Raw genomic sequence first — 269625 nt, 5'->3', positions numbered from 1 at the left:
TATAGTGGAATACTTTGCAGCTGCAAAAAAAAAAAAAAAAAAAAAAAAAAAAAAAGAAGAGGAATCTCTTTAATAAAATGAAACAATATCCCAACTATTGTGAAGAAAGACAGTAAAGCAGCACTCAGAACAATGTGTACAGTGTTCTACCACTTGTATAAAAAGTGGGGGGGGGCATTATATAATATGAATGCCTATCTGCTTGTATGTGTGTAAAATACCTCTGCAAGACAGGCAAGCAGCTGGAAATATTGGTGGCCTCCAGGGATGTGAACTGGGTGGTTGAGGGCCTGGAGTGTTAGGGAGACTTTTTTCCCTGATGCAGTTCATACTACATTTAATTTTTGAATGTTGTGATGGTATCATCTATTCAAAAGTTAAATAAAACCCGGCATTTAAAAATTCCTTGCTAGCGTCTGTCAAGGGGGTTGCTATACACAGCCACAACAGAACTTCTCAAAGTCCAGTCCCCACCCTGTCTTTGGAACCACACACAACCTGACCTGGAGCGAAGCCCTGAGGGTTTTATCATTTTAACCTCTTACTCTGTCCAAACCCCCAATAAAACGTTCCCAAGGCTTCCTGGGAGCCTGGGTGGCTCTGTTGGTGAATCGTCCAACTTTGACTCAGGTCATGATCTCACAGTTCGTGGGTTCGAACCCTGTGTCGGACTCTGTGCTGACAGCTCACAGCCAGGAACCTGCTTCAGATTCTGTGTCTCCCTCTCTCTGCCCCTCCCCCTGCACACGCTCGCGCTCGCTCCCTCGCTCTCTCTCTATCAAAAATAAATAAGAATTAAATAAAAATAATTTAATAAAAATTTAAAAAACCTTCCCAAGACTTCCTTGGCTCTTGCCTTTCCTTATACCTTTAGCATTTGCTATTCCAGAAGTAAAATCTAGCCTATTCCAATTCAAAGCAGACACTGCAGTCTCGTCTCTACTTCTGCTGCATCACAAATGCTCACGAAGCGAGCTGGCACTGGCAGAATTATTCCTACTGGGCAGTGAAAAGAAGCACATGAATGTTCACCAGTTATGCATTTTTAGTCTCCAATATTACTTGTTCACATTTCATAATACACTTATTTTAAAATGGAGTCTTACTCATTGAATGGGGTAGATTTTTAGTGTTGTCACAAGTGCAGCCTAATTACTACTATTTGTAAGAAAGCACAAATATTATGGGATTAGATCACTAAAAGATTTCTTCTTCCCAAAACTTCTGTCGTGAATTTCCTACCGTTTTCGAAATGAAGCCAAGTTTCAGTACAATACACTGATGACCACGCTTGTCTCGTGTGTCTTCAGCAATATAGGGAACATTTATACTACCAAAGTAAAATATTCTGAAGAAAATATTAATGCTGAGTCCAAGTAACAATACTGGTATGAGTGTTGACTGCCAACAGCACGCAAGTTGCAAAACAATTGTGTTTGTAAGTATTTGTGTGGAGCATTATGATAACAAATGCTGATTCTCTTTGAGATCTGGGTCAGCAGAGGGAAGCCTGCATTTGTTTCTGGAAAACATTTTGTTTAGAAGCAGACTCGAGGCTATTTGCACGACAAGCAAAACTATAGCAGAGTCTTGCCACAAGAAGTCGAACAAATCACTTAAAAATTACAACATAACCTTATTTTCATGGCGGACTCTGGGAAAATATTTGAGGTCTCAACAGAAACCCCTGGCTTGGTTTTGAGTCAGAAATGTGTTTTCTTTGGAGTCATGAACAGGATGAAGAAAACCGGGACAACCGCCAAGGCTCTGTGCTTTGAGCTCTTCGACGCTGAAAGAGAAAAAGTGGCTGGATCGCCAGTGGATTGGGGCGGGGGCCAGGGGACCTCGGGAGGAAGGAGGGAGATAAAACTTCCTGTTGCTTCTGAAGAAACTGTGTAGCCAGGTGAGTTGTTAAGAAAGGAACAAGTGACATTTCCAGTTCCTTTTTTCCCCCCGATTACACCCAGTACAAAAAATGTCCCCAGAATGTGTTCCCCAGAGGAGAGCATGGAGGTTAGGGCTTCGGAGTTGAAGGCACACAAACCACCTAATCAAGGAAGGCTGGTTTTCCTCAGTCTTTTTGGAGACTCTGAGGTCTTGAGGGCCTCTGTGGGCCTGTGTGCGGTAGAGGAGTGGACCAGCAGGACGAGCATCCAGGTCTTCCTGGAACACATTGCCTGACCAATACCTTGGAAACTGACGAGTCACAGCAAACGGAGGAGGTGATCAGGACTCTGCAGAGTATGGCATCTCAAATACCAGGAGATCCTTGCATGAACCCCTGGAGGATGAGAGAGAATTCCCAAACACGACTGAGGTTGAGTTTTTCTGCCAGTCACGTGGGTGGAAGTACAGAACCAATTTCTCTGATTTAGAGAAATGTAGCATTTGCACGTCGGAAAGTGGCAGTGTGACATTTGTATGGCTACATTGGAAGTATCTATCTAGAGTCAAGTATAAATCTCACCTCCCCTGTACTACCACTACTCCCAGGCAAACATGAATGCCTGTGCATGTGTGCATACACCACACACACACACACACACACACACACGCTTCTATTGGCATCTTGGAAATGAGACTGCCTAGGACTGACTTGCCTCTCCACCCTTCCCTATCCACCCTTCGGTCTTCACGTTTCCTGTGGCATTAGTCTTATTTGTTGGCTACATTAACTTATTATTTCAATTAGTTCTACAAAAAATTATTGAGTGCCTAATATTTGCCTATAACTCAAAGGTGGGATTCCAGTCCTCCAGATGTTCATCGGCTAGAGCATAATGTTGAGCACAGAGTGGAAGGTATGGGTAGGGGGAAGTGACAACAGTTCATGTCTCTAGAAGGAGGACAGAGGACTTTAATGGCACAGAGGGGCAGGTAACCCAACCTGGAATGAGAGGAAGGATCAGGGTAAGTTTTTGCAAGAAATGATGACTTAGCAGATCTTGAGTTTGCAGAGGGTAAATGAGAGAATAACATTCCTGGGAGAGGAACCAGGGCAAATCTTTGGGGACATGAAAAATACGGTCTATTTATGAACCATAGAGTTTGCATCATAAAAATATAAGCTATAGGGGCGCCTGGGTGGCTCAGTCGGTTGAGGGTCTGACTTTGGCTCAGGTCATGATCTCACGGTTCGTGGGTTCGAGCCCCATGTCAGGCTCTGCGCTGACAGCCCGGAACCTGGAGCCTGCTTCAGATTCTGTGTCTTCCTCTCTCTCTGCCCCTCCCCCTCCCCTCACGCTCTGTCTCTCTATCTCTCTCAAAAATAAATAAACATTAAAAAATTTAAAAAATATATAAGCTATAAAGGAAGCAACCACATATTGGTTCTGCCTATTGCTCGTTCTACACATTATGCTCTACATACTGTCCTTAATGGTTATCTAATTTCTCAAAGATTCTGCTCAGTTGGAACATATGTCAGAAGAAATAGCAAGCCAAGCGAAATGATTTCCAGTAGCAAAGTAAAAGACTACACTATCAGGAGGGTTTAATCAGAAAAATCATATGGAAGTCCTGAATTCCTCCCAGTATATATGAATCATCAAATTATATTAGTCGGATGCTTAGACCTTTTCACTTCCATACCTAGGTTAAGAATTGTAATATAATATATTCTGAGAATAGCACATAATAGGAGATGTTACTGCCACAAATATCTTCCCATATGTGGACAGATTTAACATGAAATTTAGTGCTTGCCAACTGAAAATAAAATTATTAAATTATTTCATGCATAATTTGATTACCTCTGGTTGAGAGGACACAGAAAGGTTAGGTCATGACATGCTTTCCCACATGAAGAGAAATGTGGTTTTCAGACTCAGTGCAGAAGGTCTATCATGTAAGATTTTGTCCTCGGCTAATTCCCTGATGCAGGTATTCCCCCCCTTCTGCTTTACTCTCCATCTTAAACCATCTCTCCTTTTGGGAAGTGTCCCATGAACCAAACTCAATGTGTTGTTAGCAGTCCGTTCATTCCTCCATGAAGACAAAGGAGCATCATTCTCTACGAATCTTTATGGCACAAATTGACACGTTTTTTAGGAATTCAGTGTGCCAAGTAGAGATAGAAAATGCAATGAGACTGAGGAATTGGTGCCTCAACTTAGTTCCTTCCTCCAAAAATTTTTTGAAAATTTTGTTGCCTGGGAATAATTTAAGATTGTTTTGTTCCTTCAAAGCAAGTTTTTAAAACTTGTACCACGCACCCCTGTGACAACATGGTGATACCTATACCCCTTCTCAGAGTACTGTTTCTAAATGCATAAAATAAAATACATATGATTACACTGACAATAGATAATCCACATGTTTATGTTTTGCTCAAGATTCAAAAATTTTTCTATTTTTTTTTTGTTTCAAGTTTTTATTTAAATTCTAGTTAATTAACATATAGTGTAATATTAGTTTCAGGAGTAGAATTTAGGTATTCATCACTGACATATGATACCCCGAGCTCATCACAAGTGCCCTCCTTAATGTCCATCACCCATTTAGCCCATCTCCCTGCCTAGCTCCCCTCCAGCAACCCTCTGTTCTAGAAATACAATTATCAAAATGGCTTTCTAAACTTCATAATAAAAATAATACGTGTCTTTATTAACACATTAAATAAAAAGATCCAGCTGCAGGTCTCATAGCTACCATATTTTGAAGTAGTGATGAGTATAAAGGATATTTCAAGATATTTGCAACAGTCCTAATGTGATAGGAACAAGTCTTTGATTTCTCCTGGTGACAGATTCACAGGAACAGTTAATAACTGTGATTCAGAATCCACATTGATAATTGTGGAGACTACTAGAGGTTCAAGAAATTTTTAAAAAAATATTTTTTCTTCAGGGGTGCCTGGGAGGCTCAGTTGGTTAAGCATCTGACTCTTGGTTTCAGCTCAGGTCACGATCTCGTGGTTTGTGAGTTTGAGCCCCACATGAGGCTCCATGCTGAGAGTGCGAGCCTGCTTGGGATTCCCTGTCTCCCTCTCTCTCTGCCGGTCCCCCACTCATGCTGTTTCGGTCTCTCTCGAAATAAATAAATACACTTAAAATATTTTTAATCTTTAAAAAAAAAACAGTATTTTTTCTTCATCCAAGTGCATGGGCTGCTGAATTCTATCCCTGCACCCAGACAAAGAACACTTGTTTTACCCTGGAATCAACACATTGACTCTATTTCTACTGTTAATATAGGGATCATCCTAATAAGACCTATCCCTCCATGAGAAGACAAAGGGCATCTTCATTTCCAGTTAGGAGGTACAAGAAGGAAGAGAAGGTCTACTATTGCCTTGTTCCTTTAAAACGCTTCACTGTAGGGGCGCTTGGGTGGCTCAGTTGGTTAAGGGTCCGACTTCGACTCAGGTCATGATCTCATACTCTATGAGTTCAAGCCCCGTATTGGGCTCTGTGCTGACAGCTCAGAGCCTGGAGCCTGCTTCAGATTCTGTGTCCCTCTCTCACTCTGCTGCTCACCTGCTCCTGTTCTGTCTGTCTCTCTCTCTCTCTCTCTCTCTCTCTCTTAAGAATAAATAACACATTGGGGTGCCTGGGTGGCTCAGTCGGTTGAGTGTCCGACTTCAGCTCAGGTCACGATCTCGCGGTCCGTGAGTTCGAGCCCCGCATCGGGCTCTGGGCTAATGGCTCAGAGCCTGGAGCCTGTTTCCGATTCTGTGTCTCCCTGCCTCTCTGCCTCTGCCCCGTTCATGCTCTGTCTCTCTCTGTCTCAAAAATAAATAAACTTAAAAAAAAAAAAAAGAATAAATAAGACATTTTTAAAAAATTAAGTTTAAAATGCTTCACTGTAAACTCATTCCACACATTTTTCCTTTATCCTTTATAATTTCAGAATTTATTTAAGAAATAAAAATAAAAGCTTTAGTCCAGAAACAGCCCAGAAAAACAAAACAACCATGTTCCTTCCAGAGGGCTCGGTCCCAGCCTCATCTCCTGCATGACCTTGATAAAAGTGTCTTAACTTTGATCTTTGGTTCACTCACCATAAAACCGGCACAATAATACCCACCTAGCCACGTTATGGTGATGGTCAAAGGTGACACCATCTCCGAAATGCTTTGTAAGTTCTGATGAGCAGTGCAAACACAATGGAAGGCCACCACGCGTTTATGGAGGACACGGTCTCCTGTATATCTTCTTCTCGCTGTTGTACAAGACACTGGGGCCAGAGAAAGGCAAAATCACTGACAGCACATTAAGGAAGTGGTGTCACTGGCCAGAACCTGGTACAGAGCATGAGAAAAGTAGTTTTGTCCTGTATCTGGAGCATCTCAGAGCTGCGTTCCCTGCTACTTTGTGACTGTATAAACACTCCTGGCCCCACCAGCCTCTATGAGAACAGGAAAAGCTCCCCCAGGTCGCTTTAACCAAATACATATTATCCATCAACCCATAAATAATAATGAGAGGATGTTAGAAATGGCTTTGCAGGTGCCAACCAATTGCAACTGTAGAGCCACCGGGGAATACAATGGCCCTTCTGTTTTGGAATAAATATTTAAACTTACAAATGTTTGTGGGCGAAATTGTTAAATCCCAGAGCACCCTTCTTGTTCTTCAGCCTATACTCCACCAAACTCTACAAATACTGAAGCCATATCTCATTTCAAGGGAATGGTTATTATTTTAAGATTTACATGTACCTTTTAGAGAAACACGCTGTGGTATTTTGGAATGAAATGAGATTGGCCACTAGTTAATATTTATTGAAGATGCATGATGAGTGCATGAAGTTTTATCCTACTATTTTTTCTGTCTCTGTATATGTTTGAATTTTTCCATCATAAAAATATTTAGAAGCTTTACCTGTCCAAAAGGAAAAACAAAGGTATTCCGTGTTTATGTTAAATGAATGCAAACAGGGGCGCCTGGGTGGTTCAGTCGGCTGACCATCCGACTTCAGCTCAGGTCATGATCTCGCGGTCTGTGAGTTCGAGCCCCGCGTCGGGCTCGGTGCTGACAGCTCGGAGCCTGGAGCCTGCTTCTGATTCTGTGTCTCCCTCTCTCTCTGCCTATCCCCCACTGGCACTCTCTCTCTCTCTCTCTCAAAAATAGATGGACATTAAAAAAAATTAAAAAAAAAATTTTTTTTTCAACGTTTATTTATTTTTGGGACAGAGAGAGACAGAGCATGAACGGGGGAGGGGCAGAGAGAGAGGGAGACACAGAATCGGAAACAGGCTCCAGGCTCTGAGCCATCAGCCCAGAGCCCGACGCGGGGCTCGAACTCACGGACCGCGAGATCGTGACCTGGCTGAAGTCGGACGCTTAACTGACTGCGCCACCCAGGCGCCCCCAAAAAAATTTTTTTAAAGACTAAGATAACTATTTATTTTAAAAATGTATGGGGGTGGTCAACAAGGTGATCAATTTAAGGGCCTTGTGTCAAAAACACATAGTATATATTTGAAGCAGAAATATGATTCATAATAGAGACACTGTATTACATACTGAATGCTTGAGGGCATCATCATATCTTCAATTCATGAGGCACATATGGTAGCCTCAGTGCAATAAAGATATTTTCAACAAGTTATAAGTGAATCCACAATCTGAGATAATATATCTTTACGTAAATAATTCACCACTTTATCTTACGGTTAAGCCATAGAGCCATTTTGAAAAGAGTTATCTCGTAAGAAATATGAGAGTGGTGATTACAGTTTTACAGGGCAACACTGTAAAGTGGCCATAACCTATTTACACATGATCCTGACAATCAAACTTGAAGAAGTTTTCAAAATAGCCCCCTGGAAATTGTTCCATTTCTATTTTCCTCAGGATCATTAAAACTTCACATTAGGATGAATATTTCACATTTAGGAGTAAACACTAGAAGCAAAAGGAAATGACTTGGTTTCTTAGTTTTTAAGTTATAAAAAAAGGAATATTTCTTCTGTCACTTTTGTAAGTGTCTCTGTGAATGTGTAATTGTGAATTTGGTTCCATATTTCCACAAAAACTGGTTTTAAGATTATTTTATCATGCGATCCAATAAAAGCAAAAAAAAAAAAAAAAAAAAAAAAAGAACACCTGTGATCACGGCAATGGTGACTGCTACCACAAAGACCAGCTCCCTGTGTCATTGGTCCCCCTTCTCTGAGAATGGGGAAAAGTCTCTCTGCACCCAGGGAGCCGATTCATTACAGAAATAAACAAGCTGTTAGACAACCTTTCTTCATCCTGTTCAGGGTCTTCCTGGGGCAAATTGGGTCAAGGGTAGTTGCCCAAGTTTTAACTTCTGTAAGAAAGCCTAACGAGTCAGAAAGAAATCACAACTTCTAAGTCTTTATCAAATGGTGCTTTGATTCCACTCTGAGTGCTTTGATCCAGTTTATCACATAAAAAGTGTCCAAAGAACAAGTCAGTTTTGCTATGGTCTAAACAGTTTAGTCATGTGTGTGTAGTATTCAAGGCTATATTTGCTTGATTCCCTACAGTGACATTTTGCTCAGTGCAAAATGAATAGATAGATAGATAAAAATGAAGAACTTAAAAGTAGACATACTCCTCACTAATAACACCTCCATTTGTGTAGATCTTTCAAGTCCCTTCTAAATTCATAACCAAAATGTTGAGAATATAAATTATTACACTTACTTACCAGCATTGAGCTATTTCATTTGATGCTCAAAACACTATTATGATATAGGCAGAGTAGGTATTATTGTTACCATTTTACAACTGGGAAAACTATAACTTTGTGAGGTCACATGACTGACCCAGCATCACAGAAAATTGGCAAGTCTAGAAGCAAACCTATGTCTCCTGGATCCTAGCATTTTCTCTCCTGGCATGCCGTGTAGTTTCTAAGATAGCTATGCCTTCAGAAAGTGATTTTCTCCCATGATCCCCAGCTGCCTGGCACCAGCCCTCTGCTCAAGTTCTTGGAGTCGTGATTAACTGGAGGGGAACAGGTGGCAGTTTGATCATTTGCCATGTATAAAGACCAGGTCACTTCTTCGGGTGCCTGGGTGACTTAGTCAAGTGTCTGACTTCGGCTCAGGTCATGATAGCACAGTTTGTGAGTTCGAACCCCGGGCCGGGCTCTGTGAGGACAGCTCAGAGCCTAGAGCCTGCTTCTGATTCTGTGTTTCCCTCTCTCTCTGCCATTCCCCCACTTGCACTCTGTCTCTCTCAAAAATAAATAAAAAGAAAGAAAGAAAGAAAGAAAGAAAGAAAGAAAGAAAGAAAGAAAGAAAATAAAGACTAGGTCACTTCTTTTTGGTAAAGGGTTTCCAGGCTCACCTTTGTCAGGCATTCTAAAACAGAAAGAAAAACAAATCCACCTCTAAAGCAAATGGAAAAATAAACACTAAAGTCAGTATTTTGGGTCCCCACTGAAAGTGTCATTCTAAAGATAATTAGTTATTATTTTTAGAAAGAGATATTAAAACTTCAGCCCTCTGTACCAAAATTATGGCTTCATCCATTAGGAACGCTCATGCAGAAGCAAAGTAGAAACTATCCAAAGTCTATAGTTCCTATATGAGTAGATAATGCGTGAATAAATAATCAGTTCCCATCATACAACTCAGTGTTTAGCCAATTCCAAACATACTGCTGCCAACAATTTTAAGTCAACACTGATATCTAAAATAAACACAGGGTGACTAACACACACTGGTACTCTAACGAAAAAATATTGTGCAATAGCTCCTTGCCAAGAGAAGTTCTTGGGCTCTTTCTCTGGGTAACTGTTTATTAGTCATAAGGGTATGAAGTTCCCTAAACACTTTTTTAATTCATTCATTCAACAAACTTTTTGTTTTTTGAGCACTTTTTCCCAAGAACCATGAAGGGTATGAGATCTTACCCTACTTTCAAGTTAACAAGTTAACTTTGACACAGTTTGAAAGCTGGGAGGAGTCGTGAAACTCCTAGGTCAGAGACAAAGGACTGCCTTACTTACAGCAGGAGCAGCACTCAGTGTCTGCGTTTGAGAGCATTGCTAAGCTTAGAGAAATCAGGTCTTTTGTCCTGAACAGTAAGCACACCTGCTTAATGCTGTTGAGGGAGACGCTCCCGACAATGCCTCTATTCAAAAGATGTGCAGAAATGCGAGAAATCCGCGGAGAATCGTTTCCTGACACTTACCTCTCCAGACACTTGATAGACACTAAAGCTATGAACATGAGAAGAAAGAACATGCTATCTTGTTCCTGATAAGCCTATATTATTGCTAATAAATTCACCCATAAAATTGAACCATCGAATTCTGCTCATAGAAAATGTGGGAAGTATAGTTTGTTCGGTGTCCCTCCTTAACTTGATTTTTATAATCGAGAAAAGTGATGGAGGATCCACCACCCAGAAATCCTGCTCTTCGGTTCCCAACTTGTTTGCTGGTCATGACGAAGTCCTGAATGCCACCAAAATGGAACTAAAACATTGTGTTTGCATTAGAACATAATATTTCAGCATTTCCATCCAAAGCATCCAGTCTGTAGCATAATGACTCAAATGACAATAAAGGTAAAGGTCATTGGCAGGGGAAGTAGATAACGATGTTTAATGAAAGAAGTGAAAGCTGATAGAAAAATATTATGAGGGAAACCTGTCTTAATTATACTGGTAGGACTTTGTTATAAAAGAAATTAGAGTCAAGCCACACCAAAATAGTTGGCTCTAGCAAATAAATCAGCAACAAATGACCTTTAAAATAGAATTTAGAGGCAAGTTTTTCTATGGGGAGTTGAGAATTACCACCAGAATGTATTAAAAAGAGAAGGTTTAAAGTTCTGCTGAAAATATACAGCTTGAGCCGCTGAAAAAGACACATTTTATCCAAATTGTTTCAATTTTCATTGATTCTTTATAATGGCATTTCTCATTAAGATGATCCAGCTCCCTTTATTCTGACTTTGTTTTTACGAAGCATTTTTTCATAGTTATTTGACTTCCGGCAGACTTCACTACAAATAAGAGAAAATATCTTCCTGAGAACATTGAAATTCCAGACCTCTTAATAGCTCTATTTTTTTCCACCTCAAATTAGTTAATTGGAAACCTGTTTTATCAATCAAGCCCTTGTAAGTTTACTTAATACAAGCCAGTTCCATCAGACTCTGATTTCCCCTGAGAAACATGAAAATAACTAATGGAGTTTTTGAAAATTCAAACATACCATCGAGAAATACTTATGCCCATCAGTGGGCTTATCCTGGGACACTGATGAATATATGTATTCTGGAAAACTCTGAATGGTTAACCAAATGATTTTCTCCCTTTGACATCTTTTCAATGTAATAATCATTCTATTTGTACTTTTTCCTTGATTTTTCCATAAAAGTTAAAATTTAAGAACTTGTTGAGCATCTGTCTGTAGTCTTTAGTACACAGCACCATTTTCTACACTTCAGTATTGCCTATCAGCTAATATTATTTTCTTAGACTGTCTACAACAATGACAATCTCCAAATCATTTTATATAGTTATGTCTGTAATTCTTTGATCTTATAACTATTTCCTCAAGATATATATATATTATATAATATTATATATATTATAATATATATTATATATATTATATTATATAATATATAAATATAATATTATATAATTACATATATTATATATAATATAATATATATCTAATATACAGTATATTATATATATATGTATATGTGTGTGTGTTTGATTTTGAGACATAGTAGAATAATATTGGATAAAAAAGGCCTAAATGCATGGAAACACAATGTAGTTTAGATGACTTAGGTCCATTTCATTATAATGGTGCAATTATCCCGCAAATAGTTTATCATTCCAAAATATGTTAACACTTAAGAAATTACAGGAAATTGTTCAATTTCCCAGGGTCTCAAACAATTTTTCTATGAGTATTGCCTCTAATGTACTTTGATTGTGGGTAAAGGACTGTGAGGGAGTCATCTTATCACCATATTTAGATGTACCCAATGTTCTGAATTTCTTAGGGAAAAGAGATTATAAAAATCATGAAATTCTGGGTGCGCCTGGTGGCTCAGTCAGTTGAGTGCCCAACTCTTAGTTTCGGCTCAGGTCATAATCTCATGGTTCAGGAGATCAAGCCCCGCATTGGGCTCCACACTCACAGCTCGGAGGCTGTTTGAGATTCATTCTCTCTCTCTCTCTCTCTCTCTCTCTCTCTCTCTGTCAAAATAAATAAATAAACTTAAAAAAAAAATCATGAGGGGCACCTGGGTGGCTCAGTCAGTTAAGCATCCAACTTCAGCTCAGGTCATGATCCTATGGTACATGGGTTCCAGCCCCGTGTCAGGCCCTGTGCTGACAGCTCAGAGCCTGGAGTCTGCTTCGGATTCTGTGTCTCCTCTCTCTCTGCCCCTCCCCCGCTCATCCTCTCTCTCAGTCTCTCAGAAATAAACAAAAAAAAATTTTTTTTAATGATGAAATTTAATCACTACAAAAAAAAACAGTAATAAATATCATTTGTGGTATCTACTGACTGTGTCTGAAGGAGTTACTCTGCTCTATGTAATGGGTGTGAGGTGGGGTTCAGTGTGAAGGGATGAGAGGCCCCGATGAGGCACGTCCATGAGACCCCACCTAGCCAACTCCTATGCTCATTCATAGCAAATTTTTCAGAGTAAAAGTTCCTTGGATGTGTAAGGAGGAAAGAAGAAAAAATATATCAGAGTCAAATTTGTTTCTCTATTCTTTGCTCTTGGGTCCTCATCAGTTAGCAAGTGTGTGCATTTTCCCAGTTGTCAATATCCTGAGTAATGAGAAAGGTAGATGGCAGACCACTCAGAGGAATTGAAAAGCCATAAGCCAATCCATTTAAGCAAGGAGAGCTGTGGGCATTTCATTTGGAGGCAGATGAGTTTGTCCATGCAAGGTAGGGGTATCTACATCCAAATGGAATTTCTGAAGTTGCACTTTCTAGGACAAAAGTTGCACATCTTAAAAGGTTTAATGTCTCCAAGGAATTACTTTGACATTACATTAGCGACGGTTATGATGAGAAGATGAGACCGGAAGGAGCGTGAAAGCAGGAGCCTGGGATCACAGAAAAGAGTGGCACCTTCCTGTGCTCTATGTGTTTCCTCCCCAACAACCAGTATCAGGCCTTGCTTTCCAGCCGGGTCTCATCCCCAGGTTTGTAGCCTCTCAAGTCAGGTGCTCTGTTTATTACCTTGAGCAAGAACTCAAGGGATGGAAACACACAAACCAAAAAAAGCACATGTCTACCTGGTAAAGAATTTTTGCTACCACTCTCTATCTTGACTCAGTTACTTAACTTGGTTTTCTCACCTGTAAAATGAAAATTTTAACACCAACTTCACAGATCATTATAAAAACTAAATAAGATAAGGTTTGTGTCTTGGTTTGGGTCTCCAGAAAAGACCTGAGTTACGGGTTTGGATGCAAGTTGTCTATTTGGAAGGTGAAGGGAATACTCAAGGAGGAGGGGAGAAAAGCTAGAAAAGACAGCAGCCCCTGAAATGTGTGTCCGGAAGCAGGTGCTGCTGGGTGCTGCCGGAGCTTAGGATGTCTCCAATAATTCTGTGAAAAAAGGGAAACAAGTCAAACTGGCTCTATGGCACAGGGTGAATCCTACAGAGATTCATGGAGCTGGAATTTTCTCTTTTAAATTGGTTGTCATGTGGGTCCCATAGCTCAGGGTTTTGCCTCTATATTTTATTTAACTACAAGCTATCTAGAACAAGTATGGCAAATAGTATAAGCTAAGATGTCAGTTCTGATGTGTTATTGACATAATGGATTATTGACAAGAAGGGAGCAGAGCAAGACTCATGCTTTTTGTCAGCCATCCCTAACCTGGCTGGCATCCATACTCTGGGTATTCATTTACCCAGACCCAGCAGACCTTCATCCTTGTAATGATCTCCCTTCCTGTGAGGACTTTAAAACAATAATTTAGATATCTTTTAAAATAATACAGCTGGAATATCATGATTAGTTCATACTAAGAGAAAGTAAATTAATTAAAACCACTGGCTCACTTTTTTACATACAGATTGGCAGGTGTTAAAAAGCACGCACGAGCAAATGTATGCTGAGGTATGTTCATCACAAAAACATCAGTAATAGCAAAGATTGGAAGTGACCTAAATACACATGGCTGGGGAAAAGGTTATATAAATTATAGTACGTTCAGACAATGGAACACTAAGTAATTGCAAAGAGTCTAGGTAGTGCTATACAAGGGAAATTTTCATGATAAGTTGTTAATAAAGGTGCAAAATGATTTATTATGCTAGCATCTGTATAAAAAAGAGGAGGAAGTATATACGCACAAAATATATATGTCTATTTATTCACAGAAAGGATATATTTAAATTAAAAAATGTGTTAACAGAGGTGCCTATGGGAGGAAAAAAGTGGAGGGCAGGGAGACGTGAGTGGAAGAGATATTTACTCTCCCACTCATTACTTTTTCACTTTTTTAAACCATGTTCATGTATATTTTTAAATGAAGAAAATTAACCATTTTCTTATTCTAATTGTTCTCTGTCCTACTTCCTTTTCTTCATTAATCTTAATGAGAAAGGAAGGAAAGAAGGAAGGAAGGGAGGGAAGGAGGGAGGGAGGATCACTCTTACTCCCACCACACAGGGAAAGCCAACATTAACTTTCTGGGTTAATATTTTGGCATATTGACATTACCGTTCCGTCTTTTTTCTCCACATAAATATTTCTCTGCCTTTTTAAATGAAGAAAAAATGGCTTCATGTTGCACATATGCTTGTATCTCCTGCTTTGTTCTCTTAATATATCAGTTTTTTTGTGTCATTGAATATTTTTCTTCAATATGATGTTTTAATGCTACATTGTACTCCAGAGCATGGATATCCTATAAATTATCCAATTGCTCCCTTGCATCCCTAGGCAGGCAGAGCGATTGCTGAGAGCTGAAAACTTATGGACTATAATAATGAAACTGATTTTTGTGTGTGACTTGAGGTAGGAGTTTCTTTCCCTTGTAGTCAGCTTCATTCATGGAGAGTTAACACAGCTCTCTCTACTTTCTCACAACAAGTGTACCTCCCTTAGCTGAAATCACACATGGAATATTTTATTTGTAAAGAAGCCCTTTGCAGAAGGAATGAGTACCTGGAAAACAATGCAGGGCATTAAAACTATTTTGCAAATGATTTACTCACGATTATGACATCAATTGGACCCAGGTTATCTTTTTAAATGTTAAATTGAAGAGGTTATCTTTTTAAATGTTAAAATATAGGAACATGTTCCTCTGATTTTACAGAAGGCATAATAAAGTTAAGAGTAAATTTTTCCAGAAACCAGAACATGTGCAGGGCAGAAATGCTGGGAGAAATAGAGCGCGTTTATCAAATAATGCAAATAAGGTTAGCCGTGGTTTTCAGCGTATGAAAACAACACGACAAATTCTTGTGTTTAACAAAGGCACTTCAGCCATTTGTTCACAAGCCACAATTCCATACAAGGCCAGGTTTATGAAGGTATAAATGGAAAGGAAGTCGATAGACTTAAATTCCCTCTTTTCTACAGCATCTAAACCCCACACACTTGAAGGAACGCTAAGGTCCTCAGGACCATCTCAGCAAGTGGGACTTGAGCAGATCAGACCCTGTCCTTTTGTTTGCAGACTTGAAAGGTTGAGGAGGTGCCTCTCCAGCGAGCACAGTGATGCCCTTGGGGCTAACTTGCCAATCCATAATAGAAATCATTATGAAAATGAGACATTTTTAGAAACTTGATATCGCAATCAACATTTTCATATATAGTAAACTTGACCCAACTGGTTGTAGATCTTTTGATTTGTTTTGCACCTTAATGTATGTTATACATTCAATAAATATTTATTCAGTGTTTGGTGCCAGACACCCTTTCAGCTCTGGGGTTATGAAGATGAAAAGAGCATGGTCTTACATTCTCAGGGCAGGGGCTGTCAGTAAAATAAATAAGCCAACAAAAAAGCTAACTACAACCAAAAGCAACGAGTGCTATGAAAGAGACAAATATGAGCTGAGGTTTAGTAAAACCAAGGGACACCTCCTCTAGGAAGGCAGCCAGGGAGGAATGCTCCAGAGAGGTGATGCTTCAGCTGAGATCATCCCCGGAACACACGGGGGAGCCAAGCTTGGGATCGTGGGAGGAAGGACAAACCAAGGAGAGAGCGCAGCCTCCAAGGGCTCTGAGGACAGATAAGACTTGGTATATCTGAAGAATAGAAAGAAGACAAGCATGGCAGAGCGTGCTGATGTAGGAGGAGAAAAAGATGAGGCTGAAGACTCAGGGGCAGGGGCTCCTACACAAGATCTTGTGGGCCATAAATCGGGATTTTTTTTTCAAGGTGTGATAGTGATAAAGTAATAATGCTTTACTAAAGGTCCTGTGCCAGAAGTTAAATAAACTCACAAGTCGGTGAATTGTTTTACTTTAATAATAATGATATGAGAGGGTTTATTTTAATGACAACTCAGGAAGATGACAGTGTCATGTAGCCAAATCTAACGAGAAAAAAATGGGTCAGGCTAGGGTGATCGCACGTACCAGTTTGCTCAGAAGAGTCCCAGGTTGCATCTATATTCTCAGCATTACTTTGGTGTAGCATTTGTCTCAAGTACTTCATTTTTCAGTGAAGTGTTTTTATTAGTAGTTGCGTTAAAATGAGCCAGAATGGGTTGGGCAGACGGCCACTTTATACATCCAGCTTCTGCCATAGTCTCAGTGAGTAGCATATGAGATGCTTGGGTGATGTTGAATTTTCACTCTAATGTATGGGAAGATCTGAAAACAATCAGCAATGACCCATTTCTCTTTTCCCAGCTCTTCCCAGAAGCAAGGGAGCTGATGTTTCCTTGTCAGGGCCACCGTGCAGGGCTCCCGCTGACAAAATGAAGTGTAGCAGTCATGAGTTGCTAGGGACAAATAATCCCTTCCAGTCTCAGGTGGTGGTGGGAGAAATGTTCTGCTTGCTGACCCTGCCAGCCACCTGGTGTATCAGCTTGTGACATTCTGTGTAGATGTTCAAAGTCACCAAGTCATCGACTCACCAGATTAATGGGAAACATGTCAAATTATGGGTTAGGTATGTACAGATTACGTCCAGGAAACAGAACGTGAGCAGTCCTGCCTAGAACTCATTGTGTGTGAATGCTGTGGTGCCTTGGCCAATTCCTGAATGGTGTAAAGCCACGACTGCTTATTTTATTGTTTGACAATGCTTTTTTATTTTTCAATAGATGCTTTCAATAGCAATGACCTCAAGGAAATGAGTTGAATGGAAACCTAAGTACAAAATTTCCATTGCACAAGAAAGTTAGTTAAGAAATTAAATCTCGCACAAAATGTAAACATCTACCATCACTTATGGGACCATAGTGATATCACTAACCACTCGAAAGTACGGAGATATAAATCTCCTGGAAAAATCATCAGATTCGACCTCAAATGTTAATAATTTAAGAAGATTGGAATTGACAACAATAGTTGAGCAGGTGGAGCTTCAGTAAGTCTATCTATACAACCCCTTTTGAAGCATGTCTTTGGATTTAGAGCAAATGATCACTGTCCTATTTTAATTTTGTTCTTCTTTAGTTCCAAGTTTGCTCATGTACATACACTTGTAAAGTGAGAGCTGAAAATTACTCCATTAGTATACAAAGAATTTGCCAAACTATGAAATGATGCCAATTTTATATCAATGTCATCAGGTGATTGGCATAAAAATACAGCTAACTCTAACAGTTGAACATTTTCATTCAATTTTTCCTGCGATCAAAGTGAAACTTTTAGCATTTTATTTTGTTGAAAGTAAAACATCCTTCAGAATGGCGAACATTAACAACTCAGGCAACAACAGATGTTGACAAGGAGGCAGAGAAAGAGAATCTCTTTTGCACTGCTGGTGGGAATGCAAGCTGGTGTAGCCACTCTGGAAAACAGTATGGAGGTTCCTCAAAAAATTAAAAATAGAACTACCCTATGACCCAACAATTGCACTACTGGGTATTTATCTGTGGGATACAGGTGTGCTGTTTCGAATGGACACATGCACCCCAATGTTTATAGCAGCACTATCATCAATAGCCAAAGTATGGAAAGAGCCCAAATGTCCATTGATGGATGAATGGATAAAGAAGATGTGGTATATATATACACAATGGAGTATTATGCAGCAGTCAAAAAGAACGAAATCTTGCCCTTTGCAACTACGTGGATGGAACTAGAGGGTACTATGCTAAGTGAAATTAGTCAGTCAGAGAAGGACAAATAGCATATGACTTCACTCATATGAGGACTTAAAGACACAAAACATGAACACAAGGGAAGGGAAACAAGAATAATATAAAAACAGGGAAGGGGACAAAACATAAGAGACTCTTAAATATGGAGAAGAAACAGGGTTACTGGAGGGGTTGTGGGAGGGGGGCATGGGCTAAATGGATAAGGGGCATTAAGGAATCTACTCCTGAAATTGTTGTTGCATTATATGCTAACTTAGATGTAAATGAAAAAAAGAAAAGAAAAGAAAGTAAAATATCCTCAATTATTGTGAATGCTCTTATAAATTCAGTTCCAGAGTTCAACACGAAGGATTATATTATTGCTTTTTGCAGCCACAATATGCTTACAAATTTTGGTGGTATATAGACTTGTGGAAAAAAAAACAATGCACTTAGTAAATTGAAACTATGAGGCAGAAATGTCCTGAAATTGATTGCCATGCACATGATTCATAAATGCATTCAAACAAGCTGTGATATTCTACCCATTGTATCAGAAACTGTATTATCAACATTTACAAATATTTTTACAAATACACAGATAAAATTACTGAACTACATAATTTTCATGAAGACACGGATGTTGAAGCAAGAAAATACTTTAGTCTGGCAGTCCGTGATTTTACTCTTTGTGTCCGATATTAATTAGATTTTAGAAACAGTGGAGTCTAACAAGTGCCCTATAATAGCATTGAACATTTTTTGTAAGTGTATCCTTTACATTTTGGTTGCATTTTGTTCAAAATCAGTTGCAAATCTCTAATGAAAGTGATGAATGGAGCACTCCCAAACTTCAGCTTTTACATTCTAGCAAATTGCCATCATTGAAAATAAAGCTTGCAAACAGGAAGATAATGAAAATAAGCCATACAAAAACAAGGGAAGAACTGAACAAAACAAAGAAGGAAACTTTAAATGGTTTACAAGATTTAATTTTAAAATTCCATAGCTATACTTTGGACTATTTGACTTGAAGAAATGTTTGTGGGCCTTTTATTTTTAACATGAAGAAATATTTGATGGGCCTTTTATTTTTAATTGCCTGAATTTGTATTCTGTACCACAATAGAATGAAATGGAAAATGTCCACATTTCCGCAGCACCTATATTAAACCACTTCTGAATAAAACTACCTTATAAGTTCAATAGTATAATAAAACTAATTTGTAACAAAAAATTTTTAAACTGTATAGCTTTAATTATTTTTAACAATCTCTTTTATTCTTTTTTGCTTTCCTCATTCATTCTTAAAAATGTCCCAGACTGGAGTGCCTAGGTGGCTCAGTAGGTTAAGGGTCTGACTTCAGCTTAGGTCATGATCTCCCTATTTGTGGGTTCAAGCCCCTTGTCAGATTCTCTGCACTGAAAGCATGGAGCCTGCTTCAGATCCTGTCTCCCTCTCTCTCTGCCCCCCTCCCCGCTTGCATTCTCTCTCTCTTTCTCTTTCTCTCTCTCTCCATCTCTCTCAAAAATAAATAAACTTTAAAAAAAAAAAATGTCCCAGGGCGCCTGGGTAGCTCAGTTGGTTAAGCATCCAACATCCACGGCTCAGGTCATGATCTTGAGGTTAGTGAGTTCGAGCCCCGCATCAGGCTCTGTGCTGACAGCTCAGACCCTGGAGCCTGCTTCAGATTCTGTGTCTCCGTCCCTCTCTGCTTCCCCCCCTCTCATGCTCTGTCTCTCTGTCTCTCTCAAGAATAAATACACATTAAAAAAAAAAACATTTTTTTTAATGTCCCAGTCTGTATGATAAATAAGATAATCACCCTAGTCAGGGCAGTGTCTCCTGGCAGGAATGAGTCTAAAGTGCAGGGACTGAAATTTCTGGGTTACCAAGCCAGCTGGGAGCCCCTCCATGGAAGTCAGGCCTCAGGAGCACACATGCTCAGCTCCTACCTGGTCTCAGGCTTTCTGCATTTAAAGCATCCTTCTACTAAAGCTTCCCTTGGTGCATGGCTCTATCACAAAGAGGAGGTCAAGAAATACTGGTCAACCTTTGTCTCTGCAAGGCTGGACTGTAAATCTACAGTAGATATAGGTCACATACCCTTGAGTCTCATTAATTAAAGAGCAGGTGGTAGGCAGAGCTGTGTTCCAGTATCAGATCTCCATGCAAGTAAAGAGAATGAAAGAAAGTATGCCAATGAAAAGCACGTAGGAATCCCACGAAAACCGAATTTTGAAAACATGAGCAAAAAAGGATTTTGAAAAAAGGCCAACTATAAGAAAAAAAAAATTAATCACAGGAGTGCATTGCTGATCCTTGCTGAGAGCTTCTGACCCGAGTTTGGAAGCAATTAAGGACAGTGAGGAAAACATAATTTCCCTCTTAAGCCATTTCACCTATTCAGAATGTCTCGCCCCACAAATCACACATGACTCCAATGTTTTCTCCACTCCAAGAAGTCAGAAAGTCTTCCACAGAGTGGAATCGTACGTCCTGCTCTGCCCTGAAATAGTAGAGTTCAAAGGTTCTTTCCGCTTTGCATTTCTCACGGTTTCTGTCTCTCAGATAGATGAGTCATGATTCTTATGAAGGAAAACAGAAATTAGCTAAAGTAAAATATTCAGGGAAGTCAGATAAATCACATCTAAATCCTATTTTTAAAGAAAAGGAAAGATCCAATACACCCTTAATCAAGTCATGTCTACAAAATTATTCCAACTCCCTTTAAAATATGGCCTCAGAGACATTATTTTTCCACACTTTCCATAACATGGTCCAAACAATTTCTGCACCTTTGTGTCCTCCTCTTGTGTGTGTGTGTGTGTGTGTGTTCATTTATGTTTGAGAGAGAGAGAGAGAGAGAGCGCGCCATGGGGGAGGGGCAGAGAGCAAGAGAAGGGGAATGAGAGGATCCCAAGCAGGCTCCATGCTGACAGCAGAGAGATGGACATGGGACTCAAACTCATGAACTGTGAGATCATGACCTGAGATGAAGTCGCCGAAGTGGGAATCTGAACTGACTGAGTCACCCAGGCACCCCGTGTCCTCCTAACTCTTAATCATGAACTTTCACTGTTGTCATCTGGCCTCCTCACGGTTTGTCCTCACTTAGGCCATACTCCTCTCTCCCTGACTGGAAGCCCTGCTCCTGACAATTTCGATTCCACCTCAATACTACCCTTTCTGCAAGTATCAACTCCAATCTTTTCCACCACAAAGTCTTCTCGGCCTACTCCTGCTCAGAGGGATTTTTCATTTTGGGAAATTTATGCCACTTTTTAACTTCACTTCTGGTGAAGTCTGGCAGTCCTATTTCCTTACACCATCTACGTCATTTCTTAGGGTGGTTTGTGAAGACAGAATAAGATGACACAGACACCCATGACAGGCCATGGTAATTATCAGTGTTTGCCTTTGCACTGGGGAGAGACTGATACCGTGGAGGGACAGAGTAATATTGTGGAGAGAGTTTTTTCAGTCTGTCAGCATTGGATTCTAATATCATTTTACCTCCTGAACTTGTAAAATAGGGATAGTAATTCCTGTCTCCTACAGTTGTGTGAAGACCAATGAAGAGAATGGGGGCAGAACTCCTGCGGGCCCTCATTCATTCAGGTGGTTTTTCCCCCTTACTGTCTCAGTGGTTATTCATTCATCCACTCATTTCCTAAGTATTTGTTGAGGGCTTGGGATGCAACTGTGAATGAGGCATAAACAGTTTCCTCTCCCTTGACCTGACAGTGGCAGTGCTATAAAGAAGACGCTTGTGATGCCCTTAGGAAGGGCATCTGATCCAGACTTGGGAGGTCAGAAAAGCCACGAGCTGAGGGAGGAAAGGAAAGCTGTGTGTCCCAGGTAGAGGCACTTTTATATTATTTAATTTTTATACTTGCATTGTTTATCTTCTGCAAGTTTAACAATCAGCTCTCGTGAGCCTGTAGAAGTCAGCTCTCGGATGCTGCTGCTTCTATGGGAAGAGGTCACCTGAGGCTGATAGAACATCCCAGAATATTCCCTATGGTAGAGGCATGTTAAGCATGTTACTGAATTCCAATAAAAGGCTATCAGCATTTAGCTAACAAGCACTTGCTGACTTCGCTCTGAATAAAGAGAAACGGCTAATTCTTGTTGACCACAGTGCAAATCTCAACACCAAAAAGTCTTTAAAATGAGAGAGAGGTGTCCTAATGACCCAGTCAGCTCAAACATTCTAACAATTTATGACGCTGTGCTCCAACTCCTGTGTATGCATCTTGGCCTGAGTCTCCATTCCATCATCTATAAAATGGGGAGAAAGAATGACTTATGAGATGGTTCTGAGGAAATAAAATTACAGTGGTGGTTTGTCAGAAACAACCCAGTGTCCATCAGCAGATGAAGGGATAGACAAATCCTAGCTTATGATATCATGGCACATACAGTGACAAAAAAATGAACTCTTGGGGCGCCTGGGTGGCTCAGTCGGTTAAGCGTCCAACTTCAGCTCAGGTCATGATCTCGCAGCTAGGGAGTTTGAGCCCCGTGCTGGGCTCTCAGAGCCTGGAGCCAGCCTCAGATCCTATGTCTCCCTCTCTCTCTCTCTCTCTCTCTCTCTCTCTCTGCCCCTCCCCCACTTACACACTGTCTCTCTCTCTCTCAAAAATAAATAAACATTAAAAAATTAAAAAAAAAAGAAATGAACTCTTGATATATGCAACATGGAGAAACCTCAAAATCATTATACTGAGTTAAGGAAGCCAGATTAAAAAGCACCTATACCATGTGAAACATTTTTACAAAATTCTAGAAAATGCAAACTAATGAACTAACAGAACGCAGATTCCTGGTGAGGGATGTAGGAGAAGGATTACAAAGGAACAAGGAGATCTGTTTGGAAATGGAAATGTCTGTTGTCTCAGTTGTGGTAGTGGTTCCGTGGATGTATACGTGTGTCAAGACTTATCAGATTACCTTTAAAATACAGGTAGTTTATGATATGTGGGTTATATACCAATATGCTATTAAAAATAGACCAGATCAAGAAGCAGTGTTTGGCTCCGTGATTCTGAATCATAGTGAATCTCAACATTTAAGAGGACGCGAACAGTTATGAATCAGTTTTCCATAGCCATGCTTTCCCACTGTGAAGGGAATGCACAGTTTTCAAACAGCGCAGGCCCTTATCACGTCTCATGAGATCAATTCTCATGATGGGGGATCATAAGCTATTATGTGTCAAATACTCAGATACTATGAGAAGCTTGTAGTAGGTGTTCATTGTCTTAATTTCATGGCTAAACATCCTGCGAACCCTTCCCTTCTCATGGCTCTCCCCACCTTTTACACAAGTTGAGCAGATACTTGTGCAATCTGCTGTTTTCTAAAGTCACAGACCTAGTTTCTGGGAAAGTAAAACAAAAAACCATACATGACTAAGCTAAGTGACAGAATTGGCAGCGGTCGGTGTTTCTAATGATCCATGCCACTCAATTATTTATATGCATATATTATATATTAATTATGGTTGTCGGAACAGGCAGGCAGCCCCATGGGAGCAGAGCAGAACCTGGGGGCAATTACACACTTGGAAGTCAGTGGGCCTGATAAGTCCACACATCCATTCTGACTTTATAGGACTCCTGCCAGTTGTGGAGTTCAGGGGCTGGGGCCAAGCTCAGAAAGGCAGAGTTGGAATAGTTAAGTCAGGGACCCAACCAACTGGGCCCGAGGGCTGAGTTTCAGAGTGCTTGCTCCTGAGGAGGATGGCTGTGGTGAGCCTCTCATCAGAGTGAGAGAGAGAGACTCTCTGATGACCACTTCCAATGACACTCAGTGGCACACCGACTATGGATAAGATTAAGCCTAGACCAGTTGTCGGGCTGGAGATGAATTAAGGCCTGAAGTATGATAGTAGTGGCAGGGATGGAGAGAATATCTGTAGGGAATATTGGTATGAAATGGGGAAGGAGAGGGAAGAGCGTAAAGAAACTTCCCCTTCTCTGCTGAGAAGCAAATGGGGAGGTTGATAGACATACGAACTTCCCAGCCACACCCCCGGAGATTCTGATGTAGTAAGTTTGGAGTGGGACCCAGGAATCTGTGTATGTCATTCTTACTAGAGGAAGATGACTTCTAAGTCTTTGGCTTGGGGTATCGGATAGAAGGAGTGTAATTCAGTTTTAGCTGATAAGGTTGAAATGCCTTTGGAACAATACAGTAACGGTGACTGAATATTTTGAGCCTTTACACCAGTGCTTTATAGGTACCATTTAATTTAATCCACACGACATCCTCATGAGGGAATTACTATTATCAGGCCCATTTTGTAAATGAGTAAACTGAGTTATAGAGACATTAAATCATTTGCCATTATTTACACAGATACTAAAGGACAGATCTGGGTTTTAAACCCAGGCACACCTAACTCCAAAGCCTTTGTTCTTTGCTCTAGTGGCTGCTGAGTCCATTTATACCCAAGCAGTAAGTAGCACCTGAGCTGAATCACAGGTCGGGCTGGAGACAATGATTTGAAATGAAAATTTGTTTTAGATTGCCCAAGGAGGGCCTGCGGAGAGAGGAGAGTATTTGGCCAAAGATGGAGATGTGTTCCTGTTTTCAGAGATGGGCAGTGGATGAAAAGGCCTTGAGAACCAGAGATGTTCAAGGAGAACCTGGAGAGATGGGAGTTTTATACACTAAGCAAGTTTACAGAGAAGTAAATTTAAACACAGCAGAGAGCTCCAGTAGACAAGTTATCCACTGAACACGGCCAAAGAGGGGTAATTTTTGACCCTGCCTAGGAAGGTGGGGGAGAGGCTCCGGCCATGTCTCTGCAGATTGAGGACCAAGAAAGAGATGAGGAAGTGGAGACAGCGAAGGAAGGCCAGTTTTCCAAGAGGCTCGGCTATGACGAAAAACCCTGGACAGATCTGCAAAAGATGTTACTTGTGTCCGTCTCTGAGTAGCAGGATTATAGGTAACTTTCATTTTCTGACTTCATTTTTTTTTTCTTTCTCAGGCTGCATCGTTTTAACTGAGAGGAGCAGGGCTCCTGGAGGGGCAAGTTGCAGGGAACAGGTTTGCCTGGATGTGAGGAGAAAAACGTCGGCCCCGCCCTTACCCAGGAACAGACAAACCACAGGAACTTTTTGAAAAGAACATGCAGCATTTAAAAAAAAAAAAAAAAATCGGGGCACGCCTGGGTGGCTCAGTCTGTTGAGCGACTGACTTCAGCTCAGGTCATGATCTTATGGTCTGCGATTTCGAGCCCCTCGTCGGGCTCTGTGCTAACAGCTCGGTGCAGAGCCTGCTTCAGATTCTGTGTCTCCCTTACTCTCTGCCCCTTGCCCATTCATGCTGTCTCTATCTCTCATAAATAAATAAATAAATAAATAAATAAATAAATAAATAAAATTTAGAACTTAAAAAAATCTTTTTTAATTTCAACTTCAAAGATTCATCATGTATTGACTATACACCTTCAATAGGAAAATTATTTAAGGAGAAAAATAAGGACGTTTGGGGTTCAAGAGCAGAAAGGACACACAGTCATGGCTAGAGGGGCCTGCAAGTCTTTCAAGTTGGGGGTACTTGTGCCTGTTTACAGCCCCAGGGAAAGGAGCCTGGGAATGGAAAGATCCTGGTTGGATCAGGCTATCTTAGATGTGATAAGGCTGAGAAAACTGGGGCCTGGCGAGAGAGGAAGCCAGACTCCAGGGAACAAGAGCATCTCCTTGTCACCCATCACGTGTGGATAGTCCATCACATTTTCAGCTTCTGCTTCCGGTCTGGTTTCCACATGTTTATATAAAGTGTTTTCAGTACAAAACGGATCTTTTTGTAATGTGATCTCTTTCACTTAATATTGTAGCATTTTAGTACGTCATTAAATATTGTTTTAAAATAATATGTTAACACCTAATAATCCCTTATGTAGATGGTACGTTTTGGGGCTAATGAAACATGTATTCCGAATGCTTTCTAGAAAAATTATATCAATTCCTTTCCCTTCAGGAATAGATCAGTCCCACTTCACAGTATTTGTACAACCTGTGGTGTTATCAATTTTTTCATCCTTGCCAATTTGATAGGGAAAATAGGATGCAGAGTCATTGATTTTAATTTGCATTTCTTTGGTTATCTTCAAGGTTAGCCATTTTTATGGGTTTATTAGTCATGTATATTTCCACTCTGAAATAGTCAGGTCCTTTTTTTCTTTTGTTTGTTATGATCATCTGTTTTTATTAACTTGAAATACATTTTAAAATATTAAATATGTTAATATTTACCTGCCATCTGGATCCTATGTTTTTAATTAAAAATTTTTTTTAAATAAAATACAAAAATAAACACAAAATAAATAATTTTTTTTCTGGGAACGGCCAAACCTCTATACTTACTCTGATATTATATCTGCATGTTGCAGTGATGAATGACAATACCTGTAAGTATTTATACATGTTCTTCTTTGTTGAGGACATGTTTTAAATGCCAGCAGGCATCAGCAGCAGCATCCTTATTTCATGCTTCAGTATTTACCCCAGGTATTCTTTTCCTTATTTCTCACTGGCGTTGAAGATTTTCTACTATTATTATTGTATGGCATTTCACTAATGCCACTAGAAAGTGGGTTTCTTCATGGAATGCCAAGTGTTGAGAGGTGAGCAGCAGATGAGCTGTGTGGTTTGTCTATGAAACGTCTAATTCTTTCAGTGAATTAAAACGGGAAGAAAAGCAGCATTTCAGAGTGATTAAGAAGGGCTACGAGCTTTGGAGTCAGAAAGCCCAAGGTCCCTGGTTACTAGCTGGCAGGGCATCTGCGGACCATGGCACCTCTCTGAATTTCAGTTTCTTTCTCTGTGAAACGGGAATGCTCGGTCTTACAGGTTTTCATGGGAGTTCAATGAAAGGATGCATGTGCAGTGTTCAGTCCCAGGCCTGATACACGGCAAGCACCCCATAAATGGCTCCGTTCTTGGGATCATCTAATGCGATGCCAAAGCAGAGTGCCTTCCTGTGTTAGGTTACACTGTGATTCTACTTTTCCAGCATCTTTATCAAATCCTTACAACCATGAGCCCTCTTTTTATTTATTTTTTTAACGTTCATTTATTTTTGAGACAGAGAGAGACAGAGCATGAGCGGGGGAGGGGCAGAGAGAGAGGGAGACACAGAATCTGAAGCAGGTTCCAAGCTCTGAGCTGTCAGCACAGAACCCGACACGGGGCTCGAACCCATGAACCACGAGATCGTGACATGAGCTGAAGTCAGAAGCTTAACCAACTGAGCCACCCAGGAGCCCCACAACCATGAGCCCTCTTAAATTCTGCTCTCTGTAGACTTAACTTTGATCTTTTTATGGAACTGTGATAAAATATTACAAAGAGAACCAGAAAGCGATTATTATTGTCTGGTCATAGCCTAGTGACAGTTTTTCTGATAAAGGACCTAGATAGAGTGATTAGCTACCCACTTAACAATGGAAGCAAAAAAAAAAAAAAAAAAAAGGTATTACTGTGATCAAATAAATTAGTGTTTCCATGATGAACTTCCAAATATTCAAAGCTACCAAGGAACTTAGCTATAGATGGGTATGGGGAAGTCAATACAAAACGGCACAGTTGCTTTTATCTGTCCATGAGGTGGAGAAGAAATGTCTGGGATGGATCCCCATAGCAATGGCTGATGGATGGAGAAGTACTTGTTCCCGCATAAAAATCCAACATTAGATGTCTCACGGCATATTGTGGTTGCTTCAAATACAGGAATGAGCAACCAGATTTTGATCAGTGAGCTTGATTTGAATTCTTTCAACGAATTGAAATGGTACTAAAATTGGAGTTCAAAACAAAATTCATTCTCCCCTTTCTCGACTTCTCACGTTGCTAAAGTATAAGAGAAAACTTCCTGGCCGGCTTGCTTTCAGAATCTAGAAAATGGAAATAGGAGGCAAACTCGGGATCTTCTTGCAGAAACAAAAGCCATCTCTCAATCGTACTGCAGTCCTGGTCGTTCACAAGCAAACGCTGCTCATTCTCACCCTTTAATCCAACTCGCATCTTGCCTCCATGGTCTTGCCTCGGAGGCCTCCCCCTTTGGTTCTCAGTAGCTTCTTGTCCCCCACTTTCTGCTTGGTTCTCATATTTAAACATTCAAAATTGCTTATTTGTGTCACACCCCTGCATCATCTGTCCCTTTTCTAGGAACAGAAGTCCCATGAGGGCAGGAGCACACGCCTTAGCACCATTTACCCCAGCACCCAGCTCGGGGTCCAGCCCAACGCAGGCTCAGTGTACCTCCTGCAGGCACACTTGTGGACTAAGACACCTTCCAAGGTAAGCTAACGGTTCAAATCAATGATCTCCAGATTGACTCTCCTCTTCTCATGCTGGCTCCCCTTTGTATTTGATGAGGACACATACTTAAAGTTTCTCCAGACATGCTCAGTTCAGGCCTTTATCAGTTCTCCATCAGTCTACTAACTCTCTCGTGGGGTCTCCGGGAGGGTAAATGGAACGCTAGGCAGTAATGTGGTTACCTCTTCTCTCCTTACTCCATACTAGAATTTTCTCCGAAAGTGAGTAAATACATAGCTATACTAGGGTATCTTCATGCCTTCATTTGCTCAATAAAGATAAAGCTAAAGATAATAGCTCATTGACAAATAAAAATAAAAATTTAAGTGGCATCTTTGTGATATTCACCTGAACTAGAGCCTGAGGATATCTCTCTCTCTCTCTCTCTCTCTCTCTCTATACATATATATACTTCTTTATCTGTCCAATTTCACAGGACCTCCAGAGAAAGCCTTTGCTTCAAAGCTTGCCTTTGTTCCCCCACCCCCATAAATACCAGGGCTTTCCTTTAATCTACACCATTCAGCCTCAGGCCAGCATGCTTGGGCTTTGGGAGCTCACCGGGGGCAAAGCTTTATTGTTTTTTAGGTAACAAAACTAATACAAGTTCATGGCTACACAGAAACATGGTAGCACAGGAAAAACACAGGAAAATGCCAATCAGGTAAATACGAATGCTGAAAGAACTGCCTTTTCATGAGAAAAGCTAACAAGCACCAACATTCTTCCAGGAGCTTTTTTTCCCCTATGGACTTATTTATCTAAGTACAGAAATAGCAATGATTCATTTCAAAGGGAAATATCTTTAATCTGTCACAAACATTTACTTTTTTTAAAAGAGGCAACATTTTTGTTAGAGTAGGAGGAGAAAGATGATTTCGTGGTTCAGTTCATTAGCTATAACCCAGCAATTAGGACAGGCTTGGTTCAATAATTATTTGTTTGAATGAATGAATGAAAGCAAATAACATCACTCTGATAAACAAGATAATTGCTCTGTATTGAGAATGTCCATTTGGCCACGTATTTTCTGCCTTTGTCTAAGATTTCCCTCTGTGCAACATACGGGCAATTCTTCTGAAGTATTGACTCCCTGTTGGGGGAAGTTTTGAAAAGTGCTTTGGAGCCTTTACGGTGAGCATGTCCAGGGTCTCCAGCTGAAGTTTATGGTGTTTAATGGAAAAAGCTAAGCCAGAGATGAGCCCAGATCTTTGTTTATTCAGAAATAAACAAAATCTTTGAGTTTGTGGCCTGATCAGAATATAAAAGAATAAAAAGCTGTCCGTTTGAATTCCCAAAGGCTTAGCCTTCCAGTTATGTGAGTGTTGTCTATTTTTAAAGCGTGTGTGCAGTGGGGTGGGAGACTGAAAGAACACCATGTGTCTCCTGCCATCATCCATATAGAATTTCTACCAAGAGGTATTTCATCTGAATCTAATCGTGGGAAACAATCAGACAGAGCCAGATCGAGGGGCATTCTGGCCTGGACTGTTAAAACATAAGCGAGCACGTATATGCGAACCACGAGGAATTGCAGGAGAATTTAGAGATGCCATTTTTTTCTATTGCCTCCTGATTTCCACTGTCTAGATTATGAAAGTGAGCTAGCCAGGAAGTAGACTCTTTTGCTCTGGAAATTAAATTAATTTAATATAGATCATGGCAAAGTCCTACTCATTACCTAATTAAGAGGAACATCTCTCCTTGAGTAAAATTGGTTGACCTCATTATCTTAGACCAGAAGCCCTAAGAGAATGCAGCTGCCCCTAGAACATATATTCCTGAGCTAATGAAATAAAAGCCAGAGTCACACTGTGCAATTTGAAGTTTTCTCTTTTTTACTCCCAATCATCTCACCTCTCTCAGGCATGTATTACCTGATAAGGTACTGACATTTTGAAGTTTTTCTCTACTCTGTCAAGCACTGCTGTGCAAAGTGGTCCTATGAATGAAGGTGATTTTGGTTTGGGGGACGTTTGAGATGTGGTCTTCTCATAAGGCAAAGGAGGCACCCACCAGTTCTAAAATATATTCACCGTCAGAAGTCTAGAGAAGAGCAGGAGGCACCTTTCTTAAATTAAGCCTCTCATCCTACCATTGCCTTTGGAAAACCTGCCATTCCATTTTAACACTCAGAAATATAAGCAAGGAGTCAAAGCTAATCACAGAGTTTGGTTGGCTGGATTGGATTTATATTATATATTTTGTGAGTCAATTGATTCAGTCTGTCCTTATTGAGTCCTTGCTATATTTGGGAATTCTAGAAGACACAGTAAGAGGGTAGAGGTCACTGATGGGGGGCTGGGAGGTCATTAAGCAGCTAGTATCTAATTATCTAATTAGCTACTTAATTTGAATTGAAAGGAGGGCTAAAAAGGAGGAATATATTGTGCTGTGAGAGCACAGGACAGAGGGTCTAACCCCTTCTGGGGAATGCAGCAATGCATCCCCGAAGAAGCAGTATTGACCGGGGTTCTGAAGTAGGAGTAGGAGTTGACCTAAAGGAGGGTGATGGGCAGGGGAGGGTATTTCCTGAGAGAAGCGAAGTGGTGGGTCCCAGGGTGCTTTGGGGCACCTGGCAAGTGGAGGTAAATAGAGATCAGAGGCTCCAAACCTTGCAAGTAGGTTCAAGTTCTGCCAGGTTTTAATCCTGACAGCAATGGGATGCCACGGAATGGTTTACGCCGATGAGAGATGCTGCACAATAGGAGCCTGGGAACGTTTAGAAAACATTTAGTTCTCTGCATAAAACTGTGTACGCCATTCAGATTACTTCCTTGGAATATATTCCTAAATGGAAAATTATTTAGGTTGGAGGAGGTGAAGTGGTTTTATTGTTGTTGTTTTTACTTTCATTGTGGAAATTTTTACACACATTAAAAAAAATGGAGAAAATAGCAAAACGAATCCCCATGTAACCATTTCCCAGCTTCAACAATGATGGGTATATAACCAGTCATTTTTCATCCACACTCCTATGCAAACACACCCAATCTCCAACGGATAATTTTGAAACAAATTCTAGACATTATTTCATCTGTAAATACTTCAAAATGTATTCTAAAATACAAAAAAGACTTTTTGTTTTTAGCCTTCACTATAACACCATAATTACATCTAATAATAATAATTCTTTAATATGGCCAAATATTCATATGGAGTGGCGTCAAGATTTTAAATGCTTTGGATGCACATTATTAATCTGCTTCTTGGAAAGTCTAAAATTCTATTTTCACCAATCATGTTGAGACTGCTCACTGTCCTTCCATCAAAATTGTATGTTATTTTTCTTACCTTCACCAATTTAATAAATGAAAAATGGTATCTTGTGAATAGTGAAATTTGCATTTCTTTTATTACCAGTGGGGCTGAACACTTTTTAAAAAGCGTATGAATTATTTATGCCTCGTCTTTTGCACACTGTCCACTCCTGGCCTCTGAGCATTCAGCAATTGGAATCTTAATGTTTTACTGAGATATTTGCATGAACTTTTGTTAGAAATGTGGTGAGTCTTTTGTGCTGCTTGGTAGAAACTTAGCTCTGTCAGGAACCTTAGAATGTCATTGAAGGAAAAAAGAAAGAAATCTGAAATTTAAAACCCTCCCAGAGTCATCCAGTCCCACATCCATCCTCTACTTCAATAGTTTGCCTGAACCACTCTTGCCACTTCTCTGGCAAGATGCTAATCTGGCTTCTGTTTAAGCATTTCTAGTAATGGAAATTGTCAATGTTTCAGGAGCATTAGCCCTGAATAAGGGCCGTAATTATTGGAAAATGCCTTTTATTGACCTAACATCTTTACATTGAACTTCGTAACTTCTACCTAGTTCCATCAGGCAGAACTACCCAAAATGTCTTTCCCAGCAGATGACATCCCTTTAAATCTCTGAAGAAAAGCATAGTTCCCTAAATTCTCCAAGCCCACATTCCAATGGCTTCAAGCACTCATTTACTATAATTTCTAAGCTCGTCGTTATTTTGACGATTCTCTCCTAAACATACCCAAACCTAATGTTCCTAACGAAACGTCTCTCTCTAGCTCCTTATTTCCCTATCTACAGAATGGCTTGCAGTACACAAGAGACAATACTCTAATTCTTGTGCTGCTGCTCTATAAAACTGATTATAATTTAGTATATTTTTTAAGTTTATTTATTTATTTTGAAAGAGAGAGAGCACACGCATGCACACACCAGCGAGGAGCAGAGAGAGAGGGATAGAATCCCAGTGCGGGGCTTGAACTCAAGAACTGTGAGATCATGACCTGAGCCGAAATCAGGAGTCAAGCGCTTAACCGACTGAGGCCCCCGGGTGCCCCTATAATTTAGTATTTTTACCAATTCTTAAAATAGTCTCTGATGTAAATCAAATTTACACGAATGAAGCTTTTAGAATTAGAAAGAGACCATTATAAGTCATCTTATTTTCTCATATATATTACTCTGATATTTTCTATCAAATTAGAGTAGCACACGTTACAAAGTTGTTCAGGTTCCATACAAACCCAAAATTTATACTGCGTGTGTGTTTTTGTGGTAGGGTATTGTGGTCAGTATATATTTTCCTAACCTTTGAGGATCCTGCAAAAATTAGATTGTGAAATACCTTATATAGTGCCTAATGCTTTTTTGTTTTTTAAGTTTTATTTAAATTCCAGTGTAGTTAACATACTGGAACTACTGTAGTTAACATTCCTCGTCAAAGATATTACAGGTGGTGGAATCTGCTAAAATAACTCAGATTAGACAACAGGGATAGGGCTCATAAAAAACATCGCTTTCGGCTGTTACTAACAAATCGAGGCAGGACTTTGTGGCAGACCGTGTTTTCCAAAAGAACCATAACAATAAATCCTCAGCGAATTCTTAACCCAGTAACTCCACAGATCTGTGAGGAATGATAAACTATTGTTTTAAGCCCTGAAAATTTGGGTGGCTGAATACAAAGCCACAGATAACTGGAACTGTCTTTCCAAACCACTCTCAATTTTTATTTGTCCTCTTTATAAACGATGGATATGATTCATTAACAGAAATGCTAATGAGAGGCACTGAAAAGTATTCTTGATTCCTTAATCCTCATTTGTAAAACCACTGGCCTTCGTTCCTAATATTCCAGTTCCTTCAACTGTATATTTGGCTTATATGTTATATTGCCAGAGCCCTTGAAGCAAGACTCTATCTATAATTCCCACTTCACAGATGAAGTGCTCTCGACTCAAAGCTAAGAAATGCTCCCAGCGAGTAATAGAGTGAGATTCAGACCCCTGGCTCTCTAACTAATTCTGAAGTTCTTTTCACGTTCAAAGTTGGTGAAAAGGGCAAGATACTTGGTGTGGGGGAAGCCCTGGCTTTGGTTGGGCGGTAAAGAATTCGAGGCAAGTAGTGTCACGTCTGTGACAGGTCTGTTTAGTGCAAACTAAACAAGAGAATGCATGTAAAGCATTAAACCCAGTGCATGCCTTTGGTAGACAGTCTCCAAATAATTCCTCCCATCTCTGTACACACAAGCCGTTCCTTGCCCCAAGCAGCACAGTCTGTTTCTCCTCCCCTTGAATCGTGGGCTGGCTTGCTGACTGTTTTTCTAGTATCTAAAGTTTGCATGAAGGCTTTTTTAAAAACGCTGGCGGGATGAAAGTGGCATGTTTAGTTATTGCTGTGAAAACCCTTAATTTGGCTGGCACACATATTAAGGATACTTCTGAAATATCACCATAATTATTGAACTCAAAGTACTTTCTCCCCTATTAAGAATAATAAGACAAATATTGACCCACACATCTGTAGATAGTGAATCTACTGAAATCTAAATACAGAGACGGCCTTTAGCAAGCCTGGCAATCAACTGAAACTTTAAGTGTGACTTGCTTATGATGGGCACACTGCTGCGAAAATGACATCCTGGGGCTCCTAAGCCAGTGCCGTAAGAGGACAGGCAGTTTCTACGCCTTCGCTGTTAAAAGGATTCCCCTTGGAAAAAAAAAAAAAGAAAAAAAAAAAAAAGGGGGGCGCCTGGGTGGCGCAGTCGGTTAAGCGTCCGACTTCAGCCAGGTCACGATCTCGCGGTCCGTGAGTTCGAGGCCCGCGTCGGGTTCTGGGCTGATGGCTCAGAGCCTGGAGCCCGTTTCCGATTCTGTGTCTCCCTCTCTCTCTGCCCCTCCCCCGTTCATGCTCTGTCTCTCTCTGTCCCAAAAATAAATAAACGTTGGGAAAAAAAAAAAAAAAAAAAAAGGATTCCCCTTGGGCTGTCATGCCAGGAGGAAGCCCAAGTTAGCCACACAGAGAACTGCAGTCAGCCAGCTGAATGCAACCACATGGGAAATTCTAGGCAGGACCAGCAAAATGAGTGTCCATCCGATAGTCAAATGGTAAGAAATAATAATTCATGTTGTTTTAAGCCACCACATTTGAGGTGGCTCAATCAGTAGAAGATAACTGAAATGCTGTCACATATAAATGTTCAATAAATATAACCTTTCAGTATTACTATTATTCACAAGTTGGTATGGTATTTATTCAGACAAAATTGGCAAAAAAAAAAAAAAAAAAAAAGTTTGCTACATGGGAGATGGGAACAGGGTAGGATGGTAAAGAAAATTCTCTTGAATCCTTCATGGATTTTCATTTTTTCTTAATGTTTATTTATTTTTGAGACAGAGAGCACACACACACGACCAGGGGAAGGGTAGAGAGAGAGACTCAGGATCCAAAGCGACCTGGTGCCGATGGCAGAGAGCACACCACAGGGCTCAACCCAGGAACCCTGAAACCATGACCTGAACCCAAGTCAGAGGCTCAGCAAACTGAGCCACCCAGGCCCCCCTGGATTTTCATTTTTTACATGTAATTAAGGGGCGCCTGGGTGGCTCAGTCGGCTAAGTGTCCGACTTCGGCTCAGGTCATGATCTCGCAGTTTGTGGGTTCGAGCCCCACGTCGGGCTCTGTGCTGACAGCTCCCAGCCTGGATCCTGCTTCGGATTCTGTGCCTCCGTCTCTCTCTGCCCCTCCGCTGCTTGTGCTCTGTCTCTCACTGTCTATCAAAAATAAATAAAAAATGTAAAAAAAAAAAAAAAAGATTAAAAAAATTAAAAAATAAAATTAAATGTAAAATAAGAGGGGCGCCTGGGTGGCTCAGTTGGTTCAGCGTTCGACTTCAGCTCAGGTCACGATCTCGTAGTCTGTGAGTTCAAGCCCCGCATCAGGCTCTGAGCTGTCAGCACAGAGCCTGGAGCCTGTTTCAGATTCTGTGTCTCCCTCTCTCTCTCTCTCTGTACCTCCCCTGCTCATGCTCTGTCTCTCTCTCTCTCTCAAAAATAAATAAACATTAAGAAAATTTTAACTGAATAAAAAATAAATAAAAATAAAATAAAATGTAAAATAAGAGCTCAGTTCATTCCACCCTGGAGAATCCTTGTTGCTATGATTGCTGAACTCTCCAAGATGGAATCTGAGACACTCAATCATTAATTTCTTATTTGCCCTGGAATCTTGCCTCCATCAAATAGTTTATAAATACATGGCTTGTAACATTCTTGCTTTTCTTCCTGACTCCAATCTTTCTGTAATTGCTGTCTAAACAGACACTGCAGCACTCATTTATCAGATTTACAGGTCTGAACCTCCTTCCTGGGTGATATAGCATCTTCTGTAGGCAAAAATATGAATATTCCACTCTCCCCGCTTCCCGGCCACCCACACACATCTGGAGTTTTAACTTCCTTCATCTATTTTAAACAAAGTAAAGATGTTAGTGGAGACATGTCTCCACTAAAAATGATTTGCTTTTCTTCCTCCAACCAGTGCTGAGCCCCATGGGAGAAATTTTAATTTGTTTTCTCAACAAGGGCATCTTGTTGCTTTAAGGAAATACTGAGGGGGAAAAGCAGGGCTTATGCTTGCAAATAGGAATTTTTTGAATCCAAAACTGGCGGGGGGGGGGGAATTTTTTTTATTTCCCTTCTTTTTCATTTTGTATTTTTTTCAAATTTTTTATTTAATTTCTAATTAGTTAAAAAGGAATTTTTAAAGTCCAGCCTTTCAGGAAGGGGTGCCTGGGTGGCTAAGTCAGTCAAGTGTCCAACTCTTGATTTTGGCTCAGGTCATGATCTCACGATTCGTGAGTTCAAGTCCCACATTGGGCTCTGCGCTGACAGCATGGAGTCAGCTTGGGATTCTTTCTCTTCCTCTCTTTCTCTCTCTGCCCTTCCCCAGGTCTCTCTCTCTAAATAAATAAACATTAAAGAAATTAAAAAAAAAAATAAAATAAAATCTAGACTTTCAGGCAAAATGGCAAATGGACACAGCTGATCTCACCCCTCCTAAATTCTCACGTACACAGCAGTAAAGGTTTTTGGTTTTTTAAGATATATGCCCACAAAGATGTGGAGAATAGGAAAGGTAACTGCAACAAAAGCAGGAAAGCTCTGAAGCCAGACGAGTGGCAGAGAGAAAACTGAACCTGGAGGGTCTTCACTTTCTAGGGCTGCTGTAACAAAGTGCCAGAAGGTGAATGGCTTAAATAACAGAAATTTATTTCACACAGTTCCGGAGGCCCAAAGTCCAACATCAGAGCTTGGGCAGGGTGGGTTCCTTCTGAGGGCTGTAACGGAGAATCTATTCCATGCCTCTCCCCCAGCTTCTGGTGGTTTTCTGGCAATCTTTGAGTTCCTTGGCTTGTGGAAGCATCACCCAGTCCCTGCTTTCATCTTCATATGGCATTTTCCCTGTGTCCACGTCCCTAAGTACAAATACCTCCTTTCTAGAAAGACACCAGCCATACTGGAATAGGGCCCACCCTAATGACCTCATCTTTTTTTTTTTTTTAATGTTTATTTATTTATTTTGAGAGAGAGAGAGAAGTGGGGGGGGAGGGGCGGGCAGAGAGAGAAGGAGAAAGAGAGATTCCCAAACAGGCTCTGAGTTGTCTGCACAGAGCCCAGTGTGGGGCTCAATCTCATGGACTGTGAGATCATGACCTGAGCCAAAATCAAGAGTTGGATGCTTAACCAACTGAGCCACCCAGGCGCCCCCCTAATGACCTCATCTTAACTAATTATAGCTACAAAGACCCTATTTCCAAATAAAGTCACATTCTGAGATACAAGAAGAAGGACTTCAACATAAAAACTTTGGGAGGACACAATTCCACCTGTGATAATGAACCTGCCATAGGAAATCTGAGAACCAAGGCAATTTATACCATGGAATCTCGCAAATTCCCACAAATACATGTCACGAGCTGTCTCTGGAGGTGGGGTAAAGAGGCAAGACTGAAATAAGCAAGATGGGATCAAAGCTGTGTAAACACCTCAGAAACTGAATTTATCCCACTTCCGCCGGAGGCTAATTCTCTGGAGCTGAGCTGTCCAGTGGGGTAGCCACTAGCCAAATGTGGCTAATTAAGTTTAAAGTTAAACTAACTAAAATGATATCGAATTAAATACAATTAAACATCCTCAGTGCCACCAGCCACACTCAGGTGCTCAAAAGCCTCATGTGGCTAGTGACTCTCTTATTAGACAGTACAGAAACAGAGCGTTCCCATCACTGTAGAACATGCAATTAGACATGCTGCTCTGGAGAAAATACAACAGGTTGTCTGGACTAGAGGAATGGCAGATGGGGTTGAACACAAAGGCAGCCATTAAAAAGAAAGGGATAGAGTGAAATCTGTGCTGCTGGATGCTAGGAAATCCGCAATCACACAGCCCTCTTCCTACCTTGATGTATTGTTTTAAAATTCCAAACTATATTTGACCATTAGGAGCTCCAGCACCAGCCTATGTGCTCTACAAGAGACGCCCCAATAGTGATGAGGATCTGATATTTTCTTTCCATTACAGATGGTTGGGAATTGGGGTGGGCCCCACTGTAGACATGACTGGCCACTACTGTGGTGCAAATGCCTGGACCACTAATAGTGACAACAGTGCAGATATACCCCTGTTGGCTCCAAGAGCCCTAAGAGTGGCCCTCAATGACCAGGTTTATCCTTAATGACAAGAGTTAGCTAGCTGTAAAACTTCGCTGTAGCAGACTTTATAGAGCCGAATGTATAAAGAATGTTTCAAGTTCTCTGGCACACTTATTTCTAAGTGGATGTGAATTTGTTTGGCACGGTCATTGGTATTGTGATTTCTATATCATTAACTCTTGCAGGCATTGGCTTCTATATCAAGAAATTAAATGATCGCTAATGAAACATTCTGAAATGCTATTTAGGGGGAAAGATTGTTTCCTGATTTCTTCCTAGAGCAGGATGTGGCTTCTAGAAAATTTGATTTTCTTTCACTGAAATATATCTTTCTTTATTGAAATTTTCCTTGAGATAAGTGTAGATTCATATACAGTTGTAAGAAATAACAGAGAGATCCTGTGCATCCTTCATTCACTTTGGAATATCTATTTAAGTGGTTTGGGATTGGTGTTCTTTCAAATTATGTAACGAAATTATTTTCTTCTGACATGTACTATTGATTTTCTATGTGTGCATAAATAATGCAGACAACTAAGTCAATTACACTCTCTAACCCTCATTTTCTAATGTTTAAAAGGAAGAACTAGGGTGCCTGGGTGCTTTAGTCGGTTAAATGACTTGACTCTTGATTTTGGCTCAGGTCATGATCTCACAGTTGTGAGATTAAGTCCTGAGTCGGGCATTGTGCTGACAGTGGGGAGTCTGCTTGGGATTCATTCTCTCTCTCTCTCTCTGTCTCTCTCTCTCTCTCTCTCTGCCCCTCCTGTGCTTATGCACACATGTATGCACTCGTGTACGTGTGCTCTCTCTCTCTCACAAAATAAATAAATAAGCTTAAAAAAACGGAAGAAGTTGTACTCATTCATTCGTAAGGGTTCACCCAGTTCTGATGTTCTAATAGAATCTGAGATCAAGATCTGTGGCAAACCACAGCCATCATTTCCATAACAGCCCACAAGCTAAGAATGGTTTCTACATTTTTAAATGGTTAAAAAAATCAAAAGAACATAACTTTTTGTGACATGTGAAAATTACAAAGTTCAAATGTCAGTGTTCATAATAAAGTTTTATTGGAACACAGCCATGCTCGTTTATTTACATATTACCTATGGTTGTTTCCATGTTACGATAGCTATGACAGAGAGTCCTGCAAAGCCTAAAATACTTATTGGTTCTTTGCAGAAGAAGTTTGCTGACTCCTTCTTCAAACATTCATGCCTTTTCTAGAAACTTATCCTGAGGAAAAAGCAGAGATGTCTAACACTAAGGGATTTATTACATAAAATGTTACCTGCGCCTGATGGAGAAGTATGCAGTCATTAAAGACAACATCTCATAAGATAACTTAATGGAATGGAAAGGGGCACCTGGATGGCTCAGTGGGTTAAGCGTCTGACTTTGGCTCAGGTCATGAACTCACGGTTTGTGAGTTCGAGCCCCACGTCGGGCTCTGTGCTGGCAGCCTGGAGCCTGCTTCGGATTCTGTGTCTCCCTCTCTCTCTGCCCCTTCCCTGCTCACACTCCGTCTCTCTAACACACACAAATAAACATAAAAAAAAGGTTTTTTTTAAAGATAATGAAGTGGGAAATGCTCACAGTACAATCACTGTTCAATTGAAAATACAGATTTAAGGTGGGGGGGATGGGTTTAATGGATGATAGGCCTTAAGAAGGGCACTTTTTGGGATGAGTACTGAGAGTTATATGTAAGAGATGAATCACTGGGTTCTACTCCTGAAGTCAAGACTATATTGTATGGTAATTAACTTGAATTTAAATTTAAAAAAAAAGAAAAGAAAAAAAGGAAATATAGATTTAAAAAGAACACACTCATGATACAAATTTTGTGAGAAAAAAAAATAACCTTTCCATGCATTTATATGGCTAGGAAAAACAAAATAAAACAAAACAAAACAAAACCTGATAAATGCTCTCAGTGCTTATCTTGGATGGAGGGTTATAAGTGGTTGCCATTCTCCTCTTCATTGCATTCTGCATCTTCTAATGTTTGCACAAGTAACATATTTTACTTTTTTCCACTTGAAAATTTTTGAGTTCTATCCTGCATTGTTGACTACTACTTCTAGCTGAATAGTCATTTACAGATGTTCTTAGCAGAGAATTAATATGTCTCCTTATAGTTTGTCAAAAATCATCAGAATGCAAAGCATGGGAAAATCTGAGCAAAAGGGAATTGAAATTCTAACTTCTTACCTCATACTACTTTGTAAATATAATAGTGTTAATTCTGTGGTGGTTTTATATTCACTTGAAAATGTAGTTAGGCTCTGAGATACCATTTTCTATCCATCGGATTGACAAAATCTTGAAAATACGAGTAACGCTGGGTAAACAAGAATTTTCATATACTTATGATGAGAGCATAAATTAGATCAGCCACTTTGGATAACAAGTTGCCAATTAAAAAAAAAATTCTTTAATGTTTATTTTTGAGAGAGAGACAGAGCACAAGTCGGGGAGCATAGAGAGGGACACACAGATCTTGAAGCAGGCTCCAGGCTCTGAGCTGTCAGCACAGAGCCTGACGCAGTGCTTGAACTCATGAGCCGCGAGGTCATGACCTGACCCAAAGTCAGATGTTTAACCAACTGAGCCACTCAGCATCCCTGCCAATTTTTAACAAGATTGAAATTGCACATATCTTATTCCCCGGCCTACCCATTTCTAATTATATACTCTAGAAAGTTCCCTCATTTGTGCAAAAGGATAAAAAACTCAAGCAAAACTGTTTATAAACACAATTAAAAAAAAAGAAACTAGATGCATTCTATATTTCCATGGTTAAGGAAATGCATTAATAAAATGTGTTTTATTCATGTGGCAATCTCATACAGCAATTAAAATGAATGAACTCTATATTATCATAATGATATCTTAAAAAGTGATATTCAATGGGGCACTTGTGTGGCTCCGTTGTTTAAGCATCTGACTCTTGATTTCGTCTCAAGTCATGATCTCATGGTTTGTGAGTTCAAGCCCCACATTGCGCTCTACGCAGATGGTGCAGAGCCTGCTTGGGATTCTGTCTCTCCCTCTCTCTCCACCCCTCACTTGCTTGTGCTCTCTCTCTCCCTCTCAAAATAAATTTTAAAAAAAGCAATATTGAATAAAAAAAGGAAGGTGCAAAAATAGATGTATAACATATTTATGTAAAGTGTTAAAAATCAGAAGATTGTATATGTTATTCATTATTACATATAAAAACAGAAAAATATTTGAAAGCATAGACCTAAAAGATACCTACCATATTTGTGATAGCAGTCACTCTGGAAAACGAAAAAGAGAATTAGGAGTGCAGAAAAAGTTAAAGGGGATGCAACTGTATTCATGAAATTTTATTTCATTCCCAAAACAAGAAAGTTAAATATATATGACATAAGGTGAATTGCTGGTTTTGTTAGATATCTGCTTGTATTCTATATGCTTTGTGTTTTCTCGCCTTACTATTGCTTTAACAGCGCAAGGACGTCAAGATGGATAAAATTCACAGACTACTATAGTAGGAAAGTGAAAAGGATTTCTAAAAATAGAGAGTACTGAGTAATCTCACAATTTATTATGACCATTTTGAATTTCTATCTATAAGGATGGTCTTCTGAGGTCTCATCTCTAAACCTTATTATCCCAGGAAGTCATGTGATGTGCCCACTGCGGTTTTACATCAATGTCAGAGTCATCTCCACCCAGTCCGTAACACTTCCGTGTTCTATGACATTTACACTGATAGACATTGCCACCCTTTAACATAACTATAGAAGAGGGTAGGATATTTTGTTTCAAAACGCAAAGACTATGTCTCACAAGTAAAACAAGAATCACAAAGGTTATGGGGGGGAAAAAGAGAAAAAAATAGGTAATTGTTGGTTATTCAAAAGATAATTCACAGGTTCTTTCCTCAGAGCAATTATTAACTAATATCAGCTTTCAGAACAGTCATCTACACTTCATCTACATTTTATCAAATTCTGTTTGTAAAATTTTCAATGGCTTTCTATATGTACTTAAAAAAAATCATATAGGGGCACCTGGGTGGCTCAGTTGGTTAAGTGTCCATCCTTGGCTCAGGTCATGATCTTGGGGTTTAGGAGTTTGGGCCCCATGCCGGGCTCTGTGCTGACAGCTCAGAGCCTGAAGCCTGCTTCAGATTCTCTGTCTCCCCCTCTCTCTCTATCCCTCCCCAGCTCATGCTCTGTCTCTCTCTCAAAAATAAATAAACATTAAAAAAAATCACATATAGCTGAGTGGTTAAGAGTACAAGTATTAGATTTAGAATACCTATGTTTGTTTTTTTTTTAATTTTTTTTAAATGTTTATTTATTTTTGAAGGAAAGAAAGACAGAGTGTGAGTGGGGGAGGGGCAGAGAGAGAGGGAGACACAGAATTGGAAGCAGGCTCCAGGCTCTGAGCTGTCAGCACAGAGCCAGATGCGGGGCTCGAACCCACAAACTGTGAGATCATGACCTGAGCTGAAGTCAGACACTCAACCGACTGAGCCACCCAGGCGCCCCTAGAATATCTGTGTTTGAATCCAGATTATGCCATTTACTATTCATGTGAGTTTAGGGAAGTAATTTAGTAATTTAGCTATTTAGCCTTTCTAGTTTTTTAATCCATAAAATGGGAATAATGATAGTATCTATTGCACAAGGTAATTACAATTATTAACTGGGTTAATACATATGAAATAAAAAACATAAAGAAAAATGCTCAGTAAATGTTGGCATTTTATATATTCCTTTAATATATTCATTTAATGGATGGCTGAATGACAGTATGACATTCCCCAAATGCTATGCACTTAGTAGGTATTCAGTAATACTGATGGCAATGAACATGAAACAGCCCAAACTTAGACATGAAATCCATTAAGTCACTGCAAAATCATTATTCAAGCCAGTAGATTGCTTTACATCTATTCTTGCATATTAAGGCCCCCATCATTCTTGGCACTTGATGTCACAATACAACACAGCTGTAATAATCGGCTTCTATAAGGCCCCAGAGCAAGATGGTAGTTTCCTTGAACCATGGCTTTCAGGAGGCACACAGTTGTACAAAAACAAAGTGACTATCCCAGTACAGACAACAACAAAATGATAGAGCCTTCATAAAATTTTACTTCCTATTTAGCCTTCTCATCTTTGAGCCTAACCATCTCAACTCTTTATCTTTTCTTATACATGTTGTCAACTCATTTAATTTTTCCACTGGTTCTTTCCCTAGTCCCTCATGTGTACTTCACATGAGGAGTGGAACAGACTTCCACGCTGGATAGCAGAGCCAGCTACTTTCCAGTGCACGAATCACACTTAGTTTTATCATTATAGATCAAATCAAGGCACTTCCAAAATAAGAATGCTGCAGTGTCACAAGGGTTCAGCCTCTGGTACAGAGTTTTAGCTCTAGAAATTATGACTTCATATTGGGTGGCATGCAAGTATATGACTAACTCACAGTAAGTAGCCTTATGCTACATATAATTGAAATCTGCCACATACAATAAATTTCCTGAAGATACTGAAAATATACGGTAGTAATTCTGTATGCTAGTTTTGATGTGTAGAACCATAGTTTCTCTACATTTGTAATGTCCTATGGATGTTTCTTTGGAAGGAACACAGAATATATGTGACAGGAAGATTCTACTATTAAACAATAGAAGCCCCCCCACCCCCCAAAAAAATCCTTGCATCTTAAAGTTTTAATATGTCTACTTTGATTCTGTTCAATAGCACAAATTTCTCAACCGGGAGTAATAAGATCAAAGATAATTTAGAATTTTATTAAAAATAGTACCACCTCTCCCAAAATAAAGACTTTAGCTTTTATAACTACATTCAAATCACTCAAGAATAAGCTAAAGTCTTAGCTTACACTTTGGGATCTGCAGGCCGCTAATTTTGTGTCTCTGTGTTTTCGACACACTTTTCTCCCAGATCTTAATTAGAAAGATCTTTCCATTCAAACCATCTTGTTTCATGTGGCACATTCTGCCAGCCAAGCCCCATGACATTTTAAAATCCAACCTTCTGTAGTAAGTGAAGGCTACAAATAAGCAATTAAAGAGAAGGAAGTAATTAGCTTTTCTTAGAAAACATTGAGGTGATTAAACTCCCTGCTTCCTAGCTATCTTGAGGTGTGGCTTGCTCTACTTACTTTTAGCAGCAGTAAAACATATGTGTCTTCCTACACTGTGACTGACTATGTGTTCCTAGGTCTAACTGGAATCTAAAGTATTTTCCACCATGGAGATTCATATAGGGAAAGAGCAGAAAAGCAGCCTGAGGATTTTTAGGGCTTATGGGGGAAATCGCGGTTTCTTCATTTGTTTGTCCTTCCGGAAGGCAATGTGATGGGAATGTAAGATCGTAGTCTTTGAGGAAGTTGGCTTCCCCAACTGTCTCCTCTGGTTCTGGGTCCGGTCCTAACTGTGCAAATAACAAGCACTGACCTGTGTTGCAGTCTGTCTCTCTCCTTGCCTCTTGCTGAGCCCATATAAAATGAGTACTCGTGCTCTGAACTCTGTGACTACAATGATTCTAAACTTCCACTTAAGGTCACTAATCTCTCACTTCAAACTTCAAGCACAGGTAGAAAACATTGTTCCATTTTAACTCTCTCTTTTGAGTACTTAAAATTTGTTTCCTGGGAGGGATGCCTGGGTGGCTCAGTCAATTAAGCGTCTGACTTCAGCTCAGGTCATGATCTCAGGGTTTGTGAGTTTGAGCCCCATGTCAGGCTCTGTGCTGACAGCGTGGAGCCTGCTTTGGGTTCTCTCTTCCTCTTTCTCTCTGCCCCTCCCCCTCTTGTTGCATGCTCGTGCTCTCTCTCTCTCTCTCTCTAAAATGAAAATAAGTGAACTTAAAAAAATAATTGTTTCCTGTGGATTAAGTTCTTATTTGATGGCATCATCACAAGCTCTTTAAAAAAATAAAAAGTGGGGCGCCTGGGTGGCGCAGTCGGTTAAGCGTCCGACTTCAGCCAGGTCATGATCTCGTGGTCCGTGAGTTCGAGCCCCGCGTCGGGCTCTGGGCTGATGGCTCAGAGCCTGGAGCCTGTTTCCGATTCTGTGTCTCCCTCTCTCTCTGCCCCTCCCCCGTTCATGCTCTGTCTCTCTCTGTCCCCCCAAAAAATAAATAAACGTTGAAAAAAATAAAAAGTAAAAGGACGCCTGGGTGCCTCAGTCAGTTGGGCGTCCAACTTCAGCTCAGGTCATGATCTCACAGTTCATTAGTTCAAGCCCCACGTCAGGTTCTGTGCTGACAGTTCAGAGCCTGGAGACTGCTTCAGATTCTGTCTATCTCTCTCTCCCTGCCCCTCCCCAACTCACAGTCTCTCTCAAAAATAAATAAATATCAAAAAAATTTTTTAAAAAAATAAAAAAGTAAAAAGTAAAAACTTTGCTTACAAATAGGTCAAACCTATGCCACTAAAGCAAATAAGTACCTCTACAGAAATGCAATGCTTTGCACCATGGGAACACATTCTAATTGGAGGGGAGCCAGCATGGGAGTGAGAGACTAGCATTCATTCTCATTCATGGCACGAGGCCATATCCTTTGGAGACAAGCAATAGGGATGCAAAGAAATGCTGAGGCACCAGTGGGGCGCTGGAGGGGTGGGGCACAGTAGGGTTTTTTGAAGGACAGAGTGGCATCATTAGAATGAGAGACTTGAAGGAGAGAAGAGCTGTACATGAGCCTGGGGAAGAGATTTGAGGACAGAAAAACAGGTGGGAGAACAGGTAGATCTTAGGACACCCATCCTTTAAAGACCTTTAAAAGTCCTTAGGCGGGACCTGGGTGTCTTAGTCTGTTGAGCATCCATCTGACTCTTGATTTTGGCTCAGGTCATGATCTCAGGGTCATGGGATCAAGCCTTGCTTCTTCTTCTCTCTCTCTCTCTCTCTCTCTCTCCCTCTGACCCTCATCCCACTCATGCACTCTCTCTCTCTCTCTAAAAATAAAATAAATAAATATATGTTTAGAAAAGTAAAATAAAAACCCCTAGGGGAGCTTATTTTTTTAATAAGGCACAAAACTCTCTCAGTCTGCAAGCATTTTAGTGTTTGTTTTCCTGTTCTGAAATACCCATTTGATATTTACCCACCCCTTTAATAAATAACTTTGAAACAGTGGGGTAGGGCATGGGGGAAGGACATCATAAAGATGGATGGGGATGACAGATGGGGAGGGGCAGACTGATTTCTAAAGTCATCACGTTAGATGAAAGTTGCATATGTTGAAAATTTATCTTGAAAATTACCTAAATCTCCCATAACACAAAGAATATGAGGTTTCTTACAACTAAAGCAGTCCAACTCCTTGTCCAAAGTCATTTGCATATTTTCTCCCTGGACTTTTCCCAAGCGCATGGACTGTGTTGGGCTTGATCACATCCTTTGTCTGCTTACCATAATCGAGGTTATCAGCAGTTTAAAGGGCTTCCAATCCACCATGTATAGGAAAATTCCCTTTGATACAAGGCACTGATGCTGAGACTTCACTATGGATGCATTCTAAAGTGTGTGCGTATGTGGGTGCGTCCTGCTGGAGGGCAGCTGGGATAGGACTAGTGTGATCTCCACCGTTAATTTCAGGGCTTGATGAGGAAAGGCTTGAAATAGTCTAGTGTTTATTTGTTCTTTTTGTATGGAATCACCTTTGGTTATCAGCAAGACAAGAGAGGGACAGAGAGATGGAGAGACAGAGAGACAGAGAACAGACCTGGGAGGGGCCAGTGAAGACACTTGGGCACGAGAGATCATAAAACCAGAAGTGTGATCGCCTCCCACTTTGATAGGTGAGGGAAGCTCACTACTCCGAGCTGGCAAAGAGAGTCACCCTGCCACATTGGTTACATTTTGTTCATCTTCTAATACTTCTTAAGAACTTATTACTGTCCATTTGTGGGACTACATGGGCTCTTAACTTCCTCAAGGACATATTGATTGCCTGACCACGAATAAGTATTTCTACTTCGTGATAGTTTTAATTTACTTTCCCTTTAACACTCCACAATTCCTGACATGATCATTTTCCTGGTGGATAAGACAAATTGAAGAAGAAGGAATTTTGCTTGTTGTAGAAAGAAGGCCATTTTTGTTCTAACAATTCTTTTTATAGAGATGGAGATTACTGTTTAAAAGTTACAGCTTTTCTACTCTTTGCTCCCTCTCTCACAGGAGAAACCACTACTTGAGCCCCATGGCTAAAGAAAGTATTTTCAAGGTGACTTTCTTACAAACATGGGACAGAGAGTGGGTCTTTTCTATATGAGCATAGTTTTGTTTAAACCTGACTCTGATTAAATAAATCAAAACTCAACTATTGATTCTCAGATAGGAGTTAGAAAAAAAATGCTTTTATCTCAGCACTTTCAGATAGCTCCATTGAAATAAAACTGCTGTTGACATCTGAACTCTGGGTCTAATTGCTGAGTTGGAAACTGAGCCAGAGATGTGATGTGTGAAATACAAACTCTGTGGAAGACTCACAAATCATGGTGCTTGGAACTGGAACGATCTTTTCAACCAGGAGGACATGTTTTTGTTTCTCCATTCCATTTTTAAAAATAAAATTTAGATGCATAGTTTCTATAATTTTATTTCAAATGAAAGCAAACATTTATAATGCTTTATAGTTTACAAATACTACACACTTTTCATATATTACCTTACTTAATCTTCACAACAAACTTCTAAAGTGGGTATAAATTTGGGGCGCCTGGGTGGCTCAGTCGGTTAAGCGGCCGACTTCGGCTCAGGTCATGATCTCACGGTCCGTGGGTTCAAGCCCCGTGTCGGGCTCTGTGCTGACAGCTCAGAGCCTGGAGCCTGTTTCAGATTCTGTGTCTCCCTCTTTCTCTGACCCTCCCCTGTTCATGCTCTCTCTCTGTCTCAAAAATAAATAAATGTTAAAAAAAATTTTTTTTAAATAAAGTGGGTATAAATATTAGTCCTCTTTGACAGATGAGAAAAGTGAGGCTCAATCAGCCTAAATTCCTCATCTAAGGGCTCTAAGCAGCTAAGTTTCATGAGTGCGACATTAAGCCAAATTTCACTCCAAGTTCTAGCTTGGAGTTCTTTCCACTACACTTGGCTCTCCTCACGTCAGTCATTCTCCTATATGTTTCATTTGCAAATCTTTTCCTGAAATTGTGGCCCAATCACTGAAACATAAAAATATACAATGGTTACAAATGGCCTGCCTTCTTTTCCACAAATTCTCATTTAATTTAATTCCACAGATATTTACATAACTCAGTGTTGATGACAAAGGGGCTTGCCCTGTATTGGGAAGGCAGGTTATCAGAGCAGACTAAAGACTGGAATCAGACTGGCTGGGCTTGAATCCCAGACTCCCACCTCCTCAAAGTGTGACCCTGGGCAAGTTTTTGCACATTTTTCCTCTTGTGCATAATGGGTATAATGATATCATCTCCCTCATAGGGCTGTTGTGGTAACTAAATGTGGTAATTCATATTGAGCACTTAGAACAATGACTGAGACTTAGTAAGAACCCACTAAGCCCTGGTTAATATTCTTTGGAAGGACAAGAGATGTGTCGTGACCATACTAGATACATAACTATTTGAAGGGCACAAATAACTCTGGCAAGCTGGAGGAAGCTGACAAGTACCATAGAATAGGTATTAACCAGGTATTATTAAGATTCCAACTAGGGAGGCAGGAGCCAAAGGAGGAGGCTGTTGGAGAAGGCCTGTGTGTAGGGAGAGGATTATAAAAGATAGAACAGAGACAGGTTTTCAGACAGAAAACATGGATGACAGAAATTATTATTTAACAGTTGTTTAGAGCAGTGCAACCACTGGGGCCAAACTTCAGGCGTGGGACATAGGAAACGGAAGGGCTTCCAGACTTCCCCAGCTCCCATCCCTAGGAAGCATCTGACCTGAATGGCCGAACTTCTCAGTCAGCTACTATGTGGTGATGCCACCGGGCTTCGGGAAGACAAGTGCAGTATTCCCGTCAAGGAGACTAAAACTCCCAGGGTACAGCCTGCCCTCCCCTTCAATTCTGACTTACTCGGTGACTCACCTAAGTCACGTAGCTCCCTGGGGACCCCTCCTCACTTCTTGCCCCTTCCCCCTTCTGCCTCCTCCTTCCCTTCCATGTGATTCTATCGAATGATGTTTTTGCGTGTGTGTGAAGGATGCCTAAGACATGAAATCATTCTGTAAAATTAAAAAATACCCCGTGGTGAAACGATGATTAAACAAGACATAAAAATCAAACCAGCAAAGCAGAAATATCTTCTAATCTTCACGCGTACTAGCTTACTCACTCGCAAAATGAATTTAATTGTGCCTCAGACCCTCAGGCTTGATACTGCTATTTTATAGAGGAGTCGACTGTGACACACAAGCAACGTGCCCAATAGAAGCCCACGAGTCAGGAGTGGAGCCAGTGAGAGGCCTGAAAGACTTGACCCCTGGCTGAACTAGCAGCCCAAAGGGGACCTCCAATTCACTTTCTGCCACATGCTCTGGTGGCTCAGAGGGCTGTCCTCAGGGCTATTAAGGTAAGCTGCAGAAAAAGTCCTATAACCGTATGTTAATAACCTGGAGACCTCCCCCATCTTGAGGAGGTCCATCTCCTCCATCTTAACTTCGTCCTTTAAATTTCCCAGAACGGGGGCGGTTGGGTGGCTCAGTCAGTTAAGCATCTGACTCTTGATTTTGACTCATCATGACCCCCAAGGTGGTGGGATCGAGCTCTGTGTCAGGCTCCAGCTCAGCCTGGGATTCTCTCTCTCTCTGTCTCTCTCTGTCTCTGTCTCTGTCTCTGTCTCTCTCTCTCACTCTGCCCCTCCCTGCCCAAAATAAAATAAATAAAAACCGAAGAAAACATTAATTAAAAAACAAAGACACCTGAATGGAAAACAGGCAAAAGATGTGAATAGATCTTTCATAAAAGACGATATATACAAGTAGCCAATAAACACATAAAAAGATGCTCAACATCATTAATCATCAGGGAAACGCAGGTGAAAAGAACAAATATATACCACTTATCCATTCCAGTGGCCAAAATCGGAAAGACTCACGGTACGAGGTGTGGTTAAGCTTAGCAGCTGGGACCCTCATACACTGCTGGTGGGAGTGTAATATGACACAGCCACCAGAGAAAATTATCTGACAATTTCTTACAAGGTGTCCACGTGAGCCTGTGATTCCATTTCTAGGTACTTAACAGAGAGAAAAGAAAACATGTGCACACAAAGACTTGTACATATATGTTCCTAGCAGTCGTATTCTGCGGAAGGCAGCCTCTAACAGGGATCCCGATGATCTTCGCTTCCTAGAATTTAGGAAGGTTCCTTTGTGTGACACCCTCCACTTCAGAGGGGGCTGAAGCTAGTGACTTAGCTCTCAAAAGAGATTATGGCAAAAGTGACCAGAGGTCACTTCTGAGATTAGGTTACAAAAGACTGGTTTTCATATGTTTGCTCTCTCTTATTCTCGCCCTCACTCACTCTGACGAAGCCACTGGGGCATATTACGAGCTTCTCTTTGAAGGGGACCGTATGACAAGTATTTGAGGGAGGCCCCTGACTAACAGCCAGGGAGGAACTGAGGCACTCAGTCCAACAGCTCTCAAGAAACTGAATCCTGCCGAACACCATGAAGACGAGAGCAAGGAGCCTGGGCAACATCTGGATTACAGCTTTGGGAGAGACCTTGAGGCAGAAGCACCCAGCTAAGCGAGACCCAAACTCTTGACCCATAGAAACTAGGATATAATAATATTTCCTTTTTAAATCACTACGTTTTGTGGTAATGTATTATGCGGCAATAGCTAACACACATTCATAGAAGTCAAAAACTGAAAACAACAGGACAATAAACATTGCAGTATATTCATTCAGTGGAACGCCACATGGCAATAAAAAGAAACTTCGGGGACGTCTGGGTAGCTCAGTCAGTTAAGCATCTGACTCTTGATTTCAGCTCTGGTGAGTTCCAGCCCTGCACCAGGCTCTATGCTGACAGTGCAGAGCCTGCTTGGGATTCTCTCTCTGCCCTTCCCCCAGTAACAGGCATGTGCACACACGTTTTCTCTCTCTCTCTGTCTCCCAAAATAAATAAATAAACGTTAAAAAAAAATTTTTTTTTAACGTTTATTTATTTTTGAGACAGAGAGAGACAGAGCATGAACAGGGGAGGGTCAGAGAGAGGGAGACACAGAATCTGAAACAGGCTCCAGGCTCTGAGCTGTCAGCACACAGCCCGACGCAGGGCTTGAACTCACGGACTGCGAGATCATGACCTGAGCCGAAGTCGGCCGCTTAATCGACTGAGCCACCCAGGCGCCCCAATAAATAAACTTTAAAAAAAAACCTGATACATGCAACAACATGGATGGATCTAAAACCATTAAACTTGTTAAAACGAACACACTGCAAACAAAAGAGGACATGTAGTATAATCCCATTTATATGAAAGTCTAGAAAAGACAAAATCTATTCAAAGTGACAGGGCACAGATCAGTGGTTGCCCTGGGCCAGGAGGTGGGGGTTGACTGCAAAGAAGCAAAAGAAATTTCTGGGGTTATGGAAAAGTTCTATGTCTTGAATGTGCCAATATACACACATGGGTGTCTATCTTTGTCATAACTCATTGGATTAAATACTTAAAATAGATATATAGGCATATTTTACCATATGCAAATTATGCTGCAACTAAATTGATTTGCAAAGTTAAAAAAAAATCCCAGAGCAAATACAAGGTATGATTCTATGGCAGCAATTTTTAAATGTCTGTAGGAAGTGAATAGTTTCCTAGCAAATGTAAATAACCAAAATTGGCCCAAAAAGAAATGGAAAACCAGAATATACAGTGACCACATATAATAGATTGAAAAGATGATTAAAGAACTACCAAAAGCTACTTAGAAATTATTGAACTTCTTGATCCCTAGTTTGCTACTCTGTAAAATGGAAATTAATACTTAACTCACAGAATAGTTTAAGAATTGAGCTAACATGCTTAGTATAATACTTGGGATGCAGTAAGTGCTTAGTACTAGTTTCCCTGGTGTGCAATGGTGTTTTAAGCCCTTTTATTTTTTTTTTATTTTTTTTTAATGTTTATTTTTGAGAGAGACAGAGACAAAGTGCAAGTGGGGGAGGGCAGAGAGAGAAGGAGATACAGAATCCAAAGCAGGCTCCAGGCTCTGAGCTGTCAGCACAGAGCCCAGTGCAGGGCTTGGACTCAAGAACTGTTAGATCATGACCTGAACCGAAGTTGCAAGCTTAACCGACTGAGCCACCCAGGTGCCCCAAGCTCTTGAAATGATAACTTCACTTCTCTTTCCAGATGAACAACACAACCTTACTTAATTCAGTCAACAAACATTGGACTCCTCCTTTTGAGGCTCTTCCCAAGGAGAGTCCCAACTCCACAGGAAGGAACAGAGTCTCTCTGTGTTTTTCTTTCCTAAACCTAATTGTGGAGAGAAAAGAGAAAAGACGACTACAAGCAGGAGGAAGGAGGGTAAACCCTCAGAGAAGAAAAAAACTGCGGGGGGAGGAAGGAGACATCTTAAGAATATCTGAAGCGGGGCGCCTGGGTGGCGCAGTCGGTTGAGCGTCCGGCTTCAGCCAGGTCACGATCTCGCGGTCCGTGAGTTCGAGCCCCGCGTCGGGCTCTGGGCTGATGGCTCAGAGCCTGGAGCTTGTTTCCGATTCTGTGTCTCCCTCTCTCTCTGCCCCTCCCCCGTTCATGCTCTGTCTCTCTCTGTCCCAAAAATAAATAAACGTTGAAAAAAAAAAAAAAAAAAAGAATATCTGAAGCATATTCAACGCACATTCGTCTACAAGCCGGGAGCAGGATGCAACACCAGTTGTGTACTGAAGAGTAGTGAGGTTTTAGACGTCTAAGCCACAGGGAGGCCAAGCTAGATCTCAGCATCTGAAGCCAAGGGGAAGATCGCTGGAAGCAGAGCTTTTCACGTGGGTGCCTTCACCTCCCTCCCGGTCTCAGGGAAGCCTCTGGGCCGAGGGTGGGGGCTGCACTATCTGGGAGGTTTAGGAGTGGTGTTGGAGGAATGAGCGTCCTGCCCCGGTGGAGGTCTGAAGGAATGTGGCAGATCATTTTTTTGCTGGCCTCCCCACACCCTCCCACCCCCCCGGTGCCATACTGCATGACTGTTTCTCTTGGCCCCCTCCACGATCTGGGAATGTTCTAGCTTTCAGATAAGTGCAGGAGCTTTCTGGAGCTCTGACCTGGGTGATACTGAATGCTGGGAGCACATCTGTGGATAGCAAGGAGGAGACTTGGCTGTTATCCCAGGAAGCACGGGTGAACTCCAATACAGCCATTACCATATCCCCTCCACCTTCAAATACACCTTTCCCCACACTCACACAAAGGGAAAACATCAGAGAAGCAGGTCAGGCTCTGAGAGACAATTGCTAAGAATCTGCCACTGCATCATAGGAACTTTTCAGTAACTTCCATAGGTGACTTACAATGAATTCCTTCCAGACTAAAATGCACATTTTAGGCAAGGGAACTGGCATTGCAATCAAACAGATCCACTGGGCTCTGCCATTCAGCAACTTTGTGGTCTCAGTTTTTTCATCTCTAAAATGGGGATGATTATATCACTTCCTTTGAATGGTTGTTTTGAGAATGAAATGAGATAGCATGTGTTGAGTGCTGCCCCTGGCTCATAACAGAGACTCAGTAAATATTAGTATTGCCTTGACCACTGTCATTTCACACATGTCCCATAGGAGTGTGTGCAGGATAATTCACCCCATTCTGCTAATTTTCCCCAGTGCCACTTACTAAAAGGTGCAGAGAGGGGTGCCTGGGTTGCTCAGTCAGTTAAGAGTCTGGCTCTTGGTTTCTAACCTTGGGGTTTCATGAGTTCGAGCCCCAAGTCGGACTCTGTACTGACAGTGGAGAGCCTGCTTGGGATTCTCTGTCTCCCTCTCTCTCTGCTCCTCCCCACTCACGCTGTCTCTGCCTCTCTGAAAATAAATAAACTTAAAATTTTTTTTAAAGCTGCGGAGAAATTTAGACAGATCTGGTATACTCTACAAAAGACAGTTTAACTCAAATTTGGCTTAACAAGCATTTGTGGAGCACAAGCTCTGCTCCTTGCAGGTACTAGTCATTAAAGGTGATTTCTGGTTACCTATTACCAAAACCACCCCAAAACGGAGTGTCGTAAAACAATGTATTATTAACTGTCACAGTTTTGCGGGTTGAGTCAACCTAGTTGGCTTGTTTTTGTACAATAACAGTTAAGTGAGGAGCTGAGTTATCTAAAGGCTTGCCTGGTTTGGGCATCCAAGGTGGCTTCTTCACTCCCTTTTCTGGTATCTCAGTGACCCCTCCACATGACAACTTTCTCTCATAGAGCAGTCTAGACTTCTTATGTGATGGCTCAAGGTTCCAGGAAAAAGAAAGCAGAAACTGTCAGTGATCTTAAAGCCTAGAGGTCCAGAGCCTCTTCTGCCATTTTCTGATGACAAAGCAACTACAGACCAGCCCAGATTTAAGGAAGAGGAACAGAGTCTACCTTTTAATGGGGGAGTAGCAATGTGTACCCAAAGGCAAGGAAGTGATTGAGGCCAAACATCTTTGGAGATAAACTACCAATGGATACAATACATGAGTTCCATGTGGATAAAAAACACAAGATATATACTCGTATGATTTTACTGGTTTTTTTTTTTTATAATTTTTTTTTCCAACGTTTATTTATTTTTGGGACAGAGAGAGACAGAGCATGAACGGGGAGGGGCAGAGAGAGAGGGAGACACAGAATCAGAAACAGGCTCCAGGCTCTGAGCCATCAGCCCAGAGCCCGACGCGGGGCTCGAACTCACGGACCGCGAGATCGTGACCTGGCTGAAGTCGTACGCTTAACCGACTGCGCCACCCAGGCGCCCCTGATTTTACTGTTTTTAGCTGATAGCTTTTCATCCAAACATGTGATAACAGTCACTCACCACATGCCTCAGGCTTCTGAGTTCCTACCACTGAAATTGATTCCTCAATGAAGGGAAAATTCAGTGAATGCATCAGATCATGACATTTTTTTCTGTTAGCCAAGATGGCTTTGTCACTTTAGAACTCTTTTTACCCACGAATTTCATCCCCAGCTGAGCATGTCACTTTGCACTCATTGTCTTATCTTCAGAGTAAAAACCAAGGCTTTTGACCAGTCAGACCAACAGTCTGCTCTTATCCTATTCCATGACGCTGCCTTATCCTTCCATTTCCCAATAATCCCAGATTCCAAAGAGTTCTACTTACACAGGCAATTCTTCCAACTGGAATAAATCATATGCTTTAATAATTCCTTGTACTCTTCAAAACACTTAGCTTAATTTGTATCTTTATATTTGAGAGATTGTTGGACTAATTTCTCCCTTCTTCACTAGACCCTAAGCTCAGGTGCCATTTATCTCTAGCATGTAGGTCTGTGCCTAGTATATACCAGGTAGTCAATACTGTTCTTTGAATTACTAAATATTTCCTCTTTCCAGAACTATTTAAAGGTAAAAGAAGGTAAACCCATTAATATGGAGAGAAATTTTAAAAATTCATTTTCAAAAACATAATGTTTGATTTTTAACTGTTAGATCTTGGTATCCAACTTAAGTAAAATTGGGGTGCCTGGGTGGCTCAATTGGTTAAGCGTCCGACTTCAGCTCAGGTCATGATCTCACGGTTCGTCGGTTCGAGCCCCGTGTTGGGCTCTGTGCTGATAGCTCAGAGCCTGGAGCCTGCTTCAGATTCTGTGTCTCCCTCTCTCTCTCTCTGACGCTCCCCGACTCATACTCTGTCTCTTTTTCTCTCTCTCAAAAATAAACATTAAAAAATTTTTTAAAAAAGAAAGAAAAGTGAAATTATTGGAGTCTGGAATCAAGCAGTACAAACAAAGTAAGCTTTCAGAATGCCTTCCACAGCAGTAGATATGACCTGAAGCACTCTAGGTGGTTTCTACTAAAGGGCTATTTCTAGGTTTGAACTCTTACTTACCATTCCAATTGCTGTGTTCTCCATCTCACATTCCTTCTCACTTGCCTCATACCCAGCTACCCACCCCTGTCTGATGGATGTTACAGTGCAGTTGGCTTAAAATCTCCCTAAAAATCCAAACCCCTTTGGACAACATCTTTCAAAAGTCTGTCCTTGCCTCACCTCCACACCCACCTATAATTCCGGAATCCTCTACTAAATTCCAATACCCTGATTCTCAGCATATTCAGACACAGCCTCATTTAGCCTTGGGGCTCCCCAAACTGGAAACACACATGAGCGAGGACTCCAGGAATCTTCTTATTCTTACTTTTTATTAAGGAAAATTTTAAAGGTAAAGAAAATACCATAATAAACTGTTATACTCATCACGCAGCTTTAATTATTATCAGCTCATGACCAGTCTTTTTCCATTCACACCTCCACCCACTCATTTCCCCTCTCCCCTGGATGGATTTCAGTAACTATCTCCAAACGATAAGTACTTTAAACACATGCACACAAGTAAAACACATTATCACACCTAAAAATACTCCGGGCACTCTTAATTTTCGTAACTACTGATTTCAGTCTGAAAAATACTGACACAATAAAGCACCATAAAGTTAGCCCATCTTTACCACTGCCCTTCCCAAATATGCCACAAAAGTGCAAATATGCACTCTTTAAAGAGCCAAAAGACATGCATTTCTGATGGCACTGTTATTGTCTCATATAAGAAATGGTACTAACAGATAATTGGCTTTGCTTTTATCAATGTTCTCCAGACGAAGACCACCAGGAAAACCTGTAGTTGAACTAGCTGAGCTTTTGCAAGTTGCTGTGAAGGCAACACACACATGGAGGAACCTGGAGCATCTCAGTAAGAGGGTGTCAGAAAGAAGCTAGTAAATAATTTGAGCTTCAGTTGGGTAATTCAGGGGAGAGTCTTAGGAAGCAGGGACTTACTCTGGATTGTCAGAAAGTGGAGGCAGTTTTTTTTTTAAGTTTATTTATTTTTGAGAGAGGGAGAGAGAGAGCGCAGGGGAGGGGGGGGAGAGAGAGAGAGAGAGAGAGAGAGAGAGAGAGAGAGAGAATCCCAAGGAGGCTCTGTACTGTCAGCACAAAGCCCAACATGGGGCTCAAATCCACAAACCATGAGATCGTGACCTGAGCCGAAATCAAGAGTTGAATGCTTAACCAACTGAGCCATCCAGGCACCCCTTGAGGGAGTTCTATGATTGGACATCCCAACAGGTCTTCTCGTGGGGAGAAGAGACTAGAGAGTGACACTCAGTCAGTGAGCAAGGGGAATGTTTTGTGTTGCACAGTGACCTCGTTTTTGTCTCAATCATGGTCTGAGAGTGACCTCTTTTGATATAGATATTTGTAAGATTGTTTCTGTTCAGGGGCACCTGACTGACTCAGTCTGTTAAGTGACTCTTGATTTTGGCTTAGGTCTTGATCTCATAGTTGGTGAGACTGAGCCCTGTGTCAGGCTCTGTACTAACAGCAGAGCCTGCCTGGGATATTCCCCTCCCCCCCCTTTCAAAATAAACATTTTATAAAAATTGTCTCTGTCCAACAAAATGACATCATGAGTGTCAGACCAGCTTGTAATAGTATTGACATCTGTGAAAGTCAAATCCATTCTGGATGTTGTGGGCAACTTTTTTTTCTTATTATCCTACCACTTTCTAGGGTATATGAATTCGTTGACGACTACTATCTTTAGTCCTGGTTCTATTTGAGTTTCTGAACCCACTTTTCCTTTTAGATCATTTTGATCCCTCCCTCATTATTTATTAGTGTGTGTGTGTGTGTGTGTGTATTATATTATATTCAAGTGTTAGTAAACTTCCTTAAATCTTTTTCTGGAGAAGATAAATGAATTCATGCATTCCTCTTGAGATCCAAGGGAATATAATTGTTTAAAAATAGCTTCCAAAATTTTAATGATTATAAAATTATGATATATGAGACAGGAAAGATTAAAGAATACAGTATAATGTGACCCATGTGAAACACTGGCATGGAATTCAAAGGCTTCTGTTAAGTGCTGAGTGTGTGGCCGTGATTTAGTCACTATCTCACCAGACCTCCCTTACATCATCTACAATATAACTACTTTGGGCTAAATTATTTTCTACTTCTATCAGTCTCTGAGTCTAGAGCATAAAATAGTCTTAGCTATGTTATATGTATATATACCTCCTTCCTTCCTTCTAACTCTTTATCATGGAAAACTTCAAATATGGATAAAAATAGAATAGTAAAGCAAATCCCAAATAACCATCACCAACTTCCCAGCTACAAAATTCCCAGCCCTGGCCAATGTTGTTGTGTTTCTACACCTACCCACGCCGGTGGCTATTTTGAAGTAAATCCCCAGATATCGTCTTGTTTCATTTGGTTTTCATTACTGGAAAAAAAATTTTTTTAAGAAAAAGGACAATTTTAAAATGTGGAGCCCTATAATATCGCATTTGCTCATATATAGAAATTTAAGGAGAGTCTTCATTTAATAGTGTGACTGCAAATGAACAGCAGTTTTATCAGAAGGGGTCTTAAGATGCATCATGGTCAGTTTTACAGGGAAAAAAAAAAGTAAAGACTTTTTTCTCAGAGTATTCTTTGCATTTAAAAATAGTTTTCTGAGGTGCCTGGGTGGCTCAGTGGGTTAAGCGACCGACTCTTGGTTTCGGCTCAGGTCACGATCTCATGGTTCCTGAAATCGAGCCCCGCTGTCAGTGGGGAGCCTGCTTGGGATTCTCTCTCTCCTTCTCTCCCTGCCCCTCCCTTCCTCGTGTGTACACATGACCTCTCTCTCTCTCTCTCCCTCTCTCTCTCCCAATAACAAATAAATAAACTTAAAAATATAGTTTTCTGCAGCCATTTGTCAGCTCTAATTGAAACAATCATATAAATGGGACCGAGGATCAGAGCTTGTGAACCACAGCAGGAAGAAAGTTCAGTTCCAGCTGTAGTCAGCCATAATCTGTTTTTCTGCTTGAGCCTCAGCTTTGGGTAAGCTGAATACCTGGGTCCACAGTTACACTTGGGGCCTCCCCAATGTTGTAGGAAATCAATGAATATGATAGCACAGATTCCACAGAGATTCATATTACAGGTAGGATTGCCAGAGAGCAAATAAAAATACAGAATGGCCAGTTAAATTCAAATTTTGCATAAACAACAAGTAATTTTTTAGTATGAGTATATCCCAGAAACTGCATGGGATGTACTAAAAAAAATTCACTGTTTATCTGAAACTTAAATGCAATTGGGGATCCTATATTTTATCTGGGAACCCTAATTACAAGGCATATGCTATGGTTACTCTGGCTACATAATAAAACTTAGTGGTTTAAAGCAATAATAATTATATATCATATCTCCCATTTTCTATGGGTCAGGAATTCAGACAGAGCACAGGAGACTAGCTTCTGGTGTTTCTGCTTCACGATGCCTGGGGCTTCAGCAGGAAGACAGGCCCAGAATCATCAAAAGCTTATTCATCCGGGGGCGCCTGGGTGGCTCAGTCGGTTAAGCATCCAACTTCGGCTCAGGTCATGATCTCACAGTCCGTGAGTTCAAGCCCCACGTTGGGCTCTGTGCTGACAGCTCAGAGCCTGGAGCCTGCTTCACATTCTGTGTCTCCCTCTCTCTCTGACCCTCCCCCGTTCATGCTCTGTCTCTCTCTGTCTCAAAAATAAATAAACATTAAAAAAAAAAAAGCTTATTCATCTAATGTATCTGGCAGTAGATGCTGGTTGTGAGCACAGCACATAGCTGTTAGCCAGAATGTTCACGTGGGGGCTTCCTTACAACATAGTAGATGGGTTCCCAGGGCAAGAGTCCCTAGAGAGAGAACCAGGCAGAAGTTGCATTACCTTTTATGACCTAGCCTCAGTGTCATTTCTACCCAGTTTCTTTGTTGTTGTTATCATTTTTAAAAATTTTTTTAATGTTTATTTTTGAGAGAGAAACAGAGTGTGAGCGGGGGAGGGGCAGAAAGAGAGGGAGAGAATCCTAAACAGGCTCCAGGCTCTGAGCTGTCAGCACAGAGCCTGACGTGGGGCTTAAAACCAGGAGCTGTGAGATCATGACCTGAGCCAAAGCGGACGCTCAACCGACTGAGCCACCCAGGAGTGCCTTGTTTCTGTTTTTAAATATCTATTTATTTACTTTTGAGAGAAAGAGAGAGAGCACAAGGAGGGGAGGGGCAGAGGGAGAGAGGGAGGAAGAGAATCCCAAACAGGCTGGGATTGTAGATGGAGTCTGATGTGGGGCTCAAACACATGAACCATGAGATCATGACCTGAGCCAAAGTCAAACGTTTAACTAACTGAGCCACCCAGGTACCCCAACTTCCACCCAGTTTCAAAGGGAAGGAACATAGATCTGACTTCTCTTTCTCACGTTGTGAGAACAGTATGGAGGGTGGAATATATATATATATATTGGTACAGTCATCTTTAGAAATACAGGCTGCCACAGCTTGTCACGTCATTTAGATATCTTATATCTGAATATCCACCTGTAAAGATAGGTAACCATACCAGCTATAATTTAGAATGGAGAGTCTCCCCACATGCTATTTTCATTAACGTTCTGTTGGACAGCTAAAGTGTAAATGTATACATTTACAATTGTAAGGGTAAAATGCCAAAATAATCATGATTGTGAAAGTTGTTTATTTTATATACAAAAGCAATTGTTAAGAACTACTACTAAATAGATCAAGAGGGACATCAATCGACAGTTTATGCAATAATCCTGACCTTTGTTGGGGTGTCTGAGTGGCTCAGTCAGTTAAGCTTCAGACTTCAGCTCATCTCATGATCTCGCAGTTCGTGGTCTGAGCCTCATATCAGGCTCTGTGCTGACAGCTCAGAGCCTGGAGCCTGCTTCACATTCTGTGTCTCCCTCTCTCTTTCTGCCCTTCCCCCACTCACGCTCTGTCTGTCTGTCTCTCTCTCTTTCTCAAAAATAAATAAACATTAAAAACATTTTTTTAACAAAAATAAAATAATGCTGACCTTGGTGGAATTGCATTTCATTCATGGTTATTTAAATTCCATTTAAGCCATATCTTTCAAGGAAAAGTCATATTGGAAATTCTTTACATATTAGGAGGATATACTAAAAGCATAAAGATAACTTTACCACTTAAAATGTCACGGGCAGGAGAAACTCCAAAATCACACAATGACATCTGTGATAAATCATCCTTGATCCAGACAGGGTAATGCTATGATTCCATATCTTGTGAATATATGTACAATGAAATATTATTCAGCCTTAAAAAAGAAAAAGATCTTGTCATTTACAACAAGGATGAATCTGGAGGACATTGTGCTTATGAAATAAGCCAGACACAGAATGAAAAAACTGCATGATCTCACCTATACATAGAATCTACATATCGAATACGTAGAAGGAAAGGTAGCACGGTGGTTACCAGGGGCCGGGGAGGTGGAGGAAATGGAGAGATATTGGCCAAGGGTGCAAAGTTGCAGTATGTAGGATGAACAGAAACCTACTGTACAACATGATGACTATAGTTAATAATACTGTATTGAATCCTGGAAATTTTGTGAAAAGAGTGTACGTCAGTGTTCTCATGACAAAAACAAAGGCAATTATGTGAAAAGATATGTTAATTTGCTTGACTATGGTAGTCATTTCACTATGTATATGTATGTCAAATCATCATTTGCACGCCTTAAATATATATAATTTTTATTTAAAAAAAACCTGGTATGAAGAAAACAAGGAAGTATTAGATAAAAGTGAGGTGTCCCCAAATACCTTGTTTTTCCACCAGCTTCAGTTAAATGAACAGCTATTTAGTATCATAAACATGCAGGATACTGGCTTCAGCAGCAGAAATCCAGAGGTAGACAGTGTTGAGTAATTACTGATCTGAGGCTAGTCAGACTTATAAATTTAGTCTACTAAGGGGTGCCTGGGTGGTTCAGTCAGTTAAGCATGTGACTTCAGCTCAGGTCATGATCTGAGTTCGAGCCCCGCGTCAGGCTCTGTGCTGACAGCTCAGAGCCTGGAGCCTGCTTCACATTCTGTGTCTCCCTCTCTCTCTGCCCCTCCTGTGCATGCTCTGTCTCTCCCTCAAAAAACAAACATTTTTTTACAATTTAATTTCGTCTACTAAAAGTTCAAATAATAAAATTGCAATGATAATTAGGCATGTTGGTAAAGTTTCAGATTAATTCTCATATAGCTCATGTTTATTCTATGAAGCTGATCTTTGGCTTTGGCCTCAATTTTGTATGAATATTGATTTTAACATTTGTTTGTTTAACATTTGGCCAAAATAAGTACAATGTCCACAGTGACCAGGGAAAATGTAGCATATGTAATCGATAGTTCTAAGCTTTCTACACAAGTTCTGTTTCCCTGCACATTGTTCTTGAAAAAGCGCAGGTGAGGGAATTAACTTTCTGACAAGAAAAACCATAGAAATGAATAAAAATAAAGGTAAAATTTGGGTTGAAGAGGGAGTGTTGGCATAAAAATATTATAAGTCTAAAAGGAAGATGGATGGAGGAAATTGGGCCTCCATAACCACAACGTGGGAGGAGAGATTACAGGATGCAAAGGAGAGGGGCTGGGGGAAGAAGGGAAAGCTCGAAGAATGTGAGAGAAGGTTGGAATAACAGCGTCATGGAATGCAGTAGGGAATACATGAGTAAGCCAGGAAGACTGCTGAACAGTAGGGCCCTTCCTACTGGACCTCAGCATGAATTTTTAATGGACTTACGTTTTGAGAACTACTGCCTTAAAACATGCAGAAAACAGGGCAAGCCAGAGTGATGAGAAGCTCTCTTCCAATCCCAGAATCTTCTGAAATCCCCAAGTTGTCCATGACTGTCTCAAGAATGGAAATTTACTAGAGCAAGTAGCAACTGTCTGAAATACCCCACAAAGGGCAGAGCCAGTGGGAAGTCAAAGGGAGGGTATCTTTCTGGCCCCAAATAAATATACTAATAACTGTGTACAACTTTACTGTGATCCTAGGACCATATGTATTTCCTAGGACAAAACCACCAGCATTGCCTAGAAACTTGTTAGAAGGGCAATATCTCGGGCCCCATCCCAGATCTTCTAGATCAGCATCTGCATTTTAGCAAGATAGCAGATGATTCACATGCACATTAAAGTTTGAGAAGCCCTGGTCTATAACTTTGCTAGAAGCTTCAGTATACATATGGGTAGTCACAGTAATGCTAATCTCAATAGAAATATATTGGGCCTCTGCAATGTGTCTCATATGATAGCGGGTACTATGAAGACCATCAAAGATCTCTGGGACGTATTTTCTACCCTCTAGGTTTAAAGACCGTAATTAGGTAGGAAGGTTTTTTATTTTATTTTTGTTATTAATTAATTTTTTTTTTTTTTTTTTTTGCAATTATAGTTCAGTCTTCAAAGTCTATGAAAGGAAAACAGTGTATTTCACTTTGGCTTCCCGTGGTTTGGAGCTGGTCATTCAATTTCAAGTGAGGGAAGTATACCCTTGAACTCAGACTTCTGGACCGCACCACTGACAGAGGAAGGGCAGCAGAATCAGCACAGAGTAAGTACATGTCACACCAGCTGCCTACACCTTTAAGAGATCTGCCCAAATATCGATCGGTCCTACATACCATTCTTGTGCCAGGTACATAAGGGCTTAATAAATATGCCAAAAAATAAATGTGTGAAAGTTAAAACTGACCTTTCAAAGTTCAAAGCTCATTGATATGATCAGCACTTTAAGTTCTGTCTTTAAAACTTGGTTTTAATGTTTTCGCTGCCTCAGAATGTGGTCTTAACCATACTTTTTGCTCTCTTTGCTCATCCTTTTATAGTTTGGAATCAGTCCTTAAAGTCAATCAATGTGAGCATCTTCAGGCAGTGGGACAGCATGAGCCCTCCAGCACTACCTTTTCCTTTCATTAAGACAAGCAGTGTGTAGTTTTGGGTTCAAGGGCTGACGTGATGCTTTCTAGCTGTTTGGGTTTCAGCAAGCCCCATACCCCTCTGAGCCTGTTTCCTCTGGTGTAAGAAAGAGGCAGTTACTGTAACCACCTCAGAGGGACGTGGTAGAGATAAGATGAGTTAAAGATGAAAAGCATTAAAGTCATACATAGCATGTAACAAGTGTACAGGAAATATTGACTACATAACTTTATTGAAACTTATTCCTGACAACGAACAAAGTTTCAAAGAAGCATTTTTACCTTCTCAGAGGAGCCTTTCCTGCCTCACCTGAATCCCCCTGCCACTATATACGCTTTCATGGCTTCCTCTATGCCATGGCACAGGTCACAGCTGGCTATTATATGTTTCTGAGACTATGTAATTAACAAGAAGCAGCATAGCATGGGGGGCTAAGAGCACAGACTTTTGTTTGTTTTAGCACAGGCTGCATGGAATCAAATCCTAGCTCTTGCTACTAATTATAAGGCCTTGGGCAAGTTACTCTCTGTCTCTCAGTTTTCTCATCAGTAAAATGCACATTAATAACAGAACCTACTTTACAGGCACCTGAGTGGCTCCGTCCAGTAAGCGCTGGACTTTTGATTTCGGCTCAGGTCGTGATCTCATGGTCATGAAATTGAGCCCTGCATTGAGGCATTCAATGCAAAGCCCCCTTGGGATTCCCTCTCTCTCTCTCTCTCTCTCTCTCTCTGCCCTTCCCCTGCTTGCATATACTCTTTCTCTCTCTCAAAATAAATAACCTTTTAAAAAATAAAAAATAATAGAACCTACTTTATACAGTTGCTATGAGAAATATATTGCTTGGCATGTAATAAGTATTAGGCATGTTTTCTATTGTTAACATTATCAGTATTTATCATCCTTTCCTTATCAGCTCTATTTAACATTTCTCCAGTGCCTAGTTCAGTGCCTGATACATAAGGGCTCAATAAATATGCTAAAAGAATAAATGAATGAAAGCTAAAATTGACATGATTTTAGCTCATTGACATGATAAATGCTTTCACCCAGTTGTTTTCAATACTATTTTCCAAATTTCAATTGTCTTCTTTCTGTTTTTGTTTTTCCTTTCTAATCTGTATGTGAATTTTTTTTTTCAACGTTTATTTATTTTTTTGGGACAGAGAGAGACAGAGCATGAACGGGGGAGGGGCAGAGAGAGAGGGAGACACAGAATCGGAAACAGGCTCCAGGCTCCGAGCCATCAGCCCAGAGCCTGACGCGGGGCTCGAACTCACGGACCGCGAGATCGTGACCTGGCTGAAGTCGGACGCTTAACCGACTGCGCCACCCAGGCGCCCCTGTATGTGAATTTTTTAAAGCAAATATGACCAGGAGAAAATAGTATCAAAAATAATTGGGGAAATACCTACCCAAAGGTACAGACCAAGAGAATAATGTATAATCTTACAAAGTCAGAGGTGTAAATATAAAAGAACAAATGTGTTAAAATTTCCCTGCCTTTTAAAAACCTTAACATGGATTTCTAAACTTGGTCCCCCTTGCAGCCCATGAGTAGATTTCATTTTAAAAAGAGGATGAGAACCCTCAGTTAGTGATGTTATACTTTACGGAGAGTGGGTGGAGGCTGAGTTCCTGTTGAAAGTTAATTTTCTACCTATAACCATAGTGACATGAAACAACGCTAAAACCAGTCGATATTTGGGCAGCTCTCTTGGACAGATTTATTAGCCAGGGCTCATGCTTCTCTGAGAGGTCAAGCTGTGCCCTTTTGTGCAGAGAGGGCCACACAACACCCATTGGAGTCATAAGGCAGCACATGCGTGCATTTGCTCTTTCTGGTTGTGAAAACAGCTAGAAATACTGACTTTTACTTGTTAATGGCACCTGCAAGATCCCCAAGCCCAAATCTTAACTCAGGCTGTGTCTACTCATATGAATAGAGGGGATTACCCAGATTATTCGGCCTATAACTAAGAAAGCCCTTAATCTGATACTAAATCCACACAGGCAGCCTTCCTTGTGATAATGTAAGAGTAGATGCCAGTTTGGGTTACCGAGATTTTACACTGTGGTAGTTAAGAGCACAGTCTCTGGAGCCAGACTTCCTGGGTTCAAATCCTACCTCGACCATTGTGACAATTTAAAGTATCAAAGACTTTGTGGCCATCTTTCCTGGAGAGATGAGGTCTGTGCCCCTTCCACTGAATCTGAGATGACTCTGACAATTCCCTGACCAAGGGGATATAATAAAAGGAGACCTGTCCCAGTTTCTGGCCCAGGCCTTAAGAAACTGGCAGCTTCCACTTTCTTGTCTCTTGGATGCTTAAGCCACCATGAAAAATCTGACTACACTGCTACAGAGACCACAAGAAGAACCCTAAAACTAAAGGGGGAGGTGAGGGCCCCATTGAGCCCAGTCTTACAGCCCTTCCCATCAAAGCACCTGGCAGGTGAGTGAAGCCTTCATGGGCCCTACAGACCAATGCAATGCAGTCTTCAGCTGAATAAGAGCAAATAACCCCAGTCAACACTACCTGGGACAGAAGAATCACCCAGTTGATTCCTCACCTACAAAATCATGATATGTATAATAAAACGGTTGCTATTCCAAATACAAAGCTCTAACGTGCCTCATGATACCTTGATAGATAACTAGAACAACACTTACTAGTTGTTTTGGTTTCCTCACCTTTAAAGTAGGGACAATAATTACAATACCTACCTTAGCAGGTTGCTCTGAAGATTAAACAAGTAGTAACGCAAAGCCCTTAGACTAGTGCCCAACACATAGCAATTGCTCTGTAAAATTTGTCTCCTGTTAAGCTTGGATGACAACTCTTATTAGCTTTCTGAGACAGAGAAGTCTGAGAGTGGGCCCCATGTCATCTAGTCTCCAGGCCATCTGGACCTTTTATAGTCTCATCTCAACCAGGACACGGGCCCCTTTTAGACCACAAATGTTGAAATGACCCCAAGTATGAAGGACTAGAGTTTACCATTCCACCTAAGATTAGCTACTGCCTTCCTGCAGGCCAGTTACCTCCCATCCCTCAGGACAGTGGAGCCTGAACTGGTTCCCAGTCCTGATCCCAACTCACGCCCCTCTGCATGATCCAGCTCCCCCAAACCACCCTTCATCCCATCTTCAACTTTCACTTGTTACCCTTTCTTTCCCTCAAATGACCCCTCACCTTCTCCCTGCTAACACAGATTCCTTCACAAACACTTGGGAAATGAACAAGCTCCAAGTTTCCCAAGGATGTTCTGGGTAACCTAGTCCTTCAGGATGTGCCAAAACAGAAGAGTGCTGTGCATGGTGAAGTTTTGGAAACACTGGACACTACATTTCTTAACTTTCCTTCGATAATTACAAGTGCATTTGCCAATTACAAGCCCTAAAAAGTTATGCCATTCAGAAGTCTATTTAACTTTGTATTATCTAGATTTTTACAAACATACCTTGACTGTGAAACACTTTTCTGGTATAATAAGACTTCTTGGAAGGAGGGACCACTGAACTAAGTCCTAGAGATGTGGAAGAGGGAAGCAGGTGAAGGGAGCAGAGAAGAAAGCAGGAAGATGATTGACTTGATTCGGCAGGAAGGCAAATTAGAGAGGGATGGGTTTAAGGTATGAGAGTCATGGGAGGCCCCTGAGGGTTTTAGGCAAGAGCATATTAGATCAGATTAGCATTGGCTCTTAAAATGTTTTTGACCCTTATTATTATTTTTAATGTTTATTTATTTTTGAGACAGCACAAGCAGGGGAAAGGCAGAGAGAGGGAGGCAGAGGATCTAAAGCAGGCTCTGAGCTGACAGTAGTAAGCACGATGTGGGGCTCAAATTCTCCAACTGTAAGATCATGACCTGACCTGAAGTCAAATGCTCAACCGACTGAGTCATCCAAGCATCCCTTTTGGAGATCTATAAGTAAATTAAACATGTTGCATTATTACCCATTATCTACACGCACATTATAAAACTTTCATAAAATGGCTGTAATTCTTGTTACGTGCAATGCCCACTAATATTTTCCGTCATTTCTTTCTCCTTTTGGAAATCACATTTCAGGAGCTGTTTCAATTAATGTAGGCAAGCAAAGATGGGGAGCTAAATTGTTAACACCTGAATATGAGTGTGTCGGCCCCTCATATTCTCCCTGATGTGCTAGATGAATAAATAAATGAGAGTGATCTCCTTTCCGAGAAGCAGAAGAGCCTATTCTAGTTCTTCTGCTAAGGAGCAGTTAATTCTTATACTCTCTGTGCACGATTTCCATTGTCTCTTGTCTCAAGTAAGAGGTTGTAATACCATCGAGGACAGAAAGTAAGTCAGATTTTTATTGTTGTTGTTCATCAGAACAGCACTTGGCATATTGGTGGACACGTTGTGGGCACTTCAAACACACTGGTTGCATTCCACTCAATTGATGATTCTTCATCCATTGCAAGGCAAAGAAGTTTAGCAGGCTGAGAAACAGTAGTACGCTTCGCCTAAGTATTGTGCACACCCCAGCAGGTGATCAGTCATCTGGAAAATATCTCCTACTCCTGTGCTCATTGTCTCATCACAGAGAGGAACCCCTGGACTTCCTGCTGCTTAATCTCCAGCAGTCAAACCTCCCAGAGGGTGAAGTCCAAGACTGCCACTGAAGGATGTTTGCATCCTTGTATTCTTTCTGCAAAGATCTCTACTGTTTTTATGTCCCTCCCAGAGCTGCCATCTGCTTTCACTTCTGAGGTCTTTTTACAGGACTGGATCCAAAATGGGGCGCAGTCTCAACTCCCCCGCTCTTTATGATCTCTGAAAAAGAGGTCTTGAGCCTTTTTGGCTTAAGGGCTTCACTGCTCAACAGGGAGCAAGCAACAAACCATCAAGCTTGGGTGTCACAAGAACAACTGCCAGAATCTCACAACATTTTTTTCTAGTGCCTAGAGCAGTCTGTTGGTGACCCCCATCCCTTCCTGGGGGTAAATTTCTGCCTCCTTCCCCCCACTTTTCTCCAGATTAGGTGTTCCACTTCCTGCTTGCAGGTCTGAAGGCACAATTAATAGCTGAACAATAAATGAGTTAGTCATCCTCCAAGTGTTGAAGTCTCAATGGCCAGAGCATTCCAGAAAAGTGACTATCAGCGTTTCCTCTTCTCCACACAGGAAATAAACGACCTCAGCCCTCTCCCTCACAGTTACTCATGTGCCACAACTTCTCAAAAATTGTGGAGGGACTGTCTGAGCTCAGACCTAGTTTGTGGCGACATGGCTAAACATACCAAGAAGGTCAGTAATTATGGGATCCGTTATGGTGCCTCCCTCAGGAAATGGTGAAGAAGACTGAAGTAAGCCAGCAGGCCAAGCATGCTTGCCCTTTCTGTGGCAAAACCAAGATGAAAAGACAAGCTGTGGGGATCTGGCATTGCAGTTTGTGCATGAAAACGATAGGCAGTGGTCCCTGGACATACAAAACCACTTCTGCGGTCACAGTCAAGTCAGCCATCAGACAACTGAAGAAGTTGGAAGACCAGTAGAAATTCTACCATTTGAAACATTGTTAGCTAGCCTATAATAAACGGGAAATTCACATAACAAAATTACTTTGGCTTGTTGTTAAATTTATTAATTAGATGTTCCAATTTTTGTTGCATTAATCTTGCTTTCTCAAAAGACTTGGAAATTAAAAATCCTTCTAATTTTTATTGGAAAGAAAACTGTGGAAGGAAACTGAGGTGTGGTGCACAGTACCCTTTACTAGCATCTATTCGCTCAGATATTGTAGACCGGCAATTCCGGTTGCTAGTCTGAAAAGTCTAGGAGGTCAAGGTTGTGTTGACTAGTGTTATTCAAATGCCATAATGGGAAATTCTAGGGACCAAAGGCCCTGGCAAAAGAAAGAAGGCTTCCAGGACCCGGGCGGGGGGGGGGGGGGGGGGGGGGTGCTGCCTAGCTTCAAGGTGGCATCAATGATGATTAATTCAAGCCTTACATTTCTAGAACCTTGTCTTCTTCTGTGGGATTACTCTCAAGACTCCCTGTCAAAAACTGGAGGGTTATAAATAAAGCGCATCTGCACCTGCTTGGAGTGTTGGAAAATAACTTCCAGAAAAGTGATAACAGTCCTTATCTGTTGGTGGTGGGAGCACAGTTGGTTCTCCTTTTCATCCTTCTGTTTGTCTGTATATCTGACTTTTTAACCTAAATAAATGAATACTTATAGGGTTTGTAATAAGGGGACAAAATCAAAATTATTGTTCAGAAGGAAGTATGTCCCACTGTTTCCATATACTTTGCACATAGTGACATTCTATTGTTTATATTGAAAAGATAATCTTTTTTTTTTTTTTTTTTTTTTTTAATTTCTGAAAAGGAACATCTATTAGGGAGACCATAGCCCAGGTTTCGGCAACATAGCATCTTGATTTATAATCTTAGCTCCTTGCCTTATTACGCTGGAATGACCTTGCAAAATGTACTTTACTTGTCTGAGCCCGAGTGTCTTCACCTATAGAGGGGCATGATATCCTCTTCACGGAAGATGAGGAGCATTTAAAGTGCTCTTTGTAGGGCGCCTGGGTGGCTCAGTCGGTTAAACGTCTGACTTTGGCTCAGGTCATGATCTCACGGTTTGTGGGTTTAAGCCCTGTATCGGGCTCTGTGCTGTGTGCAGCCTGCTTGGGATTGTCTCTCTCCCTCCCTCTCTGCCTCTACCCCCACTTGTGTGCTACAAATAAATAAATAAACAAACTTGAAAAAAAATAATAATCATTCTGATTTTATCCTTTAAAAAATTTTCTAGGTCCGGGCCCAGTGATACCCAATGAGGCCATCAAATTGTTATTTTCGTATTGAGGAAAACAGAAGCTCTTTTGGATAATTCTTTTGCATTCCAGGCTTTCAGTGGAAACAAAAAGACACACACTGTAGACCATTAAGTACTTGTGAGACATGATTTTAGGATGCAACTCAATTATACAGTGATTACGAAGAGCCTGGGGGAAATATTTCCTTATCTGGGTAGTGACATTGACAGATTAAAGGTGCACAAATTCTAAATGCTGTTTGTTCCAGCCCTGTGTTCGATTGCAACAATGTGAGTGTCTTGCCTGTGTTGGTGGATTATTAACAGAGGTTATTGGTCTCCATGGCAAAATTATTGCTCTGCGCATAATCTCATTTATGGAGTGCAGGAAAAAAAAAAAAGGACTTCAGGTCAGGGAGAATGTATAAATGTCCATCGTCATCAAGGGTGTGCTACATTTGAGAAGCAGAAGCAACTCCAAGGACACAGCTCACAGGCTGATTTGGCTCTCAGCTCCAAAATACGGATTGAACTGGGGACATTTACAAGGACGCTCTGGCTGAGAACTCTGAAGAGACCCCGTGAAGGAGGCCCTGAAGAGCCTTGTATCGCAGACCTGTATTGTGCTTCCCCAATATGTGCACGGGGGGCTGCGCCAAGTGCCTGGGGGGCACCCTCATCCCCCTCGCCTTGTTTGGCTTCCTGGCTAACATCCTGCTATTCTTCCCTGGAGGAAAAGTGATAGACAATAACGACCACCTTTCTGAAGAGGTCTGGTTTTTCGGAGGAATATTAGGAAGCGGGGTCTTGGTGAGTAGGGAAGCCTTAAAATCCCCCCAGAGAGTTCTGTCGAATCCTTTTAAAATTGGGTACTTTTGAACAAGAAGATATTTCATTGCTAACAAAAGCCCAAGCATTGCATGATGAAAAGTCAGTGTCTTAATGATTTCCCTTCTCCATTAGGACCTGACAAGAGCGTGTCCACTAAATTTAATAAGTAATGAATTCCCAAGATTGGGCTGGCAGTTCTCATGGGTCAATCGAATTCCACGAACCAGACTGAGGGCTGCCAAATTTCTATATCTAAAAAAAAATTTTTTTTTCCATGTTTATTTAGTTTTGAGAGACAGAAACAGAGCACGAGTGGGGGAGGGGCAGAGAGAGAGGGAGACACAGAATCCGAAGCAGGCTCCAGGCTCTGAGCTGTCAGCACAGAGCCCGGCGCAGGGCTCAAACTCACGAACCGTGAGATCATGACCTGAGCCGCCCAGGCGCCCCCTGATTTCTATATGCTAACAAGATAGTGCTGGGGGTTGTAGACACACACTTTCTGGCAAACTGATTGACTGAAAACCACCAAAAGAAGCAGGTGTTGGTGGATTCCTCTTCCACTCATTCACTAATGATACATTTACCCCTTGTTTCCAGTAGAGGATGGGAACCTCCAATTTAGAGAGAGAGAGAGAGAGGGACTAGACTCACTTTTCAAAACGATTGCAGACAAGTTTCTTATCGCTCTCCTAACCTACCACGTAAATGGAAACTCAGGGTGTCAGGTCCCGAAGTCTTGCCTCACTGAAGCTGCAATTAGGCCTCATGGAAACTAGACACTCAGTAACACTCAGTTAATACTCCATCTACTGCACCAGCCATGCTCTGTAAGTTCTCGCCATACCCTTTTAGCCCCTGAGTCCCGCATCACGGACATAGCTCCGCTCACAGCCAGGCAGGCACAGGCTCCCATTTCTCATGTCAGACCCAGTCTGAGGTGCTTCTCTTGCTGACAGATGATTTTCCCTGCGCTGGTGTTCCTGGGCCTGAAGAACAATGACTGCTGTGGATGCTGCGGCAACGAGAGCTGTGGGAAGCGCTTCGCGGTAAGTTAACCCAGAAGGCAGCTGCCAGAATGAGTCCAGGGTGCGCTGTCTTCTTGTGCTTGGCATGGTGGGGATGGGGATGAATCACCAGCCCCAGGCAGGACTCTGGAGGCAGCTGGCACATACCTAAATATGGATTTCTTGCTGGTGCAAAATAACAATAATAATGCAATTTTAAACACTAAAAGCCCCAATACTTATAGGATATGAGTATCATTTTAGATTTTGTAAAGAGACAGGGATGTCACAGCCTGATAACTGGAGTGGGGCCATATAAAGAATGCAGGTGCCTGGGTGGCTCAGTCAGTTAGGTATCTGACTCTTGGTTTCAGCTCAGGTCATGATCTCACAGTTCATGGGATCAAGCCCTGAGACAGGCTCCATGCTGACAACGTGGAGAGTGCTTGGGATTCTTTCTCTCCCTCTCTCTGCACCCCCCCCAAAATAAATGAATAGACTTATAAAAAAAAAAAAAAAAAGAATGGCAGGCATGGAAGGCAGGAATGGGGGCTGTAAGTCTCCCCTCTGCCACTGAGAGGCCTGAGACCGTGGGCAAGTCTTTTCCCTTCTCTGGCCTGCATTGTCTCATCTGTAAAGGGAGTTAGGGCAGCATAAGGGCTGATAACAGCCCCTCCCCAACAGCCCTCTAAATTCCCCATCTACACTGCTGCCAGTTTCACTGCCTCAGTGCCCAGTACTTCCCCACTTCCACCCAGACGTTGTTGACTCAGGACTTCTGTTTCCTTTCTCGTTTCGTGCAGTCAAGCATCTTTCAGTAGGTGAGCTAGAGAGATTAGGCATCACCACTCCAGCCTGGAAAGTGGGGTTGGGTCCCATCCCTGCACCTGGACGAGTCACTGTGCTGCCCTCTGCCTCCCTCTGCTCATCTGTACAATGAAGATGTTGAACTAGATCAGAGTTTCCCAAGTATGGGACAGGCTCTGCTGGCAGTCAGGTGGGCTGTATCTTTCAATAGCATAGAAAGTTATTCCCTTGTCAATTCTCCTTCAGTCCTGTTGATTTTATCAAGAGAATATTCAATTTTGATTGGAAAGAGGTCTTTGCCATCCCAAACCCTCATAATCCCCCTTTTTAACAAAGGGAGAACAAACGGGCGCCTGGGTGGCTCAGTCAGTTAAGCGTCTGACTCTTGACTTCGGCTCAGGTCATGATCTCACAGTTCGTGATATCTAGCCCCACATCAGGCTCTGCGCTGACAGTGCAGAGCCTGCTTGAGATTCTCTCTCTCTGCCCCTCCCCCACTCTCTCTCATGCACACTTCCTCTTTCTCTCAAGATAAACAAATAAACTTTAAAAAACAAAAAACAAAGAGGGAATAAGTTTCAGGCTCCAGGAACACAAGCAACAAGAACTAAAAGTTCAAAACTACTGCACTGTCTTTGCTAATGATTCTAGCTCTTCACTCCTAGTGGTGATATAAATGAATGCAACAGAGAGTTGTCTTAAAGAAAAATATTAAGAGCACGGGTACACTGATATGGCAAAAACAAAGAAGGTCAAACTGGAATTACCGGCTGGCTGATGAGTCAGGACGGTTCCTGCCCTCGTTGCCCCCCTGAAGTTCAACTGTCCTTCTAACAGGCTCATGAACCCCAAATGATGAATTACTCAAGCTTAACTTAACTTCTTAAAGGAAAAGGTATAGCTATCTGTTCCCAAATAGAATCTTTTCTAACATTTCTTCCCCATTATTATTTTCTCTTTTATTTAATCAAAAAATATTCACTGAGCACATATGAAGGGCTGAGGCTGGTGTACTGTGCATACAATTATGGTTTTCTGCGTGCAAAGATCATTCAAAGAGAATGTTCTTACCTTCTAAACACCATCATGAGTCCCAAGTAAGCACTGATCATTTTTTTTGGCATTGATTATTATAACATTTAAAATCATCATTTACAAAGAAATGTAAACATTAACCATGATTTATTTGATATAGTTGTATAACATGTGTTTTACACATGTATATTTTTATATAATTAATTATAAGGGAAATGAAGAATTATGTAACTCATTTGCCCTTTGAATGTAATCCTGTTATACCTTGTGGATTTTTGGAGAATAAGCTGAAGATGAGAATTTGAAAAAGAACTGGCAATTAAGAAACTGGATGAAAATTAAAAAAGAGTCATTGCTTAGAAACCTAACAGCTCATTCTCTGGTATTGAGTAGAAGGCTGAAGATTACCCACTATCAAAACAAGGGTTTTGTTTGTTTACTTTTTGTTTTTAGGTTTATATATAACCACAGTGAAAAGTGAAATAATACTCAAAGTATTGTGCGAACCTTGTTTTTTAAATAGACTTAAACGAAGTCCAAAAGAAAGGGAGAAAAGTCATATTTTTACAAGCACAGTTGCATTAATAAAACCTGAAACATTTGGTCTGCCCAATTCAGGCTGTCTGTCTGAGCTCCCCAACCAACTCCCCAACCCACGAAGGATCTGCCCTTGGTGTGGGTTGAGGATGACTCCTCCAAATGACTGGCCGATAGTCCACAAGGGCAGTGCCCAGCAAAGGACCAGCTCTGCCAGACTGTCAACCAAGACAACCAGCCACGGCCACCCTGGACCAGGGATGCAGGGACAGCCACCCTCTAGGTGGCCAGCAAAATTTCTTTCCGTTTCTTTTTTTTTTTTTTCTTTTGTTTTGGTTCTTAATCAGTTGCCAGCTTTTAAAAATAGAGATATTACAGAAGTATTTAGACATCCTACTTCTTTTTCAAAAAATAAAAAGATGAATGAACCTGATACTTGTGGGCCTGCATTTTGACACAATGATGGCCTACAGTGGGCATGGCGGAGTGTTTCCTATAGGGTCCTCCAAGGGTTCTTGAGTTCATGCCTCTGTTTCAGAGCTCTGTTTCCTTCATGTTATCAGGCTCTGGAGCACCAAGAAATAATCATTTTTAAAGAAAGGAATCTAAAACATTTTGTCAGACAAAAAGGAAAAGGCTGCAGCATACTTGGATTAGTACTATAATGCTGAAGATTCAAATTATTTTTCCAAAGGCTCACAGCATTTCCCTCCAGACGTTTAAGGGACACTAGGCTTCTGCAGAACACTGTTAAGAAATCCAGCTAGGTATAGGGGCGCCTGGGTGGCTCAGTGGGTTAAGCGTCTGACTTCGGCTCAGGTCATGATCTTGCGGTCCGTGGGTTCGAGCCCCGCGTCGGGCTCTGTGCTGACGGCTCAGAGCCTGGAGCCTGCTTCGGATTCTGTGTCTCCCTCTTTCTCTGACCCTCCCCTGTTCATGCTCTCTCTCTGTCTCAAAAATAAATAAATGTTAAAAAAAAAAAAAATAAGAAATCCAGCTAGGTACAAAGTCCTATGAGATGGAAACAAATTAGGCCAAGGGCTATGGGGCTAAATCCTGTCGCTGTTTCCACAGTCTTGCTCTCATTTGTTTCCTGGCCTCTCTGTCCTCCCTTCCTTGCTAAAGTCTTTCTGGAATACTTTTCAGAAGTCACTGCATCATTCTCTTCCCCTTCCCTGGCTGTAAAACCAGGATAATCAATAGATAGTAGAAGCAGGATATGGTGGTTGTACAGATAAAGCAAGACAATGAGCTGGAAAAAATCTTGAGATCACCTAACCAATATTTCATGGTGAAACTAGAAAATGGAGGCCAGCTCTCCTCTGAGGCCGAGCAAACTTGAAGCCCAGACTTGGGGGCTGCACTCTTTTAAATAAATTAAGCTGTGGCTTAATTCAATCGGTGAAGCCTCTGACTTTGGCTCGGGTCATGATCTCCTACTTCGTGAGTTCAAGCTCCTTTTTGGGCTCTGTGCTGACAGCTCAGAGCCTGGAGCCTGCTTCGGATTCTGTGTCTCCCTCTCTCTCTACCCCTCCCCCCCCCCCACACTTGCACTCTGTATCTTTGTCTTTCAAGAATAAATAAATATTAAAAAAAATTTTTTTAAATAAATTAAGTTGAGAAAAGTGAGCCCTAGGGCAAAAACTATGAGAGGAAGGTGGCTTCTGAGGTGGGCTCTGAAAACCCAGATGGGGGATTTATTTTTGGGTCTCCACCCCCTTCCTCCCCTACAAGAGGTTCTCAGTGGCCTCCCAGCACTTTATCTGTGGCTGGTCAGGGTCTCCGGCACACTAATCCTTTAAAAAAAAAAAAAAAAAAGATCTCTCAGAGTCCCTAGGATCTCTTTTAATTTCATCCACTCATTCATGTTAAGTCTGTGCTTTAATAACAGCCTTTTGGGGACGCCCGGGTGGCTCAGTCGGTTAAGCGTCCAACTTCGGCTCAGGTCACGATCTCGCGGTCGGTGAGGTCGAGCCCCGCGTCGGGCTCCGTGCTGACAGCTCAGAGCCTGGAGCCTGTTTCAGATTCTGTGTCTCCCTCTCTCTCTGCCCCTCCCCCGTTCATGCTCTGTCTCTCTCTGTCTCAAAAATAAATAAACGTTAAAAAAAAAAAAATAACAGCCTTTTGAAGACCTTGGCCTGGGGCGCCTGGGTGGCTCAGTCGGTTAAGCGTCCAACTTCAGCTCAGGTCACGATCTCGAGGTCCGTGAGTTCGAGCCCCACGTCAGGCTCTGGTGCTGATGGCTCAGAGCCTGGAGCCTGCTTCTGATTCTGTGTCTCCCTCTCTCTCTGCCCCTCCCCCGTTCATGCTCTGTCTCTCTCTGTCTCAAAAATAAATAAACATTAAAAAAAACCCTGATATTTGAAGACCTTGGCCTTGACTCAAAGGAGTGTCTAATAATGGGACTGAAGGGTAGATTGATAAAGGAGATATTAGGGGCAGGCCAACATTTCAGCATCCTCAACTCGTATCAGGTAGATAAAGGCCCACCCCACCCACAGGCAGGGCCAGATGGTTGACTGACGTGTCTCCAGGGAGGATCTAGATCACTTCCGAAATCAGTCGATTCAATGTGGAGTCAGCACTTCTGCAGTGCCTGGCTCACCAGTGCCCCCTAGGGACACCTCCTGTGTGAGCACTTCTGAAGGGAACATTTCCTGAGGCCAAAAGCACTGATTCTTTTACCTCTGCATTCTTTGGTGTGACAGCCAGTGTGAGGGGAATTTAAGAAAGACAGTTCTTTTGGGGCGCCTGGGTGGCTCAGTCCGTTGAGCGGCCAACTTCGGCTCAGGTCATGCTTTCACAGCTCATGGGATCGAACCCCGCGTCGGGCTCTGTGCTGACAGGTCAGAGCCTGTAGCCTGCTTCTGATTCTGTGTCTCCCTCTCTCTCTGCCCCTTCCCCACTCACGCTCTGTCTCTCTCTCTCTCTCTCTCTCTCTCTCTCAAAAATAAACATTTAAAAAATTGTAAAAAAAAAAAAGACAGTTCTTTTGAAATAGATTATCTTGAAAGAAGAAATAAAATATGAAGAATATCTTGAAAGAAGAAATAAAATACTAAATGTTTTTTATGCTTCAAAATCCTCTGCTGTGAAAGGGATAATGCACACATGTCCCTTCGTAAGGACACTACAAGGACGGGGGAAGATGTTGCAAGCATCTGTGTGCCCGGGAGGGGAGAGGAGCAGCAGGTGGCTGGGTAGTGAGGACACAAATGGTTGTTGAATGAGTGAAGCAAATGAATGCTCAGGAGGGATTTCAGGTGATTCCTATACTTTATCAGGCTCAATTCTCACACTAACTCTTTGAGTTAGGCATTAAATGCCCCGTTTTATAACTAAGGAAACAGAGGTGCGTTCAAGTTAAGTTTCTGCTCACCACACTCCACCCCGCCAGCCCTCCCCCACTTCCCAAGTGTGGCGAAGCAGAAAACACAGAACGTTAACATCCTAAAGGGGAAAAAATGCATCAGGTCATCTCTATATATCTCAGAATAATTGTTCAGGAGGAACCTTCACGCCCATCAGAGATGTTTCCGTAACACATTGCTACTACTCAAGTCTCTAAACGCTATGTCCCCAAGCCACCCATTTTCCTCTTCCCTTCCCAGGCCCCAGTGGTTCCTCCATTGGGTTCAGCCAACCTAGGTACACAACTGGCCAAGAACACACCATGGGCAGCGGCAGAGCTGGGGTCCAATCCCATGTCCTCTGTCTCCAGAGCCTGCCGGAGAGGAAGGTTTTAAAGCTGACAGATGGTGAATTCGAGGGCATTTCATTATAGGGCATGTTTATTTTCTTTTTCAAGGGAAGTGTTTACAGCATATACTTAAACACATTTCTTTAACAATGTGAACAGAACGTGCGTTCTGAGAGTTGGCCTGTTATTTTTCTGCCGAGCGTGATGCTCTCAGTATTTGTGGAAAGTAAAGTGTGTCAGGATATGATAATAAAAACATTACAATATAATAATGACATTTATCAAGTGCTTATTAATGTCATAGGAAATAATCCAAAACTCAGAAGTAGGCAAAAGAGGGGCGCCTGGGTGGCTCAGTCGATTGACCATCCAACTTCGGCTCAGATCATGATCTCACGGTTCCTGAATTTGAGCCCCGTGTCAGGCTATGTGCTGACAGCTTGGAGCCTGGAGCCTGCTTCGGATTCTGTGTCTCCCTCTCTCTCTGTGCCCCTCCCACACTTATGCTCCCACGTGCTCTCTCGCTCTCTCTCGCTCTCTCTCTCTCTCTCCCCCCCACCCCCATCAAAAAATAAATAAATAAACTTTAAAAAAAGAGAAGTAGGACAAAAAAGATTTCTAGGTATCCTATCAGTGAAGTACTGGGCATTATCTAATAGCCTACCCCACTTGGAGGTTATCTGATCCTGTGGAGATGTGTACTTTTGATTTCCTATTTACTATCAATTAGCCTATCTTTCATAATGATCTCCCTGAGCAGGTACTTATTTTTGAGCCTTATCTTATGGAAGAGGAGGAAATGGAGGTCTTAGAAAGACTAACTTCCCAAGGTCATAAAGGAGAGAACCAAGACTCAGACCCAAATCAATATGTCTGTAACCCATGCCCTTGACCACTGCACAGTGGTGCCTCTCTTTACTATTTATTCATTTTGACTAGGGAAAGCATTGCCATAGTACAAAACCTACAAAGCGAACCTCACGTTCCTGACTCAAAAGTCTGGCCAACTCCTCTCTCTAGAGGTTACCTCTGTTCCCAATTTTGTGTCTCCTTACATAGATTTTTCCAGGCCTTTTGCCTATTTTTTTTTTTAATGTTTATTTATTTATTGTGAGTGAAAGAGAGAGACCACACGTGCGTGAGCAGGTGGGGGCAAGAGAGGGAGAGAGAGAATCCCAGGCAGGCTCCACACTTAGCACAGAACCAAACACAGGGCTGGGCTAGATCTTGCGACCATGAGATCATGACCTGAGCTCAGATCAAAGATCAAGAGTCCAACCAACATTTAACCAACTGAGCCACCCAAGTACCCCCACCGTGCCTGTTTACTTTAACAACAATTTAGAATGTCTACCCTCGTGTATTCAACTTGAGCTCAATAACTTTTAATATGAAAATTTTTTTACCATGAAACCCACGATATAGTTATCTTTAACATAACTAAAAGTTAGTGGTTTTAAGACTGATAATATGTCTGAGTAGTGAGTTTGATAATTTTTTAAAGACTTCTGAATGCGAAATTATTTAAAGCAAAGGGACATAAAGTATACCCTGCTTTGGGGCACCTGGGTGGCTAAGTCAGTTAAGCATCCGACTCCTGATTTCAGCTCAGGTCATGATCTCACAGTTCGTGAGTTCAAGCCTTGAATTGGACTCTGTGTTGATGGTGCAGGAGCCTGCTTGGAATTCTCTCTCTCCCTCTCTGCTCCTCCCCCACTCATGCTCGCTCTCTGTCTCTCCCTCTCCCTCAAAAAAAACAGACTTTAAAATTTTTTTTATTTTTTTTTAAAGTTAAAAAAAAGTATACCTTGCTTCATATGGTTCATCCATTTGGGAAAAGTGATGAAAAATCAGTTTGGGTCGTTTCTTTATTTTAACGGGAAGTGTTTCAAATTTGGATACAAAATCAGACCATGCCACCAGTAGATTTCTGAGGTTGTAACCTGATGCTGCATTTTCTTCAGATAGTTTTATCAAGAAGTAAAATATTATTGATTCAGTTGGGAGTCACTGTGCTCCTCTCTTCTATCATATTTCCCTCCTCCCTAAGAGTACCCATAATCATAAATTCAGTGCACACTATATCCATATGTCTTTTAAACTTTTGCTACCAAAGATCAATTTTTCAAATATTCTAGACTATACTGTCCAATATAGGACAGCCATTATTCACATGGGGTTATTGAGCAGTGGAATGTGGCTGATCTAAATTAAGGTGTAGCATACGTCTAAAATACACACCAGATTCCACAGAATTACTACAAAAACTGTAAAGTATCTCATTAGTAATTTTCATATTGATTATATGTTGAAATAATAGTTTTTGAATATGTTGAGTTAAAGAGAACATATTATTAACATTATTCTCACTGGTGGCTTTTTTGTTTGTCTTGGTTTGTTTTTGTTTTTAGTTTTTAAATGGTAGTTACTGGAAAGTGTTAAATTACATACGTGGCTCTCATTACAATTCATTGGACAGTACTGGTATAGAGGTGCTTACAATGGAGACTGCTTGCAAAGAGAAATACCATCTAACTGATATTTTTTACTAACCTGGTTTTTCATTTACTCAGACTTGCCTAACATGAAGAACGTGTGCATTTGTACTCACTTTCTGCATCTTTAAATATTTGCCTGCTAAAATGTTCCAGAAGTGCTAATCTAAAGTCCTTTACTCAGCTCACACAGCAGGAATAGCGAGTCAGACTTCTCCTCTCGCTACTCATCAGCAGATATTGAAACCCTGGGTTGTTTTAGTTCAACCCTGGATTAAATGAGATAAGGCATCTAAGGTTCTCACTGAATGGAGCTATTTTTATTAGCTAAAAGGCGAGATGATTGCATTAAATGGTTTTTGGGATCTTTTGTACAAAAATTAATTATAAGCATATTTAACCATTGATTTAGTGGAAATCCTGGCTTTTGAAGACTTTTAACCAGTTGTAAGATACCTTTAAGAGACCTTTTCTTCACAGAATCTGCTTTTCACTGAGACAACCCAATCCATCACAAAGAACTGCACTGTCAACAAATGTTTTCAGACCATTCAGAGCCTCACTCTGAAATGAAAAAAAGGTAACATGAGAAGAAACTGCCCTGAGCATAAGTTTTTAATTGCTGTACTAGAATGTTCTGGCCATTCCTAGAGTTACATCAGCTGTGTCTAACTGACCAGCAATTTTGTTGGAACATGGAAGTGGCCCAGAGACAGAGAACTAGGCAGATAAACTGTCACTAAGAATTGAAGCAGCATTTTCCAAAAGATGTTCTTGTAAGAACTCACGGAAAAAAAGTTATAGGTTCCAATGAGACCAGGAAACTCTGCAAATCACCATACACACCCAAATATAAGGCTAAACTGAATATCAAACCATCTTTATTTTTCCATAAAGAAGTTTTTTAAAAAGCTCTTTGAGGGGTGCCTGGGTGGCTCAGTTGGTTGAGTATCTGACTTCAGCTCAGATCATGATCACACAGTTCGTGGGTTCAAGCCCTGCTGACAGCTCAGAGCCTGGAGACTGCTTCAGATTCTGTGTCCCCCTCTCTCTCTGTTCCTCTCCCGCTCAGGCTCGCTCTCTCTCTCTCTCTCTCTCTCTCTCTCTCTCAGTAAATAAACATTAAAAAAAAATTTTTTAAGCTCTTCGACTGACATTAATATACAAACTTTGAATGATGGGCACACACTTTAATCACATTCTATAAAATTTTAATACATTGATTTTGAAAGAAGTCTTTCCCCCACTCATTTATTTTTAAACGTATTATTGCTTTTTTGACACCAGTGTCTTTGCTACTACTAAAGATACCTTTTGAGCCATCAAGAGTTTCCCACAGCACATCTTCCCTTCCATTTAAGTTTCGATACAACATTTTTGTAGCCATGTATGATGCTGTCAGGGGAAATTTCACTCAGTCACCAATAGCAATTCATGTCAAAGACAGTATTTGAACACCTCTCTTTCAGGTGTATGTTAACGATCCCCACAACTGTCAACACTACGTATGCTCATTTAGAATGCCCTTTAAAAGGTTTGTTAACTGTAACATTCAGAACTAGAAATTGTGAGGCCAACTTTCCTAGAATAATTAATACATCAGTGTTCAGAAAAAAAAATTTTTTTTCTCTCCCCCAGAAAAAAATTTTTATACAATTCTCTCAGCTAACATTACTTGGGTTGTTTCTGACCAATGTCTTCCCCCATGCGGTACTTGGCTGTTCAAAATAAAGTATTTGAGAAAGTGCCCTATTGTCTGATAGACAAAATAAGGACTCAACTCTGAGGCAATTTCCTCACTTATCAGTGATAACTTGGGAGCTAATAATTTTGCTTATATTCCAGCATACATAGTATATCCCCTTCTTGGAGGTTCACTGACTTCAGCGTATCACAAAGATTTTTAGAAGTAAAACAGGAGTGAAGCCTATTTAACTTCATATAATCCAGAAATCTCCAAAATTGTTCACCTAGATATCCTTTGGAAAAGAGATGGCCTGTCCTAACTTGATAAATTGAACAAAATTTTCATTTACTTCTTACCTAGATTATGTTCAGTAATGTTACTAATGGTGAGAATGGATTTTGGCTACCCTAGACACAAAACTCAAAGGGAAAATTTCAAATAATGAGTAACATGAAACCATAGTCTTTGAAAACATCCAACAAGTAGTTATTTGGTGCCTTTGAAAAGGTGGGAAGAAGAAAAACCAAATACATGATGGCCAGGGTAAAGCAATGTCCTACCTATCTTCAAATAACTCATTGTCCATGACAGCAAGGAGCTTATGTTCCGGTTGGGGAAGACGGACATAAAAAGCTATGCATAAATGTCTTGTGGGCACTGTGCCATGACAGAAGTTTATATAATCCAGGGTACTGAGGTAAGAGATGAAAGAGAGGATGGTTAGTTTGACTTAGGAAGTCAGATAAGACTTTATAAGGCACATGGGGCAGAGGTCAGTCTTGGAAAGTTGCACCAAAAATACGTTCACATATGATATGAAAACAAATACCAGCTAAAGTGGAACTCCATTATTACATACATTCCAATTGTCCAGGCACTATCAGGTCCTCTCCACCCCTAAACCCATACCTGCCCCGCCCCCTGCCCAAATATATTCTGTGATAAGATTGTTAGTAATACACGGAAGGGAGAAGGGGAGCCCCTGACATTTAACTTAAGTTGTCATGTCTACCTTTCACAACAGACCTTGTAGGCAGGCCTTATCATGCCCATTTCATGCCAACTAGGCACCCCAGACCAGAAGACTTTTAAGATCACTTCCAATTCTAAGATTCTTTGATTCTGTAATAGACAGCCTTTCATATTAGTCCTGAGAGAGAGATCAGGAGGAGATTCTATTCTTAACAAGGTTAAAAACCATGGTTCAAAGGTATCAACCATAACTAGCACTTCAATCATCAATGAATAGGTAAAGAAAGATATGGGAATGGGGGAGAAGAAGGGGAAAAAAGATACCAAAATTCATTCTAGGAGACACCACAGGTCCCACCTACTGTGAAGACTGGCTCTTACCCCGTAACTTCCCTGGAGACACTATGCTCAACGACAGACTGGTTGGTTAGGTGTGCTGGGGGTAACCTCTGGAACACCTTAAGAACCCACCTGTCTCTCTCCTTCTCTTTCAGATGTTCACCTCCACAATATTTGCTGTGATTGGATTCTTGGGTGCTGGATACTCATTTGTCATCTCAGCCATCTCAATCAACAGGGGTCCTAAATGTCTCATGGACAATAGCACGTGGGGCTACCCCTTCCACGATGGGTAAGGTGCACCCTGTGATGTCCACATGTCCCCACAAGGCAGGTAAATGGCCCAAGGGAGACCCTGCATAGGTCCTGTCACCTTCATTTGACTAGTGTCAGGCATGTTGCTCCTCTGAAGCAGAGCTGGAGAGGGGGTGAAGTTGCCCAAGATCTCACTCTAATTGCTCTTTTTTTTTTTTTAATGTTTATTTATTTTTGAGGGAAAGAGAGAGACAGAGAGGGACAGAGTGTGAGAAGGAAAGAGGCAAAGAGAGAGACACAGAATCAGAAGCAGGCTCTAGGCTCTGAGCTGTTAGCACAGAGCCCAATGCGGGGCTCGAACCATGAGATAATGACCTGAGCCAAAGTTGGACACTTAACCAGTTGAGCCACCCAGGGGCCCTTTTAATTGCTCTTTTGACAGACACCAGGAGAAATAACCAAGAGGGGGTGCTTCAGCTGGCCTGTGAGAAGGAGATTTGCAGTGTCATTACTGACACCCCGACATTTATGAGCAGCGACATGAGGCAACTAATAATATTAATTAACAGAAAGTGGTGGCTTCCATTGAAAATCTTATAATAGAAAATGAGAATGATTACTCACTAACAGGGCTCAAAGGCTCCCTAGATCGTCTATGAGTAGACTATCTTTTAAGGTGCAAATTTATGGAAAATGACATTGAGAATATTGTAGATTCTTCACGAGACTTAATATTAATAGAACTGGTTAAAATAACACTGCATGTTGTCATGGAACTCTGTAGCTGATAAAGAACTCCCCCCCCCCAACAAATTTATAATTTAATCCCCACAACAACCGCAAGCGGTAGTTATACCCTGCCAAGGCAGGCTTAATAATTTTGGCTTGCTCAAAGTCGCACAGCTGGTTAAGGGCAGAGGCAGGGCTCAAACTCCTATCTTCCAACTTTTGAGTTCTAGTATCTTTAAAAAAAAAAAAAAAAATTTCTTTGAAGTTTGTTTATTTTTGAGGGAGATAGAACGTGATCTGGAGAGGGGCAAACACAGAATCTAAAGCTGGTTCCAGGCTCCACAGAGCCCAATGTGGGCTCGAACTCACGAATCGTGAGATCATGACCTGAGCTGAAGTCAGACACTTAACCGGCTAAGCCACCCAGGCGCCCTTGAGTTCTATTGTCTTTAGACTACACACCCTTCTGCCCATAGACTATACCGTGCACCACAGTAGACAGTAGCCATATGTAGCTGTTCAAACTTAAATTCATTCAAACGAAATAAAATTAAAATTCCTCAATCACACTATCAGTATTTCAAGTATCAGCAGCCACGTGTCTAGTTGCAACTGCATTGACCCTCACCGATAAAGGACATTACCACTGTCACAGACAGTCTATGAGACAGTGCTGCACCAGCCTCTGACCTCCAGGAGGGCTTGGACCATTTCTGCTTTGTTCATTACCACCTGGCACAGTGACTGACACATCTAGGTGGTCAGGAAATGTGGTTGTGAGGTGCCCTACACTGGACGATGGGACCGTGCCTAAAGAAATCCATAGGACACCAATTTATTAACTCTACATGTTCATTTACAACAAGAGTCTAAAGAACTTCAAAAGCAGGCTTTAGATGAGGAGACAGAGGGTACTGGTTCTGTTATGATACAGCTCACAAGAGTTTCGTGTAAAGTATCATCCCTACTTCTAAATTTAAACAGGAGGGGGCGCCTGGGTGGCTCAGTCGGTTAAGCGTCCGACTTCGGCTCGGGTCGTGATCTCGCGGTCCGTGGGTTCGAGCCCCGCGTCGGGCTCTGTGCTGACAGCTCAGAGCCTGGAGCCTGCTTCAGATTCTGTGTCTCCCTCTCTCTCTGACCCTCTCCCATTCATGCTCTGTCTCTCTCTGTCTCAAAAATAAATAAACATTAAAAAAAATAAAAAAAAAATAAAGTTAAACAGGAGTACAGGCCTCTAGTATCCCCATCACATGCAGGGATTCCCAAAGGCAATGGTTGTACTGTGCCCCCTTACCTTGCAGAGGACTGCTGGGGCCCCGCTGCCGTGGGGTTAGCCTACATGAGCATAGAAATCAGACACCAGATCCATTTCCTGAGGTTCTTCCCATGAGAGTTTATGAAACTACAGATTATGTCTCCTTCTAAGGACCCTTCTCCTATTATTTCCATCAACAACAGAAGCGCAGTATTAAACATGCTTTTGTATTTACTGTTATGTGAATGATACCACCCTTGACGAACTCAAAATCAATTAGAATGAATCTATGTCCAAAACAAAGGACAGAGAAAGGAAACACAACACTTTCCCAGTAACGCCCCAAGGCAGTACAATAAATAGCATTAGACCCTAACACCCTCCCTGGCACACCCGCTCCCTGCTTGGGATGGAATGGGATCCATGCCCAAGGTCAGGAGAGTGACAGCTGGTCTGTGGGCCACTACAGGAAATGCCAGTGTGGGGAAAGGACAGGAAACAACTTTTCAAAGTCCTCTGTCCTTCTGGTGAAGCAAGTTTTCATGCACATCATAGCCCTTTACTGCACATTACTCCATGATAGATGCTTTCACACATGGCATTGGGTCTTCTCACAACAACTAACCCATTCATTAACTTGTATCAGATCAGAGAGGTTTAATAGTACAAACAGAACAGAATAAACTTTGCAGGCAAGCAGGCACATTTCAGAATTCTCCACCCTCCTCTGTTCATGGTAAGGCTTTGATAATTCTTTGACAGGAGAGAGGTTTGAGTGCCACCATATCTGTATAGTGGCTTCAAACTATCATGGGATCAAATATCACTGTGTAGGGGTTTATTACAAAACCATGTAGCCTACGCTTTCCAGGTGATTGATAGGCTATTTAAGAGTGATTTTGACTATTTGTGGTTTGGTTTTGTTTTTTTCTCCTCACGCCCTGACTTTGGAATTTAATCCCACAGAAGGTGCAAGTCCTCTCTCTGTACAAGGAGTGAAATATGCCAAGATTGGCACAGGATAAGGCTCTCAGGAGGGGGGATCTAGGTGGAATGTGTCACATGGCATCCTCTCTGCCACCTGGCAGGCTCCCGTCAGCATTCCATTGTCTCCTACATCCTGTGTCCTATCTTCTCAGGCAAGAACTCACATTCCTTTATGACCTTATCTCCCACAGCAGCTCCAACCCTTCCCTCGGACTGCAGGGGCTCAGCTTGAATTTTTATAACAGTAATCGAACCTCGGTTGCTTGGTGTTTTTCCGTTAATAAAGTGCTTTCACCCACATGTTTCATTTGATCCTGACAGAAAACTTGTGGGATTATTAACTCTCCTTCAGAGGGAAGATAGCTGAGGCCCAGAGAGGACAAGTGACTTGCCCAAAGAAATGGTCTTTCATATTTTTTCTTTCTTTTTTCTTTCTTTCTTTCTTTCTTTCTTTCTTTCTTTCTTTCTTTCTTTTCTTTCTTTCTTTCTTTCTTCCTTTCTTTCTTTCTGTTTTTCTTTCTTTCTTTCTTTCTTTCTTTGCTTTTCTTTCTTTCTTTCTGTTTCTTTCTTTCTTTCTTTCTTTCTTTCTTTCTTTTTCTTTCTTTCTTTCTTTCTTTTCTTTCTTTCCCTCCCTTCCTTCCTTCCTTCCTTCCTTCCTTCCTTCCTTCCTTCCTTCCTTCCTTCCGTTTATTTATTGAGAGAGAGAACCAGCAGGGGAGGGGCAGAGAGAGAGGGGGACAGAGGATCCAAAGTGGGCTCTGTGCTGACAGCCGAGAACCCACTGCAGGGCTCAAACTCACGAACTGAGAGATCACGACCTGGGCCAAAGATGGACACTCAACCTACTGAGCCACCCAGGCACCCCATAAATGCTGTTTCCTAATGACTGAAGCTCAGATCCAATTTTTCAGAGTCTAAGTCACAGTGGCTTTTCTAGAACATAAGTGATATTGATTTGCACTCTCTACTTTTTGTGTTGATTATAGACTCCATGTAGCATAGCTCAGGATCTCTGCTTCCGTGGACTCTTCTTATCCACGGGATCCCAGTGCATAAACACTGACGTGGTTGTTATAGCTACAAATCTAACACATGCACAGTTACTAGTGAGGAGCAAATATTAATCACTTGTATGAGCCTGAAGATAAGGACCTAGGACAGTTGTCACTCTTTCCTTATTACCAAATGGCAGTGGCAGCCACTACCACTGCTTCTTTTCTTTTTCCTTTTATTTTTTCTTTTCTTTTCTTTTTTCTTTCTCCCTTCCTTTCTCTTTCTCTTTCTCTTTCTTTCTTTCTTTTTCTTTCTTTCTTTCTTTCTTTCTTTCTTTCTTTTCTTTCTCATTCCTTCTTTTTTATTTCTTTCCTTTCTTTCCCCCCTCCCCCTGCCTCTCTCTTTCTCTTTCTTTTCCCTTTCTTCCTCCTACTATTCCTCCTCCTCCTTCTCCTTCTCAGTGTTTAGGGGCTAAATGTTTCTGCACACATTATCTCACTTAATCTTCTTAATAAAACTGAGAATTCTTATCCCTGCAGTAGAAAAATGAAATTCAGAAAGATTAATTTGCCCAGGGCTCCACAGCTAGTAATTAGCAGAAGGAGCATTTGAAAAAGCAAACACACACTTGGCCAGTACCCTACTTTGTGCTGAAGCCTGTCCCAAACATGAAGCAGACAAGGATGGATGTGGTCCCTGCCCCAGCGAGCGCAGGGCTAGTTAGAGCGACAACACAGGTCACACACCCTCACAATGCAGAAAGGGACGAAGTGGAGGAGTGCAAGGGAAACTTCTCTGAGGAGGTGACATGGGCTGGTTTGGGGACATGAGCAAAGGTGTGCCTTCCAGATAGGGAGGAGAAGCATATTTCAGGCAGAGAGAAGAGGAGGACTTGAGACAACCATGAAAAGGCCCAACATGCTCAGAGAATGTCTGTTTCACTGCAAGCCTGAAGCTCGGGGTGAATGTGGGGGAGAGGAACAGAAAGGGACACCACCTGGGGACGTGGTTGACAGGTAGGCCAGAACTTTGGGACCTCAGGGACCAGCAGAGGACTTCAAGCAGGACATGCCACCGCCACCTGGGATTTCTAGGACAATTGTGATGTCAGTGATGTGGAGGATGAAGACATGCTCAGTAAGAAGAGACAAAAGTCGGAGATTGGAGTAATAATCCTGATAAGGTTATCACCAGCAAGGCAGTGGAATTTGGCTCCAAAGGACACAGATTTCAGAGATCTGAGATGGAATCATCAGGATTAGGTGTGAGGAAATAGGGGGCAGGTTATTGAGTTGGACTCCAAGATTTCCAGCTTGGGGCACAAAATTCAGGGCTCCTCAATGCCATAGGACATAGCCTGGGTTGGGTTCGTTTGTTTGTTTGTTCGTTTGTTTTTCCCTCAGATATGTTTGTTGGCAATCTTGTTAAAAGAGCAAAGACAGTTAACTTTCTCTGTCATGAGAACCATACTAAAGATGCCCCCTAGAAGGAAAAAGAAACCTAGGACATTTTGAGATACACCCTCTTGCCTTCCTTTGAAGTAGGACCTCCTCCCATCCAAGGTCTTCCTTTCTAAGACAATTGGCTACCTCGACCTTGACCCTGAGCTGCTGAAAGGGAAGCAGCTGGCACAAGGCATGGGGACAGCCACAGAAGGGAGAACCAGAGGAAAGGCCAAGGACGATAGCAGTGGGGGAGGGACAAGGGACACGGCCAAGCACAGCACTCCCCCGTCTGGCTGTAACCCTGCCTGCTCCCTGGGGAAGGTGAGGTGTGGCGAGCTCTTTCACACCAAAACACAGAAGTGAGTACAATAAATGTTCTGCCTGGACTTTCAGTTTAGACCATCTGCATTTGTACTTCAGAGATTGCTCATCAGCAAGGAACCCCATAAGCTGCTCTTGAACACATTCCCTAGAGCTGAAAGCCACACTGACCAGGGGATGTGGGCTTGCCCCCCGGGGTTTCCAGCTTTCAGGAAGCACGAAACACTCATGGATGTCAAGCAGCTTCGCTCTTCGCCTGACTGGACTTAGGGACCAGTCACACCCCTGCCACATACCAGTGGGGTCATCTTGGGCAGTGCATTGACCTCTCAGCTCTTCCTCTGTCAGATGGCGTAACAGCATGCTCTACGTCACAGATTGAGGCAAGAATGAAAGAACACGATGCACAGAAGGCCTTTGGCACAATTACTGCCACATGCTGTTTGCTGAACATTCAGCCTTATTATTCATTTTTGTGAATATAACTCATTACCGTGAACAGATTACACATTAGAGCTTTCTGAAACGTTATGCGTTCATAATGATTTTTGTGATTTAATTCCTATCTTTTCATCCAGTCACATGAAGGCTCAAAGAGACTATCCCCTTTATCATGGTACAGGTGAACCTTAATTGACAAGCTATTATAAATATGTTGTATAAATCAAATGTAATGAATAAGTCATATTTCAAATATACCAAAGGGATATCATCACTCAACATAGGGAGTTCGTGTAATGATTAAGAACACTAGCTGCGGAGTCAGACAGACCGAAGACCAAATCCAGGCACTTCCATTCACTCGCCTCAACCTCTTTATCTGTGTATATGTTCGTTCGTTCCGTGAGTGTTTTGTGGAGGCTATACTCTATGCAAGGCCTCGTTCAAGTAAAAGAACACCTCCTTGTGGGATTCAGAAAGATGATGTAAAGCACGTGGGCAGGACCAGTACGTGACAGTTGCCGTTATTTATCGATCACTCCCTGTGCTGGAACTGGGGACGGTGTTAGGAGACACGTCTCTGTCCACGTGGGCATACAGCCCTGAAAAGAAAAACAGGAAAATGCACAGACGGTGATAGCACAGGGTCCTAGGTGCTCTTCCAGAGGAAACACAGAAAGCTGGGAGGCACAGAAGGGCTACCAACGTCAGCTGAGGGCAGGAGGAGGATCGGGGAGTTTGTCCCAGGGGATGTGACCCCAGAACAAGCCAGGCAGAGTGGGCCAGGCAAAGCATTCGGGAGCCCCTCTTCTTTCCGTCAGCTGTCTCTGTTGCTTTCAAGAGGTGAGTCTCATGAAACCCATGGCTTTCTATATGGATGTGGCGGGATTACTACAGCTCAGATGGAAATACCCTTCACAATAATGGGATGCTTTAAAACTCCAGTCAAGGGGCGCCTGGGTGGCGCAGTCGGTTAAGCGTCCGACTTCAGCCAGGTCACGATCTCGCGGTCCGTGAGTTCGAGCCCCGCGTCGGGCTCTGGGCTGATGGCTCAGAGCCTGGAGCCTGTTTCCGATTCTGTGTCTCCCTCTCTCTCTGCCCCTCCCCCGTTCATGCTCTGTCTCTCTCTGTCCCAAAAATAAATAAACGTTGAAAAAAAAAAAAAAATTAAAAAAAAAAAAACAACTCCAGTCAAGTGGATTTAAACTGCCTCAGCTCTCCTTGCTTCACAGAATGTGGAAACATGATTTTCTCCACAAAAAATTAGGGCCCACTGTCTTGTGGGGTTGGGGAGTTGGCCACAACAATCATTGCCAACATCTTGGGGAGTCTCAGGGCCTGAGAATCCGGGAGGAGAGACGAAGGGTCTGGAATGCATATTTATGGTGGTTTGTGGGGGGTGAGGTGGGTGGAACTGAGAGGATTTCTTTCTCCAGGTGCCCAAACTCCACCCTTACTTCCAAGGCTCCCCCGTGAGCATTTCACCAATTTCGCCACCAGGAGGTGCTGTCATCCCATCTCTGCACAAACTCTTGCAGAGGGAAAAAAAACTCAGGATTGCCGATTGCTTCATCTTAGAATCCTTTCTTTATACAATGTGCCTGGAAAATATTGTGTCTTCACGACTTTCTATAGTCAAGTTTGAAAACTGTAAAGATAGACAGGACTACATCGAAAAATGCAGAACAGAAAGTTGAGTGTTTACAAGTAATTAATAAAAGGAAGTTTTCCACAACGGTACATAACGTACAGTACATGATCTTTGTGAATCTTCACAATTGTGAGGTTGTTCTCAGCCCATTTTATAGATGAAGAACTGATGCTATGGGGGTGGGGGGAAGTAACTTGTATGAGGAATACACAGAGAGTAAGATGAATGCTTGGATTCAAACCCAGGTTCAACTCAATCCAAAATACCAGGCTCTTTCCTTTAGACCACACTGCTCAGATTAAGTAAAATAATAAAAATACTAGCGTTTACTGAGCACTTACTATATGCTAGGCACTGTCCTAAGCACGTCACTAGTGTTAGTTCAGGTAATTGTCACAACAACCCTACAATTTAATATTATTCCCACTTTACAGATAAGTACACAAGTCACACAGTTAATGAGCAGCTATGGAAAAGCGAATCAATGCTCCAAACAATGCAGTGTTTTACTTTTAAATCAAGAGCAAAATGCTCCTTCTTTCCTTTATTCCTTGTGCTCTATTAAACTCCAGGGTATCTGCCATCATTCCAAAGATTTTTGAAAATCTTAATATGGAATGTATTTAAAATGAGCACTGATGCCCTGGAGAATTTGTCAGAAACAGGAGGTAGATGTTAATTTAGTAGCCAGAAGGAGTTTCCCATGGAGTCCTTGAAAGGATAGAGGATACATAAAGGCAGAGGTAGAGACCAATTTGTGGCTCTAAGAATGTGAGAAAAAATTATAGTAATCCACAGCATTTATCCACTTTTACTCTTGTTTTTGTCTGAAAGACAATAGGTTTCCCATTTCTCCTTCAAGACACAATGCCCTTTATATTGTAGTAAACTCCTAATATATATATATATATATATATATATATATATATATATATTTTATAAAATATTGCAGTTTCTCCTGTTTCAAAGTTTTATAAACTATGTATTAAGGCAGCAGATTATTTCTTCCTTTTAATTAATTAAATCTTTTTGCATGCGGAATCCCTACATGTTAACAAAAATACAGTTGAGCAAAATTCGCAATTTGGCTAGAATTAGGCCTTCAAACATTAAGCTCTTCCCTTTAAGTGTCCCTTTGACATGACTGTACTTTACAAGGCCACTAGACTTGACAGATAATTTTGTCAAAAGCCCAAATGGTCCCTAACAACAACTGGCAGGATAATGGCCATGAACATTTGTAAGAGTCTACTCCCAGGGTATCTTCACTTTCCCAGTCCCCTCATAGATACTGGATTTACCCATCCTTTTGGTCCCCTCACAAAAATCACTCTGTCACTTAGTACCTATGCAACCTAGGGGTAAGCCACTTAACCTCTCTGTGCCTCAATGTCCTTATTTGTGAAATGGAAGGTTCCTTATTAGGTTTCTATGAGAAGGGTCTCATAAGGCTTCTATGCGGAAAAAAAATGAGTTGATATGTGTACAAAATTTAGAGCAGAGTCTGGCACATAGTATATATTTAATAAAAATGTTAGGTGTTGTTTTTAAAATTATTATTATGGGACAGGTTTCCTTTTTTTTTCTTTTTTCTCTTTTTAAATTTAATAGAGATAGAGTGTGTGTGTGAATGGGGGAGAGGGGCAGAGGGAGAGAGAGAATCATAAGCAGGCTCCACGCTCAGCTCAGAGCACAATGTGGGGCTTGATCCAATGACCCTGGGATCGTGACCTGAGCCAAATCAAGAATCAGATGCTCAACCAACTGAGCCACCCAGGTGCTCCCTTATGGGACATTTCTCTTATGGAGCTTATGTTTGGGATGGAAAGTATTGCAAAAGAAAAATCATTATGGTGTCTTTGTAGCCCAGCGTATTGCATATGTTTTATAAATGTCTCCTTTCTCCTCCATATTTTGGACAGGGATTACCTCAATGATGAGGCGTTATGGAGCAAGTGCCGGCAGCCTGCCGATGTGGTTCCCTGGCATCTGACCCTCTTCTCCATCCTGCTGGTCATAGGCGGAGTCCAGATGCTTCTCTGTGCCATCCAGGTGGTCAACGGCCTCCTGGGGACCCTGTGCGGAGACTGCCAGTGTTGCAGCTGTTGTGGGGTGAGTTGAGGTCCTGGTCCTTTCTCTTTGGCATGCTCAGGAGGCCAGGGTAGGCCACCAGCACTAAGGGGGAGAGGGTGGAGACAGCAGTAGCTGCAGAAAACCAGGCTGGAAAGGCCAGGCAGCCCTCTCTACCAGCTCAGGGGAATGGTAACACTGTGTGGCTGAGCCAGGCTGACGTGGACCAAAATTCTCAGTCTCAGACCCAGTTGACCACAATCCTGGAGGCAGAGGACTCTAAATACATGTAGAAGTTTACAATAATGTTTATTATTATTTATACGAAGACCCCCAGGAATTGGGCATTTGTCATACACATGTATTGTCAATAACATGTCATGGTCTGGCCCAAAACGTTCTCACTATTCCCTAAATAGATCTAGACAGTGGATGGAAGTTGCCAAGAAATACATGGAACACATGTCAGGGCATTTTCTTTTCCCCGGAAAAGAACAGAACGTACCAATGCAAAACCTAACACTGGGTGAGATTTCTGATATAGAAGAGAGAAGTGGTTCTCACGCAGGGCGGGAAAAAAAGGAAATCACTGAGGATTTAGTCTCCAAGTATGATTATAAATTATCAACAATATAAAAAGTAAAAATAAACGTATGGCCTGCAAGACCGTGATTATTTCAACTAGTGACCAAACCAGATCAGGCAATTGTTCAAACACACACAGAATTATTTAAAAACACAAACTGACATATGAGGAAAAATTAAACAGAACTTGAGAGTCCCATAATTGAGGAACTATGTAAATAAATATAAACTGTGACCTATCTATTTAATACAATATTATGTCCAAATTTTATTTTATTCTTTTTTTTTTTAAGTTTATTTATTTATTTCAAGAGACAGACAGAACAGGCATGTGGGGGAGGGGCAAAGAGAGAGGGAGAGGGAGAATCCCAAGCCAGCTCCACACTGTCAGCACAGAGCCCCATGCGGGGCTCAAACTCACAGACTGTGAGGTCACGACCTGAACCGAAAACAAGAGTCAGACGCTTAACTGACTAAGCCAGTCAGGTGCCCCAGTTATGCCCAAATTTTAAATGTTTCCACTAATTTTCTTTCAATTTCTAACAAGCATTATATGTACACAGGTCAAAAATTAAGTCTGTGTGTCAGAAACATACAGCAGTATTCAGTTGGAAAGCCTGCCCTGTCTTCTACCTACCCAGTTCCTCTCGGTCTCTACCTGATTTCTTCTATATCCTCTCAGAGTTTCTTCGTTATTGTTTTTACTCACCCTCCCTGAAAAAGATTTTTAAAACTGTAATAATACTGAAAATGCTTATGAGATAGTGTTATTTAAAAAGAGCAAGATACAGAGGCGCCTGGCTGGTTTGGAAGGGCATGTGACTCTTGATCTTAAAGAATTGTGGGTTCAAGCCCCACACTGGGTATAGAGATCACTTAAAACTAAAATCTTTAAAAAAAATAAGAATAAAAAAGGCTAGATAAAAAAAGTATACAAATAAACAACCATGTAAATAAGAAAAAAACACTATGAATTGAAAAGAAACCTAGAGGAAATCCAACCCAAATATTAAATGATGGGTAAGAAGGAAATGACTTATTTCCTTCCTTCTAGCTTATATTATTCAAAAAAAGGTTTAACAATCATAAATTTTAAAATATACAAAATATAAATTAAAAGGTCCCCAAAATTAACTGTAAAATGCATGCATTACAAATAAATTTCACTGAGTATCGGGTCTTTTGTTCTGTAAATTTTCAGTTCTATCATGTTGTATTTAAATTTTTTGGTCTTTAAACACAAATGAGAAGAAAAGAAAACTACCAGTGAGTAATCCATCAAAATGATTTTTATGATAGAAGTTAAGACAATTGAACATCTAAATCTTATGGGTCATCCAAAATGAATTCATGCTTGCTAAATCATCTCATTTCAAACACTTTCATTATTTCCTTTTCTGACACAGAAGAGAATCCTATATTTAATTAGGAAGCAAATTTTCATTGCAAGATTTATTAGAAATATAGCTGCCCTTTACATAGAAAATAGCTTATTAAATTTGAAGATTATCTATAAATTTAAAAAATATGTCCATAGGTGCCAGTACATTGACTTTTTTCAGTGAGTGTCATCTGTACAAACACTATATTTTAACAATTTTAACAAGTAAATCACTTGATAGTCAAAAGACAGTAGATGGACTCCATAGCTGTCAGTGCATGTGAATCGGAGAATCAGAAGGTGAATATACACCTCCTGAATACCCCTCCCTTCCTCCCTCCCTTCCTTCCTTCCTTCTTTCTCTCTTCCTTCCTTCCTTCCTTCCTTCCTTCCTTCCTTCCTTCCTTCCTTCCTCCCTTCCTCCCTTCTCTCTTCCTTCCTTCTTTCCTTCCTTCTTTCCTTCCTTCCTCCCTTCTTTCCCTTCCCTTCCTTTCTCTTCCTTCTTCTCCAACTTTTTATTTGAAAAACTTCAACTGTACATAAAATTTAAAGGAACAGTAAAATGAACACCTGTATAATTTCACCTAGATCCACAAACTGTTCATATTTGCTTGCTCTCTCTTTCTGAACCACTGGAAAGTCATTTGCAGGCACGAAGAACCTTCACTACCAGATATTTCAGTGCACACGAGAGCTGCATTTTTTAACGATCAGTCTGCTGAGGATTCCTTTCTTGCTGGCAGCTTGCCTCTCGTACAGCTGGTCAGCATCCCCTGCAGCGTCCCACTGTGGGGGGACTTGGGCTCACGGCCTAGTTCCACAACCTCCTAGCTGAGTGACCCCAGCAAGCTTCCTAACTTCTCAAGTCTTAGTTACCCCAACTGCCTCTTGCCGAGCTTTTACGGAAAGCATGCAGATCCATCCGTTCAAGCAGAAAGTATTTATTGAGAGATTTTTGAGCCTGGCACAGTCCTTAAATGAGGTAATAGATGGAAACGTGCCTTAAATACAAGCTATGAGATCGGGGTTGAGTGCCAGCTGCGCAGTCTTGGCAAAGTCAGCTGCACGCAACTGTTTCTTTGTCTCCAAAATGCGGTTTTTAAACCTATTTCCTAAGGTTGCTGAGTCTAACGCAGGGTGATAAATATGCATCGACATCAACGGCGAGAAGGCTCAGGCCATTGTACTGATTGTTCTTTACTAAGGTATGAAAATTGGTGAGGCAGTGCAGCTTCAAGGAAAGGGGCACAGTCTCTGGGATCAACCTGCCTGGGTTCAAATCCAGGCTCCTCTACTTCTTTGTTGTGGCTTTGGATACTCACTGAAGCTCTCTGCATCTCTTATCAAAAAATTTTTTTAATAATAAACAATGCAGGGGCGCCTGGGTGGCACAGTCGGTTAAGCGTCCGACTTCAGCCAGGTCACGATCTCGCGGTCTGTGAGTTCGAGCCCCGCGTCAGGCTCTGGGCTGAAGGCTCAGAGCCTGGAGCCTGTTTCCGATTCTGTGTCTCCCTCTCTCTCTGCCCCTCGCCCGTTCATGCTCTGTCTCTCTCTGTCCCAAAAATAAATAAATGTTCAAAAAAAAATTTTTTTTTTAATAATAAACAATGCAGGGGAGCCTGGGTGGCTCAGTCAGTTGAGCGTCCAACTTTGGCTCAGGTCGTGATCTCACGGTTCATGGGTTCGAGCCCCGCGTCGGGCTCTGTGCTGACAGCTCGGAGCCTGGAGCCTGCTTCGGATTCTGTGTCTCCCTCTCTCTCTGCCCCTCCCCCGGTCATTCTCTCTCTCTCTCTCTCTCTCTCTCTCTCTCTCTCTCTGTCTCAAAAATAAACAAACATTTTCAAAAATAATAATAAATGGTACAAAATAAATTGAAGCCTCACCTCTTATAACCTAAAAACAGGTAAGTGACAGATTAAAGCTCTGAAACAGGAAAGTATTGAAAATATTCAATAGGTAACTAATACCGGGTAGGAATAATCAGGACGAAGGTGGGGGGGTGGGGAGGGGAGGAGAGAAGAAAGCAAAAACAAAACAAAAAAAGAATGATGTAATAATTAACTTTTCTACCTTCTAGGGAGATGGACCAGTTTAAATCTCCTTGGTGAGCTGTTCTAACTCGACGGCAGTTGGGACGTTACACTAAACTCATTCTTTTTTCTGGGGTTGGCACTCCCCATCTGCTTCCCTGACAAAGTTTAGGGACAGCGGAACTATCCTTTCCACTTTCCAAGACAGCTTAGCTCACGGCTTAGCTCAACTTAGATGTTTATGCTATTTTCAAATAAAAAATAGTTTAGCCACTTCAGTGAGGTTTCCAAATCTTTCAAATTAGCTTCCTTTTAGAATTGAAGAACAGGTTCAAAGCAAATTTTTCATGATTTTTCTTTTCTAGTGAAAGATATGTAAAGTCACATGTACTGCCACACTGCTTCTTTGTGTATAGAGCTGTTTATATCTCTGGAAGTTTTACATAATTCATAGGAGAGGAGCCCATTAAAAATGAGAAACTAAGACCAGTTTTTGTTTTCAAGATTTATGAGGAAAACAGAATGACTGATGTATTCTACATAATTTTATTTAGTGTCTTTTTGGCTAACATATTTGAATCACCTGTGTCTAGTCTTTGATTTTTCTTATGTATATTAAATTAAATCATAATTCAGAGGGAATATAATAAAGATTGTGTGTGTTTGGGAAGGAGGGGGAAAGACTGAATGAATACTATACCTTCTTCATCTTTTCTGCAAATGGCTTCTTTTGATCCAACAAAAAACAATGTGTTAGAAAAGTTGACTTGGGTAATAATTTTGTCAGCGTATGACCAGGATGAAGGTAATAGGTATTATTAATTCTATGTGTTATATTACGAGATTAACTTTGGTTTTATGAATCAGGCACCATCAGTCAAATCCATTCTGTTGATTTGATCTCCACCACACCAGCTTGGGAATCCTGGGAAAGTTATTTCTTAAGTCTCAGTTTCCCCAGCTGCAAAAGCACTGCTGAAAGGCAACCAACCATCCAAGAAATTTGGAAGCTCCCCCAGGGTGAAACAAGGAGGCCTGTGGGATTGTCAACATGACTGATGTACAGTAAAAAGCGTCTCAGAAGAGGTACAAGCCAGAGTCTCACTTCTGTACCTGCCAGGCTCTTAGGCTACACTATGTAGGATAGGCACACTGAACCTAGGTTTGCCACAGTCATCAGTAAAGCAATTAACAATTTCCCACTCAGCGTTGGCCATAGGGCACTGGAGACATGGAGTTTACACACTCTGATTTTGCCCTCGCTACAGTGAGAACTCTGAGATCAGAGACCACATCTTGTACTATTTAATAGGCAGAAGGAAGAAAGGCGAGCAGATAGGCACTTAAGATCCTACACCGAGGGTGCCTGGGTGGCTCAGCTGGGTAAGTGTCTGACTCTTGATTTCAGCTCAGGTCATGATCTCACGGTTTGTGAGTTTGAGTCCCACATCAGGCTCTGCGCTGACAGTGTGGAGTCTGCTTGGGCTTCTCTCTCTCTCCCTCTCTCTCTTTGCCCCTGACGTATGCGTTGTCTCTCTCAAAATAAATAAGCTTTAAGATCACACACACAGAGTTTCAAGTCAGCGTAGAACACTGGTTCTCAAATTTGATTGTCAGAATCACTTAAAAAATGTCCTGAAATTACAATTCCTAAGCCCCAGCCTATACCTACTGCATCTGAAAATCTAAGCATACGGCGTAAAAGCCTATATTTTGTCTATTACTGAGGGTTAAAAGCCTTTCAGGTGATGCTAAAAACCAGCCAGTTTGAGCAACCGTTGACTTAGACAGACTACAGACTGACAGGCACCAAGGATGAAAATGAGTCAGACCCTATTACAGCCCACCGGGAACTCACCCTCTACTGATTAATGTTAATACAGTGTAGTACGTACTAAATCCTATAAAGGGTGACATAGGTAATTATGGTCCAGAGGTTGAGAGACATCAGGCCATTAGGACTGATTCCCCTACCCAAGTTATTTGATGAGGAAATAAGAATGTAAAGGGGCACCTTAGGGGGTTCAGTTGCTTAAGCATCTGACTCCTGATTTTGGCTCATATCATGATTATCATGGTCCTGGGATCCAGCCTCTCTTGTGTTGTTGGGCTCTGTGCTGAGTGGGGGGCCTGCCTGAGATTCTCTCTCCCTCTTCCTCTGCCCCTCCCCTGCTCAAGCTTGCTTGCGGGGGAGCATGCATGTGCACGTTCTCTCTCAAAAAAAAATGTAGGGGCGCCTGGGTGACTCAGTCGGTTAAGCATCCAACTTCAGCTCAGGTCATGATCTCATGGTTTGTGAGTTTGAGCCCTGAATCAGGCTCTGCACTAAGAGTGCAGAGCCTGCCTGGGATTCTCTCTCCCTCTCTCTCTCTGCCTCTCCTTCACTCGTGCTCACTCTCTCTCAAAATGAATAAATAGACTTAAAAAAATGTAGGGGCGCCTGGGTGGCTCAGTGGGTTAAGCGTCCGACTTCAGCTGTGGTCATGATCTCACAGTTCTTGAGTTCAAGCCCCACGTCAGGTTCTGTACTGATAGCTCAGAGCTTGGAGCCTGCTTTGGATTCTCTTTCTCTCTCTCTCTCTCTCTCAAAAATAAAACATTAAAACAAATTTTTAAATATAGATAAGAGCAACTGATTCCTTATTTAGTGGTTTTCACTGATTCACAACTTTAAAAGTGAAGAAATTGTAGTCATCATCAAATCTGATCTCATTACTATATAGGTGAAGAGCTAAAACAATTCTTTGACAAGGTTTCACACAAAAGGCCATTCTTTGACTCCAATTACCATAAAATTAAAAAAAAAATAGCTTACCATGGATTAGAGGGCTTATAGGAAGAGACAGGAAACAAAGGGTAAAGATGTATGGGCCCCTCCTTGGTGGATCCTCCTACACACACACACACACACACACACACACACACACACACACACACATTTGGTCATAAGACTGTCTAAAAGCTTCTCTTCAGGGAGTTGCCAACTTTGTGTTGATTTCACAAATATATGACTTAATTCTTTATTCTTTGGACTACAGATTCTTTGAGGCAAGGACAGTGTCTGATTCAAGTCTGCACCTCCAGTGCCTAGTACGCAATCAATAAATTTGTTGTGTCAGTGGAGCGATATACATATATGCAGCCATACACACACACACACACACACACACACACACACACACACACACACAAGAACTTGCCCTTGGTAATTGTGGGAGCTAGCTAGCAGTCTCTGAAAACATGTTGCCTTCACGTCTGAGGCTGGAGCTGAGGTCCACAGCCTCTGGCTGTGGTGGTAAGGGCGTCCTGCGGAAGCCAGGGCCCTTTGTCACAGAGCTAAATACCCCCCCACCTGGCCCAGGGGTCTGCGAAGCTGCAAGGGATCCTGGGGGAGCCTGTAGGGCGGCCGTAGGGCCCAGTTGCTGCTCTGTGTCAGTGAGAGGGGGCAGTGGACTGGCAACAGTGTGGATGAGCTACGAAACGGTGCTGCCTCCCCTCTGCCCTCCAAAGCTTGCCCGAGTTGTTCTCGGGGTGTCCTCTAACAGGAAGCATAGACAAAGGCAGTTTGGGGAATGGAGTGTGGCTTAGCCAAGTTGACATGTTACAAAGCCACCGTCACCAGTTTAGAGAGAGGAATGGTTCTTTCGTTTTCTTGTGTGTGTACATATACTATCTCTTAGCGTGGATCAAAGTTTCTCAGGCTCTACCCAATTGACATTTGGCACCAGATGATTATCAAGGTGGGGAGAGCAGTCCTGAGCACCATACGATGTTAACAGCTTCCTTGACCCCTCCCTAGGGGATCTAATAGCAACCTCTCCTCCTCACTTTGACAAGCAACAATATCTCCAGATATCACCAGATACCCCTTTGGGGAGCACACTCATCCACAGTTGAGAATCACTGGTCTAGATCATGTGCTGCTTGAGGAGAAGAACCATTAGTTCCTTTTCCTGGAAACCAACACGGTGTTTTACCCGCGGAAAGTGCTCAGTAATTAGTAGTTGAAGGCACCCGTATGTGCATAAAGAAATATTTGCCTATCACCAAACTGACACACATACATTTAAAAGAAGGTGCTCAGCTCCTTAAATGTTTGAGTTCTGACTTCAGAGCACTGCTTTTCTTGGTCTAAATACTCTCCCAGATGATCTTCGCTGCTATGGTTTTTTTTTTTTTTTTTTTTTTAATGTTTATTTATTTTCGAGAGACAGAGAGACAGAGTGCAAGCAGGGGAGGGGCAGAGAGAGAGAGGGAGACACAGAATCAGAAGCAGGCTCCACGCTCCGAGCTGTCAGCACAGAGCCTGACGCAGGGCTTGGTCTCATGAACCACGAGACCATGACCTCAGCCAAAGTCAGACACTTAACCGACTGAGCCACCCAGGTGCCCCTTCACTGCTGTGGTTTTAATGACTACGTTCATGACTCCTGTATCTTTATCTCCAGCCCAGACCCCTGCCCTGCCTGCTAAATATCTGCTCTTGAGCATTTCGTTGGCATCTCAAAGCAACAATTCTGGGCTGAACTCTTCCAGTCCTCCATGCATGGCTCTCTTGAAACCCTGGTGTCAGAGAGTGCCATCATCTGCATCAAGCAGACACAGAACTACAGGAAGGACCCTCAAGGACTGTCCTAACTGCAGCCCCTACTACGCCCCTGCCCTTTCAGTGGCTTTCATCACACAGCTCCCACTGGCCTCACCAGACCCAGTATTGCTGTGCCCAGGATCTGGGAATCCTTGTCCTTGGCCCCACACACTCTTTCAAACCCTGTTCTTGAGTATGCTGTCCCATGTGCGTGGGAATGTTCCTTCCCTCCTGTTCATCAGGATAAAAGCTTTTTCTCCTTCCAGACACCATTCAGGGCTCATGTGGTCCAGGTTCTTCATTCCTGATAGTCCCCCCAGTTCATCAACAGCCCCCTCACACTCTCCCATAGCATCCTGTATACATCAGAATGGCTGCCCTTCCCCACATAACATTTCCTTCTTTCCCTCTGGACTGAGAACCCCTTGAGCTCAGAAACTTCATCTCATCCATGTTTGGACCTCTCCCCAAACCTGGGCCCGGAACCTAGGAAATGTACACTGGATGGATGCTATCATTGTCGTGATGGTGTGACTGAATTATTCTGCTCAGGGCAAAGAAAAAGCTCCCCCCAACCATTTGAGAATCAAGCATCTGGAATAATAATAATGATAATAATAATAATAATAATAATAATAATAATAAAATAACCCCAGCATTTCTTGGTAACACCCAGAGTAATATACATGCATAATTTCACCGAGTCCACAAAACAACTGACCAAGTACTCACAACTGTGCATGCCTCACACGAATGCTGCTTTGTCTTCCCCCAGCTTTAGAGAGGCTCCTCTCCTCCCTGAAGGCCCCTGAACTCTGCTTGCCCCGATGCCTGAGCAAGCACGAAAGTGTCCCTTTATTAGTTTATCCAGGGAATCGGCTGACCACAGGGAGACACATTTCCTGTCAGACCCCAGTGAGCATGCCATGAGCTTGCCCAACTTCCCATTGCTGCCAAGGTCTGCTTACCCCGACCCGTGTAAAAAAAAAAAAAAAAAAAAAGCCTTTTCTGTTTGTTTTTGAGACGCCCGCAGATTCCTGAGATTGGAGATTTTCGTGTTGCAATAGTCCTTCGGAATAAAGTTTTTCCTTATCTAAGTCTGTTTTTTTTTCCCATCTGACACAACCCTGTGATATAGAAACTATGATTAGCTCAGTGCGCATAAGAGGAAAATAAGGCTTAGAAAAAATAAACTTTTCCAGGGCCCCGTAAACAGCAAATGAAAAGTCCAGGATCTAAACCCAGAGAGTCTAACTATTGGAAGGTAAGAGTCCCACTCTCAGGCACTGTGCTGCAAACCTCACTGACTCTCCTCACAGCATCCAGGGAGAGATGGTTCCTTCTGCTAAATTAAATTCCTATATAGAACTGAAAGTACTAGCCTTTTGTCATTTTTATGTCATCACTTATACTGTTCATGCTAGCCTGTAGAGTGCAATCAATTAAATAGCATGAAATACAATTCATGCTAACCTGAATTAGTGCAATCAATTAAAATATCAGAATCCAAATCAGCATTTTTATATAAACTTTCAGAGCACCTATATAAAAGGCAACCACACACAGTCATCCCCTGCCCCTGTCCCTTGCTCACTCCTATGCTTTTTATGTCCCAATTATTTCTACTCCACGGTGTTATCCCCTCTGTGTAGAAGAATCGGGAATGCGGAGGCGGGTTTCAAAATGAAGAGGAAAGAAGAGGCAGGCTCCTAAGCTCTCGGCCTCCCTTGCAGCAGCAAGGAGGCTTACCCGGTCACTTTGCTGCCGCCCATGGCGAGCTTACACTTGCAGAGCATGCCGTCTGATGTGGAAATCAGTCCCGACATGCGTCAAACCCCTTCAGCAGTCACAACCCATGGGGGTAGTTGTGCTATTATTATCGCCCTTACTGACAAGTGAAGAAACTGAAGCATGAAGAGCCTGAGCAAGAAGCCCAGGGTCATAGAGTGAGTCAGTAACAGAGCTGGCATTAAACCCAGGACTCCTGGCTCCAGGGCCTGGGCTTCCCCCTCCCCCAAGCAGGCTCTCCTACCCCATCTCCCACCTCTCTTCTCATAGGTCCCAGTCTCATCGGAAAGGCTATCCCACCGCCCCACTTCAGCTCTGCTGCTTTCCACCGGCCAGACCAAGGTTAAGCTTCTTCTGATGAAAGCTTACTGAACTGAGTTCAATGAACAGCAGAGTTAAGCCAAAGAGGAAAAACCACTGGAAGCTGATGTCAATGATCTGTAGCTGAAAATGCCCCGGTCTAGGCTACTTTTAAATACGTGTGTCTTTGCTGGCCAGGCTTCTTCAGAAGTGTTCGGGGTTCACTATTGCAGTGTGTGGCACTTCCTGGAACAGGGGAAGAGGGAGAACTGGCTGCCTAGACGTTCAGTAACCGTGCAGCCTTGGAAAAGCTTCTCAGTGTGTAAGTGAAAGTGATGAGTCAGGCTGTGGCGAAGTTCTTCTCTAGTGCTTTTAGGCTCTAGTTGGGGGATCGTCAGAAGTAGCCTGGGTTATTAATACCTTGGTCCACAGAGCTTAGCTCCTTTGGAGAGCTTTTAAAAATCCCTATGTTCAGGATCCACCTCCAGAGATGCTGATTTAATTAAAGGAGATTGGAGCCCAGGCATCAGTCCTTTAAAAAAAAAAAAAAAAAAAAAAGCACCAGGTGATTCTAATAAGGAGGCCAGTTTGAGAACTTCTGCTCTGGAGTGTTCTCAAACTTGAGTATTCATCAAAACTACCTGGAGGGCTTATTCCCACCCCAAAGTTTCTGATTCAGTATGTTTGGGCGTGGGGCAGCTCAAGTAAGTTCCCAGGAAATGTTGATGTTGCTGGCTCAGACTCCACACGTCAAGAACTCCCAAAGTGTTCACGCCCTCTGAAATGGTACATGTAGTGGGATGAGTATTTTTTTTCCCCTGCCCTGGAGAGAAAGCTCATAGATGTCATCAGATTCTCAAAGAGACCCATGACCCCAGAGAGGTTAAGAGCCAGATTTAGAGTCAAATCATTAACTTTAAAACTTTCTGTAGGCAGGGTTTCCTAGGAGACAATTTTGCAGCCTTTCCAGTCTGAAAGCAGCCTCAGGAGTGTGTGTATGTGTGTGTATGTGTGTGTGTGTATTACCTGGGCATTGCCGGGCTGTATACCAACACACTGACCAGTCTACACTTGGTTTCCCACCTAGAATTTGCACTCGGGACATCAGGTTGGGGAGGAGGGTAAATATGACAACTTTCTTGAGCACCAAGTGTGAATTTTGTGGGGAAGCAGAGCAAGAATGCCAAGTGGTACTACTGAAACAGAAATAAAACCTCTACAGAAAATCATGCTGTCTCATGCCCATTGACGTTGGAGTCATAAACTTGAGAAAATGAGTGTTGTGCCATAACAATCACCCTGAGGTTCAGTTAAATAACATTTCACCTGCATGAATTACCCTCACCCTCTCATCCAAAATGTGGCGTGGGAAGCTCATACATAAACTTTAATGTGCATGATTTCTCATCCTTTCAAATTTTCTACTTTTGTGAACGCTTTATAATATACACAACACATTAGAACCATCATCTATGCATTACTAACTTATAAGTAAAGAAATGAACACGTAAAATGCATATACTGGTGCTTCATGATATAAAGTCTGGAGACTACTCACCAGGTGTGGTGGTCATCAAACGTGAGAGTGAGCCAGAATCACCTGGAAGCTTGTTAAATAAGTGCAGATTCCCAGCCCTCACCCTCCTTCAGATTCAGGAAGTCAGAGAAATTCACATTTAACACTAACATCTGAGGATATTCTGAGGCAGGTGATCCACTGAGTCCACTATAAATCTTGTTCTGAGAATGCCTTAATTTTTTCTTTTTTTTTTTTTAGCTCTGTTCTTAAAAAACAAAACAAAACAAAACAAAAAACCCACACAACTTTTCTCACCCAAAAGCCAGACCTTGGCAAACGGATATATAGGTGAGTGCAAAGAGGGAAACAAAAACATCTGCCTCGGCCGCCGGAACTTTCTACTTCCCCCTCCCTGAGACCCCACCCCTTACCCAGTCTGCAAGGTGAGGGGCCCAGGGGGCTGGTCGCCACACCCTGGCAGAGCCAGCTGCTGCCCTCTAGTGGCGGCTCAGCATACTGGCTCACTCAGCAGGTAGTTTCTCAGCAGACAGGTTTGGCCAACTTTCTAAATATCTCCCCGTAAAGAATTCTTTTCCCAAAGCCTCATCAGTTGAAGACCTGGACGTGTGAACAGAAAAGCCAATCAAAGATGGCACTGTGCAAAGGAAGGGTTGCAATGTGAAAGACAATATTCTCACAAATTCATCCATTCAACAAATATTTTGAAAATAGTTTTGAACCGCCTACCAGGCATTGTTCAAGGTGCCAGACATAAAACAAACAAAAATCCCTGTTCTCATGGCACATGGGGAAGTGAATTATCTCTTACTGTTATATGGTGATAAGTGCTCTGGAGAAAAATATGGCCTGGGAAGAAGAGAGGGAAAAGCTCACAAAAAAGAAGGAAATGAACATTTGATGACCACCCGTGAATGGGTGTTCTATGTAAGTCACTTTTCTTAATCTTCACCTCTCTCTCACCGTACCCCCCTCTTTTTATTACAATAGCCAATTTTACATGTAAAGAAACGGAAGTTTCAAAACTGTAAGAGACTTGGCTAAGGCTATGGTGTTAATTAATAGCTGCATGGCATTGAACTTAACTGGTTGGAGGAATGAAGCCCATGGCAAATTTGTAAAGGGACTGCTCACACATGCCCTTTCTTAATGCTCACACACCCACCTTCTTCAGGACTTGCAATGCTGCATGGAATGTGCTAGACCTCAATTTTCCCCATTAGTGTTTCCCTCTTCTCATTCTCGGAGACTCTTATTTTACTCCATGCTAATTCCATAAATGGATTCTCTTCCTAGAGTGTAAGAGATTACTGACTGTTGATCATTTGCTAATCCTGTAAATTCGTTTTCTTCACTTACAGCCCAATTAGTCACATCATCAATACCCAAGCGAGAGAGTTGAGTTGGGACCTTTTTCTGAAACAGTCCTAAATCTCAGTGGTAGAAATGTCAAGGCCTCAGTTGGACAGTGATGGACATGCTTGCTGAAATTATGTCACTTTTGCGTATTAGAGTCATAGTTAAAATATCAGTTTCTCAACCTCCAGTCTAACGATTGGAGTCTCAAGAAAAAAAATGCTGTAAGAAAAAGAGTGTGTGTTTGTGTATGTGACAAATCCATCTACCTCTCAATGTGGAATATCTGTTCATACACTAAGGAAGATTCTAGAATGGGAGGGTTTAGTGCCATGAGGAAGCAAGCATTTTATGGATAAGGAGACTAAGAAACGATACGCAGAAAGGTTAAGTGGATTTGCAGAGATTATAATTACAGTTGATCCCAGAACAGTACAAGTTCAAACTACATGGGTCCACTTATATGTGGGTTTTCTTAGATAAATACAGTACAGTATTGCAAATGTATTTTCTCCTCCTTATGATTTTCTTAATAATGTTTCTTTTCTCTAGCTTACTTTATTGTAAGAATGCAGCACATAATACATATAACATACAAAATATGTGTTACTTGACTGTTTTTGCTATCAGTAAGGCTTCCGGTCAATAGTAGGCAAGTTTTGAGGGGTCAAAAGTTTTATGCAGATTTTTAACTGCACTGCGGGTCACCCCTAATCCCATGTGTTGTTCAAGGGTCAACTGCATATATCTGTCATTTCTGATAGAGCAGGCGGGCCCTCATGCCTGACTTCCAAGACTGAGGTTTTAGGGGAGTTTATTTCTTTGGTTTTTGTCTACCCATCTTCAACTCTCATTCTTTGAGGATGTGAAGAAAACAGATTGAATTGAATAGAAAGACTTAATATTAAAAAGATGTCAATTCAGCCTAAATGACTCTAAAAGTATAATGATACTACTGTAAACACATACATACACACACAGAGGAACTAATGATGTCTAGCTCCTGGCACACAGTAGGTTGTCAAAATATACATTGTTTTCCTTCCATTTGTGCTTCCATGCCTCTGTTTACCAGCTCCATATCCCCAGAATGCTCTGCCTCATCCTACCAGCAAGCCCCAAGTGATCTCTCTCTCTCTCTGTCTCTCTCTGTCTCTCTGTCTCTCTCTCTCTCTCCTGAACTATGTTGGCATGCACTTGGTGCTAAATACATGGCAGTATGTTATCTTCTTGGAGGCAGAGGCCATGATCTCAATTTCCTTCTATCCTTACAGTGCCAAATAGGCCCTTGTCCTTGGAGAGGGCCACCAACTTCTCTCTACTCCAGTTCATCTTCACTTTTCTGCATGTTTTCCTTAAATCACTCTACTATTGGAAACCTGCCCATGGCTTCCATTGTTCAGGCTAAACTGTAACTTTGGAACAAAGCTTTGGAGCCCCTTCAAGGATTATCTCCATCTATTTTGTTTCTTTACTTACCTCCTGCCTCACTGTCTTCCTATACTGTCCCTCCAGGGCCATGGGCCTTCTCACCATCGTGCTTTCAAAATTCTGGGCTTTCATATATGCTGTTCCTTTTCCTGAAATGCCTGAGAATCTCCTAGAAGCTAAGGTCCACACTCCATGTCCTATTTGAGGTTGTTCACTCCTTTTCTTCCTTCCCTATTCTGAGCTCCCATTACTCTTTGTCCTGTAATATGTGGCCCTGACTAAATATATGGCTCATCTAGAGAGAGAGTTAAGTTTTCTTCATCTTCGTATGTTTCTGATGCTTATTTAGTGCCTTCAGGATGGCAGGGGCTTAGCAAGTACAGAGTGGGTTCAATATATATTTGTTGGTCATCTGATGTTAGTGGCCCTGAGAATATTGGGAGATATCAAAGAAGATCCTGAGAGTCTTACATTCTTTGGCATCCTTAGGAGAAACCAAATCTGGCTTAGGACCAAGGGCCTCAGACCCACCTTAACTCTCTCCTACTGCTGGAAACACAACTGACTATGTGGAAGATTTGGCGAAAGGTTATTTCAGAAGGAAATATTGAGAATTCCCCACCTTAATTCTTGTAATTATGTCTTTCTTTCTGTTCTTTTCTTTTCTTTTTTATGCCAGCCTCTTCTTTCTTTTTCTTACACAGAAATATACTAGCACAGGAAATCCTTTGATCTGCAGGATTCCAGTGAACAGGGCTGGCTTCAGGATGTTTACTCTTCAATTACAGAGGGCCCCACCCTCATAGGAGCTCTACAGTTTAATGCTCTTATGTCAATTCTTAATACATTTGAGCAAGGGCCCCATATTTTCATTCTGCATTGAGTCCCACAAATTATGTAGCCAGTCCTGCCAATGAGTACAAGATGCATCCTTCCCAACTCTCTCAATTTGCTGGGATTTTCCCAATTTTAATACTGAGAGTCCTGAGTCTTGGCCTTTCTTCCCAGGCCAACCAGGACACTTGGTCACCCTACTTCTGGTCCTCAAACTGCAAACATATGAGGCATGTGTCACTTTGTTCAATTATTAATATGACCTAATGACTTGCAAGCAGGAGAGTCCATTTAGGACCTACAAAACTTTATGGTAAACTCTGTGACCCCTGCAAATTATTACTTCCAAACACAACTTATATATCTCTGTGAACCACAGTTAAGGCTTTATCATCTCACTTTTAAGTTACTACAAGGGACCTATTTCAACAGACAGCCTACAGGGAAGAACTGCAAAATCTAAGGTCAGTGGAAGGGTTTCAGTGAGTCTATGAGCCATCTGGAACTAAGTGCAAAATGTGTGTGTTAGCATCTTACTGTGAACACCTAAAGCTTTGATCAGTTTCTCAAAGCCTTCAGAGACAGGGAAAAAATAAAATGCATTGGCTAATTGTTCTTGTGAATCTTGAAATTTGGGAGCATTCCAGAGAAAGTTCTAAGGAGTTCTGCTGTGAGGACCTGAATGTACCTTCTGAGGCGTGCCTGGAATGAATCTATTCTGTTTTAGGGCCAGAATTCACAGACCCATCTCACTCCAGTGACTAGAAATTCATCCAAAAAAGTCTAACATGACATAATGTGTCTGATCTTAATTCTAAATTCATTTTAATCCATTATATATATTTAACTATTCTGGGCAGCAAGACAGATATCATAAATTTTCTAGATTTTAACCTTACATGTACAATACCTTCATATGTGCTCTCAATGGAAGATAAGTAAATTATATACCTAGGAGCTTTGATATCCACACAATATTAATCATAATTTTTAAAAATCAGTGTCCAAAGGGAAAAAAAATCTTAAGTTTGGCAGCTACAATTTTTTTAATTGGAAATACAAATACATGAATTTTTAACATTGCAATCCTAAAAGAAAAAAAAAAAATGGAAACTTGGATACACTATAAACATATGAGTCCCAGTTCTGAGCTAGTGTGGCTGCAATGCCTGTCACCCCATCAATTGGTGACAGATTTGTTTACTCAACTAAATCATCTAGAAAGTCCCTTCCCTCCTATTTTGCAACCCATCTTCCCCACGTGTCACCTCTGAAACTATTCACTTACTTGGGGAATACAATGTGCCAAAAAATTAACTCACTCAACAAATTTACTGGGCATCCACCATGATGTGGGCATCGCCCTAGAGACTGGAGATACAGTGGTTGTTCAGTAAAACAGACCAAGTGACCAGCCTCATGCCTTTATCAATTTACATTGCCACCAACAGTGCACTAAGTGTCCCCATCTCCCCAAATCCTAGCTGATGCTTCATGTTACCAGTCTTCAATTTTGCAATTTGCTAGAAATGAAATGGTACAACATGACTATCTAATTTCCATTTTCCTGATTAGTAATGAAGTTGGCAAGTTATTTAGCACCCAGTTTCCCATCCTATACACTTTCAATTCATATCTTTGGCCCATGTTTCTATTAGACTGTTTTTCTCATTTCACATGCAAGAGCTTGTTGTATATTCTAGATAGTATCTTAGGTCGCATTCTCTGAAGCAAACCCTGATACAAGGACTCATGGACAAGTGACTTACTAAAGAAGCATTACTTAAGAAAGGATTTTTCAAGGGAGTGGGTATTTACAGGGGAAACTGGTAAGAGAGTGGGGAAACAGGACAGGAAAGGGAAGGAGACAAACAAGAGTGTGCTCTCAGGCCAAGTCCTAGAGAAGGCAGTCTCTGCCTGATCCCACAGGGCACTTTGAAATAGAAGTTACATAGCCTCCTATCATTGGCTAAAGGTCTTGTTGTAAAATATAAATTCGTATGCATCTAGCTCGCTGCATGTGTGGGGGCAAAGTGACTGCAATCCTTTTAAAAAGAGCCACAGATGTTAGCTGTTGGAAGCAAAAACGCATCAGGGTGGGGGATAGGAGGCATAAAACAGTAAAAAGGAGTCTACGGTGATCTGGGTGGAGAGCTGACCTCACTCACTATAGCATTATGAAAATATCATTCAATTACACTATTAATTCAAGAAATACAAACTCGGGGGTGGGGGAGATACAAATTGTAACAGTCAGATGTTTTCTACCTACGGTATTTGCAGATTTAAGAGTTAGTAAAAAGTTCTCACCACAAAAAAAGAAATTGTAAGTATGCGAAATGACACGTGTATTAACTAACCTTACTGTGGTAATCATTTTCCAACACATACATACATAAAATCACTACATTGTCCACCTTAAACTTACATAATATGTCAAATATATCTCAGTAAAGTTGGAAGAAAACCAGAAAAAAGACTACTTTGTATTATACTTATTGATAAAAAAGAAAATACATTTTTCATTCAATGTTTGAACTCTATATATTCTACATATCTTCCCAAATATTTTATGGAATGTAGAGTAGGAAAGAAACCAGAAAATGTTAATATTTTAATCAAATTTGATTATTTTTTATTTTTTAAATTTTATTTATTTAAAATTTATTCTTTATTTTGAGAGAGAGAGAGAGACAGCATGAGTGAGAGGGGCAGAGAAAGAGAGAGAGGTCTGTGCTGTCAGCACAGAGCCCAATGTGGGGCTCGATCCTACGAACTTTGAGATCATGACCTGAGCCAAAATCAAGAGTTGGATGCTTAACCAACTGAGCCACCCAGGCACCTGATAATTTTTATTTTTGAAACTGCATGTTTGTAAGAAGACTTCTCAATCTTGAAAACAAACAAACAAGGCAATATTCAGCTCCAGATTGGCAATGGTGAGACAGGCCTTTGTGTCTGTTGTTACTGGAAGTATAAATTGGTACAGTCCTTTTTTTCAAAAATATTTGACAGAACCTATAAAGTTTAAGATCACATGATGTAATCATTCCTTTCCTATTAATTTATCTTTCAGCCATACTCACACGAGAACAGGCTGTTTACTGCAGCACTATCTTGTAAACGCAAAAACTAAAAAGAATCAACTGGCTAGCAGTAGGGGACACCTATACAAAATATTAGTTGTTGTTAAAAATAATCCAGTATATTGAGGCGCCTGGGTGGTTCAGTTGGTTACGCGTCTACTGATTGCTGCTCAGGCCATGATCTCATGGTTCGTCAGCTGGAGCCCTGCATCTAGCCCTGTATTGGGCTCTGTGCTGACAGTATGGAGCCTGCTTGGGATTCTCTCTCTCTCTCCCTCTCTCTTGCCACCCCCCCCCCCCAAAATAAATAAATAAACTTAAAAAAACAGTCCAGTATACAACTATGTGTACTGGTATGGAAAAATACCCATGAAGCATTGGATGTATTTGTTCTTACTGTATAGCCCTATGCAAATGACTTAACCTCTCTAAACCTCAACTTCTTCATCCATAAAATGAGGATAATATTAATGAAATGATAGGGTCACCATGCGGATTACATTAGGTAATATACATCACGTGTTTTGCGTAGTGCTTGGCGCATAGTAAATGCTCAATAACTACTAGTCATATCATTATTATTGTTAAGAGAAAAAAATGAAAGCTTGAAAACAGCATGTATAATTGTTTCTCCTTTGGTAAAAAAATACAACCTACATTATAGGAAAAGATCTTACATAATTTTTAAAGTGTGAGACTTGGGGGATTGAGAAATTTCACTTTTTTACTTTATATGTGTTGGTACTTGTAACATTTTCAAATTGAGCACATTGCCTTAGAAGTGATGAAATATCGTTTTTTTTTATTTTTATTTTTTTTTAACGTTTATTTATTTTTGAGACAGAGAGAGACAGAGCATGAACGGGGGAGGGTCACAGAGAGGGAGACACAGAATCCGAAACAGGCTGCAGGCTCTGAGCTGTCAGCACAGAGCCCGACGCAGGGCTCGAACTCACGGGTTGTGAGATCATGACCTGAGCCAAAGTCGGCCACTTAACCGACCCACCCAGGCGCCCCTGAAATATCATTTTTGAAAAGAATACATGAGGGGCACCTGGGTGGCTCGGTTGGTTAAGCATCCAACTTCAGCTCAGGTCTTGATATCACAGTTCATGGGTTCGAGCCCCACATTGGGCTCTGTGCTGACAGCTCAGAGCCTGGGGCCTGCCTCAGATTCTGTGTCTCCCTCTCTCTGCCGTTCCCCCACTCATGCTGTCTCTCTCTCTCTCTCTCTCTCTCAAAAATAAACTTTAAGGGGCGCCTGGGTGGCACAGTCGGTTGGGCGTCCGACTTCAGCCAGGTCACGATCTCGCGGTCCGTGAGTTCGAGCCCCGCATCGGGCTCTGGGCTGATGGCTCAGAGCCTGGAGCCTGTTTCCGATTCTGTGTCTCCCTCTCTCTCTGCCCCTCCCCCGTTCATGCTCTGTCTCTCTCTGTCCCAAAAATAAATAAACGTTGAAAAAAAAAATTAAAAAAAAAAAAAATAAATAAAAAAAAAATAAACTTTAAAAAATTTTAAAAAGAATACATGAAACTACATCAAAATAAAAAGTACCTGCATAGTAAAGAAAACAACCAGCAAAAGTCAAGACAACCTTCTGATGGGAGAAGATACTGGCAGATGATACATCTGACAAAGGGATGGTATCCAAAATAGAGAACTTATACAACTCACACCAAAAAAATGAACAATCCAACTAAAATGAGCAGAAGATGGGGCGCCTGGGTGGCTCAGTCAGCTAAGCATCAAACTCTTTGTTTCAGCTTGGTAGTGATCTTGCAGTTTTGTTGAGATCAAGCCCCATTTACAGCTCTGTGCTGACAGTGTGGAGCCTGCTTGGGATTCTCTCCTTCTCTCTCTCTGCCCCTCCTCTGGTTGTGCTTTCTCTCTCTCTCTCTCTCTCTCTCTCAAAATAAATAAATAAACTTTAAAAAAAAGTTTATAAAAAAAATTTTTTTAAATGAGCATAACACATGAACAGACATTTCTCCAAAGAAGACATCCAGATGGCCAAAAACACATGAAAAAATGTTCAACATCAATAGTTGTCAGTGAAATGCCAATCAGAACCACATGAAGTATCACCTCACACCTGTTAGAATGGCTAAAATAACACAGTACGTGTTGGTGACGATGTGGAGAAAAGGAACCTTTATGTATTGCTGGTGGGAATGCAAACTGGTGCAGCCACTGTGGAAAACACTATGGAGGTTCCTCAAAAAATTAAAAATAGAACTACCTTACGATCCAGTAGTTCCACTACTGGGTATTTACCCAAAGAATATGAAAACACTAATGTGAAAAGATACTTGCACCCCTATGTTTATTGCAGCATTATTTACAATAGCCAAGATATGGAAGCCCAAGTGTCCATCTGTAGATGAATGGATGAAGAAAAGGTGATACACACACACACACACACACACACACACACACACACACACACATTGGAATATTACTCAGCCATAAAAAAAGAATGAAATCTTCCCATTTTAAGTGACATAAGTCAGAAAAAGACAAACACAGTATGATTTCACTTATATGTGGAAATTAATACACCAAAAAAGAGACAAACCAAAAAACAGACTCTTAACTATTAGAGAACAAACTGATGGTCACCAGAGGGGAGGTGGGTGGGGGGATGGGTGAAATGCGTGAAGGGGATTAACAGTATACTTACCGTGGGGCGCCTGGGTGGCTCAGTAGGTTGAGTGTCAGACTTCAGCTCAGGTCATGATCTCACAGTTCAGGGGTTCAAGCCTCGTGTCAGGGTCTGTGCTGACAGCTCAGAGCCTGGATCCTGCTTTGGATTCTGTGTCTCCTTCTCTCTCTCTGCCCCTCCCCTATCATGCTCTGTCTCTCTCTTTCAAAAATAAATAAACATAAAAAAATTTTAGAAAACTAAAAGTATACTTACTGTGATGAACACTGAGTAATGTATAAAATTATTGAATCACTACATTGTACACCTGAAACTAATACAGCACCGTATATTAATTGTCCTGGAATTAAAAAAAAAGTTTTTTTTTTTAATTTTTAAAAAAAGAATGTATGAGACTTAAGACTCTGGAGTGTTGGTAAGCTGTTTCCACCACCATCTCTCCTTTCTGCTGGTTCGTTTCTGCTTGAAAACATTCTTCTGCTGAGAGTGCTGTCCCCTAATGTTTCTGTGGAGTGGACAAAGTTATTACAATAGTGAGAATCAAGGGACTCAATGGAGAGAGAAAATACACTGTCACAAGCCCACACTCAGATAAGCTGTTTTTAGTTTTGAAACAAGAAGCCACACTATATTGTTAACAACACAGGAAAGAATGAGAATCTTATAGTTCTTTTTTTTTTTTTCTCCCTCTTCCTGAAATATCGACCCCTACTCGCTCCACAAGGACAACTTTTTGTTTTATGTTTATTTATTCGTTATGAGAGAGAGAGAGAGAGAGAGAGAGAGAAAGAGAGAAAACCCACGTGCACAAGCAGGGGAGGGGCAGAGAGAGAAAGGGAGAGAGAAAGAATCCCAAGAAGGCTCTGTGCTGCCAGGGTCGAGCCCGAGGTGGGGCTCAGTCTCCCAAACTGTGAGATCGCGAGCTGAGCCGAAACCGAGGGTCAGACACCTAACTGACTGAGCCACCCAGGCTACCTGAGCATCTTATAGTTCTGACATCTCAATCAAATCGGTGAGGGTGTTAGAAGGGCAGTGTACTTTTTTAAAAATTATGTATTTATGTATATATAAATTGTACATATAACATATAAATTACATACACACTAAAAAATCTCAGTGGATTGCTTCACATAAAGTGGGAACCAGAATCCCGTGGGTATTTAAGAATATCGAAGACCAGACATCTGAGCCAAAACAATGTTGGCCCACAAAATTTTCTTTGCTTTCATTGTCTGCCAGGAGGGTTACATAAGCTTTTCTTCAGTACCACTCAAAGCCTTGAGTAAAAGGAACGCACACAAATAATGAAAAGACAAAGGCTCCAAGTGGAAATTGAGTTGTATTTATTTTTCTTATACAGAATCAGAGAAGTAAAAACCAGTACCAAACTCCAGGTAAAATGGTTTGATATGATTGATTTGGCCGCATACCTTCTGTACGCACCACATTCTAAATTAAAAATAAACACACATATGTCGTATTACAAAATGTAGAAGTAAATTTTCTTAAAAAAAAAAAGAAATTAAAAGTACTAGCACATAAATGATGTAGTGTTTTAGGGAAACGGTCTCTGTCAATCGCCTATTTTCCCAGTGAAATTAATCCACAATTTCCTTTTTTAACAGCTTATTTTTTTTCTTCAGAAAAGTTGTACTTTCAGAAGTTACTGTCTAACGATGTCATGAGAACACAACTTATAATTAGCAACACTTCTCTCACCTTCTACAGAGAGCTTTTCTACCACGCTGGGGTCAACAGCACCCACCCCACACACTGAATGTCCCACTCTGTTTAACCTGCCTCCCTGATGTGGCAATCAGTGAAAGAAATGGCCTTTCACATCCTGAATACTATGGGGAAACACTAGCAATTAGTTAGATTTAGTAGAATTGCAAACAGGTTTTGACAATGTATTTACCTCAAGAAAACGTGTTTTATCAGGAAAAAAAAAAATACCTGGGAAGAAAGATCTCTGAAATTATTTTTCCATTTCAATTGTTAATATGCCTTTTCTGTGGCACAGGTATTGGATGAAATGTTGAAATTTGCTGATTTAGGACTAAAAAGACTAGACATCCTGGGATTCTTTTATAATAAGAAATATAAATAGCACCTTGTCATGAATTCTGCAGGGATTTTAACACTTACAATAATAGGAAATACCCTTTAAAAAGTTGTTCTTACGTTTAGATTTCTAGCTTTAGTGTTCTTTAACAAAGGCCATATTTTATGGCCTTAAAAACAAAACAAAAAATTACATCTGGCTTTGTCTATTAAGTAAACACGTAGTCACGGTTCATATTTAATTCTGGAAAAATATTTGTTATGTTCATTAATAAATGTTCCAACTAATTTCACTAAAGAAAAATTCTTCTAGTAGTTTCTAATGCCACAAGCTTACTAGGAAATTACTTCTAAAAATTGATAATACAAATCATCGATGTTTTAACTACTTTAAAAAAGAGGGTATCTGTTTCTTTTACACTTAATAACCTGAAAATGAGTCTATAAAAATATTTTTAAAAAATACAGTAACACTGCTCAGTTTCGTTAGGTCCCTTGTTTTTTGTTTTTCTTAGAAAGAATGTACAACTCTTACTGCTCACAAAAGAGAAATAGAAATAGTGCTCCCTTCAATTTAGTAGCAACATAAACATCTACCCCCGTCTCTCTCAGAGCGCTTAGAGAGAGAAGGAATCAGAAGAACATAAACCATGGGTCCTTCGGGAAAAAGAAATCACTTCATTGTGTCGGAAGCAACAGCGGGCGTTATGCTCTTGTCCACAGACACGCTCAGCATCGTGGACAGGGCAACACCAGCCCTTCCCCTCCTTCTTCCACATAAAGTGCACCAAAGCCTTTTCTCCTACAACAGAGTCTACTGGTAGGAAAGTTGTAGTAGAAAATTGTTGCTTTGTTCGTTCGGGGCACCTCTCTGACCTCCTGCTTGTCTTGCTTCTGGGGTATCATCACTTGTCAATGTCCATTTCACATCTAGTCCTTTCCACTATATACCGTGACTTTACTACTTCATCTCTGACCTTTTCACTTGCCTTCTTTCCAACAAGATAAAATGTATTCTGCCTGTCTGTATTCTGGTAGATTGGAAAGGATCTTATGGAAGATCCCCAATAGATAAGCCCCCGTGGGAATTGAAGGTTCCTCTCAGAGACCTGAATTATTAATGTCTTTCAAAAAAGATATTAAATTCATAGATTATAAATAATGTCAGTTCAAAATATTAAACAATCGAGGACTTCATCAGCAATGCAGGCAGAGGTACGTGCCGGCTGAACCTGATGCTCTCTCTCAGTCCTTAAAAGCTAATAAAAAATGTTTTTGGTTACATAAGAGGTATTGAGTACATATTTCATGCCTTTTTATACCAACTGTAGCAAACAGGGTTAGGATAACATACTTAGGAATCAATTTTACTGAATTCAGAAACGTAAGTCTCCACCATACACCCTCAGAGGGCGTTTTTTTTTTTACACGTCAGTCAGAGATCTGCTTCATCCTTCAAACAGTTTCATAGATAAGATTATTTAAACACTTGAAATCTTGAAAGCAAAACTGATAAGCCTTCAGAATTTAAAAAGCAACAGTTTCCTGTGTGTGCCATCAGTTTGAAAGCTATGTATGTTGTCCTGATGTCTTCAGAACAGCTTTTCAAAAGACAAAAATACAGTTGCCACTGATTTATCAAAAACATTTGGCTGCCCTTTGTCGTCGGCTACAAAATGATTGTGCTGTATAAAAGAAACATCAAGTTCTAAGCTGCAATTAAAAAAAAATCCAACCTGTAATTTTAAAAAAGTTTTGTTTAATAAACGCTCATCATTAGTACCAAACTGGTCTCACGTTCCTGCTCCTCTCCTGCTAGAAGGACAAGTTGTCTAGACGCTACGCAGTAGAGTAATGATAAAGGACAAAGTACAAAAGACCATGTGTGCCTTTGCAAATACAGAGTAAAAGAACCATCAGGACCAGCATGGATTCAAAACTACATTGTATTCCATACAGCAGAGATCTACTATCAATACAATGATTTTTAAAGCTCAAGTTAAATAATTTTTTAAAGCATTTGGTACTACTGTCATCAATACAGTTTTTGAAACTGTAAATCGGGTTTAATTTCATGTACATTTCCTGGACCGAGCCGCCTGTCACAAGTCACTGCCTGTGGTCAGCTTTCTGTGGCTTATAATCAATTGACATATAAATTTCAACTAACACCCCTAAAGCTTAGTCATGGGGCAGCAGATAGAAAAACAGAGAAGCAATTCTGTGTAATCAATTCTGCAGAAACAATTCTGCACAGCCCCGGATTCACAGGAATTCGGGCCTGCAGAAAATGAAAATAGAGTATTTATTTATTTATGTTTCACTTGAGTTACTGTCAAATCCAGGCGATGATTAAACTGGCCACATGGAAAGGAGGGAGGGAGCATTGAGTCATGGAGGCAGAAAGTGGTATACCTGCAGACTTACTCTGCTCCATTGCTTTTTCCAAGAGGCCCAGGAAATGTCGGGTCACGGCTGCATCCAAGTTACAATGGTACTGATTACAGCCAGGTTAGAAAGGGCTCGCTTTTGTTGAGAGCAGACTCTACATCATTGAAGAGGGGGATCAGATCTTCAGATTCCAAAGTTCCTAGGTCAACGTTTGTTCCCGGAAGACAATCAAGAAAATCGGGGAAACGGGTCTGCTGAGGATTGATGTTCATGGGTGTCTGTCCTGCGTTTTCTCCTATAACAGAATAAAAGGTGACCATTTTAATTCCTTTAACTTCTTGAAGAGCTGACAGCTCTCATATCATTAACACAGTCCGTACGTTGAAACAGAAGATTATACTGCTACCGGTCTAAAACAGTTCATCTCTGAAAATCGTCAGCTGCCACGTTACTGAAACTGAGTTTGTGGGTGCTCGCTCAGAAGATATGCAGATGGAGAGTGCCTGGGTGGCTCAGCCGGCTGAGTGTCCGACTTGGGCTCGGGTCGTGATCTCGCGGTTTGTAAGCTCAAGCCCCACGTCGGGCTCTGTGCTGACAGTTCAGAACCTGGAGCCTGCTTCAGATTGTGTCTCCCTCTGTCTCTCTGTCCCTTCTCTGCTCGTGCTCTCTCTCTCTCTCTCCCAACAAACAAACAAACAAAAACATTAAAAAAGGGGCGGGGGAGAGGGATGCAGGTGCTGGGTGAATCCTTCCCTCCTGGGTAGACATGTGCAGGATGGATAAGCCCAGCAGATAGCAAGGCACTGTGGATCCGACTTGTGATCTGCACCTTCCCATGACAGCTACGTGAAAGGCTAGAGAGGCCCTCCCTGTAATAAATACCTTATTCCAGAGCTATATTCTAAGGGTTTAATTGTAAGCGTATATTTATCCACGTCATCCCTCTTTATGCTCAAAGACAGTACTGAGGAGTTTCCTTTCACCATGTTATTAAAAAGCTGTCTTCATTGATGGCTCTAGGGATCATTTTAAAAGTATTTTATAAGGTGAGTTCTGCAAGAGAGAAGGAGAGGGAAGATCCCAAGCAGGCTCTGTGCTGCCAGGGCAGAGCCCAACAGGGCACTCAAGCTCACAAACTGTGAGAGGACACTTGATCCAAAACCAAGAATCAGACACTTCACGCACTGAGCCACCCAGGCACCCCTATTTTTTTCTAAAACAGGAAAAACAAGTTTATCCTCAATAATAATATCTTTTTTTTTTAATGTTTTATTTATTTTTGAGAGAGAGAGAAAGCGACAGAGCATAGGTGGCACTGGGTAGGGGCAGAGAGAAAGGGAGACACAGAGTCCAAAGCAGGCTCCGGGCTCTGAGCTGTCAACATGGAGCCTGACGTGGGGCTCGAACTCATGACCCACCAGGTCATGACCTGAGCCGAACTCAGATGCCTGACCAGCTGAGCCACCCAGGTGCCCCAATAATAATATCTTTCATCACTGTCTAATATCCATTTAGATTTTGTCTTGTATTATTATATGTCCTGAGTTTTCTTGTCTTCATAAATTCTCTCTTACCCTTTTTCTCTGTCTCCTGCCGGTTACGTAGCAGCTTACAATTCTCTTTGCTTGCATATTTAAAAAACGTTTGTCAAGAAGATCTACGTTCCATGATATAAACGAGCACAAGGTTGATAACAATATTTTGAGGAATTTGTTTGGTTGACATGATCTGCATGTATTAATTAGGCCACTATTACCTAATAAACCCATTTAATCATCCAATCCTATTGTGGCAGAATTTATATCCTAATGGAATTGGAGTCCACAGAACACAATTGAGAAAATGCTGTTCTAGAAAAATGAGATGCCTGGGATATGACACGAACAACACATGTTCTTTATGAATAATACTGTAGGAGAAAATGTACTGACCTTGGTGACAGTGGACTGAGCTTTTTAGCTGTGTGACCTTAGACACACTTAATTTGTCTGAATCTCAGTGTATCCATCTGAAATTGGGGCTGTAGGTATCTTCTTCCCACAATGGAATAAAGCACCATATAATGTCTGGTTCCAGGAATCACTCATATATACAAACTTATACAAATACCCACATACAATAACTATTGATTATGCTGAGAAAGAAAAACCTGGGAACTCCGTCACTGTTGCTTACACAATATCAGAACAACTGATTAATTCAAATAGCCCTGATCAATTCTGAAGGGATAAAATAGACCTCAGAGACTGAGGGGCATCGCTAACTAAGGCCAGCTTCCACCCCAGAAGCATTTGTAAGAAACTTGTTAGATTAGCTTTTGTGTCTTGTAAGTACATTAGCCTTTCTGGAAAGGGTTCACAGAAATTTCATTATTCTGAGCAAAACCGGAGAAAATTCATTCTAACCATATGCATTTACCAAGGAGAAAAATCACATCCTTCTGAGTGATGAGGGAAACATAATCAAACTTGCATTTTATTTTGGTGATAGTAAAGCTTAATGGCTCTTCTATAACTCATACAGTATCAGTGACTCTTGGCAATATTTTAGAGGATTTTCTTTGCAAAAGGCAGTAATTTGAAAAATTAAATCACGTTTGACATGCCCTCAATATAGTGTTACTGATATTGAAAAACAGTATCAAAATAGAACAGAAAACCCAAAATAACTTTTACTACCCACTGGAATGTAACAGATGGAAACGAGGCTTACAAAAATGATCTACCCTGAAAAACTATCTGATCTAAAATGCTGGGTGTCGTTTTTCCTCATCTCCAGTTAAAACCATTCATCTTTATTGATTTCCCATGAAAATGTTGTCATCATAATACATTTTACTTTTAGCCAAACACAATCTATTTTAAAGAATTTCTGTTATCCTTTCTTCTCAGACATGGAAAGCATGAGGAGACTAGTTATAAGAACCTTCACTAAGGTTAACAATTTTAAAATCACTCTCTTTGGACCAACTTTGCAATCTCGGAGGGATATTTTTGGCCCTTGCCGTTTTATACGTTTAAAAAGTGGGAGAGACAAAAAAAACAGGCAATTCTTAAAAAGATATGTTCTTCCGGTTCCTTCTCTCTCTAAGCGCTCTGAGAGAGACGGGGTAGATGTTTATGTTGCTACTAAACTGAAGGGAGCACTATTTCTTCTTTTCTTTTGTGAGCAATAAGAGTTGTACATTCTTTCTAAGAAAACAAAAAACAAGGGACCTAACGAAACTGAGCAGTGTTACTGTATTTTTTAAAAATATTTTCATAGACTCATTTTCAGGTTATTAAGTATAAAAGAAACAGATATCCCTCTTTTTTAAAGTAGTTAAAACATCGATGATTTGTATTATCAATTTGTAGAAGTTAATTTCCTAGTAAGCTTGTGGCATTAGAAACTACTAGAAGAATTTTTCTTTAGTGAAATTAGTTGGAACATTTATTAATGAACATAACAAATATTTTTCCAGAATTAAATATGAACCGTGACTACGTGTTTAAAAAAACACGTAGGAATATTCTGGAGGAGTGGATGACTTCCCAGCTTTTGCTCTTGTTGTTCCCTTTACTCTATTCCCCACCGCATCCAGTTATGGGTTGCATGTATGATTTGCAAAGGGAGTGCTCAGCTGGCTTGTTTCCATTCATCATGTGGTCAGTGAATCTAACAGACATTTTCTAGCCACACTTGAGCTGTGCCCACTGCCAGTTGGTCTTCCAGGTTTATGCCTACTTCCTTGAAAGCCTTCACAGACATGACCTTAAATTCCCCAGGCTGACGCTCACTTAACCAGGATAACTTGGAAGCCTAGCTTTATCAAGTTCAATTTGTCCTTACTTCAGCCTCTCAGAAGGAGAGAAGAGAACTTTGGGCCAAGCTCTGTGATCTCACGATTCCCCACAATTCCATGAAGTAAGCACATTACTCCCACTTATAGGCGAGAAATCCAAAGCCCTGGCAGGTTCTATCACTTTCCCAAAGTCACTACCGAGAAGTAGAGAAACAAAGATTCACCCTGGGTTGCCTATCTACAAAGACTATATTCTTTTCATTATATCACGTAATTCCATATTTTGGCTTCAAAACATTCCTTACTTACCTACTTGAGGTCATTTTTAGAAGCCATAGAATGAACCCATCTTTGTTTCTTTTCTTTTCTTTTTTTTTTTTTTTTTTTTAATGTCAGGTTTAGATTTAGAGCTCCTGAGTCTTTTCTTATTTAACTTTTGGTTTTTATCTTTACTGGCTTCCCAGTGTTTAAAAGATGAAAGCAAACAATTATTAAATGTAGGAAGGAGCTACTTCATAAGGCTGTTCCAAAGAGGACACAATAAATCTCACATTGAAAAATAGATGAAGAAAGTAAGGGAGGGAAGCAGGAGGGAGGGAGAAAACCTAAGTAATAAATCGAAGAACAACAAAACAAACACTTCAAACTATTCTTGTATGACTCCTCACAAGAAGGTCTGTGCAGTCGTCCAAACACGTCGATGACGAGCTGCAGGGAGACCCCAAAGCAGCTGGTCCATCCAACCCACTTCACTCGTAAGGTGCCCAGCTGAGTCTGACTCTTGCCTGACCAGTAGTTTAGCTTCAGAGCACAGACAGCAGTCATCTAAGAGCACAGTGTAACAGATACAGGCACTGTGGGTGATGGCACTGGGGAGAGGACTTCTTTTCATCACGGACAATTCATTTCCTATCCTCAGTGATGATGGAGGGGAAATTTGAATGAATAATTGCCAACGGTGGACCCCTCAGCTGTCATTTATTTTTGGTTCTAGACTATCTTCTGGGAGTTGAGCACTTTATGATTTAATCTAGATTTGGCTAATAAGACCAAATTTGGCTTTTGCAAGTGAAGGCCTCACTCCTGGAGAAGAAGAGGAGACGTGACCAGAAGCCAGCTGGGGCCTGGCCTAAAGGTGGGGCAGGTTGGGGACTAGGTCACTAGGTCAAAGTTACCCTGACTCTTCTTTTATATATATATAATTTTTTTTTTTTTTTAATTTTAGAGAAAGAGAGAGAGGACGCAAGCAGGGAAGAGGGATGGGGTGGGGGAAAAGAGAGAGAGAGAGAGAGAGAGAGAGAGAGAGAGAGAGAGAATCCTAAGCAGGCCCTTCACTTAGCATAGAGTCCAACACGGGGTTCAATCTCACGACCTTGGGATCATGACCTGCATTGAAATCAAGAGTAGGAGGCGCCCCCTCCTCAAAAAAAGAGTCGAACATCAAATCATCAAATGCTCAACCGAGTCACCCAAGCGCTCCCTTTATTTTTTTCTTAAAATTTTAGAGAGAGACTGACTTCTTTTTTTATTGTTGTTGTTTTTAATGTGTATTTATTTTTGAGAGAGAGAGAAAGGGAAAGAGCATGAGTGGAGTAGGAGCAGAAAGAGACAGAATCCGAAGCAGGCTCCAGGCTCTGAGCTGTCAGCACAGAGCCTGATACGGGGCTCGAACTCACTGGATGGGAGATCATGACCTGAGCCGAAGTCGGACACTTAACCGTCTGAACCACCCATGAGCCCCTGACTCTTCTTTTTAATTGCTGAGGGATGTTACCATGTTGGGACTCGGAGCTGACAATTTAGAATCTTCTGAGTTGCTTAACTTTCCGAATGCCCACTACCAATTGCTCTCCAAATGCAGCAAATGACATGAAAAGATATGAAGTCCCACTTCACAAGAGAAAAAGTGGCCCATATATTACAACTGCAAGCTAGAAGGGCATAAATATTCCACTGTGGAAGAATGGCAGAGTAGACAGTGTGGCATTAATGCAATTGTGAGGGGAGGCTGTATGAAGGAAGCAAGGAAGGAAGAGGGGGGAAGGAGGAAGGGAAGAAAGAAAGAGGGGAGGAGAGGAAGAATGAGAGGGAGGGAGGGAAGGGAGGGGAGGGAAGGAAGGAAGGAAGGAAGGAAGGAAGGAAGGAAGGAAGGAAGAAAGGAAGGAAGGAAGGAAGGAAGGAAGGAAGGAAGGAAGGAAGGAAGAAAGAAAGAAAGGAAGGAAGGAAGGAAGGAAGGAAGGAAGGAAGGAAGGAAGGAAGGAAGAAAAGAGGGTCTAGGGTGGCTCAGTTGGTTGAGCGTCCAACTTCAGCTCAAGTCATGACCTCATGGCTCATGAGTTTGAGAGCCCCTCATCCGGCTCGCTGCTGTTAGCTTGTGTTCTCTCTCTCAAAACTAAATAAACATTTTTAAAAAAAGAAAGGAAAGAAAGGAGGGAAGGGAGAGAAGGAAGAAGGGCGGGAAGGGAAGGAAGAAAGAGGAATTTAAAATTCCGTGCCATATATAAAACTGCATTTGTATAAACTGTGGAAGAAAGGACTAGAATTTATTAATAGTGCCTGAGGTTCGGGTCGCTTTTCAGTTGTCACTTTATGTTATTGTTGAGATGACGTGTTTCTGGTGGGATGCAGAACAGAGAGGACCAAGGGGACGATGCAAGCGTGCAAACACACTGCAAGTACCCGCAGGCTTTGCTCTCACCTGTGTCCATCTCGTCCACGTTGCTGAGGAAGTCCTCTGGGGTCGTCGGGACACTGTAGCACCCTAACCCAAGGCCACTGTCGGTGCTCTGCTCCCTCGAATGATAGGGCCCTCTGGGGAGCAAAATATGGGAGAAACTTCAATGCAAGCCCATGCCAAGAAATTCCAAGATAAAACCACAGGTCACAAAAACCCTAAACTGGTGCAGTTCTGCCATTCTGTCCCGCTTTCCAGATAATGAAGGGAGGCAGACTTTGCACCTCCCATTAATTTTAAAGCATGCACACCAATGTCAGTGAAATTAAAAGACTGTAGGCAAATAAAAGCGGCCTTTCATGGTAAATGGACACTGATTTCCTTTCTATCTCAAAATAATAAGTTGAACCATGTTCTGCAAATAGAGTATGATGGCATTTATGTAAATTTCTTAAAAAAGAAAACAATGTTCAATATTACTTATGAATGCATACATTAACAACCAAAAGGAAGTATAAAAATATGTGTGATGGATACACCAATTTCTGAATGGTGGCTACCACTAGGGAGAGAAGAAAAGAAAGAGACAGATTTCAGTGGCGGTGGGGATGGATTTAAATATTAACTACAATACTTAAAAAAAAAAAGATCTATGGCAGTATGGCAAATGTGAGTGTTGTATACATGGGTAAATCCTGTTATTTATATTATTCTGCACATTTGCAATATTTCAAGTCAACAATTTAAAAATTTAAACAATTTAAACAATTTAAAAATTCCTTTTCTTCATTATCATGAATTTAAAAATTCCTTTTCTCCATGATTTCACTTACTGTTTTTCACCTCTCTTTCTGTTTTTAAAAACTTTCAGAATTGTATTTGTTTGTTTGCTACAAGCCTCTGCAAGAGCAGAAAAGACACAGGAAATAGAGCACTGCCCTTTACTTGGGTTGAAAAAGCTACAATTAAGGTTTGACTACTTCTACTCATGAACATGTTTCTGGTCAAATTATCTTTTCTTTCTGCTCACATGCTTCATATTTTAAAAACATCATCTCTTTGTTTTAATTAAATTTTTCTACTGTAAAATAGTTTTAGACCCACGTAGAAGATGTAAAAACAGTACAGAGTTCCTGTGCACCATTCACCCAGCTTCCCCAAGGACATCTTACATAACCATAGTACAATTACCAACATCAGGAAATGGAGGGCTTCCCTCTGTCTCCACCCCACACTTCAAGCTCCCCACCTTTCCCCAACATAAACAAAGACCCATTATACATTAAGACCACATAATAAAGAAAGCAAAAAGAAGTTACTCCAAAATGCTAACTTACCCATTGAGGAAAGGATCTGAGCTATTATTAGTGATGGATCTCATGTCTGGGGTCATGGCTGGCGGGTTGACAGCAGGCTGAACAGTGACTAGAGTCTCGGCTTCCATGGGGAGCTGCCTACAGAGGGCGGCTTCCTACAGAAATAGGACAGTCAGAGGGAGAGGCAAGTTATTCACTCATTTTCACGAGAATTGGAGCAAAGTATGTTTCACATGAAAACCTTCCGCCAAACACAAAGCACTTAACGTTTGTTCCCAATCAGTCAAAATCATCAGGAAATCATTACTGTTCTTTCTCTGGAGAAAGTCTTACTGGCATAAGTCACTTTCTGACATCTACAAAGTTAATGAGAAGGTCCGCGACTATCTACCTCAGGACACTTCTGTAACAACTGTCCCACCCATCCAATTATTAAAATACTCAAATCATATAAAGGCGTCGAGACACTTTCTCAGAGACAAGGCTATTTTTATGCCAGATGCTCAGACCAAATCTAAGTCAATCAAAGCAAGTGAACTCCTTTGATCTAGCAGGTACATTCTGGTCTTTGCCACAGAGTCAGGCTCTACATCAAATCGTATCTGCGTCAACCAGGAGAGCAAAACAACCAGTTAAAAAGTTTGCTAGTCGATCAGTTTTTCTATTTGACTAATCATTCTGTTGACCTGATTAAAATGACTGAAGGTTGCAGAACCATGCAGAGCCAAACCCAATCTCACTAACAACAAACTGATAGCATATGGATTTCATTACCAAAAATTAGAATGCTAGAATTATTTTTTTCTTAAGCTGGCATTACTTTGCCAAAAGAAGTCAATCCAAAAGGTTATGAATTTGACTGCAATTACTTTCTCCGGGTAAAACCTCCAGGGAGTCTCTCTCACTTTGACAACCATGAGCAGACATCAAATTCCTTTCAAATTTGCTGCTCTTTCCAGAGAAGAATACTTTTATATGTTTATACTCGCATCCAAAACCAAAGTTCGGCCCTTCCTATATTTATGCCTATCAGTTTCCCACTTTCCAGCCTGAAGTCATTGGTCTTACCATCCCTCAAACCCCAAAACCATGGCTACAATGGCAAACAGAATATTTAGGCCATCTAAATTACGGTATCTTTGTTAGATCTCTTCCAGCCCTAACATGCTATGATTTTAGAGAGTAACTGCTGTCTAGACAAGTCTAGTGAAGTCATCGGCAATAAAAACTCTCGGTTACTAGAGTTCATTGTACTGTTACGGGGAGTTATGGTAGCGTGACTCTTATAAAACATGAGACACCTGATTGATTAGAAGCTGCATTGTTAATTTGTATTGAAATAAACACCCTGGCTAGAAAGGGCCTCTGGCTCACTTCTGTTCTGGTTGCAAATAACCAGAATACTTAACAAATTTTCTCCAGTAATCCAAAAAAAGCAAACCAAAAAAAAAAAAAAAAGGAAGTTAAAAAAAGTTTTTTTTAATGTTTATTTATTTTTGAGAGAAACACAAGAGCGCAAATGGGGGAGAGGCAGGTAGAGGGAGACACAGAATCCAAAGCAGGCTCCGGGCTCTGAGCTGTTAGCACTGAGCCCAACTTGGGAATTGAACCCACAAACTGCAACATCATCACCTGAGCTGAAGTTGGACGCTTAACCAACTGAGCCACCCAGGTGCCCCAAATGGACTTTTTTTTTTTTTTAAGGTTGATTTTAGTTCATAATTCCAATCTTGGAAGTACTTTCTGAATAAATCTAGAAAAATTAAGTTGTTTTCTGATAGTTGTTTTTACATTGTAGGAATTGTGCATTAGAAAATTTATTCTCCAACCAAAGCTTACCGAGGACCTCATAGAGAACCTGAACCTGAACCTGGTGTGAGAAGACCAGAGTCCACCATGCACACTCATACACACAAACCAGTCTGAAAACATGTAGTCAATGATAAAATTTCTACTTCTTTGATTTTTTAATTTTTTTAACTTTTCTTTTTAACGTGTGTTTATTTTTGAGAGGGGGAGAGAGAATGGGGGAGGTGCAGAGAGAGAGGGAGACAGAAGATCTGAAGCTGGCTTTGCACTGACGGCAGAGAGCCCAACTCAGGGCTTGAACTCACAAACTGTGAGATCATGACCTGAGCCGAAGTCAGACGTTTAACTGACTAAGTTACCCAGGCACCCCTCTAGTGTTTTATAAACTGTGAATGCAGAGATCCTGTGGTCAATAAACTTCACGACATAAAAAATCAGCTTTAACTAGCACATTCTATTTTCTAACCATTCTAAATAAATGTGGGGTTTACCCTTAAATGGTATGCTTTTGAACATACAAGTTGAAGAGACTGCTGCATTTCCTTATATCTGACAAAATTTTTTCACCATACATCTTTTGTTTAATTTTATCTATTTATTTTGGGAGAAGAGATAGTTCGTGGGAGGGGCAGAGAGAGAGAGAGAGAAAGAGAGAGTCCTAAGCAGGCTGGGCACGCTCAGTGTGGAGCCCAATGCAGGGCTCGAACTCACAAACCGTGAGATCACGACCTGAGGCAAAATCAAGAGTCGGAAGCTTAACCGACTGAGCCACCCAGGCGCCCCTCTCACCATGTGTCTTAAGAATACTGGTTGAATTTCCAATACCAACGTGGTCTGAATTTAAATACAATAAGAATTATTTGTGGAACTTTACTGGATAAAAAATATACATGTACGTAATACATATGAACTATTTGTCTTCTATAATGACATGAAAGTAAAATGTTTAAATGAAAAGAAAAACTATCAAAAACTAGCTATAAAATATATAAATTAAACTTTCCTCTTCATTTCAATTATTGCTGGCATATTTCAAATAGATACAATATAAATTTTTACAAGACCGCTTGTGTGTGATTAAATACATAAATAAAATTCAAAAAGACTATAATAACCAAAGTTGAAATAACCTATACTATATTGGGGGAAACGTTTCACTGTGCCATCTGCCAATTCACATCTGTTCCCCCTATTTTAAATTAAAGATAATTGAAGTTCCATTCCTCAGCATCGTCATTTCCCCAACTATTTTGAAGGCTTGACCCCACGTCATCAAAAGAGGCAACGCTATGTTCTGTCTGTAGGGGGCTCACATTATCATTTTCCACCTTCAAATGACTGACAAATGAGAAAGAATACAGAAAGCGTGTTGAATGTACCTGAATAATAACTTTGAGACATCAATCATACTTGACTGAGTTAGAAAGTTATTATAGGGGGCAATACTCTTTCCAAGATTATTCTTGGATTACAAGTCATTCCACACAGCAGTCAAATAAGATCATGTTGGGCCCCTGCTCTACACCCTTCTGGATGGTGCCCCACAAAGCCCAATGTGCCAGCCCTGTCTGCTTCTCCTCCTGTGTCTCTGACATGCTCCCCTCACTCACTCCCTTCCCAGTGCTCCTCCCACTGCCATCATCTGTACCAAGTGTTCCCTCTACTTGGAACGTGCTCCTCGGATCTTCCCAAAGTTCATATGTCACCTACTATCTGCCTCCTACAAATGCTACCTCTTCAGAGACTGCATGAAAGTTTCTTCATAGCAACTTAAGTATTTCTTTTTTTTTAAATGTTTTTTCTACGTTTATTTATTTATTTATTTATTTATTTTTAAACGTTTTATTTATTTTTGAGACAGGGATAGACAGAGCATGAACAGGGGAGGGTCAGAGAGAGGGAGACACAGAATCTGAAACAGGCTCCAGGCTCTGAGCGGTCAGCACAGAGCCCGACGCGGGGCTCGAACTCACGGAACGCGAGATCACGACCTGAGCCGAAGTCGGCCGCTCAACCGACTGAGCCACCCAGGCGCCCCCGTTTACTTATTTTTGAGAGACAGAGCATGAGCAGGGGAGGGGCAGAGAGAGAGGGAGACACAGAATCTGAAGCAGGCTCCACGCTCTTAGCTGTCGGCACAGAGCCCAACTCGAGGCTTGAACTCAAGAAACGTGAGATTATGACCTGAGCCAAAGTCGGATGCTCAACTGACTAAGACACACAGGTGCCCCACAACTTAACTATTTCTCTGTCTTTCCCATTAGAATGTTAGAAAACTCCATGAGAGAAGGTATCTAATTTGTCATGTTCACAACTATATCCTCACTGCCTGGAACAGTCTAGGCCTATAGTAGGTACTCAATAAGTATTTAATGAATACTCAATAAGTTCAATGAATAAATGAAAAATATTACTAGACTTCAAATGGGAATATTTTAAATTGTGATTAGTAATAAAAGAAAAAATACACTAAGAACATTCAATTCTCATCTTCTATCACAAATATGAGTGAAATAACGCCCTATGTGTACATCTCTCAACTAGCCAGGCACAAACTCCATCCTTGTGTGATGATCCCACTGCTCTCTTTCCTGCTCCTAAGACAGAAGATAAGCTGGAGGGCAGAGGGGTCAGAAGCAGGAATTCTGAGGCCAGGTGCTTGGATGTGAACCTTGGCTCTGCCGTCTCCCAGCCAGTTAACCTCTCTGTTCCTCATTTGGAAAGAGAGGATAATGACAGCTTCTACCCACACAAGATCATTTAATAAATGATAATATTAAAAGTAAGTAATATTGTTATTACCTCATGTTCTGTATCCAATCCCAGAAAACAAAAGCAAAAATAAAAACAATCTCAGAAACCACAGTATTGTGTGGAACTGATCCACACTGAGTGGTTTGACATTTCTTCCTGGTCAACTTTCACCTTGGAAGGATTAAACCCGAGTGAAATTCATCATGATGAGTCAGCAAAGCTAAGAAAACAATTTTCTTTCCTTCCTTCCTTCCTTCCTTCCTTCCTTCCTTCCTTCCTTCCTTCCTTCCTTCCTTTCCTTCCTTCCTTCCTTCCTCCCTCCCTCCCTCCCTCTCTCCCTCCCTCTTTTAAATAAGGAGAGGTCTGTAAACTTCTTTATATAACATAAATAGTTTTTAATATACACGGAGAATAGCGAGAAGTTTCACTTCACTTAATTATGTAAGTTCCATATTTAGAATTTTTAAAAGTCTACCTTTTTTTTGAATGAAAATATTTTCCTATTTCTGCTCATGAATTAAAGGAGGAAAAAAGAGCAGTACAAACCCCAAAGTTTGGAAATAAAAGGACTAACATCATTAAGAGGTCCACATCCAAACAAGGGAGGATTTATTAAAAAAAAAAAAAATTAGGTATAAAATTAAATCCCAGACTCAGTATGATTTTGGCTGCCACATGACATCTGCTGGCCTACATGCCTGACTTTGGTTTGACCAAGAAGCAGCAGTCAAGACTGACGAAGGTAAAATAGCTAAACCACAGACAGAAGTGGTGGCAGGGGAGTAAGCAAACGGATGTGGAAACAGAGGCTCAGTCAGCCAAGGTTGGTCTAGGCCTAGACTCAGGCCACCAACTCAGAGAGTGGGTGTGGCAGCTGCTTTAGCCTGAGCTGAGGCTCCAGCTCCCCCTAGTCCAGCAGGAGAACAAAGGCTAGGCTGGAGGCACATCTCAGCTTCTTGGTCTCACTCTCACCTCCCATTTCCACTCCAGTCCAGTAGGTATATGCACAGATGCCTTCCCAGGTAACCCCACCCTGTCCTCTCGGACAAGTCTTCCGTTTCCTAGACTCCTCGTACTTCGGGTCCCTCTTCACTTAGTTCTATTTCCCCCACCCTTTGAGGTTCTGTTGTTCCATCTTTTCCAGAATGCCTTCCCTGACCACCAGAAGCACAGCAAGCCACCAGCTTCCCCTCTCCTGGCCCTGGACTCCTGAATACACGTATCCAGCTGGGATCTGAAACCCCACATCTCACAATGCACTCCTCATCTGGCCCCAAAGCAGCACTTGCTGGCTGACTTTAAGCCTTCACCTAAAGCTAACACCACCTATCCCAGCTCAAAATCCAAGTCCACCAACTCCCTCAGCCCCCATAGAAATTCATTCATTTGTACCTGTATTTATTTTTTTAAAAAAATACGACAGAAGCTACCAGGCGCCCAGGTACTGTTCTTGGCAGCCGGGATACAACAATGAGCACAGGCCAGTGCCCTACCTCGCAAAGGATTCTAGAGAGGGAGAAAGAGGTGGACGAGGGCCAAGCCTTGTGGGTTCTATCTCCTGGATATCTCCATACTCCAAACCTCCCTTCCATTTCAAGTAGCAGATCAGCACTGCTTCTCTAGATATTCCAAAAGACCTTCCTACCTCCAGTCAACCTCCACATGCAAGGCTACATCCAGGTCTCTGTTCTACACTTTGCAAAGAGTGACCGGAGGAGAAAACTCAGGCTGGAAGGGGTCTGGGTCTCATGACTTACGAAGAAGCAAGGCTCTCAAACTATCATGGACTATCACGTGGAAGAAGGAAGATTCCTTCCACCACAGATTTGATGCAGATCCGATGAAGGGCTTTCCAGCTAATAGTCTTGTTGAGTGGTGGGATTGGCTCTTCTCAATTCTCTGGGCTACTAGCCACTGGAATTCTCAAGCAGTTGATGAGGGTTAAATGCTATCAGACATGTCCAGAGCTTGGCACAAGAAAGAAAAGTGTCCCTGGAATTGGAAAGACTGCAGTTCAAATCCCAGCTTGGCTACTCCCTACCTATAACATCTTGGGCTAAATTCTTAATCTTTCTTGATAGTTTATTCATCTGGGGGGAAAAAAAGACTGCTTATAAAAGAGTCATCTTGCAGGGCTGTTAAAAAGATTTAAAAGCACATTTATAAAGAACCTGGCCCACTGAGGCAGTCAACAGAATAAGTTACTGATAGTGTTACAGGTTTGAGGAGGCAGAGATGTTGGCTAACTCTTGCATATCACTAACTATGTGCGGAGCTCTGTTCTGGGCACTTTAGCATTTCGCCCTCATGACAACCCAACTGTCTCCATTTTACAGATGAGAAAACTGAGGCTTGGAGAAGTTAAGCAACCTTCCCAAGATGTATCTCCAGAGTCTGTTTTTGTATCCACCACACTGACAGTGTGTGGCAGAGAAAGAAAAACCAAGGGTTGAGGTCAGGAGACCTCCACGTTTTAGCTCTTCCACCTACTGGCTGTGGGACGTAGGCAAGTTATTTCATTTCTCTGAGCCTATTTTCCCAGCTAAAAAATGGAAATACCAACCCCCTTCCTTTAGGCAGTTTAGAGGAGGACTGGATGAAACAGCTTGTTTATCTGTCCTGAACACAGTTTCCCTCCCTGAACTGGACATATTTTATGCTCCTTTTGAACGTATATGGGTGGAGCTAGTGTCCTGGGAATTCACAACGCATCAAGTTGTAAGTTCAGATTTTAAAGGCCAGTTTCAGAAAGATCTGGAAAGCTGCCCTTAGTAACCCCACCCCTACCCTTCTCTACCACAACTTTATTTTCCTCTATCCAAGCTGAGGGTGGAAAGACTGTTGCAAAATAAGGGCCTGAGAATCTCTTTCAGAGTTTGTGGTTGTTCATCCAGGTCCCTGAGAGGAATAATTATATGTGGGTTAAAAAAAAAAAAAACGCACACACACACAACAACAACAACAACAACAACAACAACAAACTCCTTTCCTAGCAGCTGGGGAAGGGGGTGGGTGTAAAACAGAGTGAGGGATGTGAAAGACAAATGCTGATTTGTAAGTTGAAGATGTCCCGGGAAGCAAACCTCAGAGCTCCTTCCCTTCCAGCTCCCCACTGGCCTACAGCTTGCCTGTGGAATAAATCAACAGAGGAGGTGAGAAAGTAAACAGCAGTTGAAAGCATCCTGCAGCCCTGTCCATCCTTGGATGAGGGCATGCCTGCAGCCAGCCAGCTCCTGCCCTCACTGGAATGTACTTCAAAGAGAAACAAATGACAATAACCCCTTCTGAGGGCGCTCTGTTTGATTCTAGCGTGTGTGGCCAGGGATTCTGCAAAACTGGAAGGTTGGCTTGTTTTAATTATAAAGGGTGGGGTGAGTAGAAACAAATGAAAAAATAAAATAAAATAAAGACAATATTTTGAAATCCTAACATTAAAATAGTTACTCTGGTACAGAAGAGTTGCTGTCTCTGCCAAAACCCTAAGGGACTTGAGGGAGAATGCTGAATTATTTACCTTCGTTAGAGGAAAAAAAAATTTTCCCAATGTAAATTTCTTTTTAACTCTATGCCAAGAGATTCTAGAAATTCATTGTCACATTTCCTGGAGCCTCCCTTTTTCAAATACCTCATCATACATTCTCAGCTGCCAGACTGCCGCTATGAAAGAACAATCGAAACTCTCACACTTTGGGGAAAACATTTGTTGAGTCCATAATGATTACCAGGGCCTGTTTGCTGATCTTTCCATTCAGTATGTATACAACTATCTTGTGTTATTCTATAATCTCTGTTGCTCCTTAGAATCATATTAAGGAAAGCATTACAATTTAGATATTCTCTCTTCACTAAGAAAAAAAAAACAAAAAAACAACAACTGCTGAATGGATTTTGAAATGGTCTATTTCTTCATACCCTGGTGATCTTATTAAGATCAGAAGTATGAAGCTGTGTTTTTCCTTTGTGCAAGCTTGGTGACCCTCTATTTTAAACATGTGTTCAGTTTATACCGTTTTTTAAAAAGGGCCCTCGTAAAAAGAATTGATATTATTTCTCAACAACATAGGAGCACCGAGACACTTTAGAAAACGGAGTGTTTTCTGGGACTTGTAGACAAACGAAAACACTGACAGAAGTTAGAATTGAAGCTCTCTAGAAAGGAGGGACCACGTCTGTGTGCTCACTGCTGTGCATAGTACCTGGAGCGTTTGTTGAACAAACGAATGAATGAACTTAAGTAGCTCGGCTATCATGGGTAGATTTACATATTGGTTGGACAACAGTCGACCCTGAAACCTAACTCTATGAAATGCTTTTCGAAAAGTTAAATTATACCTTCTGAAGGAAAGACTCTTCATGAAACAGCCACCATTTATGCTGCCATCATATGACACTTTTTAACCTCTCTAAATAGCTATTCTTCACATGACAAAAACCAGACTTCAGATCCTTCTCTCAGAGCAACGCTGCTCAGGGCCGGGTGTGTCCCTCCTGGGCCCACAGTCAGGAATGGCTGCTCGAGGCCGGCCAGCTGGCCAGCCAGACCCCGTAGTGGCTGTCAGGCCTAACAGAAATCTGTGAGACCTGCCAGAAGAATTCCAAAAGAGGCCTCCCGCCCAAACCCTCTGTCCCCATCCCCGTTGCCCTGGCAACGAGAGGCCAGGCTTAGTCAGCAGTTTTGTTTGACAAGCTACATTCTCCCGTCCACGGAGCTCCAATTATGAGAGAGACAAGGGTAAAAGCACAGCTGAATTCGTCTAGGAATAATAATGGTTTCTCAACCAGACAGGCCCTGAGAAGGGACAAGGGGGAGCGAAGGCTTCTCCACTTAAGAATCTTCCAGGGGGCTGACAGGAAGCCCTTGAGGTTAAAATCTTCAAGGCAGAAGAACCCCCCAGCTTCATATTTAAAAGAATAATACACATGAAAAGAAATACTCTGCTTAGATAAAGTCATGACTCTGTTTTCATGTCAAGGGATTGTTCTTCTCGATGAGTAAATAGTGACTGAGAGGCCTGTTTCTCAATTTCTTACCAGTTACCAAAATTTTCCATTTCATTGGGTAAAGTTACAAACATGCCCTTTATGATACTGAGCAACTACTGTGATTTTTAAGCTGTAACAGAATATTCTACAGTTATTGAGGGCATGTGTGGTTCACGGTATTTTGAAAATTATGTCCAGCCCCGTTGTGGAAAGGATCCCAGGCAACTTACAATACATACAACCAAAGTCACGGCACAACTTCCATGGCTGATACACAATAAATAAATGACTTCCCGATATATTCAGTAGAAGAGATAACAAAATGGGAGTATGACATGCTACCAATTTTGTTTTAAAAAAAACACAGCATACACACAGATACATACAAAGACTGGAGAGAAATCACCAGCATCTTCACAGCCACCCTCTCAAAGTAAGAGTATGAGTGATTCTTATGTTCTTGTTGTTGAGTATTTTAAACATTGTTTTACAATGAATGTGTTTTGTCTTTCTTGTATGATGATTTCACTTTATTATTATTTTAATTATATATAGTAAAATTCACTCTGTGGTAGGCACTTCTTTTTTTATTATTTATTTATTTTATTTATTTATTTTTGAGAGAGAGAGGAGGGTGCAAGCAAGCAAGGGACAGAGAAAGAGAAAGAGAGAGAGAGAGAGAGAGAGAGAAGTGGGGCTCACCAGAAGTGGGGTTCGTGTTTTACCCGAAGCGGGGCTCGTGTTCACCTGAAGCGGGGCACAAACTCACCCAAAGCTGGGCTCGAGATCACCAGATGTGGGACTCAAACTCACGAATTGTGAGATCATGACCTGAGCTGCAGTCAGATGCTTAACAATTGATCCACCCAGGGGCCCTGCGGTGTACATTTCTGAGTTTTGACAAATCCATGGGGTTGTGAAATAGCTACCCCAATCAAGCTACAGAACTGTGCCACCAGCTCCAAAATTCCCTGGTGTTGCCCCTTTGCAGGCAGCCCCCCAACCCCCAACCCTGGCAACCACTTCCATTCTCTGTTCCTATAGTTTTGCCTTTGTCCAGAATGTCATATAAATGGAGTCATACAGTGTATGTTCCTTTTTTGGACCCGCCTCTCTCACTTAGTGCATGCTTTCTTTCATCATAATCAGAAAAGAAAACCCTAGTCAATTATATCTTTAATAAATTAAAAACATTATATTTTTCTCATTAAAAAGAAAAAAAAATGTCACAAACTGAATTCAAATTTATTTTTTAACAATAGGAAGATACTGGGAAGCACACCTTCAACTGAGATTGCTTTCTTTTCTAGAGTTGCCATTTTGCTCATCAACTTGAAGCTTCCTCTTTGTGTTTGGGAAACTTCGCAAAATAAAACTCTCATGAACAAGAGAGAATGTCTTTCACAAAAATTCACTCTCCACAATGTGTGTGATACATGCCTGTTGAAAGCAGGGTAACATTCACTTTCCTACTATGACTGTGTGCCACAGACCTGGCTGGGATTCCCCTGTGCTTATTTGGGGCACCCCTTAGCTTGGAGCACCTGCCAACATTCCAAGATAACTCATCAGTTATCGGATACAAGAAGTTCAACTGTTGCTATAGCAGCCAAGGCAAACTGTAGGGGCCATTTTTAATGAAACTCTCCTACTTTAGAAGATTCCTGGGGCACTGGGGTGGTTCCGTCGGTTGAACATACGACTTCAGCTCAAGTCATGAACTCACAGTTCATGGGTTCAAGTCCCATGTTAGGCTCTGTGCTGACAGCTCAGAGCCTGGAGCCTGCTTCAGATTCTGTGTCTCCGTCTCTGTGCCTGCCCCTCCCCCACTCATGCACGCTCACACTTTGTCGCTCAAAATTAAATGAATGTTAAAAAAAAATGTAAAAGAAAGAAAGAAAAAGGAAAGAAGAAAGAGGAAAGGGGCCTCTCTCTTGGAAATTCTCTCGTGATGAATGCAGGTAGGTCAAGGCTGCCTGCAACGCAAGGCCCCCAAGAAGTCAGCCTGTACAGCTAGTGCCGTTGGGGAAGCAAGAGGAGAGCCACGCTCATTACAAACTGCCCAGGGAGCAAAGACTATTCAGACAGTTGTTGACTACCAAGGGCACGGCAGCGGGACAGGATGAACAACTGGAAGTCTACAGATAATCTTCAGCCCTCATCAGGACCACCATTTCCTCTATCCTTATTCCTGTTTTCTACCAAATTCTAAAAGGCAGCTAAACAGGTGAGCCAGGTATCACCTCTATTGACAGTCCATTTCCCTGTCCTTGCCCTGGCCTAACTGCAAATAGTGAGGCAGAAAAATCACCAAAAAAAAAAAAAAAAAAAAAGAAGGAAGAGGAGGAGAAGGAGTAAAAAAAAAAAACCCACCAAGATGATAGACATAATCCACACCTGAACAATCAGGCATCTTGGCAAGTGCCCCAGAAAACTATCAGAGAACACTCGAGCACTTTATTGTATGGCCTTAAATAGTATCTTTGACACTGAGTGGCAGGCTGCCTCTGGATGGGAGTGGGGAGACCTTCCACAATTAAAAAGTTTCTTTAGGCCATTTTTCCTGTATTCCATAATAAAAATAAAAAGACATCAGAACCATCCATTCCATCTCCTTTCCTCCTAACTACAACACACACACACACACACACACACACACACACAGTGTGAACTATGTGAGCCTCCATGAGCAAATCTGGACGTTTCTCCCCACTGTGCTGTACAGGAGAACTGCACAATATGATGCAGCAAAATGCTCCTAGTCCCACAGCCTCAAGGGATCAGTATTTAATGAACTTGGTTGGCATTTCTGTAATACGAACCATCAATACTACGTTCTGGTTCAAAGGCACCTATGGTTGGAATAAAGGAAACAATTTGGGGCACTCTTCCCCACCCCTTTGCAGAAATACTTTCTGTGGGAAAGAAAGAGGTGGGGCAAGAGAAAGAGAAACACAGAAAGCGGCAGAAACTGAGGAACAAGCAGTTCTTTGCAGAATGGTGATAGCTTTGTGTAAGAAGAAAAAACTCACTAAAGCTTATTTAAATGTAAAACTAAGAGAAAGCTTATAAATGCTACTATAATACTGTTTAATTTGGTCTATATTATAAAACAGAAAAAATATCCCAAATGGAACTATTATCCTAAGACAAAAAAATAATACAATTACTTCCTGCTAAGAAACATGATACTGTATATCTAAAAACAGTATAAACAACTGTTACCCTGAAATAACCATGAAAATTCAGACGTAAATCCTCAGGGAAAGAGGCACAACTATAGTTATATTATGAAGTTGTATTCCTCAAAATAGAGGATAGTTCTACTGAAGAACAAAGCACAATTTACATTCATTGCCCTCATTTTCAAAGGCCGTGTCTAAAGAATTATTTTAATTCACCATGTTTTTAAAACTTCACACAGTATACATACTTTCATCTTCGAATTTATTTCATGAGAAATACATTATTCATTTATAGATGTCAATGTATATTTTTTAAAGTCTGAGATGTAACTAAAAGAAAAAGTTGTGTTTACAATGATATCCCCACAACACTTGCAAGAAAGCTCTCTGGAACACTTAAAACTACTCACTTCCTTAAACGAGTGAAAGGAAGCCACCCATGTATCTTGCTTCATGTGAGTCAAAAAGGAAAGTCTGAAGAATTAGAACAATAAACGGAAGTTTTCTTCCCTAAAATGTAGCCAGCAAGATTTATGAGACCTAAAAACATAGGCTACATTAGTTTAGCAACACAGAAGAAATAATTCTGTTCTTGCACAGACCAAGCAACCAAGGAGCAGAAAACTGTGGGTTCCTTCAGAGATTGTCTTTTACTCATTTTCTGAAATGCTGCATTGACCCTGACCCATAGAGAACACAGCAACATTCTATCCGCTGACTGAGTGACTGACTGAATGAATGAATGAAGAATGAATGAATGGAGTATGGCACAAAGGTGCCTGATCAATACCCACTCTATCAGAACTCATATGCAAACATTTTCCTTTTCATTCTCCCTCAATTTTCCCTAATTCTTTTTTATGCTCCATGGTAAACCAAAGACGGTTGCAAATTCTTTGTCATTTTGTCTATGGAACATCCCCTTCTACTATCTGCTTTAATCTAGGGCAAATCTGTGATTTCTCTGACCAAGAGCATATGGCAGAAGTGACTTGGTGACAGTTTTCAGAACCAGACCATAAGACATTGGCAGCTTTACTTCTTGTTTCTTGGAACATTCTCTTTGGGAGACCCACGCTGCTATGCAATATGTCCTACTAGTCAGACTGCCTTGCTAGCTAGAGATGCCATATTTAGATGCTCCAGGTTTTAGTCCCAACCAAGCCCAGTCTTCCAGCTATCTTCATCATGATGCCATGCACTTGAGTAAAGCCATCTTGGACCCTCCAGACCAAGCCCCCACCAGTTGAAAAGCACTAGGCAGCCTTTGTCAATACTATGTACAGCAGAATTCTACATGCTGAGATCTGCTCAGATTCCTGACCTACAAAATTGTGGATACAACAACATGGCTATTGTTAAGCCACTGTGTTTTGGGATAATATGTTACACACCAATAGATAATTGGAACACAGTCTTCCTTTCCTTCTAACGATTAGCAGTAGAACTCAAAGGCAGCATGCTAACACATCTAGTCCTTATATTCATATGTTTGGCCTCAAAGACAATGCAGGTAGATGCTGGGAGAAAAAACTGGGTTCTACTCATACGGTTTGGAGTAGGCTTTGGGCCTTTAATGCTTCTAGAGAAAGATTTACCCTGAAGGCTAGCAGCCACCTACCCTCCAGCCTTGGCACCAAAGATCACGGAGCCTCCAGCAGGCACCACAGAAGGCCATACCTGCCTCATGAGCTCCTCTTGGCGCATTCTAATCCTCTCTCTCTCCATCTGGATCCTCTGAAGCCGAAGCTTCTGCTGCTGCTGCTGTTGAGTGGTCAATGCATTGGGCATGCTCATGAGCCCTGCTGGTGGATTCTGAGTAGGGTGGTTCTGCTGGCTCAGGGTAGTGGATGCCATTTGCTGTTGGTGCTGGTGATTCATCACTATAAGAGAGAACGTGCAGGAGATTAATGAACAGGGCCTATAATACCTTATCAAAAAGAGCCCATCAGAATGCTCTGTGCTTTGAAGTATAGATTCCTGAGATTCCTTCCAAAGTACTTTCTTGTTAATCATTAATGTTTAAGTAATTACTACCTTAATTCAATTCATGGAGGCTCAGATACTGGCCCTACTCCTGACTCAATTAACTCAGCATTTGTGCCCTGTTAAAAATTATTTCACACCTTCCCCATGTCTAGAGCATATTTTAAGCCTTTAAGAACATAGTGGTCAAAAGTAAATTCCACAAAAGGTTACCACAACATATGATTTAATTTTCAGTAGGACATCTGGGTGTGTGTGCACTTTCTCAGACAACCTCCATGCTTACAGCAGAGCTAGGAAGGACATGAGATTACAGATACATAATGGTGGACAATAATATCTAGGATGGATGAGTTATTCACAAGCAAAGACGTAAAACAAAGCGCCTAGACTAGGGACCTACACAGAAGCAAGACACCACTGATGCTTTGTTCGCAAAGGGTACCCCCGGGGGCACCTGGGTGGCTCAGCTGGTTGAGCGTCCAACTTTGGCTCAGATTATGATCTCATGATTTGTGAGTTCAAGCCCTGCATCAGGCTCTGTCCAGACAGCTCAGAGCCTGGAGCCCACTTTGGATCCTGTGTCCCCCTCTCCTACCCTGTGTCTCACTCTCTCTCCCAAAAATAAAGAAACATTAAAAAAATAATTTTAAAATCCTTCAACAAATTCTATAATTGGCATTCCCACATACAAAAAAAATATTTTTAAAAAGTGCTAGTTTTTCTTAAAACAATTTACCAGTTAAATGTGCTTAACTTCTGCCTAGGCAATATCCTATAATAAAGAAAACAATGCTTTTGGTTTCTATTTGCTCTTAGATTAGAAACCAAAACAACACAGAGTTTTATATACTTCATTTCTGAGGAAAAACTCCTGATTTTTTCTACATTTGGGATCACTATCTTTAAAAAAGAAAATTATTGGTATCTTTAAGTTTATTCATTTATTTTTGAGAGAGAGAGTGTGAGTGAGCAGGGGAGGGGCAGAGAGGGGGAGGGGGGGGGAGAGAGAGAGAGAGAGAGAGAGAAATTCCAAGCAAGCTCCATGTTGTCAGTGCAGAGCCTGATGCAGGGCTCAAACTCATGAGCCGTTGAGATCATGACCTGATCTGAGATCAAGAGTCGGATGCTTAACCAGCTGAGCCACCCAGGTGCCTAGACATATTTTGTTTAAACTCTAAAGGTTAAATATTTTAGGTCTTTGGTTTGCTATATGGACATCACATAGAAACATATTTTATAACTAACTTTTCTTAAATGAATTTTAAAGTAGCCTAATCAACCATATATTAAATGTATATGCAGACCCCTCACACACACACACACACACACACACACACACACACACACACACACTTGAAAGATACCAACACAGATTTTCTGGAGACAAATTGGTTTCCTCATGCAACAATTAATTCCACGGCAGGAACTTCCTCCGGATGGGGGTAGAGGTAGGGTAAAAATATTCTTTTTTTAAAAATTTATTTATAACCCACTCAAATCTTTATTGCATTTCCTGTGTGCCAGGCACTGGGCTTGTCGTTGGATAAATAGCTCCTGCCCTCACAGGAATTAACAGGCTGTTGGAAGGAATGTGTGAAGAAATGAGGTGAATTTATATGTGGAGCTGTGGAATGCTAGTGTTCGACTTTGTCAGGATTCTTAGAAATTATCTAGTCCATCGCTTTAGTTTGTAGAAGAGATTGAAACCTAGGAGAGGTAAAGGGCTGTGCTCTGGTTAGCAGCAGGTAGAACCAGAGTCAACGTGGAGGCCTCCTGATGTCCTGTCTTACCTGATCTTCCAACCATCCTTGGCCACCCTCTGCCACACCTTACAGTGAAGAACAGTAACAGCTGCTTGAAACTGAGGACAGCCTGCTAACCACGGTTTGCCTTCAATGGCAAGCAAGTTCCCACTGAAACAGCAGGGTCATCAACACAGGGCCCTGGGCCCAGAGCTGTTTGCGTTACAAACGGGAACGGTTCGAGGAAGGTCCGGAAAGATGGGCAACTGTCTACTGATGAGGACAGGAGCTAACGAGCTCCTGAAGGGGAGGTAAGGATGCTTGTGGAGTACTCTGCCTAATCAGGTGCAGGCTTCCCTTTCTAAACTGAGCTCGCCATAAAGAAATCTCACCTTCTGGCACCATTCCTGGCACACAGGGAAACGCAGTAAAACCGTGGGATGAATGAACGGAACCAGCTGGCAATTTCTTATGTTCTCAGTTGGAGAAGAGAAAAGAAGCACAGCCACAATGGATGCAAAATAATGGGAATGAGTGTTTCATTTCTCGAATGAAATTCTAGAAACTGTTAGAGCATTTTACAAACTCTACTAGAAGGCCTGGGTAAGGGGTCAGGGATTGTGCACACACTGTATCACAGGGGGAAAGTGCTCTTAAAATACAGATTAAAGTGAGACAAAGTCCAGATATCCGGAAAGGCTTAATCCATAAGACTTCTTTCAGGCCAGAAGGAAGCTTAGATGGAAGAACAGTGATTATTTCCAGGGACAGTCATTTCTGAACTTCTGAGAAAGTATGTTCCTATTTTTTTCTGCCATAACTGCTATAGACAAAAAAGAGAAATCTGTGAATTGAGTATTTCCAATCAGAAATCCCAGACTAGGAGAAAGAAGGTTAAAAAAGCTAGGTTGTTGGTTGGCAGTACAGAGGTTATTAATTTTTAAAAGTGACTGGGGTCCGGTAAGTTAATGATAGGACATTGGAGCGAGGCCATCTTCAGTGATTCGGGAAAACTGCCCTGTCAGTGTTCAAAGACTGCCCCAAGTTCATTCACAATGGACTGTTTCTCAACTCCACACAGAACCAAAGGCTGCTCGGCAGATTTTATTAGCGTCTGCCTCCTTATCTGGGGGAGGTGAAGACTTGGGAGAGCTCTTCGAGAACCACACCCTGGCTCGTCTTCCAAACACCAGACCTCACAGAGACATCAATAGGGAGGAACGGGGGAGATGTTGCTTTCTTCCACTTAATTTAGATTTGATTATGCAGACTACACATCTCCAGTTATTAACTATAGTGACGGGACAAGAGGGGAACTTAGACAAGAGTTTGTTTTCAAGGTCAAGCACACACACCAACAGGATTGTGTATGAGAAGATTCACCACAGTACTGTCTATCATAGCAAAAGACTAAAAATTCTATCCACCAAAGGGAGATGATGATCCATCTATTCAGAGGAATTCTACAGAACTATTCCAGAGAATGAGGGAGTTCTGTGGGTACTTAAATGAACAACATAGAGGAAACACTGTTCCGAGGGGGGAAATAATTGAAGGGATAGAACTATATGCATGAGCATGCTATTGCTTGCAGTTAGAAAGGGAGAGCCTGTTTTTTAAAATGTTTATTTTTGAGAGAGAGAGAGAGAGAGAGAGACAGGGTGCACATGGGGGAGAGGCAGAGAGAGAGGGAACAAAGAATCCGAAGCAGGCTGCAGGCTCTGAGCTGTCAGCACAGAGTCCGGCACGGGGCTCAAACTTGTGAACCGCAAGATCATGACCTGAGCCAAAGTCGGACGCTTAACCGACTGAGCCACCCCTAGAGAGCATATTATATATACACAGCAAATCTCTCTAGGAGGATACACAAGAGACTGGTGGGTGCCTCTGGAGAGGAAAACAAGGGTCAGAGATGGGAGGAGATCTTCTTTTTCTTCCTCTGTACCATTTTGTAGTTTTCCTATGTGCATTTATTACTTATATAAAACAAAAAAATATAAAAGTAAAACCATAAAATAAAAACGTGGTCACGTATGCATCAAACTCAGTATTTTCTTGATGGAGCTCAAGGAGATAACCCCCAAATTATCTGATAAGCAACAAATAAGGCTTAAGAATATTAAGATCAAGATAATATTAATATCAAGATCATCAAAGCTGAGAGATCACCTGGTACAGCTCCTCCTTGTACAGAAGACAGAAACCAGCACCCAAAGGAAGAGTGGACTTGGTCAAGGTCATAAAATGGTCAGGGGCCTAGAAGCCAGGTATCCTGGGTCCACCGAGGTGCCCATGATTCAGCCTGCCACTCTGCTCCATCTAGTCAATTGATTTCGAACTATTAACCTTCTCTGAGCTTGCAGCTCATGAATGTTACTGATGGTTGAGATTCTTTAAAACCACTGCTTTTGCTAGCTATTCCGAGAAAATGGGGGCAAAAGAAGACAAAGATAAGCAGAGGGGAGGACCTCAGGAGAGCACGAGAAGGCAAAACATGTAAATCTGCAATGAATAGAACACATCTTGGGATAATATTCCAGAACATTTTAGGGAGAGAACAATAGTTCAGTTAAAAAAAAAAAAAAAAAAAGGAGGGGGGCAGAGTATCCAAAATACAGTTTCTGAGGCCAAACCAGTTAAGGGCAGACTGCCATTAAATGCCTCAAAAAAGCTCAAGACCTCATCAGCTCTAGACTTTTGCCAGTCCCCACAGAAAGGAATAACCCAAACAGAAGATTTCTCCATTGAAGCAGGAATGCATGAAAACTAAAGCAGAGACATCTATTTTTTTTCCTTCCAAGCGTCAGAAATTAATTTTAAACCCACATTTATCTTTTTCATTGTTTTCATCTCTTCTTTTTTTCTCCCTCCTTCAATAATTGGCTTTCTCTTCTGTTTTTGGAAATCAATATAACCATGCTCTGTAGCTATGTGGCCAGAAACATTTCACTGCTATCATTTAGTATAAAAGAAAACACAGAGTAAAACAAACTCCACAGCATCTGAGATCCAAACACCCTTTTAATTCAATGACTGTGTCCTTGGTGAAATAAACAGTCAACATGGGAATGGGGTGTGGCAGGGGTTGAGTATCTACGTTGGATATAACCCTTTGGTTAAGGCTGCTGAGGGCATTGTCCACTGGTGAGCCCTCTGGACTATTTCAGCAAAAACATTTGGTCACTTCTACAAAGACCCAAGAGTAGGCTCAAGGAGGAAGGTTCCTGAACTCAGTTCTAAGCCCACATATCATTTGCTACCTAAGAAACAAATATGTCAAAAAAAAAGGCAAAGGCTTCACCCCTGAACTTTTGCCTTTTACAGCACAAGGGAATAGAAAGCAATAGCCCATCAAGTGCTTTGGCGGCTTCTCCAAGCCAGGAGCTGCAGACTACAAGGGAGGCCAGTGAATCAGAGGCTGCCCAGTGCGTCTCCTGGAATGTTTGACAAACGTCTTTTTGGCCTCGAAGAGGTTCAGTGACTTGCCATTCTGTGTCCTGGGCTTGCTTCCCTCATTTTAAAAATAGGCTTTGGTCACACACACACACACACACACATACACACACAATGCCAAGTGAAGAAAACAAAATGTTAAGGGGTTAGGTTCAACTACAAAATTCATCACAGGCCTGGATGGAGCTGGCTCTGAGTAGATTATGGAAAGGACAACAGTGTGCTGAAAGCCAAAGACCTAGAAAGACACAGAAATTACTTTATTCCCTTCAAGTCTTCCTCCCCGATTCACTTGTGCGTCTGGGGAGGGAAAAGAGGAAAGTCTGTAGCTACGTATACATTTCTCACCTCATTCTCAGCCTTCTTTTTCCTTCTGACAAACTTCGCAGCTGAGGGGTCACCATACCTGGCACTTGGAAACCTTTATTATATTTTTTAATGTTTATTTATTTATTTATTTTTATTTATTTTATGTTTTATGTTTATTTTTAACGTGTATTTATTTTTGAGAGTGAGAGAAACAGAGTGTGAGCAAAGAAGGGGCAGAGAGAGAGGGAGACACAAAATCTGAAGCTGGCTCCAGGCTCCAAGTTGTCAGCACAGAGCCTGATGCAGGGCTCAAACTCACAAACCGCGAGATCATGACCTGAGCCGAATGGGATGCTCAACAGACTGAACCACCCAGGCACCCCTTAAGTTGAACCTTTAAAACACATGGTTCTGTCAACATGTCAGAGGCACAATTCCATTTAAGTGAGGGAGAAGGCCTCCCCAAGCACTCTAGGATTTGGGGAGCACCCCAGCACCTACTCCACAACTGTGTTTGATCTGTGATAGAACTGTGTTCTATCAATAATGGAGAAAGTGTCACATGTTGATGACTGTGGTTCATTAGTTCCATAAAAATGTAATACCCATGAGTTCACACTCATATAAACACAAGGCTGAATACATAAATACATGGAGGGAGAAAAGAAAAATCTCCTGATTTAATGTAAATACACTGTCCTCAAGGAGGGGAAGCAAAACTCCTGCTCCCTAGCAGCGGTTTGTGTATAGTGACCCCCTCCCAAAGAGTACAGTATTGAATGGGCAGAGGAGGATAGTAACTTTACGGTGGAGAACTCTTACCTATCAGCCAGATGATCAAGGTCACCTCAACAATGATAAGACATAGTGATAGCAGGAGCCCCAATAAGATGTGACAAAAACAGCACTTCCTCCCCAAAGCCCATCATCTCAAGTCTAATCAGAGAAAAATATCAAATTCCAACAGAGGGGAATCCTCAAAATTCCTAAGCAGTACTCCTCAAAGCTATCAAGGTAATCAAAAAAAGGAGAGTCTAAGAAACTATCATGGCCAAGAACAATGTAAGGAGACATGACAAGTAAAGGTAATGTGGTATTCTGTACAGGACCCTGGAACAGAAAAAGATATTATGTAAAAACTAAGGAAATCTGAAGAAGTATGGATTTTAGTTAATGATAATGTATCAACACCAGTTCATCAATTACAACAAATGTAGCATACGAATATAAGATGTTAGTAATATGGGAAACTGAATGAGAGTGTATATGGGAACTCCATCTTTTCAATTTTTCTGTAAACCTGAAACTATTCTAAAAAAAAACCTGTGTGTGTGTGTGTGTGTGTGTGTGTGTGTGTGTAGTAAGCACATCTTTAGTAAATACCAGGGACTGTGCAGGACATTGTCTCTTCAATACTATTAATTCATTTTTATAGAGTATATAAAAATGGACAATTTTTATAGGGTATACAAAAAAATGGATAAATACTCCAAAAAAAAAAAAAAAAACATGGTCTATAGTGTGTTCTATGGGAGCAAATAGATATTAGGCTAGAATTAAAATAATAATAATAATAATAATAATAATAATAATAATAATAATAGTTGCTTCCAGAGGTGTTCCATGGTCAAATAAGATTGGGAAATGTTGGGCTACATAAAGTTAAAAGAGTTCGTTTTATTGCAGGATTCCTCAGAGCCTTTAAGGTTCTAACAGACAGTGAGACTTTCCAAGAAGAAGATATAAAATGCAGCACTTCTCAAACTTGGAAGTCTAGCGTTCTCCAGAGCAGGAATACTGGGAAATGCTGGTCCACTGCAACTTAGCAGATGTCTTGGCAGTGTGTTGAATTTGAACTGAAGATGAATTAATATTTATTAAGTTCTTACTATGTGCTAAGCCCTTTACAGTCAACTAAGCAGATGTGTAGGACGTGGAGCCAGAGACAGGAACACCGCAGCCTGGTGAGTGTTGAACAAAGTGGTGTTACTTGCCTAGGGTCACCTACTACTGTTCATGATACAAAGTAATGTAAAAAACAAAGAAAAGCAAAACACAGGGAAAACAAGCGTTAGAAAAGACTGCCAGAATATCTGCTTAAGTTCTCCATAAGCAAAGGCTGATTTAACAGGAAAATTGCAAAGATGGTTTAACTTGTGTATCAGTTTTCACAGGTGGTGAGCAAAACCTTACTGCATTAACTTCACTTCCATATATTCAAAAATAACTTATTTTTTTAGAGGTTTTTTTTTTTTTTACTTGCTTCTGTGATAAAATAACATTAAATGTTCCACAGAATCCTTCAAACATCTTCCCTTGAGAGAGGGGAGAGCTTCAAAGAGGCTGACTTAGAGCTTTGAATACCTGGGGGCAGTTTCCTCAAAGCAGGTGAATAGGAAATACTCAAATACACACTTGATCTGGGATCCAGGAAACCTCCTCAGTTTGATGTCTGGGCTAGTAAGTTTATATAAATTGCATGAGAAGTACCTTCCAAACACATAACTACCCTACAAGAGGGTATCACAAGGGCTCCTGAATCGTGACCCTTCGAATAGAAAGCTCTATCATCACTTCATTTTCTGTCCCTACTCTGCAAATGCTGGAACTGAGGTCTGTCACAAAGGGCAACCAACTGTCCTGATCTTACAAGAGACTGAGGGGTTTCCTGCAACACAGGATATCAGGGCTACATCTGGGAGAGCCCAGGCAGATGGGGTCGTTGGTCACCCTAGGCTGTGACTGTCATGGCCTCAGAGCTAACTCATGGTAGTAGAACCTCCAAAGTTTCCAGTTTCCACTCTAATGTGTTTCCTTACAAAGGAACTAATGCCAGTATGAAGTAACCATTTGATATTTAGAACCACAGCCAGGCAGTCCGTCCAGACTAGCTCTCACTGTGTCCTCCATGGATTACAACTAGCTGACTGTCCTTTTGCATCCACATTATCTATCTGATAATCAGAGAGGAAATATCACTCCTCCACTTAGTCTGTAACTTTTTAAGGAAATCAAGCACTATTTATGACACTGCATTGCATCACTCACAAGCATGCACTTGACTAAGTCTGAAAGTCAGGAAATCTTTCCTGTTGGATTCTTGGTTGGGCCATACATGCTGAAGAAAAGCTCCTTTAAGAAACACTGAGCTATTCTCTTCTGTGATTTGAACCAATTCTCATCTTCCTGAGAGCTGGATTTGTGCTCTTTATAAGTAAGACCTGAATGAAGAAGGAGCCAAGTCTCCACTTACCCCTTGGAACCAACACCAATGATATGGACTTTCTTTATAGAAACAGAACAAAAATAATTTAGTGTACTTCAGATATGCCTTACTGATGCACAGACATTAAATACTATACTAAGTTTCAGGGTTTATGGGTCAGAAATTGGTAGTAACCATTACTCCCATAATTTTACAAGTGAATATTTAACGAGTGCTTGATTTTTGTCACTGTTTTCTCTTTACTTCCAGAGCATAGTTCTCTGCTCAGCGTCCATTTCATTTTGCTCTGTTTTATCATTAGTGGTTTACAAACTCACTTTTTCCACAATGCTCATTACTGGTGGGGCCATGTATTCACCCTATTTTGTACCATCACCATAGAAGTTCAAGATGAAGGGGGGTGCCTGGGTGGCTCAGTCAGTTAAGCAACTGACTTTGGCTCAGGTCATGATCTCGTGGTTTGTGGGTTTGAGCCCCGCATCAGGCTCTGTGCTGACAGCTCAGAGCCTGGAGCCTGTTTCAGATTCTGTGTCTCCCTCTCTCTCTGCTCCTCTCCTGCTTGCACTCTGTCTCTCTGTCTCTCAAAAATGAATAAGCATTAAAAAAAAAATTTTTTTTTAAAGAAGTTCAAGCTGAAGGGACCTGAGTTTATGTAGACCAGGTTCTCAAATGTTTCTTTAGCAATAAGATCCTTCCCCAGAGCCAATGTATGACATGAAGCAGAGGCAACCCTCATGTGCAGGGGTTCAATTCAAAGCAAGCCTAGATCCTGAGCTGGTACCAGTGGGTAAAGGAGCACTTAAATGGCAGCGCTTTTGACTATCTTCTCTAAATCATCTTGATCTTGCTTTCACTCTGCTTTTCCTACAGGCACTTCTCAGCTCTCGTACGACAATATCAAACCAATTTTAAAAATCTGTTGAACAGACACAGCTTTTGGAGTCCAGATACTAACAAAGCTTAGCTTCTGCTCACTCACATCCCCCTAAAATCCTGGCATGGAACCTTGGGACACAATTTAAAACCATTGGCGTAGGCCAATTCACTCATTTTAGAGATGATCCTTGGAAGGATAAATGACTCCGCACAAATCATAGGCATAGACTGTGACACACCTAGGCAGCCCACAGAATATGCTAGAATGCCATGGCTGGCATCAGTTGCACTGATCACCATTTGCTGGCCTGTGCTGCTCACCTTCAATAATCAAAAAGTACGTACCGATTTAAATTCAGTGACAAGGAGGGGCGCCTGGGGGGCTCTGTCGGTTAAGCTTCCAACTTCGGCTCAGGTCATGATCTCAAGGTTTGTGAGTTCGAGCCCAACGTCGGGCTCTGTGCTGACAGCTCAGAGCCTGGAGCCTGCCTCGGATTCTGCGTCTCCCTCTCTCTCTCTGCCCCTCCCCTACTCACACTCTCTCTCTCTCTCAAAAATAAATAGAACATTAAAACAAAAATAAATTCAGTGACAAGGATGTGTTTCCTTTTCCCTATCTTTTCCCAATTTCATGAAAAAGCCTAATGTAGACTAATGTAATTTATTTACTACTACAAAATGATGAAATCAATATGAATCACATGTTTGCATGATCTGGTTTTACAGAAAGTGATATAGGGCTTTCTTCCTCAGTCTTTTTTTTTTTTTTTTTAATATTTATTTATCTTTGAGAAAAAGAAAAAGAGCATGAGAAGGGGAGGAGCAGAGAGAGAGGGAGACACATAATCCGAGGCAGGCTCCAGGCTCCGAACTGTCAGCACAGAGCCCAACACGGGACTCCAACCCACAGACCACGAGATAATGACCCGAGCTGAAGTCAGACGCTTAACCGACTGAGCCACCCAGGAGCCCCGCTTCTTCAGTATTTAAAAAAAAAAAAAAATTACAAATCAGATAACTTTGAAAAGTTACATTTCATAATTTGGGAAGGTTTAAACAAGAAAAGGTGCTGCCATCAGGTAACACTAGACCTTCTGGCCACAGCAGATTTTGGAAAGTAATGATATGCAACAGGAAGAAGCCAAAACATACAGGTGTAAATCGTTTCTGACATATGTGCAGCCCCAGCCACATCAAGCTTCAAAAATATTTCAGCGTCAAGGGTGTCTGAGTGCAGCTGTGGGTCTTTTCCTCCCTGTTTATGGGCCGTACATGGCTTAACTCATGTGAACTGGCCAATGTCAGGTGTCACGCAGCCCTGTCTGATGGAAAACACATGTCTATAGAGGTAGAAAGACAAATTCAGCCACAGTCCAGCCTTGACTCAGTCACGATACAATGAAGAGGAAAAAAGGGCTGCAGACACGTCTCGCGCCCTTCTTGTGTCTCTCTCAGCTCCTGCCAACAATGAGCCGTTTGTTTCTCTTATTTCCCAGAAACAGTATTAGCCGTCCAACAAGGTCAGCAAAAAAAAAAAAAAAAAAAAAAAGGCAACTTTTCACTTCAGGGTCCATTTGGTTCCAAAAATCTGTAAAGTATTAAACCAAGAAGCTGTACTATCCCAACTTCACACTGAGCCCTTTATTCTGATTCTGGGTGAGAATAACCACAAGGCAATTTCTCAGCCGGCTTGGTTGATAAGGCACAGAGCTCCGGATGCCTACGTTCCTGGCCTCACTGTTTCAACACTTAAAACCACTTCCAGGTGCCCCAAATTTGACAGGTGGACCTTAGGTCTTCCAGATACCCCCAGCTCTTCTAGTTTCAGACTTGTGAGCGGCCGATGCTTCACGGGAGACTCTGAATTATTAGTACCAGAAGATGACTCTCCCACTTGCTATCCTGTCTACCTGTCTACACAGCAGTATAGTTGACAGACCAGTGTGCAAGTATCCAGGTAACTGGATGTTGAGGTGTACATGATCGAAATACCTGTAACACTGGTTTTTATGTGTTCCTAGCAAGTGCATGACCTAAAATGCATATATTTTGGCATCTAAAAGATTCAGCCATCAGTTTTCATCATTGTAATATATCCAGAACAAACTAGATGTAATGTATCCAGAACAAGCTGGCGTGCTGGTTTCTTCTGGATCCTTTTGCTGTAAAGAAATCATATTTCTTCCATCTAAAGCAGTACCAGCATGTGCTACTCAGATTCCACCTGATTTATGGGACCTCACAAGATTTATCAAAAGTGGCCCGTGACAGGAAGCACATCTATGAAGCTGGCGAACTTAGGCAAATAATGACCTAAGTTGGAAAAAGAGGAAATTGGGCGCTTTGCCGTGCTGCTCCACAAAGTTATCTTTGTGTCTTTGAATTTAATTCGATGGCCTGGCAATAGTAAAACCAACACTATTTTATTATCTTCAGACAATAGGTACACTTTTATCCCAGCAGGAAATGGAAACTCTGATTCATGCATTTATTTTCATTAGTCAGGAGAGAGTTTATTGCAGCTTTTTATTGGTTCACTTTCCTGAATGATTCTAAAACTACTCCAGGTGCAAAGCGTGGCAACCCAAGCAAAGTAACAGAAAATGAATCTATAGCTGTGTCCCACGAGAGGGGAGGAGAAAAAGTTGTCAGCGTGGAATGCTAATGTTTAATCTGTTTTCTTTCCACAAGGTATCATTTAGTAAACATCTTGATTATTTAAAGAGCTTGTACAACAGACATCCAAGAAATAGTCAAAGAACTTGAACTTATGAAATAGAACAAGCTATTAGTATTCAAACACAGAAAAATTATCAGCCTCACCAAGAATCACAAAACTGTGAAGTAAGAGCGAGCCACTGTTTGGCAATCAGATTAGCAAAGATAATGACATGATGCAGGTGGGTGCTTTGCATCAGGATAGCACTGCTCAGGGGACAAAAAAAAAAAAAAAAAAGAATTTTACCAGGGGTAGCAGGATTAGGAAATCTGGTAAAACTATATTCAAGTTTTGGGAACGTGAGCATGTATCCCTAGTTCTTATAGGATTTCTAGTGATCCCAAAAAGTCATTTACCTCTGAAATGAAAAAATATCCAAGTATTAATAATGGTGGTGTTTGGATGTTAGGACTATAGTTGACTTTTTCTTTCCAGCATTCTACAGTTCATTTAATTATCCATTCACCAATTATCTGCTGAACCCCAGCCAAGTACAAGGCACTGCTTCCAGGTGCTAGAGAGACCAATGAACAGGAGTCCTGGCCCTTTGAGAGATTATAGTCTAGTAGGGAGACAGACAACAGCAAATATATAATGTCATTCTTGAGCAAAGGGCTTTGTACAAATAAATGTGGAAGTATATTAGGCACAGAAGTTAAGGAAGGCCTCTGTGAGGAGGTGATGTGTGATCTAAGAAATGTGAATAAAGTGCACAAAATCAGGGTGGGGGCCATACTAGGCTGAGGCACTGTAAGTGCGAGGTCCTAGGGTTGGAAGGTGCGAACCTGTCAGTTGGGAGTACTTGTGCAAAACAGGGAGGCCCACGTGGCCGAAGAGCGGAGTGGGAGGGGCAAGGAGCAGGGCCCCTGGGGCCTCATGGCTGTGGCCAGCACTGCAGTTGACCTCTACTCCAGAGTGATAGAAATCTCCTTTCCGCTCACTGCTCAGACCACATGGGAAACCACCAGAGCGTTTCATACATTATGTAAGTTAAAAATTCTGAAGAAATCCAGAGATGGAAAAGTTCTGGGAGTACACACCTCGGGATTAGCGTCTCTGGGCTATTGTCTCTCAGCCCTGTGAAGTGTTCCGGGCCATCTTTGAGGAAGAAAGGAATAAGTAAGCTTTGGAGTGGAGGTAAGGGGAGCTAGAAACCAGAGCAGCTCCACTTTTAAAAACTTACCAGAGGAGATTCTGGTCCCAAGGAAAACAAAACAAAAACCTATACCTCTAAGTTTTATTTGGGAGGCTGTGCCAAGGGGGTTTTGTTCTTAAAACCAAAAGTAAGTAAAATACACACAACAAATAAAGCTCCAACTCTGGATTTTCCAAAGTTTATCCTTGAATCAAACAGAGTATGTGGTCTTGTTTTGGTCTTCAGAGATTCCTGGCTGGTGCTCTGAGATCTGGCCATAGCCCAGTGTTTAGGAGGTCACAGAAAACTTCCTTCTAAAACTCTTGGTGTTCTCATTATTTTGAGATTTTTTTGAGGATTGTCACCTAGAGCAATGTCTAGATCATTTATGAGAAATTGAAGGGAGAACTCCCTCTTTGGCATCTATATATATATTAAAAAAACTGCGTCTCTCCTCAACACCAGGCGAACCTTTACCTCATAAACTCTTTGACTCCTGTAACTGAACATATCTTCCTCTTTGCAAGAGCCCCCAAGTCTCAAAGCTAAATGTGCATACACCTCTAGCTTAGGGCCTGTGGTATACATTTTTCTCCCTGGCTTTACTATTTCCTCAGCCTTAGTCTCCCTTTACCACAACTTGACTCAATTATTTATATATGCCCTTTCTGATTGTGTATTTTGTAAGAAGCAAGAATAGGGAATAAATGAATGGAAGCATCAGTTTCAGTTTAAAACTCTATCTCTGTGTGTATATGTACACAGATATGTTAATGGTTAATTACATAATGTTCTGAGAAGTTTAACCTAGCATGCTGGAAATGGTGTTTGCTCATCATCCCAAGGAAACGAGTTCACAGACCTAAGGCCATACCTGTGGTGGACCAAAAAGCATCCCATCATATTGCACTGTCTTTATGGAATATACTCATTAGAGGAGCCAGCTGACCCAAGCAAACGAAGCTCCTCCCCCCCATCTTCCACAGACACTACCTTAGCCAAGGGATCAAAGCCAACATCACACATACTATGATGAACTGACATCACGTGCCTCTTGATAGGACGTGAGGAGAAGAACACATCATCACTCGTGATGATGTGGCATTCCTGCCAAAAATGTGTAACCGAAATCTAAACTTTGAGGAAACACCAGACAAATCCAAATTAAAAAACAATCTACAAAATAACTGGCCTATACTCTTTAAAGATATCATGATCCAAAAACACAAGAGCCCAGGAATCATTCCAGGTAAAAAGAGATTACATAGACAGGACAACTAAACGCAGTACATGAACCTTAACAGATCCTGGAACAGAAACCAAAATAGCCAGAAAGGACATTGCTGTGGCAAATGAAGAAATTTTCATACACGGATATGGATTAGAAAGCAATATTCTATACCAATGTTAAATTTCCTGACTTGGATCCCTATACTGTGCTTATGTAAGAACATATTCTTTTAGAAAATACAACCTGAAGTATTTAGGGGTAAACGAGCATGAGGTCTCCAACTTAATCTCAAAAGGTTCAGGAAAAAAAGGAAAAAAAAATATATATATATATATATACATACAGAGAAAGTAAGATAAGCAAATGTGGCAGAACATAAACAATTAACAAAGGCAAATCTGGGAGTTCCTTGTACTAGAAACTCTTCTGTAAGTTTAAGATTGTTTCAAAATAAAAGGTGACATATTAAAAAAAAAATAATACCAAGAAAGAAAAACTTCTCAATACACACCCAAAACTCCCTGGAGCCTGAAAATTCTCAGTCTGGCAGGGCCCAGAGAAACTGCGTCATATACGCGCCATTGTATTGTAACATTTTTATCTTTGAGGAAACCCCCACTAAACAATGGTTTTGAGAACTGACCAGGGTTTGAAGGGGAAAGAACCCCAGTTGCAATATGTGCTAAGGATTCTGATACCTCATACTCACTGTTCCTCCCACCCTCCCCGCCTCCACACCCAACCCCAACTGTTATTTGGAAATAATTCTGGGTGAAGTTTGTCAGAAGATACTGACTTCCGGTTATAAAATAAATTAGTCATGGGATGTAATATAAAGCACAGTGACTATAGTTAGCAATACTGTATTGTATAATTGAATGTTGCTAAGAGTAGATCTTGAACATTCCCATCACAAGAAAGAGGACTTTGTAACTATGTGTGGTGATAGATGTTAACTAGATTTACTGTGGTGATCATTTCCGTAACATATGTACATATGTTACAATACGTACACACTGCAATATGTACATATATCAAATCATTATGTTGTACAACAAACTATTACAATGTTATGTCAAATATATCTCCATTTTTTTAAAAAGGAAGACAATCTCATGTTCAAAAAAATAGAGAGCCAGGAAGACAGGAAGGAATTGCCCTATGGGACTGGTTGGAGACAGAGAGAGACAGAGCATGAATGGGGGAGGGGCAGAGAGAGAGGGAGACACAGATTCCGGAGCAGGCTCCAGGCTCTGAGCCATCAGCCCAGAGCCCGACGCGGGGCTCGAACCAACGGACCGCGAGATCGTGACCTGAGTTGAAGTCGGACGCTTAACCAACTGAGCCACCCAGGCGCCCCCTGGAGCAGTCTTTTAGAAGAAACAGTTCTGGATAACTGCCTGACAACAAGACACTGGACTAAAGAATTACAAGTTTTCTTAGGCAGAATCTGAGCTCCAAGAGTTAATTGACTGTAAAGCTCAAGGTCCTTCAATGAAAGCCCCCCCCCCTTCCCAGAGTCAGAGCTGAAGAAACTGTTCCACGTTGGCCTTCTTGACAGAAGAAAGAATGGACAAGCTGGAAGGCCAGAGTTGGGTCTGGGGAAAGCCACCAGAGAATGTAAACACATGGAAGTATGTTTCAGGCAGAAACCTGTCAGGCCAAAGCCTTCAATTGTAATATGGTTTGGGCGCTGGGACTCCCTCAAATTACAGGGGGAAAAGTTCTGTATTTAAAACCAGGGCAGAGACAGAGAAGATGATACACAAACAAATGACTGAGATGTGTTGTAGATTGGAGAAGAGGGGTCTCCAACAGAATATCCCTCAATTGCAGGGTCTCAGGCAGTAGCAGTAGAAAAACATCAGTGATGGAGGCCAGGAGGCCAGGAGGCCAGGAGCCTTCCCATTTGCAGCTGCGTGGAGTGCTCATTTTATTAAGATGGGATGATCCAGTTCCACTTGGGGAGAGATTAGAGTTCCATTCTAATTCATTCAGGCATTATAGCAGTTGATAGGGGTGGAAATGGAATATTTTTCTTGATATTTAAAGTGGACGCTTTGAAGTAGCTAAATCAAAGTCTTGTGAGCCAGGACTAAATCACCCACATTAAAAAATATTTTTTACTTCATTTTCTTCCAGCTCTGCAAATATGTAACTCTTGGCAAAACGGAAAACTCACAACTCACTCTTCACTGGTGTCTGAGAAGTAGAATACTGGAAAGGAAAAGGACTAAAATAATATGGAATGAAATGTATGACATGTACTGGGAAGCAAAATAACTTCAAATATAGCTTCCATTTATGGCTTAGTCAAAAACATATGGATATGCAAGCTGAAAAACAGAGCTTGTGGGAGGATAAGTGCCTGGTGAAAAATACGCTTTTTGGGTACTGACAACCTTAAATCATTTATTGCACAAGAAAGTAGTGCCCCAATCAAACCCCTCACTGTCACCTCAACACACAAGGTGAATCTGCAGCCATTTACTTATTTAGTTTGATAAAAGCAAACCATTTCAACATTGTATTTTTAAAGGAATTCCTATACTTTACTAACAAACATCCCAAAGAAACTGGAAAAAATGAGAAAATTAAAGGGAGGCACAAAAATTTATATACAGGAGTATTTACTACAACATCATTTATAATGGTAAAAAAAAAAAAAAATAGAATCAACCTGTATGTCTCTCAGCAGAAGAACTGGTTAAATATAGCATAGTCAGATTTTAGAATATTGTATAGACATTAACATGATGTAATGGTTTATAAACAGAAATATGCCCAGGTCCATTCATATACATATGGTAAAACCTTGGCTTGTGAGTACTTGTTCTGTCAGTGTTCCATAAGATGAGCAAACATTTCTAATGATTTTTAACTTGATAAATGAGCAATGTCTTGCAATACAAGTAGAAATGTGATACCAAATGTCACAGGATCACAACTGAGTCAATGGTTCTTGAAATTCACCTTGATATACCAGTGTTTTGGATTATAAGCATGTTTCTGGAATGAATTATACTCACAAACCAAGGTTTTACTATATATATGAATTAAACAATGAGAATCCAGTTTGTACCTATCAGAATTATAAAGACTAAAAAGTCTGATAATAGACATTATTGGCCAGAATAGAGGGAAAGGAGCATTTTGATACTCTGTTGGTACGGTGTAAATGGGTGTAACCTTTTTGGAGGGAAGTAGAACATCTATTAAAACTTCAATGTACATAATTTTTGATTTAGGAAGCCCACCTCTGCAAAATTATCTTATTCATAAACAGCATAATTATAAAGGAATTATGTTAATTATGTTAAGCACTGAAGCACTGTTTAGTAACAGTGAACAATTAGAAAAGAATCTAAATATCCAGCATAGGGGACTGTTTAAATAAATTATGTACATCAATAGTAGAATATTATATATTCCTGGCAAAGAAGGACTACATCTATACATATGAATTTAGAAAGCTCTCTAGGATACGTTAAGTTTAAAAAAGACATATACACCCAAGCATACATATGTATGTAGAGTATTTGTAGAACACACAGGAGGCTGGTAGCAATGTTTTCGATGAAGAGAGAAGGACTGGGGGTCCTGGTGTGAAGGAGACTTACTTCTCATGAATACTCTTTGGAACTGTTTGAATTTTTCGTGTTACTTTTCTAATTAAAACAGCTAATCAAAAAATACTGTAGAAAAATATTAATTGAAATGGAAAGATGTTCATGATATGTTCAATGAAAACTGGGCTACAAAAAGAATATAAAAGACTTTCCAACCTTTTTTGTTCACACTTATATTGAAAAAAAAAAAAAGAATACTACATGAGAAAACATTGTGTGATTTTGAATGGTCAGATTACAATGTTTTTTTATTCTTTCAGTTTTTGCTGATCAGCTGTTCTACAATGACCAAAGAGTAATTATATAATATGGGGGAAAGAACACTGTTGAATCTTGTTGCCTCAAATATGTTTAGGATCTCATCTTTTCCTGATTTTTTTTTTTTTTTTAAACCAGGGAGAGGGGGGTGATCTTCCTCTCTTCAGCACTTAACGAGAAAAGACCATGAAGGACTTTTGTTTTCTTGGCTTCTTACAGTATTTTGCTGACTTCATCACAGAGAATTATTCGGAGTCAAGCATGGTGGAACAGCTGTCCCTGACCACCAGCAACTGCAAAACACCCAAGGAATAAATTTAGACTTCCAGAAAGGAAGAAGAAATCAATCTTCCAGTTGATGTGGGGTGGGGGAGGTGATGATCACACACAGGCAGGGACATCACCAGGCACCCCAAAGAGGAGATCAAAGAATGCCCAAATGTCACTCAGCACTTATTAATTTGGAACAAGTGGCCAAAGGACGAACCATCCCGGAATCCCTTCGCCTCAAACTTTAACTGGGTGAAATTCCCCACAACAAGGAAGCTCCTGAGGGCAAAAGACTGGAAGCCAGCCAGCAGATACTACAAAAACTGTCAAAATTATTTTTTAAACTCTCAACAAAGACCCACAGCTTGGTGAAAAAATTAGACTCATTAAAAATAAGTAAATAATGGAGGTAGGACACACAAAGAAGAGACTTTAAAAAAGTTTTCCCTGGCCTTTACCCCCTTCCTAAGAGGTTCTACGTTCCTTTGGGGTAGGAAGTGCCTGCCTCTCTGGAATTTTTCAGGAGTTTAGCCCTACAGAGGTCTGATTTTCTGGTCAACTCTCAGCAAGCAAAGTTTGAGGGGAGCTTACACACTTACTGAGTGAATTTAGACAATACAGTTCAATAAACTGGATCCCAAAGTACAATGTATTCCCTTGTTTTTAAAGTTTACTTGGTGTGATTGGGGTCAAAACTCTCTGGAAAGTGGCTTCAGCATTCCCGTATCCAATGCTCATGTATATACTGACACCAACAAGTGCCAAAATGACAGATGCCAATGCCATAATAAATGTCTATTTTGGACAACGAACCCAGTCAAAAAGTTGGTGAGCATATTCAGCATTTGTTTCAGATAACTCAAGGTAAAGAATGGATCATTGGAGTGGGTTTCTGCCATTTATTATTATGGCATTCTCCGATCACTATGCTAAAACACACAATTCTCTTGTAGCTCCCCATACCCTTAACCTGGCTGATGACCAGGTATGCCCCATACCCATACCTGGCTGATGACCAGGGTCATCTGGGCACCTGAAAACAGCACCCATTCCCAGACTCCAATCTACGTCATCTGAAACAGGATTTCCCAGAGGTGGGGGGGTGGGGGGGGAGGGAGGGGGCAGGCATTATTCCAGCAGCAGCCCATGACTGCTTTTTAAGGAGCAATCAGATGACTGGATTCTGAAGACTCCTGTTTAACAAATGCCCCCAAGGGATCTTCCTAGTGCTAGATCTGGATCCCCACTGGGAGAAACACTGATCTTAGAGACCAGGGAATTACTCGTTTGTTAATGGCAGACTCCGTCAATTGTAGAACCTTAAGGATTCATGGTTTTGTCTGGATTGCACATGGGTCCTAGAGCCTTCTTCCCAAAACCCCATCCTCCTCTCCCTCTATAAAAAAAGCTCAAGGCATCAAATGGTTCTCTCTTTTTTTTTGTTTCCTTTAGGCTATTATAAAGGTAATATAAACACATTACAGAGAAAATAAAGGGAATCACCCCCAATCAAAAAGGCTTACTATAATCACTACTAACATTCAAAAATACAAAATTGATTTACCTAATACATCAACTCTACAAAGTGGTGCACCTGTGAAGCATAATGCACTTGGCTAGGGGCTAGAAATACACAGATGGAGAGCAAAGTCTGTGGGAAAGGAGAAACTAAACAGTCTTTTTTTAAAAAAACAAAATTATAGTTCACAATAAACAATTTTTTCTGCTTTATAAAATTAGAGTAAGATAATAAAGTTCTCCTTGTGCCACAGAATCCTTATAACTATTATTTTAATGGTTACAAATACATTTATTTTTGTATTGCAGGCAATTACTTGGGGGTGGCGCTATTATAAATATCCCTTCTATGTGTACACAATTTTCCAAAGTGTTCATCTAAGCATACTACATAGGAATTTTATCTTAGAGAATATTTTCTTAGGAAAAGTGTAGCATCAAACATTTTTCATGGCTCTTGACACTTCTTATCAAAGAGGAGATTTTCTATCTAAATTTCTAAATTTCACATAATAAAATCTACAAGTGTTTATCACCTAATATTTATTCATCCATGAACAATACAGGTTTGAACTGCATAGGTCCACTTACGTGCTGATTTTTTACAAAAAAGTACTATAAATGTATTTTCTCTTGTGATTTTCCTAACATTTCCTTTTCTCTAGCTTACTTTATTGTAAGAATACAGTATATAATACATATAACATACAAAATATGTGTTAGTTGACTGTTTACATTAGCAGTTAAGGCTTTGGGTCAATAGTAAGCTATTAGTAAAGTTTTGGGGGAACCAAAGTTACATGTGGAATTTGGGTCTCCCACCCCACGTTGTTCAAGGGTCAACTGTACTGATCTAAAAAAGAGATTCATCCATATTAAGATAAATGGAATATATATATGGAAACACATTTACATAAGGAAACACATTTCCTTATACACTATTACATCTCACTTTATTGCATAAGAGGAACTGAATTAGTCACTTTAATAATCTTTTTAAGGGTGCCTGGGTGGCTCAGCTGGTTAAGCATCCAACTTTGGCTCAGGTCATGATCTCGCAGTTTGTGACTTCGAGCCCGCATTGGGCTCTTGCTGACACCTCAGAGCCTGGAGCCTGCTTTGGATTCTGTGTCTCCCTCTCTCTCCCTTCCCCTCCTCCACTCACTCTCTGTCTCCCTCTCTCTGTCTCAAAAATAAACATTTTTTAAAAATTTTTAAAAAAATAGTAATGTTTTAGCCCTCATTTCACATATCTTTAAAAAGCCTAAAAGAAAAAAAAAAAAAAAACAACTGTAATGAATCTCTTTTTGGAAACTCCAAAGAAGAGAAGTCTTCAATAAGGCTGATTAGATAGAGTGAATTTTGACAATTGATGGCTTCCTCCAAATCTAAGACAAAAATAATGATTTCTACGGTATTTAGATATTTAGAAAACCGCTCCTTCTTTTTTCTAATCAAGAAAAAAAGCCTTTTTAACCAGAACCCCTTCCCTTTTTCCCCGTGCCCACCAATCTTCCTTCCCCACCATACGTGCCCACTTTCTATCACCACATTCCTACCAATGCCTTATCACTCTACCCCCTCCCATAAAGTGTGAAGGTTTTTCAGTTTGTCTTTGGGTTTGTGTGTATGTGCTTGTGCACACTGGGCTAATTTATGCTGCAGAGACCACAAAGTTCAAAAAGTAGAGGGAATATCAGAGCTGGAAAAATCACAGTAGCCAGATGTGTCTGCCACAAACTTACCACATAAATTAGACTAGAAAAAAAGAAAAAAAAATTGGAAAAAGAACAAAAAAAAAAAGATAGCCTACATACAAATCTCACTTTGAGCAAACCTTAGGATACCTTTCTATGTGGTTTAAACAACACTAGACTTCAGTGTCCCTTAGCTATTTTATTTGCTGATAAAATGTTTTTAAGTGCTTTTATACACTTCCTAGAGGGAAGAATAAGCCAATTTACCAAACTGAGCACAGACAAGATTTTCCATCTTGTCTTGAAAAGCATGCCCTGCAAAAAAGAAAAACACACACATGTGTTTATAATTTGAAGTACAAATCAAGACAGACCGGGAGGACTTAGACTCTGGCCTGGTGAACAGCACATCTTCAAAGAGAGAGTGAGTGAGTGAGTGAGTGAGTGAGTGAGTGAGTGAGAGAGTGAGTGAGTGAGTGTGTGAGCGTGTGTGTGTGTGTGTGTGTGTGTGTGTGTGTGTGTGTGTGTGCGTGCGTGATTTTAAAAATTCCTATAGCATTAAAAATACCCTCTGGCTGCACTTTACCAAAAGTTTCTGAACCGGCTAGGGCTGGCAGTCTGGTGAAGTTGTTATACAGTCTTTATTTTTCCTGTTCTGTCTGGGAGGATACTGGCACCCCAGGTCGGGGCCTCACTCCAACAAAGAGGTCTGTTAATGTGTGACAGGAGCCCAGCGCACCATGGTTTATGATCGCTAGGATTATCACCAAAAGGGCAAAATTCACTTTCTCTTGGCAGTAATATTTTAAAATACGGGGATATTTTAAGTTGCCTCATGATTCAACTATTTGTGTGCTGAGAAACGGGAAAACCTTGATGCTGGCACCCTTGTCGAGGGGGAAATGTCCTTCGCACGGAACTTGAGTGTGCCTGCTCTTCACAAACTGCCTGTTAACAATATGATGGAGAAAGGGACAGGTCACGAGCACATACGCCTCCTCATGTTCCCCCAACTGCTGTCTGGGGTCAACAAAATTATATTTGCAACATGTGAGCAAAAGTGCCCAAACGATCCAAGTTGTGGGAATCGTGGTTGGGTTTTCCTGAGGGAGGAACAGGACGGCTTTGTAACAATGCACACCACAGCCTCTTCCTCAGAGTGCACACGGGCCAGAAAAGTGAGGTGAAATCAGGCTACCGGCTACCAATAACAGTTACAACAACATACTTCTTTGGGGCCTTTCTGTACGTTAAGTACTGAGGTACTCAAGACGACTTGGACGAGGTAGGGATCACAGTAGCTAGGGATGTCTGCTCTCATTATCACCACTTCACAGATAAGGAAAACTCAGACTCAGAGAGGCTGATAAACGAAGCTAGTAAATGTCTAACCCAAGAGAGACTCAGTTGGGACTCCATGTTCCTCCCATCAACCACTATACAGAAAGGTCTCCTGCCTCCACTCTACCCCTATCACCGCCCTAACACCCTAACCAGATTTCCTTAGCAGGCCCCATTTTCCCCCAAGCCCATTGTCCTATATGTTAGAATAGAAAGGGAGAGTCCTTTTTTTCCTGTTTCATTTTTCCCCCCCTTCCAAAAAATTTAGTAGGTTTTAATAGTGATTAATGAGAAGAACAACCCATTTAAAAGATGCAAGGTCCTGCCTGGTTTGTGTTATGAAAAAAATATATAACCAACTTTCCTATGTATAATCATTTTCTGCCTTCACTGTTACATAAAAGCTATGATTCTAAGCAAGCTGTGGGCCCCCAAACGATATGGCTTCCACCCAGAGGTAATCTCTCCTCTTTACTCTTTGAAGTTCTCCAAGGTCTTCCTTTCTTCTTCCATTCAGTAGGCATCTCTGGGGACTGAGATGCAAAGGTCACCAAGGTGCTCAGACAGAATCAAATAGGACAAAACCTGACAGGAAACCTGATTTGGCAGATACAAAAACAAAAATCTGAGTTAAAAACTAGACCAAGCCAGAGATGGCTATTTGAAATAAAATGCAAAAGAAGAAAAAGAAAAAGAAAAAGAAAAAGAAAAAGAAAAAGAAAAAGAAAAAGAAAAAGAAAAAGAAAAAGAAAAAGAAAAAAAAAATTTGTCTTTTTCATTTCTCTCCTGCAGAGTCAATTTCATTTTACTTAGGCATTTGAAAAGTCAGTGAGTTTAGATACATAACAAATCTGCCATCCTACATAGATGCTTTTTCACTGGATACTGATGCAGCCTGACAAAAGTTTGCTCCATTTTTACAAAGTCACTCAATGCCTTTAAGTGACAGGTTTCTTCTCTACCAATTAAAATATGATTAGACTTGCAAATTACATTTCAGGAATAGATGTACTAAAAAAATAAGATATCCATGGATAAGCTTGGGGGGGGGGGGTGCTAAAATATTTCCACCAGAGGGTGCTATCCTCACTGAAAGTAAGGAACAATGTTCCTAATTTAAAGCACTTTATACTCTAACTCTCCCATAATAAATCTTTTGTTTCTCGTGAGCTTTTATGATGAACAATGAAATTATCTTCAAATCTAACATCCTAAAATTGAATAAAGTAGAAAATAAAAGTTTTCCTTCCACAAAGAATAATGTTAGTAATAAGAATAAAATAATTATAGCTTGTTATGTCCCAGGCACCACATCTAAACACTTTACACATATAAACTCATATAATCTCTTCATACTGTGATGATAATCCTCATTTTACATATAAGCAAACTAAGGCAAAATTAAGTAATTTCATAGGGTCATGAAGCTAGTAATGGGCAGAGCCATGTATCAAATTCTAACAGTCTGATTCCCAAATCCATATACCTAAACTACAGTAAAACAGAATCCCAATAAAAGGAGATTTATTGGGGCGCCTGGGTGGCTTGGTCGGTTAAGCGTCCGACTTCAGCTCAGGTCATGATCTCACAGTCCGAGGGTTCGAGCCCCGCGTCGGGCTCTGTGCTGACAGCTCACAGCCTGGAGCCTATTTCTGATTCTGTGTCTCCCTCTCTCTCTGCCCCTCCCCTGTTCATGCTCTGTCTCTCTCTGTCTCAAAAATAAATAAACGTTAAAAAAAAAAATTAAAAAAAAAAAAAGAGAGATTTATTTCTGAATGTATTAAGCAATATCAAAGATTATATCACAGTACTAGAAATGCGTAAAATTATCTTATAAAAGGTACTAATTTTATCATCTCATAATAATATTAACTATATTTTGACATTTTCATACATACATAAATACCTCCCTATAAAGGAGAGACACCAATTAAGTTCACTTAGCTGTTAGTTACATTATATTGAAAAGACCAAAATTCTAGATTCAAAAAGTAGAAGGATTTGCTCTTTATATTTTTTTTTTTTTTTTTTTTTAAATTTTTTTTTTTCAACGTTTATTTATTTTTGGGACAGAGAGAGACAGAGCATGAACGGGGGAGGGGCAGAGAGAGAGGGAGACACAGAATCGGAAACAGGCTCCAGGCTCTGAGCCATCAGCCCAGAGCCCGACGCGGGGCTCGAACTCACGGGCCGCGAGATCGTGACCTGGCTGAAGTCGGACGCTTAACCGACTGCGCCACCCAGGCGCCCACTCTTTATATTTTTTAAACACTGATAATAAAGAGTTCTATGAACTACAGATAGAGCTATAGCTTGAAATAACATATTCTGAGTAAATCGCTTATTATTAAGACCATATTATGACTCTGTAAATTATCCCCAGTCTTTGGTGCTCACTTGGCATTCCCTGTTATATTTCTTTTTTTTTTTTTTAACATTTATTTATTTTTGAGAGACAGAGAGAGACAGAGAGTGAGCAAGGGAGGGGCAGAGAGAGAGAGAGACACAGAATCCGAAGCAGGCTCCAGGCTCCGAGCTGTCAGCACAGAGCCCGACAAGGGGCTCGAACCCACGAGCTGTAAGATCATGACCTGAGCCGAAGTCGGACGCTCAACCGACTGAACCACCCAGGCGCCCCCCTGTTATATTTCTATCCTTAGGACGTGTCTGTGATTCGGTGTGGGCTAGCAACACACTGTGTAATGGACAAATATTTAAATATTATTAGGAAAAAAACCCAGAATGTGTGTCTTGAGAAATTTACTGCTTCGATTTATTAGAAACCTGGAAACTAAGGTATTTTAACTCAGGAATAGGTAAACATGTTTCCCACATTCAGATTACAATTTGTTTAGATATACTTTACTAACCAATTGTGCTTCTGTGAGGAAAGGGGTGGCTCAGGTGCACAGGTTGACCCACATGTGCCTTCATTGTTAAAAAGTTTCAAGCATTCAAGTTCCTTTTAATTAGTCCACTTTCTACGTGTTGCACAATTTTTTAAAATGAAGACCACATACACAGGGATATTCATTCCAGTATTGTGCAACACACAATAGTGACAACCTAAATATCCCTCAGATGGGGGTGCCAGGTGTATCAATATGTGGGACTACTAGGAAATCTTTTAAAAGAAGGCAACTCTGTATGTACAGATATAGAAGCAGAAAAGGCAAGGTGAAGAACAGTAGGTATAATACACTAGCATTCGTGTGAAGAAACACATACCCATGACTGGAAGCACTAGAAGACTCCAGGACTAAGGAATGGGGATTCAGGGGGCATCGGAGTGACTCAGTCAGTTAAACATCTGGCTCTGGATTTCGGATCAGGTCATGATCTCATGGTTCATGAGTTCAAGCCCCGCATCGGGCTTTGTGGTGACAGTGCAGGGTCTGCTTTGGATTCTCTCTCTCCCACCGTCTCTCTGCCCCTCCCCTGCTCACGCACGTGCACTCTCTCTCAAAATAAATAAACTTAAAAAAAAAAAAAAAAAAGGAATGGGGACCTGAGAAAAGTTTACTTTGTGAACAGTGCTTTGAAAAAGTGTTTGAATTTTTTTAACCAAGTCCGTGAAAGATTTTTTCCAATTATAATACATTACAAAATTAAAGTTAATACTTTAATAATCAGTCTTTAGAATTTTTCATGAAAGCTAGATGGTTAAAAGAAAGACTGAAACTAGTCTAATGCTACCTAATTTGTGGTTTCTTTACTATACTTGCAACTGCTTTCTATTTGAGCTCTTATATATTGGGGACAAATGACTCATGGGAAGTTTTGGTTTACCACTGTTGGTAGAAGCATTTGTACCATTTTCCTTGATCTGCCCTTTAGATACGGGACACAACAGAAGTTATTCCAAGTCATTTGCTTTTTGGATAGATTTTACATCTGCAAGCTTTAAAATGGTAGATCCAGACTTCCTGGCAGAACAGACAATATATTTACTTGAAGCTAACTCGGGTTTACTTGAGTTCATACCCACTTTGGCTAAGTCACAGTATGAAGGAAGGTGTCTGGGAATAATGCTCCCTTTTTTATCCTGTTCATTCCTAAAAAATCCAACAAGAGACTCTTTTCACGCTAAAATTAACTATTCTGTGTACAAAGCAGTATCTGGATATCTGATCTTAAATGGAAAAGTTATCTGAAAATGGCATCATCTTTTATAAGACTTTAAAAGTATCCTCTTATTTTTAGCCTTTGGAAGCAGGGAAAATGCCTACCACAGAAGCTAATTAGTTATGTTGCTGCTGTGTATTCATTCACATCTGATTATCTCTAGTGGGAAGAATATTAGTTCTAAGGTAAAGGCAATTAGCAGAAAATAATCTTTTCTCAATTCTAAAATCATACTTTTAAAAGCATTTTTTTTTAAAAGAGAGAGAGAGCTCTCACACAAGCAGGGAAGGGACAGAGAGAGAGAGAAAGAGAGACTTTTTTTAATGTTTATTTATTTATTTTGAGAGAGAGAGGGAATCTTTTTTTTTTTTTTTTTTTTTTTTTAAGTTTATTTTTGAGAGAGAGAGAGAGAGCAGGGGCAGGGAAAAGAGAGAGGGAGACACAGAATCTGAAGCAGGCTCCAGGCTCCAAGCTGTCAGCACAGAGCCTGACGTGGGGCTCAAACCCACAAACTGCGAGATCATGACCTGAGCCAAAGTCGGACGTTCAACTGACCTGAGCCACCCAGGTGCCCAGAGAGAGAAGCTTTTTTAATGCATTATTATTTTGTTTAATGTTTATTTTATTTTTGAGAGGGAGGGGAGGGGCAGGGAAGGGGGACAGTGGATCCAAAGCAGGCTCTGTGCTAGCAGCAGAGAGCCCAATGCAGGGCTCGAACCCACGAACTGTGAGATCATGACTTGGGCTGAAGTCAGATGCTTAACTGAGCCACCCAGGTGCCAAGAGAGACAGACAGAGAGAGAGAAAGAGAGAAAGGGAATGAATCTTAAGCAGGCTCCACGCTCAGCACAGGGCCCAATGCACAACCCTGGGATCAAGACTCGAGCTGAAATCAAAGAGTCAGACACTCAAGTGAGCCACCCAGGTGCCACTACATTTAAGCATTCTAAATGAAGTCAAGGGTGAGCTGCATTGTCCTGGGGCAGGTGTCTTGAGGAGCCACCTGCAAATCACATAAAGGCTAAATGGACTCTAAAGTCAGAGCAGCCTCAGTTGAAACTCCAGACCCTGCCATCCATGAGCTGTATGACCTTGGGAAAGTTTCCTTATCCATAAAATGGGAATGTCACCACTCCTTGTAGGGTTGTTGTGAGTTTAATGTGATAAGGCATGAAAGCACCAAGCCTGATGTCAATCACACGTTATGCAAAATAATTATAATAAAAGAAGGAAGGAAAGGGATTGGAGGCCAGAATTGTACCTTTGGCAGTCTTCAGGGACCAAATTCACAGAATGGGGGTATGTACCCGACTTGGATGAATGAGAGGAGGCCTAAGTAATTTTTCAAAAAACTCCAGTAAAGACAATTGAAAGAGATGCCGTAACCTTAGCATAAACCTAGGTAGCAAGAGTGCAAGGTGGTAGAAAAGGGGCCAGGAAGGAAGGCAAAGGTGGTGGCAGTGTAATGCACCCAAGAGCTATCTGGGGTGCATGAGGAGGCACTGAGACAACCAGAGCTGCTTCTGAGCTCCAGAGCCCCTTGGTTAAACACTTGTTCATTCACCTCCAGGTGAAAGCTTTCGGCTTACCGAGATTTGGCTGAGACACGGCCATGGACCTCTGGGGTGCTGGGGTGGGAGTGGCAGCAGGGTGGAGGTTCATCGGATTCAGGGACTGATTCATCGCCTTCCTAGGGTCTTGCCACGTGGTGATTTTTTCTATGTGACTAAAAGAAGGAAAACAATGATCTTTTTAATTGTCAGCACGATCATCATTATCACCATCACCAACAACAGCACAAGAGTTAAATGACGCCGGATCTTCTTCCCTTAGGATCTGCTTACAGATGGCTGACACATTGTGTTTGTTTTCATCCAAGGTCACGCGTGCCCACATACCCCTCCATCCAAGGGCCCCATTGGGGATCTTGCAGGGAACTCTCTGAATACGAGCCCATGACTTAGCTGTCCTAGCTGCCCCTACATGCAAAAACCCTCGTAAAGGCTTTCTGCCTCACCAGTGTATCCTGTCCCAGCCAAGGATCCTTCGGTCCTCAGCTCCTCAGGTGCTTCCCCGCCATTCAATCACAGGGATGCCATGGTGTGAATTCCTCTCCCAAAGCAAGACCGGGCCCTCCCGCCCCGCCAAGCCTCCCACGCTCCCCGGCTCATGTAATTGACATAATGAGGACACCTCTGTCAGTACCAGCCAAAGACAGAACTCTTGAAACCAACCTCGTAAATATGACACTACTGAGCTCTTATTAAGAGCAAGGAAGGCACTGTGAGGTCCAAGCAGGTGATACATAAAACCCCCAAGAAGCTTATGTCCTACTAAGCAAGGTTAACAACTGTTTAGCTGGAGGACGGGGTAGCAGGAATTAAGTGTAGGAAGACCGGCAAGTGCCAGATTATGGAGAAGCCCAAATGTCAAAGCATGAAGGTTTCTGAGGGCAAAGACATGATTAGACTTTTGGTCATACACAACTTCCAGTATTTATATTGTGACTTAATCTCAGAGAAACTGGTACAACATAAGCTGCTGCCTAGAGTTTCCATATGTTCTTAGAAAGAGGGACAAGACCTCCAGCTTTGTTTGCCTCCTCCCAAACCACAACGTAAGTCATTCTTGGTAACTTATGTACCCTACCGCACACCATCACCATCATCTCTTTTTTTTCCCTGAAGTTTATTTTGAGAGAGAGAGAGAGAGAGAGAGAGAGAGAGAGGGCATGCACACATAAGCAGGGGAGGAGAGGAGGGAGAGAGAGAATCCCAAGCAGGCTCCACATTGTCAGTGCAGAGCCTGATGCGGGACTCAAACTCACGGAATCGTAAGTAACCTAAGCCAAAATCAAGAGTCAGATGCTGAACCAACTAAGCCACCCTGGTGCCCCCAAAAACTTTTTTGAGATTTCATTATATTTTTCTTTTAAAGATGAGCATATTCATCTCGCGCTGTAACTTTGTTTTACGAATTGTATCAGAGTGCTTTTTATATATTGATCAAAGACCACAAAATCTGACCGCAAAAACCAAACGTCAGCCTTTTGTTCTATGCCTTGAACTAGGTTTACCTCTCCCAAACTATTTGTCTAGGCCAACCCCCACACACTAGGGACCTTCCCAGATCCACCTGAAAAGAAGCATGATTGTCCTTTCATTAAACACACCTTAATTTTGAATGACAATGGCCTCCTTTGAATCATTAGCAACGCAAACCACTATTACTATCATTCAATTTAATCCCAAATCACTGTAATTCCTGGCCCTGGAGTTTTATTTGTCTCTTCTCTGGCATGTTTCCTCACATCTGAATGCTGCTAAATGAATGCTGCTAAAATTCCTCTTCAGACTTCTTTATCCTAGACAGCAAGTTATTGCCATGGGGAACTCATCCACTGCCTGAGTGAAAGCTTGGATGTTTTCCCAAGAAGGCCTTTAAATGAGTGTGATTTAAAAAAAAAAAAATAAGGGGCGCCTGGGTGGCGCAGTCGGTTAAGCGTCCGACTTCAGCCAGGTCACGATCTCGCGGTCCGTGAGTTCGAGCCCCGCGTCGGGCTCTGGGCTGATGGCTCAGAGCCTGGAGCCTGTTTCCGATTCTGTGTCTCCCTCTCTCTCTGCCCCTCCCCCGTTCATGCTCTGTCTCTCTCTGTCCCAAAAATAAATAAACGTTGAAAAAAAAAATTAAAAAATAATAAAAATAAAAATAAAAAAAAATAAAAGTCAGGCTTGATATAAAGGAAGCAAAATTAAGTTTAACTGTTGAGTTTCCATACTGTAAAAGCCATCGACAGTTTTCAAAAATATAATAAAAAATGTGGGGCGCCTGGGTGGCTCAGTCGGTTGAGCATCCGACTTCAGCCCAGGTCATGATCTCGCGGTCCGTGAGTTTGAGCCCCATGACAGGCTCTGTGCTGACAGCTCGGAGCCCGGAGTCTGTTTCAGATTCTGTGTCTCCCTCTCTCCGACCCTCCCCTGTTTATGCTCTGTCTCTCTCTGTCTCAAAAATAAATAAACATTAAAAAAAAAAATTTTTTTAATGAACTAGGAGGAATAAAAATTTTAAAACCAAGACTGTCTTGTTAAGAAGAACACAAGTGGGGGGGGGGGGGGGGGTAGGACCTAAATAAAGAAATGAGAATCACTTACTCCAGCGCAAAAAGACGATAAAGGAAAGAAACAATGGTCTCATTTATACCTTCAGTTTAAGAATTGTAATTCTGTGAAAGCTTTCATAAAATCCTTTTGTCAACTTTTGGTCAAGTGGAAACTCATAACCAGCCTCAGGGGATTTGTCATAGTCGTTTCAGAGTGAGGAACCAATTGATGAGGATGTCAGAGTTGAGTAAACTCCCTTTAGCCAAGTAATTAGAGCGAAAAAAACCCTTTGACTAACCATCCCTTCAGGACCCACACTATTAAAACATGTTTTCCAAGGTAGGTATGCCCTGCATACTTTCCACAATAGCACCAGAAGGAAAGGAATTCTTCTCTCTCTCATGAGCCCTTCTCAGACCCCCTGAGACCATGGGTCCTGGTGCTGTGCAGCATGAGCACGGCCACGGTGAGACAGAGTGACACAGTGGAAGACACTTAAGGACACTGCTGGGGATAGTGGTAGGAATGACACAGGAGCCGTAACGATGTCTTCCCAAAGGCTGGTCCCCACTCTCCTTTCCCATCCTGAACCAGTGGGCTGTGGCCCCCAAAACTGGGGAGAGCAGAAAGGCCCACAGCTAAGTGGTAAAAACGAGCCCAGCTTGCCGAAGGACTGCCACCACAACAGGCTGGCCTCCACCGCCTGGGACAGAGTGCTGGGGCTTTCTGGGAGGGCACTCTGGCCCCATCCCAGAGAGGTCTGACGCCAACGAGGCACAACTCAAACGTGGCTTCAAGTCCGAGCACTCCCCCAGGGCCGTGGGAGCCTCCTCAGCCCACCCTTCCAACCCCATACCCAGCCAACGCTTTTAAAGGAATTTTGTTCCCAGCAGATTTGTTAATTAAAAGTGTCACTCACAGTATTCCCCAAAGACTAGAGTACAAGAGGGAGTCTTTCTTAAGTGAGCAGTTCTCATTGCTCAGAAACCACTCTGAGAAGAAAGCCACTCGAATTCCCAGCCTCTGCAGACCCACCAGTCGACCCGACGTCAGCTTTGCTTTAAGGCTCGGCTTCTATGAAGTCCAGGGTGGCTCCCAGTCTGAATGCCAAAAGCAAGAGCATTGCTCACAAGAACTTAATACATTGCTGATGATTTGATTTGAAAGCTAAATTCTGCTATTGTTCAAAACGTTTAGCTCCTGTCACCCCGTTCCCGAACGCAGGCTAAGCCACTGGCTCTTTCACACTGCTGTCTCATCTCCGCTCCCTCTGAGTTACTGACTCATTTCCTTTCTCGAATTTCTCAGTGTAACCTTACTGTCTGCCAGGGCCCACAGTTTAGGATTAATCCCGACTTCCCTGCTACTCCCACCTCTTTCCTGATTTCATTCCTCCCTTGCTGCCCAGTCCTATTCAACCAAATGTCTCTGCTGTTTTTATAAGCCCAATTTCTCCTGCAAATTTACATATATATTCAATCTGCTTATATATGTGTGTCCAATGAATACATATTCCGTACAGTTCTCATATTTTAAAAAATGGAACAAAAAAGGAAAAAAGGTATCAAACTATTTACGGGTATACATACAAGTTATAGGCCCACGGGTGCTTTTTTTCCTTACCAAACTCTCCTGTACTTTCCAGGTTTTTAACAGTGGCCATGCATTGTTTTCGTAAGCAGCAAAAACAAAAATAACCATGAAGGCACAACATGACAAAAAGGAAAATGACGCATGGGCATGCAGGTCACAGAGTACTAAAATGTTATTAAAGATAAACTGTAGATTTGGCTCGTAATTGTTGGGTGGCCAAAGGAAGAATGAGGGAAATGGAATTAATCACCTGGCCCCATGTTGTTTATCAAGAAAAAAAATGCCAGTTCCTAAGGATAAGACCATAAGGTCTTTTTCCTGGGGAGAAAAAAAAAAAAAAAAAAAAAAAACAAAACCCTGTAATTCACAAAAGACCCTGGCCCCCCAGGGGCGGGGCTATAACAAAGATAAGAGGAGTGGCCTTCACTTCCCAGACAGTCTTTCACAGTCGCGGGAAGAACAAACCAACTTCTCACCTCCAACCACATCAGGAGTCTCTCCTTAGAGGAGCATCCAGGTCTAAAAAGAGCTTCGGTGTTGGGGACTGCAGCTTGTGTTCAGGGGCAAGAAGGTCAGCGCTTCTCTGAGAAGACGTTTGGCTGGAAACAGTAGTTTATGGAAAGCTATGTTTTGTGAAATAATTTTTCCTTCTTGAATTAATATGTTGCTCAACAGAGATGCAAGTTCAGAAAGCCATTTTATTTATTACGGAAATTCTGTGTTTGAGGTTGAAATGTCACTGAAATGAGCAGAAGAGGCAGCTTCACCTCCCAATGTCCCTCCACTCACCGCCTGGTCCCTCCCATCGGCCTGCAGGGGATCTTTAACTTAGCTCCTATTTCCTCCTTCCAGGCTCCTGCATGACCTTTCACCTTGATGAGCACAAGGGCCTCCAGGCTTCCCTTCCTCGTCTTTCTGGTTTTCCTCTGCCCTTCATCCCTTCCCCCACCCTCTCAATCAGATAATCCACTCTCCATCCCACCTCTAGACGCCTATCTCCAGGACAGCTGGGATCCAAGTCACTTCTTAGTCTCACTGCCTGTGAAATAAAAGTACTACTCGTGTAGGCATCTTCCAGAAAGAAGACCTACTGGTGCGACACTGTTCTGGAAAGATCAAAGTCTTGGTATCACACATATCTGAGTTTGTTGGGTTTTTTTTTAATATTTATTTTGGGGGGAGACTTGGGGCGGAGGGGGATGGAGGGGAGGAGGGACAGAGGATCCGAAGGCGGTCTGCCCTGATAGAAGAGAGCCAGATGCGGGACTCAATCCATAAACCGCAAGATCATGACCTGAGGCGAAATCAGATGCTCAACCGAATGAACCCCCCAGGCGCCCTTCACATATCTGAGTTTTAAGGCTACTCTGATCTGTGTGACCTAGTTGGACAAGCTACTTCACTCATCCTGGTCTCAGCACCCAGATCCAGGAGACGGAAGTAAAAGAAGTTAACAAACACACCGGTTCCTTGTTGCAGGGTGAAATAGGTCTGTCCAGGGAAACTAATGACAGCCAAAGTCACCTGCAGATTCCACGGCCAGTTCACTGGGCTTTCCAAGCTCACCTCCTTAGCAGTGAATGCACGGAAGGTAGTAGCTCTGGCCTCAAGCCCAAAGCTCACAACATAGGTCCAAGTTTACTCAACAAGCTTAGATTGTACACCTATTGTGCACTAACTATGCACTAGGAAGGTATAAAAATAAAAGGCATTTTGTAAATATAAAACCCTGACTAGCAGCAGAACCATTAAAGGCAATGATAAAATCTTATCTGTAAAAATAGAACCCACCGGCTTCTTACAGCCCAGGACAAGGCCTGGTGCTTTTAGATGAATTTATCCTCCAGTCCATGACCTATTACATTAACTTTATGGAAGGAAGCCACACAACAAAGACTTTCTGAAATAGAGAAGGTCTATGTAATACATTTTGTATTGCTGGAAGCATACAAAGATATAAAAATAGAAAGGATCCTGAGTGCTTGATTTTGAAAGAATTTAGAGTCCTTCGCAACATAAGCCGCTTGCCTATTTCTATGGGCAAAGTTTTCATCTTTAAATCTAAGTGCTTTGCCTTTTTACTCCCCCTCCTCTCCACCGTCAAGGCTTTAATATGTTAGAGTTTCACATTAGTGTCACACGTTACTCAGGGCTCCCTGCAATCAACAGACCTGTTAGGACAGGACTTAGAAGTAGCCTCCAACCTGCCTCTTCTTTTCCACCACAAACTAGCTAGGCAGTTAAAGAGAACCACACCAATGAAATGCGAATTTAAAGGCAGCCTGGGGTCATAAAACCAAGGCTGACTGGTTCAAAACTCAGTTCACACTCGGTGCCACTTGGATCCAGTCCCCTGACAATCCCAGGCTCTCTTCAACTTCTCTCTTGACTCTCTCTTCTTGGGGGGTGCCAATATTTCTTTTCCAATGGAACATAAGCTCTTTTGATGACAGAAATGACCCTATGGGGCATAGCAAAGTACTCTCTCTGCACATAGTAAGCATCTGCAAAACAATTCCCTTGCAACCCCCATAATATTCACAAGCCCAATTTAGGGCATAAGTAAATTGTCTTATATTTTTAAATCAGACATTATATATATTTTTTTAATTTAAAAGATCAGTTTACCACCCTGTTAACGTTATAGCAAATGTACATACACTGAAGATTAAGTGCTTAAAAAGTGCTAAATGAACTTAACTTGCTTGTTGTGAACCAGTTCAATTAAACCCACCCTTGTTAAAAATGGAAATTGAAACAGATTTGCGTGAGGTTGATAATTTCCCAGACAGAGCCTGCCAAGTAAGTTTGACCCATTGTCAGCAGACAACAAATGCTATGCCAATGCTTAATCCTGTACCAGATGGCAAGACTTGTCCGAGACTCACATTAAAGTTCTGAAATGTTCCCCAGTTAGAATTAAAATACAAATATGCAAAAGCGGTTTACTTTTTTTGTTGTATTTCAGGGATAAATGCTGCCTGCGTTTCAATTACATTAAACATGCTGGCAGTGTGTTCTTATTTAAATTTCCAGACCTAGGAAATGACACATCATATCTTACTCATATCTTGCATTTCTTTGAGTGGCGCCTTTTGTTTTGTTTTGTTTTTTGCCAGTGGTACTTAGTTCTTCCAACTGACATCAGAGGTGGGTCTTAACCACAAGAACAAAGACAGCTGGCATACACACACCCTAATTCTCCCAGGCCCAGACGTACACTCTCCCCAGTACTTCCTCTGCTGTCCCCTAAAACCAGAACATAGAGGAAACTGATCACAATATGAACCCCAAAGCTGGGGGGAGCCTCATAGCAGGGGTAGCCCCACAGCAAGGGGAGCTCCCATAGTTGTGCTCACAGCCCACGTCTAAATCGGCAACCCAACCTGATTAATAGCCATTCAGTAAACTGTTCCCATCTGCTTAACCCTATCAGTCCAGCTGGATAATGGAGAGTAGGCTTTTGAACTACAATACATGGACAATCAGAAATAAAGCGTTGGCTCTTTACCTGGTTGAATAGATGTTTTACCTTATTTCCAAAGCCATCAACCTCCTTCCCACATTTTCATCCTTCCTATTGTCACCCTAACCGATGATTCTTTGTCCCAAAGCAGCTTTCACAACACTATACTTGGCTACCATTCTTTTTCTGTTCTGCCCATTCTTTTTCTGAATCCTAAGCGGTACCCTCTCGCTAGTCTGATGCATTACATTAGAATAAAAGATACAAAGAGGTGAAAGTCAGGCTGCAAAGGTACATGGCTGACACATCCATTAGCAAAGCATTCGTACCATTCACAGATTAAATCCCAAAGCCATGAAAACTGCCTCATGTCATACAATAAAAGTGACTGTTCACATAATAGAAGTGTGCTTAATGAGAAAGCTCATCCTTCTTTGAAACCACAAGGAATTTATACTTGAAAGGTTCTGGTCAGATTTTCACTTAGGCAGCTCATCAAACATAGCTGTATAGTCTATGACAAAGGAATGATAATTCATACATAAATGGGGGATTTTTTAGGATCCTCTAATAAAAGATGATACAAGACCAGCAGCATTATTTTGGTGCCTGTTTCCGGTCTCTACCATTCGCTTGCCAAACATTTCAGAGTCCCCTGGAATTCTGAATGAATGGCAGCGATTGTATTTTTAACTACCAGGCTCTAATCCTCGACTTCCATCACAGCCATGCCAAGAAGCCTCCCCTTGTTTAAATTAGCAGCAGTAGTAGCCGCAGCAGCGTGGAAGGTCTCCTGGCACTTCCGCCACAGCCAGCTGTGGTGATCTATCTACTCAAATCCTTTTCCCCGAGCACCACAGACTTTTCCGCAGACTCATTCCCGAACCTGCTCCGTCAGGGCAGAGGCTGAGTCAAGGCCAGCTGCTGCCAGCCCCGAGGCACAGTGTGAGCCCACCCGAGGCTGTAATACCCGTGGTTCCTACAGGGCTCTACTCACCCAGTGTGTTGTTGCTGGGGTGGGAAAGGAGGGGACACTGTGAATGTGGAGAAAACCACTTAGGGAAGCCAGTGACTCACCAACACAACCCCAAGGTGTGATTCACTGACCACCTCACTTCAGACGGTGAGCCATTGTGTTAGAGGCACCCGACATCGCCACTGAGGTCCCCAACATGACCCAACATGGGCAGACCTAACTCCCCCCCCTGCAAACTGAGCCAAACTCTTGCTTAGCCTTATTTTCCCTATTCCCTAAAAAAGCAGAAGGAACAGAAGGACTGGGTTTTTGTTTGTTTGTTTGCTGTAGGCCAAGAGCGCTACTAAAGAACTTTTGGCTGTAATGCAATTTTATTATTAATACTTAGCATTTTTTCCTCTTCTCATGCAGGATCAATAGTGCTATGAAGAGATTTATAAATCACATTAAATTTCTTCCGTTGAAACCAAACAACAACGTAAGAGTTCATTTCACTGTTTTATTATTTCCAGATATCAAGTATAAAATATGTACTTGTACATATTTTCCCACTTTCTCCTTCTTCACAAACAAAAACACGGGATGGGAATGAGGAGAAGTGGAGAAAAGATGAGGTTCTTTATGAATGGTGAATTCTAGAATTATCAACAGGCCGTGAGGAATGCATTCACCCATTTATCCGTTTGACGATCATTTACAAAGGGGCTGTATCTTCCATGAGGACTCAGTCCCAAAATCAGTTTTGGGAAATGTGGGGTGTAGTGAAAATTACAACTGCAAATGCTTTAAGGGCCTATAACGTACAGTCTACTAGGCGTTCTGTACGTTAGACTGTCGATCAGTAAGCCCAATGCAGCCAGTCCCTTCTAGTGTTAAGACAGATTAGTTACTGTTTCTACCGCCAAGCTCCAGATGAAGTGATGCTGTCCCCAAATACTTATGCTGGGATGTGCTAGGTGTGTAGTGTTGAATTCATGCCACCTGAACAGGCATACAGTCCTAAGTACCTGTGTTGTCTTTTGCTCCAAGAAGGACATATCAGAAGATGACCCAGAGTGAGCCTTCGGAGCTGGCAATCAAAATGGCGGGGAGGTAGCGGCAAAGAAATAATGAATGGCGTGGAGGCTAACAGAGCACAAGTCTTATTTTTGTTGTAATTCTAAATGGTCCAGAGCCCGACACTCTAGCTTGGTAGCTATGTGTTAGGTCTGCTCCCCCTTATCAACTGTGTCTGACATCTGGGAAGCAGCTTTTACCCTCACGATCATTTTTTAAAAGAAGTTTGTTTTTAAGCCACGGAACTACTTTAAATTCTAAAATACTTTTGAAAATTGTTTTTCCAGGCTCTCCGTGCCCAACACGTTTCAACGTGTTGTTTTTCCAGTTGTTCTTCCGGTGTGTCTTCTTCAATGACACACAGCTTACCCGCTCTGAACCCTCTCCGAACATAAACCAGCCCAACTAAACTCAGGATATGCCCTCCTTTCTCTGCCTTCCAATGGGGCCAACTGAATTAAATGTCACTTGCCCCAAAGAAGAGGGCAAAGCCTCCCTAAAAACCAAAAATTCTTCTGGATTCTTCTGGCTTCACTTCCATTCATGTGAAGAGATTCCATTCCTTTTCATTGGCTTTGTTTTCCCCAATTATGAGAAGAGGACGAGCCACACGGGGCTCTGGTCACCGGAGCCACTTTCTGCACATGGTTGAAAGACATGACCCAGCTGGCACTAGCAATGAGACTGACAAGAACCCCAACGCTCGTCTGGAGAATGACTGCAGGTGTTTTTCAGAGCCAGCGTCCCATTTTGCAAGAAATGATCTGGGCGATCGAAGACAAAAACGGAGGCATTAGGGAGCCTGGGTGGCTCCGTCGGTTGAGCGTCCGACTTCAGCTCAGGTCATGATCTCATGGTTTGTGAGTCTGAGCCCTGTGCCGGGCTCTGTGGTGACAGCTCGGAGCCTGGAGCCTGCTTCAGATTCTGTGTCTCCCTCTCTCTCTACCCCTCCCCCACTCATGCTCTGTCTCTCTCTGTAAAAAATAAATAAACGTTAAAAAAAAAAAACTAAAAAAAAAAACTGAGGCATTAACAGGGATTGAGTGAAACACTGGAGGCGGGGAGGGGAGAGGACTACTGGGGACCTAGATAATCACCAGGCAACACTGCTTATGTTTCGTGTTTTAAACCCAGCCCACATATCTTTTTACATGTATTTTTTGGCATCTTTGGTTGAAAATATCACCCAAGTGAGCAAGGGTGTTCCCCCGGTATGTTTTTGAACTTTGCCTCTGCTATGAACCAGTTAAGAGAACACTGTAACTTCACCTAGCATGTCCAGGCCTCAGTGTCCTCCACTGTAAAATGGGCATAAAAACATCCTTTTCATGAGGTTGTTTTGAGTATATCACCAAATAACAAAAGCAAAGCACCTGCACAGTGCCAGACATACATGTGACATTGTGAATATTAATTCCTCCCTTATCCCTGTGTAAATCTATCCCAATGGTTTAAAGGGATCTGAGGAATTCAAATTCAAACCCAGCAAACACACGATGGTACAATGAACCCAAGGAAATGACGGCAGTAATGGTGGGTATCAATCCACTGCAAAAACTGCAGATATACTTGATTTCCCACAGAGTCGGCTTAGTAACAACTAATTTAGAGAAGAAACATTCTCAAACCACAAATGAACTAGGTGACCACCAGCCCCTCAGGTGGTTCCTGCACCTCCTTTTGTTTTGCCTTGGGTTTTTTTGTCTGTCTGTTTTGCATGTAATAATATCAACTCTCAGATCCTGGGTAAGAAAAGGCCGAAGCTGCTTTGTGTTCTTGTCAGGGAGGAGCTTCTGGTGGTGAGGAACATCCCCTGTCAGCATGCGACCTTCTGCCCACGGGGAAAGTAGAAAGGGATTTTAGTTTGAAGGTAAGATTGAACACTAGGAAAAGAGTATCTAATGGCTTTCCATTTTTCCTAACAGATTTCTGTTAGGAATGCTCAGGAAATTTTAGAATAATTTAGTTTTGCAATCATTTACAAGGTGACAATTGTTCACCCCCACAGTGCAGCCTAAAATGTAGGTACAGACCAGTTACAGAAATGCAGGAAGACCTGAAGCTTTTGAAAGTCCACAAATAGAAAAACAAATTTAGGCTAAAAAGTACTAAAGTTTTATACAAAAAAACATATTTGTACAAACTCCAAATAGAGTTAACTTAGTGCCTACAGATGCAGGTTTAATAATTTAAAAAAATACACTATTGCTTTAATCTTTACTTAACAAAGGACAGAAATATGTATCTGTTCCCATTTTTTATGATTTATTTCCCCATCCAAACCCCATTCTTTGCTAAAGTAGCCGGCATTAATTCTCACATAAAATAAATATCTATTTATGTGTGTGCAGTCTTTAATTTGGATATGATCTTAAACTTACAGGAAACATGCAAGAATGTGTTAGGTATTTCCACCTACTGATTCACCAACTGTCATTTTTTGTTGAAAGTTCTGACTGGAAAGTAGCACTAGAATAATCAACTGTTTTTATACGATCCCGAAGTGACAGTAATACTTTGGCAGATCATTTTTCAAACTCTGAAGTGAATTTTATTCTGTAACGTATGCAAGATAAATAAAGACAGAAAAAAGGCTAAGATAGCCAATCTGAATAACCAAGTCAAGAAACAAAGTAACACCAGACTTAATAACATCTGAACAAAAGCATTAAAAATTTGGCAATAATGGTGACCCTTAATATCCTTTCATTGGAGGAGAAAATAGACCCCATGTGAGAGGAGAAAACCACAGGCAGAGGATTCCTTTATTTTCGGAGCTGCTGATGGCCACACCACAGTATAGTACAGTAGAGATAGAGATCAAACATTTATGTTTAAACACTGACTTGGGAAGAGCAGCTAGCTTTTCCACTGTGCTTTTTACTTAAATTGGCCAGGAGAGTTTTCAAACCAGGAGAGAGCCAGTTTATTAAGTCAACCAACAAGTAAGTTTTCTTAGAAGTTGAGAAAATACATGTGAAAAACATTTAAATTCTCAGGCAAATGTCCTTCCAATATTTGGAATAGATGTTCTACTTATACAGATAGAAGTTTTGAAGAAAAAATCATAAATATATCAAAAATCCGCATATCACCCTCTGCAGAATGTGTGATTTAAACAAAAGAAAAAATACAGCTTCAGGAAAATATCTTTTTTTTTTTTTTAGCGTTTATTTTAGAGAGAGAGACAGAGAGAGAGAGTGAGTGGGGGAGGGGCAGAGAGAGAGGGCATGCAGAATCTGAAGCAGGCTCCAGGCTATCAGCACAGAGCCCCATGCGGGGCTCGAACTCATGGACTGCGAGATCATGACCTGAGCCAAAGCTGGCTCCTCAATTGATGGAGCCAACCAGGCGCCCCAGGAAAATATCTTTTAAAATACCCATAAAATGTTCACAAAAGAACCACAACCTCACTAAAGGTCACCCGTGCACATCACTGGACTTAAACTGGTACCATCTTTCTGGAAGGCAGTTTGTCAGCACTTAACAAAATCCTGGGAAGAGCTTTGATCCAGCAACTCCACTTCCACAAGGCACACGCCAAGGAAACAATGTGATAGATGTGGCAGAGATGGCTGGCTGCTTCTGAATATCTGCTTCCCCCCTCTTCTTGGTGATAGGTATGGCCATGAGACTAAGTTCTAGACAATAAACAGAAGTACTATGTGGGATTCCGGGGAAGTTTTTTAAATGGAAGAGATACAGACTTTTCTGCTTTACACCTCGTTCTTTGCTTCAGCCTGGAATGTGAACATGATGGCTAGAGCTGTAGCAGCCCTCTTGAATCATGTGAATGAAAAAGCCACTGAGTAAGAACAAAAAAGTAGAAAAATGATAAATGCATGTGCACCATCAAATCAGCACTTGACTGACTTCCTTCAGGTTTCTTTAATGTTAGGGATAAATAAGCAATCTCATTTCGTGTCCCTGTTAATCACAAACATAACTCCAAATCAATACAAAAAGTATGCAAAATGTATGAGTAGAGATGTCCAATTGTAGTTGTTTATATCTTAAATGTGTTGAGTGGTTGAATAAATTATGGTTCAGTCAGATAATAGGAGACTGAACAGACATTACAAAATGACATAGATCTATCTGTATTTGTTTAAATGGAAAGATGTTCACATATCTTAGCAATATATTGCTAAGTGAACATAATCCCATTTCAGTTAAAATATATACATATGAACGAGGGGAAAGTAGGCTTTATTCATATCTTTAGATTTCTCTGTATTTTCAAAACGTTTTATACAATAAGCATCATTTTTTTCAATCAGAAGAAAAGAGATTGAGAAAAGCTATCCTCCTCCCCCACCCTGCCCAAATGAACTCACCTCCTACTTAAAAGAGTAATGTTGCATTCCACATTTGAACCTATAACTGCTAATTACAGCTTCAGAGAATAATTCCACAGCTAGAGCACAGGGTGGAAACTCTTGTCAGTCCCTTAACTGTGAGTTGGAAAAGGCGCCATCATAATGCTCCCGTGAGTGCTTAGCCTAAGGGAGCTCTGAACCAGGGACGGGCACGAAAGGCGGGGAAAGCGGTTGAAGGAAAGGATAAAGAGGATCAACGGACATTCTATAATTAAGCAATATTTTAGGGCTGCCTCTGGCAGGTGTTCGAGTGAGGGGGAGAAGTTGAACGAGGTGACAACAGACAGGAGCAGCTCTTTCCATGGGCAGATCAAGCAGGGCCTATCATCCTGAACACTGTCTACACTTCACAGGACAATCTGAGGCATCTTATATCCAGCACCTGTCAGTTTTGGAGACTCCCGGCTGCGGTGGTGTTATTGCTGTCATCTACCTAATCCAGAGGAGAGAGGCATTTATTGTACCTAGAAAGGTTAGGATGAAACGATCTTTGGTTGTTCTTACGAAAGAGAATGCATAACCCATGAAACTGTTTTCTTCTTGTCGCTCCTGAATTTTTTTCTTTTAAAGGAAGAAACCTACCCTTGCAGCTGTATTTTTCATCTTTAAGCCCCATGTTAATTATACACTCGCTCCAAATAATGGTTTAAATTTAGTTTGATGACCAACCACAAGCCTCTTTCTCATCCCATTGCAAGGTACTTCCTGCCTTCAGACCGTTTACGCAATTGCCATTGACTTGGAGAGGAACTCCACAAGGAATGAAGCAGGATACAGATCACAGTATTGTCAGAGGAAATGGAATTTTCTTTACAGGATGCATTTAGATTTTTCCTTTCCATGAGCCTTTTTAAAGTGGTGTTGAAGTTGATGGACACTTTAAATATGCTTTCAACTTCTCAGTAGTTCCCCTTATGGACGAGTGTAGAAGGTCTGACAACACAGCAGGTAGTTCAAAAACTACTTATGGAATAAATGACTTAAAAAAAGAAAGTAATGAAGGAATATATTTAATGGGTTTCCTTTAGCAAATCGTTTTACTTCTCAGTGTCTGTATCAAATGAATCTTAGGCATATCTTACATATCTTTATCTACAAAATACTCAAAAAGCTCATCCAGGGGGTGCCTGGTTGGCACAGTCAGTTGAGTGTCCTGGCTCTTGATTTCAGCTCGGGTCAGGATCCCAGGGTTGTGGGATCGAGCCCCGTGCCAGGATAATTTGTTCTTTACTTGCTCCCAGAAGGACAGAGAATGCTGCAACATCTTCTAGAAAAGATGGTCCTAAAGGACCCCACCTCTGGCATACAGAAGACACTCAAAAAATGTGTGTGGAATGAATGAACAAACTGGTATTAATATCCATTAATAATGATAGTCATAATAATTCATATTAGTCATACATCCTAATGTTCACAACAATGATGGTAATAATAATGTCTGAGAGTAAAACTGACATTTATATAGCATTTACTATCTTGAAAAATTGTCTTAATTTCATCCTCCCATAACAGATCTATTAATCTCCATTTTTAAGATCCAGAAACTGAGTTGGGAGAAGTTAAATGATTTAACAGATTCCTCAAGGTTCTATAAGGCACATCAGAGAGTCCAATCTTATTCTCATAGTTGGGTCTGGGGCTTCTTCCACAACATGCCCTGTGAACCCCAAAAGGCTGACGTGAATAACTCAGACCATTAAGAAACAAGGAAAAGAGAGTAAGGACAGTCAGTGCTGCTGCGAGCCTGACTCTGTCCTGGAACAACATCTCTTGTAGACTCAGTCCTTCAGAGGAAAAGGCCCCACAAGATAGATTCATCCCCCTCTTGCTTCAAGAACGCACGACCATCCTCATCCCTCCTGCAGCCCTTAAGTCACGTACTGTCATGTGAAAACTTGCCTGCAAAGTTGACCTTTTAACTGCCTGCTTTTAATCAGGCCCATCCTGTCAAGAAAAGGGACTCTCGTAACAGTAAAACAAATTAGCTTTATGTGATCCTGTAGTTGATGCTAGGGAGAAAGGCAAGGAAGAAATACAAATACTACTTCATAAATATGAACCAAACACAAAGCAGAAGCCAAACTCTCTGCTAGGACTTACAAGGAAGAGGTAAATGGACTCTGAAGATGGACTTGGAGATGCAAAGGTAGCAACTGAATGCACCTGCCTGGAGCAATGTTGGAAAGCTGAGCCAGAGCTGGGGGTCTGATTTTAAAGGTCCTGCCTCCTGGAAAGTCTGTCCCTTCAGAAACCAGTCTCTGACAATAACAGCTTCAGCCTGACTTGGCCTTAATTTTTATTAACATTGATTACTATGAAAAATATTTGAGTAGGGCTGATGTTCCATAAAATAACTGTGTTCATTCTCTAATATTATATCACTAGCCTTTACAATTGACTATAACTAGAATTCAACACGTACAGTAATCTTATTGGAATTTTTCAGACTAAAGCTCAATTGCCTGGCTTATCTTAGCCTCCTTTTGTAGAAAAGTTGGGGGGAAAAAAAAAACTAACGTTGAAAAAAACCCTAATGTTCAAGGAACATTCTGGAGCAAACTAAGAAAATACAGTTAGTTCATTTAAAAAGTTATTTCAAATGAATGTAAATCCTAACTCCAAATGAAATGTTTCTTTTAATATGAATTCTGATAATACGAACATAATATAACAATTACTTTGACTAAAAGATGAAAGTGTGTGCTAAATTGGGGACATGGCAGGGGGTAGTTGATACTAAGTCACTATAAGGTAATTAGGGGGAGACCCTCCTTAATCTGCCAGTATCATCACTACATGGAAGGGCCTCATCTGGAATTTCTACCTAAAATCTACTTCTCAGGGAGCAAAAGCTTTCAGGCTCAGTAACACTGGCTGCGAGGAAATAGGGTTATGGGCAGGGTACCCTCAAGTGTATTCTACAGGAGTTTAGTCCTAGAAGATCTTCGTCCCTCATACCCACACTCAAAAGAGTTTTGTTATCAAATCAGTTTGGGAAACACTGGATGTTATATTTCCCTCTTAAAATTCATAAAATATATATGTAGCATTACAAAAGGCCCTGGATTTAAATCAGCTTAACCCAATATTTCTCTAATTTATTTCTAGCTGCAATCTTTTTTTTTTTTTTTCACTTTATTAATATGCTGTAGAATCCGTTTTAGGATTTGGAATATACCATCTGTGGAATCTATGGCAGGCATAGCTTCAAATTTAGTTCAGCAGCACAGTCTGAACATACAATATGCTTCAGACATTACAGCAATATTTTTATACTCAACTGGACAAAAGTGAGAAACTACAGGCAATTCCTAAAGAGAGTCACTGGGCAAATGTTAGTACGTTGGTTGCTATGAAGCCCTGATTCCGAAGCATCCTAATGACAGAGTTTATCCATATCAGAGTTACAGAGATTAGAGATAGAGGCATTTACTGGCATGTATACAGACCGTGTGTGTGTGTGTGTGTGTGTGTGTGTGTGTGTGTGTGCGCGCGCGCGCGCTGAACACAAGTTTGATTCCAAGCTTTTCATATATGGAAATATATACATATATACACGTATATATGCATTCCCATACGTGAAAGCTTAAAACTAAACTTGTTTTTAAAAAGTGAACTCAGCTGTTTGCACCCAGAAGCTTTTAACCTTCCTCCTTACTTTAAAATCGGGAGCCTGTGGGTGTCTATTCTTAGTGTGCTTTCAAAATGCAGCTTCCCTTGGTTCAGGGTCACAGCTGCAGCAAAGCCCTCAGGGTGGCTCCCACCAATCCCCTTGAAACAACTGGTGGGAACCCAGCGCTGGGCCATCAACCCAGCTGTTCAATTTCACTTTCTAACTTTAGCAAGTCACTTCCCCACTCATGTCACTAGGGCATGCCACACTGAAAATCACACCAGTGAAGGTACATTCCCACCCCTCCCCCCGCTAAAAAACTCCAGGCACACAGAGCAAAGTCACACTCAGATGCTTACAGCAGTATCTCGCCCAGATGAAGAATGCAGGACCCACACGACCTGATTTACATGGGGCAGGCCAGTGATCTAAGAAAACATCACTAGACACCACAAACCAGCAGACCTCCGTCTCCCCCCAGTTCCAACCCACTGGAAAGTTACCTATTAGCGGCTGCAGGGCCCAACAGCCTAGAGTCTGGAAGACCATGAAAACCAACCTCCGGTCAGGAGACTGGCACACACACTGTACCATCTGTTGGCTTTCTTACTAGAATGCAGGATGCATACTTTTCCACCCTGTTAATGTAGCATAAAATTGTCATGAAGCCCTCATAATGTAATTACTTGCATTTAATTGATTATACATGCCCTCATTCTAGTTTTCTTTCTTTTTTTTTTTTTAACTGCGTGCTCATTGTAATTACTTATCCCAAAGCCAGATTTCAGAATTATCTGACTGTTTATTATCCTTTGAGAGTTACTAATTAAAATAATTTCCTTCAGTGAAGAGAGTTGCTCTTTTCCTGAATTTGCCTTGACGCTGCTCACCACAGAGGAGAACTCTAAGAATGCCTTGCTAAGCTCCCCTGTAATTGACTGCCTCCATTGTTAACATATGCGTGGACTTAAAAAACATTAAACCACTTATACAAATGGAAACAAAATGCCCTTTGAGTTCTATTGATAACTTAACCTTTAGGGTTTTGGATGAAATCCCATTTCTCGGGAAGCAGAGGGAGCCACTGAATGAAACCATTATGTAAAACATTGTTGTGGGAATTATTTTGTGTGAAAATATATACAGTATTATCATTTAAAATGTCTTTGATGGCAGGTGGGCTTTCACAATTCCTAACTAAAATATACTATCTTTTATGGCTTCTCTAACTCATGCTCCATTTTTCAGGGAAATAGCGGTGATTTTCAACAGGCAAACAAAGACAAACCATGACACTGGGCATCAGGACAGTGGCACCTTTGGAGGTGGCACAAGGGTCTGCAAGAGAACAAGGGTCTGGAAATGTCCTGCTTCTTGAAAGCTGCTGGTGCGTGTTCAATTTGTGAAAATTCATCAAGCAGTACATTTACGATTTGTATACTTTTCTACAAAAATTACACTTCATTTTTAAAAGTAACTAAAAGAAATTACTTGTTTTTAAAAGTAACTTCTATTTTAAAAAAAGGGGGGGGGATATAGTTGCCACCTAGCAGAAGCATTAAGAGTTAACTGAAGGTGTTTATAAGGCATAGAATTAAGAGCGTAGCTCCATTTTTTTACTTTGTTTTTTAAGTAGTACACCGAGGGCACCTGAGTGGCTCAGTTGGTTAAGCGTCTGACTCTGGATTTCGGCTCAGGTCACGATCTCACGGTTGGTGAGCTCGAGCCTTGCACGGAGCCTGCTTGGGATTCTCTCTCTTTCTGCCCCTCCCATGTTTTCTGTCTCCCTCGAAATAAATTTTAAAAACTTAAAAAAATAAAAATAGTGCACAATATTTGGTTTGAACAAACCAATGTTTAAAAAAAAACACACCTGCGAATATTGAAAAAGTTTGAGTATGTACTGGGTATTAGATGATATGAAGAAATTCCTATATGTATCTTGATGTGATGCAATAAGAAATTCACAAAATTGTTTATGTTGTAGTACTGTCAAAATTTTTAACCTAATTTAATCATAAGGAACCCATGTGGGTTATTGGTCTAGTCTTTTCTGTGTGTGTATGTGTGTGTGTGTGTGTGCGCGCGCGCGTTGTTGGTCTAAAGTCTTAAAATAAAAAGTTAATGCTGTTGAAAAAGAAACAAAATGGTAAGGGGGAGAGGGGCAGTGTTCTAAATCAAAAGAGGGATATAACAGGGCACCTGGGTGGCTCAGTTGGTTGAGCATCCGACTTCGGCTCAGGTCATGATCTTGCAATTTGTGGGTTCAAACCCCACACTGGGTCCTCTGTTTTTGGTGCAAAGCCCACTTCAGATCCTCTGTCTCCCTCTCTCTCTCTGCCCCTCCTGGCTTGCACACTCTCTCTCAAAAATAAAGAAACATTAAAAAAAGAGGATGGGGCACCTGGGTGGCTCAGTCAGTTAAGCATCCGACTTTGGCTCAGGTCATAATCTCACAGTTCATGAGTTCAAACCCCACGTCAGGCTCTGTGCTAAGAGCTCAGAGCCTGGAGCCTGCTTCAGATTCTGTGTCTCCCTTTCTGCCTTTCCCCCACTCACGCTCTGTCTCTCTGCATCTCTCAAAAATAAACATTAAAAAAAATTAAAGAAAAAAAAAGAGGGATATAACAACTAAAAGCAGTATGTGAACCCCGAATGGATCCCGGACTGGCCCCAGCATGTGCACATGCAAGTAGAATTTGAATAAGGGCTGCAAATTAGGCTATAATATTTAACTAAGGTTAATTTTCTTGAGTGTAAACATGCTATTTGTTATTTTCTAAAAGGATGTCCTTATTCTTAGGAGATGAATGCTGAATCACTTAGGGTGAAATCTCATGTTACCTGTAACTTGCTTTTAAATGGATCTGAAGGAAGGAAGGAAGGAAGAAAGAAAGAAAGAAAGAAAGAAAGAAAGAAAGAAAGAAAGAAAGAAAGAAGAATTACTGAATCTAGATGAAGGAAGAATTACCTTTTAAACATTAGTTCAGGTTTAAAAATGTTCAAAATGAAAAGAAAGGAAAAAAGCATGGTTAACTTTGTTAGGTATAAAATGGTAATTCTGTTATGTAGGAAAATGCTTTATATTTTAGAGATACTTATTGAAGTATCCAAGATTAAAACATATCTGTTATTTGCTTGAAAATACTTTCACTAAAAATATATGAAACAAATATGGCAAATGTTAATCATTCTTAATTCTAGATAAGGGGTATATATATATATATGATATATATATATATATATATATCATATATATATATGATGTCTTTAATACTGTTTTTTCTGCTTGCATGTTTGAAATTTTGTATACTCAAACGTCAAAAATAGCTAGTTTTGTGATATTTCTTCTCTCTTTAAAAATAATTAAATCCTTTTGGTCTCAAGTTATCATAATAAATTTCAATAGACTTCTTCCCCAATTAATTTTCAAAGGTTTCCATAAATTGGTAGAGACTGGGGAAACACCATTAGTTCAGTGGACCTAGAATTCTCATTCTTTGTAAACAAAGTCAAATAGCACACTTCCCTCTCAACTCCAGTTATGGCAGTAATTAGGGGAAGTGATGGTTAGTGTCCTAAAGGAAACAGTCACGTCTGTTCTGAACCTGGAAGTTCTTTGGACGTTTTCCAAAGACAAGCCATTACATTCCCTGCTGTCTCAGATGCCGCCATTCATAACACAGCAGTCTTCAGGAATTCATTTTTTCCTTTCGGATCATTCTCCATTGGGGAATTCTCTCCAGTACTTCTAATGCCCTTGCTGAAACCCCCAGAACCTAGCACCACAGAACTCCCAGGAAAATCACTCTGTCACCTGCTGTCAGGACAGCGCACAGATTACCTTCGAAAGGAGAGCCTACGTCTCTGTGACTCTCCAACCCCAGAACCAAGCAATTACAGATTTTCATACGCAAGGCAGGGGCGTCTGGGTGGCTCAGTTGGTTAAGCTTCTGACTTCGCTAGGGTCATGATCTCACGGTTTGTGGATTCGAGCCCCACATCGGGCTCTGTGCTGACAGCTCAGAGCCTGGAGCCCGCTTCGGATTCTGTGTCTCCCTCTTCTCTCTACCCCTACCCCACTCTCTCTCCCTCTCCCTCTCTCTCTCTCTCAAAACTACATAAACATTAAAAAGAACTTAATACATAAGGCAACAACTAGTGCAAATAGGCTGTCGAGGGGGACTTGTCCCTCTTATGCATTGTCTCTGCAGTTAGGACAACAGAGGGCAAAAAGCCCTCAGAGCAGTACCTACTCCCATAGCCTCAGACTCTGGGCTCTACTGCGTAGCAGGCAACAGCGTGGGCAGCGGGCCAGACAGAACCTGGTTTTAAGGCCAGCTCTGCCACTTACTAGCTGGCCATGGTCAAGTTACTCAGCCTCTATTTCTTGGTCTCTTTATCTTAAAACGGAGATACCCAATACTGGCTAATAGGTTTGGAAGGGGATTGGGGAAATGGGTGAAGGTGGTCAAAAAATATAAATTTTTTGGTTGTAAATTAAATAAGTCATGGGGATGTAATATGCAGCATGCTGACTATAGTTAACACTACTGTATTGTGTATTTGAAAGCTGCTAAGAGAGTAGACGTTAAAAGTTCTCAGAACAAGAAATGTGTAACTAAGTGAGGTGACAGATGTTAACCAAGTTTAGTGTGGGAATCATTTTGCTATACATATATCAAATCATTATGCTGCACTCCTTAAACTTCTACAGTGGTATATGTCAATTATAGCTTGATAAAACTGGAAACATTTTTCCCCCTAAGAGAGTGCGAGCAGGGGAGAGGGGCAGAGTGAGAGGGAAGAAGGGAAAAAGGGAGAGAGGGAAAGAGGGAGAGGGCTAGAGGGAGATGGAGAGAGACAGAGAGGGAGGGAGAGAGGGAGAGAGGGAGAGAGAGAGAGAGAGAAAGAGAGAGAGAGAGAGAAAATGAATCCTAAGTGTGGAGCCCGACACAGGGCTCCATCCCAAAACCCTGGGATCAAAAACTGAGCCGGAATCAAAAGTCAGACACTCAACCGAGCCACCCAGGTGCCCCGGAAATAATTTTTAATTTAAAAAATTTTAATGTTAGAAATAAAAAGAGGTCTGGAGCCAGACTGCACTCTAGTCTTAGCTCCTATACTTAATACTTGTGGCTCAGTTTCCCACCTATACCCATGACATACAAAGACCTTAAAGCCTGGCAGGGAGAAAGCATCAGTAAGTAAGAATTAGCTACCATCATCATTATGAGGACAAGAGCATCTGCCCCACAGTTATCTTGAAATTAAAGTTATTAAGGCAGGTAAGGCTCTTAGCATAGTGCCTGCACATCATAATGGTTTATAAATATTTGCTATTATAATTAGGTTTCCCAATAACTCCATTAGGTCAGCAATGCCAATGTTCGTATTTTACTGATGGGGAAATAGGATCAAAAAAAGACTCAATGGCTTTCCTTCTGTTGCATGCTCAGAGCAATGACTACTACTCCATTCTGCATCCTAAAATTCTCCATGTCCCAAGGGTCCACCATGAAGGACAGAGAAAAACTAAAATAGCATTTGCAGATGTACTCATGAACGACAGCCTAACTATCCTGAAGCTAAGCTGAAATTATAAAATAGTTAAGTGCTGGGAGTAACTGTAGCCCTGCCCTGAGAAAGATGCTTGGAAGACGTGGACACAGGTGCACATTACTCTGTGTATATGCACTTTATGCTGAGGGGTGCCTGCGTGGCTCAGTCCGTTGATCGTCCAACTTTGGCTCAAGTCATGATCTCACCGTTCGTGGGTTCAAGCCCCAGACTGGGCTCTGTGCTGACAGCTCAGAGCCTGGAGCCTGCTTCTGTGTCTCCCTCTCTATCTCTGCCCCTCCCCTGCTGGGGCTCTGTCCCTCTGTCTCTCAGAAAATAAAATGTTAAAAAAATGTTTAAGGGGTGCCTGGGTGGCGCAGTCGGTTAAGCATCCGACTTCAGCCAGGTCACGATCTTGCGGTCCGTGGGTTCGAGCCCTGCGTCAGGCTCTGGGCTGATGGCTCAGAGCCTGGAGCCTGTTTCCGATTCTGTGTCTCCCTCTCTCTCTGCCCCTCCCCCGTTCATGCTCTGTCTCTCTCTGTCCCAAAAATAAATAAACGTTGAAAAAAAAAATTTTTTTTTTAAATGTTTAAAAAAATTAGATAGTTTATGCTGAAATCGTTTTTCACTTGATTTGTTTTCATCACATTTTAAATGCACCAGAGAGCACTCTCTGAAAAACAAGCTTGTTGCAAATCTTTTTGGAGAGTGATTATTTTCCCTAAAGAAATAAGCACCCCCCCACTTATCAATATTATTGTAGATACAGATTTTTCTGTACCTGTGTAACTGAAAAGAATCAGCATCTGTATTCAAGAGAGCAGATGACTTCGGGTGAGTGCTGTTGGTCCATTTCGGTAGAACGATGGTCCCAGAACACGTGACAGTGCCTAACACAGGTGGTGCTGGTACCTGATCTACAGGGGACCAGAAAAGCCATTACAGCAAATTCTCCCCACAGATGCTTCATATCATCCCTGTTTCTCAGTAGCATGTCAGATGAGGAGCTAACAGTGCAAAAATCACAGCACAATGCCAAAGTCAAAAATACAACCCAAGAGCACCTTCTTGAAGTTAGTACCAGCTACCACCCAGCTGTTGGTCTCCTATAGAATCTCAAGAATTTTACCGGCACCATTATCTCATTTAATACAATAATCCTGCAAAGAGAAATTATTATCCCCACTTTATGAATGAGGACACTGAGGTTCAAAGAGTTGACGAGAGACTTGCCTGAAGCCCCAGAGCTCATAAATAGGGTAGGAATTTAGACCCAGGTCTGCCTGGCACCAAAGCCAAGCACTCCTGAAATTTTCTTTAATCTTCTTGTTAGTGTCCCTTGGAAGAAAAAAGAAGATACTCAGAATCTTAAGAATCTGAATCCAAAATTAAAAGAAAATAAATATTTTAAAGAATTAAGCCCAGGAGAGCCCAAGAATTCCCCCATGGGCTCTGTACAGGGCAAGACATCACTTTCTAAACAAATGCAGGCGGCTGGGTTCCGGCCCTTGTGCTCGGCTGACTGTGCATGTGGCCTCCTGGTCGGTTTGCAGCAGTCATCCACGGTGGTGACCAAGGGCTCTGGTCTCCTATGGGCTGTCCTGGGCCGACTCATTACTCGGAGATTAACACTCCTGAAGCCACTAGTACCTGGGAGGTTGACGAGGTGTTAAAAGAAAGCCAGAGAAAGACACAGAGGGAGAGAGGGAGGGAGGCGAAACAGAAAGGCGGGAAGCACTCGCTCTCACTAAGGAATGTGATTCTAATGCTGAGCAGGGACGGGGAGAAAAGCAGTCAACAGCCATCACAGCATCTCAGGTTGGGCTTCAGTTCAAGAAGGGTAACCCAAATTTTTAGCTGCTGCCTTTGCCACAAAGCTGAATTTCTAAAGCTTGCATTTAGATAAATGTATGTTTTCCACACCTTTGTTCTCTTTTACCTCCCAATTGGCAGGCTTTCTTCCCAGACCTCTCCAAGATGAAAACTCAACTGAATGAGGAAAGCTGCTGGGAGCAAAATGATTCAGAATTTTTTTTTTCTAGCAAAATAAAATATAGATGGTGTTTTTAATCATTGAGACCTGCAGTGGTGGGTCCACCCTCTCAGTGAGGGGGTGAGAGGGGTAAGGCTTCAAGACACTTTTGCCTGTACTGTCCCCATAGTTTCATAAATACAAGAATTTGGCTTTTTTAACTAAAGTACACAAAAATGAAGAAAACATTGATAAATTCTCCACATTTTAGTGACACTTATGAGTATCAAAGCCAGGCATGACTCTTAGCACTTTTACATTTAACTTTTGAGACCTTGGGGGAAAAAATACATTTAAACAGACTTTCCTATACGTAAGGACAAACAGTTATACTTTCAAATGCAGACCACAGTATTATCGTTTTCAAAAAGTCTTGCAGAGATGTTCCAAACACAGATCAGGCTGCCCCATTCCCATCCAGCTTTGTGTAACTTGCATAAATATATTGATAATTAAAACATTGCGATTCTTTAACATTCACTCAAAATATATCCCAGGTATCTCCAGCAACTGTCTTGTCACTGACTAGAACAACCACCATAAATCATGGAGCGCCTACTACAATCTATAAGTAACTTTTTCTCAATAGAACTCCCTTGTTCCTCGAGCAGCCTGTGTTACCCAAAGCCCTCTGGGAGCCTACACAGCAGACCAGATTTGCAGGTATCTTTGGGGCAGGCTCACTCCATACATAAATGGTTTTATCATTAGTATCCAGCAATATGCATCCAGCAATTCATCACTTATCAGAAAGGCTGTGCTTCTCAAAAGCTACTTTCAAATACAACTTTTAATTAATTAACTAATTAATTAATTAATTATTTTTGAGAGAGACAGAGAGAAAGAATCTTAACCAGGCTCCACCAGAAGCAGAGCCTGACTCAGGGCTCAATCTCACAACAGTAAGATCATGCCCTGAACTGAAATAAGAGTCAGATACTTAACTAACTGAGCCATCCAGGTGCCCCTCAAATACAACTTTTAAAATCAAAGTACCTTGTTTCCTTTCATTTGCATTATGATCAAAGAACTTAATCCTAGGAGATAAAGATGTATCCATCATTCCATGCACATCTAGGATGTTAAGAAATGGAAAAACCTGGGGCGCCTGGGTGGCACAGTTGGTTAAGCGGCTGACTCTTGATTTTGGCTCAGATGGTGATCTCGCAGTTTATGAGTTCAAGCCCTGCATTGGGCTCTGTGCTCACAGTGCAGAGCCTGCTTGGGATTCTCTCTTCTCCTCTCTCTCTGCCCCTCCCCTGCTCTCTCTCTCTCTCTCTCAAAAATAAATGAAAATTTTTTTTTAAAAATTTTTTAAATAAAACTTTAGAAAAAGAAATGGAAAAACCTGGGGCACCTGGGTGGCAGTCAGTTAAACGTCAGACTCAATCTCAGCTCAGGTCATGATCTCACAGCTCGTGAGTTAGAGCCCTTCATCAGGCTCTGCTCTGATGGTGTGGGGCCTACTTAGGATTCTGTCTCTCCTCTGTGCTCCTCCCCTGCTTGTGCTTTCTCTCTCTCAAGATGAATAAATAAACATAAAAAAAAATTAAAAAGAAAAAAGAAATGGGAAAACCTTAGAAACCATCTAATCTAACCTCCTTGTTAATCTGCCATCTGCTTTATTGTGCCACATTCCCAAGAGACAGCAAGAAGCACCAGAATCACATTCATCTTACAGACCATCTCAAACCACCCCACCGAAGAAAGAGAATGTGACTTAGGCATGAGTAGCTTTGCTTTCTGGGTGCCAGACCAGTGGATCTCTCCAGTTTTCCACTGTCAGAGGACTCTGTTCCCCTTTTTTGAGGACTGGCAGTATTAACAGTCGACCAGTGGCAGAAAACGAGTTTTATTTTTTGCTTATTTTCATAGGGTGAAAAAAATGATCACCCTATTATTGAGGATAACTCATTACATATAGACTTTTGAATTATTATTTGTGTATAAGAGCATTTTAATGATATTTGCACTATAAAATTATCTTTAGCTGACCAAACGATTTTCAATCATACTCCACTCATGTTCTGTTCCTGTCATGTTTGCTTTATGTCGTTCTATAAGGTAACGATTCCAAAACTGTAATGACTGAGGTCTACCATAGGAATCTTGTTCAGAAATTAACATCACTCTGCACAGTATGGACTTGTAGATTAAAAGCTGGATATTGGAAGGAAGATTTCATTCAACAAAGTTCATAGGGTGGGAAAAACAATGGTCCTAATTAGCAAATGGATTATTCTTAGACCTTTTGCTAGTTTCAAAAGGATAAGCTTATTGGTTCCCATGGCAGAAAATACAGAACGAATAACCAGGTTAATCACTGAAGTTGGAAAAAAAGTTGGCCGGTAATGGTCGTCAAGGCTCTGTGTCCAGGAAATCCCGCCAGACAGGCACTGTTTGCAAATGGCTGGGAAATATGGTCCATTGCCATCAAAAACAGATGAAAAGCAGGATTTGGTTAAAAGAGTGAGTCTTTGCCCGAGCAAAACCTTTCCAAAATAAAGAACAGTGTATGCTGGCTGCCAGCTGACCTTGGCTGAAAAGAGGGGACAGTCCCGCACTGTTGCTCATTATACTCAATCTCAATACTATTAAATGGTGTTGAGTGGAAATAAGACTTAATCAAGGGAAGACCCTGTCAACTCTGACATGTTGGTAATATCCCAAACTAAAATACTCGGATTCTCATTAAATCAGATTTTTTTTAACTTAAAAAGTAAAATACACCAAGATAATATCTATTCTGAGGTTAAGAGAAACTATAATAACACAAGCAAGGATTTAGGTATGTGCTCCAAAACATCAAAATTCCAAGAATTTCCCAAGTATCTTTAGAATATCTTTAAATAGCAACAAGGTATATATTATACAGAGTAATAAAAAAGGAAAGGGGATTATTCATAATTGTATCTTCCAGAAGCCATGTCATTCTTAAGAATCAGCAGCAGTATTCCAATTAAGATTCAACCTGCCACATAGTCTCCTATGGGAATATAATTGAGTTAATATATATAAAATGTCTGGTACATGGGAAGCACTGTGTATTAGCTAAGCTAATAAAGTCATAGGGCTAAAAGGGAAAAGAGAAGCCAGCCTGCCAACTTCCTTACCTCAATCCAAATACAAGTGTGCCCTCTTCCTCGTCTAAGAAGCTCAAGCTGGAACCCAATCCTCTGTCCCTGGCCCTCTACTCACCTATAATAAGCATTAACTATACCTCATGGACTTGACTCCTTCCTTTATTCCTTGGTAGGAATCAGGCCACCTTCCTCAAGGCAGGAGTCACCCTGGAGGACTCATTCGATATACATTAAATGAAGTTCAAATAAAGTATTTCCGTAAGTCATGAAACTGCCTATTTAAAATTTACATTATAAACTGTGTGCCCAATAGAATATGGTACCAGTTGCCAGGCTTACGTCCTAAGAAACTCACAGCTTTCACCTTCTGTCTCTTATAATGCTCATTCTCAGAACCCTGCCACCATGCCATAAGGAAGTTCAGGCAGTCAACACAGAACCAAAAGGAAAGAAACTGACATACCCAGCTGATAGCCAACATTAGCCATGAGTGAGTTGCCTTGCAAATGATTCCCCTAGTCCCCAGTCAGCTCACTGAGCAGAGATGAGCTGTTTCTGCTAAGCTGTGTCCAAACTGCTGAGAGCAAAATAAATAATTAATATTTTAAGCAAAAAAAAAAAAAAAAAAAAAATCACATTATCTCAGTAAAATACAGAGCCATGCTCTGGTTCTCCTTTTCTTGAAACTGCAAAGTCAATCCTTCCTTGAGAACTTTCCCATAATTAATACCTAATACTTCTCTAGTTAACCAGCTCAAATACCCCCAAACCAATACAGCCCCTGATTCTTCATTCTATAATGTCACCGTAAACAAAGCAGCGTGACCTAGGATATGCAAAAAAAAAAATTCTGTAAGCTTATTTTTTACAAGATCTTGCTCCTTGTGTACCTTTTAAAGGATCCTCTAGACTACTTGAGAAATAAGAGGTGCATGTTTACAATACCCAGCAAACAGTCCTAAAGGTAGGATGGCAAGTAAGCAGCCATGTAAACATATGGTACGGCGTGGATGCCTCAGTACAGGCGTCACTCAGTGTCTGCAAAATGTGAGAGATGGGGTGCATTACACTTGCACTTACATTATCCACAGAGATTTACACCAGTGGTTGTGGCAGGTTTTATTTCTGTCAGATTTTAAACGCCTTCTGAGCCTGAACCACATCTCATCTTCACATTCACCGCTAACAACCATAAACCAGGCTCCACTAGAAACACAATCAATATGCATTTCGTAGGCACTGAAATAGTTCTGAGGGGAGAAAGGAGGGGATGAGGGAAAAATTTTACAGTTTTCCCATGGGAGAAAAATCTATGTAAGGTTCAGAAGGAATGTTAGGAAAACTCAGGGCAAAGTCCAGTTAGAATTTTTCATTTCCAAAGTCACAGCACAAAAGGATATATCTTTTATATTCTTTTCTTAAATGTTTTATTTATTTTTGAGAGAGAGAGAGAGTAAGAGAGAAGGGGAGGGAGGGGCAGAAAGATGGGGACAGAGGATCTGAAGCGAACTCTGCACTGAGAGCAATGAGCCCTATGTGGGGCTCGAACTCACAAACTGTGAGATCATGACCTGAGCCTAAGTCAGATGCTCAACCATCTGAGCCACCCAGGCCCCCGTCTTTTATATTCTTGAAAGAGCATTTGTTCTTACGCTTTTGCTAACAACTATTTTGGAATGAGCTGAGGATTTGGTTTAAAGAATAAGCAAAGGATATGAATTCAGGCAACCGGAGGTGGGAAGATGCTTTCGGTAGCAACAACCTTCCTTCCCTCATTTCACTCTGAGCCCCGAGCAACTTTGAAAGCCCCGGAAGTCACAGTGTCCTGAATGCATGGAGACATCCAGACTCAATCTCACAGACTTCAAAGGTATAAAGCCCAAGATCTCAGCAGGAACTTAAACCCCAGCAGTTGATCTTTACCATGACACAACTTTTCAATGATAACTAAACTCTTTAAATAGGAGTTTCAGGGGTGCCTGGGTGGCTCAGTTGGTTGAGCATCCGACTTCGGCTCAGGTCACAACCTCACAGCTCGTGAGTTCGAGCCCCACGTCAGGCTCTGTGCTGACAGCTCAGAGCCTGGAGCCTGCTTCAAATTCTGTGCCTCCCTCTCCCTCTGCCCCAACCCACTCACATTCTGTCTCTGTCTCTCTCACAAATAAATAAACATTAAAAAAATTTTAAATAGGAGTTTCATATTTTTATTATTGCTTAAATTGACCATGCTGATCAATTAGAAAATTAGAAAAGCCTAATTTTAAATAATAATAACAGCCAAGCTTCATCCAACTCCAGACTTCAGCTGTTGAGATCTATTCTCAAACTGCAAAAAACTATTAACTTTGGGCAAGCATTTTTAAAATCCGACAAGCGACTCTGAGTTAATAATTTGGTTTTTCTTACTTTGAGGAGCCAGTGTCCCAGTAGGTCCCCACCCACCCTGGGCTCACACACTGTCCTCATCACTACCACTGGCTGGCTTCCCACCAAGTCCTCAAGAATGATTTACTAAGTTCAGTCAAGTAACTAGATTCTATGAAATAATAAAAGGAAAATGGAGTTCATGACTGAAATCAAGCTGGGTGGAGACATAGAGGGTCTTTTGTTAACAACTGTACAAGGGAATGCAAATGAAGACAGGCTTCACAAGGAATTCTGACATCTTAATGAAGATTTATGAAGAATTTTTGGCATGGAAACCACTAAAGCAATGAAAAACGGTCACATAAAAATACTGTTTTATGATTTCCTTAGCTTAAAAACAATTCAAAAGACAGCTCCTTCATAATAATCCTAATAATTGAGTGGTGAAGGGTTTTTCTTTCTAGAAGTTCTCTCCTCTAATTACACTCCCCGCCCCCCATTATGCTCCACACCCGCCTTTTCGTCTTTCTTTGGTTAACTCTGAAGTGGTATAGCTCATCAGCTTGCCCTAAAGCTGTGAACTGCCCCACTGATGAAATCATGAGAGTGATTCGATTTCTCTATTCCACATAGAAAGTTTTGTGTTACACAGTTTTCTTTGTTCATGCTCTTAGCAATGCAGAAAATCAACTGACATTTTCCCCTAATAATGATTGGATTATGAGATAATGTCAATGAAAAAAAAAAAAAATGCCGTCACGGTGAAATGCTTCACTGGTGCTACGTAAATGTCATACAAAAAAACAGCATGTGAAGCAGTGCAGATCTCAGTAAGGAACACATTTCCCACATCCAAGGTCAGCGATAGTATTTTGCCACAGTCATGGGTTTTATGTTGCATCCATAACATACTGGGGTAATTAGAGAGGCTGTAGTTCATGAAATATATTCAGGGGCAGATTTTTTTCAAGCTTTATAAGCAGTAATAATAACATTACTAATAGTAACAATACCATAAATAACACATATAGTAACAATACCATAAATAACACATACAAGGTGTTTTCACATTTCATAACATGCAAAGCATTTTTGCTTTTGATTCTCCTAATATTCATTTCATGCTCTAACCCGGAAGAAGTATCATCATCCCCATCTTAGAGGTGAAGAAACTGGATTGGACGTTACATAATTTTCCTAAAATCATGCTGCTGCTAGTCATCGGCTGCTCCCTGGGACAGGCCCCTCGACTCGGCTCCCAGCGTGCAAATTTCAGGGCAGTCCTGGAAGGGGTTTGCCACAGGGCTTTGCAAAGGCCCCAGAGTGGACGAGGCTCTCTGCTCATCATCCAGAGAGCTCCTGCACTAAAAAGAGAAGCTGACCTCAGGAAATCAATGCTAGAGGCCTAGTTTACTCCTAGGGATCCAACTCCTCATCTCTTCACTGGAATTCAGAAAATGTAGGAAGTGAAGGAAGGAGGTCAAAGCAAGGGCCCTGGGACTTCCAGGAGGGCCAGGTGCTCCCCCTGTCACAGTTGCTGCTACAAGGACTGCCTTAATCCCCAGTCCCTAGCCCAGCCCCATTCCTTCCAGCCCACATGCTGACCAGCTGCTCAGTGCTTCTGTGTAGGGAGTGTTGGGGGGCAGATGTCAGGCAAGCCCAAGGCCCTGGGCCTCCACGTGCTGCCCTTCCTGCTGAAGCGTTGCTGACCCACCCTCACACCCATCCCCCACCCACCCCCCCCCCCCCTCCCGCCCCGGTTTCCTAGATCAGACACACTGGCAGGCCAGAAGGCAGGTGTGAGGACAGGTGCCAGGAGAAACCAGGCACAGGGAAAGGCCCACACAGAAGCTGAGGTCATAAATTCTGCATTCTCACCCACCAAGCACAGATGAGGAAATGTCAAAGAAGGCTTGAGATGCTGAGGCTCACGGTCACCTTGTTCACTAGATTTCAGGGTATTCAGGTTCACAGAAAGGCTTTCAGACCTATGCAATGGAGGAGGAAAGGATCACTGACTAAAGAGATGAACAGCACTGCAAAGATCCAGAGACTGGACAGAATATAGTAAGAAGAATTGTAAGAAGTTCAATACGGCTAGGAGGTCGGAGCTAGGTCACGAGGGCCTCGTCAGCTTACTTATGGCATTTGACTTCATCCTAAAGCCAAATGAGGACCTTAAAAAAATTTTTTTAATGTTTATTTATTTGTGAGAGAGAGAGAGAGACAGAGCACAAGTGGTGGTTTGTGGGGGGGTGGGGGGAGCAAAGAGAGACGGAGACACAGAATTCGAAGCAGGCTTCAGGCTCCATGATAATTCTTAAATTTCCCTACCTATTTTTATTTTTGAGAGAGACAGAGTGCGAGCAGGGGAGGGACAGAGAGAGAGGGGACACAGAATCTGAAGCAGGTTCGAGGCTCTGAGCTGTCAGCACAGAGCCCGACGCGGGGCTCAAACCCACAAATCGTGAGATCATGACCTAAGCCAAAGTCAGACACTTAACCAACTCAGCCACCCAGGTGCCCCTAAAGCCAAATGAGGACTTTAAAACAGATGGCATGATACTGACATTTATCTTTTAAGAAAATGACTCTGACCACCGCATGGCAATAAATCAGAGACTAAGTCCGTCCACAAGGAGGGAGATAAGTTAGAAAAGTATCGCAGAAGCCTGAGCAAGAGACATTGGTGCCCTGGACTAGGGAATATGAGCAGGAAAGTTCATGCAGTGGGAATAAGAGGCTTAGAGAAGGGCTGCATGTGATGGGGGAGGAAGAAATGCTGGCTGAGGTTTCAGCTTGAGCAACATTTATGAGCTCCAAAACAATGGGAGAGAAGCATGTTTGGGAGTATTCACTCTGGACATGCTGCCTTTGAGGTCACTGTGGCACACACACCAGTGGATATGTCTAATGGACAAATGGATAGAAGGGCCTGAGGCTCAAAAGAGAGACGTAAGCTGGGGTTTAGACTGGGGACTTGTCTGCATACAGCTACTAAACCTTCTCTCAACTGACATGTGGCCACGCCTTAATTAGAGACCCTATTAAGCCTCAGCCACTCCATAAAGCTGCTTTCTTATTACCAGTTCCTATTGTGGACTCCTTTCTTGAATTCAATAGACTGTACTCCCTGAGGTACCGGTGGGGGAAAGATCAGACAAGTGTATAGACAGAAGGACACTGTCATTGGTCATATACTAATTATTTCATGCATACGTATTTTCCTGTGTCACCAAACCTTTGTTTAAAAGCAAAGAGGGGGGCGCCTGGGTGGCTCAGTCGGTTAAGCGGCCGACTTCAGCTTAGGTCATGATCTCACGGTCTGTGAATTCGAGCCCCGCGTCAGGCTCTGTGCTGACAGCTCAGAGCCTGGAGCCTGTTTCAGATTCTGTGTCTCCCTCTCTCTGACCCTCCCCCGTTCATGCTCTGTCTCTCTCTGTCTCAAAAATAAATAAATGTTAAAAAAAAAAAAATTTAAAAGCAAAGAGGTATCTGATATATATCCTGGTTTTTCCAAGGCATCTCCTCAAACGGTAATTAAATAAATCTACTCAGCAAACACTGTAATTTAATATATGTCATAAAAGATTGAGACCCACAAAAAAACAGAGAGAACCACAGGATGAGAAAATACCAAGATTTCTCACTAAATCACATGACTAGTAGCTAAAACTGATAATTCTCTAACTGAAGTACCCAGGAAAGATGGGAGGGCGGGGAGGGGTAGTGGTTTCATACAAACCTGGGTTGGCATTCCAGCTCCAACATGGATAGAGATGAACCTTGGGCAAGTTACTTAACCTTTCTGTGTCTCAAAAGCCCCCTATGAGAGGGGAAGATGGATATACATAACTAAGTCCATTTATAACAAGTACTGGGTACTGAGCGACAGGCAGTAAGACTCCACCTTCATACACCTTACTGTCAGATAGCAAATAATTGATTTCAGTTGCTCTGAAGAAGTGAAGGATAAAGGGCATAAAAACAAGAGGAGTCTTCTATCTCCAAGAAGGTCAGGGAATGCTTCAGTAGAAAGGATCTCTTAGGATCAGACTAACTAAATGGATTTAAGTAAATTGGTAGGGTTAGAGTGAGCGGAATGTCGAGGAGTGGCCAATAAATGTGTGAAAGGTCTGAGGCCAGATTTAACTTTATTTTATTAGAAAAATTAAGGGGCTCTTGGGTGGCTCAGTCGGTTGAGTGTCTGACTTCAGCTCAGGTCATGATCTCACGGTTTGTGGGTTCAAGCCCCACGTCGGGCTCTGTGCTGACAGCTCAGAGCCTCGAACCTGCTTCAGATTCTGTGTCCCCTCTCTCTCTGTCCCTCCCCTGCTCGCACTCTGTCTCTCTCAAAAATAAAAATAGGTAGGGAAATTTAAGAATTATCATCAGAAAAAATAACTGAAGTACAAATGTTATCATTTGGATCTAAAATGTTAAGATTTACGTGAAGGCTTTTAAGTCATCTGGTCCAACCTTATCATATACCAGATGGGCATCAGGCCCAGAATGCCCCATGACTTTGTATTAGTGGAACAAGGACAAGAACAGACTCCTAAAAAGTCATCCATATTCCAATAGGGATTTTCTTCACAAGTTTGTGTTAACTAATCATAATCAGATTATCTCCTGAGAGGTATGACTATGCAATGGATTCCCTACTACACCCACCTAGCCCCTTCCAGAAATTATTATGCAAATTCACCAGCAAGAGGGTCAGCAAATCATGACCTGTAGCCCAATCCTACCCACATCTGTTTCTGTACAGTCAGCAAGCTAAGAATGGTTTTTACATTGTTAAATAATTTAAAGAAACTAAAGTATAATACTATTTAGTGACACATAAAAACGCAAATATCTGTGTCCACAAATAAAGTCTTATTAGCACACAGCCACACTCATTTGTGTATCGTCTATGACTGCTCTCGTGCTACAACAGCAGAACTGGTTAGTTGTGATAGAGACTATATGGCTCGCAGAGAATAATACATTTATTATCTGGCCCTGTACAGAAAATGTCTGCAGACCCTTCCATTAGAAGATAGTTCATGTGACTTTGGTCAATTTCACCTTCCAAATGAGCCCGCCAACCAGCTGCAGTCACTCACATGCTATTTCCTCTCCTTTGATTACTGAAACTCCACAGCAAACTATTGTTTTTACCAGTTACTCAGAAAACAAAGATAAAAGTTTCCACAGAGGAAATAATAACCTTCCTTTTCCAAGGTCCTCATCTGCCTCACTTCCAGTGAAGTTAAAAGCAATACTTCAGTCATAAGTGTGTCTGCATCATTTTTCTCAACTGAATTCGACTCCAGTGGTTCACTTTTTATAAGGAAGGGCTCAGGCAGAAAAAAACAAAAACAAACAAACCAACAAAACAACAACTAGCTAGGTTAGCAAAAATCAATTTATACTAAAGGAAAAAAAAGAATGTTTACCACTTGGAACTGAAAACATTTTTCTCTTCCTTTGAGATGCTATTCTTCTAATATTAAAATGTGAAAACTGCCCTCATATACTACACATCTCCTAAAAAGTGAAAATTACAATATACACACTAAAATTTTCAACTTACCAGTTTTCTGGATGAAAACAAAGTACCAAATTCATACCTATTCAGTGTTGCGAATTATATTTAAGATGTAATGAATTTTTTGTTCAATTTTGTTTCACATTACTTTCCTCCACCAATATACAAAACACGGCCTTGTAATGCATAAACTAGGAAAATCCCATCCCAGGGCCTTTGGAAATAACTTTAAGGGTGTCTATGTTCTCTTACATCATGACCCCAGCTGTTATGCTCCTAAAGTTACAAACGGCTACTCTTCGTTTTAACAGTACATTTAAAGAAACCTAATGTTAGTTCAACATGGGTAAACAGTCTCCAACACTGTATAAATAAAGAATTCTTTGAGTTGTAAATAGAAGTTGCTCAAAGTAGTGGAAGGCTGGCTGAGAAAGACAGAGACAAGGGATGGACAGAACTCTTGAAGGGCCTCTCTTCGCCCTTTCCGGCAGGGCAGGGAAAGGACGCCAGAAGTCTGGAAGAGCTCAGCCATCCAGAAGGAAACTAAAGTGGCAACGCCTGAAAGCAGCAGCCATTTGGTCACTGTTCACTCATTTGCCAAAACAACTGAACACTATCCTACCTATACAACATCCAGGGGGTTACAAAAAGTAAAAAGGCCTGAACTTTGCCCGTAAGAAGACTACTAACGCAGGTTAAGGTAAAATATGTGTAGGACCAATAAAGGCTATGAAATGGACAATGACATGTGCCAGGGGTGGCTAACTACAGCCTACAGGCCAAATCCAGCTGGCAGCTTCTTTTGTAAATTAACTTTTAGTGGAATATGGCCACATCCACTCACTTACGTTTTGTCCGGAAATGCTTCCGTGCTACAATGGTAGAGTCGAGTAGATGCAAAGAGACCGCGTAATGTGCAAAGCTGAAACCTGTTATCACCTGCTAGTATATACTACCTGAAATATTGGAGGGGTGGCCACATAATCTACATTTGAGACTAGAAATTCAATAACCCAACACCAAATAATCAAAGAGAAATGCTTTTCTGGGATCCATCCTTGCCAAAGCTGAACTGGGACCTGATTAGAAGCTTGGTGCTACTCAAAATCTAGATCAAAGACCAAGAGTTTGAAGTAAACTCATTCTGTGTTTCAATGAGCTCTGGTCAATACCCATTATTTTGTTACAACAGTCACTAGGCAAATGTTCACATAGATTAACCATTATCCATTACAGACAAAGATAAAACACCTACCAATATACACCTTGGCAGTGGGATCACTAAATCTTGCACTGGAAACCTTAGTTAAGAGAAAAGCAGTGTTAATAATTATTTCCCCTGTCACTCTGTACAGGCAAGTACACAATAAACAGGGTTTGAATAAGTCCCTTAGAAACCCTAGTTGCCTGCCAATTGAGCAATATCTTCTTTTCAGGGAAGTGTCATAAAAGAGATTCTAATACCTCAGGTCGCTAAGTATTTCCTATGGAAGAGGATATGGGGCTGTAGCACTGAATTTCTCCACCAGCAGGATATTCAGTGTGATGAGTAAATTAGCATGAAAAACAGGAGCTGCTCTCAGTTGTCATTCTAGAGGTCATAGTTCCACAATCACAGAGTTTGTATAAATAAATGGCTCCTCTTGACCCCTTCCTCATGTCTCTCCACTCACATCCCACCTCTGCTGACCTCTAGGACATTTCTTCCTGGACAATTTTTAATGTTTTATTTATTTATTTTTATTTTTTTTAATGTTTTATTTTTTATTTTTGAGAGAGAGAGACAGAGTGCAATGCAAGCAGGGCAGGGGCAGAGAAAGCGGGAGACACAGAATCTGAAGCAGGATCCAGGCTCTGAGCTGTCAGCACAGAGCCCGATGTGGGGCTTGAACTCACGAACCGTGAGATCGTGACCTGAGCCGAAGTTGGATGCTTAACTGACTGAACCACCCAGGCGCCTCCATAATGTTTTATTTTTTTAACTGCTTGTCTCACATAAGCCTGTTCTAGGGTCCTCTATAACTTAATTTTTTTTCTCTTCTGGTTAACTTCAGAATAGATAAGCATAAAGAAAATCATTTTGGGGGCACCTGGTGGCTCAGTTGGTTAAGCATCTGACTCTTGACTTTGGCTCAGGTCATGATCTCATGGTTCATTAGTTTAAGCCGCACATGGGGCTCTGCACTGACAGTGCAGAGCCTGCTTGGGATTCTCTCTCTCCCTCTCTCTCTGCCCCTCCCCGCCCCCCCCAAATAAATAAGCTTTAAAAAGGATATCATTCTGAAAATTTTAATAATTCTGTCAAAGTCGAGGTGGGTAGGCTGGCGGCAGAGCAGAGATGCATTTTTATGCTTTCAGAATAAGATAAAGAACATACCTGATGAGATCCCTATCCCAGTCATTCTGCTAAATGTCCTGTCTCCCAGCATCCACTGTCTCCTAGCCTTTCCCAATGCCCTCTGAGGCCAGCCTCAGAAGGCAAATCAGGAAGCATAAGGCCAGAGGACAGAACAGAATCAAGTAGGAAACCTAAACACAGTTTAGGGGACTGGCCTGGGAAGTATGGTTAACTGTCCTCCCACCTGGCCTAATCAGATGATGTCATGAAGGCCCGCATCCCTCCCCACCATCAGTAACAAGGAAACAGGCAAGAGCCAGGAACCAAGTACAGGCGGTAAGGCTAAGGGTAAAAACTTAGTAGTTAAGAAAAGTATCTGGCTTCACCCAACATATTCACCTCACTACAGCTAATCTCTATTCTTTGTACGCCTCCTTTCATTTTGATTAACTTACACGCTTGTCTTACCTTTTTAGCAATCAAGTAATCTAGGCTCATGGTGAAAAAAATTGTACAATACAGATAAACAGAAATGAGAAAGATGAATGGGTGGAAAGAAGAAAAAAAGAATAAGAAAATCCACCAAAAGAACCTACTGCTAACGTTTCAGTATTGTCTTCCAAACTTGTTCTTGCTTACATGTCTTTTGAGGGAGGTCTTTCTTGAACTGCTTTCAAACATCAGATTTTACTTTCATTCCATCTGGAAAAAATCAATTCTTCTGAAAGCTATCACTGACATATTTCTCAAAGGCAACGCACTGATGACTAAGAATTTCTTTCCATCTGGTATAACTGTTTGGTTCTATACCTTTTTTCAAATTAATAAGGTCATTTTGACCTAGAAGTCTTTTACAAACAACATGAACATCTTTCAAAAAGAGACATCGGAGTGACAGCTTAGGTGATGGACACAGAGGGGTTCATTAAACTACTCTAATAGTAGTGCATTATGTTTGAAATCTTCCATTACAAAAATGCTTTGCACATGCACTTAAATGCTGTTTTATGTGTACACCAAAATGTGAAATATACTAAATGAAATACATATAACTTTTCACTTTCAAAATGCAACTCTTGAGTAAAATATCTGCCAGCAACCGAAGTATCCATTAATACATGAATGGATAAAGATGCAGTATGTATATACAGTGGAATATTACTCAGCCACAAAAAAGAATGAGATCTTGCCATTCATGGCAACATGGATGGACCTAGAAGGTATTGTGTTAAATGAAATAAGTCAGACAGAGAAAGACAAATACCATATGATTTCACTTACACAAAGAATCTAAAAACAACAACAAAAAAGAAGCACACTCATAAAAAAAAAAAAACAGAACAAACTGGTGGTTGTCAAAGGGGAGGAGGCGTGACGGGGGCAGGGGGCAGTGGCAAAACGGGTAAAAGTGAATCAAGAAAAACAACTGTTGCCATTTCTATTTATATACTCTAGGAATCCTACCATTACCAGCATACCCTACAGAACCATTCAACATATAAACAACAAACAAACAAACAACAAACAAACTCACCAAGATTCACCTGCCCCCAAGATATGAAATTTATGACCATTCAGGTTTTCTGCCATGACTGATTTCCTCTGCCTATGCTTGTTTTCTTCTCAGAATAATTAGCCACCTAAACCCTCAGTAACAAAGACGTCATAAAGTCTTGGCTTGTTTCTAGACTTCTAGGTTAATCATTTCTTTTGCTATTAGAATACATTAAAAAATGAAGGAAAGAATATATTTTCTTTTTTTTTAATGTTTATTTTTGTGAGAGAGAGAGACAGAACGTGGCAGAGAAGGGGCAGAGGGAGAGGGAGACACAGAATCCAAAGTAGGCTCCAGGCTCTGAGCTGTTAGCACAGAGCCCGACATGGGGCTCGAACTCACAAACCATGAGATCATGACCTGAGCCGAAGTCGGACACTTAACTGACTGAGCCACCCAGGCACCTGAAAAATATATTTCCTAAAAAAATTGCAAACATCTTTTGATTTAATGCAGAAACACTTAAAACTCAGCTGTGCACATTGGGCTCAAAATGCTGGTGTCCGCCATTTTTAAAAAGAGTTTCTTCTTAGGCCCACTGATTTCTCAGACTCCTAAAAATTGTGCGCAAAATTATAACCTATTTGGAAATCGCTTTAAAATAATTTAGCTGGCAATTAATCATTAAAAACCTTAAGACATTTATAAGAGAGAAAGCAGGGGCACCTGGGTGGCTCAGTCCATCAAGCGTCTGACTGGATTCTGGCTCAGGTCATGATCTCACGGTCGTGGGACTGAGCCCCGCTGACAGCGTGGGGCCTGCTTGGAATATTCTCTCTCTCTCTCTCTCTCAAAATAAGTAAATAAATAAACATTTTAAAAAGAGAGAGAGAAAGCAGATCTATGAACAAGAATAGCAGAGTGCCGATTACTGCTCAAGCAGGGTGATGACAGTATGTGGGAACTGATGTACATCTGAACATTTCCAGAACACGAAGTTTGTGTTAGATCACTGTAAAAATATTGCTCCTATCATGAATACATCTTTTATACCTGGTATAAAAATTATTAAGCTTTACTGGAGTGGCCCCTATGCACCCAACACTGTTCCTAGTACTGTACACTCCTGGTTTTGTGTCTTAAGAAACGGAGACCCAGTGAAACAAGCAACTTGGCCAAGGACTCGAGGCAACCGAGATGGAGGAGGGAGATGAGCCACACCATGGAGGTATCTGCCACACATATTGTTTGCTCCCTTTATAAATATTATTGTACGTGAGCATGTCTGTTTCATTGTCACTTGCAGTATTTTAGTGCATCCTGTTTTTCTAGAAAAATGAATCAGCCTCTCTCTGTTTATCCAAGATAACAAAACAAAACAAAAAAGGCCCGAGAACAATATTGGTCTGATGGAGGCCATCCTGACTGTAAAAGGAAACGTCCCTGAGTCAATATCCTCAGTGAGAGACATCCCTTCATAAAACAAACCAGGAATATTCCAACGGGGTTCAAATAAGCATAAACATCCACACCGTTCAGTGGAAGCTACTCTGCCCTCACCAGCTGGAAGTTTGACTGCTTTTTCCATCTCATCTCAGATTCATTCCATGAACTCTAGTCCTTCAAATGGCTCTTTAAAGCTGCTACACAATGTCTCTTACTTTTCCTTCAATGGAGATGCCCTCCCCCCACCTCTCTCTTCTGCTTATCAAAACTATCCTATCCTTAAAAACCAAGCTGGGGAGGGGGATACTGGGTGGCTCAGTCGGTTGAGCGTTTGACTTCGGCTCAGGTCATGATCTGGCAGTTTGTGGGTCTGAGCCCCACGTGGGGCTGCTTGCCGACAGTGTGGTGCCTGCTTGGGATTCTCTCTCTCAAAAATAAATTAATAAACTTAAAAAAAAAAAAAAAAAACAGCTCAAGAAGCACCCTCCACTGTGGCCCCATGTAACTTCATGGCTGGAACTGTTTCCTCCTCTGTACTTTCCTAATAAAATGGCTGTTGTCTCCTTTAGTAAATTTCCTTCAATTGCCAAGTATCATGATAAGCCATTTTCGTATTTCTCTCCAAAATTCAATGTCAGTTATTTAGGGCAAAAGCCATGTATTGATTTGTTATTACATTCCATAGTCCCAGCATATAGCAGCAGCTCAGTGTGCAAAGAGAAGAAAAAGGAGGGAGGAAATGTTGCTTTATATATACAGGCCAGAAATGAGTCAAAGAAGGGGGTTAGGCTCTCAAGTCGCCAAGCAAAACTGATGTAGAAAAACTACCTTTGAAAATCTAACTCAAGATTTAGGTTTGCTGTGCCATTTTTAAACATTCTATCTCTGAATAAAACCAGCATACCCAGTTTTCCCTCCAGCTTTAGGACAGACAGCGGGGAAGATAGCTGGCTTGCACTTAGGTACCATATGCGGTCACACTCTGAGGGTCTCCTTGGAACCAAGACGAGAAGGAAAAGCAGACTCACATCTCCTTTCACACTCACTCCAGGGCACACACTCCTAGAGTCGGAGTGGAGCTCCACGCAAGCCATCTTCACTGTCTCCTGGTGCCCGTCTCTCCCTGGCTCACGTGGTTGCACACGGGTTCATCCAATGCACACGTGATGCAACTCCTCTGTGCTTCCCCCAGTTCGCAACTCTTAGAGGCGAATGGGTTTCCATGGGTTAGGTGCTTCGTATTTCCAGCTGGCCTCCATCTAACAAAGGATTTTTCTGAAGCCCATTAAAATTCCATAAATCATATCAATATCATTCACGAACTCTAAAAACCTCTCCTATGGATATGAAAATATATGTAGAATATTCCACCATTGGATAAAAGAAAATAACTAGTATGACAATACATGTACATAGAAATGCCTGTAAGGAGTTTGGGGCCCCTGGGTAGCTCAGTTGGTTAAGCATCCAACACTTGATTTCAGCTCAGGTCATGATCCCAGGGTCGTGAGATCGAACCCCTTGTGATTCTCTCTCTCCCTTTCCCTCTGCCCCTTCCCTGCTCACGTGCACATGTGTGCACTCTCTTTCTTTCACTCTCTCAAAATAAATAAATTTAAAAACTGAAAGAAAGAAAGAAAGAAAGAAAGAAAGAAAGAAAGAAAGAAAGGAAGGAAGGAAGGAAGGAAGGAAGGAAGGAAGGAAGGAAGGAAGAAAGAAAGAAAGAAAGAAAGAAAGAAAGAAAGAAAGAAAGAAAGAAAGAAAGAAAAAAGGAAAACCTATAAGGATATATGCCACAGTGGGCAATGGATATTCAAATGGTGGACTATGGGAGATCTTTCCCTCTTATTTAATAAGGAACTATAAAATTATTTTTTTAATGTTTATTTATTTTGGGCGGGGAGAGAGAAAGACACACAGAATGAGTGGGGGAGGGGCAGAGAGAGAGGGAGACACAGAATCCAAAGCAGGCCCCCTGCTCTGATCTGTCAGCACAGAGCCCAATGCCAGGCTTGAACTCATGAACTGTGAAATCATGACCTGAGCCAAAGTCAGATGCTTAACTGACTGAGCCACCCTGGTGCCCCTTAAAAAACGATAAAATTATTTTTTAAATAATTTTTAAGAGTTACTTTTTAAAGGCTACTGTCAAGTTCTTAGGGATGGACTGAAACAAGAGATTCGAAAGATGAAGTCTGTGTCCTTTGTAGACACGTTCTTTCAGGCACTGAAGAATGGCATGAGGGGCTCCTCGAGCCAGGAGGCTGCGTGCCCAAGTTGGCCACGAGCCTGGGGCTACAATGTCATGCAGCCGACAGATACGTCCGGGCGTGCCGGTGGGTCAGCAGACACTCAGGCGCTAGAACCAAGCTGAGAGTGGGTGGGCCAACATCTCTGAGCATCCATCTGTGCCAGTGTTGGTGCCAGAGGCCCCATACATGTTTATCTCTAATCCTCACCCAAGGCAGGCAAGAAGCTAGATAACTTACCCAAGGTCACATAGCCAGAAAATGGCAGAGTCAGGGCTCGAAGCCAGGTAACTCAGGCTCCAGAAAGTGCTCGGAGCCAATGGAATACAAAGATGTGGTCCCCACACATCTGAAGCTCACAGACCAATGGCCAAAAAAAAAAAAAAAAAAAGCGAGGGGTATTTCATGTCAGATGTGAGGAATATCAGTGAAGGGTAAGGACAAGAGGATTCAGGAATGTAGAGCAGAGAAACCTTATAAAGGGCAGAGGTGAGACGTGAAACCAGTTCTGTCTGGACCTAAAGTCTTTGCGCTTTGCACTGCATTAGGCTGTCTCTCCAAGCAGCAGGAGCCTACAAAGGCAGAGGAAGTGCCAAGTGAGAAGACAGTGACCTGAGGAGTACAAACCTTTCCCTTTCCACCTCCCCCTCCCCTGAGTACCACCGGGCTCCAGCAAGGGGCAATGGAGAAGCCAACACGGCCCCCAAGCCACTGATATCGGTGTGATACCCACAGATATTAAACCCAGGGGTGTTTAGGCTGCTGGCCAAACAAGGAAATCCAAGATAAACCTGCCATTCTGTCATGACATCATCCTGCTGAGAGACAGACAGAAACAATGACAAAAGGAATAGCCCTGCTATGTTTTCACGGCACCTTTCAGGAAGAGATGAAATTCACTGTCAGTCACACCTCTCTGAGGTTGTGCTCTGTGGTATAGAGCAGGGACTCTCCTGAAGGCAATCCTATGGGCCCCCTGCAATTTCTCAAAGAATGAAAAATAAAAGCACTGCTTCCCCTCAAACTCTTCACACCAATTGACAGGAATTCCTATAAGGCAGTGTTTTCAGCAGTATTATTAAAATAGAAATTAGGGATAGGGCGCTGGTAGATATTCCCTCAATTCCCACTCTCTATTGCAGCACTCAAAGGTACTTTCGTTCAAGCTTATTACTTTAGGCTTGAACTGACTGCCAAAGGGAATCCCACATTTTCCTTTATTGCCCGAAGATGAGATGGCCTAGCAATAAGGCCTGCTTGGGTTGCTGGTTAACACTAAAAATAGGCTAAACCCGGGGATCATGTTATACCAATAGTCTGGTTCAATATCTCAGGGATTCAATTTCTAATTTTTGTTTTCCCAATTGGTGGTCCTTTGGAAGCATCTAGGATTCTATCATTGCAACTCCCTTTAGGCGTCCATTTAGGGTCTTGGCTCCATTTAACATCTACACTTTGACTTTTTTTTTTTAATTATTTTTAATATTTATTTATTTTTGAGAGAGAGAGACAGAGCTCGAGCAGGGGAGGGGCTGAGAGAGGCGGAGACACAGAATCCGAAGCAGGCTCCAGGCTCTGAGCTGTCAGCACAGAGCCCGTCTTGGGGCTCAAACTCACGAGCCGCGAGATCGTAACCTGAGCTGAAGTCAGACGCTTAACCAACTGAGCCTCCCAGGTGCCCCTACGCTTTGATTTTTTTTTTTTTTTTTTTTTAATTTATTTTGGTCTCGGGCTCCATCATATGGCACTCTTGAGCACTGACCTAGTACTTTACATTGACTGTTTTTCTCAATCCTGGAATCAGCCTTGTTGGGTACGTGCTTTTGTTACCATCTCTGTTTGGAGATGAAGAAACTGAGACACAGAGAAATTAAGCGATATGCTCAGGGTCACACTGTTCCTAACACAGAGTCAAGAACTGAACCCAAACATTCTGACTCTAGAACGTGTATTGTCAACCACTACACTAGACCAACTCCTCTAAAGGCAGTTGAGGGTGACTCGGTTTCTCTATATTTTAAGTAAGGTACTCACAAGTGGCAGCACAACATGTGCCATATAAATAAAGGCACAAGGTCATGCGTGGACATCCTAACCTCAGGGGTATGAAACCCAAGGATGTAAGTGGATTTTCTTTGAACCTGTTTGGTCAGCCCTCACATTGAAGCAACAGAATTCACCTTCCGAGATGACAGTCTAATGCAGAGCTTAGCTAGATTGACAAGTCTGGATAAAAGAGAGTATTCAGGGATCAAGTGCCTTCAAATTCAGTTCCAAGTGCCTTAAGGAAGACCCTCTGGGGGAGCTGAGTCTCATGAAACTGCTTATCATGGTCTCCTGCACCACACCGACACCTCCAACACAGAATAGCTTATGTACTCAACACGACAGAGGTGGTTTCTATAGGAGCTGAAATGAATGTCTAGATCATGTTTATCTACAGCCTATCTATCCACACCTCACGATCCAGTCCAAATCCCATCTAATTCCACCAGCAGCACTTCCCTTGCAAAAAGTTATTATCCAGGAATAAACCAAAGTTCCAGGTTGCAGAGGCCGCACACATCACCCCTTACATAAAGATCTCAAGCTTTTGACTGCAGTGCCTTCGGGCTACTCTATTCGCTTGGAATGACAAAGCAGAGAGGGTCCAAAGTACCAGAAATTTGGAGCCTCATAAAAGAATCCACATGACCCCCGGAACTGGGATGAATTTTTGCTGAATGAACCACAGATCCCTGAAAACAAATGTGCTGCCATTCTAACTTTATGATCCTGAAAATGTCAGAGAATGACATGCTTTTCTACCTTGTCTTTCGCCTTGCTTGAACTATTTTCAGGTATACTAAATAGGGCATTTTTAATAAGGACAAAAAACACTAACAGCTTCTAGGCCTCTCCTACGAAGAAGCGGTCCTTGTTTTTTAAACTTTTCAAGCTTAAGTTTGCTTCTTCACTGTCTACTTTTTAAAATTCCAGACAGTAGTTCTAATCACAGAAGTCTTTGTGAAACTATATTTCTGTGATTTTTTTTTTTTTTAACTCAAGTAATGTTATTGGAAGGAAGCAGAAAACCGCAGTACCCAAACAGAAGTGACTAATGCTGGTAGCAAGTGCTGTAAGACATAAGGCCCCACAGAGAAAGAGGCAGCCGGACCACAGTAGTCTGTTGTATGCTACCATGGCCAGGACTATTTGGAGATCACGTTTCCCAGCTCTCTGGATATGGTGACCAAAGTAACCAGGTGCAACTCCTTTCACTGGCAATCTTTCGCCAAAGATGATAGAAAGAGAAAATACAAGAAGAAGAAAAAAAAACTAAAGACAGGAAGACATTCCAACAAAACCCTCAATTCAATAGAAGGCAGAAGTCACACTGTATGACCTATGCTCAATTATATTGCAGACCTATTTTTAAAGGATGACTTTTGTCCTCTTGTCTGATGGTACGCATTGCAGGTGTTCTCTAAAAGTTTTACACGGAAGACAGACCAGTGACCTAACGTTCAACTCTTTGAATTCCTCTACTATCATTTCAACACGTTGTTGGCACCGTTTCCAAATTGGTATGTGATTCTTCTTTGGAGCTTTAAGGATGTTTGTTCTGGATCCCAAAGAGTCAGAATACCATCATCATTTAACTTTCTTTATTTTTATTCTGTCAACTCTCACTCACTCACCTTTATCTAAAAAAAACATTTTGGGGGCGCCTGGGTGGCGCAGTCGGTTAAGCGTCCGACTTCAGCCAGGTCACGATCTCGCGGCCCGTGAGTTCGAGCCCCGCGTCAGGCTCTGGGCTGATGGCTCAGAGCCTGGAGCCTGTTTCCGATTCTGTGTCTCCCTCTCTCTCTGCCCCTCCCCGGTTCATGCTCTGTCTCTCTCTGTCCCAAAAATAAATAAACGTTGAAAAAAAAAAAAAATTTAAAAAAAAACATTTTGGGAGAAATCATGAACCCATATCCCACACCCTCTGCCTGTAAAAATAATTGCTCTATCTGCCACTACTCAGTGCCCCCTCCATCTTAGGACATGATTAGAAACAACTAACTTGTTCATGAATATAAACTTGTTCATCTTAAAACCAGCAAGGGGCTTATTTTAGCCCAGTCTTATGTTTCCCTGACAATGAACTATTAGTTACAACTGGGTTGATGAAAGCAAATTTGGGATGATGCTATTGTTAATGTTTCCCCCAAGTGCTAGTATCTTTTCTATCAAGGCGGATATTTTTCAAAAACCATGAAAATACAACCAATTGTCAAAGTTATTAGGGATATTAAATAATGAGTGTATACCAATAATGTAATATAAAATATGAATAAGGGAAGTAATGATAACAATCTTTTGGTATTTACTTCCGTATTCCATTTTCCCACAAAACAAAAGCAAATAAAGAATTAATGCACTGGAGGGGCTCCTGGGTTGCTCAGTGGGTTGATTTAGGCTCAAGTCATGATCCCGAGGTCATGGGATTAAGATTCTCTCCCTCTCTCTCTGCCCCTTTCCCTGCTCATGCACATGCACTCTCTCTCTCTCAAATTAAAAAAAAAGAATTAATGCACTGGATTCAATAACCAACTAAAATGATTCTTAGTTGATCATCATTCTTTCCCCAATATCCCCTTAAAATCCATAGCAATAATAGCTTTGGACCCAATAATTGCATTTCTAAGAATTAATTCTAACGGTGAAATCATAGATGCATCTTAAAAATCTGTAAGTTTTCACATGGCTATTGAAAGTATGAAAACAGGAAACAATCTGAATAATCAGCAATGGAAGCTGGGTGAATAAATTAGGGTAAAACCATAAAATGGAATGTTGGACAGCCACTAAAAGTCATGCTGTGACAACATTAGTTGTGAAATGCATCTCAAATGCATTTATGTTTGCAAAATGTTGTCTTCCTTTTTTATGAATTAAAGCTTATATCCACTGAATAACATCACTTTCATGAACTTGCATTCTGACACCTTACTTGAACAGGAGAGAATAATTCCTACAGGTAGATGTAGTTCTGTATAAATAGAAATGCTATCATTGCTTTCTGGACTAATCATCTTCTAAGAGTCCACAGAGAAGACATAAAACCCTGATGGCCTGGAGGGCTACTACTTAAGTCAGACAGAAGTGGGATACAATGCTAAAGTTTCAGCCCTCTCTGAATCACCTCAGTTCATGCAGATCACACTTAACTCTGCATCTCTTCATTACCTTTATGTAATGTGGGCAACACCATGCTCTCGCCCACGTATGCTTGTTATCTCCCCAGTTAGCCTACATGCTTAAAGCTAGGGTCCTTATCTCAGGAGCACTGTAGTGAATGTAAATAGTTACTGTCTGCCTGGTATGTCTTCCCCTCTTCTGGACTTAGAACCTCCCACCCCACCACCACAACCACCATGACCACTTCCACTGAGAAGACGCTCTTCTTCCATTCCAACTGTGTGTTTCTCAGTGACCAGTCCAGTGCCCCGATTCACTGGGTTTGGGGGATGGCAAATTAGCAGATACTGGCGTACTGGAGTGAGGGTAGAAGTCAGCCTTCTCTTCCCTTTGAGTTGCCCAGCTGGGATATGGGAAGCTTAGATCTACCTCAGACCACACTCCTGACCGCGGGAGAAGAGTTGTTGTCGGGGGAAGAGAGATGTTAAGGAAACAGCTGGGAGTCCAAATGATACTCCCTGGATCTGGAGTCAACCTTGGTCTCACTTGATAAGCACACAAGCTAGTATGAGCTGCCTATCTGTCACTTTCAGCGGGGACAATCCTGACTGGTCCACATGCACTCCTACCAGCCACAGACAGGGCTCTACATTCTGTGCTGTGTTCATGGCCACAAGGTCCAGTCAGTGCCTGCCAAGCCCTCCAGGTAACTGGGTTATCACCTTGGAAATGTGGGTCACCCAAGATCCAGTTTGCTGCATCCTTCTAAAATACCAGCACCTGTGCTAAGGAGAAGCCACTGGCTCATTCTGTTTCTTAAGAAAATTAGTAAAATAAACCATAATCGCTCAAATTTTCATAGGAAGTCTCTTCTCAGGAAAAATTGTTGTTGGTGAAACAGACAACCCTGCTCTTTTTTATCCCTGCCTTCTGTGACAGAGTTATGGTGACTTGGTTTGCTTATTTATTTATTTTTAATGTTTATTTTTGAGAGAGAGAGAGACAGAGAGAGAGAGAGAGACAGAGTGTGAGTGGGGGAGGGGCAGAGAAAGGGAAACACTGAATTCAAAGTGGGCTCCAGGGCTGGGAAGCAGGGCTGGAACCCACTAACCATGAGATCATGACTTGAGCCGAAGTCAGACACTTAACTGGCTGAACCATCCAGGTGCCCCTGTTTATGTTTTTAATGAAGCAGAAATTAGGACCACATGCAAATGAGTGTTTTCTCATAAGGAAGACACACATTGTTCTAAGCACGGCACTAAAAGCCCTGACTCAAACCAAATGCCACCTCCTTAATCACTAATACACCTCCATATATACAGCACCCTAGTTTCCCATTGAAGTACCTACCAAGTCCCTCCCTAGATGTCTGAAACCCAGTTGAGCTCATGGATTAAGGTGACACTCATAAACCATTCTTAGCAATAAATGTGCTGCAACCACATAATGATGACTGTAAAGTAATTGTTACTCATGACAAATGAGTTTTCCTGTAGGGCCCAAGAAATAAAAACATCCCAGATGGCTTCGAGTCAAACCAAGGTATAAAGGACGGGACTTAAATTGGAGAAATTATTGTATGTGAGGTTTTCAATGGCAAACAATTGTAAATAAATTAATCCCATCCTGTCAATCCTCCACATACATTACTAGAACCTGCTAACTAATAACAGAGCTTCCAAAAAGGGTGCCAAAAAACCCCACAGACAGTCAGCAGTGCAACATCCAGGGGCAGACCATCTCAGATGAGCATTCTTTATGAGTCATGATCATACTTTGTATGGGTTTTTTTCTCCCCTAAAATCCCTCCAGTTGAAATCAGTCCCTATTCAAGAAACAAAGCTAATAACTTTTCTTGGTTGAGCCAGAGTTTAAAGAGAATGTTTGTATACAATAATATACATTTTTGCACGGTGTGTAAAGACAAAAAAAACAATGACTAGAACCAGTGTGATGTTTAGCATACAAATAAAAATAATTTTTATTTTACTTAAATAACTCACATTAAAAACCCCAAACCAGGGGTTCCTGGGTGGCTCAGTCAGTTGAGCATGTGACTCTTGATTTTTGGCTCAGGTCAGAATCCCAGGGTTGTGGGATCAAGCCCATGAAGCTCAGCGTAGAGCCTGCTTAAGATTTCCTCTTTCTCCTTCTGCCCCTCTCCCCAGCTCGTGCTTTCTCTCTAAAAAAAAAATAAAAAATAGGGGCACCTGGGTGGCTCAGTCGGTTGAGCGTCCAACTTCGGCTCAGGTCATGATCTCACAGCTCATGAGTTCAAGCCCTGGGTCAGGCTCTGTGCTGACAGCTCAGAGCCTGGAGCCTGCCTCAGATTCTGTGTCTCCCTCTCTCTCTGCCCCTAACCCACTCGCATTCTGTCTCTGTCTCTCTCAAAAATAAATAAACATTTAAAAAAATTTTTTAATAAAAAATCAATTAAAACACAATAAAATTTAAAAAATAAAAAAATAATAACCCAAAAGTAGACTCAGTATTATTGGTTAGAGATAAAATTCTACTACTCTTTTTCCAAATTCCAAGAAAAGATACTGAAGGTATTTGCCCATTAAGAGCATCAGTTGGAAAATTGCCCAAACTAAATGGGTGTTCCAATGGGGTGATGAAATACATAGAACACATGGGTGCATCCAAGAATAGTATCAAAAACAAGGTGTTGCCCAACCTTGTCCTCTAGTGAACAGGTAGTTGAACACCTACTCTGTCCTGAGGCCACCAAGCAGCTGCTTGGCCAATACTTTATTTATGCCCTACCCTGACCTCTCTTAGTTCACACTAGTGTAATATCCTGCCTGCTTGCCACTCCCTGTACCTCTTCAAAGCAAATCTAGGCCAGATAAGCTAAAGGCTATCAAAAAACATGATATGACACAAGAGAAGTATCTTAGGGACTTAGGGTCGCCAGATTTGGCAAATAAAAATGCAAAATGCCCAATTAAATCTAAAATTCAGACAAACAACAAATAATTTGTTTAGTATAATATGTTTCATGCAATATTTAGGACATACTTATACTAAAAACTTACCCATTGTTTATCTGAAATTCAACTTTAACTGCACATCCGTATTTCATCTGACAATCCTACTTAGGGGAGACATCTGTTGTTGACTACCCATTATCTATTCCCATTTCATTTCCAAATATAATCCAAATTTCCTGGAAAACACCTTCCTTCATTTTCAGCCTTGTAGGGTGTCAGGTGGGGTAGTCAGCCCTGAATTTATGCTGAGCAATGAAATGCAATGAGCAAAAAAATGCCAAGTTTTGGAGGGAAAAACTATTCTTTATTCTCCTAGGGATGAGGAAGCTTGAAACAAAGGAAAGCATGACAGCTGCCTTAAACCAAGCCCTTCCCTACCCCCACTTTGAAATGCCAGAGAAGCGAGGAAGGAGGGAGAGGTGGTGACGGGGGTAGCGGAAGAGAGTACGCTATGGTTACAGCAGGGACCCCAAAATCAAACCGGGCAAAATTTGCACGAAATGAACCAGAGACATCCACGCTATGTGGCCCATACACAGAGTTTGTTATCCATTGATAAGATTTACAAAGCTCTTGGGGCACTTGGGTGGCCCAGTTGGTTGAGTGTCCAACTTCAGTTCAGGTCATGATCTCACAGTTCATGGGTTCGAACCCCAGGAGCCCCAGGTCAGGCTTTGCACTGACAGCGCAGAGCCTGGGTAGGATTCTGTCTCCCTCTGTCTCTGCCCCTCCCCCACTCATGTTCTCTCTCTCTCTCTCTCTCTCTCTCTCTCTCTGTCTGTACTTTTGAGAGAGAGAGCGTGATTGTGAGTGGGGGAGGGGCAGGACAGAGGGAGACACAGAATCTGAAGAAGGCTCCAGACTCTGAGCTGTCAGCACAGAGCCCAGCGTGGGGCTCAAACCCATGAACCAGGATATCGGATCCGAGCCAAAGTCAGACACTTAACCGACTGAGCCACCCAGGCACCCCTAAATAAATATTTTTTTTTGTTCAGCATCGCTCCTTATCAGGGAAATACAAATCAAAACCACACTCAGGTATCACCTCACGCCAGTCAGAGTGGCCAAAATGAACAAATCAGGAGACTATAGATGCTGGAGAGGATGTGGAGAAACGGAACCCTCTTGCACTGTTGGTGGGAATGCAAATTGGTGCAGCCACTCTGGAAAGCAGTGTGGAGGTTCCTCAGAAAATTAAAAAGAGACCTACCCTATGACCCAGCAATAGCACTGCTAGGAATTTATCCAAGGGATACAGGAGTACTGATGCATAGGGGCACTTGTACCCCAATGTTCATAGCAGCACTCTCAACAATAGCCAAATTATGGAAAGAGCCTAAATGTCCATCAACTGATGAATGGATAAAGAAATTGTGGTTTATATACACAATGGAATACTATGTGGCAATGAGAAAAAATGAAATACGGCCTTTTGTAGCAACGTGGATGGAACTGGAGAGTGTGATACTAAGTGAAATAAGCCATACAGAGAAAGACAGATACCATATGGTTTCACTCTTATGTGGATCCTGAGAAACTTAACAGGAACCCATGGGGGAGGGGGAGGAAAAAAGAAAAAAAAAAAAAAAAAAAAAAAGAGGTTAGAGTGGGAGAGAGCCAAAGCATAAGAGACTCTTAAAAACTGAGAACAAACTGAGGGTTGATGGGGGGTGGGAGGGAGGAGAGGGTAGGTGATGGGTATTGAGGAGGGCACCTTTTGGGTGTTGTATGGAAACCAATTTGACAATAAATTTCATATAAAAAAAAAAAAAAAAAAAAAGAACTAGGGGGCAGGAATAAGCTTGGTATATTCCAGAAACCAAAAGTAGGCTAGATTATATGGAGACGAGGAAAGAGAGTGAGAATATGATCCTCTATTAAGCCCATCTGTCATTGGAATCTAGGTTATAAATGGTTGAATGTATGTCTTCTTCCCCTTTGCCCACTGGATAATAAACAACTTAAGGGCAAAAAAAATAAATAAATAAATGAATATTTTTTTTAAAAAAAGATTTACAAAACTCTCTAAGATGGGTCTTTCCCCTTTCTTCCTACAGTGCAAGCCATGAGGATTTTTTTTTTTTTTTAAAGAACGTATTATTTTGAAAAAAAATCCTAAAGGCACAAAAACTTCCCACTATTAAGCTAATTTGGACACTCTGCTTTGTAACAGGGAAGCTAAAATGAAGAAACACTATTTTAACAAATAGCACCCACTTTATTCAAATTTTGATTACTGGTACTGCCCATTGCTTTGTATGATAGGCTAATTCTCCCTGCACCGCGCCCCCCCACCAGGGAGTCTCTTTTCCATATGATGGAGTGTATGTGTCCCTACCAACAGGAAATACACATGAGCTTTTGGAAGTTGGGAAAAATGATTACCGAGACCAATTAGCACAAGGAAAGCTGTTAATCTGATGATACTCACAGATCATTCTTATAGCAGTAATATCCACCAAATATTTTAAGGAAAGATTAAAAGAAAAACATTCTCCCTTAATTGTGCAGAAGGTTTTTTTTTTTTTTTAAAAAAAAAAAGCCTTCCAATTACCACAGCATTTTCAAGTCTGAAATCTTAGGAAGGCCTTTGCCTCTCTATTTAAATAACTCATGCTGTTTATAAGAAACAATTTCACTCCTCTCTCAACCAAACTAAAATATTTGTCCTTGATCGTACAGCAGAGTCCTCCGGCTCACAAAAGTACTTATTTGTACTTCACACCTATGTATTTAGGACATTTACATCCTTACAGACAGAGAAGGACCTCAAAGATCATCTAAAATCAAATTTAATATTTCTTAGATTAGGAACCTGCTAAAACCAAGCTAACCCCCACCAAGACTCGACTATGGCCTCGAAAGCCTCTTCCCAATGCACCCTGAGGTTTCCCCAACATCACTTCTGTGCTTGGTCATTGCTGAATCTGAAGAAAATAGGGTCTCTCTACTGTTTTCCAAATCAGTAACTTGTTGTCCAGCCTGTTAGTGAGGTCTGAAACAAAGCTAGAAGATATCTTTCCCTGCACAAAAATCTTGGAGAGGTACCTTTTGTTTTAGACAAAAGACTGATCTTAAATAATGCATTAAAAGTTCCTATAAGTTTTAAATAGGGCAACAACACATATCAGAATAATTTAAAAAATAAACTTTTCAAGTCAGCTAACTCATCTACCCTGCAATACTTGGTTATGAGAATATATAAAAACACAAAAAGTATATACACAAGCACATAGGAAAATACAAGAAGTTAGAGTGATGAGATTATCCACAAGTTTTTCTTTCTTGTTTAAAAAAATTACCGGGGCACCTGGGTGGCTTAGTCAGTTGAGCATCCAACTCTTTATTTTGGCTAAGGTCATGATTTCACAGTTCATGAGATCGAGCCCCGAGTTAGGCTCTGCACTGAGTGTAGAACCTGTTTTGAGATTCTCTTTCTCTCTCCCCCTCTGCCCCTCTCCCCAACTCGTGCACCCTCTCTCAAAAATAAGAAAATTAAAAAATTAAAATTTCTAGTTATCATTATCTTTTGGCAAAAGTAATTATTCTAACACTTAAGTGAGCCATACTCATAAGAGGTAGTCCCAAAATAACTTGTGTAAAATGCAAGTCTTTAATTTTGCTTCTGCCTCAGTTCTAGCAATGAACAGAAAGAGAGAACAGGTTTTCTATACAGGACAAAAGAAAATCAGCAACTTTTCTCAGACCCATAGCCTAATCACAACCTAACACAAATATCTAAAATTTTCAGAGGTCATTTACTGTCTCCACACTCACTTCTGGCCATCTCACAGACAGGATTAGGGACAGGTGATGAGAATTTCTTCGTGCACCTCCTCTAGACCAGCTCGAGCCAGCTCAACTCACTGTATTGTCCAGGCAGCCATGAGCCAGAAATGCAGGGCCAAGACTTGTGGCTTCCTGTGAGGCCCCAGTCATGTGCCCAAGCTCCTCACCCTGGTAAACAGCAGGAATCTGCATGTAAGTCAGGGCATCGCAGCCGTAAGATGGATACGGAACAGTCATGATGCTTCAGGTAATGAAAAGAGCTAGTAACCCAGATGTTTCCTTTTCCAAGGTCCACAGGCCCTGAAGTCACCCAGGAATAATGTCCCTTTTTTTCTCTATCTTTTTTTTTTTTATAACACAGTTTGTGTCTTTTTGCTCTAAATTTTCTTTACTCATTCCTTCCTTGTTTCTAAGCTCTACTCAACTCCAAAAAACAGTCACAATCTAATGATGGAAAGGTCAGACTTAATGGAAAAAAGGGGCGTCAGTCCCCCAGCAACAAGTATTCTTTTGTCAAAATCTCCCACACAAAATGGGGTCATCGTGTCAGCCTGGAAATGCCAACCTGTTCACAGCTGCTGCGCACAGTTCAGACTAGTGCAGAGGATGCCAGGCAAGACCTGTCCCCACGCACCTGGGGACAGAACAGAAGAGGGGTGTGAAGATTCAGATATCCCTACAGTCAGTTTTCTCTACATCCCACCAAACTCACAGGGGCAGAAGCTGAGTTTGCACGAGGAAAAGGACTTACTTTCCAAATTCCCTCAAGAGACGTGCTGTTGTAAATGTAAGAATTGTATATTTCTAGGGGTGCCTGGGTGGCTCAGTCGGTTAAGTGTCTGACTTCCGCTCAGGTCATGATCTCACAGTTTGTGAGTTCGAGCCCCGCATCAGGCTCTGTGCTGACAGCTCAGATCCTGGAGCCTGCTTCAGATTCTTTGTCTCCCTCTCTTTCTGCCCCTCCCATTCGTTCTCTCTCTCTCTCTCTCTCTCTCTCTTAAAAATAAAAACATTTTAAAAAAAATTTTAAAAATTGTGTATTTCTAAAACCTATTTATTTAAAACAATAAAAAATATTTTTGTGATTCTGGGTGTGGTGGCAGGCCTTGCCTAATATCCAGAATTATAGGACTCCCTGATTCTCAATAACCACAACTAGCCCAATCGGTGATATTATTATGAACACCACCCTCCAAGTAAAGTCTGGATCATATCAACATTTTATCCCTTCTTCACCCAGTTACCAAAAAAGGCGTTTTCAGTCTTCACGTACAAACTCCAAATATATGATCCAATAGATGTTTAAAAACCATAAACATATCTACATTCTGAGACAACAACCTTCAGGTAAAGCCTATGAAGGAAGCACTCCATCTTCTTTACCTAACCCCACAAGAGTGAAATTCACTCCCTCTGTTTCTTCTTCTCAAAGAAGGTCTCACCCCCTAGTTACTCTTCCCAAATGACCTGATGAAATAGTGAGCAGAGCACAAATCTAGACCCAGGAGCAAAAAAGCTCATTAACACATCCAAGCGGAGACCCTTAATTGCTCCAACAAGATTAAGCAGGTCCATCCTGGCCACTGCAACTGGGGTGATGGCCCTGGGCTCTGTGCTTGGCAGGGAGGCCGCGAGGCACTGCACCTTACTGAAACTGGCAACTCTAAGCACTTACTTTTTAGAGCTTTTATTTTTACCTATTTACTTATTTATTTTTATAGTCATAATGATGTCCCTCTGTACTGGTTGAGTTGCCCTAGGCTCCACACCCTTTCTAGCGTGACCTTGACTCTAAGGAAGCAGGCAAGATAGTTTCCATTTTACACACGAGGAAACTGGAGCTGGCTGAAATTATGCAAGCTCATTAAGTGGCAGAGCAGTGATTCAAGCCAGAACGTCTGACTACAAAGCTCACGAGTACTCCCTATGACAGCTCCCTGCCACTGATGACCAAGTATCTACCCACCTGTCCGTCCATACTGCGCAAACACAGCCATCAGACCCAGATTTCTACTTTTAAAGCAGAAGGGGAAGGCTGCAGTTGGCAGCTGTAGAAACCACTACAGGGAAGGCCATTTTCCCCCTGAAAAATAAGTGTAATCAGCCAAAGGGTGGAAACAACCGAAATGTTCATTAACTGATGAACAGATAAACAAAATGCAGTGTACACATACAATGAACTATTAGCCTTAAAAAGGAATGGAGTACAGATAGATGCTACAACATGGATAAACCTTGAAAACACTATGTCAGGTAAAAGAAATTAGTCACAAATGACCACATAATATATGATCCTATTTATATGAAATATCAAGGAGACAAACCTATAAAGACATAAACTAGATCAGCGGCTGCTTAAGGCTGGGGAGGATAAGGGCACACATGTGTACATGCGTGTGTGTATGTGTATGTGTGGGTGGGGGGGTGTTAGCTAATAGCTATCTCGCTAATAAAGGGATTCTCTTTGTGGTGATGAGAATGTTCTAAAACTGACTGTGGTTATGATTGCACAAACCCATGGATATTCTAAAAACCACTGACTTGTATGTTCTAAATGGATGAAATGTATAGTATGTAACATATCTCAACAAAGCTATGAAAAGTGAGAGTAACTGGTTAAGCAAATTAAGAGAGTCTTTAGCTATTATCTCCTTCAAGTTCCTCTTTTACAAGGAAACCTAGCAGTGAGCACAATATTAGGGTCTAAATCAGTGTCCCAATGTGCTCTGCTTCCCAGTCCCATTATTCACTGTTCCCCAGGTGCTGGGTTCAGTGCTAGGCCAGGGATGTTGGGAGACCTTCATCCCCGCCCCCTAAGAGCTCAAATGTGGTTGGGCCTTTTCAAGCCTGTAACAACGAAGTTATAGCCAACAGCTTATCGGCAGCACTGCGTTCAGAAGAGGTGAAGACCACAGACGCTGAGTAGTCAGGCAGGAGGTGAGGCCTGAGATGAGCCTTCAGGGTGGAATGAACTGGATGGAGGGCTGGAGAAGAGATGTGAAGGCACTCCAAGAAAGTGAGACGGGAGCGGCCAAGCAAGCATTCAGCTTATACCAAGTCTTTCAGACGAGGTTTGAGTAACATTACAGTCTCACTAGTAGGAAAATGGATACATAAGCAGGAGATCAGCCTCGCCAGGACAGGACGGCAGGGAGCGTTCTGAAGTGATAGGATGAACACCGTCTTTACAGAAGACAAGCCCGGCCACAGTGTGCAAGGGACTGAGGTCAGAGGGCCAGTGTGTTGTAATCCGCAAATGAGGCATCAAGACACACACTAGGGTAAGGGTAATAGCAACGGAGAGGAAGGAAGAGAGACAAAAAGGTGAAAAACAACAAACCCCAACCATGTCAAGACCCGTGGAAGAGAAAAGAGGGTCAGCCAGGACGCTGACTCTGGGCCCAGACTGCCTGCGTTTATCCTCTCTAGCTGTGCCTGGTCAAGTTACTTAAGTGCTCTGTGCCTCAGTTTCCTGCGTAAAGTGGGAATAAAAATAGTTTACTTCTGTCAAACAGTTGTTGGGAGAATTAAATGTGGACAAGTACTTACAGCAATGCCTGGGACCGAGTAAGTGCTATGCCTGGGTTTATTAAAGACATGTAAATGCATGTGAATAAAGACCTGTAAATGCATTCTATAACCCAGCTTCTGAAGACAACAGCAACGAGGAAAAACCTCATTCATTATCTCCCATTAAGCTTCCATTTTCACTCACTTTCTCCCATTTATTCATCGCTAGGTTCTAAGTTCTAGGAAGAATAAAACATGCTCCTTGCCCCTGAGGGTGGGCCTCCAGGGAGAAACAGGCCAGAAAACAGAACAATGACTATCCTCTGCCAAAATGCGTGCCTAATAAATGGTTGAACAAACATACTTGGTGGGCAGCCAAAAAAGCAAGCGAAAGACCCCGGACCAGGCAGGCTAGTGTTCAGCAGGCAGGCCAGCGATTCTGCTGTTAAAAAGCAGCCGGTGCCCTGAGGTAATGCTCGGCTGACATTCACCCTTCACCCGAGGCTGCCTCAGACTGGTGAACCACCCAGGAGGCTCTTCCCCGCCCTGTGGACCACGGTGAGCGCCTGGCCCCAGTATCTCCTCACCATGTTTGTGTCCTCACAATTTCAATGAAAGACTCTAAGGCCATAGCTGGAATTGACAATGCTGGCCACAAAGCTCTGGGCAGAGCGTAAAGACTACAGAGAGGAGGGGTCCATGCCTTCTCTACATGGGAGGGAGAAACACATTTTGTGATCTTGACTAAAGAGGTGCTCAGAATCAGAACAGGGCCCTGCAACACCCTCAACGGCAGGTGGTTGTGACAATGTGGGCGTGTCGCCCCAATCCAACCTCCTCTCATGCACACTCACAAGCTGGGGATATGTTGCCTATATCTGAAAGATGTTTAAACTATCATACAAATGCGATGTGTTTTTAGTAACTGGACCTGAGTCTCCTATCTTTAGAGAATTACTAAAAAAAATGTCCCTTCACAAATGATAAAAAATTCAAATGAAGTAAGAATTCAGTTTATACTAGATCTTTTAGATTAGGTGTAAACAACATCAGAGTCCCCTTATCAGAATGGGAAAATAAACTAAAGTATACACGTATGATGGGATAGATCTGTGGCCACTGTTATGGAAAAACATTTTAAGTAGGAAAAAAAAAATGAATGTTAAAGTGCAACATGTAAAAAAAATATGTGCACTGCAGGTTCGTATATGCACAGGTATGTATGTCTGAAGAACAGACCATGAACTGAGAAAGGGATTCACACTTGGGGGGGCGGGGATCAAGCAGGACAGCAAGTAGAGAGTAAGACACACTGTCACTTTGGCTGAATTTCTCAAAACAAGAATGTGTTTATGTATAATTTGGATGATTTTTTAAAAGAAGAAATGGGGAAAAAAAAAACCCACAGACACTCTTGCAGGTAAATATACAATCATCTGTGAATACAGTAAACCTGGTTTATAATTTTATATTCTTCTTCCCTTTATTATGGTCAGAAGGGGGCTCTTTTTCCACTCTTCAGAGATCTGAAAAGACAATACTATTAAATCCTGGTTCTGTGTAACCTAAAGGAGCATGTAAAGAATAAGAGATCTTAAGCTGAAACTTAAAATAAAGATATTTATAATGGATCTATGAGTTAGAATGTGACGTTCCCAAGAAAATCATTTCTTCTGCGTTTATCTGGCTAAACTTCCTTTCAAGTTTGTTTGTGGATGATGGCGATACCACTGGGAATGAACTTGAGGCTGTGTTTAAATAATTGCAACTAACTAGCTCCTCTGACATGTCTGCATTCACTATTGACACAGTTAATCTGCTTAATTACAGTTTTGTTGATATCTCAGATTCCCCTATTTACTTTGCATCCTGAAAAGTCCTTTGAAACCTAAACAATCTACTACCTCTCCAGCTCAGTTTGGAAAGGTTACAATCTTACCATTATTTAAGGGGGAGGGGTGTACTTCCAGCATTGAGTGGAATGTGGAAATAATCTGGGAATAGATAAATATACTGAATTATTCTCAGCAACTTTTGCTCTCTTGGATCATCATTGTTCAGTCTGAGGAAGTGATTTCTTAGAACTTAGAGTAAGAATGACAATTAAATACAGAGAATAAAATACATCCCAAAGTGTAATATACTTTATGTGTACTCACTATGGTGAGCACAGTATGTTCTCGATAAATATTAATTGGTTTATTGCATTGGAAAGAAGTGCTAGATGATTTAAATAATAGAGAAATAAAAAGCGTTCTTTTCTTTCGACAAATATTATCTGAACTCATATTATGTGTGCCATGCATTGGCCTGGGTATTGGAGAGTTACAGGCCAGGTAAGATTTGGTTTTTGTCCTTAAGAGTTTATAGTATAAAGAACGAAAATAAAGGGGCGCCTGGGTGGCGCAGTCGGTTAAGCGTCCGACTTCAGCCAGGTCACGATCTCGCGGTCCGTGAGTTCGAGCCCCGCGTCGGTCTCTGGGCTGATGGCTCAGAGCCTGGAGCCTGTTTCCGATTCTGTGTCTCCCTCTCTCTCTGCCCCTCCCCCGTTCATGCTCTGTCTCTCTCTGTTCCAAAAATAAATAAACGTTGAAAAAAAAAAAAATTAAAAAAAAAAAAAAAAAAAAGAACGAAAATAAAGCATAAGCACTTTCCATTGGGGCATAAGATCAAGAGTTGTCTATTACTGCTAACACTCAAATTCAAATCAAACTTGTCCTATTAAATCTAATCCAAAAGTATCCATTTCTGTTTCTGACCACCCAGTAACATTCTGATTATTTCAAGAGCACGTTCAACAACAGCACTGATCTCAACAAACATTCCCTGGTACCAACATGTGCTGGGCATGAAGGAGAATGCAACACCAGGTCCATGTTCTAAGAGCTGACATGTTAGGGAAATCAAATAAATCCATGTCTTCAACAACAAGCCTTACACAACATGTTAATGGACAGTAGAAAAGATCAATTGCCAAATTACCCACACAGATCAAATTACTCTGGGGATCTGGAGTAGGAGGTGATCCCTTCTAGCTCCTTGGTCCAATGGGTGTTGGAGAGGAGATGGGGTTGGCTGACTGTTAACAGAGCAAGAGAGGGAAGGCATTCTAGGACGGTGAGAAAAATGACACACTACTCTTCATCAGCAGGTCCAAAGACAAGCCACTCTGTATGAAATGTGCAGAGGCCATGAACATAAAATAGAAAACTGGAGAGAGAAGCTCCCTTCAGGCCCGTCTATTAACATATTCCAAAAAAATCACTGCACAATGACAGACACATATGCCTTGAGATGAAGGTGACCACCTGGAAAGGGATACAAGCCACAAGTAGAGTGCAGTCTAATTCCTTGACATTTGTATTTTTAAAGAGTTCAGATGAAGGGCAATGGCATTAGCATAATACTGGCTGTGGACTTTGGCTTTTTAACAAATGTCAAAAATGAGTTTCTCTTTTCTCTGTGTGTGTTTCCCTCACTCTCTTGGCTCATTTCTCTTTTCTCTTCCTTTATTTTTCTCTCTCCACCCTTTTCTGTGTAAATTAAAAAGAAAAAAAAAAGAAAAAAGAAAAAATCAATGCCACAAGTCTGTACGTTTAAATTCAGCCCACATGACATTTCCTTCGAGTTTAATTGCTTCCATACAATTTATATCCGCTAGTCACGCTAGACCCCAGAGTATTAAACATGCTCTTGTACAAAGAAGCTCTTGTCCTATAATAACCCCATAATCAAAGTGCGGGAATTATGGGTAAGGCCCAGCCGGATGATGGGCGAAACAAACAGGTTTTTAAATTCACCCAAAGCAGGCTTCGGGCAGGAAACAAATCAAAGCTAGCCACTCCACCATCAGGCTTGAGAGCAGAAACCCCGGAGCACTGGCTCAAACAAAGATCTGGGCATCTCTTGCACGTTCATGGTATCTAAATGAAGTCAGATACTTTATCTTTGGGCCGCTATCAAGAGCCACCACACAATGCCACCCAAGGACACCTGGTTACATTCTCTCTGCTTTCAAGTCAGCCCATCCCAAAAAGTTCCACTGGCGGTCTCCAAAGGCTGCTCTTTCAAATATCTTTAAAATGAACAAATCATTCTTCTTTGTTATTCCGAGTAGACTAAAATGACGTCTTCCATCTCCCTATAAACGAGACAGGCAGTATAGCAAAGGACACCTACAAACATCTCAAAGTCTCTTATAAACCCTTATCTTTCCGGACACTTGTTCAACCTATCCCATTATCTTCCCCTCCTTAAACAAAACATTTCCCCAAAGTTCACCTTTGAAAGTTTACCACTGTACAGAGGCACTAACAGGACTCCTTGGATCTCCCTTACTCACCTAACCCACTTTGCACAGGAATTGTGCCTACTTTTCTTACAAAATCCCTTTAAGCAACATTGTTGGTCCTCCTACTTGTATTCAGATAAGTGCCTCTCCACCAGGATCAGAAGTTTTTAAAAAACAACAATTTTTAATTCCATGCAATCTCTCCTCATGTTCAAAATCCATTCAGAGCAAGAGCAAAACAATCTGAATTACTTATCAGATCCACACACTCACATATCAAAGGATTTATTAAACGTTTCTATAGTTTACCCCTTCGCCTATGTTTCCTTGTTGGTTTTCTTTATTTTTAAATTTTTTTTAACGTTTATTTTTGAGAAAGAAACAAGAGCAAGCGGGGGAGGGGCAGAGAGAGAGGGAGACAGAATCTGAAGCAGACTCCAGGCTCCGTCCGAGCTGTCAGCACAGAGCCCGACGCGGAACTCGAACTCACAGACCGTGAGATCATGACCTGAGCCAAAAATCACTCAACTGAGCCACCCAGGTGGCTCCTTGTTGATTTTCACAGACCAATGATTTTATCTATGAATAAAGGTTAGAACTAATATAGTTTGGGTGGGATATGTTATTCTAGCCTTAGAAACTGACAGATGAAAACATTTTGCTTATTGCCAATGAACTAGTTTTGACCTATTATAATAAAAAAAAAATCGATTCTATCACTAAAACACACTGTCATTCGACGTTTATTTATCTTTTGCATGCTACACATGTGTATTATTTATTGTAGTAGTCTAGTTGTGGACATATTCAGACCCATAATCTCTTTATGTATCAAGTCACTATACAAATCACAGAAAAATCAGATTTTTAAAACATTCATTTAGAAGCACATACTTACATTTTGGAAAGGAAACCTTATATTTTAATGGTATGAGATATTTATTATGCAATGTCCTTTTATCTTGTTCCACAATATGACTTTTTTGTTCTACACTTGGCAGACTTCACTTTCACTGTACAAAACAGACATTGTTTTAAAAACCCATTTGTAATACGTGTCAGTACGTATGATCTTTCACTTCAGCTGAAGCAACCCCATGGCGTCAGTTTACACCTCCATGCTCACTTGGAAGTTTATAATACTCTTTTTCAACAGCTCTGGAAACTAGACTCCAAAGAGATACATACCAATCAACCAGGATGTTTACCAGGGCCCAGAAGGACCTTGCAGAACGCTTATTAAAAACTTGTTACTGATGCTTTGCTTTAAGGGCAGTATATAAGGACAAAACACTTTCGTTAGCCACACCAGGGGCCCCCTTATCCACACACAAGGTGAGCTGGACATTCCAAGGCATGTGCAACTGGGAAATGCGTGTCCTGTAATGGTTTTCAAATAATTAACTAGGGCTGGCCAACTATTAGGTTAAATGAAAAGCACTGTGGCAAAACATGACTCACTTCACCACGGCTAATAATTTAAAAAGGCTGTGCTGGACCATCCCCTGAGCTGCTCACCTGACAAAGTTTCAGGCAAACGTTTCAGCAATTCTGGATCTAACCTTTAAAATCGTTTCTTGAATGTTGACATTCCAAATTATCCATAATTATTGACCCTACCATCTAATCTGATCCTACTGTTAAATATCTGTTAATGATCACTGACTGCTCAATAGTTATTAAAATGTAAGCAACAGACAAATACAGAGAACAATGGATCCACTGTCTACCATATGGGTTAGGGCCTGTGGACCTTCACCGAGAACTCCGCTTTCCAAAGCCCAAAGCACAGCCCTTGCTATCTTAACATTTACAGAAATGCTACATCAATAAACTCAAGTTTAACTTTTTCATACTACAGATACCTAAACTTTTTTAAAAGCCAAAGTAAGAAAGCAATTATATGTGTAAAATACACTAGGGTGCAGCTTAACCTTTAAGTAGCTCATCCTTTCTCCGTTCCTGCCTTTCCTTCCTTCAAGTTTTTCTACAATATCTATTTATAGTTGGATTTTATGTTGACATGCACAAAAAGACAAGTACATGTTGAATGACATAATTACTTAAGAATTCGTATTTGCCAAGAGTTCTATTTGCATAGGCTAATATTTCACACAGTACATAAAGACCCATAAAAGTAGAAACAGTTGCACTAGAGAATGTGTCCTCAGAAAACAGAAGTACTTTTATAAGCAACACTGAAGTTCACTGCTTCTTTTATGATTCTTAATCCCACCCACTAACTTTACGTGTTTATACAAATCCCAAACCAGGTGCTCCCAAATTAGCAAAATGCAGCAGAATATAACCAAACCCAAACTGCAACTCAAACCAGTCTGATATAATCAAACATGTTCCATTTACCTTATATTGTGACGGGCCTCGGACATTTACCTGCATCAGATTTGGAATCCCCTTTGCCACGTATCAGAATCAATTCCCGCAAGTGGAGAAATAAAGATAGGAAAGATAAACGTTTATCTGAAACAACAGTTACATACTATTCTGAACCATAAATTTTTAACTGATACTCACCAAACATAATCTGCTATTTTTATGGCTGCAATTAAGTATGACGCATCCCAGCAATAACAGTCCTATGCACTACAAACTGTGACAAAGGCTTTACCACAGTCAGGATCGAAGACTAATTTTCCTCGTGGCAAGTGATTATCATATCAATTAGAGTCATATTTTTACCCAAGTCTTTGAACTTATCTCGGTTAGTTATGTAACACTGATTTCCAACCTTGTTTTAACAGGCTGTTTGAATAAGCAAATGTGTGGTCTTCCCATATAGCACGGGATCTATACAGGGAGAGAAACATGCTCTTTAGCAGGGACACTGTAACAGTCCTGTAGAGTTTATGGGAATTTGTGGGATGCCCCTTACCTAATTGAGGTGCTTGTTTTCTTCATTTTTCCCTCTTCAAAAACTAGACTATAGAGTTAGTACCCCAGGCCCCATCCCTTGCCCTACCCTGGGGAAAAAAAGAAGCCTCAGTGGAAAAACCATTCACTGAACATCTTTCAGTTCTCAACTTCCTAGATGTCTAAGAAACATGACACAGAATTAACCGTTCCTTTTTCTTGAAAGACAATTTCTTCCCTGGATTTTCTGCACTATTTTCTGCATTTCTGCCAACCTCTCTGGCTGGCTGTCTTTGTACCGAGTCAACCTGGACTTTTCTTCTCACCTGTTCAATCTGTAACCTCTCTCAGAGGGATCTCATCCACACCTAGATTAGAATAATTATATAAAAACTGTAAGCATAGGGGCGCCTGGGTGGCGCAGTCGGTTAAGCGTCCGACTTCAGCCAGGTCACGATCTCGCGGTCCGTGAGTTCGAGCCCCGCATCGGGCTCTGGGCTGATGGCTCAGAGCCTGGAGCCTGTTTCCGATTCTGTGTCTCCCTCTCTCTCTGCCCCTCCCCCGTTCATGCTCTGTCTCTCTCTGTCGCAAAAATAAATAAAAACGTTGAAGAAAAAAAAAAATTAAAAACTGTAAGTATATAATACATAATATAATTAGAGAGAGAGAGAGAGGTCTGAAAATACACATGTATCTCCCTTGGATATCTTAAATTCACCTCAAACTCAAGATTTTAACATTTTCCTCAGCCTCTTCCGAACTTACGCACTGCTTGTTACAATGAGGGCACTTCCGTTCATGCCATGGACAGCCAGCAACCTGCAAATCTTCCTTCTTGCCTCTTTTCCTCACTACCCTTATTTAATCCAACACCAAAGCCTGTCAAATTACCTCCTTAATATCCCTTACATGATTTCACTATCGCTCAAATGAGGCCACTTCTTCCCTTTGCTAGAACCACCAGAGCAACTTCCCAGTGACTAAATCACTTGTATGAGAACCTTCATTCTAGAGTGGAAGACTATTCATATCACTGCTCCTGAACTCTCAAACTGCAGTCAGAATGTCTACCCCCATTTCATCCCAGCAGGGCCCACAGAAGAAAGTGTTTGAAAACCTGATCGGTTTTGGAGCACCAAGGACACCGACTTCCAGAACCACACAAAGCTAAATCCCAGGCTCTGAACCACAGCAACCCCAAGCCTTTCACCCTGAGACCTCTCCATCAGGCATTACATCTAGTTCTCCATAATTTAATCCATATCTACACTCAGTCCTGAGGTTACATAAGGGTCGATAAGGAACAAGAAGCACCTAAGCTGTGCTTCCCCAAAACAACCAACCGCTGCCATTGTAAATGAAGTTGTGTCATGCGTAATAAAATCCCCGGAAGACGCACATGCAATTGTGAATAGTGGTCATAGCTGAAGAGTAAAACCAGTGGGTGTACTTTTACTTTTCACTTTATAGCCTTCAGTTCTGCTTAATACTATTGCTTTGGGAAAAAGCCAGCTTTTAAAAATAAACCTAAAAGAAAAATCAAGTCAATAAGAATTATGTCTGTTCATTTTAATTACATTTATCGTTTGCTCGCATTTTCTACTTTTTGATGGGTTATCAATTGCTTCTTCAAACCCTGAACTCTAGGCCACAAAATGCTTTTCATGGACAAACTGTTGAGAAAGACAAATATTCAGTATCTTACTGTTTGCAGAAAAGCCACCACAAAGCAATACATATTCTTACTAAATAACCCAGCACATGTATTCCTCTCATCACCACGTTTTGTACTGGGTCCGTAGCTGACATCGCTTGCAGGTAGAGTAGTCACAAGAAAGAGCAGGATTTGGGTTTACCTACAGCGTTCAGAACTGAAGTATATACCAAAGCGTATTTTTAAAACAATGAGCATAGGGGCCACAAAGACATAAAATATATTATGTACTAGAAAATAGATGGTATACATCCTTTCTGCCACAGAATTTGTCTTCATATTAAGACTCAATATTCAGGGGCACCTGGGTGGCTCAGTCCATTGAGTGTCTGGCTTTGGATCGGGTCATAATGTCATGGTACAGGCTCTGTGCTGACAGCTTAGAGCCTGGAGCCTGCTTCAGATTCTGTGTCTCCGTCTCCCTCTGCTCTCGTTCGTGCTGTCTCTCTCTCAAAAATAAACATTAAAAAAAAAATGTTTTTTTAAAAAGGCTCGATATTCAATCTTAGATTGATTCTTTTTGTTAAATTAATGAGAGGTATAATGAATTGACTATTTGGTTGATACATAAAAGGTAGTTCGTTTTAAGGATGGATGGAAAAATAAAATGATAAGTACATAAATGGATGGATGGATGAAGACAAAAAGGAAAAAATTAAAAGATGCGGATCAGCACCTTTCAAACGATCTGTGGAAAAAGATCAGTGTTTTTCTATTTTCAATCTGTCAAGACTAGTATGTGGTCCTATTGTGAGCGCCTTGTGTATAGCTTGGGCCACATGTGACTCATCACACAAACTTGGCACACCCAAACTACTGCTGTTCCATTAGACAATCCCACTGATCACGTGCTCAGATATCACAGCAGTATCATTTTGTTATACAAGTTTCTAAACACTCTGGACTTCTGTATCTAGCCTGTCCTGGGCCAGTTACATACATCTGCACACGAGTGTCAGTTCCCCAACCACCCTTTGAGGAGCACAGATACTTGATCAGCCACTTCAGGCTGCCATGCCATTCATTCTGATTGGTTGGGCATCCCTCTAACTGGCCAGTGCATCTGCCAGACCATGTATGCTCCTTGTATAAGAAGGGTGGGTGTAATGATTAATAGTTAGGATAGCGGATGCTAGATCAATTAGATAACAGACAAGCTAAGAAGATCATAAATTAGACAGGAGCCAGACTGCCGCTCTTTGCAGAAAGAGTATCTCTGGATAAAGTGTAAATAAACAATGGTTCTCTCTAAACCAGGGATCTGGGGAAGATCGGAAGAATTTATTTTTCCATTTTCATTCCTCCAGTAGTGTTTGGGCCTATATTATTTTTAAAATTAAAAAGAGAAAATCAGAAACAATCTAAATGTCCATCAATAAGGTATCAGTTAAAACAAATTGTACTACATCCGTACAATGGAATACTATGTGGTCCTTAAAGAAATAAAATAGAGTAACCATTTATGTACCAAAGAATAAATACCAAGATCTACCAAGTGAAAAAAGGTGCAGGTGAGCGTGTACAGTACATTACTATTTGCACCATACTGAAAATAGTCTAAGTGGACGTATATATATACACGCATGCTTATACCCACATAGAGTTTCTCTGGAAAGACAAAAGAAACCGGTGCTCTAGAGAAGGGACCAGAGGACTGGGGGAGGGTGAGACTCCTCACAGTATATGTTTGGGTACTGAATGCTTTTTTTTTTTTTTTTTTTGGTACTGAATTCTTTATCATTTACATGTATCTATTACCTATTTCAAAACTTTTGTTTTAAAGAAGTCATCTGAAAACATTTACACATGATTCAGTGTAGTGACTCAGCATGAAAAGGCTCTCAGTAGGCTTTACTAAGAGTTTAGGAAGGATGTGCCTGAGAGGAAGGCCCCCAGCTGCTCCATCCAGGCATCCTCAGGGGACCAGGGCCTAGCTGGGCTTCGGTGGGATAACTGTGCTACAAGAATCTCAATTTTCCTGTGCCCACTTGATCAGCCTCAGAGAAAGTGAGAAACTATCCAAAACCACAAGAGAGTATTCCAGGAGCAGCCAGACCCACAAGCTATTCAATTATAAGCAGAAATGGCAGATTCAGTGGGGGTGGGCCTGAGTCAAGGGTAGCCTCATAGCCTACTAACTTGGAAAGCAAAGATCACACACTACTGTGGCACAGCACAAACTAAATTGAGTAGATGGCTGATGGATACGTCTATGGATGGTCAGATGAACGGATGAACTGTAATGAAAGGCTCTACTGACTCTTTTAAATCAGTATAAAATCCTTAGTTCCTCAAACAACTGGGAAGATCTCAACAGAGGAGATAATGGTGGGGTCTTATGCTACAGTTAGATAAAGCTAGTATTCGAGTATCTCAAAATTAGGGGATGAGAAAATTGACATTTACTAGCAAAAGTCAATGTGCTCAATCTAGCTGAGTGAGGTTCCAAAGTCTCATCCACCAACCATCACTTACCTTTTAATCCAAGTCAGGCCAGACTTTTCTTGGTCTAAAAACACACCCTTGGCATTTCTGCCCCTGAACTTCTCTTCCTACCTCCTCTTTCCTAGAAGGCCTCTTTGCTCACCTACCCACTTTCTTCCCATTTTTCAAGGCCCACTTATGTCCAACCACCTTTACAGCCTTCTCTGAACACCCTCTCTTCATTCATCTTCCTCTCCGCTGCATCATAGTATGAGGAACTATGATTCTAAACTTTCGGTCCAAGGGGCACGGACAAGATGAAATTACACTCCTGAGCATGTTAGATTCCCATGAGGAATGCTAGTGTACAAGCTTGCAATGCAAATGGTCAGAAGAAAGCATTAAAGGATCCCCTCCTTATCAAGCACCTACCTATTTGATGGGCACTGTGCTCAAGTTATACAATGACAGGCAAGACAAATATCAATCCTGCCCTCACAGAGGTTATAGTGTAGTGAAAAAGAAAAACAATTAAATAGAAACATGGCAGTAGTTTTACGGCTAGAGAGACACAGGGCTATGGGAGAACAATAGCCAGAGGATCTAAACTAGTGTGTTGGGGAGGGCAGGCAGGGACACCTGGGTGGCTCAGTCAGTTAAGCCTTGGACTTCAGCTCAGGTCACGATCTCACGGTTCATGAGTTCAAGCCCTGCATTGGGCTCTCTGCTGTCAGCACAGAGCCCACTTTGGAACCTCTATCTCCCTCTCTCTGCCCCACCCCCATACACGTGTGTGTGTGTGTGTGTGTGTGTGTGTGTGTGTGTGTTCTCCTCTCTGTCTCTCTCTGTCTCTCTCTCAAAAAGAAATAAACATTTAAACAAATAAACAAACTAGCGTGAAAGGCTGTGAGTCCGGGAAAAACCTCCTGCAGGAGTAGCATCGAAGCCGGTGCCTGAAGGTAGCATAGGAGTCAACCAGGCAAAAAGCAGGAAAATAATGTTCCAGGCACAGGTAATAGATGATGCCAAGTTCCTACGGCCAAAGGGAGGACAGCCAATGGGAGAACTAGGAGACGTTGAGCACGGCTGCAAGTTTCAGACCTGTAACCATAATAGAAACGATTGCCCTATTATGACACACCTCCCAAGAGCTTCCACCACACGGAGAGCAGCTGCTCAAGGCTCTATCCCCACATAGGTCAGGAGGCAGCTCTTCAGCCTGGTTTCGTCTGTGTTCTCCTTGTCTCCCCAGCTAGACTGTCAGCTGCCTGAGGTCGGAAAACGTGCCACATATTTCTCCCCTTACAGCATACCGCAAGGAGCTAACACACAACAGAAGTTCAGTGATTTTTCATTGTCGATGCTGAAAAACAGCCAAAGATCCTTTCAGTGGCATGAAGGAAATGTCTTTGGAGATGGCACCCCCACCGCCCTCTCTACTGGGAACAATAAGAGTCATAAACTTTCAGCCGTGCTTACTATGCCAGCCACAGCATGAGGCACTTTACATATATTTCCCAACTGCACTTCATCCAATACTGCCAAGAAGTGAATATCATTTCTTCCTTTCGTATTTATCATCTGCTGTGCCAGGATGGAACATTAAATAAAAGCTAGAAGTTCAGGAAGGAGTGCATGCAAATAAAGAATAAGCTGAAGGAAATTTCGTGTGACCTAAGGATCTGCCATAATCCTACTTCTTATCCTGAGGCGATATGGAGAATTCTCAGTGAAGATTTTAGGAATTACTGTGTCAGTTCATCTCTAAAGAAAATAACCCAGGGGCGCCTGGCCAGCTCAGTGGGTTAAGCGGCCAACTTCAGCTCAGGTCATTATCTCACAGTCTGTGGGTTCGAGCCCCGCATTGGGCTCTGTGCTGATAGCTCAGAGCCTGGAGCCTGCTTTGGATTCTGTGTCTCCCTCTCTCTCTGCCCCTCCCTCGGCTCACGCTCTGTCTCCCTCTCTCTCTCTCTCTCTCAAAAATGAATAAACATTTAAAAAAAATTTTTTTTTAACAAAAAGAAAGAATATAACCCAAAACAAGAAAAACAAGCAGTTCTGAAGGAGCATCCATTTAGTAACATAAGCTCCAGGCTTCAGTTACTGAGCTATGGCTAAGAGATTTCCCCACACCCTACCACACCTACCCAAATCTACGACTCCAACTTTTTTTTTTTTTCTTTAAAGATTTTATTTTTAAGTAATCTCTACATCCAACTTGGGGCTCAAACTCACAACCCTGAGATCAAGAGCTGCATGCTCCACTAAGCTAGCCAGGCACCTGGCTTTACACACTTCTCTGCTTTCATTCTCCTCTACCATTTTTATAACTCCCCCTCCCCAATTTAAAAAGAAATATGTAGGCCATTTAGAACATACAGAAAGGTAGAAAGTAAACAAGAAAAATCATCCATCATTCCAGAAAGGACCACTGTAAAATAAACATTTTGGTATCTATTCTCCTAGCGGACACACACACATACCTTTGAAAGTAAAATCAGGATTATATTATCACAATGTACTGTATTTGTTGTTTTCTTGTGTTATATCCCACTTGTCTGATATTTAGGACTTATTTCCAAGTATTAATAATTAACCATTAAATCAAGACATAAAAATGAAAATATAATACATATCCACAAAGCACACTGGAAAACAAAACACTGTAACTTGATTCAAATATGAAACTCTCAACTATGAAAATAATGCAAGTCACAAAAAAGGTTTCCCAGAGTATAGTCTGTAAAACATTCCTGAGTGGATGGCAAGATGAAACTTGGAATAAAAATGTTCAAATCACATGAGTTTGTGAAATCCTGACTTAAACAAAAACAAACTGGTTTTTCTGATAAGTGACTTTGGAGTCCTTAATGTACACTGTAAAATTCCAAGAGAGGGATAGAGCATGCGACATATCCCAAACTTATTGGTCCAGGAAATCCCATGTTCACAAAGCATCTGAATGGACTAGGGTTCCAAAGAACACACTTTGGAAAACACTCCTCTACTGATATTTCAATGCACTAAAACATGCACAGTCCCCCTCAGACCAGTGGAAGGGCCATCCTCTCAGAATCTGCCCTTCTTTAGTAAGCCAATTACTTCAGTCCTCAGCCTTCCAAACCACCTTTCAAAAAAAAAAAAAAAAAAAAAAAATACATACCTTGGCTTGGTTGATTCTTTTACTTCTATCACCCTTTCCTGTGGTTAGATACATCATTGAAGGAGGAAATGATATATAAGGCTGTAATTCCTACAAGTCTTTTTTTTTTAATGTTTATTTATTTTTGAAAGAGAGAGAGAGAGTGTGGGAGGGAGGTTGTGGCGGGGGGGGGGGGGGGGGGGGGGGGGCGGTGAAGAGAGGAGAGGCAGAATCTGAAGCAGGCTCCAGGCTCTGAGCTGTCAGCACAGAGCCTGACAGGGGGCTTGAACTCAGCAACCATGAGATCACGACCTGAACAGATGTTGGCCACTTAACCGACTGAGCCACCCAGGCGCCCCTACAATTCCTACAAGTCTTAAGTCAACAGGTCAACAAACAAAAACTAAGACTCAGTACTGCCTCAAACCTCTACAGCAATTTCTCTCTCATCAATCTCTGCAATTATAAAGGCAAGGAGAAGCAACCTGGGTTTTTTTTTCCTTGCAACTACTGTACTAACATTATTTAATGAACCCTTTTAACAAGCCCTTCAAGTGTACCTGGATCCAGACATCAATTAGGTCACCCGCCCTCCCTGTCACATCTCTGTTCCCTGTAAAGTGATATGCATTTAATAATGGTGGAAAACTTGATAAGAATAAAATATAAGTAGGCACTGTAGTTATATTATCCATTGCTGGTTTGTTTTTCTCAACACCTCTCTCTCCAGCACCAAGAACTCCAAATTTGACCACCCAGACTGAGTTCAGAAACAAACTCTAATGCTCCATCCACCACTCTAGTTATCTGGTCACCAAGGACACCTAATTATAGGGTCTAATTATGGGCACCTAATTGGCATGAGGCATCACGGTGCAGGGGCATACAGGTTTTAGAATCACACAATTCTAATCCCATCCCCGCCACTCACCTGATATGTGACCCTAGGCCATTTACTCAACTTCATTGAGCCTCAGTTTCCTCAAAAACAAAATGAGGTAGTAATATGTACCTATTCACAGGGTCACTGTGAGGGTTAACAAAAAGTATATATGTGAAAGCACCTAGGATTATGAGAAAAAAAGTTTCTACACACACGTTGTGAGTGTGCTCCACAGGGAATTCTGATGTTGTGTCTCTGGAAAGCACGGACTCAGCTCCCTGCCTTGTCTGGCACCGAGCGGGCCATCAAATGTCACTTACCTCCCCTCCTCTTCTCTCTCCACTTCTTGATCCCTCCGCCACTCACATCTCCCACCTTAGACACAAAATGGCCCAAGTGGTAGCCATGAGCCAGATTCCAAAAAAAAGGAAAAGTAGACCCTCCTCAGAAGGGACTGGGTATCCTCCACCCAAGATGCTAAAGTAAAAGGGTACCCACGGTGGACATTCCCATTTAGGTTTCTTAACAGGAACACTGACTCCGTCTTATTTTAAATTTACAAACTTGACTTGCAGTTCCAGATCTAGGTTGTCGTCCACAGCCGTAACTATAACCAAGAGTCACAACCAGCTTAACCTATTGCCAAAGCTTCTGCATCTGATTTTGACCAGGTAGAGAGTGTATGTGTGTGGAGAGAGAGGAAATGGGAGGCAGGAACAAACTTGTCCTGAAAGCCTGCTAGATGCCAGACACTTCAAATATGTTATCTTATCTAGTCTTTCAAAATACCCCGAAATAGGTATTACTATTACTAATAGGTATTTAACACACAAGGTAACTGAGGCAGCTGGCAATATTTTTTTTTTTCAACGTTTATTTATTTTTGGGACAGAGAGAGACAGAGCATGAACGGGGGAGGGGCAGAGAGAGAGGGAGACACAGAATCGGAAACAGGCTCCAGGCTCCGAGCCATCAGCCCAGAGCCCGACGCGGGGCTCGAACTCACGGACCGTGAGATCGTGACCTGGCTGAAGTCGGACACTTAACCAACTGCGCCACCCAGGCGCCCCAGCTGGCAATATTTTTTTAAGGACAAAAGGCCCTTCATGAAAACAACTACATTATATTGCCATCCAAAGGTAAACAGAAAAAAACAAGCCAGAGTCAGTTCTTTTTTTTTCTATAATGTTTTTTTTAACATTTATTCAATTTTTGAGAGACAGAGAGAGATAGCATGAGGGGCAGAGAGAGAGGGAGACAAACTGTGAGATCATGACCTGAGCCAAAGTCGGACACTTAACCGACTGAGACACCCAGGTGCCCCCAGAGTCAGTTCTTCTTTAAAAAAATAAATTTAGGGGCACACACACAGTTGGTGAGTTTGAGTCCCACATCAGGCTCTGTGGTGACAGCTCAGAGCCTGGAGCCTGCTTTAGACTCTGTGTCTCCCACTCTTTCTGTCCCTCCCTGCTCATGCTCTGTCTCTTTCAAAAATAAAATAAAATTAAATTTTAAAAGAAAGAAAGAAAGAAAGAAAGAAAGAAAGAAAGAAAGAAAGAAAGAAAGGAAGGAAGGAAAGAAAAGAAAAGAAAGAAAGAAAGAAAGAAAGAAAGAAAGAAAGAAAGAAAGAAAGAAAGAAAGAAAGAAAGAAATTTAAAACAAGTTGTTTTTTTTAAGTTTGCTTATTCATGTTGGGGGGCGGGTTGAGAGAGAGAATAACAAACACGGATCACAATGTAAGCGCAGAGCCTGACACGGGACTGGATCCCACGAAATGTGAGATGATCACCTGAGCCAAAATCAAGAGTCGGGTGCTTAACTGACTAAGCAACCCGGGCACCCCTAAAACAAATTTTTAAATAAAGATTTTTGCTTATAAAGGATTTGAGGGGCGCCTGAGTCTCAGTCGATTGAGCCTCCGACTTCAGCTCAGGTCATGATCTCACATCTCGTGAGTTCAAGCCCCGCATGACACTCTGTGCTGACGGCTCAGAACCTGGAGCCTGCTTCGGATTCTGTGTCTCCCTCTCTCTCTGCCCCTAACCCGCTCACAGTCTGTCTCTGTCTCTGTCAAAAATAAATAAACATTTAAAAAAAAAAAAAAAAGGATTTGAAAATGTTACCTCCCACAAATATATATTTTTTTAATGTTTACTTAATTTTTTGAGAGAGAGAGACACAGAGTGTGAGCAGAAGAGGGTCAGAAAGAGAGCGAGACACAGAATCCGAAGCAGGCTCCAAGCTCTGAGCTGTTAGCGCAGTGCCTGATGCGGGGCTCGAATTCAGGAATGGTGAGATCAGACCTGAGCCCAAGTTGGACGCTTAACCGACTGAGCCACCCAGGCACCCCTAGTAAGTTACTCAAGCATGTACTCCAGCAAAATGAGGGCATAAACCAACAAAGAGGAGGACATGAGAAAAGGAAATACTACTTTCAGCCACAGAGAGAGGAAAAGAGAAGTCCCAAGATGACAGCTCTGTTGTAAGCCTAGAGAACAATCAGAATCCAGAATGGCACAGAAAGGTAAAAGAATCTGGGCATAAAATCTTAGGGAAACAAGACTTGATAGAACTGATGGGATTTAGAACCTAAAAAATTTTGAGAGGCAAATAATATATAAATATATAAAAAGGCAATTAGAACTACTTGAAAAAATGTTTAAGAAAGTCAAGGTCCAATTATGAAGAAACTAAAAGGTGATACAAATTTAAACAAGTGATGAAGAGTTTGATGAAAAGAAAGAATCCATTTGACCTTGGTGCTTCACATGTTCTCCTGTGACTGGCCAGGAATCCTGACACCAGACCCAATGTAACAAGTCTAACATTTAATCTTAATATAAAAGGCATTTAAATTATATTTACAGAAATGTATTAATGCAAATGTCTCTAGATTTTCAACTTTAATAATAATTTACGAATAAAAAGGTCAATTTAAGAGCAAAGCACAAAACTTTTATTGATTATGGGTTCAGGGCTTTGGGCTATTGAGGTGTGATCACAAAAAGAGAATGGTAAGACAGGTATCCCCCCAAACCTTCTTGACTTACATAATGGGGAGTCAAGAAACACTGTCAAAAATTGACAAAAAATAACAAAGGTGATCTAACAAACTAAAAACAATATAAATATCAAATTTAGGAGAGGAAAAAAATAGTTTAAGAAGCTAAATTCTCATTTTCAATCAGCAGTTAAAAGCTGATGATAAATCAAAAAAATTGTGGTAAAAGCACATCAGGGTTAAAGAGGTAACAATCTAAGAATTAAGTACAGAAACAGTTAAAAAAAGAAAAAAAACTAAAAGGCTCCTTCTGTGAGCCTTGAGGTGAAGGAAACCATTGTTTTTCAACAAAAGTCCTTCTGTACTATTGGATTTGTTACCAAGTGCATAGATCACTTTGACAAAAATAATTTTCTATGACACGTTTCAGAAAAGGCAAAACACTAAAATTATTACTAAAAATTGGGAGTGGCAGGCAAATGCTATAATTGAAATTGTATTTAAGAGCGAGGGTATAATATTTTTTCCTATAGAATGTTATTCAAATAAAATTTTTCTGTAAGAAGGTAAGGTTCAACTGAAGCCAAATTTTTTTCTTCTTTGTAATCCTCTACTTTCCGGTTTATGTGTAATAAACATGTATCCCATTTATAACCAGAACTTTCTTTAATTTTTAATGTGATCAGTGGTCAAAGTCAGTGTGCCTGGTGGCTAAGAGCCCAACACCTACACCCCCCAGGCCTGACTTATGAGCTTTAGAGGACAGTGGGAACAGTGCAGCAATTTTCAGAGGCTGTGTGTTTTAACATCAACATCTCCACTTTTACATGTGGCCCTAAAGAAACAACACAGGAAAGGTGTGACGGCTCAGGGAAGGTCCCCTTTAAGAGATAACAGAAAGTCATTACATCATATACCTAGGAACAATCTTACCTAAGTAAATGACAAAAAGCTTTTTAAAGCTTCTTAAAGTCCAGGCTTTGTTTCCCATAAAGCTCATTGTTCAGCAGGGGAAGTGACATGGGGGATAAAGGTGGGAGTGAGGAAAATGGAAAACTGCTCAGTAAGTAGAGGTCAACAGATCCAGTCCAGAGTCTGCCATTAAATAACCACGTGACTTTTCCAAAGTCATATGGTCACTTTCTAGCCAAAAAACAAAACAAAACAAAACAAAAAAACCTGGCCCTTATTATATCTAAATACTTCAATTTCTCATTTATAAAGGCGCTCTCTCTCTCTCAACTGATAATCAATAATAGGATGTTATTGGTAGCCCCATCTCATAGATGATGGAGCAAAACAGACTTTATGAAAATTCAGGGTCAGTTGTCACCGTTTTTCAAGCTTCTATTTAATCCGTCAAAATACGTTGCCTTTGGAGGCTACATAACAAAGTATGACATACAACATTTTAATGTACTCCATTGTTAAACACAGCCCACCCCCCCTCTAAATTCAGAGAACTCCTGGCAGATTTCTTATCTTGAAAGACAATAGTCATGATGACTTAATTTCTTAAATTCCCTTAGCTACCTGGCCAAATAGTTTCCAGGGGCCATATCAAATCACGCTAACCTATTCCCTCCACATTTTTTCAGCTGTGGTCTTCACTGACTATCCAAAGTGAAATGGAGATATGTTCCGCTTTGGGCTGTGAAGTGGCTGTAGTTGTGGGGGATGGACAAATGAATCAGAGGCAACTTTCTCTAAACCCAAAGCTAACTCCCTTTTTTACCCTAGTTTCAATCATTCAAAACGTGTGCATAAATTTTTTTGCTCTTTGGGGGGCTCTTTTTTACCTGGCTTTCCTCAGATATTAGGCAAGCCTAGCTCTTACTTCATATATTTAATAACCACAGTTATACTGATCATGTATTATATATTTGTGGTGTGCATATTTATAAACACAGCTTAAAAGTCATTTGAGACCAAAAAAGATCCCCCTAAATTACTGTAAATTATCGCACCTTTTTCTGTTTGTATTTATTACTAAATCCATTTCTATAAAAGTCACAATAAATATGCAAAACTGCATTTACCTAAGTAAACTTAATATAATATTATTTTAGAGCTTTATGTACCATAGAAATTAAGGTCATCCTTTAGAACAATACCATCACATTTAGAAAAATGTCGTGTTATTACATCACATGCTTGAATTCCACCAGCCATTCAGAAGCCAAAGCATTGAGTACAGGTCCACACTAATACTCAAAGACTGGGAGGAGGCCAGATGTGGAATAAAATGCCCATCAAGTCTGTTTCAGGACAAGTGCTTCTCAGCATCACACCAACCCCAGAAACAAAATTAAGAACTCCTCCTTGCACAAGATGTCAACAGGTTTGGGATGGGGAAGAATTGGTCACCAGGATGAGTCAGACTCGGCTATACTAAACTGCATCCACTACTGTATATTTGTTATCAGTGCCAACTGACAGCAATGAAAGTATCAAATGTGAACACCAAAGAAAGGCTTGATTATATATTTTTTAAATAGCACATAATGTCTTAGCATAACTTTTAAACTGAGGCTTCTCCATCAAATATGGGCTTTAAAATAAACTCTAAGGGGGTGCCTAAGTGCCTCAGTTGGTTAAGCGTCTAACTTCGGGTCAGGTCATGATCTCACGGTTTGTGGGTTCGAGACCCCGCGTCGAGCTCTGTGCTAACAGCTCAGAGCCTGGAGCCTGCTTTGGAGTCTGTGTCTCCCTCGCGGTCTCTGTCCCTCCTCTGCCTGGGCTCTCTCTCTCTCTCAAAAATGAATAAACATTAAAAAAAAATTAATAATAAAATAATAAAATAAAATAAAATAAAATAAAATAAAATAAAATAAAATAAAATAAAATAAAATAAAATAAATAAAAGCTAAGGCAAGTTCTAAGATGAGGAGTTTCCCTCCACGGCAGAGAACTGCCAACCAGTGCAAGGCAATCATGAATCAAGTGGACCAGCTGGCACAACCTCCATCTAGACCATCAATAGCCTGACCGGCCCCCCACCCTTGACCTCACTGGTTACATTTCAAGTTCCAACTTGATTTCTCTTCTGTAATAGAATTATCTTAGGGTACCATAATTGAAACAATCTTCTTCATGTCTGTGAATGTATTTTCCTGTACAGTCTAATTTGAATCTAATGTAAAAGTCATTACATCAAAAAGCCCTAACAATGTGGAAGGAAAGAAGAATGACAAAACAGGCTCCTGATTCGATGGTATTTTAGGTTACTAAGTGCGACACCATAAAACTCCTGACCCAATTTCCACACAATTGATTTTCCAGCCCACAACTACTTCACCACCGAGTTGCTCATTACATCACTGTGCTGTGTGGTCATTACATCACTCAGCTGGGAGCAATAAGGCCTATCAGGCAGTGTTCGCTTCTCTAGCTTGCTTTTCCCAAGAATGGAGAGACTGCAGACCACCTACACTCCCAAGAGTCCCCTTCTTTCCCAAGCCTCAGAAATTGTCTCGAATTTATTTCCGTGTCACATCCCAATGGACCAGGCTCGGGGGCATCTGACTTGGAGTGGACAGGTAAGGGTGTAAGGGTTTGTGCCCAGAAGTCTATATCAATATTCCAGATTCAGGGAAACCTATGTGTTTCAGGAGAATCACTCCAAAACTTTTTTTTTTCTCCTCTTACCTCTATGAGTTTCCAGGTCGGCAATCTCTTGGGACTTCCAGGACCCCGGAAGAACCTTTCCAGACTCTCTACTTCTGATCCTTTACCATTCCAACACCCAGAGACTCACTCCCTATTTCCAGTTTCCCTTATCTTTCGGAAAGAAACGTGTAAGGGCACACAGACAGAACACACACACACACACACACACACACACACACAAACGCAACGCACACCAACAAGCATGCGCACCCTGGGCACCGAGACTCTGTGCCCCCCTGGCTTCAAGCTGACTTACTTGAGGAAGTACCTCTGGCCAGTGGCCGTGAAGGTCATCTCCCAGCCCGGGGGCAGCGGCAGCTCGTCGGTCACATCGTAGGACTGCTGGCGGAGGTGCGCATGTTGCTGCGCTGGACTGCCTGCAGCCCCCGCGCCGGTGCCCAGCTGCAGGGACGCGGGCGACGAGTGCGAGCGGACGTGCTGGGCGCCGCTGGCTAGCCGGGGCCCAGGGTGGCCGCCGGACGAGTCGGTGCTCGATTGGCGCGAATGCGAGCCAGAGTCAGGCTCCTTGAAGAACGACTCGGGCAGGATCTTCTTCCGCCACGAGCTAGGCTTGGGGTTCATGACCGAGTTGAAGAGAGCTTCGAGGTCCGTGTCTAGGTCCTGCGTGACGTGGATCACTTGCTGCCCGGGTGGCGGGAGCGGAGGGGGCACCGAGGCCGGATTCATCTTCTGCAAGGAGAAAGGAGGGCAGATCAGCCTTTCATTTAAAGTCGGAGGAAGGGGTTCGGGGGCAGAATAGAAACAAAAGAAAAAGTGGAAACAGATAGGTGTCCGCCTCAAAATCCCAGACACTCAGCGGTAAGGCCAGCCGGATGGGGGAGGGGTCCCTCCAAGGCTGGAGAATTATGCAACTTTCTTGAAGCAAATAAGTTGCCGGGAGGAGTTGAAGAAGGAAAGGCGGGGGAGGGGGAGTAACTGCACTCAGGAGGTTGCTGCACTGCTGGTGGCAAAGGGCAGGTCGCAACTTTCCCCGGCAGGCAGCCCCCCCAAGGTTTAAACCCAAACCAGCTCCACGATGTCTCGACGCCGGAAGCCCGAGGAGCCCAGGCACCCCGGGGTGGAGCGGGGTGAGCGGGCGCGCTCCAGCGGGCTCTACCTGGGCGCGCAGCGAAGCCGAGTCTGGGCGTGCGGCAGCCGCCGTCCCGCCCGAACTCGCCGTCGGGCCTCAGTCGCTCGGGTGCGTCCCGAGCTCGCGGGGATGTAGCTGGGGCCCGGCTGGCAAATCCCGACTCGGAGCCTGGCAGCCGAGGGGCTTCGGCTCTCACATCCCCCGAACTGGCCTCAGGCGTTCGCGCCCCGCGAGAAGGAGGCGGAGGAGAAGCAGACAGCGCGGCCGCCGCGGCTCCCGGACTGTCCCATAAACAAAGTTTGGAGCGAACTCCCACTCCCAGAAAAGAGGCGGGCCCGAAAGTTGAGCTGTTGAATTATGCATGACCTTCAAGTCCTGAGCCTGCCTGCCTCCTCCCGTCCCTCCCCTTCCTTCTCCTCCACCGTCTCCTCCCCCACCCGGCTCCAGAAACCCCTGGGCGTGTTAGGTACTTTGCTGGGTAAGAGGAGACCGGTGCCCCCCACCCACTCCTCCCGGGCGCGCGGACCTCTCCCGCGGAGCCCTGGACCTGCATTCCTTTGAGTTTACTACGGACTTAGGGCGGGATCAAAGGGAAAGTGGCCTGCGCCTGTTTAATCAAGGACTTGTGGACCGAAACTAAGGCTGGGGGCGGCGGAGGGCACGCGAGTGAGCGGCCCAGGCCGAGGAAGGGCCGGTCCTGGGTGCCGCGCCCTCCCTTCCTGCGCCGCGGAGAGGCCTGGAGCGCGCAGAGCGCCGCACTGATCTGAGATTCTGCCTGAGGGCGGGCTCGGGTGCGCCCTGGCGCGGGGAGACAAGGCCAGCCTTTCCACGGGAGTCTGCTTAGCGCTTGTGACCATATTTGGTCTGGCGAGGAGGCATCTTGGCTGTTTGGCTTGCAGTTGTCTGCTAAAGCGCAGACGGTGCCCAGAAAGTGCCTCTGTCACTAGAGATGCGGATTCGTCAATGGGTGCGTTGTAAACAAACAACGTTCAATCCATTCATCCATCCTAAGTCTCCTCTACGGGTTACTCAGGTCACTAGAAATTGAAGAAGAAATCTGGTCAAAGCTGGGTGCTGGAAAGGGAGAGCAATCGCGCCCCCCTCCCCCGCGACATCCGCGCGGTTGTGGGAGGATTGGAATGTCCCTGACGCCCTCCAGAGAGCCTGGAGCCGGGATGGAACCCGAGCAGGTGGCTGGGAGTAGAGAGGGTGCGCCAGTGACCCGGAAAAAAACACCCACCCTCCCACCGACTGGATCTAGGAGAGGTGGAGACCCCCAGCCCCTAGATCTAGCCTGGCGAGACAACTGCGGGAAGTAGGAGGCGGCCTTGGCCTTCGGAGCAGCTCAATTCCTTCGTTCCCTAGTCCCCCCTCTCCGGGGTGGGGAAAGGGGGAGGCGGAAGCGGCTGCGAGGTAAGTCACGTTTCACAAAGCCCCTACCCCACCCCATTTGATTCAAACAGAAGTTTATGAAATAAATCAAATGAGGAAATATACATACAACCGGGACTTCGCAGTGGTTGGACTTAGGATTTCTTGACCTTAGGATGGTGCAAAAAGGATATACCTTCAAACTTTACGTAGAATTTTGAATTTTGATCTTTCCCCACCCAGGCTAGCGATAAGCAGTACCATCCTTTCCTGATGCTGGGCAGCAACAGCCACAGCTCCCGCTCAGCTCTGCCCTCAGAAGGATAAACAACTTACATCTGCAGCTATTCCGTAACCCTGTGAGAATTGTCATTCGCTTTCACACAGTCGTCAATAAGTTACTGGAGACATTCCACACTTTATTATACAATGGGCTTTGCGTGAGATGATTTTGCCCCGCTGCAGGCTAAGGTTAAGTGTTCTGAGCACATTTAAGATAGGTGAGGCTAAGTTATGATGTTTCCCCATTAAATGCATTTTCAACTTACGATATTTTCAATTTACAATGGATTTATCAGGACCTCAGCCTACCTAAATCAAAGAAGATATGTAAAACACTTTAAAGAGCACCTAGCCATCTGTAGACCTGCTTGTTAAATAAAATAGAATTGTATTAAGTGCAAGTATTGTACCTCGACATTTTTATAAGGGTGAAATAAAGTCAAAATCTGGAGTTGCCTTGAAGGAGAAAAGTTTACAGGAAATACAAGACCACCCCATAGTTTTGCCTTGGAGACAGGGGAATACTATATTTGGGGGCCATTCGCTGAATGGCTACTCCCTGTCACTGCCCACAGTAGAGCAGAGCCACCAAAATGAGGCACCCCTCACCCCATCATCTGCACTTGAAGGTGTGTTCCGATTCCAGACTCCCCACAGAGTGGGAAAAATCAGGGCTGCCTTAGAGAAAGATGGCCATGTGAGTCACCTTCAAAGATAAGCAGACAGAGCATAGCTCCTTTCAAGAGACTCGGGAGCCCCAGATCCTGTGTGGCTAAGTTCTCTGCCCATAGGACCAGCAGAAGGAAGGGGGAAGCTACCACAGGTCACTCTGTGGGAAACAGTATCTTTGCAAGCCATCATCAGAAGCCACCACAGTTATAACAATTGGGGCAATGAATTGTGGAACTAGAGGAAGTGACTAGGACCAAATGGTTACTAATGAGAAGCCACAAGGCTGACTTAATGATATAAGGATGGAAACTGAGTCCAGCCTTACTCCAGGAAGGTTCTCACCCAAGAAGGAAGGGCCTGCTTTGTAAAGGGTACCTGGCAGCTACCAGAGAAGAAGAAAATGCTAAGGGAGCCATGAGAATCAGCCAGTGAGAATCAGAGTTGGGATTGGATGGGTCTCCATTCCTTGCCAAGCTTTAAGAAATAGTGGAAGACAGAGAAGTAGATGCCTGAAATGGAAATTGCTCAGGCCAGAGGATAAGTCAAAGGGAAAACCCCCAGTTTTCAAATACCCTATATGATGTATAGTGGACAGTTGAAGACATTTGCTTCAGTCCTTCAAACCACAGCTTCAGATGACATAACATTTACAAGTACCTCGGATGTGTCAGGTACTACCAGATGAGGGGGCATGGTGTAGTGGCTACGTGTATAATCTCTGGAGCAAGATACCTGAGTTGCCTTGAACAAAATACTTGAGCTTTCTATTCCTGGGTTTCCTCCTTTGTAAATTAAGTAGAACCCACTTCACAGGGTTCTAGGTTAAAACATTTTATCCATTGACCCATGATAGAACACAAGTTTTGAAGTGCCTGGCTCTACTGTCAATATTGGGCAAGTAATTTAGCTTTACCTAGGTCACAGATTATTCATATACAAGTTGGAGATAATATTGTGGCAGTCCATGACACTGCTGCTTTTCAGTGGACCACCTTCCTGTTAGCCACACCCTTATGGAGTCCCTTCCAGCTTAAATCTGGACTAGGCCAGTGACTTGCCTTAACCAAAATAATACAGCACTAAATCTGGGCTAGTTCCCCCCACTGCACCCCACTCCATCCCCTGTCTTAACCCCTAAGAAGGTATCGAAGTTTCTATTTTTGTACTTTTGGGACACCTAAGTCACTAGGTAAGAAATCCAACTATCCCACTGGAGGGACCACATGGAGAGGCAAAGACCATGAGATACGTGGAAAGAGGGAGAAGTCTGAGCTAAGCCCAGCCCCTCACGGGCCCACCGGCTGACTGCAAACACCTTAGTGACCACCATCAGAATGAGTAAAAGAACCACAGAGCCCAGACAGGCCCAGACTGCAGATCTGTGAGTCAATAAAATGGATATTTGGTTTAAGCCATTAAATTTTGGATTTTTTTTTAATGCAGAATGAACATTCAAAGGATTAAATAAGAAAATGCAAAATGAAATTTTTAACACAAATTCTGTTACACACTAAAGCACTCAACAAATACTGGCTGTGATTAAAGTCTCATGGAGATCTGGAGAATAGATAACATGTTTTATATCCCTATTTTACAGATAAGGAATCTGGCCCAGTGAATTTTAAAGTACGTTGTCCAGGGGCGCCTGGGTGGCGCAGTCGGTTAAGTGTCCGACTTCAGCCAGGTCACGATCTCGCGGTCCGTGAGTTCGAGCCCCGCGTCAGGCTCTGGGCTGATGGCTCAGAGCCTGGAGCCTGTTTCCGATTCTGTGTCTCCCTCTCTCTCTGCCCCTCCCCTGTTCATGCTCTGTCTCTCTCTGTCCCAAAAATAAATAAACGTTGAAAAAAAAATTTAAAAAAAAAAAAAATAAATAAATAAAGTACGTTGTCCAAGTACATGCAGTGAATTCATGAAAAATCGCTCATATTCAGCCCAGTACTTATTCTAGATCAGAATCCTTTTTCTACTCTCCCATTCTGTGTGAGCCAGGAGTTGCTCCCTGGTATTGTCATTTTAAATCAGTGTACTTCTTCCCACCTACTTATCTCATAGAGAAACTCCACAGTTTCATAAGATAATCAATCAATTGAGAGTAGGGGAATTTTTCTCTCCACTTGCAAAGACTCTCCCCTAGAAGTTGATTCCTGCTTCCTAATTTTCCCCTCAACACTTTTACTACAGAAAGCTTCCCCATCAATCCCTGCTCCCTGTCTACATTCAACCAATAGCAAGTGATTCTTTATCCTGGTGTCCCTCAAAACCGTCCTTCCTTTCCTACTCCCACAACAGGACCTTATCTCAAAATGCTTGGTGGCCTCCTACCTGTTTCTCTGCCTCCAGTTTCTCCTTTTTGGCCTCCTGTTGTCATGATGTCATTCCCTGGCCTACCAGCTTTTAACAACTGCCCACAAGAATAAAGGTCAGAGCTGTCAATCTAGCGCCCAAGGACTCACAACAAACTGCCATCTTCATTGCTTTCTGACCTTGATTCTTACACAAATGTATCTTCATCCAGTCCAGCCAGGCTCTCACCCAAGTATATTTAGCCTGTCCCTTCACTACACATATCACTCTGAACCCTGCTCAAAACCACCCTCCATACTCCATTGTCAAGCCTCCATTAGTCTCTCTCCCCGAAGTTCGCATTATTGTTTTTTTGTTTCCTTGTCTGTTTCTTTCACACATAATCATATATAACACTGCCTCATATTCTAATTTTTACCTCAGTTATCTCTTGCCTCCTCAACTATAGCTGCTGGGGCTAGAAGAATCTTACATTTCTTTGCGGAATTGCTCCTCTGAAGCCCATAATTCTTTAATGAGGGCCTAAGGATCCTAATATGATTTTGCCCATTCCTCTTTTAGCACCCGCTGGTGAACTCTAAACAGTTCATAAGGTAGACTCTTACCATTCATTACAGTTTGGGCACTTAATATGAACTCAGCTCCTGCAGAGAACTGTTTGAAAACTTGTTTGAAAACAAGTTTAAGAGGGCTTCATTTTCTTTTTGTTTTAACCCATGCCTGACAAGGTATTCTCCACACAGCAGTGTTCTGTACAGGTGGTCACCTAGCCCAATGGTTGTCCTGACTTTGTCATCTGCCATATTTGCCTCAGGAAAGCCACAAACTGCTTTTCGCAGCCCTACCCCCCTCAATTGCTGACTTGGTGTGAGTGACTGACTCCAGTTAAGGTGAATGGTCAGAAACTTGGTGGGGTGGGTAAATTGTTAGAGGACTCCAGCCCAGAAGCCCTTGAGGCAGAACCTGCCTGGGCTTGCTGAACCAGTACATAGAAAATTCCCAGAGCAGGATCACCATTAGCAACTGAAAAGGAACAAACAGACAAGGACCTTGAATAGATAAGGACTTGAATAATCAAGAGTCCAGAAAACTGTTGCTTCAGATTAATCTTTATTTCAATAGGAGAATAAGTAAGAGTTGACCAATTCCTTGACAAATCAGATATGACACTTGTGTATTCATAATTCATTGCATCCCAATGTCAAGCACAGTGTCCAGCATACAGCAAGTTTACAAGTACTTAGATCAAAATGAGTTAGCCCTGCTACACATTTTTGCACTTACCCTTTATAGGTACAGGTCTCATTGTCAGGTTTCACTTTGGTGTTCCTAATAAATGCATCACTGGCATGATCGTAAGGAAGATAATTTTGATAATGATGATGATGGATGGGACTCTGTTCTGCCTAATGTTATCTATTGCTTCAGCAATGCAGTTAGACCAGAGGAAAGGGGAATTTCTGAGATTTAGTCTTTACTTGGGTACTGTGTGCAGGTGGTTTATCATCCAGTATTTTCACTATTTTATTTTTACAGGGGAAGATATTTTTAAGTGGAAAAAATAAATTAATAAATGTTTTCTTCGAGGGGCGCCTGGGTGGCTCAGTCGGTTGAGCATCCCACTTCAGCTCAGGTCATGATCTCATGGTTCATGGATTCAAGCCCCGCATTGGGCTCTCTGCTGTCAGCACAGAACCTGCTTTGGATCCTCTGACCCCATCTTCTCTGCCCCTCCCCCACTCGCTCTGTCTCTCTCTCTCTCTCTCTAAATAAATAAATAAAAAACATTGACCAATCAATCAGTCAATATTCTAAGAGAAGAAAAATAGAGATCAACTATCAAGATATACTGCAAAGCAGGGTGCCTGGGTGGCTTAATCAATTAAGTGTCTGACTTTGGCTCAGGTCATGATTTCACAGTTCATGGGTTCAAGCCCTGTGGGGCATGCTGACACTCAGAGCCTGGAGCCTGCTTCAGATTCTGTGTCTCCCTCTCTCTCAGCCTCTCCCTCACTTGCACTCTGTCTCTCTCTCTCAAAAATAAGTAAACATTTAAGACAAATATATTGCAAAGCTATATTGCCAATTGCAGCATCATCTAAATTAGAAGTTTCCTAAATATTTAACAAGAGATTGGCTAAGTATATGTGAAAGCTTAATATCTAATGAAATTTTTGGTAGCTATCTGAAATAGTACTTCTGAAGACAACATACCAATGTGAAAAAGATGTTTTTTTTTTATTATTTTCGAAGAAATAAATCAGAACCCAGTATCTATGTTAAAAAATACCTAAATGCTAAAAAATAAGATGTTAAAATAAAAAAGATAAATGTTTCTGTCTATGTACTTAGATCATCACTCTCAGAAACCCAAACCATATTATTAATACCATTGTGGGTATGATGAAAGAACTAATTAGCAGTGTTTGGGGATAAATTTCAATGTTCTTAGCATTATCCATACATTCAAGAAATATATATATTGTTTGAGTGCCTACTGCGTGCAACACCAGAAGTGGTCTTTCAAGCTAAACTTGGAAGAGACTGCCACCTGATAGGAAAGTCATTGGTTGACCATGTCATTGAACTCCTCCCTCTACCCAAAGAAGTCCCAGATCTGGTTACACCAGCTGTTCAAGCCACTGCTCCTCTCCTGTCTTATTTGTCATGTTGACAGGAGCCCAGGATATACAAGCTCTACTCTTATCCCTCTGTCTCAGTATGGTCCAGACTCAAGTGAGGCCACCTTTCATGCCTGGTCATAAAAGATCCATCCGTTTTGGAGCCAAGAAGAGGAGAGAAGCAGTCAAACCAACATGGAATAGAGGGCTCAGGACTCAAATTCTGCTCCATGAGAGAGCTGACCCGATGAACATGAGTTCAAATCAAACTTAAAAATGACAAAAGTTTTCTTTAAAAATATATATTTGCAGATAATCTTAGAGAGTGAGTGTATCCTCATGTAGTGTCTGCCCTAATTTGACTATTTGATCATAGACGCTTCTACCTGGCCATAATAATTAAAAGTTGCTAGTATTTCAATTGTCACAGTAACAGTAAATAATATTTATATATTTTACAGGCTACAAAACAATTTCACCTGTACAATCACACATGAACTTCACAGTGACTCTGAGAATTGGCAGAGAAGCCTCACTAGACCTCCTATTATACAGAAGAAAGCAAAGGTTCAGAAAATGTTGTGCCTTCCCAGAGGTCATCAACTTATCACGAGAGCCAAAACTCAAACCCTGTAGTGCCTCTAGGCTTTCATATTATATTTCTCTCACAACTTCTTACCTAAATCAGAGTCTTAATTGCTTCCTCCTTTGTGAGAATACAGAATCCTATCTATTCCTCAAAGCGAGAGAGGGGATATTTTTAGTTATTTTTCCTCCACTGACTTACAGTATCACTTCACAAATGCTTTGTCATCTAATGGCCATTCAGTGTATAGAGGCTCCTAAAATTTAAATTGAAGTTTAGTTGTCTCCTCCCTCTCATTAAATACATGAGAACTCAAATGTGTTAGAGGATACTTAAAATGCAATCAAACCTTGATTAATGGAGTACTTGCGTGTATTAGAAAACCTTGTGTCATGTGAATCCTCACTACTAATTAATATGAACAGGCAGTCCCTACTTGTTTTAAAGGGTTTTATTTCTAGAGTTATTTTATAAATTGGTCATTTGAAATTCAGAATGTGTTTTGTTATAGAAAAAAAATACATTGCAAATGATGGCTAGGCACCACAGCCATCCTTGGGAGTGCTAAACCTCACTGTGTCCTGATCTCAGGCTGAGTCTTTCTAGACACTTAGAGGACTGATATGGGAGACGGAGAGCACAGAAAGCAGGGCAGATTCCTTATAAAGTAGCAGCAAGAGAAGGTTCTTGCGGGGTCAAAGTGTTTCCTGTGACTTCAGGACTACCTGGTTGGGCAAATTCACATTTTCTATATCATACATTCTCAAGAAGTGGGAAGAAAAGTAGCTAAGACTCCTCTTGGCTGCAGGTGAAAAGTTACGTTCACTTAAGCAAAAGGAAGCAGTTATAAGGATACTGCATGGAACCCAAGAAGTCCATACCTCTTTCACTCTCCCTTCTTTCCCCTCTCCCTCTCTGTATCTTTTCTCTGCTTCTCTTTATAGATCTACTTCATCGTTTCTGGACAGACTAGCTTTTTCTGCTCTTCAATCTACATGGCACATGGTTGTCTATGCCTCACGATTTCACATATTACAAGCAGTTCCTCTTAAAAGAGAAATGGATTTTTGCCTCGGTTCCAAATTCCCAGGGAAAGTTCTCTGATTGGTTTACTTTGAATCAGGTGTCCATCTTTGGGCCACTTTTAAAGGTGGGGTGGGGGGGAAGAGCAAGATCAAGAATAAGTGCAATGAGCATAACTCTCCTCCCTCATGGGAAGACAGGAAGCTCCCAGAGAAAGAGGTGTAGGCAGAGACCCCCAGAGATGGAATAACTGCCTGAGTTCATATTCTTGGTATTTCTTAGCATGAACACAAGTCTTTTAGCTGTTTGCCTTTTAGAAATAAATCACGACAAAATGCTTGGAGGAACTGCATGATGCTCTTGACAGCTAAACAATTTCAAGGTTACCTGGCTACTAACCTAGAGGCTGCACATTGTAATTCTACTAAATCATCATCTCCCATTTTTTAAGCAAAGATTTCAGGCAAGAGACACTCATTCTACTTATTTCCTCCCACCTGTCACCATTTTGGGTTTCACAGAAGAGAAAATAATCTGAAGATAATTTGAGAAGAGACTTAAAACACCTTGATAAAATGACAAAGAAAAGCTGAATGAGAAGACCCCTGAGATTTAGCCACCATTTTACTAAAAAAATCCATAACTACTGTCTATGAAAATGTCAATCAAGGCTCTTCCCTCGTATAGACTGCACAGCCAGGAGTACAACATTAGAGATCATAATAATTTAGAGTCTGACTAGTCGGCACTGCATCTATAAAGATAAAGCTGGTTGGGGCGCCTGGGTGGCTCAGTTATGTAAGCATCCGACTCTCGATTTCAGCTTGGGTCATAATCTCATGGCTCATGAGATCGAGCCCCACTTCAGGCTGTGTGCTGACAGCACAGAGTCTGCTTGGGATTCTCTCTCTCCCTCTCCCCGGCTCATGCTCGCTCGCTCTCTCTCTCTCCCTCTCTCTCTCTAAATAAACATTAAAAAAAATAATAAAGCTGGTTAATAGCTTTCAAGGAAAAAAGCCTCTAGAATTTTAGTCTTCTGCTTCTCTTGTCATTGTTAAAAGACTGCCTTACCTACTTAAATGTGGTAACTCATACTTTTCAATGAGGAAGGACAAAGTTCTGATGTTGATTTAAACATATTCTCAAGGGAGAAATCTATCTCTTCTCTCTGTCCCTCAGACAGGTATATTAAGGTGTCCAAGAACTGGTGCTTCATTATGTCACATCGCAGGACAAGGTCTTAGGTTAGAAGTGGTGGGTTCCATTCTTGGAACAAAATTAGTCTCCAAAACTGAGGAACACTTTTGATAAATTCTCTGACAGCTCAGGAGCAACAGCTCTATTCATTCCTCCACATAAACTCCCTTAGACACTCTACTCACCAAAAACATCACATGGCTTTCAAAACTTTTTGTGTTAGCATTTCAACATCCCACAGACAGACTACCAAGAAACAAGTTTCAGTCCATTTGGCTGAAAAGACAGACATGATCTGGTAGTAAATTTCATTCTTACTAATGAATCCTGCCTTTGACTTTCTGGACGGCTTGGCCAAATAGATTTGGAGGCCAAACTTTACAGCCTCCAAAGCAAGCTGTCGGTATGAAAGAGACCATCCTATTTTACCTAAAATCACCACAAAGGTCTCTGTGCCAAGTCCAGATTTTTACCCTTAGTCAATCTTTTCTATTTCACCACTGCCAAGGGGTTTGGTTTTCTGGGAGAGGAAAGAAAAAAACCCACATACAGGCATTTTCCCACTCAGACTTATTTGCTCACAAAGGAAACTTATTGGTGGCCACAAAATCATACCAAAGAAAATCCCAACCAAGTTTATTCCTGTGCCAGTTCCATTAATCCACAGCTTAGAGTGGCAGTGACTAACTGGCCTGGGAACAAGACTGCTCTTTCTTTCGTTTATCACAAATCCATCTGAAGTCAAAAGGACCTCACTTAAATCAGGAATTTCTATTCTTCTCAAAATGTCACGTCATTTGAATTTGTAGTTCTATGGAATTACAAATATCTTCTAAAGGAGACAAACAAGGTCCCTATCACTGGAGTCCAATGGGTGAGGAGAAAGGAGGGAGCCATGAAAGTAATCCAGGAAAACACTAACAGTGAACCTGCCCTTCAGCAAACAGACAAAAATGGACTTCTAAGTTCTAGAAGACACTAACACGTTCTGTAACTCCCTTGCAGAGTAAAATTAGAGCAAATTGGCCAGAAGAAATACCTGTATTTATAAGATAAGTGTCTGTTTAATCTTCAGTACTCAAACTGTTCATCAAGAAAAAAATTGAGGGGCATCTGGGTGGCTCAGTTGATTAAGCATCCAACTTCGGCTCAGGTCACAGTCTCACAGCTTGTGGATTTGAGCCCTGCATTGGGCTCTGTGCTGACAGCTCAGAACCTGGAGCCTGCTCCGGATTCTGTGTCTCTCTCTCACTCTCTGCTCCTCCCCTGCTATATCTGTCTCTCTCTCTCTCTCAAAAATAAACATTAAATTTAAAAATATTTTTTTAAATGTTTATTTATTTTTGAGACAGAGACAGAGCATGAACAGGGGAGGGGCAGAGACAGAGGGAGAGACACAGAATCTGAAGCAGGCTCCAGGCTCTGAGCTGTCAGCACAGAGCCTGACGCGGGGCTCGAACCCACGAACCACGAGATCATGACCTGAGCCGAAGTCAGACGCTTAACCGACTGAGCCACCCAGGCGCCCCAACATTAAATTTTTTTTAAATTGAGATGATTACTTGGAAAAGAACTAGCAAAAGTGATTTGTGGGTCAATTCAGATCCACCAGGAAGCAGATACCAAGATGGAATTAGATGAGTAAGAGATGTATTGGGGGATATGCCGTGAAGAATAAAGGAGAGAAAGAAGGGTAGGCCAGGAAAGTCTTTGGATTGCAGTGCAGGTCTGACAGCTGTGAAAGGGGGAAAGAAGGAAGGAGGATTGGGTACAAGTGCCTCAGAGTGCAGTGCAACTTGAAGAAAGCCCTAGCCAGGCTGAGGGGAAACTCTAAGTCAATGACTGACCATTAGTGGTGTCCCAGAATGCGCGGGAATGACTCAGCTTTAGCACACTGCTGGGCTCAATCACTGACAGACTGAGGACAGCACAGCCTTCCCCATGTGAAGTGTGCAGTAATTCCACAGGTGTGGCCCTTGGTGCTGTCAGCTGACTGCTCTCCTCACAGATTCCCTGCTGAAGGGAGCCCTAAGCAGTGAACCCACATGACTTTCACTACAGATGTATCAAAAAGACTGACTCCTCCATCCATTTCAGGAAGCAGTTCTTCCGCGATTCTCGCGGACCTCTCTCCTGAGGGGAAACTTAGGTGATTAACAAGACAAATCACAGCCCCTGTTGTGGTAGCTGGTCTTGAGGCCAGAACTGGTATTTATCTTCTCTCTCTCCTCCATTACCCACTCTAAAGTCTCCACAGTCTATGCTGTCTCCTCTACAGGTGCTGATGGCTTGCTTACCTGGTGGTGCAACTCAAACTTTCATCTTTAGGGGACCCAAGCCCTTGGAATCATACCCTTCTCACACTGGGGCTGCTGAGTATGCCCATGCATGGTTATAATTGGGATCCACAAGTGGATCACCTCGTTGTGCACATTTCCTCCCTATCTAACGCTTTGTGTAACACCAGCCTTTATTCCTCCCGCTGCTCATGGTCATTGATCCCAGACAGAATGATGGTGACTCTTCTTGCTGTTGTCTCTTGGATACAGGAGTCTAAAGTGTATACATGGTATTCACAGATTATAGTTAAATGGTAGTATTGTCGTGTCCCCTAGCAAGAGTGTGCTCCCTTTGGGGACCTGGACCTCTAGCCCTATAGATTCCATAGTTGTGAAGATGGGAAGCACCAAGTTCCCCAAATGGACCACTGGGAGTGTTGTTAAATGGGCCCACTTTTTTCTTCCACCCCTTTGTTTTTAGACACATGCATTCTTCCTCTAAGTGATATAATATCATATAAGGGACTTTGATATGGTGTAAACACTGCATCCTGAAGGATGGCACCTCACCCCTGCAGAATATTGCCTAAAAGCTGGCACTTCAGCTGTGCCTTGGCTATCAGTATAGCTCATTCTAAATATTGCAATATGTAATACACTCAGTGGATCCTATAACCAAGGGGTAATTTCTGCCCCTTTGAATTCCCTGATCAAATGCTATGTTGTGTGGAATTTTATGTCTATGGATCAGGCATTCTGTAAGTTTCCAGATAGTAGTGCTAATTGAGGCACTGTAAGCAGGAAGGGTAAATCCATGCCCAGAATAGGTCTCTATTCCTGTGCAGACAAACTGAATGGAGTGAGCCTACTATAGTCAGCTTGCCAATTGGCTGATTGGACTCTTCCAGGAATAGTACCATATTGGGGGCTCAGTCTTTGTTGTTGGTACATTGAACATTTAGAAGCAGCAGGAGCTAGATTAACTTTGGTAAGTGGGAGCTCATGCTGTTGGACACATGCATAACTTCTGTCTCTGTTACTTTTCATTTGTCTATCGTGTCAGTTCTGGGATGGTTGATGGCAAAAACTGGCTAACATCGACTGGTCAAATCCATTTTTTCTACCTGGTTTTTTAGTGCCTCTTCAATGATGAATACTTTTGATGAGCATTAATCTATAACACAAAATCTTCATACTTCATACCCACTCTCATATATCCGTCTACATGCCTCTGCTTCTGACCTCTTGGTCTTCAGTGTTCCAGTCCCTTCCCTTTCAGGGTCACTGCACAGGAAAGTGTTTATATTTGCATCTCAAGCAATTACCTCTCCTTTAACACAAAGTAAATAACCTTGAAATCCTTGAAGCTCTACCCACTGGGAAGTTCCTGAGCCACTGTCCATTTTTGTCTTGCATCCACATACTGAACCGAATGACCCATAAATCAAGCTTGGACTTTTTCCTCCCCCTGGTTGGGACCCTACAGGGAGTGAGGGCAGCTGGTACATCAATGGTGAATGACATGGGATCTGGGATACCTGCTCATTCAGTTTACTTACGCCCTCTGATCCTGTTCAGGCTCAATCCCAGATGTACCAATACTCTTAGACCTGTTCAATTGTATGACTTGATGGATCCAATAGAGCCCAGCTTAGTATAGGCAATTGGATATGCCTTCTCACTTAGTGCCCCATGTCCAAGTCCTCTGTCATCAGGTCCTGGTAACATACCGGGAGCTGTTTCTCAAAAGATGTATAACACTCTGCTACAGATGACGTGGCCTTGCTCTAGAAGTTCCAGGACCTATGTTGTTACTCTCCCACTGGGGCTTACTATAAATCCCACACTGTATCTTTTCCTACCTCCAACACTGTCGGCTCTGCCAGGTAATATGGTAAAGTAACAGAGTTGCTTGCGCCACAACCTGTACTGCTGTAGAGTCTTGTTCTGGGTCTCTTCCAAAGACAGAGCCTTCCATGAATCCTAGCATTTGGGCCACAATAACATTCCTAGGTATGGAATATGTTGCCTCTAGTACATAAGGAGACCCACCAGGCATTTTGCTTCCTTTTTTATAGTAGGAGATGCAAGATAGAGTGCTCTGTATTTTACTTTGGAGAGGTTGTCCCAAATTACCCCTGACTACTGTACTGAATCCTTATAAACTTTACTGGAGTGGCAGATTTGTGAATCTTTATCAGGTTTATCTCCCATCCTCTGGTGTGAATGTCTCCTACCAAGGCTTCCAGCATACTAGCCACGTCTTGCTCATTCTACCTGATCAGCACAGTGTCACTGATGCAATGCATCAGGGTGATATTCTTTGGGATGTTCAGATGGTCCAGATCTATATATGAACTATATATAACAGAGGGTAGGAGAGTTAGCCTATCCCTGGGGCAAAATTATAAAAAATAAATGTTGTCCCTTCCACATGAATGCTATTTCTGACCCTCTTTTCTAATTGGAATAGAAAGCAACTCATTTGCCAAATCAACCACCTCATAGTAAGTACCGGAGACTTTACCAGTTTGCTCTAGCAAG

The 269625-nt window shown here is 41.6% G+C and overlaps 2 protein-coding genes, 1 non-coding gene and 1 pseudogene across 3 annotated transcripts; 3 read left to right on the top strand and 1 right to left on the bottom strand.

Annotated features, from left to right (window-relative positions):
• The first annotated feature begins 69762 nt into the window (after window positions 1-69762).
• LOC123611416 lies at window positions 69763-70099 on the top strand (annotated as a pseudogene).
• Window positions 70099-99127, top strand: TM4SF4 (transmembrane 4 L six family member 4). The gene is made up of 5 exons (XM_045503311.1): window positions 70099-72109; window positions 73087-73176; window positions 84862-84998; window positions 94706-94895; window positions 98897-99127. The coding sequence occupies exons 1-5, from the start codon at window positions 71936-71938 to the stop codon at window positions 98912-98914; spliced, it is 609 nt and encodes a 202-aa protein (XP_045359267.1). The 5' UTR covers window positions 70099-71935; the 3' UTR covers window positions 98915-99127.
• On the top strand, window positions 86683-86767 carry TRNAR-UCG. The gene has a single exon. It is a non-coding gene; the product is annotated as a tRNA-Arg (tRNA).
• An 18624-nt stretch (window positions 99128-117751) lies between the features above and the next one.
• On the bottom strand, window positions 117752-256838 carry WWTR1 (WW domain containing transcription regulator 1). The gene is made up of 7 exons (XM_045503307.1): window positions 254774-256838; window positions 253913-254346; window positions 172499-172635; window positions 143072-143274; window positions 128682-128815; window positions 127369-127481; window positions 117752-121181 (listed from the first exon to the last, which is right to left on the bottom strand). The coding sequence occupies exons 2-7, from the start codon at window positions 254341-254343 to the stop codon at window positions 120997-120999; spliced, it is 1203 nt and encodes a 400-aa protein (XP_045359263.1). The 5' UTR covers window positions 254344-254346; window positions 254774-256838; the 3' UTR covers window positions 117752-120996.
• Between the last annotated feature and the right edge of the window lie 12787 nt (window positions 256839-269625).

This window comes from Leopardus geoffroyi, chromosome C2, assembly GCF_018350155.1.
Source record: "Leopardus geoffroyi isolate Oge1 chromosome C2, O.geoffroyi_Oge1_pat1.0, whole genome shotgun sequence".
Lineage (NCBI taxonomy): Eukaryota > Metazoa > Chordata > Mammalia > Carnivora > Felidae > Leopardus > Leopardus geoffroyi.
The sequence above is the reverse complement of the archived record's forward strand: the minus strand, read 5'-3'. Positions and strand labels throughout refer to the sequence as shown.

Coding starts and splice junctions, on each gene's coding strand:
- WWTR1 (XM_045503307.1), bottom strand. CDS start 254,343: ATGAATCCGGCCTCGGTGCCCCCTCCGCTCCCGCCACCCGGGCAGCAA. Junction 172,636..253,912: donor GGCCAGAGGTACTTCCTCAA/GTAAGTCAGCTT, acceptor TCCTTCTTTTAG/TCACATAGAAAAAATCACCA. Junction 143,275..172,498: donor CGTGTCTCAGCCAAATCTCG/GTAAGCCGAAAG, acceptor TCTCTCTTATAG/TGATGAATCACCAGCACCAA.
- TM4SF4 (XM_045503311.1), top strand. CDS start 71,936: ATGTGCACGGGGGGCTGCGCCAAGTGCCTGGGGGGCACCCTCATCCCC. Junction 72,110..73,086: donor TATTAGGAAGCGGGGTCTTG/GTGAGTAGGGAA, acceptor TCTTGCTGACAG/ATGATTTTCCCTGCGCTGGT. Junction 73,177..84,861: donor GCTGTGGGAAGCGCTTCGCG/GTAAGTTAACCC, acceptor CTTCTCTTTCAG/ATGTTCACCTCCACAATATT.